The sequence below is a fragment of the Panthera tigris genome, chromosome X, assembly GCF_018350195.1.
Source record: "Panthera tigris isolate Pti1 chromosome X, P.tigris_Pti1_mat1.1, whole genome shotgun sequence".
Taxonomy (NCBI): Eukaryota; Metazoa; Chordata; class Mammalia; order Carnivora; family Felidae; genus Panthera; species Panthera tigris.
The window spans coordinates 123,402,950-123,691,307 of NC_056677.1; the positions used below are offsets into that span (position 1 = coordinate 123,402,950).

At 41.0% G+C, this 288,358-nt stretch overlaps 4 protein-coding genes, 2 non-coding genes and 1 pseudogene across 11 annotated transcripts; 5 read left to right on the plus strand and 2 right to left on the minus strand.

Annotated features, from left to right (window-relative positions):
• Window positions 1-63,663: 63,663 nt before the first annotated feature.
• On the plus strand, window positions 63,664-210,511 carry PASD1 (PAS domain containing repressor 1). Of its 6 annotated transcripts, XM_042974650.1 has the most exons (20): window positions 63,664-63,736; window positions 67,972-68,091; window positions 98,158-98,242; window positions 102,122-102,268; window positions 115,593-115,659; window positions 123,152-123,235; window positions 145,290-145,345; window positions 146,581-146,735; window positions 150,270-150,358; window positions 153,198-153,287; window positions 160,886-160,985; window positions 161,409-161,522; window positions 164,395-164,525; window positions 167,127-167,209; window positions 187,861-187,933; window positions 195,241-195,367; window positions 201,015-201,259; window positions 205,186-205,386; window positions 205,703-205,897; window positions 209,809-210,511. In XM_042974650.1, exons 7-20 carry the CDS (start codon window positions 145,314-145,316, stop codon window positions 209,962-209,964), a joined length of 1,791 nt encoding a protein of 596 aa, XP_042830584.1. In that variant the 5' UTR covers window positions 63,664-63,736; window positions 67,972-68,091; window positions 98,158-98,242; window positions 102,122-102,268; window positions 115,593-115,659; window positions 123,152-123,235; window positions 145,290-145,313; the 3' UTR covers window positions 209,965-210,511. The 6 variants fall into 6 exon arrangements, with proteins under 6 accessions (XP_042830584.1, XP_042830586.1, XP_042830588.1 ...); XM_042974653.1 differs by lacking the exons at window positions 63,664-63,736; window positions 67,972-68,091; window positions 98,158-98,242; window positions 102,122-102,268 and adding exons at window positions 107,931-108,084; window positions 109,711-109,763; XM_042974652.1 differs by lacking the exons at window positions 63,664-63,736; window positions 67,972-68,091; window positions 98,158-98,242; window positions 102,122-102,268 and adding an exon at window positions 104,318-104,518.
• On the minus strand, window positions 115,938-116,042 carry LOC122235587. The gene has a single exon (XR_006213637.1). It is a non-coding gene; the product is annotated as a U6 spliceosomal RNA (small nuclear RNA).
• On the minus strand, window positions 117,099-117,205 carry LOC122235557. Its single transcript, XR_006213612.1, has one exon. It is a non-coding gene; the product is annotated as a U6 spliceosomal RNA (small nuclear RNA).
• Window positions 180,953-182,940, plus strand: LOC102953177 (annotated as a pseudogene).
• A 22,618-nt stretch (window positions 210,512-233,129) lies between the features above and the next one.
• On the plus strand, window positions 233,130-239,058 carry PRRG3 (proline rich and Gla domain 3). The gene is made up of 4 exons (XM_015543251.2): window positions 233,130-233,199; window positions 235,915-235,953; window positions 236,994-237,154; window positions 237,541-239,058. Exons 2-4 carry the CDS (start codon window positions 235,947-235,949, stop codon window positions 238,066-238,068), a joined length of 696 nt encoding a protein of 231 aa, XP_015398737.1. The 5' UTR covers window positions 233,130-233,199; window positions 235,915-235,946; the 3' UTR covers window positions 238,069-239,058.
• Window positions 239,059-254,758: 15,700 nt separating this feature from the next.
• On the plus strand, window positions 254,759-261,836 carry FATE1 (fetal and adult testis expressed 1). Its single transcript, XM_007094821.3, has 5 exons — window positions 254,759-255,066; window positions 256,081-256,208; window positions 259,936-260,042; window positions 260,450-260,528; window positions 261,270-261,836. Exons 1-5 carry the CDS (start codon window positions 254,961-254,963, stop codon window positions 261,399-261,401), a joined length of 552 nt encoding a protein of 183 aa, XP_007094883.2. The 5' UTR covers window positions 254,759-254,960; the 3' UTR covers window positions 261,402-261,836.
• A 14,185-nt stretch (window positions 261,837-276,021) lies between these two features.
• On the plus strand, window positions 276,022-281,983 carry CNGA2 (cyclic nucleotide gated channel subunit alpha 2). The gene is made up of 6 exons (XM_015543250.2): window positions 276,022-276,146; window positions 276,361-276,453; window positions 277,098-277,268; window positions 278,364-278,471; window positions 280,114-280,220; window positions 280,569-281,983. The coding sequence occupies exons 1-6, from the start codon at window positions 276,037-276,039 to the stop codon at window positions 281,981-281,983; spliced, it is 2,004 nt and encodes a 667-aa protein (XP_015398736.1). The 5' UTR covers window positions 276,022-276,036.
• Window positions 281,984-288,358: the final 6,375 nt, after the last annotated feature.

Genomic DNA, 288,358 nt, shown 5'->3' on the forward strand with positions numbered 1-288,358 from the left:
TTTTAAAGAAAAGTGTATATTGCCATAGCCTGCTGCTATTGCTTTAAAATATTCATAATAGAAAATGAAAATGGGGGGGGGCTATGAAAATGGACGTCTGCTCACACTTCCATTCTGTTTCTTTCCTAAAAATTGAATGTAGGACAGGCTGAGGGCACCATGTCTTTCCTCCCCCTAGTATTTCTGCTGCTTCTACTTGGAGATATAGTCGTCTGCCTTCACTCTTTCCTCAGTCTTCCCTCTCAACCCATCTTGGACCAACTAGAATTGGGGTTGAAAGTTGAATGGGAAATGAATAGAAAGCTCAGTAAAATGGAATAAGCAAGAGAAGTTAAACCAGTTTTTCCAATTGGTTTGGCAGAAGGGAAGAAGGGTCTGGTGAGAATGGCCATGTGTGCTAGGCAGAATTCTAAGGTGCCCCCAAGAGTCCCACTGCCTGGTTTACATGCCTTGTATCCTCCCCACCTCTTGACTACAGATGGAACCTGTGGATGTGGTGGGATAGTAGCTCTCTGGATTAGGTCACTGCATGAATTTGCTCAGGCTGCCATAACCAAGTACCACAGACTGGGGGGCTTAAGCAACAGAACCGTATTGTTGCACAGTTCTTCTGGTGGCCAGAAGTCCAAGATTCAGGTGTTGGCAGAGTTGGTTCATTCTGAGGAACCTTGGCTTGTACATGGCCACTCCTCCCCGTGTCTTGACATGCTCTTCCCTCTGTATGCCTGTGTCCTAATCTTTTTTTTTTTTTATAAGGACATGAATCATATTGGATTTGAGTTCACCCTGATAATCTCATTTTAACTAATTACCTCTTTAAAGACTGCATCTCCAAATGCAGTCATGTTCTGAAGTACTGGGGGTTAGGACTTCAACATAGGAATAGGAAGAAGGAGACACAATTCAGTCAATAACATTATGGTGTGTAGTCTCGTAGGCAGAATAATGACTCCCCAAAGATGATCACATCTTAATCCTTGGAACCTGTGAAAAAAGGAATTAAAGGTGTAGGTTGACTGAAGGTTGCTATTTAGTTGACTTTAAGAGAGGGAGAGCATCTGGATTATCTGGATGGGCTCAGTATTATCGTAAGGGCTTTGTGGTAGACTGAAAAAAATAGCTCCAAAGTTATATTCACTTACTAATTTCTAGAACCTGTGAATATTACCTTATATGCCAAGAATGGATATCAATTTATATGGAGAAAGATGTGATTAAATTAAGGGTCTTGAGAGGAGTTTTGCTGGATTATCTTGGTAGATAATCTATTTTTTTAATTTTTTAATGTTTATTTATTTTTGACAGAGACAGACAGAATGTGAGTGGGTTAGGGGCAGAGAGAGAGGGAGACACAGAATCCAAAGCAGACTCCAGGCTCTGAGCTGTCAGCACAGAGCCCGACACGGGGCTCGAACTCATGAGCTGTGAGATCATGACCTGAGCTGAAGTAGGACGCTCAACTGACTGAGGCACCCAGGTGCCCCTCTTGGTAGATAATCTTTATAATCCCTCATAACCTACATGAAATCACACATATCCTTATAAGAGGGAGGCAGAGGGAATTTGAAAGAGACCCACACAGAGGAGAAGTCCATATGAAAACGGAGGCAGAGACTGGAGTGATGTGGCCACATGCCAAGGAATGCTTGGGGCCACCAGAAACTGGAAGAGACAGGGGAGGATCCCTAAAACCTCTAGAGGCTCAAGCCCATGCCTTGATTTTTGACTTCTGACTTCCAGCTGGAAGCCCATGACTTCAGCTCCTTGGATAGGTCAACGGGTTCTCAAAACACCCAGAGCCCAATGGTGTTCTTAAGAGGGTTCCAGGGGTAGTTTCACAATTTGGTTCTCAACTGGCCTGACCACCTCCCTCCCCCCGCTCAATTTCTGCCTGGGTGAGCACTAGTGGTCCATACATTTCCATGCAGGTAAGCATCATATCAACCAATTTTGCTCACATTCTGTATGCCCAGGGCATGTGTTGAGTGAATGAATGTCATTCCATATTATGTCCCGTTTTAGAATTCTTTCTCTTGAGTTTGACATTAACTTATGCCTTCTGTCTCCTTGAGTCCCTGAGGCAGTTGTGCCTGCAATGGAGAGGGAGTCCTGAGGGACAGGGGCAGCCCTGCCAAGGGCTCACCCCATACTACTGGCAGGCAAACCTCCAGACTTAGACCCTGTATCTGCCCTCAACACAGTATTTTCTACAGAATGCACATTATTCATATTTGATATCATATGAACACATGGTTCTTCATATATCAGAAATAGATGTAGTTTTATTTCTAGAAGAGGTGTGTTTTTTTCTGTTAATACAGTGGGTTTTAGAAGTTTAATTTGTAACAATTCCATAATAAGTGATCATTTTTACGTTGTTGTTATCTGTTTTATTTAGCTTTGATTTTACTAATAATTTGTGTCTTATAATAACCTTCAGATAACTTCATGATTATCTCTTGACCAGAAGGTTTAGCACAGAACATTGGAGTGACTGAGCAGGACCCCTCTAACTAGAAACAATACATGATTTAATTGTCACATTGAACTCAAGGAGCAAGCTTCCTGAACTCTGATCACGTGTTAAAATGCACATAATTCTTTTAACAAAATAAGTATCAGTATGTTGAATATTGAATTATTTTCATTATGAATATGCAGTATGGGTTTTTGTGCTTAAAGGGATCTTCTTTCTGTATTAAACTTCAACTTCTTTGGTGTAAAGTTATTATCTTTCATGTTCTAAAGAATTTTTAGTGGGTTTTCTGAGAATCTATCAGACTGTACTTTGTAAACTGGCTTAATGTGTGTGTTGAACTTCTTATTCCAAAAATCTATGAGCTGTAAAAGTTCCTCAGTGAAAACTATAGCATATTAAAAAATTTTTAATAGACTTTATTTTTTAGAGAAATTTTAACTACATGCTAAAACTGAGTGGAAAGTATATAGATTCCCATATATTCCTTTAACACCCCCTCCCCACGGCCTCCCCTGCCATCAACATCTCAAACAACAGTGGTATATTCATTATAATCAGTGAACCTACACTGATACATCATCATCATCACCCAAAGTCCATAGTTTACATTAGGGTTCACTCTTGGTGGAATGCATTCTGTGGATTTGGGCAAATGTATAATGACATGTATCCACCATTGTAGTATCATACACAATAATTTCACTGCCTTAAAACCACCCCTGTGCTCTACCTATTCATTCTTCCTCCACTCCACTGCCTGGAAACCACTGATTTTTTTTACTGTGTCCATAGTTTTGCCTTTTCCAGAGTGACACAGAATTGGAATCATACAGTACATAGATAGCATTTTCAGGTTGACTTTTTTCACTTGATAATATGCATTGAAGTTTCCTCTGTGTCTTTTCATGGCTTCATAGCTGATTTTAAAAATGTTATTTGTATTTTCCCTCACTTTTGTTATTTATTTATTTAATTTTTGTTGAAGTATAATTAACATAATGTTATATTAGTTTCAGGTATACAATACAATGATTCAACAATTGTATACATTTCTCAATGCTCATCACAATAAGCATACTCTTGATCCCCTTTATCTATTTTACTCATCCTCCCATTCACCTCCACTCTGGCAACCACCTGTTTGTTTTCTGTATTTAAGTCTGTTTTTTTGTCTTTTTTTTTCTTTGTTCATTTGTTTCATTTTGTAAATTCCACACATGAGTGAAATCATGTGGTATTTGTATTTCTCTATCTGACTTATTTCACTTAGCATTATACCCTCTAACGTCCATCCACGTTATTGCAAATGGCAAGATAACATTCCTTTTTATGGCATATATATATATATATATATATATATATATATATATATATACACACACACACACACACACATATATATACATATATATACATATATACATATATATATACATATATGTGTGTGTGTGTGTATATATATATATATATATATATATATATATATATATCACATCTTCTTTATTCATTCATATGTGGATTGACACTTGGGCTGCTTCCATATCTTGGCTATTGTAAATAATGCTCCAGTAAACATAGGAGTGCATATATATTTTTGAATTAGTGTTTTTGTTTTCTTTGGGTAAATGCCCATTACTAGATTTTATGGTAATTCCATTTTTCATGTTTTAAGGAAACTCCATACTGGTTCCACAGTGGCTGCACTTATTTGCATTTCCACCAACAGTGCATGAGGGTTCCTTTTTCTCATATCCTTGCCAACACTTATTATTTCTTGTGTTGATTCTAGGCATTCTGACAGGTGTGATATCTTATGGTTTTGATTTGCATTTCTCTGAGGATTAGTGATGTTGAGCACCTTTTCTTATGTTTTTTGGACATCTGTGTGTCTTCTTTGGAAAAAATGTCTATTCAGGTCCTCTTCCCATTTTTTAATCGTATCATTTCTTTTTTTGGTTGAATTGTATAAGTCCGTTATATATTTTTGATACTAACCCTTAATAAGATATGTCATTTGCATATATCTTCTCCCATTCTGTAGGTTGCCTTTTTGTTTTGTTGATGGTTTGCTTCACTGTGCAAGAGCTTTTTATTTTGGTATAGTCCCAATAGTTTATTTTTGCTTTTGTTTCCCTTGCCTGAGGAAGACATATCTAGAAAACATTGCTATAGCCAATGTCAAAGAGATTACTGCCTATGTTGTCCTCTAGGAGTTTTATGGTTTCAGGTCTCAGATTTTGGTCTTTAATCCCTTTTGAGTTTATTTTTATGTATGGTGTAATAAAGTGGTCCAGTTTTATTCTTGTACATGTAGTTGTTCAGTTTTCCCAACACCATCTTTTGAAGAGACTGTCTTTTTCCATTGTATATTCTTGCCTCCTTTGTCATAGATTAATTGACCATAGAAGCATGGATTTATTTCTGGGGTTTCTATTCTGTTCCATTGATCTTTGTGTCAGTTTTGGTGCCAGTACCATATTGCTTTGATTACTACAGGTTTGTGGTGTATCTTGACATCTGGGATTGTGATGCCTTCAGCTTTCTTCTTTCTCAAGATTGTTTTGGCTATTTGGCGTCTTTTGTGGTTACATACAAATTTTAGTATTATTCGTGTTGGTTGTGTGAAAAAATGTTGGTATTTTGATAAGGATTGCATTGAATCTGTAGATTGCTTTGAGTTGTATGGATATTTTAACAATATTGGTTTTTCCAATCCATGAGCATGGAATATCTTTCCATTTGTTTGTGTCATCTTTGATTTCTTTCATGAGTGTTTTATAGTTTTTGGAGTATAGGTCTTTCATTTCCTTGGTTAAGTTTATTCCTAGGTATTTTATTGTTTTGGGTGTAATTAAAAATGGGATTGTTTTCTTAATTTCACTTTCTGCTACTTTATTCGTAGTGTATAGAAATGCAACAGATTTCTGTACATTGATTTTGTATCCTGTGGCTTTATTGAATTCTTTCTTCAGTTCTAGTAGTTTTTGATGGAGTCTTTTCTATACATGACATCATGTCATCTGCAAATAGTGAAAATTTTACTTCTTCCTTACCAATTTGTATGCCTCTTATTTCTTTCTCTTGTCTGATTGCTAGAATAACAGTGGTGAGAGTGGACATCCTTGTCTTGTTCCTGATCTTAGAGAAAACTCTGTTAGTTTTTCACCATTGGGTATGATGTTAACTGTGGGTTTTCATATATGGCCTTTATTGTGTTGACAAAGTACAACATCCATTTATGATAAAATCTCTCAACAAAGTAGGTTTAGAGAGATAGTTCATTTTTTAAAATGCTAAATAACATTCCATTGTCTGAATGTACCACAGTTTGTCCATTCACATATTGGAGGACGTCTTGGTTGCTTCCAAGTTTTGGCAGTAATTAATAAAGCTGCTATAAACATTCATGTGCAGTTTTCATGTCGACTTAAGTTTTCAACTCATTTGGGTAGATACTAAGGTGTGTAACTGATGTAAGGCATGATAAGAATATGTTTGGTTTTGTAAGAAACCACCAAACTGTCTTTGGAAGTGGCTGTACCATTTTGCATTCTCACCAGCATTCCCACCAGTGGTTACTGTCGCTCCACATCCCTGCCAGCATTTGGTGTTGTCAGTGTTTGGGATTTGGGCCATTCTACTAGGTTGTGTAGGTGTATTTCATTGTGTTTATTTGTAGTTCCTTAATGATGAGTGATTTTGAGCTTTTTATGTATTTATTTTCCATTTGTATATCTTTCTTGGTGGAGTGTTAAAGCCCATCTTTATAATAAATGTTTTAATAAAGATTTTTGTATTTTATGTCAGTTGCTAGAGTGGCCCATGTCAGTATACAGAAATCTGAGCCCTTGGATTGCCTTATGGTAAATTTAATATTATCATCTTGAAAATTTTCCATATTTCTTTCTGTACTGAAATGAAGAGCTTTGAATGAGGCTGAAACCTAGCAACAAGCTCTCCTGAAATATCTCATTGAATGTGTTGCACATAGAGTGTATCAGAGGAGAGTATATACAGCAAAAATGGTAACCACGCTTCAGCATTAATTTCATTTGGTGACTCACCCACTCTGTCATCCGAAGATGGCATTGATCTAAATTGTGACCTTTTCTTCTAACTCATATCATTAGAATAATGCCAGTAAAAGGGCAGTGATTCACCACTGGAACAGATTCTTCTTGAGAAAATTAGCAGAGCTTTGTCATGGAAATCTTGGTCAAAGGGTCTTTTATTAAATTCACCAGGTGAGCAAGCCCATTTTTTTGCCCAGGCAGTTAAAGGCCTCTTCTATAATATGTTTTGTGAATTCAGTCTAGCCTGACCATGTTGTTTTGTTGATTCTCTCCCCTTCCAGCCGTACTTCAGGCTTCGGATGCACAAAATAATTTTCCACTGAATCAGTTGTTAATCACCATTGCCTGTGTAATTTGAAAGGGCTTTGGGGGCTTGTTTTTCAGTCTGGAATAGTTTTCACACATAGTTTGTGGACCTGGACCCCCATATTGCTATATATTAATTGTATATCTGCACTTGTAAAGTGGATACTCATAAGTGACAGGGGTGTTGAAATTATTGTTTCTCTGTTACCAAATGAGCACACCATGAAGAATGAAAATCTTAGAGCTTTGGTATTAAAAATAAGGCCTATTCATCAATCATACAGAGTTTGCTTATTAATGCAACATATACTGGTCTTATTAAATTATATGTCATGTATGTTTGGTCCACACTTCTCTAGCCTACCAAATTCTGGAAGGCACTGGGTGTAATTGCTTGTATTCCTTCTGTAAGATACTAACATAAAATTACATGTACTTGAAAACTTGATAAATACCTCATGAAGCTGGAAGCAACCCTCTCACAGTCATCTAGTCTAACTCTTCATTGTAGGTTTGAAGCCCAGAAAGGGGAAGTAGCTGGCTGAAGGTCACACAGCAAATCATGGAAAAGCTGAGACAGCATCTCAGTTCTACATCTCCCAGGCCGATCTCTTTGGTATCTCAGTAGCCCCTCACTATCACAGAGTTCCTGGGGATAATGTTGAGTGCCCAAGAGAGTGTTAAATGATATTCTGTGCCAATTGCTTAAGAAGTATATAGTATATTTAGAAATACTGCTTTCCCAAATGGTCCCAGTATATAAACTCAGGGATTTAAAGGGAGGTAAATTAAGATATTTTTAAAATTCCCTTCTATGTCCCTTTTTGGTCTTCAGTAGACAAAATGCTTTTAGGTTCATGTTGTGCTTATAAGTCAGCAAGATTGGTTTCCACAAGAGACAAGAGAAATTTAGTGTTGTAACTTCATGGAACACCGTGTATGGATTTTTGCTTTGGCATAAAGTACTAAGAGTAGCAGAAATAAAAGCACTTATGTGTAATTATTGGAACGGAACCTTCTGGTGAATAAGGGGCCAATTATTAGCTTCTGGAGGTACTATTAGCTTTTTTAAATCCCTGGATTAGGTAACTAGCTAGTGTTTGGTTGTCCTTTCTATAAATTCCTTTCCTAGTAGATACAGATTTTCTTCTGAAAGTTTACATACTTTCACAAGAAGCCTGCCTGAACCTAAATTAAATAACTGAGTTCTTTATGTTTCAGAAGTTTTAAATTAATTTTAAGAAAACATAAGGTAATTCAGTAATTGGCTGAATCATCAAGCTAAAGTTGAGCTTCAGAGGCTATAAATAGCAGTACTTACTGGTTTCAAATATCCATGGGGAAGAGCCAGTTAGATTGGGTTCTGTCAGTCGCATCCCAGTCTATATCATTCTTGTGTCCATTTATCTGGAGGCTAATGTTATATGGATCATATAGAACATTTTTATTCATTCATGCAGATATTAACCCGTTAAATATTTAGTAAATATTTTCTATGTGCCACACCCAAGGAGGACAGAGAAGCATGAAGGACACAGTGTCTGGATACAAATAGATCCCAAACTGGACAGGGGAAATGGCAAGTAAGTAGGGACACTCCCTTTCTGGAGGCTCTCCAGTAGGTGTCAGCTAGTGGTGTGCTGGAGGCATAGAGGAGTGACCCCCCCCGCCCAGGGTAGGGGAAGGTCACTAAAACCTTCTTAGGTAAGGTGGCACCTAGCTGTGTGTGGAAAGCAAAGCGTTTGACAGGGTACACTGGGGTAAGGCTGGAGCTGGGAGGAGGGCATGTCAGGCACTGGTCAGAGTAGCACATGTGATATCAGGGTGGGGAAGGGTAAGAGGGTCTGGGGGTGAGGAGGTGGCAGGCTCAGGGCAAAGAGGGGCTTGTGAACACTATGCTTGGCCAAAGAAAAACATGTGCGAAGGCCCAGAAGTGGAAGGGAGTTCAATAGGGCTAGAGCAAGAGCTGCAGAGCTTCACAGGCAGAAAGTAGAAGCAGAAGCAGAAGCACAGGGCTAAAGGTCAGGAGATTGGGCAACAGAGGGCTAGCAAAAGGTTTTTAGCAGGAAGACACGATCAAACTTACGCTGTTAGAAAACTCCCTTGCCAACAGTGGGAAGAAGTGATAGCATGGGCAGGATTTCAAAAGGTAACAGTGAAAAGTGCATTCCAAATGAAAGGAGACTCAGGGAGCCCTGAAGACTTGTAGATTTGTAAATTTGGGACACAGCATCTCCAGAAGGGGTGTTCCCCATGTGGGGTGGAGGCTAGGCTAGGCTTCGTGGGCTCTGCTTGTTAGCCAGGGAAGGGGTGTCTAGGGTCTTCTCCAAGTTACAGACCAGCAGGACCTGCTTAGTGTTCAAAAACACTAAAAAGTACACAAAACAATATAATACACACATATGTCTCCACTACCCAGCTTTAACTGATATTAACATTTTACCAAACTTGCTTCAGATAGCATTTTTCAATTTCTCAGGCTATATAAAAGCAGGTAACAGATGACGTGGAAGCCTAAGGTTAGGGTTTTTATTATCCCATCAAGGGTGGATAAACTACAATCTGGGATATTTGAAAGTTATATGAATTTCCAACTTCTCTGTCCATAAATAAAGCTTAATTAGCAGACAAAAAGAGCCCAAGGGGAAGTGGTTCCAGGATTGGTTAATTCAGTAGAATGATGACGTTGGGCCTCCAGGTAGTTCTCTATGTGCATGACTGCCATATGCCTGCCACATCTATGGCTGCCATAGCTCCAAGCATCATGTATCATAGGACAATGTTCAAAGGTTGTAGTGGGGTAGGGGGACTTTCCTGGCATGTCTCTCTTCCTTCCTTCCTTTCTTCCTTCCTTCCTTCCTTCTTCCCTCCCTTTCTTTCTTTCTTTCTTTCTTTCTTTCTTTCTTTCTTTCTTTCTTCTTTTTTGGTGTGTGTGTGTGTGTGTGTGTGTGTGTGTGTGTGCGCGTGTGTGCACGAGTGCGTGTGCGCACGCGCGCGCGCGCGTGCGTGTGTGTGTGTGTGTGTGTGACTTTTTTAACAGGGAGGATATTCTTTCCCAGAAAGTATAAACTTAAAAACGAAAAGATTGGATTGTAAGAGGCAAGAAGGGATGTGGGGGGAGACCACTTAAAAATCCAGTAGGCAGTGCCAGCATCTGGGAGAGACATGAAGTGACAGGGGCTTGGACCAGGGGGTGTTACGTGGAGTGGAGGTGGCTGGATTCTGGGTATATTTTGAAGGACAAGCCAGGGGACTGGATGTTGGAGGAAAGTATTTGAATCAAGCAGGACTCCAAGGTTTCTGGCTTGGACAACTGGGTGTCTGTTATTCCAGGAGACAAGGAAGACAGTTTTGGTGTATAGGTGAGGATCAAGTCTCAATGTCCTTGCTGTTTTGCCATATTTCCAAGTGATAAGGAGTGAGGAAATAAAGCAGAGGCAGTGTTTTTGCTAAAAATCCCTATAACTCAAAAGTGTTATTTTTCTACTCTGAAGAAATAGAGTCTTTTATGAGTTAGTGGAACAATGTCATATATGGGTCCAGCATTTTGCAAATTTACAAAGTGTTTTTATACCCACTTTTTCATTTGACCCTGAACTCTGGACATCCGAAGCACAGGAATCCTCCTCACTTTACAGATGAGAAAATTGGGATGCAGAGAGGGGAAGTCCAAAGGCTGGAATGGGAGGTGTGTTCTCTCATGGGTCAGAAGGGGGCTGTTAAAACTGACCCTTGTCTTTCATGGGCAACATGTTTGCTTTTGTTTATCTTTGACGTACAGCTGACTAAGACTACACTCTGTGTTTTCCCTCTTTAATATTGTATACAAACTTTATTTTATATTTTAAAGTATCTTCCTATTATTTTAATATTTTCATACCAAAAAAACCAGACAGTAACTTGCGTTTTTTGCTTATTTTTAGACAATTGCACGTAAGTGTTTTGAATCATCTCTAAAAGCTTATTTCCACAGCACATAACGAAATTAATTAAATTGCCTTTTGAAGAAGGACTGCTTTGTTTCCTGCTGAAATGATGACTCATGAGGTCTGATTGAGTCTCATTTATATTCCTTCTTCAGCAAGTAATTTAAATATGAGTTATATAGAAAGGAACAGAAGGAACAAGGAAAACAAACACACAAACAAAACCATTCCTTGCTTTTACCTCTTTGACAAGTTATCAGTTATCCTGGATGTAGAATTACATGGGTGAAAGCTGTCACGTTCTGTCAATACTAAACATTCGTATTGACACAGCATTGTTAACTGGCAGCTATGTGTCCTGGGTTGTGTAAATGGGACAAGGAAAGTAGATTTGGGCTTAATACAAGGGAACATTTTCTGATCCGTTGGGATGCCCAGCATTGCTACCTTCTAGGTTGGGTGGCAGCGAGTTGCTTGATGCATGGATATGAGAAGAGAACGCTGCTTGGTGGGGAGCATGGTGGCAGAGGAGTTTTTGTTTAACAGTCAATCTGAACCATGGGAGACTAGGGCAGGGTAGGTGTTTGAGTAGTGTGCTGTGGTGTGATGATGGTGCATATCCTGAAGTAAATGCTTATTGTGACGGTCACTTTTTATTTTATACTCAGAAACTTTTTGAGAGTTGGAGACACAGAACTTAGTGCATAACAGGCATGTAATGAATGTTTGCTGAATGCTTGCTTATAGGGATTGGGAAGAGGAGGAATGGCTGAGTGGATGGGCTCATGCATGACCCAGTATGATGGAACTGCAATAGGAGGGATTCGAGATACCTTGATGTGGACTTTGAAGGCTGGCTTCGAACTAAAGGGAACTTAGAGCCTGCATTCAATGTGAACATTATGGGCCAAGTGAGCATTTCACGTGGTGCTTCTTCTGGTGGCAGTGGGTATTGGGAGATTGTCCAAGCAATCTTTTTGGTTTGTTTATTTTTCAAGAAAGCCAGCAGAGTAGGTTCCCTGAAATGTATTGCTATTCCCCTCCTAGCTGTCCCACCACCCTCAAAGGCCCCCACCAACACATAAATTGGGTTTTAATGCCAACAGCTGAAATGCAGCCAGTTCATTTTCTTGGTTTAAAAAAAAATGTTTATTTATTTATTTTTGGGAGAGAGAGAGAGCACATGCACATACGTGTGCATGCGTTTACAAGTGGGGGAGGAGCAGAGAGGAAAGGAGACAAAATCCCAAGAAGGCTCTGCACTGTCAGCACATGGCCTGATGTGGGGCTTGATCCCATGAATCCTGAGATCATGACCTGAGCCGAAATTGAGGATCTGATGCTTAACCAACTGAACCACCCAGGCGCATCCATTTTCTTGCTTTTTGTTGAGAGATATTTTGTTCCTTACTCCAACGAATTTGCTAGGAATTTTGCTGATAGAAAGGGAAGGAGGACCCTCAGAGAATGTGGACAGGTGGCTTAGAGAGGTGACACAGGTTGCTCAATTTGTTTTATAAAACAGTAAGTAATAATAAACTCCTAGTTAGAGATGTATTTCTCCCTGATTTTCAGAAATACAAGGGTGGAAAGTGCCCAGGGACTGAAGCTAGATGGAAGTGATTTGGGTCCATTTAATTTTTTCCCATTCTCAAGAGGTGTGTATCATGGAAAAGCAATAACATTAGGGAAAGTATATTGTGAGTTTTAAGGGACACTTTTGGCTAATTTCCATAATCACTCTGTGCCTTCATGTCCTCATAGGTGAGTGGAGACAACACCTGCTTGTTGTATGGCTGTATGCAAAGGCCAGCCCAATGATACCTGTTGTTTTGTATGCTGCAGGGTTGAATTCAAGGTACCTATATTTAGATGATTACTCCTATTTGCTGATTAATGGTGCTTATTTTAAAACTGATTCTGGTACCCAAACAAAATAACAATCCACTCCCATTGCTAGCATGGTCTGCTTTGTGAAGTCAGATTCTACTCAAAGACTACATTCCACAGAAAATAACCACTTTCAACTCTGCACCCATTTCATTACTCTTCCGGCCATAGCACAATTACCCTCTGAGCTGTTTGCTAACAACATTTGTTAACTGCAGGTCTGGAAAGAGACAGATAAGTCCAAATCAGAACACTTTACTAGGCCCAACACTCACATGATGGGCAAAAACATTTCTCTTATATTTCCATTGTCACTGCTCAAGCAAACTCTAAAAGAAACCCAACATTTTCTATATCTACAGAAAACACTTCTTCCCAAGAGAGTGTTCAGAACTTTCCTCCCCCATCTATGGCTTCTGTCTAACATCCCCTTGTTTGACTTGCACGTATTTTCTTCTACGTAGCTACTGAGTCTGGTGGGCCTGGCATTGGTCTTTTTACCTAGAAAACTGAGCAGTGAACCTCCCTGCCAACCTAGGCCAAGTCAGGATATATAACTGCTACCAAATATTGGGGATTAGCCACCAAAGTTTCAGAAAGACCTTCATATCCTTCAAAGTTCAACATTCTTTCTTACCAGGGTACCACAAAGAGTAAATAAAAGAATGATTCATAATATAATAACTGCCCACTATTATTTCTTAATCTTTTATTAATCTCCCTTATTATGAATTGGGGAAACATGCTAAAAAAGAAGATATTATCACTCTTTCTGTCTCTGTAACAACAACAGTAATTATCTGGTGGAACACATCCCACTTCTCTACAGGGAATGATTATTTGCTTCAGGACTAAACAAAATGAGAAATTATGACATCACTGAATCCACTTTTAAAATTAATATGAAGTGCTTGTCATGAAAACATGGATTTCCCAACGGGGAAAAATGTGACTAATATCAAGTAAATCAGAAATATGAAAGTGTCAGGCTGTCATTTACCTGAGCAGTTTGTTTTGGTTCTGTAAAAGGGAGCCTTGGAGGAATTGGCAATTAGGAAAAAAAAAACACAAAGACAAACGACCAAATATCAAAGCAAAAAAACAAAAAGTTGCCACCCAAATTCTTAGTAGCCGCCCATATTTTCACTGACTTCTTATCTTAGTATGGAACCGACAAAGTTGCAGAAGAGATCATAGAATCTTAGAACTCAATGAGTCCATTAGAACTCAATGAGTCCAGATGTTTCTTAACATTCTTCTTTTTTTGTTTAAAAAACAGAACATCTTTTCTTACTAACATTTAATGTGAAGGTCATTATGGGAAATTTTTGTGAGCACAGCTATCCTAGTTGAAGGGCATGCATGCGTGTGTTCACACGTGTGTGCATGCATATGCATTGGGGGGCTGAGGGATGTTCTCTCACATCCATTATACACATGTGCACTCCCTAAGCACCTTTCCAGGAAGCTCATGGCCTTGAGGAGTTTAGAAAAAAGACCCATCTATCCTACACTCCTCTGGTGATAGAGGGCTCAGAGTCTCAGAGCTGGACCTCCTCTGTGCCAGGCCTGTGCACCCCAGGTGGGGCACCTGAGCTGACCTGTGGAAATCTCCTCACACTTACCTTTGTTCTTGGCCCCCTTGTGTGGGGAAAATTTGCCTGGGCACTAAAGAGTTTTGCTATCATTAGCCAGCTCCACATTTCAGTTGTTAAACTTCCTTGCTCTGATGTTAATGTGGATCCAGTCAGAACAGAATTTTAGGCATGAAAAAATCTGTGGTCCTTTTATCCTTGATTAATTTAGTGACATTCTAGAAAGGAAGATCAGAAGCTTGAAACATCCTTGCTCATTAATTATATACTTTTTCTTTTGGTAATATAAACATAATTCAAGACTTGATTAAAATGTCTCAATTTTTTTCAGTAAGGAAAGAACATTTATAACTCAACTTTGCCATATGTTCTTGTCCCAAGTGCTTGTCATCTCGATTAAATTGCTCATAACTGTTTGCAACATAGAAGCTTTGGCAGAGTTGGGCAGCCTATTTCAGAGCCTGATCTGATCTGTTGGCATGAGTGGTGGTAAAGGAGTCGACTTAGATACTGTCATGTGCTTTTTGTAGTGAATTTCTGAGATGTTATTAATTGAATTTGGTTGATCTCTCCTTCAGCTCAAATGTGTGGCCTGCTACCATTTAATTGATGAAACCTGAAATAAACGCTATCAAACTAATGCTCAGGTTAAATTTGTGGGTTAGTCTACTGTCTTGAAACTCAATAACAAGATTAATAACATCCTTCCAGTTCAGTTCTCTCACTAAGAACCACTAAATAGGTACTGTGCAATGGCCTCTCCTGAAGTTTGGAGCCATTCCAGAGGAAAGTGCCAGGGTCTGGGCCGGAAGCACAGCAGTCACCCCAAACCATCCACAATGCCCTTGCTCCTCCCAGGACAGCCTCACAGAGTCCTAATGGGACCCAATCTGTACACACCAGCTTGGCAGTACACACCAGTTTACTGAGTGCGTGTGGCTCACCAGTCCCTGTAAGTGGCAAACAGGGACATGGAGACAGGGAAGACTTGGTGTCACCTGAGTGTGGTAGGCAGTGAAAGGACAGAGGCATAGACAGGCAGGCCAACACTGTTTAGAAGGTGCACCAAAGAAGGTTTGGACAGGGTACTTTAAGTGCATGAAAAGGAAGTAGCTAACTCAGGATGGAGGGTGAAAACAGCACAATCAAGTACGAGGGGAAGCTTCTAGGAAGAGGTGATGCCTGGGCTAAGTCTTTTGTAAAAATGAAAACGTATTTCTTTCTTATTATCAGAAGCTATGTATTTGTTGTAGGAAACAATTACTACTTCCCAAAAACAACAACAAAAATCATTGTAATACCACCACCAGAGATAATTACCACTTACACTTGAAGTATATCCTTTCAGTCTATCTATGCATCTATGGATATATACAAGTGCTTTAAAAATGTTCTCACATAGTGAGTGGCTGATTTGTTACTTCCTTTAAAAAAGCCTAACAATACACAATGAATATTTTTTCTTGTCATGAAATATTCTACAAAATATTGCATTGCATGGGGTACCCTAATTTACTTAATTCTCTATTTGAGGAATTTGAGTGGTGGCAAAACTTTCACTGTTATTAACTATGATGAAGGTCCTTACAGTTAAATCTTTTTACACATCTATAATTGTTTCCCTAGGACAGATTCTTAGAATGAAAATTGCTGGGTCAGAGGTTGTATATATATGAGGCTAAATGCCAACCAGCCTCCAAGATAGCCCCAATGATCCTTGCTGCCTGTTATTCACATGTTTGTGTGGTCCCCTCTCATAAATAATAGGGCTTTCCTGTAAGACCAATGGGATATTAAAGAAGTGACATGTATGCACTTCTTTTTTATTTTTTTTATTTTATTTTATTTTTTATTTTTTTTATCAATAATGCATTTTTTTATTTTTTTTATTTATTTTTTTTATTTTTTAATATATGAAATTTACTGTCAAATTGGTTTCCATACAACACCCAGTGCTCATCCCAAAAGGTGCCCTCCTCAATACCCATCACCCACCCTGCCCTCCCTCCCACCCTGCCCTCCCTCCCACCCCCCATCAACCCTCAGTTTGTTCTCAGTTTTTAACAGTCTCTAATGCTTTGGCTCTCTCCCACTCTAACCTCTTTTTTTTTTTTTTTTCCTTCCCCTCCCCCATGGGTTTCTGTTATGTTTCTCAGGATCCACATAAGAGTGAAACCATATGGTATCTGTCTTTCTCTGTATGGCTTATTTCACTTAGCATCACACTCTCCAGTTCCATCCATGTTGCTACAAAAGGCCATATTTCATTTTTTCTCATTGCCACGTAGTATTCCATTGTGTATATAAACCACAATTTCTTTATCCATTCATCCGTTGATGGACATTTAGGCTCTTTCCATAATTTGGCTATTGTTGAGAGTGCCGCTATAAACATTGGGGTACAGGTGCCCCTATGCATCAGTACTCCTGTATCCCTTGGATAAATTCCTAGCAGTGCTATTGCTGGGTCATAGGGTAGGTCTATTTTTAATTTTCTGAGGAACCTCCATACTGTTTTCCAGAGCGGCTGCACCAATTTGCATTCCCACCAACAGTGCAAGAGGGTTCCTGTTTCTCCACATCCTCTCCAGCATCTATAGTCTCCTGATTTCTTCATTTTGGCCACTCTGACTGGCGTGAGGTGGTATCTGAGTGTGGTTTTGATTTGTATTTCCCTGATAAGGAGCGACGTTGAACATCTTTTCATGTGCCTGTTGGCCATCCGGATGTCTTCTTTAGAGAAGTGTCTATTCATGTTTTCTGCCCATTTCTTCACTGGGTTATTTGTTTTTCTGGTGTGGAGTTTGATGAGCTCTTTATAGATTTTGGATACTAGCCCTTTGTCCGATGTGTCATTTGCAAATATCTTTTCCCATTCCGTTGGTTGCCTTTTAGTTTTGTTGGTTGTTTCCTTTGCTGTGCAGAAGCTTTTTATCTTCATAAGGTCCCAGTAATTCACTTTTGCTTTTAATTCCCTTGCCTTTGGGGATGTGCCGAGTAAGAGATTGCTACGGCTGAGGTCAGAGAGGTCTTTTCCTGCTTTCTCCTCTAAGGTTTTGATGGTTTCCTGTCTCACATTCAGGTCCTTTATCCATTTTGAGTTTATTTTTGTGAATGGTGTGAGAAAGTGGTCTAGTTTCAGCCTTCTGCATGTTGCTGTCCAGTTCTCCCAGCACCATTTGTTAAAAAGACTGTCTTTTTTCCATTGGATGTTCTTTCCTGCTTTGTCAAAGATGAGTTGGCCATACGTTTGTGGGTCTAGTTCTGGGGTTTCTATTCTATTCCATTGGTCTATGTGTCTGTTTTTATGCCAATACCATGCTGTCTTGATGATGACAGCTTTGTAGTAGAGGCTAAAGTCTGGGATTGTGATGCCTCCTGCTTTGGTCTTCTTCTTCAAAATTACTTTGGCTATTCGGGGCCTTTTGTGGTTCCATATGAATTTTAGGATGGCTTGTTCTAGTTTCGAGAAGAATGCTGGTGCAATTTTGATTGGGATTGCATTGAATGTGTAGATAGCTTTGGGTAGTATTGACATTTTGACAATATTTATTCTTCCAATCCATGAGCAGGGAATGTCTTTCCATTTCTTTATATCTTCTTCAATTACCTGCATAAGCTTTCTATAGTTTTCAGCATACAGATCTTTTACATCTTTGGTTAGATTTATTCCTAGGTATTTTATGCTTCTTGGTGCAATTGTGAATGGGATCAGTTTCTTCATTTGTCTTTCTGTTGCTTCATTGTTAGTGTATAAGAATGCAACTGATTTCTGCACGTTGATTTTGTATCCTGCAACTTTGCTGAATTCATGTATCAGTTCTAGCAGACTTTTGGTGGAGTCTATTGGATTTTCCATGTATAATATCATGTCATCTGCAAAAAGTGAAAGCTTGACTTCATCTTTGCCAATTTTGATGCCTTTGATTTCCTTTTGTTGTCTGATTGCTGATGCTAGAACTTCCAGCACTATATTAAACAGCAGCGGTGACAGTGGGCATCCCTGTCGTGTTCCTGATCTCAGGGAAAAAGCTCTCAGTTTTTCCCCGTTGAGGATGATGTTAGCTGTGGGCTTTTCATAAATGGCCTTTATGATCTTTAAGTATGTTCCTTCTATCCCGACTTTCTCAAGGGTTTTTATTAAGAAAGGGTGCTGGATTTTGTCAAAGGCCTTTTCTGCATCGATTGACAGGATCATATGGTTCTTCTCTTTTTTTTTGTTAATGTGATGTATCACGTTGATCGATTTGCGAATGTTGAACCAGCCCTGCATCCCAGGAATGAATCCCACTTGATCATGGTGAATAATTCTTTTTATATGCTGTTGAATTCGATTTGCTAGTATCTTATTAAGAATTTTTGCATCCATATTCATCAGGGATATTGGCCTGTAGTTCTCTTTTTTTACTGGGTCTCTGTCTGGTTTAGGAATCAAAGTAATACTGGCTTCATAGAATGAGTCTGGAAGTTTTCCTTCCCTTTCTATTTCTTGGAATAGCTTGAGAAGGATAGGTATTATCTCTGCTTTAAATGTCTGGTAGAACTCCCCTGGGAAGCCATCTGGTCCTGGACTCTTATTTGTTGGGAGATTTTTGATAACCGATTCAATTTCTTCGCTGGTTATGGGTCTGTTCAAGCTTTCTATTTCCTCCTGATTGAGTTTTGGAAGAGTGTGGGTGTTTAGAAATTTGTCCATTTCTTCCAGGTTGTCCAATTTGCTGGCATATAATTTTTCATAGTATTCCCTGATAATTGTTTGTATCTCTGAGGGATTGGTTGTAATCATTCCATTTTCATTCATGATTTTATCTATTTGGGTCATCTCCCTTTTCTTTTTGAGAAGCCTGGCTAGAGGTTTGTCAATTTTGTTTATTTTTTCAAAAAACCAACTCTTGGTTTCGTTGATCTGCTCTACAGTTTTTTTAGATTCTATATTGTTTATTTCTGCTCTGATCTTTATTATTTCTCTTCTTCTGCTGGGTTTAGGCTGCCTTTGCTGTTCTGCTTCTATTTCCTTTAGGTGTGCTGTTAGATTTTGTATTTGGGATTTTTCTTGTTTCTTGAGATAGGCCTGGATTGCAATGTATTTTCCTCTCAGGACTGCCTTCGCTGCATCCCAAAGCGTTTGGATTGTTGTATTTTCATTTTCGTTTGTTTCCATATATGTTTTAATTTCTTCTCTAATTGCCTGGTTGACCCACTCATTCGTTAGTAGGGTGTTCTTTAACCTCCATGCTTTTGGAGGTTTTCCAGACTTTTTCCTGTGGTTGATTTCAAGCTTCATAGCATTGTGGTCTGAAAGTATGCATGGTATAATTTCAATTCTTGTAAACTTATGAAGGGCTGTTTTGTGACCCAGTATATGATCTATCTTGGAGAATGTTCCATGTGCACTCGAGAAGAAAGTATATTCTGTTGCTTTGGGATGCAGAGTTCTAAATATATCTGTCAAGTCCATCTGATCCAATGTATCATTCAGGGCCCTTGTTTCTTTATTGACTGTGTGTCTAGATGATCTATCCATTTCTGTAAGTGGGGTGTTAAAGTCCCCTGCAATGACCACATTCTTATCAATAAGGTTGCTTATGTTTATGAGTAATTGTTTTATATATCTGGGGGCTCGGGTATTTGGCGCATAGACATTTATAATAGTTAGCTCTTCCTGGTGGATAGACCCTGTGATTATTATATAATGACCTTCTTCATCTCTTGTTACAGCCTTTAATTTAAAGTCTAGTTTGTCTGATATAAGTATGGCTACTCCAGCTTTCTTTTGGCTTCCAGGAGCATGATAAATAGTTCTCCATCCCCTCACTCTCAATCTAAAGGTGTCCTCAGATCTAAAATGAGTCTCTTGTAGACAGCAAATAGATGGGTCTTGTTTTTTTATCCATTCTGATACCCTATGTCTTTTAGTTGGCGCATTTAATCCATTTACATTCAGTGTTATTATAGAAAGATATGGGTTTAGAGTCATTGTGATGTCTGTATGTTTTATGCTTGTAGTGATGTCTCTGGTACTTTGTCTCACAGGATCCCCCTTAGGATCTCTTGTAGGGCTGGTTTCGTGGTGACAAATTCCTTCAGTTTTTGTTTGTTTGGGAAGACCTTTATCTCTCCTTCTATTCTAAATGACAGACTTGCTGGATAAAGGATTCTCGGCTGCATATTTTTTCTGTTTAGCACACTGTAGATATCGTGCCAAGCCTTTCTGGCCTGCCAAGTTTCAAAGGAGAGATCAGTCACGAGTCTTATAGGTCTCCCTTTATATGTGAGGGCACGTTTATCCCTTGCTGCTTTCAGAATTTTCTCTTTATCCTTGTATTTTGCCAGTTTCACTATGATATGTCGTGCAGAAGATCGATTCAAGTTACGTCTGAAGGGAGTTCTCTGTGCCTCTTGGATTTCAATGCCTTTTTCCTTCCCCAGTTCAGGGAAGTTCTCAGCTATAATTTGTTCAAGTACCCCTTCAGCACCCTTCCCTCTCTCTTCCTCCTCTGGGATACCAATTATGCGTATATTATTTTTTTTTAGTGTATCACTTAGTTCTCTAATTTTCCCCTCATACTCCTGGATTTTTTTATCTCTCTTTCTTTCAGCTTCCTCTTTTTCCATAACTTTATCTTCTAGTTCACCTATTCTCTCCTCTGCCTCTTCAAGCCGAGCCATCGTGGATTCCATTTTGTTTTGCAATTCGTTTAAAGCGTTTTTCAACTCCTCGTGACTGTTCCTTAGTCCCTCGATCTTTGTGGCAAGAGATTCTCTGCTGTCCTGTATACTGTTTTCAAGCCCAGCAATTAATTTTATGACTATTATTCTAAATTCACTTTCTGTTATATTATTTAAATCCTTTTTGATCAGTTCATTAGCTGTTGTTATTTCCTGGAGATTCTTCTGAGGGGAATTCTTCCGTTTGGTCATTTTGGAGAGTCCCTGGCATGGTGAGGACCTGCAGGGCACTTCCCCTGTGCTGTGGTGTATAACTGGAGTTAGTGGGCGGGGCCGCAGTCCGACCCGATGTCTGCCCCCAGCCCACTGCTGGGGCCACAGTCAGACTGGTGTGTGCCTTCTCTTCCCCTCTCCTAGGGGCGGGATTCACTGTGGGGTGGCGTGTCCCGTCTGGGCTACTTGCACACTGCCAGGCTTGTGTTGCTGGGGATCTGGCGTATTAGCTGGGGTGGGTAGGCAAGGTGCACGGGGGCTGGAGGGGCAGGCTTAGCTCGCTTCTCCTTAGGTGATCCACTTCAGGAGGGGCCCCGTGGCAGCGGGAGGGAGTCAGATCCGCTGCTGGAGGTTTGGCTCGGCAGAAGCACAGAGTTGGGTGTTTGCGCGGAGCGAGCAAGTTCCCTGGCAGGAACCGGTTCCCTTTGGGATTTTGGCTGGGGGATGGGCGGGGGAGATGGCGCTGGCGCCTTTGTTCCCCGCCAAGCTGAGCTCTGCCGTCCGGGGGCTCAGCAGCTCTCCCTCCCTTTGTCCTCCAGCCTTCCCGCTTTCCGCGCAGAGCTGTTAACTTCTGACCTCCCAGACGCTAAGTCGCGCTTGCTGTCGGAACACAGTCTGTCCGGCCCCTCCGCTTTTGCCAGCCCGACTCGGGGGCTCCGCTTGGCCGGCGAGCCGCCCCTCCGCCCCGGCTCCCTCCCGCCAGTCCGTGGAGCGCGCCCCGCCTCGCCGCCCTTCCTACCCTCTTCCGTGGGCCTCTGGTCTGCGCTTGACTCCGGAGACTCCCTTCTGCTAATCCTCTGGCGGTTTTCTGGGTTCTTTAGGCAGGTGTAGGTGGAATCTAAGTGATCGGCAGGACGCGCTGTGAGCCCCGCGTCCTCCTACGCCGCCATCTTCCTTAAAACTCTGCACTTCTTTTTTAAAAGTTAAATAAAGGGGCATCTGGGTGGCTCAGTCATTTAAGTGTTCAACTTTGGCTTGGGTCATGATCTCATGGTTTGTGGGTTTGAGCCCCATGTTGGGCTCTCTGCTGTCAATGTGGAGCCTGCTTCAGATCCTCTGTCCCCCTCTATCTTCCCTCCCCCACTTGCTCTTTCTCTCTCTTGTTCTCTCTCTCTCTCAAAAAAAGATAAAAACATTAAAAAAAAGTTTAAAAGTTAAATGAAATTTTGAGATCGTTTTCTTTTTCTTTTTTCTAGCTGTATTGAGGCATAAAAAACTGCATATATTTAAGGTGTACAATTTGACGCTTTGATATATGTATAAATTGTGTGTATCATTGTGTGATCACCAAAATCAAGCAAATTAACACCTCCATCACCTTACATAGTATGTGCATGTGTGTGTGTGTGTGTGTGTGTGTGTGTGATGAGTCACTTAAAATCTACCTTTTTAAACTGAGAACAAACTGAGGGTTGATGGGGGGTGGGAGGGAGGGCAGGGTGGGAGGGAGGGCAGGGTGGGTGATGGGTATTGAGGAGGGCACCTTTTGGGATGAGCACTGGGTGTTGTATGGAAACCAATTTGACAGTAAATTTCATATATTAAAAAATAAAAAAAAATAACCTCAAATAAATAAATAAATAAATAAATAAATAAATAAAGTTAAAATGAAAAAAAAAATCTACCTTTTTAGGAAATTCCAAATATACAATAAAGTATTGTTAACTCTAGTCACACTGCAGTATATTAGCTCTCCAGAGCTGTTCATCTTGCATAACTGAAATTTTGTACCCTTTGACCATCACCTCCTCATTTCCCCCAACTCTCCAGTTCCTGGCAACCACCATTCTACTGTCTGCTTCTATAAGCTTAACTATTTTAGATTCTACATATAAGTGAGATCATGCAGTACTTGTCTTTCTGTGTCTGTATTATTTCACGTGGTATAATGTCCTCCAGGTTCATGCATATTGTTATAAATGGCAGGATTTCCTTCCTCTTGAAAGCTGCATGATATCCTACTCTATGTATAAGGTATGGACTTCTGAGACTAGATCATAAACAACATTGCCACACTGCCTTGCTTTCTTGGGTTACTTGTTTTGGGGGAAGCCGACACCTTGTCATGAGGCCACTCAAGCTGTGCTATTGGGGTCAATATGGTATAGAACCGAGGCCTCCTGCCAACCACCAGCACCAACTTCCCAGCCATGTGGTGAATCACCTGGTAAGCAGGTCCTTTATAGTTTCATTTAAGCCTTAAGATGACTGTAGTCCCTGCAGGCATCTTGACCAAGAGACCCTGAGCCAGAAGCACCCAGGTGAGCCACTCCCTAATTCCTGACCCACAAAAACTGTGAGATATTCAATATGTATTGTTTGTGTAAACTAGTCAGTTTAGGAGTAATTTGTTATGTAGCAACATGTAATGCAATATGTATCACTTTTGCTGTTAATTTTTTAAATATCTCTGAATTTTTTTGTGAGGTTTATGTTTGTTTTTTCAGAATCCTATTGACCATTTTATTTTCCTTCTCTGTGTTTTTTCAATCATATTTATACATTGTTGGATTTCTTTATTGATTTTAAGTCTTTTTTAAAATACTTATTTGTTTAATATTTGAGAGAGAGAGAGAGAGAGCGAGAGAGAGAGAGAACGCACACACAAGGGAGGGGCACAGAGAGGGAGAGAAAGAATCTGAAGCAAGCTGTGCACTGTCAGCTTACAGCCCGACGTGGGGCCCAATCTCATGAACCATGAGATCATGAACTGAGCTGAAGTCAAGGGTTGGACCGACTGAACTACCTAGGTGCCCTGATTTTAAGAACTTTATTAAGAATATTAACTTTTTGCCTGTCATAAACCTAGTATTTCCCCTCGGTGTTTATTTTCCTGAAATGAAGTACAAAGGCACAAGGCAAGATTGGGTGGTGGGGAGAAGCCATGGGATTGCAAGCAGAAGAGCATCATGGGACATATGGGGAAGCTAGAGGAGGTAGATGAGAATAATGAGGGAGACAGGAGTGCTGGGAAACTAGACCTGTGCTTCTCAAGCTGAGTGTTCATGATAATTGCTTGGAAATTTGCTTAAAAGGCCAAGTCAGTAGGCCTGGGGTCAGGCCAGAAGTTCCCAGGTAATGCTGATGCTGCTGATATGGGGACTACACTTTGAATGGTAAGGATTTAGAGAGATAGGAGATAATTTGTGGAGAAAATCTTAGAAAATAGCAACAACAACAATAAAAAAGGAAAAGTTAAAGTCACCAGTAGTCCCATGATTCAGAGGTAACTCTCTGTTATACTGAGCAGCTGGACCACTGTCCTGAAGGGGACAGAGGGCACAAATATCTCAGTATATACATATTTTTTTTATGTTTTCTCTCTCTTTTTTAAATTTTATTTATTTTTTAAAATTTACATCCAAATTAGTTAGCATATAGTGCAACAATGATTGCAGGAGTAGATTACTTAGTGCCCCTTACCCATTTATTCCATTCCCCCCTCCCACAACCCCTCCCATAACCTCTCCATATTTCTAAGTCTCTTCTGTTTTGTCCTCCTCCCTGTTTTTATATTATTTTTGTTTCCCTTCCCTTATGTTCATCTGTTTTGTCTCTTAAAGTCCTCATATGAATGAAGTCGTATGCTTTTTGTCCTTCTCTAATTTCACTTAGCATAATACCCTCCAGTTCCATCCATGTCATTGCAAATGGCAAGATTTCATTCTTTTTGATTGCTGAGTAATACTCCATGGTGTATATATATATATATATATATATATATATATATATATATATACCACATCTTCTTTATCCATGCAGACATCGATGGACATTTGGGCTCTTTCCATACTTTGGCTATTGTTGATAGTGCTGCTATAAACATGGGGGTGCCTGTGTCCCTTCGAAACAGCACACCTGTATCCCTTGGATAAATGCCTAGTAGTGCAATTGCTAGGTCGTAGGGTAGTTCTATTTTTAGTTTTTTGAGGAACCTCCATACTGTTTTCCAGAGTGGCTGTACCAGCTTGCATTGCCACCAACAATGCAAAAGAGATCCTCTTTCTCCTCATCCTTGCCAACATCTGTTGTTGCCTGAGTTGTCAATGTTAGCCATTCTGACAGGTGTGAGGTGGTATCCCATTGTGGTTTTGATTTGTATTTCCCTGATGGTGAGTGATGTTGAGCATTTTTTCATGTGTCAGTTGGCCATCTGGATGTCTTCTTTGGAGAAGTGTCTATTCATGTCTTTTGCCCATTTCTTCACTGGATTATTTGTTTTTTGAGTGTTGAGTTTGATAAGTTCTTCATGGATTTTGGATACTAACCCTTTATCTGATATGTCATTTGCAAATATCTTCTTCCACTCTGTCGGTTGCCTTTTAGTTTTGCTGATTGTTTCCTTGGCTGTGCAGAAGCTTTTTAGTTTGATGAGGTCCCAGTAGTTCATTTTTTGCTTTTGTTTCCTTTGCCTCCGGAGATGTGTTGAGTAAGAAGTTGCCGTGGCCAAGATCAAAGAGGTTTTTGCCTGCTTTCTCCTCGAGGATTTTGATGGCTTCCTGTCTTACATTTGGCCTTTCATCCATTTTGAGTTTATTTTTGTGTATGGGGTAAGAAAGTGGTCCAGGTTCATTCTTCTGCACGTCGCTGTCCAGTTTTCCCAGCACCATTTGCTGAAGAGACTGTCTTTATTCCATTGGATATTCGTTCCTGCTTTGTCAAAGATTAGTTGGCCATACATTTGTGGGTCCATGTCTGGATTCTCTATTCTGTTCCATTGATCTGAGTGTCTTTTCTTGTGCCAGTACCATACTGTCTTGATGATTACAGATTTGTAATACAGCCTGAAGTCTGGGATTGTGTTGGCTCCTGCTTTGGTTTTCTTTTTCAAGATTGCTTTGGCTCTTTGGGGTCTTTTCTGGTTCCATACACATTTTAGGATTGTTTGTTCTAACTCCATGGAGAATGCTGGTGTTATTTTGATAGGGATTGCATTGAATATGTAGATTGCTTTGGGTAGTATTGACATTTTAACAATATTTGTTCTTCCTATCCAGGAATCCTATCCATGGAATCTTCCTTCCTATCCATGGAATCTTTTTCAATTTTTTTTTTGTGTCTTCTTCAATTTCTTTCATAAGCTTTCTATACTTTTCAGTGTACAGATTGTTCACCTCTCTGGTTAGATTTAATCCTAGGTATTTTATGTTTTTTTTCTGTGACTGTGAATGGGATCGATTCCTTGATTTCTCTTTCTGTCACTTTATTGTTGGTGTATAGGAATGCAACTGATTTCTGTGTGTTGATTTTATATCCTGCAACTTTACTGAATTCATGAATCAATTCTAGCAGTACTTTGGTGGAATCTTTTGGGTTTTCCATATAGAGTATCATGTCATCTGAGAAGAGTGAAAGTTTGACCCCCTCCTAGCTGATTTGGATGCCTTTTATTTATTTGTGTTGTCTGACTGCAGAGGCTAAGACTTCCAATACTATGTTGAATAACAGTGGCAAGGGTGGACATCCCTGTCTTGTTCCTGATCTTAGGGGGAAAGCTCTCAGTTTTTCCCCATTGAGGATGATATTAGCGTTGGGTCGTTCATATATGGCTTTTATGATCTCCAGGTACACTCCTTCTATCCCTACCTTCTTGAGGGTTTTTATCAAGAAAGGATGCTGTATTTTTTCAAATGCTTTCTCTGCATCTATTGAGAGGATCATATGGTGCTTGTCCTTTCTTTTACTGATGTGATGAACCATGTTAATTGTTTTGTGGATATTGAACCAGCCCTGCATCCCTGGTATAAATCCCACTTGGTCGTGGTGAATAATTTTTAATGTATTGTTGGATCCGGTTGGCTAATATCTTGTGGAGGATTTTTGCATCCATGTTCATCAGGGAAATTGGTCTATAGTTCTCCTTTTTAGTGGTGTCTCTGTCTGGTTTTGGAATCAAAGTAATGGTGGCTTCATAGAAAGAGTGGAAGTTTTCCTTCCATGTCTATTTTTTGGAACAGCTTCAAGAGAATAGGTGTTAACTTTTCCTTAAATGTTTGGTAGAATTCCCCTGGAAAGCCATCTGGCCCTGGACTCTTGTTTTTTGGGAGATTTTTAATTACTAATTCGATTTCCTTACTGGTTATGGGTCTGTTCAAATTTTCTATTTCTTCCTGTTTCCATTTTGGTAGTGTATATGTTTCTAGCAATTTGTTCATTTCTTCCAGATTGCCCATTTTATTGACATATAATTGCTCATAATATTCTCTTATTATTGTTTTTATTTCTGCTGTGTTGGTTGTGATCTCTCCTCTTTCATTATTGATTTTATTTATTTGGATCCTTTCCTTTTTCCTTTTGATCAAACTGGCTAGTGGTTTATCAATTTTGTTAATTGTTTGAAAATCCAGCTTCTGGTTTCATTAATCTGTTCTACTGTGTTTTTTTGGTTTCAATAGCATTAATTTCTGCTCTAATCTTTATTATTTCCTGTCTTCTGCTGGTTATTTGCTCTTCTTTTTCCAGCTCCTTAAGGTGTAAGGTTAGGTTGTGTATCTGAGCTCTTTCTTCCTTCTTTAGGAAGGCTTGGATTGCTATATACTTTCCTCTTATGACCGCCTTGTGCTGCGTCCCAGAGGTTTTGGGTTGTGGTTTTATCATTTTCATTGACTTCCACATACTTTTTAATTTCCTCCTTAACTTCTTGGTTAGCCCATTCGTTCTTTAGTAGGATGATCTTCAGTCTCCAAGTATTTGTTACCTTTCCAAATTTTTTCTTGTGGTTGATTTTGAGTTTCATAGCGTTTTGGTCTGAAAATATGCACGATATGATCTTGATCTTTTTGTACTTACTTAGGGCTGATTTGTGCCCCAGTATATGGTCTATTCTGGAGAGCGTTCCATGTATATTCTGCTGCTTTAGGATGAAATATTCTGAATATATCTGTTAAGTCTATCTGGTCCAGTGTGTCATTCAAAGCCCTTGTTTCCTTGTTGATTTTTTGATTAGATGATCTGTCCATTGTTGTGAGTGGGGTGTTGAAGTCTCCTACTATTATTGTATTACTATCGATGAGTTTCTTTATGTTTGTGATTAACTGATTTATATATTTGGGTGCTCTCACATTTGGCGCATAAATGTTTACAATTGTTAGGTCTTCTTGGTGGATAGACCCCTTGATTATGATATAATGCCCTTCTGCATCTCTTGATACAGTCTTTATTTTAAAGTCTAGATTGTATGATATAAGTGTGGCTACTCTGGCTTTCTTTTGCTGACCATTAGCATGATAGATGGTTCTCCATCCCCTTATTTTCAATCCGAAGGTGTCTTTAGGTCTAAAGTGGGTCTCTTGTAGACAGCATATAGATGGATCTTGTTTTCTTTATCCATTCTGTTACCCTATGTCTTTTGATTGGAGCATTGAGTCCATTGACGTTTAGAGTGAGTACTGAAAGATATGAATTTATTGCCATTATGTTACTTATAGAGTTGAAGTTTATATATATATGTATATATGTATATATGTATATATAATTTTTTTTTTACCTCTTTTCTCTGCTCAGAGAGTCCCCCTTAAAATTTCTTGCAGGGCTGGTTTAGTGGTCACAAACTCCTTTAATTTTTGTTTGGGAAGCTTTTTATCTCTCCTTCTATTTTGAATGACAGCCTTGCTGGATAAAGAATTCTTGGCTGCATATTTTTCTGATTTAGCACACTGAATATATCTTGCCCCTCCTTCCTGGCCTGCCAAGTTTCTGTGGATACGTCTGCTGAACACCTGATCTGTCTTCCCTTATAGGTTAGGGACTTTTTTCCCTTGCTGCTTTCTTGATTCTCTCCTTGCCTGAATATTTTATGAATTTGACTATGATATGCCTTGTTGATGGTAAGTTTTTGTTGAATCTAATGGGGGTCCTCTGTGCTTCCTGGATTTTGACGTCTGTGTCTTTCCCCAGGTTAGGAAAGTTTTCTGCTATGATTTGCTCATATAACCCTTCTACCCTATCTGTCTCTCTTCTTCTGGGACCCCTAGCATTCTGATGTTGTTCCTTTTTAATGAGTCACTGATTTCTCTAATTCTTAAGTTGTGCTCTTTTGCCTTAATCTCCCTCTTTTTTTCTGCTTCATTATTCTCTATAAGTTTGTCCTCTATATCGCTGATTCTCTGTTCTGCCTCATCCATCCTTGCTGCTGCTGCATCCATCCATGGTTGCAGCTCAGTTATAGCATTTTTAATTTCATTCTGGCTATTTTTTACTTCTTTTATCTCTGCAGAAAGGGATTCTAATCTATTTTTGACTCCAGCTAGTATTCTTATTATTGTGATTCTGAATTCTGGTTCAGACATCTTGCTTGTATCTGTGTTGGTTAAATCCCTGGCTGCCATTTCTTTGTGCTCTTTCTTTTGGGGTGAATTCCTTTGTTTTTTCATTTTGAAGGGAGAAAAGGAATTAATGAGATAGAAAAATTAAATTAAAAAAATTAAAAATAAAAAAACTAAAATTAAAAAATTAAAAACACACACAAATCGAATAAATGATGCTAGATTCTATGTGTGTTTTGGTCTGGGTGTTGAAAGTGGTGTCACAGATTAGAGAAAAAAAAGGAGGGGAAGAAAAAATAAAGGAAATCGTTTGATAATTTGAAAAAATGAATACACTGAAGTAGACTAAAATGAGATGATGGGAGTAAAATAGAATTTGAAAAAATATACACAAAAGTAAAGAATAAAGTAGAAAAAAATTAAAGAAAGCTAATAAAAATTAAAAATAAATATGAATCTCTTCTTTTTCTGTATTAAAGAAAAAGAAAAGAAACAAAAAAGAAAAAAGATAAAAAAAAGAAAAAAAGGAAATCGTTTGAAAATTTGAAAAGGTGAATACACTGTAGTAGACTAAAATAAAATGATGGAAGTAAATAGAATTTGAAAAAATTTACATAAAGGCAAAAAATATAGTAAAAAATTAAAGAAAAATATTTTTAATAGAAATTGAAAGTAAAAATGAAGTTTTTCTCTTTCTGCATTCAAGAAAAAGATAAAAAAAGAAAAAGAGAAAAAAAGGGAATCATTTGAAAATTTGAAAAGGTGAATGCACTGAAGTAGACTAAAGTAAAATGATGGACATAAAATAGACTTTGAAAATATTTCCACAAAAGTAAAAAATATAGTAATAAAAATTAAATAAAATTATTTTAAATAAAAATTGAATTTAAAAATGAATTTTTTCTCTTTCTGTATTCAAGAAATAGAAAAGTGTAAAAGAGAAAATAAAAGAAAGAAAAATTGAATAGATGGATCTGCTAACAGATTGACATAGGACTGAAATTACTTCGTTTTCACCTAGAAGTCAGTCTATGTAGCGCTTTATATTCCATAAACTAAGCCAGCGGTGAGACTTGTGCTCTTAAGAGTGAAGTTGGACCAGTTGGGTGGGGCTCAGTGTAACGGCTTCGCTCTCCACTAGATGGTGCTGCTAGCCTACTGGGGTGGATTGTTCAGGCGCTCGTAGGTGCGTATGCGCATGCGCGGGAGTGGTTAAAATGGCGCCACCCAGCTACCCGGTCTGTTCTCCTGGATCAGCAATCGCACACTCGTCCTCTGTCTTCAGCTGTCGTCCACTCCCCGCTTTTTCACTCTTCGTGACCAGGCCCCAGGCAGTACCTCTCTTCTGAGTTTTATCTCAGATGCAGCTGTTTTCCCCGCCCCTTACTTTCAAAGGACTGGGGCTTTGACCAGCTCCGCCCCTCTGTGGGAGGGTCTCACCCAGCAATGGCCGAATGCTGGCTGCACCCAGGAATGCCTGCTGGACCCTGCTGCTGCCAGTGCCCTGAGACTATGGCCACGTGCCAGCCTGCCCCAGAAAAAGTTCGTGAGATAGTGTAGCAGCAGCGTTTTGGGGATTATGGAAAATCGCAACACACATCTGGCACCAGGCTTCACCCTTAACGACCTTGTTCCAGCACCAGCGAATGTGGCCATTTTCTGGGGTCTTCTGGGACCAGGTGGCTTCAACAATCTCCACCAAATGTCCTTCCAGCAGTGGAACCGCTTTTCCCCGTGTGGCCCGAGAACCTCCCGGACCCCACTCTGTTCCTGGGGATTCACCTTTCCCACCAGAGCACCGCCAGGTAGGGAGCTGCGGAGTTGCAGCCTTTGCGCTCCCCTTGTTTACAGTCTTAATGGAACTTAAACCCTGTCCTTTCTCCTTTCTCCCTTTTTAGTTTAGTCCCTGCAGCTGTTTCCAATTTTCCACTTTCTCTCCAGCTGCTTTTGGGGAGGGGTGCTTTTCCCGTATTCTCTCCTCCGCCCCAGTCTCAGTCCTCTCTCTGCTCACAAAAGCACCTCCCTTCCTGCACCTTCTTGCTCCCCAAGTTCACTTCTCTGCGCTGCGTACATGCTGAAAGCTGTGGTTCAGGTTGTGCAGATTGTTGTGTTAATCCTCCAGTCAGTTTTCTAGGTGTGTAGGATGGTTTAGTGTTGGTCTGGCTGTATTTCATGGACGCGAGACACACAAAAAGCTTCCATGTTGTTCCGCTATCTTGGCTTCTCCCTTCAGTATATATATTTTTGAAGGTGGTGCTAATGAGGTTTGTTGCCAGCCGGACTGCTCTCTGAGAATGAGGGAAGGGAGGACTTTGGGTTTCTGGTGTGGATAGTGGAAATGGTGATGACTATGGGGGAGGCAAGTGTTTTAGGGGGAAGAGAGGGAGAGAAGCTTTCTTGACACCATCACTAAACTGGAGGTGCTTGCCAGGATACTGAGGAGGTGGGAAGGTGTCCAGTTTGTAGTTTGTGGGTCTGGAGCTCAGGAAATAAGGCTTGCCTAGAGACTCTAGTATAAACTTTGGAGACAAGAGCAAATGCCACAGTGAAGAGGTAAAGGTTGGGTGTTTGTGAGCTTCCCAGAGGGACCATGTAGCTTGTAGGAAAGGATGATCCAGGGCAGATCCCAGGCTTTAAGGGGCAGGCGGAGGAAGAAGAACCCAGGAAGAAGATCAAGAAGGATGAGAACTAGAGTGTGGCATCACATAAGTGTCAAAGGATGTTTCAAGAGCCACCAGGATCGGGGCTGGTAAGCAGCCATTCCTCTACATCCGGCTGGGGCTAGGGCTAGAGGAAGAGACACCAATATGGATGGCATGCAGCTGGGCTGGGAGGTGGGGAGATCTGAGAAGCGGCAGTGGCTGGATAATGGAAGAGGGAGATTCCATGTGTCTTAGAATTTAAGGATTTATTTTTCTCTGAGCTTTGGTAATATAAAGGCAGTGTGATGAATTTCTCAGATAATAGATGAAATTTTATTATATTTTGCAAGAGATTAGCTAGTAAGATTAGACACTCTGAGCTTTTACTCTGTGTCAAGCGATAAGTGTATAGATGTTCATTTTTACTCTCCTCAAACCCTGGGAGATATAGCCTACTTTAAAAATGAAGAAACTAAGGGTCAGAGAAGAAGTGAAGCAGCATGTTCAAGGTCACACAGCCAGTTTGTGGCAGAGCAGAGGTTTGGGCCAAATTATGGCTGATATCTAAAATCCCTGCTCAACTTTTCAGTTCTAGCACTTCCATGAGCTCTCAGTGGTGAGAAAGAGCCAGGGGCAACAGTAGCATTGGCTTGGATCATGGCAGGCAGGGTTGTAGTTGAGCAGGACAGTTCTTTTGCTTACAATAAATGGATCAGCAGTAGTGCCACCACATTTTTGTTCATCATGAAAGATTTTTTTCCTATAATTCTGTCATATACTGTGTTATGATGGTGTATATCATACAAATCTTTGAAATAAGCAGGCTTGCTTCCTTGGCTTCCAGGGCTCCAGTCTCCTGACTTTCCTCTTACTACACTGGCTGCTGCTGCTGCTGCTTCTCATATGACAGTTCCTCCTCATCTACTCTAAAGGTTAGAGGGCATAAAGCTTCTTCCTTTGTATCCTGTCTTCCCTCCTCTCCGCTCATTGCCTTTCTGATCTTACTCAAAATGATGGCTTTAAAAACCATGTATGAGCTCCTTCCAGGTTTACTTTTCCAGCCTAAGCCTCTCTCTTGAACCCAACTTGTACACCCAACTGTAAACTTTGCATAGCCTCTGGGGTTTACAATAGACATTTCAACTCAAACCCCCAATCTCCTCCTGTAACTTGATCTTCTTGCAGACTTCTGAATCCCAGTAAATAGCAGTTGCTCAGGCTAAAACCTTGGAGATTAACTTGATATTGCTGTCTCCTAACCTAAATCTAATTCATCAACAAATATTTCCATATTTCCTTTTACATATAGCCACTTCTCACTACCATCATGTCTTCCACCCCAGTCCTACCCATCATCATCGTCATTGTCGTCGTCGTCATCATCATCATCATCATCATCTCTTGCTGGGGTGACTACAGTAGCCTTCTACCTGATTACCCTGCTTCTGCCCTTGTTCCATTTGGTATATTCCCTACACAGTTGCTAGATTGATGTTCTACAAGTAAAACTTAGATCATGTCACTCTTCTGCCCAAAACTCTTACATAGAGTAAAACCAAAAGTCTCATATAATCTTCTTCCCAGTTACCGTATCCCCATCTCCTACTCTTCCCCCTTGCGCTTAATGAACAGGTTGTGAGAGGGGATAATAATTTGCTTGAAAAAGAAGTAAGGCACATGTAGTGTAACATCAGAAAGGAATGAAAGAAGGAGTGGCTTTGGGCACAGAGAGAGGCATTTTTATACTGAGCTGGGGTGTGTTGTAATTTTTGCTTGCTTGTTTGGTGTTGTTGTGAGTCCTTTAATCCCTTAGGATGTGCCAGAAAACTGTAATAATCAAATATAGGCTATGAACACAAAAATCAGAGGGCCACTTGTCTTAATTACAATATTCTTGAACCTAATAAAAAAAAGTAGTGGCAATTTTAGACTCTGATAGAACCTGGTATCAACTACTCCACTGCCCCCTCATTTTATAGATTGGGAAGTGACTAAGAGAAATTACCTTAATTAGCATCACCCAGGCCCCACAGCCCCATCCTGCCTCCTTTTGAGCAGTGTTGATAGGCTGTTGTGATGAAGGCTCCCAGTAATTGTGTTTTGGGGACTCAGTAAAGTACTCTGAAAGATTTTCTGAATATCAATGATCTTGAAGATGGGTTCACATTTTTCTAGTTTCACATGGAATTGAAGTATTTATTTAGAGGGTAAGTGCTCTAACCATCTACAGTATGCTTCATGAGAGGTTTTGATTTAAGGCCTGTCAGTCGATTTCTGCCAAGGTGGTATTTTGAAATCAATACATTATGTCTAGTCCTGATAGAACATAGGGCTGTATCTGTGTGCTCTGCTGTCATGGGAAGTTTAAAAGCTCCTAATGGATCAACAGATTTCGAGTGAGACAGAAACCATTTAAAACTTTATGCAAAAATGGATGAGAAAATAAAGTCATAATAGTAACTTGAAAGTGATTATAGAGCCACAAGACTAAATGGGGTAAAAGTGCTTGTACACATCTAACTATGGTGTACTACCTTTCAACTTTTCAAATAGAACTTTCAGTTGTTAGTTTTTGAAACTCTGCTTGCATTTTGGGAGACGTCAAAGCCAGTGAGAAAATTACAGACCTGACTGAACCAGGTCACATCATCCATGAATGTTAGTGAGAAGCCTGGGCTGCTGTTGAATCTGGATGGTGTCATGCTGGAAAGCAAAACAGTGCACTTCACACCTGAGGACAGAGTTAAGGGTGTTAAACTACAGGTGACTCTTGGACAACAGGGGTTTGTACTGTGTGGGTCCACTTACATATGAAATTTTTCAATAAATACAGTACTGTAAATGTATTTTCTTTTATGATTTATTTATTTATTTATTTATTGTGTGTGTGTGTGTGTGTGTGTGTGAGAGAGAGAGAGAGAGAGAGAGAGAGAGGGGGGGAGGGAGGGAGGGAGGGAGGGAGAGAATCCCAGGTAGGCTTTGTGCTGATAGCATGAAGTGGGGCTCAATCTTGTGAATTGTGAGATCATGACCTGGGCCGAGATCAAGAGTCAGACACCTAACCGATGAGCCATCCAGGTGCCCCTCTTCCTTACAATTTTCTTAATAACACTTTTTTTCTCTAGTTTACCTTAGTGTGAAAATACAATGTATAATACATATAATATACAAAATACATGTTAATTGACTATTATGTTATTGGTAAGGCTGCCAGTCAACAGTAGCCATAGTTAAGTTTTGGGGGAGTCAAAAGTTATACTCACATTTTCAAGTTCATGGAGGATCAATGCCCCTAAGCCTCATGTTGTTCAAGGGTCAATTGTACAGACAAGCTCAAGAAGCATTCTGGAAGTGCCTACTATGTATCCTACCACTGTTAGACAATGTAGGGGTGCCAGAGTGGAAGTCCTGCTCAGTCTGGTAGGAGGAGGTGAACCAGAAGGCCTGACTAGGTCTGCAGTCAAGTTTGAGATGAACAGTGTGGGCTTTGAAGCAAGAGAGCCTCCCTGAGTTCAAATCTTGCCTCTACCATGTCATAGCCATAAACTTGGATAATCATTCTAACTTTTCTGAGCCTTGGTTGTTTCATCTGTCAGTTGGAGTTAATAATTGTGGCTGCTGTGGTGAGAATGATGTGAGATTATGTACATAAAATGTCTGCACTTAGTATGTACTGAGTAAATGTTGGTTATTTCTCTTTTCCTTTTAGCTCTTGTGCATGGTATAGTAGTGACATTCAGAATAAGGCAGTTAATGGGTATCTTTTCATTTGAAACGTGAGGAGGGGTAAATAAATGTGTCTTGAGTGCTGGGCTAGAAACGACAGAGGAGACTGCACAGAGGAGGTAGGAATAAGTAAGTTTGACACAGTAAGAGGAAGCAAAGATAAGTCATAGTTCAGAGCTTCCCAATAGTTTTTCACATAAATACCTACTTAGAAAATGATAATATTGTATGGCACACTGGAGCTGGACGAAGGAGTATTTTCATAGCTCAAAACATCCTGCCCACAGGCTGAGCCCTTGCCCCAGCCTTTGCCAGCCAATGGAATGGCTGGGCAGGTCAATACCCATGCAAGCCTGTGCTAATTTGGAGTGCAGTAGTTGGGAAGCTGTGTTATAGAGAACTTAAAGGTTCAATGACCTACACCAGCCCCCTTAAATCCTTTCTGGAATGAGGCAGGGAATGAATTAATGGGACCTCAATCGGTCAATCTCCTACACTTGGCTTTGCGACAGCCAAAGATGGCTGGTGGCAGTTTCCTGAGGTTCAGTGCCACAGAATGAGGAGAGGAGGTCACATGTACACAAAGAGTGAGGGTCAAATGGATGGTTATCTTTGGTGGCCTCCCCTTGCTTTCCTGCCTTCTATAGGTTAGCCCATTTCACTGGCCTGCTCTAAGCCACCAAAGTTGTCTCTCCATAGGCTGTAGTGCTTTGTGTGTCAGCACTCAATACATATGTGTTCAATTGGATTGAATAGATAAGACTGCTGGCCAAAGACCTTGCCCTATGTATTTGGGCTAGTGCCCTGCACAAATGCAAGTGTGATGGCAGGGGAGGCTCTCTGAGCTTATCACTTCTCTGATCTCCTTTATTCTTGTCTCTGGGCCTTGCTCACTGAGCCCAAGATTCACTTCCAACCATAATGACTTCATAGTTCCAGATGCACTTGGTGCTAGTAGCCTCCCCCAACTAAAAACAATCCAGTGGCCACGTTTTCAAAGCCAGACCTTATATAAAAGAAGTAAAAGTGGAAATTCTAACGCCTGCTACAATTATGCTCAGTGAAATAAGCCAGTCACAAAAGGAACAAAGAGTGTGTGATTCCACCTCTAAGAGTTGCCTAGAGCAGACAGATTCACAGAGACAGAAAGTAGAATGGTGGTTGCCAGGGGCTGGGGGAGGAGGATTCAGGAATTGTTGTTAAATGGAAACAAAATTTCAGTTTTGGAAGATAAAAGGTTCTGCAGATGGACAGTGGTGATGCCTGCAAAAAATGTCAACGTACTTAATAACACTGAACGTCACATTTAAAAATGGTTAAAATGGTAACTTTTTTGTTATCTGTATGTTACCACACTTTTTAAAGAAAAGAAAAACAAGGGTAACAGACAGGTCTACAGACCTCAGTAAGAGAAAATTTCATGCAGTTTGAGCAATAAATTCAAACTTTTTATTATCAAAAGAGGAAGCTCAGCTTATGTCCAATTTACTGTAATTTTCAATCATATTTTGTAATGAGCTGAGTCACTTCTCTTTATTTCCTCCTTCTGTCTTCTCTCTTGTAGTTTTCAAATGGATTTAAAAGTACTTGCATAGGTGGGAGAACCCGTTTCAGTTGAGCTCACTGTCAGAGCTCATTGACAGAGGAATTGGATGAGGATAGGGAGGGGGACATGGGAGAGGGCCGACAACCATTAAGAAATGTGGCCAGCAGTGCCACTCAGTCGCCCTCAGAGCAATACCTTAGGGAGGCTCCTGCTCTCCGGGTTAATCCTCGGGAAAAGATACTCCTTATAATGTTTTTCCCATGGCTTCTGCCTGAGGCTTGTGGCGCTTCCTAAGAACTGGGTTGTGGCCTCAACTCTGAGCCACTGACTTGTGAATTTGGACCAGTCCCTTGTGGGACTGCATGGTTTCTGGGGGCCCCTGTAGCCCTGTCAGTGCATTGGTCCAAGGCTGAAAGTCTCTTACCAGCAATATGTCTCACAATGCAGGAACAGTGTTTTCCCCAGGGACCAGATTACATATTTGACAGGTGTTATGAGTTGAATTGTATCTGCTTCCTTCCCCTCCCCTGCTAAAAAAGATATGTTGAAATCCAAACCCCGAGTACCTCAGAATGTGACTTTATTTGGAGATAGTATTTTTATTGAGGTAATCAAGTTAAAATGAAGTCTAGTGTGGGGCCTAATACAATAAAAAGGGAAAACTGGACACGGACACAACCATACACACGGGGAGAACACCACATGAAAACACAGGGAGAAGATAGCTGTCTGCAAGCCATGGAGAGAAGCCTGGAATACATCTTTCTGTCACAGCACTCAGAAGGAAGCATCCCTGTTGATACCTGGATCTCAGACTTTTATCCTCCAGACTGATACAAAAGATGTTTGTTTGTTTGTTTGTTTGTCTGTTTGTTTTTGGTGTTTTTTTTCTGTTTAAACTATCTGGTTTGTTGGTACTTTTTTATTTTACAATAGCTCTAAAAAAATCATATAGCAGGTAAAGCAGATTTCCCCCCGATTTCCTTCACTGGGAGCTGACAGTGTGACATATGGCCGTTCATAGTTCCTGAGGTCCCCCAAGAATTCCTCTCACCTCACCTCTCAGAGCAAGTACCAGAGGCTCCAGGAAGAGTGAGCCACTGTCTCAGTGATGCCTGTCTCTTCCTAATAGGCAGGTTCTGGAAGTGGAAAGAGAGAGAAGGCTGATAATAAAGGGTTTCTTTATCAGAGGGCTTTAAGCACCTCTCCTGGAACAGGGACTGCATCAAGTGGCCTCTCCTCAATGAGTCATCACCAGAGCCTACCTGGGAGAGGGAAACTTTTCTGATTTACACAGACCCTCTTAATGTGTTCTTGTCACTTACAAAATGAAGAAAACTTCAGTGCTGACGTGCAGGCTTAGTCATATAGCCTCTCAATGTTCTCTAATCAGTATTACTTGGCCATCGCTAAGGTTTTTGTAAGTCCATCAACAGCTCTCACCTCCCCTCATTTCATTATTTCATAGTTAGAGGGCCTATTATAGGAAATATGTACTTTTATCAGCAGATTAGACATAAAATTATGCTGTGTATATAGTTGGTCAAAGCGCCTCTACTCAGCTCATCACAATTTTTCCACTAGGACCAAGGAAATTACCGTCTGATTATTCTCTCCAGCCCCATCAAGTTAAGGAGCCTTTTTCAATCCAGTGTCCAAAGACTTGACCAAAATAGGTTTTTTATCTAAAAAGATTGATCTGAAAAAATGAGATGAAGAGCTGTTCTGAGTGGTTTAGGGAACAAACTTCATTTCATCAAAGTACACTGTCTTCCTCAACAAATCCTTTTTGGTTTAATTTCTCTGCAATAAGTTCCACTGCCTGAATTTGTGCAAAACACATAGCAGCTGTGGCAGCAAAGATATCTTATTGGAAATTAAATCAAATGGGTTGATTTTCTACTGAGATCCTGACATTTTTTCATAAAGGTTTTTGCTTTGTTGTTGTTTTTCTAAAGAATTGTTACAGGGAAGCGGTAAGGTGAACATTGGACAAGTTACCCAATCCTGTGTTTCCTAAGTTGTGCTGTCCTCAACGGGTCAGTCCTCTTCTCTCTTTACACTCTATCCTAGGTCATCTTGTCCACACCTGTTAGCATATTTGTGCTGGTAATGCCCAAACACATTTCTCTAGGCCAGACCTCTCCTCTCAATGCCAGACCTTAGTGCCACATGGCTCTTTGACACCTCCAGTCAGTTGTCCCCCAAATTCCTCAAACTCATCCTGTACAGGCAAGTAAAAGGTGAAAATCATCATCTTATTTGCTTCCTCTTCACTACCCAGCATCCCAGGGTCCCCGAGATGGCACCCATTGCTTTGCCCGAACTTGGCAAGTCCTCCTTCAATTCCTGTCCTTAATGCTTTTCCCTTCAGCCCCATATCAGTAGCCAAACCTTGTTAACCCAATCTTTGAAATATCTTCTATCCTTTTTAGCCACACTATCTCTCCATTTATTTAGTGTTTTTCTCACTATCTAAGCTGTTTTATAACAGTATACCCCTGAACCTCATTCCATGTTTTGTTTTGAGTGCTCCTGGTTTACACACTTTCTTTATCATGTGTGCACAATAAAATTTTACTAGGTACTACTTCAGTGATTTGTTGGTTTTCCTTCTGTTTTGATGAACTTTTGACACCTCCTCACACTTTATTGTTTTAATACAATCATTGTAGATTCACATACAATTTTGAGAAATAATACAGAGATCTCTTATTGGGGGTCTGTCCAGAAACTCTGTCTGGTTTCCCTAATATTAACGCTTTGAAAAATTATAGTATAATTTCACAACCAAGATATTAACAGGGATGCAATCCACTTTTTGATATATTTCCAGTTTTACTTGTGCCCACGCACATATGCAGGGTCACATATGTCGTGTGTGAAAGTGTATACAACATTGTCCCCTGCTGGCTCATGTATCCACCACCACCCCCAAGACACTGAACAGTTCTTCCATCACTGCACGTACTTCCCACCAGTGTCCACATTCTGGTGCAATCTCTAACCCCTGGTAACCACTAATATACTCTTCATCTCTGTAATGTTCTCATTTCAAGATAGTTATATAAATGGAATCATTTAGTATGCAGGTTCTCATGTATATCATTAGTTCATTCCTCGTTATTGGTGAGTAGAATCCCATGTTCTAATTGTTAGCCTCAGCTTGTTTGTCTATTCACCCATTGGAGGACGTCTCATTTGTTTCCTGTTTGGGATTATTACAAATAAAGCTTTTATAAACATTCATGTATGGGGTTTTGAATGAACACAAGTTTTAAAGTCTTTGGAATAAATGTCCAAGAATGCAGTTGCTGGGGTGTATGGAATTTGCATGTTTAGTTTTATGAGAAACTGCCAAATCGTTTTCCAGAGTGGCTGTACCATTTTATATTCCTGCCAGCAAAGCATGGGTGATCCAGCTTCTCCACATCCTCCCTAGTATTTGATGGTGTCACTATTTTTATTCTAGCCATTCTGTTCAGTGTGTAGTGGTATCTCATTGTTATAATTTGCATTCCTTGATGGCTGATGATGTTGAGCATCTTTTCATGTGGTTTTTGCAATCTGCATACCTTCTTTGGTGAAATACATCTTCATGTCTCTTGCCCATTTTCTAATTGGCTTGTTAGTTTTTACTGTTGAAATTTGAGAGCATTTTATTTTTTAACTTTGTGTATGTATGTATGTATGTATGTGTTTATTTATTTATTTTGAGAGAGAATGAGCAGAGGAGGGGCAGAGACACAGGGGGACAGAGGCTCTGAAGTGGGCTCCATGCTGACAGCAGAGAGCCTGATGTCAGGATCGAACTCACAAACTGTGATATCATGACCTGACTGAAGTCAGATGCTCAGCTGATTGAGCCACCCAGGCACCCCAAGAGAACTTTATGCTACATACAAGTCCTGTGTCAGATATGTGCTTTGCAAATATTTTTCTTTCAGCTAGTCTTTTCACTCTCCACATGGGCTTTTGAAGAGCAAAAGTTTTACATTTTTGTCAGGTCCAATTTATTGAGTTTTCCAGGCCATCTTACTGGTTTCAAGTCTATGAACTCTTTGCCTAGTCGTAAATTGCAAACATTTTGTCCTTTTCCCCCCCAAAACTTTTATAGTTTTATGTTTTACATTTAAATTCATGATCTGTTTTGAGTTAATTTTTGTATAAGGTGTGAGGTTTTGGTCTATGTTCATTTTTTGCCTATGGATGTCCAATTGTTCCAACACCATTTGTTGAAAGAGCCCTTTCCTCCACTGTATTTATTTTGCACATTTGTCAAAAGTCAACTGAGCATATTTGTATGCTCTTCCTTGCGTTTTTAAACTTTTCAGAGCTTTAGCTGGTTCCAGGTCCCAATATACATTGCTTTAATTTCCTCTGATATATATAAAGAGTGAATCATCATTTTGTAATGATACCCACATTGTAATTAACAAGGACTTTGGAACAATATCAAATTAAACACTGATCGTGCCCTATGAATTTAACTTGATCATTGTGAGTCTCAACTGTTTAAGGGACTAAGTCTAACAATTAAGTTAGCCTGAAGCCATAGAGAATTGTGAAATGAATTGAACTAAGAGGGGAAGCTTCAAATCTATTAGGTCCTAATAGCAGGTGGGTGTGACCTGGCTGTGAGTTTCTGCTGGCAAATGAAACTAAAAGTCTTTTTCTCTTCTATCTCCTAGGTGGGCCTTTACTTATAAAGAGTTATGTTGCCCCACACAGTACTTGTGTTCTTAGAAATGTGATTATGTCACCCTCCACTGTATAATGTACTAGAAAGAGCCCTCCCCAGACTGGGAGACAGGGGACCTGGCATCTAGTCCCAGCTGAGCCTATAACCGACTATGTGACCGTAGACAATCCTTAGCACTCGATGTCTTTCAGCTTTATGAAATGCTGTTTAATTTACTGATATATTCTGAGTGCTAACTCCATGACAGGTCTTGTAAGATATACTGAGATGAACAAAACTCAAACCTCTCTCTCGATTTACTTTCTCCCTTGTAGGTTATACCTGCAATTTATTAAGCATTTAGAATAGGTCAGTTGCTATGCTAAGCACTTTATGGGTCATACTTCCTTTACTCCTCAAATGGCCTTGTGAGATAAGAAGTAATATCATTCTTGGAGCACCTGGGTGGCTCAGTCAGTTAAGCATCTGACTTCGACTCAGTTCATGATCTCACAGTTCGTGGCCTTGAGTCCTGCATCAGGCTCTGTGCTGTCAGCATGGACTTGGAATTCTCTCTCTGCCTCTCTCTTTGCCCCTCTCTGACTTGCACTTTCTCTCTATCTCATTCTTTGCCCCTCCCTGACTTGCACTTTCTCTCTATCTCAAAATACATAAATAAACTTAAAAAAAGAAGTAATATCATCCCCATTTTACAAATGTGAAAACTAAAGCTTTGAGAGGTTAAGCAGCTTGCCCAAGGTCATACTCTTCGTGGCTCTTTAACCACCACATCACATCAATTGATTGAATGACAGAGTTCAGGCAGGTGTCATATGTGAGATAGGATCTTAATCCAGTAGGACTGAGGGTATCATTTTGAACAGAAAGAAAAACAGAAATTAGATATATTTATTAACACTTTATAAGTGGACACACTGAAGTTTAAAGAAGTTCTATGACTTGCCCAAAGTCTCAATATAGATAGTCCAAGACTCAAAGTCATATTGTTCTTTCTTATGGTAGGCGAATAAGGGTTCCTTTCCCAGGCTGAGGCCGGCCTCTCACCTGGTGCAGTGGATCCCATCTCTTTCTCCTTCTTGGGGATCTGGCTTTTTCATCAATCCCTGTCATCTATGGGAATGACCTCTTCTGGGATGTCTCTTTCACCCAAGCAATTAAATATGTCCCCAAATCTTCCTGCATTAGAAATCCTTCCTCCTGAGGCACCTGGGTGGCTCATTCAGTTGAGCGTCTGACTTTGGCTTAGGTCATGATGTCACAATTCATGGGTTCGAGCCCCACATCGGGCTCACTGCTGTTAGCACGGAGCCCATTTCAGATCCTCTCTCCCCTCTCTCTCTGCCCCTCCCCAGCTCATGTGCTCTCTATGTCTCTCAAAAACAAATAAACATTAAGGAAAAAAATAATAATAAAAAGAAATCCTTCCTCCTGGGTGCCCAGGTGGCTCAGTCAGTTGAACATCTGACTCTTATTTCGGCTCAGGTCATGATCCCAGGGTTGTGGGATCAAGCCCTACATTGGGTTCCATGCTTAACATGGAGCCTGCTTGAGATTCTCTCTCTCTCTCTCTCTCTCTCTCTCTCCCTCTCCCTCCCTCCCTCCCTCCCTCCCCCTCTCTCCCCCTCTCCCTCTCTCCCACCCACCCCAGCCCTCTCCCCTGCTCACACATTCTTTCTCTCTCTCTAAAAAAATAAAAATGAAAAAAAAAGAAATCCTTCCTCCTATCCTTATCTCAGCTGCCTCTCAAGCTAATGAACTCTCTCCTACTCTCTTAGCCATCATTCTGGAAGGGGTTGTCTGCACTCAATGTCCTAACTTCCTTGCCTCTCACTCACTCCCCTCCTACTGCAATCTGGCTTCTGTCTCCAACACTTCTCCTACACTGCTCTTACCAAAGTCATCAATGACATCCTTGTCACTAAGCAGTATTTTTTTTCTCATCTTGCTTGGCTTCTCTGCAACAGTTAATAAACTTGACTAATACCTCCTCTCCTGAGTATTTTAATCTTGACCTTCAAGACATGGTGTTCTTCTTTGTTTTTCCTATCTCTTCTCTCCTTCCCTGTCTCCTTTATAGGTTCACGACTCTCCACTTAGATGTACTGTATTATTCTTTTAATATGTTTGCTGGATTCGACCTCCTATTATTTTGTAAAGGACTCTTGTGTTTGTTCATGAAGGATATTGGTGTATAGTTTTCTTTTCTTGTAATGTTTTTGTCTGGTGTTGGTATCATGGTAACACCACCTTCATAAAGTTTATCCAAAGGTATTTATCCTCTTTTATATACTGGAAGAGATTGTGTAGAATTGATGTTAAATGTCCCTTAAATGTTTGGTAAGATTTTCCAGGGAAGCTATCTGGGTCTGGACATTTCTTTCTTGGGAGATTTTATTTTTATTTTATTATATATATTTTTTATTTTAACTTGTTTTATTTTTTATTTTTTTAAAATTTACATCCAAATTAGTTAGCATATAGTGCAACAATGATTTCAGGAGTAGATTCCTTAGTGCCCCTTACCCATTTAGCCCATCCCTCCTCCCACAACCCTTCCCATAATCCTCAGTTTGTTCTCCATATTTATGAGTCTCTTCTGATTTGTCCCCCTCCCTGTTTTTATATTATTTTTGTTTCCCTTCCCTTAAGTTTATCTGTTTTGTCTCTTAAAGTCTTCATATGAGTGGAGTCATATGATTTTTGTCTTTCTCTGACTAATTTCACTTAGCGTAATACCCTCCAGTTCCATCCACGTCATTGCAAATGGCAAGATTTCATTCTTTTTGATTGCCAAGTATTACTCCATTGTGTATATATATACACACACACACACACACACACACACACACACACACACACACACACCGCATCTTCTTTATCCATGCAGCCATCGATGGACGTTTGGGCTCTTTCCATACTTTGGCTATTGTTGATAATGCTGCTATAAACATGGGGGTGCCTGTGTCCCTTCGAAACAGCACACCTGTATCCATTGGATAAATGCCTAGTAGTGCAATTGCTAGGTCGTAGGGTAGTTCTATTTTTAGTTTTTTGAGGAATCTCCATACTGTTTTCCAGAGTGGCTGTACCAGCTTGCATTGCCACCAACAATGCAAAAGAGATCCTCTTTCTCCTCATCCTTTATGTGCCATAAAGAACCCAGTCCACAGCCTGGCACCAAGAAGGTGCTTAGGAAATATTTGGTAAATGAGTCCAGTTGGAGACTTATGGATTGTTGAGGACCCCAAGAGTTTTGTTTATGTGGGTTATAGCTATTGTTATTTAACAGAAATGGAAATTAAAGCTGAGAAAATTTACATAATTCTTTGTTTATTTAGAAATAACATTTTTATGAAAAAAAAACCCTATTATTTTCCAAAACAAAAAGAAATGTCACAAGAGTGCCATTGTTTTAGATCTCTGAAAAACTCTTTAACCTCTGGATTTTCCTATTTCTCCATTCGATCTATTGTCATATCATATGTCATGTAGCCTCTTGAAAACTCCACTATACACTCATGAGATTAAAAAACAAATAATTTGTTAGTGTTATTATGAAAATAGTTGATCTAGTAGACCCCTTTAATGGCTCTCAGAAACCTCCAGCAGTCTGGAGAACCAGAATCTAGGGTATATATCTAACAGGGTAATTTCTGGGTCATAGAGTATGCACATTTTTTTAAATGTCTATTTATTCTTGAGAGAGACAGAGAGACAGAGTATGAGTTGGGAGGGCCAGAAAGATAGGGAGACACAGAATCTGAAGCAGGCTCCAAGCTCTGAGCTGTCAGCACAGAGCCCAATGCGGGGCTCAAACCCACAAACTGTGAGATCATGACCTGAACAGAAGTCGGATACTTTACTGACTGAGCCACCCAGGCACCCCAAGTATGCACGTTTTTAATCTTACTGAATATTTCCAAATTGCTCTCCAAAGTGGTCCTAACAATTTATAAAATCAGCAACAGTGTTTGGGAGTTCAAGTTTCTCATATCTGAGTCAAAATATTATCAGACTTTAAAAATTTTACTAATCTAAGGGATGTTTTAAATTTGCATTTTCCTGATTACTAGTAAGGTTGAACATATTTTCGTGAATTTATTCCAGTTCTCTCTTCTGTGAACTCCCTGTTTCTATATTTTGCACCTTTTTAATGTATTTGTTTTTTCAATATTGATTAATAAGAATTTTAATATACCCTTTTATATTCTATTCCTTTGTCAGGAATAAGTGTTCCAAATAATTCTTCCATGATATTGGTTTACATTTATTTTTCCCAATGACTTTTGATGCACAGAAGTTTTTAATTTTAATATAATCAAAATTATCAAGCTGTTTTTTTTTTTTTACAAGTTATACTTTTTGAGTCTTACTGATTTAATTCTTCCTTACCCGGAAATTATAAAAATTATCTTAAAAGCTTTCTTCAAAGAATTTTAAAGATTTTATTTTCATGTTTAGTTCTTTAATCTGCCTGAAAAATGACAAAGATTTTTGGTATGATGTTGGTTAAAAATGTAATTTTATCATTTCGCCCACTTATTTTTTATATCTGTGGAGGGCTGTTTCCAATTCTCTATTTTGTTCCATTAGTCAAATTCCCTCACTTCCTTTTTATTCTTTAAAGTATTTTGGTTATTCTTAACTCTTTACCTTTAAATTTTTTTATGAGGTACATAATACATACAAACGAATATATAAATTATTCATGTACTGTTTAAAATTATAAAATGAACACCTAACTAGTACCTTGGAAGCCTCTTGTAAAATAAACCTCTATAAGATCACATCATTCTTTATCCCCCAAAGACTACAGGTAAACACTGTCCTTAATATTAAATTAAATATTCACCTGCTTTTTATTATAATTTTTCTGTTTATGTATCCCTACTATATATTGTTTAGTGTTGTCTGTTTCTTACATAAATAGAATCATATCACATGTTTTTTCTATGTATTTTCTTGTAACTTGCCTCTTTCATTTATTATGTTCCTGAGATTCAGGTTTGTGACATGAATGTAACTATAATTTACTCATTTTTACTGCTGCTTGGTATCCTATTGCATGAATATACTGCAATGTATCCTACTACTAATAGATACTTGGGTACTTGTTTTGGGTTTTTACACATTTAAAACAATACTATAATGACTATTCTTATATGCCTCTAGATACACTTAAGAGTTTTCTCCAAACCATGAAATATAATTGCTAGGTTTTAGGGTAATTGCTAAGTTATAGGCTAAGTACATACCAGTTTCATCAGGTAATTGTCAACATTTCCAAAGTAGTTATTATATTACTACCATTTATATTACTACATTTTGTCAACAAATATTCTCTAACTTTTTCACCTTCACCAAATTGTTAGGTGTGAAATATATGTCATTTTGGTTTTAATTTACATTTTCTTTATTAAAATGATCTTAAGCATATGTTTATGTGTTTATGGGCCCCATGCAATTCGTTTCCTCCAAAATGTGTCTTTTGCCCAATTTTTAAATTAGTTTATAATTTCTTATTGATTTTTAGAAGTTTTTTATATATTGTAGATATTAATCTTTTATTAGCTTTATATACATAAATATCTCATTCCAGCATGTGACTTGTCTTGTTATTTTCCTTAGGGTTTTTTTTAATAAAAAGAAGTTCTTAACTTTAATGTAGTTGAGTTCACCATTTTCCTTACTGGGTTTTGCTTGCTTCTCTAATCTGAGGTTACAAAGTTGTAACCCTGTGTCATCTTCTAAACATTTTATAGTTTCACATTTTACACTTAAGTCCTTAGTACAAGCTTCAATACAAGTACAGGTGATTTTCATATGGTGTGAAATTTGGATTTCTTTTCTTTTCTTTTCTTTTCTTTCGAAAATGTTCTCCCAGAATCATTTGTATTATATAGTCCATCCTATTCAATAAGCTGTAATTACTTCTCTGTCAGTAAACAAGACACTATGTGTGCATTTATTTTTGGACTGTGTTCTATTCCAATGGACTGTTTGTCTACCCTTGTACTAAAACCACATGGTCTTAATTGCTATAGTTTTTCTCTTAAATTATTTTTATTAGGAAGGTGTAATATAAAAGAAGCACATAAATAAAATTATCTTAGGCATCAATGTAATATCAACTAGCATATTTCTCATCATACAATTTCTTAATTATTCCTTATCAGAAGTGAATAATAAGCACACAGCATTTATAGCACATTATTTCTATTGATTGCTATAAATCTTGATATCTGTCAGTTTATCTTCCTATCTGGATCATTCTTTTGGAATGTCTTGGCTACTTTCGGGTCTTTGTTTTTCAGCATAAATTTTAAAATTAGCTTCTTGTATTCCACAAAAAACCTTGGGAAATTTATTGGAGTTTCATTTAATATATAGATCCATTTGGGAGGGAATTGATATTTTTATTGAAGTATAGTTGACACACAACATAATAATTTGACAAGTATAGCTACCATCTGTCACCATACAATACTACTACAATACCATCAACTTTATTCCTTATGCTGTGCCTTTATCCTCGTGACTTATTCATTCTATAACTGGAAGCCTGTATTTCCCGCTCCCCTTCACTCATTTTGCTCATTCCCCCACCTGAGAATTGATATTTTTAAGATAATGAATCTTCCCATGCAAGATCATGATACATTTCTCCATTATTTCCGTATTTTTAAGTGGGCTTTTCAATAAAATCTTACAGTTTTCTCCAGATAGGGATTGTGCATAATTTTTTTGTGATTTGTGACTAAAGAAAATTTTGTTTTGTGGGGTGCCTGAGTGGCTCAGTTGGTTATGTGTCCGACTTTGGCTCAGGTCATGAACTCATGGTCTGTGAGTTCGAGCCCCATGTCATGCTCTGTGCTGACAGCTTGGAGTCTGGAGCCTGCTTCTGATTCTCTGTGTTCCTCTCTGCGCCACCCCCCCCCCATTTTGTCTCTTTCTCTCTCCCTCAAAAATAAAGATTAAAAAATTAAAAAAAAAGAATTTTGTTTTTTTGTAATACTGTTAGTGGCATTTTTAAAACTTAATAGACTTCATTTTTTGGAGTAGATTTAGGTCTATGGAAGAGAGTTTCTCTATGTGCCCCAACCTCTCCATGCCATACAGTTTCCCCTATTATTAACATCTTGTATTAGTGTGGTACATTTCTGTGATTGATGAGCTAATACTGAAGCATTATTATTAACTAAAGTTCATAGTTTATATTAGGGTTCACTCTTTGTGTTGTACATTCTATGAGTTTTGACAAATGTATAATGATATATATTCACCACTACAGCATTATAGTTTCACTGCCTTAAAAACCCCCTGTACTCCACTTATTAACCCTCCACCCCAACCATGAACCTCTGTCAACACTGTTTTTTTTTTTTTTAACTGTCTCCATTGTTTCGCCTTTCCCAGTATGTGTCCTTTTCAGATTGGCTTCTTTCATTTAGCAATATGCATTGAAGTTTCCTCCATGTCTTTTAGTAGCTTGATAGCTCATTACTTTTTAGTGCTAAATGATACTCCACTTGTGCCATTGTTTGGATGTGCCACTGTTTATCCATTTACTATTGAAGAGCATCTGGGTTGCTTCTGCATTTTGCTTGATTAAGAATAAAGCTGCTATACACATCCATGTAATGGGTTTTTGTTGTTGTTGTTGTTGTTGTTGTTAGTACTTTAGAGCGAGAGAGCACGAGGGGGAAGAGGGCCAGAGGGAGAGAAAGAGAATCCCAAGCAGGCTGTATACTGTCAGGACAGAGCCCAATGCCCACGGAGTTCAATCCCATGACCCTGGGATCATGACCCGAGCCAAAATTAAAAGTCAGATGCTCAACCACTGAGCCACCCAGGCGCCCCCACATGATGGTTTTTTTGTGTGTACATTGGTTTTTAGTTCCTTTGGGTGATTACGAAGAGTGTGACTGCTGTATCATATGGTAAGAGTGTGTTTAGTTTTGTATGAAATTGCCAAACTTTCTTCCCAAGTCGCTATACCATTCTGCCTTCCCAACAGGAATATGAGAGTTCTTGTTGCTCCATATCCTCCCCAGCATTTGGTGTTGTCAGTACTTGGTATTTTGGCCATTCTAATAGGTGTGTCATGGTATCTCATTGTTGTTTTAATTTGCAATTCAGTAATGACATGTGATGTGGAGCATCTTTTCATATGCTTATTTGCATCTGTTGATCTTCTTTGGTGAAGTGTCTGTTAAGGTCCTTGACCCATTTTTTGTTTTTTTAAATTAAAAAAAAATTGTTTTAATGTTTATTTATTTTTGAGAGAGAAAGAGACAGAGCATGAGTGGGGCAGGAGCAGAGAGAGAGGGAGGCACAGAATCCAAAGCAGGCTCCAGGCTCTGAGCTGTCAACACAGAGCCCCACGTGGGGGTCAAGCCCACAAACTGTGAGATCATGGCCTGAGCCGAAGTCTGACGCTTAACCCACTAAGCTACCCAGGTGCCCCAAGGCCCTTGACCCATTTTTTAATTGGGTTGTTTGTTTTCTCATTGCTGACTTTTAAGAGTTTTATTTCTATATTTTGGGTAACAGTCCTCTATCAGATATATCTTTGTAAATGTTTTCTCCCAGTCTATGCCTTGTCTTTTCAGCTATTGTTTTTTTTTTTTTTGTAGAATTCCTTTATTGGGTTGATGTTCCCTTCTGTTACAAGCTTGTTGAGTGTTTTTTTCAGGAGAGTGTGTTGGATTTTGTCCAATGTTTTTTTACATCTATTGAGATTATCATGTGATTTTTGTTTTTTCTTATTTTATTGATATGACACATTACATTAATGGATTTTCAGATGTTGAACAATCTTTAGGTTCCTGGGATAAATCCTACTGGGTCATTGTGTGTATATATGTTGCTGGATTGGTTTGCCTGTATTTTGTTGATTGTGGTTGATATTTTTTGCATTCTTCTTGAACTTTATTTCTGGTATGCAGTTAGGTTACTTGGAATAGTTTTATTTTTTCTTTTCTTTCTTTAAAACTTCAGGAGGAAACAAAGCAACATTTGTTCTATAGTTATTTCCTACCACTAAAGCAAGACCATTTTGAATATCCTACCTTATGCCTTGTGAGTCATGAGGTTTCCAGTGTGGCTAGTGGGAACTGGCTCTATTCTCAGCTCTATGAGAACTCCAAGTACTCCAAGAATTTGTGGGGAAGTTCTTTCTTTAGTCTTGGCTAGCTTTCTCACATGCATGTGCTGATCAGTCCTCTGCTAAATACTTGAGAGGGATCCTCTGTGAATCTCTAATTTTCTCTCTGGGCAGATGTTTCCTTTTAGGTTCTTTAGCTAACTCTAGCTGACTGGGTCTCCTCAGACTCTCAGTATCTTTCCTCATTGTCAGAGAAGCACAAAACAGCTGTGGTATAATGGAAAGTGAACTGGGTTGTGAGTCAAGAGGCCTGGTTTGTAGACTCTGCAATACCATTGCCTCATTGTGTGACCTTGATCATACATCTCTCCCTCTATGAGCCTCGGGATCTCTTTGTTTAACAAGAGGATCACTTTAGATGACTCTTCAGCTGTAAAATGTATAGTAACATGCATATGTCCCATGCTTCACAATTTACAAATAACTCATATCCGTTTTGTCATTTATTCATCTTCCTGATAACTCTACATGGCAGTCAGGGCAAGAGTCATTATGCTTTTTTATAGGTGAGGAAACTGAATCTCAAAGCTTTGGTATCACAAGACTAATTAGTAGCATTTGGACACAAATTCAGGCTTTGTTTCCCTAAATCCAGTGCTATTTCCACTTCATATACTAAATTCCATGATCCTAGAGTTTCATTTGTTCACTCAACCAATACTAATTGATTATGTGTTCCAGAGTCTGTGCTTTTGGGGCAGCTATTTTAAGAAGATCCCAGCATTAAAAAAATTTTCTTTTAAAAAAGGGCACCTGGATGGCTCGGTTGCTTAAGCCTCTGACTTCGGCCCTACGTCGGTCTCTGTGCTGACAGCTCAGAGCTTGGAACTTGTTTCAGATTCTGTGTCTTCCTCTCTCTCTGCCCCTCCCCAACTCATGCTCTGTCTCTCTCTCTCAAAGACAAATAAACATTAAATTTTTTTTTAAAAAGAACATTCCAGCATTTATTAGAAAGCAGTACCAACCACACAAGTCAATTTTTCATAAAAAGAACACTTTTATAATTAACCAGCAGATGTTAAGCAGGGTTCATTCAGTCTGGTAGAAAGTTCCCCATATTTTTGCCATCTCAACTAATATATCAACTAGATTAACCCAACCCAAATGATTATTTGGTTATTGTGTGTGTGTGTGTGTGTGTGTGTGTGTGTGTATCGTTGACAGAGACAGAGAGACAGAGCATGAGCAGGGGAGGGGCAGAGCGAGAGAGGGACACAGAATCTGAAGCAGGCTCCAGGCTCTGTCAGCACAGAGCCCGACGTGGGGCTTGAACATGACCTGAACCGAAGTTGGACACTCAACCAACTGAGCCACCCAGGCACCACTGTTTGGTTATTTTTGAGTTCTGGGCTCAGTGTGATATTTTCCTTGCCCCTTGGAGGCACTGTTCATGCTGAGGGGTTTTCCTCTTTTACAGTAACTACTTTGAACACATTTGATGTTGCAGTCCAAAAAAGTTGCTGGTGCTGTTTGCAGCATGGACATTAGACCTTGGTGTAGATGGCCAAATGTCCTAGGGCTTGGCACCATGACATTGAGAGACTTCTCTGATGTTCCCTTATAGGCATGGATTCTTGGCAGTGCCTTTATGCTACTGTCCAAATTGCACACAATACTCAGGCTGATGCAGCTCATGAGGACTTTTAAGAAGACAGCTTGGCCTTGGGTGTTAGGATCTTCATGCAGAGAATTGTTGTTGGATAAGTCCTTGCAGTCCCTCACTCAGCAAATATTTGTTGAGTGACTATTTTGTGTCAGGCAGTGTGTTAGGTGATTGAAATATTTCAGTGATAAAGCAAAGGTCCTTCTCCTATAAAACTTACATTCTAGCAGGGGAAGACAGATAGTAAACATGATCCATACATGAACTTAACAATAGTATATTGGAAGGTGATAAATGTTTACAAAAATGAAAAAGTAGAGCAGGGTAAGGTGGATCAAGGATACAGTGTGTGTATACGTGGGATGTGTATATCAGGTTAGGGCAGGATGCTCTACTGAATAGAATGGTCTGGATAGGCCTTATTGAGAAAATAACATTTAAGCAAAGACTTGAAGGAGGTGAAGGAGTTAGCTTTATGAATTTACAGGGAAAGAGCATTCTAGGAAGAGGGAACCATGAATGCAAAGGCCCTGAGGCAGGAGTGAGACATACGTATTTGAGGAAGATCAAGGAGACCAATGTGGCTAGAACAGAGAGAGCAAGGTAAGTGGCAGAAGATCAGGCAGGTAACAGGAAAAAGGACCCTATGGAACAGGGCCTTATGGGACATTTTAAGGATTTAGAGTTTTCATGTGAGTGAAATTGGGAGCAAAGGAGTGACATGATCTGACTTAACATGTTAGAAAGAATTCTTTGGCTGCTGTGTTGAGAATATACTATGGGGGTAAAGGGACAAAGCAAGGAGACCATTTAGAAGGCTAATGAGTAATACAGGTAAGAGATGATGGTATATGGGACCAGGTGGTAGCAATGGAGGTGGTAAAAAGTATTAGAATTCTGGATATATTTTTAAGGTATAGCCATCACAATTTGCTGACAGATTGTTGTTGCATGAGAGAAACGACAAGTTTGATGCAGTTGTTTCTAGCATGACCAACTGGAAGGGATAGAATTGCTGTCCAATGAGAAAGGAAATTTCTTTCATGGGTAGGTTGGAGAAAAAGATCAGTAATTTAGTTTTAGACATGTTGAGCTTGAGATATCTTATGTTCACACAATGCCCTGGATGTGAATGTTTGTAAAAACTTTATCCATAATTTTCAAAAATGGAAACAACTCAAATGGCCTTCAACTGATGAAAGGATAAATACATTTGGTACATCCATGCAATGGAATCCTATATACAATAAAAAGGAATAAACTATTGATGTACACAACCACATTGGTGAATCTGCATTCTGCTAAGTGAAAGAAGCCAGACTCAAATGGCTAGATACTGTATCATTCCATTTACACCACATTCTATAAGAAGCAAAGCTAAAGGAACAGAAAACAGATCAATAGTTGTCAAGGAATGGAGATGTCAGAAGGGCTTGACTAAACAGGGGCACAAGGGAATTTTTAGAGGTACTGGAAATGTTAGTTACTATGTGTTCATCAAATCTCATAGAACTATACACTAAAAATGGTGAATTGTATTGTGTGTAAATTATACTTCAATAACTCTAAGTTAAAATATTATGTGGTCCATCCTTCAGGTCCCTGGGGTGGAACATATACTATTTGAATTAAACTAAGTGAATCAACAAACATCAGGTAGTGCTTGTAGTAGGGAAGTGTAATTGCCTTTTGTGAATGAAGTTTCTGCTCCTAGGTCTGTCATAAAGTACAGTTCATATTGATTCAAAGTGCTTGTACTTGAAAGTGGTGACCAATCTTGGCCACTACTGTCAAATGCACAATGTGTGATCATCATACTCTGATTATCTTAGTGAGGAAAGAGCATATGGATTAAAACAGTTACACACAGGATTTAGTTGTATAGGTGGGATGAATGTTTCTTGAGTCTGTTCCTTCTTGCTGTGGGTTTTGTAGCTCTGTTCCGTGTGTATCAGAGGGAAGCTTGAAGCTGTGCCCCAGTGGGAAATGGAAAATGGAAATTTCTGGAAGGATTTTTAAAATTTTGCCTATTGTACAACAATAGGCCTATTAGCCAAACAGTTCTTGATTTTTCTAAATAGTTTGCTCCAGTTTGCATCTGTGAGTTTTTTTTAAACATTTTTCTAAGTTTATTTTATCTTTTTTAAGAGATAGAGCACAAGCAGGGGAGAGGAAGAGAGGGACAGAGCGAGAATCCCAGGCACACTGTCAGTGTAAAGCCTGATGTGGGGCTCAAACTCGCACACCATGAGATCATGACCTGAGCCGAAACCAAGCATCAGACGCTTAACCAACCAGGCCACCCAGGCACCCCTATGGGTTTTTGTTTAGAGACCAGCTGTTGGGAATTAGAGTTCCTGGCCTCAGACTTTCAGATTCTATCTTTGCACATTCTGAAATCAGTGTTATTTTAGAGGCTTGCAGCTTGTGGACTCAGAGCTGCTATGGGGCCCATCAAAAGGAAACAGCCTCTGTAGGCCTCTGCTCTCCTGCTCTGTCTTAATTTTGCAAAGAGCCAAGCAAACACAAGAATTATGGTAGCTTTTCAGACATAGAGGAAGGCTCTACATCTGTCCCAGGTCTTTGGAGCTCCCAGTTCTCAGTATTAGGTTTGATACAAACTTCAGTGGGGCCTAGCTAGACAATAGTCCATAAGCCATTGCCATTAGATGGATTACAGTTACAAAAATCAGCCTTGGACTGTTAGCTTCCTGTAGCTAATCTTAATGCCACAAGAGCATTGAAATTAGTGTCTTTAATTAGCCAGCCATATGGCTTTGCTGCATACATGAGCCTTACCAAACACAGTCAATCAGAGTTTATGGGCTTGTTTCCATTCAGTCCCCAGTCTCATCTGCCGTCTCCCACCTCTGTGCAATTGCTGTTGCTTTTCTCTCCACCTGGAATACTCTCTTGCTTCTGTACCCCACGTACGCCTGTTAAAATTCTGTTCGTCAAGGCCAAGTTCCCATTCCCTCTCCTCTGGGAGGCTCTCCTGAAACTCTGCCCTGGAACACTTCTTCCCTCTGTTGACCCTCCTGAGTGATGCATATGTCCTTGTCTTAATACTCTTCCTAGACCACAGGTGATGGGATGATGGAGACAGGGCTTAGTCTTCTCTGTACCTGTCCACCCCTTCCCTCCTCCACCCCGTACTCTACACCTCGTCTCTGCATCTACCACAGCTTCCTGCTCAGAATGGGCAATTGGAAAATGTTTGCTGACATGGAAAACCAGAAGTCAGAATGAGCAAATGATTGAAATTCTGCTATCTGTATTAGCCCATGGGAAATCAGACAAGAATTGAGTGTATGCTGCATGGCATTCTAATATCTAATACTGTGTCTTTCGAATTTCAATACATAAAGCTTGGTTATAATTAAGACTTCAAAACTCTGTAGATTTCTTCTACTTCCACATACAAATTTTAAACAAAAAGCTTCAGCAAACAAAAATGAATGTCTGCTTGAATTTGAGAAACTTGTGGATTCTGATTGTTTAAAGCAAACTTCAAAGTAGAAGAGAGCTGAGCAGTATTTAATTCAGAGTTCATTTCATTACAGGTGACACACACTATCCCCTGCGTGAATGACAGCAAAAGGCTGCATTGTCAATTAGAGAAAGGAACACAAATCTGGAAGTGGAATTCATACCTTATCTGATTTGAAACCTGAATTATTTACTGTTGAGATTTATCTGAGATTAGATTTCTCTGCTTAAACACTAAATCAAGGTTAACAGGAGGAGATATTGCAAATAAACAATGTTCTCTCAAATGGTGTTTTTAATACTTTCATTAAAAGGGAAATCTAGCTGAGCTTTTTTATTGCAGACATTGATGGCTCTATAAATTTTGATGAGCCATGCTCTAGAGTTCATGCACCCTTAATAAGAGAAGGTGCTCCTTCCTGATTTATGGGTGCAGTAGGGTTTACAAAGCACTGGCTTAGTGCCCAGGACGATATGGGTTCTAGTCTGGTTTCTGCTACTGACTTGGACAAGTCCCTTCTCTCTGGGCTTTGGTTTCCACACCTAGCTATAATTGAATTATGGGTTTTTTTTTTATTTTCAATGAACCATGGGCAATGAAGTAAAGATGGTTAAATTGCAGTTTTTTTCACTGTTTTTATGTTACTGCTCATTATTTCGTTTATTTGCAACCATACCCTATAGTGTTTAAGAACACTAACAACTTAAAAGACTGACATGGTGTCAATTTTTTAAAAAATGTCTCTGGCATTTCATCTCTCTGGATGCATTAACCTTATCATCATTGCAATGAGTCAATGTTAAAGTCAAACAGAAAATGTCAAACCTCTGTCAGTTTCCTCACTTGCATTGGTTACAGTGGAGAAACATCATTGAAAGAATTGTATTAAAGCTGCATCCCTTAGCTTAACTTCCTCATTCTTTATTTGTACCTAGAATTCGTGGTTTAATGCATGCCTCTGCCACTTTGTGGCAGTTATGGGTCAAGAAGGTGCAGGCATCAAAGCATACTGGGAGGGGCACCTGGGTGTCTCTGTCAGCTAGGCGTCTGACTCTTGGTTCCAGCTTGGGTCATGATCTCATGGCTCATGAGTTCAAGCCCTGCATCAGGCTCGTGTATCAGTGAGGAGCCTGCTTGAGATTCTCACGCTCTCCTTCTCTCTCTCTCTGCCCCTCCCTTACTCGCTCTTTCAAAATAAATAAATAAACTTTAAAAAAGTTTTAAAAAGGCATACTGGGAAACTGGGTTGTCAGCACTCAGAATCTGGCCATTACACCTCTAACATATGTGTATTACCCCAGCCATGCATGCCTACAGAGACTTATTTGTGGGCCTTGACACAATATATGACTCTTTCTTGTAGGTATCTCACCTTTCATGACCTGCTAAGAGTGGCCTGGTTATTGGGATGAGGAACAAGATCTGGGCCTATAAACAAACAAGTCAGAGGAAATTACCTACCTTGTATCCAGATGTTTTGAGTTCACGTACTGGGCCTTATTAAAGTGTGGTTTAATCAATTGGAAAGGCCAATTTTGTTGCTGTGCATTGATTATCAAGAGACAATTTCTTTTTGAGGGATTGAGGGTATTGAGCTAGCTAACTGATATCCAAGGTACTGTCCAGCTGGGAATCTCAGTATATATGGCCTATGGAAACAGAACTTTCATGTCTGATGTGTTAGCCTTGTTGTTCAAAGACATACATCTCTTCCTAAGCATTTACATTATTATATTTACAGGTATTTTAGTGGCATTCCTACCTGCTTCAGGAAGAGATGGAGGTGAAATGATTTTTTTAACCTGGTTACTGCTCTGCTAAGTAGTCGAGTTTAGACTGACCGTATTAGAAATTTTGACTGCAAAAAATAAGCAATGACATTTTCTTATTTCCTGGACTTATATTGATTTAGGTGATGATAACTATTTTCTTTGGAGATATATTTTTGCAGTTTGGACTTTAACCTGGGCTTCTTCCTAATATCTTGTTTTTTAAAATCCATGCTATTCTTGGAAGAACTATTAATAAAATTATAGAACAAATAAAAGAACATTTTCCACCTTCTGCATTTAAAAGATTTTCACGATAAGGAAAGTTAGTATCTGATAGAGACACACTCAGAAAGCTGATAGTTCGTTTGCACTAGCCACTTCAGAAATCAGTGGTAGCTATTTTTGTCTGTATAGTTGAAATTGCATAGTGAAATATTGATCTGATTATTCATTTTATGAAATAAAACCCCAAATGTTATCCACTTGTATGTCAGAACCTCACTTGAGCTTTGTTCTGTATTCAATTTTATAACCTACTTTAAAAATCAAATTACTTTCATTGTATGGTGACAGTGGTAGCTACACTGGGGTGAGCATAGCCTAATGTATAGAATTGTCAAGTCACTGTGTTGGACACCTGAAACTAATGTAACACTGTGTGTTAACTATATTTCAATAAAAAAATTAGTTTTCTTCTGAGAAAACTATGGTCTGAGGCTCCAGCCATTTTGACCTTTTTTTGACTTGAAAAACATGAATCCAAAGTGATATTACTATTTGTGCTATTACTTTTTTCATTGAATTCAACAAATATTTGTACCATTGGTACCAAGGTACCAGGTACCTTGTGTGTTTTCAGTGGTCTGCTACTGTATCAGCCTTAGAAAGCAGGCAGGCTCTATGAACCCCATGTGTAACAAGCAAAGGGTAAGATTCTGGAATGTGGAACACACCTACTAAATGGCAAGTCCCACAAAAATACCCCCAAAACATTTGTACTATACACTCTCAGAGAACCTACCTACTGAAGAGCTGACCTTATAAATAGAGAAACATATGTGAGGTTTTACTCTTTAAAATTTTTTTTTTTACATTTATTTATATTTCAGAAACAGAGAGACAGAGCACTAGCAGGGGAGGGGCAGAAAGAGAAGGAGACAGAATCTGAAGCAGGCTCCAGGCTCTGAGCAAGCATTCAGCACAGAGCCCGATGTGGGGCTCAAACCCATGAACCATGAGATCATGACCTGAGCCGAAGTTGGATGCTCAACCGACTGAGCCACCCAGGTGCTCCTTGAGGTTTTACTCTTTAAGGAATGCCAGCTCCATCTGATTCTTTCCTGTTCACTGCTGTGTTTAGTGCCTCAAGCTGTGCCTAGCACTTAGTAGATACACAATAAATATTTCTTGAGTGTATTAGTGGAAAGAGCCTCTCACAATGAGTTGCTGTAGACTTTTCCCAATAATATAGTCCCAATAACATTTAAAATCAAATCCAATTTAACAAATGCATATTAAGCCATTGCCTTCAGGAACATGTTTCATGCAAAAAAAAAAAATGTGCATGTAAAATACGTGGCTACTCAAGACCATACTTAGAATGAAGACATTACCTAGGTCACTGTTCTTTTCAAGAACTGCTGTAACCCCTTGGTGGTCATCACTTCAATTTCTAGCTCTCTTGATTCTTGGCCTTTGAGTGTCTCCATCAGCTGGTCTTCCGGCCTCTTAAAAGACTCAGAAACTCTCTGGTTTGGATTACCCTGGAGATTATCTACAGCAATCTTCTATGTGATGACTGAATTTTCTCTCCAACATATGCTGACATACATTCAGGCAGCCTCTACTGATGAGGTGGAGGGAAATGAACTGGCCTGGGCTTTGTGATCAGACATATAGTCAGGTGAATCATGGGCAGGTTTTTTCCACCTGTCTGAGCGTCAGTAAAATAAGGCTAATAGCAGCTCAATGAGCTGGGTGAAGAGACAGGGGCCTCAGTGACAGTGCTGAATTCTTCTGTCTGAAGAACCATTTTCCTCTCCTTCCAATTGAAAACACTGGTTCCCCAATGCTGTGACCTAATCTGCTACTCAGGAAGACTGGAGCAACCTCCTATCAGGATCCAGCTTGTTCAGCTGCTAGTTGGTCTGGCTGCTGGTCTCTCCTTCATCTTTCAGGACCTGCCTTTATTGTCCTAACTTGCCTGGCATTTCAGCACCTTCCTTTCAGGACCTCCCTTGCTCTGGTCCAACCACTACCAGAGCTGTCCTGGGGCTCCGTTGCTCTCCCTCAGTCTAATGCCATCACACTAATTTCCCACCACCCTGTGTTTGCCTCTAGTGCTGGCCTTCAGATGTCAGGGGCAAAATGAATGCCTCATCAGCTCCCAAATATTCACAGATTCATTAGCCCGATGTAGCAACTCTCTGCTGCCACCCACCTCTGATTCTAAAGCAGTCATCCCTGAGCAGGGATGATCAGAGTGAAGTTCCTCGTTTCCTTCCCTTGTTCTAATACTCTTGTCTCCCTTTTGTGTTATTTTATTGCAACATTTCTCAGGAGAATTAAGTTTAGGAAATGTTTTCATGTCTTCAAAGGATAAAAGGGAAACTTTCCAAGGTGAAATTGACCCTTTATAAAGTGGTGAGAATTTTCTTCTTTCAAGCTGAGAAAGATCTTGTTTCTCTTTTGTTTGGTCTAAACTTCAGTGTGCAATCACACATACGATAAAGACGTACTGTGTCAGCCACAGTAAGGCATACAAAGTCAAGCAATGCACAGGCTCCACCAGGAAAAACCTTGTGTCTGGCTGGGGAAAAGTGTGAGTGCATGGAAACATCCTTGTCAGTGACCTACCTGTGATAGTAGAACTCTGTATCATTTGGGGAGTCTGGGAAGGAGATTCAAAGGAGTGAGGGATAACTTCTACAAGTGGGGTTCAGCAAAGCCTTGCACCAATGAAATGTGGCCCCAACCACATCTTAGAATCTGCTGGACAGCTTTGGAAAAACTACAGTCTGCCTGCATCAGAATCTCCATAAGGCCACTATTAAACAGGTACAGAGTCAGGGCACTCCTTTAAATGGGGGCAGCAATTTTTCTATCTAAAGAAACAGTGTGTTTTGAGAGTTACCATTTCTGAAGTGCATCCTATACAAGCAAAACTTTGTTTTCTCCCTTTCTGTTCAAGATAGGACTTGGAATGTCAAAATGAATCGGACTGAATTTTTAGAAAAATCAGAGCATCTAATTATCTAATGCCTCCACATGCTGCTGGAATCTGGGAAACAGAAGTAGTTCTTAGGGAAGGGGTGCATACGCCTGGGAAACAGAAATAGTTCTTAGGGAAGGGGTGTATACGCTCTAGGTGCATGTAAGAGGGAAAGGCATTCTGTGGGAGGATCAATGTATGTGTGGGGGACAGTGGAGGCATGAGGGGATATTGCAATGACATTGGCAATGATCCCAGACTCAGATGTAGACTCAAATCTAGAGTCTTCTTATTACTGTGTAACCCTGGACCAGTAATTTAAGTTCTCTGAGCCTAGTTTCTTTTCTTCAGAGTGAGAGAAGAAAAATAATAGCCCTTTCTTATGGGAGAAGGTATGGAGTCATATATGTTGAATGCTTAATACTGTGCTGAGCACATAGCCAGTGCTCGGTAAGTAGTAGCTTGAATAAGCAAGGACAAGTAAGCTAAGGGACCAAGAAGAAACAGCCCAGGTGGAAAGGGGGATTTAACCAAGGTTTTCTCTGAATATTTTGAGGCTCAGACTAGCTCACAAACCTGGAGGCAGAAAACCTGGGCAAGACATTTAACCTCTCTTAACCTGTTTCCTCATAAGGAATGGAGATTCTTCTTAAATGGAGATTCTTCTTAAAAATCAAGATATAAATCATATACAGTAGAATCCACCCTTTTAAAAGGTACAATTCAGTGTTGACAATATATTCATACTTTTGAGACCATAATCAATTTCTGGATATTTTTATCAGTCCAAAAGAAAATCCATGCCCATTTATGGGCATTTGGGTTGTTTCTATTTTTTGGCTATTATGAATAACGCTGCTATGAGCATTCATGTACAAGTTTTGTGCAGTCATATTTTCAATTCTCTTGATTATATATCTAGGAATGGACTTGCTGGATCTTGTGGTAGCTTGATGTATAACTTTCTGAGGAATTTCCAAGCTTTTTCAAAGGGGAGCAACTTTTTACATTTCCACCCCCAATATATGAAGGTTGCAGCTCTCTACATCCTCATCAACATTTGTTATTGCCAATCATTTCTGATTATACCCATCCCAGTGGGTATGAAGAGGGTAAATGAGATTCTAATTCCTATCCTTTTGTGAGAATTATAAATCAATCATTATAAGGGAGAGCTTAGAAAACTGTAAAGTACCTATCAAGTATGAAGTATTAGTAAGAAATAATTCTGGTTTCATAGCCTGGGTTTATCATGAATGTTGGGTTTTGTGAGTAGTAGGGAACTAAGGCAGGATTTAGAGGAAGGAAGTATTTTTAGAATGATACACCTAGCACTCTTGAAAATCTACTATAGCTATTTCAGAAGTCAAATTGCTCTGTTTAAGATGTTTGTGTATATCAGGGTGATTAGCAAGATTCTCAAAATTATGACACTAAAACAAAAGTGGCTTCATTTTTCCAGTGTTGTTATGAAGTGAACGCTAGTTAAAATGATGCCCCAAACTTGACCCTTCATTGAATTTTCTGTTCTAGGCCCTGCCAAATGAGTCATATGAGAAGTATTTGGTTGCTTTTTATCTGTTGCACTGTGCCAGGAACAAAATGAATGCCCAATAAAAGGAAGTTTTTTCTTATCATCACTATTAGCCTGGCCAGTAAGACAATTCCCACGGTAGACCCACAGCCCTAAGTTTAGGGCCAGACTCAGAGGGAGTGATCTATTTTGACTGAAGTTTATCATTTATTATTATTATATAATAATTGAGGGATAATTGACATCCAGTAAACTGCACATGTTTAAAGTGTCCAAATTCATAAGTTTTGACACATGTCTATATCCAGGAAACCATGATCAAAATAAAGATGGTAAATCTACCCATCACCTCCAAACCTTCCTTAGTAATCCCTCACTCCTACCTCTCTTCACCCCCAGTTCCCAGGTAACTACTACCTTCTTTCTGTAACTATAGATTCATTTATATGTTCTTGAATATTATGTAAATGCAATCATTCAACATGTACAATTTTTGGTCTGGCTTCTTTCAGTCAACATAATTGTTTTGAGATTCAACAGTTTATTCTTTTTATTGCTCAGTAGTAGTGTGCGCTGATTATATGACTATACCACAGTTTATTTATTCATACATCTGTTGATGGACATCTGTAGTTTGAGACTATTATACGTAAAGCTGCTATGAACATTCATATACAAGTCCTTATGTGAACATGTGCTTTCATTTCTCTTTGATAAATATCTAGGAGTGAAAGTGTGAAATCATATGTTAGATGTATGTTTTTAACTTCTTAAGCCACTGCCAAACTCTTCTCCAAGGTTCCAAGGTGCTCATGCCAGTTATGTATGAAAGGTCCAGTTCCTCCACATCCTTGCTGGCACGTGGTACAGTAAGTCTTTCTGATTTTAGCCCTTTTAATAACTATGTGGTTATTATGTCATTTTGGCTTTAATGTGCATTTCCCCAGTGACCAGTGATTTTTGAGCATCTTTTTATGTGCTTATTAACCATTCATATATCTTCTTTGGTGAAGTGTCTGTTTAAATCTTTTGCCCAGTTTAAAAATTGTGCTGTTTGCTTCCTTATTATTGAGTTTTGAGGATTCTTCATATATTTGAATACAAATTCTCTACCATATATATGGTTTGCCAACATTCTCTGCCTGTCTGCTACTTCTCTTTAAAATCCGTTAACAGTGACTTTTGGAAGAGCAAAATTTTTTATTTAACTTTGGTAAAGTACAATTTATCATATAGTTCTTGTATGGATTGTACTTTAGTGTCATATCTAAACAATCTTTGCCTAACTTAAGTTCATAACTGTTTTCTTCTATAGTTTTTGTAGAAGTTCTATAGTTTTAGGTTTTATTTTTAGGTCTATCATCCATTTTGAGTTAATGTTTGTTTGCATGTGGCAGGAGCTATGGATGATCAGAGTTTCAATGTTTGTTTGTATATTGATGTTCATTTTTTTCCAGCACCTTTGTTGATAAAACTATACTTGCTCCAATGAATTACACTTTTGTCAAAAATCAGTTCTTTGTATATGTATGACTTTATTTCTAGATTCTCTCTTATGTTTCATTTATCTACCTTTATGTCAAAACCACATTGCTTTGATTATTGTAGCTTTAAAATAAGTCAAAATCAGACACTGTTTGCCCTGCAACGTTGTTATTTTTTAAAGTTGTTTTGGTCTTCTATGTTTTCATTTGAATTTTTAAATCATGTTGTCAATTTCTACAAAAAAACTAATGGGGTATTGATTGGGCTTATACTAAATCTGTAGACTAATTTGAGAAGATTGGCATTGTAACAATATTGAGTTTTCTGACCAATGAACAGGGTCTATTTCTCCATTTATTTAACTCTTTTTTAATGATCTCAGCAACATTTTATAGTTTTCAGTGCATTGGTCATTCATATATTTTGTTAAATTTTTCTTTCTGTTTATCTTATTTGATGCTATTGTAAATGTTTTATTTCCATGTCCAGTTGATCATTGATGATATATGGAAATAAAATTGATTGAATTTTGTATATTGACCTTATAATCTGCAACATTGCCAAACTCATTTATTAGATTTAGTAGCATGTCATCTGTGAATAAAGGCAATTTTACTTTCTCCTTTCCAATCTGGATGACTTGTATTTCTTTTTCTTGCCTAATTCCTGGTTAAATAGAAGTGGTGAGAGTGAGGGGCAGCTGGGTGGCTCAGTTGGTTAAGTGTCTGACTTCGGCTCAGGTCATGATCTCGCAGTTTGTGAGTTCGAGCCCCACGTCAGGCTCTGACAGCTCAGAACCTGGAACCTACTTCAGATTCTATGTCTCCCCCTCTCTCTAGCACTCCCCTGCTCATGCTCTGTGTCTCTCTGTCTCTCAATAATAAATAAAAACGTTAAAAAAATTTAAAAAGTGGTAAGAGTGGGCATTCTTGTTCCTCATCTTAGGCAAAAACTAGTCAGTCTTTATTCATTAAGTATGATGTGGTATTTTTGTACATTGCTTTTATTGGGTTGAGAAACTTTCCTTCTATTCTGAGTTTGTTGAGTTTTGTTTTTTAATCAGGAAAGGATGTTGCACTTTGTCAAATGCTCTTTCTGTGTCTATTGAGGTGATCATGTGTTTTTCCCTTTAATCAATTAATATGAGATATTACATTGATTGAATTTTGGATGTTAAGCCAGTGTTGCATTTTTGGGAAAAATTGCACTTGGTCATGTGGTATAATCCTTTTTATAAGTTTTGGGACTTGTTTTGCTAGAAGTATTTCTGTGCCTATATTGATAAAGGTTATTGGTCTGTATTTGTCTTTTCATGTGATTGGCTTTGAGATCAGGGTAATATTGGCCTGAGAGAATGAATTTGTAAGTGTTCCCTCTTCTATTTTTTGGAAGAGTTTGTGAAGCATTGGTGTTAATTCTTCTTTAAACATTTGGTTAGTTTCACTAGTGAAGCCATCTGGATCTTAAATTTTATCTCTGGGATATCTTTTAAGTTTTTGTTTGTTTGCTTTGTTTTTGTTTTTGTTTTTGTTTTTGAGAGAGAGAGAGAGAGAGAGAGAGAGAGAGAGAGAGAGAGAGAACACGCACATGAGCGGGGAGAGGCAGAGAGGTGGGGGGAAAGAGGATCCCAAGTAGGCTTTGCACTGTCAGCACAGAGTCTGATGCAGGGTTCGAACTCATGAACCATGAGATCATGACATGAGCTGAAATCAAGGGTAGAGTTGGTTGCTTAACCAACTGAGCCACCCAGGCACCCCTCTCTCAGATATCTTTTAACTACAAGTTCAATTTTATTGACATGTTAAAGGCTATTTGGGTTATGTATTTATTCTTTTTTCTTCCTCTTTTCCTCTTTCTACCTCTCCTTACCCTCTTCCTCCTTCTTTTACTTGCTATTACTGGCTTATTATAAAGAATACAGCTCAGGAAGAAACAAAAGGGAAGATGCAATAAGGTAAAGTATGGAGGAAGGGACACACGCCCTTCCAAAACATGTCACCCTCCTAGAACTTTGATGTGTTGGCCAACCTGGAAGCTCTTCAAACAGCTTAGTTTAGGGGTTTTTGTGGAGGCTCAATTGCATAGGCATGACTGATTAAATCATTGGTCATTGGTGACTTTCTCAATCTTCAGCCAGTCACTCCTTCCCAAAAGTTGAGGGTGAGGCTAAAAGTTCCAGTCCTCTAGTCACATAGTTGGTTACTCAGCCAACCATCCTCCTTTCTGAAACTACCTGGGAGCCCACCAAGGAATTACCTCATTAGTGTAAAGTTAGGTGTAGTATTTTTTTCTTGAGTGAGCTTTGGTAGTTTGTATCCTTCAGAGTATCCATTTTATGAAAGTTGTCACATTTATTGGTGTACATTGTTCAGACTATTTTCTTCTTATTATCTGTAGACTCTGTTGTGATGTCATCTTTCTATTCCTGATATTGGTTATTTTTGTCTTTTCTCCTTTTATTCTCATTTGGCTAGACAAATTGTCAATTTTATTGTCCTTTTCAAAGAATCCCCTTTTGATTTCATCGTTTTTCTCTGTTGTTTTTCTCTTCTATACTTCATTGATATAGTTTTAGTCTTTATTATTTTCTTTCATCTACTTTATTTGGATTTAATGGGCTTTTCTTTTTTTAGATTTCTTTTTTTAATGTTTATTTTAGAGAGAGAGAGAGAGCACGAGAAAGAGAGAGTGGGAGAGGGGTAGAGATAGAAGGGGACAGAAGATCCAAAGCTGACAGTGGAGAGCCGGATACAGGGCTGGAACTCATGAACTGTGAGATAATGACCTGAGCAGAAGTCGGACACCTAACTGACGGAGCCACCCAGACACCCCATCTTTCTGTATATTCTTAAAAAAAGAAGCTGAGGTCACTGATTTGAGACATTTCTTCCCTTCATTATAGGCATTTAGTAATGTAAATTTCCCTATAAGTACTACTTTGGCAGTATTACATAAATTCTGTTATGTTGTGTTTTCATTTTAATTCTGCTTAAAATATATTCTAATTTCCCCCTTGACTTCTTCTTTGTCCCATGAGTTACTTATAGGCATATTATTTACTTTCCAAATATTTGGGGATTATCCAGACATATTTTTCTTATTGATTTCAAGTTTAATTCTATTGTGGCCAGAAAATAAACTTCACATGATTTGAAACCTTCTGAATTTATTGAGACTTGCTTTATGACCAGAATATTATATCCATGTTGGTAAATGTCCCATGTGGACTTGAAGAGAACGTGAAGTCTGATGTTATTTAAATTAGTCTATAAATGTCATTAGGTTAATTTAACTGATAGCTTGGTTCAAATTTTCTCTATCTTTACTGGTTTTCTGTCTACTTGTTTTTCGTTTATTGAGAGAATATTGAAATCTCTGACTATGATTGTGGACTTGTCTGTTTCTCCTTGCAGTTCTATCAGTTTTTGTTCCATGTAATTTGAAGGTCTTCTATGGGTAGCTAAATGTTCAGGACTTTTTGTTCTCTTGATTAATTGACTTTATTATTATTAAATGACTTCTTTCACTTTGATAATATATTTTCCTCTGAAATCTCTTTTGTCTGATATTAATAGAGCCACTCTGGCCCATGGTTAACTCCATAATCTCTTTCCTACAGGGACAAAACCCAAATGAGAGACTGTCCACCTAAGATGGTAAACGAATTAAAAGTGATCACAAGTTGTCTCCACCTAGAAGCTGGAAGCTCATTACAGTTGTTCATAAGAAAGAATTCCACGTAAGTTCTATTTCTCCAGAAGGGTACAGGAGAAGGAAAGGAGTTAGGATGCTAAGAATGCCAGCAGTAAAATAAAATAATAAAAATGTCTTGTTGGTAAGGATCATGTTAAGAAGAGCTTTTTACAGAAGGCACACATGCCTCTGGTTAAATCAAGTCCCTTCCTAGATGCATTCCTCAGTTTTAGGTTGTAGTTTTTTGCATGCAAACACCCATTACAACTTGCAGCATCTGTGTATCTCTGCCTCATCCCCCATACACTATTAAAAGTTAAGTCTGAGTAGTACATCTACTGAGATAAGCAAGACTCCTAGATTTGAAACAAGACCCTAGGATACCCAACAGAGCAATTTTATTCAGTGAAGTCTTGATAGCCTGAAGACAGTGATTTCAGATTGGAAAAAGGAAAACTTAGGAGAGGTATGTGGTCACTGGTAAAAGGATGTGGGATAAAAAATGATACCTAGTAGTAGGCAAGAGTTGAATGATCTTTGGGGTGCCTGGATGGCTCAGTCGGTTAAGCGTCTGACTTCAGTTCAGGTCATGATCTCGAGGTTTGTTATTTTGAGCCCCAGGTCGGGCTCTGTGCTGACAGCTCACAGCTTGGAGTCTGCTTCAGATTCTGTGTTTCCCTCTTTCTCTACCCCTTCCTCCTCTCTCTCTCTCTCTCTCTCTCTCTCTCTCTCTCTCCCTGTTGCTCTCTTAGAAATAAATAATAAAAACATTAAAAAAAAGAATTGAATGATCTTCAAGGTATGTGGAGGAATTTGTAGGAGGGAAATGAAATCATTTACATCTCTGCATAGACTTAAATATGGTTACATTATCATGGATGGATTGAAGATAAAACAAAAAAATACAATTTGGTGTCGGGAGGGGGGGCACCTGGCTATCTCAGAAGAGGATGCAACTCTTGATCTTGGGGTTTTGAGTTCGAGCCCTATGTTGGGTGTAGGTATTACTTAAATAAAAATAAATAAAACTTAAAAAAAACCAACTTGGCAATGGTGAAGGGTGGGAGAGAACATAATGCATCACTGAATAGGGTGGCTGTGGGAAAAAGTTTGGAGGAGACACCCTACTTGCCGTATGACCCACCAAAATTGACATACAAAGATGAGGAAGGTGACAGGTCAGTTTGGAAGACTCTTAAAGGGTGCTAAGAAAATTCCCCCTTTCTGCCACCCCAGCATCTTGGCCTTTCCAGCATGTCCCCTCCCCCACAATTTTGTCAGCATGGTATTCTGTGATGTCTAAGCATCTGGCACTACCATTGGCTGGAGGGGAGCCTTGTAGATGAAACAAAGCTGAAGAGTGTGGCCCCTCATTATCCTATGAAAAGTCATATATAGGCAGGTCATGAGGCTTGGCATAGACCACTGGAAATTTTTGGCATGGGGAAGGTGACCTGTGAACCACAAGCTCCTAGTAGAGTTATAGAACAACTGACTCTAAGCATCAAAGGGAGGAAAAAGAGGACCACCTGTAAACCCATGTCCAGAGGCAGTGACAAAGTGAGATGACTCCACCCAAGATCCTCCTCATCTCCGTTTATTCCCTGCCCCCTAGACTCCTTCCCTGCCCTTGCCTGGCACACAGACCCTCCTCAACCTCTCCCTTCTGAAGCCCCCACTCTCTTCCACCCTTCATCTTCTTCCCCCTAAATTAATGCCCCTCTGTGCTCACCCTATTGTCTTTGCAGATGGTCAAGATAACTATGAATGTTAAAAGACACTTTCATGGGAGTTTAAGAAACAAAACCTCTCCCAAAGTTCCCATTCCTTTATTTAGCCATTATCACAGGCTGAATGAAAAGTTGAATCAAAATGAGCCCGAGCAAGACCAAGAGAGAGTAGAGAAACTTACCACTTCAAATGATGACCAGGGCAGCCAGAACTTTAGAGTGGGGCCAGAGGCTTCAGATATCTGTGAATTTTCCAAGGTCTAGTCACTAAGAAATGGCCCACTATGTAGAGACCAAGCCATGCACAAACAGGGTACATGCATAGTGATGAATAAGAACCTGTTGTGAACATTTGCATGTGTGTCTCTGTGAGTTCTCTGATGGTAGAGAAGGACAAAGGGAAGAGGCAGGTGTGTGAGAAGGGATGGAGATGGGGTTCTATGGGGCTGAGGGTTAGACCAGAAAGCCCACAATTAGCCAGACATTGGGAATAAGGACTAGATAAGGTCTGCACACTGGAGACAAATTTCACAATACTGTCCCACAGGCAAGGAGGAAAATTTCTGTTTCTGCATGTGTTTGCATGGAGTTAGGGGACAGCAACATCAGGGTGAAGATCGCAGGAACCTATATTGGGTGAAGTGTGTCACCCCCCTCAAAAGGCAGACAGTACATAAAATACATTACCTCTAGGCCACCTGCCTCATAGTGTTGTTTTTTGCATCCTGCCCTATGCTATAAGAAACTAAAGACCCCCAAAAGAGCGAAAAATCTCACCCTACTAAAAGTCAATGACAACACCCTCAAGGACTGAAATAATAGTGTTTGGAGGTTACATACCCAACACTGATTAGGGTACTTTCTTGTTAAGAAAACTTGGGATTAAACAGTTGGCTACCAAAAGTGAGGGAGGACAGTAGGAGTGGTTCACCCCTAAGGCAGGCAATAAAGGAGAGCACTGTTTGCAGTCATTTTTTCATTAAATTTTAAATTTTGAGATAATTATAGATTAACATGCAATTATAATTTTGAGATAATTATAGATTAACATGCAGTTATAAGAAATAATACAGATAGATCTCATGTACACTACCCAATTTTCCACAATGGTAGCATCTTCCTTCTAAAACTATAAACCAAGATATTAACATTGATACAGTCGAGATACACAACATTTCCATCATGAAATGAAACCTCATTTGTTGCCCTTTTATAGACATATTCACTTCCTTTGTGGGGATTCATAGACTGTATCCCCTTAAAATTCATATATTGAAGCGTTTATCCCCAATGTGATGGTATTTGGAGGTGGGGGGCTTTGGGAGGTGATTAGGTTTGGATGAGGTCATGGGGTGTGGCCCCCATGATGGGATTGGTGCTTTCATAAGAAGATAAAGAAACCTGAGTTTGCTCTCTCTGCCATGTAAGAATGCAGGAAGAATGCATCTGTCTGTAAACCAGAAGAGGGCCCTCACCATGAACCAAAATGCTGGGCACCTTAATCTTGGACTTGCCAGCCTCCAAAACTATGATCAAGAACTTTCTGTTAAGCCATCCAGTCTATAGCTAACAAAGCCATCAGTACTTTGTTATAGCACATTGAGCTAATATCTCTCATACCCACCTCCTCCCCTGGCAACTACTAATCTGTTCCCATTTTTATAATTTCATCTTTTCAAGAATGTTATATAAATTGAATAATACAGTATGTAAGATTTTGGGATTTTTTTTCACTTAGCATAATTATCTGAACATTCATCCCGGTTGTTGTGTGTATCAACAGTTCACTTTTTATCACTGAGTAGTGTTCCTTGATATGAATGTACTATACTGTGGCCAGTGCTAGGACAAGAAAACTTGAACTGTAATTGATGAATTGCTGGAAGTTTGGGGTGGACAACTCTGAATTAAAAACTATTGGGAGACCCAGTCATAGGATAAGGGGCACAATAATGTGAGATCTACCTCCAGAACCTCAACCAGGTTCCACAGTGAATATTAGAGAAAAAATCCCTTGGGCTTCTGGCAGAGGAAGGGAAAAAGGAACCATTTTGAAATACATCAGAGCACTCTGTTCTTTGTAACAAGGCCTGCCTTTAGAAGAATCCAGTTAACCAGAGCCTAACCTGCTGGGTTAGGCTTAACTAACAAGCCTAACTAAGTTAACTAAGTTAACTAATTAACTAAGTTAATTACAGCTTAACTGACCAGTGGGAAGAGAAATACCCAACTCGAGTCAGCTCTAGCTTTCCACATGGGAGAAGGGGTATACTCAACTCCAGCCCACTCTAGTCATCCTGTTCCACCTAAGGGGTGATAAATGAGAAACACTCGTGAAATTCACAGTCCAGAGATACAGGCTCCCTAAAAGAGTGAGACATAATCATAGGACAGTAGAACATATCATCCCAGACCTTACCACCACATTACTAAAGGCTTACTTACAGCACTTCTTTTACACAGTACATCGTGTTTGGCTATCAAGAAAATATTACAAGGCATACTAAAAAGCAAAAAACACAATTGGAAGAGAGAGAGTAAGCATTAGGAGCAGACATGGTAAGGATGTTGGAATTATTAGATCAGGAATTTCAAACAACTATGATTAATATGATAAGGGCTCTCATGGATAAAGTAGACAGCATGCTGGTGAAGGTGTGGAGCAAGAGGAATTTTCATTCATTGCAGGTGGGAATGTAAAATGGTACAGCCACTTTGGAAGACAGCTTGGCAACTTCTTACAAACTAAATATACTCTTACCATATGATCCACCAGTCATACTTGTTGGTATTTACCCAAATGAGTTGAAAACTTATCTCCACACAAAAACCTGTAGCCAGATGTTTATACTAGCTTTGTTCACAATTGTCAAAATTTGGAAACAATAAAGAAGTCGTTCACTAGGTGAATGGATAAACTGTCATATATCCAGACAATGGAATATTATTCAGATAAAAAAAAAGAGCTATCAGTTCACGAAAAGCCATGGAGAAAGCTTCAATACATATTACTAAGTGAAAGAGGCCAATCTGAAAGGTCAACACACTGTATGATTCAAACTTCAGTTGACCCTTGAACAGCACAAGTTTGAACTGTATGGGTCCACTTATATGCTGATATTTTTCAATAAGTACAGTACAGTACTATAAATGTATTTTTTTATTTTCTAAATATTTTCTTTTCTCTAGCTTTATTATAAGACTAGAATATATGATACATATAACATACAAAATGTGTGTTAATCAACTGTTTATCAGTTATGCTTCTGGTCAATAGTAGGCTATTTGTAGTTAAGTTTTGGGGGAATCAAAACTTATACATGGATTTTTGACTGCATGGGATATCCATCCCCTAAACTTCACGTTGTTTAAGGGTCAACTGTATATGGCATTTTGGAAAAAGTAAAATTATGGAAAAAATAAAAATCAGTGGTTGCCAACAATTGGGGAGGGAGAGATGAATAGGTTGAGCATAGAGGATTTTCAGGGCAGTGAAAATACTTTGCATGATACTGTGATAGTGATTATATATTTGTCCAAACCTATAGAATGTACAACACCAAGAGTGAACCCTAATGTAAAATATGGGTGTTAAATGATTATTATGTGTTAATGTAGGTTTATCAACTGTAAAAAATGTCTTACTCTGGTAAGGGATGCTGAAAATGGGTGAGGGAGGCTATGCACGTATGGGGGCAGGAGTATATGAGAAATCCCTGTACCTTCCTCTTTTGCTATAAAATTTCAACTGCTTTTAAAAAAGTCTTAAAAATATATAAAGTGACACAGCCAAAAATCAAATATGTAAATTAAAATGGGGTATTTAAAATATTCAAGTAATAAGAAGTCAAGAAAGGAAGAACAAGGAATAAGAGCACAGAAGCAACAAACAAAACTGATACAGTGGAAGACCTAAATCCAACCATATCAGTAAGTACATTAAATATAAAAGATATATACACATCAATTAAAACAGCAAAATTGTTGGGGAGCCTGGGTGGTTCAATCAGTTAAGCATCAGACTCTTGACCTCAGTTCAGGTCTTGATCCCAGGGTTGTGAGTTTAAGCCCTACATTGGACTATGTGGAAGGCATGAAGCCTACTTAAAAAAGAAAAAGAAAAAGAAAAATTGTCAAATTAAATAACAAAAATAAGACCCAACTATATGCATCCTACAATAAACCCATTTTATTTTTTTCCTTTTCTTACGTGTGTGTGTGTTATGCCATTAAACTTTAACTTGATTTTATTTATTTATTATTTTAAATTGAAGCATAGTTGATATATTAAGTTACATTTGTTTTAGGTGTATAACATAGTGATCCTACAGTAAGCCCACTTTAAATATAATGATATATTTATATAATTTACAAGTAAAAGAATTGATAAAGATGTAACAGGCAAGCATCAATGAAATTAAGGAAGCATGTGTATATTATTATCAAGAAGGAAACTTCAGAACAAAGCAATTGCCTAGGTTAAAAGGGATATTACATAGTGATTAAATAGTCTATCTGCTTAAAATATATAACAACCCTAAATGTGTATGCATTTCATAACAGAGTTCCAAAACGCATTAAGCAAAAACAGGAATTAAAGGAAACAGAAAATCCACAAATATTTTTGGAGAATACAACACTCCTCTCCCAGTAATGAGTAGAACAAGTAGAGAATCAGAAATTGTATGTCAGAGATGAACAACCTGTCAGCCAACTTGACCTAATTGACATTCCTAGAGCAATCCACCCCAAACAGTAGATTACAAATTCTTTTCATGTGCATATGGACCATTCTCTAGAATATGTAACATCATAGGCCATATAATAAACTTGAAAAGATTTATAAAAATTGAAATCATACAAAATATGCTGACAATATCAGAATTAAACTAGAAATCATTAAGAGAAATATACCTGGGAAATTCTTTAATATTTGGAAATTAATAACATTTCTAAATAATCCATGTATCAAAGATTATAATTCAAGGAAAAGTAGAAAATATTGAGTGAAAATGTAAATGACATAATCAAAATTTGTGGAATATAGCTAACATAGTGTTTTGGGGGAAGTTTATAATATTTAAAGCTTACATTAGAAAAGAAGAAAAATCTCAAATCAATGACATAAGCTCCTACATTATGAAGCTACAAACATAATAGCACAGTAAATTCAAAGCAAGAAGATGCAAAAGTAAGGAAATAATAAAGATGAAAGCAGAAATCAATGAAATTGAAAACAGAAAATAGGCTAAATCAATGAAACCAAAAACTTGTTCTTTTTTTTTCCAAGTTTTTATTTAAATTCCAGTTAACATACAGTATAATATTAACTTCAGGTGTAGAATTTAGTGATTCAGTGCTTCCAGACAACACTTGGTACTCATCATGATAAGTGCCCTCCTTAATACCCATTACCTATTTCAACAAGACAAAATACCATATAATTTCACTCATGGAATATAAGAAAGCTTGTTCTTCATAAAAATAAATAAAACTGATAAGCCTCTAGCCAGATAGACCACGAAAAGGAGAGAGAAGACACAAATTACCAATATCTGTCATGCAAGAAAGGATATCAGTATGGATATTAAAAGGATGATTAATTAATAACATGGACAACCCTATGCCAGTAAATTTGACATATTAGATAAAATGGACAAATTCCCTAACAAAAAGTCACTTAAGAAATAGATAACCTGAAAAGTTGTATTTATATTAAAGGAATTGAATTCATAGTTAAAAACCTTCCATTAAAAAAAAAAAAAAAACACAAGACTTCAGTCCAGATGGTTTCTGGTGAATTGTCCTAAATATCAAAAGGAGGAATAATACTCATTCCATTACAAAAACTCTCCATAAAATAGAAGAGGTGGAAATACTTCCAAATTCATTTTTTGAAGCCAGCATTAACATGATTACCAAAACCAAAGGCATTACAATAAAGGAAAACTACAGACCAGTATCCTTCACGAATATAAATGTGAAAGTTCTCACCACAATATTAGCAAATTGAATTCAACAATATATAAAAAAATAATGCATCATGACCAAGTGGAATTTATTCCAGAAATGCAAGGCTGGTTCAACATGCAAAATAAATAAATAAATAAATAAATAAATAAATAAATAAATAAATAAAAAATTAAAAAAAAATAAATAAAAATAAAAAAATAAATAAAACTAAAAATGAAAACCACACAATCATATCAACTGATGCAGAAAAAGCATTTGATGAAACTCAGTATCCTTTTATGATAAAAACACTGTGCAAACCACAAATAAAAGGTAAACCTGATAAAAATGATAACCTGATAAATGGCATCTATGAAAATTATTAAGCTAACATAATTCCTAATGGTGGAAAATTGAATTCTTTCTCTTTAGGTCAAGCACAAGCCAAGGGTGCTGCTTTAACCAATACTATTCAACATCATCCTTGGAATCCTAGCAATTGCAATAGGAGAGGGGCAAAGAAATAAAACACACCCACATTGGAAAGGAAGAAATAGAATTAACTCTATTAGCAAACAGCATTACTGTCTAACTAGAAAAATATAATGAAATCTCAAAAAGCTCTTAAAAGTACTTAGGGAGTTTAGCAAAGTCACATTGTAGAAGTCAATAGACAAAAATTAATTGTATTCTATATTGTCAGTGAATATTTGGAAATTGAAATTTTTTACAGCTTTAATGAGGTATAATGGATATACAAAATCCTGCACATGTTTAATACATATAATTTGATGCATGTGGACATATGCATTCACCCATGATGCCATCACTATAATCAGAGTAATAGATATTTCTGCACCTCCCAAAGTTTCCTTATGTCCCTTTGTTTTGGTTTCTGTTTTTGTTTTATTTTGTGATAAGAATATTTAAAATGGTGTCAACCTTTTAACAAATTTTTAAGTGTGTAATACAGTATTGCTAACTATAGGCACTATGCTGTACAGCAAATCTCTAGAACTTATTCATGTTACATAATTGAAACTTTATACCTATTGAACCCCATTTCCCCTTCCCCCAGCTTCTGGCAACCACTATTGTACTTTCTGCTTCTGTGAGTTTGACTATTTTAGACGCTTCATATAAGTGGAATCATGCAGTATTTGTCCTACTGTAAGTGGCTTATTTCACCTAGCATAATGTAGAAAGTATTTACAGTAGCTCAAAATATGGAATATTATATGTAAACCTAGAAAATTATGTGCATGTCCTGTATGCTGAAAACTACAAAATATTGGTGAAAAAAATAAGATCTAAATAAATGGAAAGACATACTGTGTTCATTAATTGGAAACATTACTAAGATGTCAATTCTCTACAAATAGATCTATGGACATAGTCCCCATCAAAATCCTGGAAGGTTTTTGTAGATATCAACAAACTTATTCTAAAATGTATATGGTAGACCACAAGAAGTAGAATAGGAAAAATTTTGGAAAAGAACAAAGTTGGAGGACTCACACTACCTTATTTTAAGACTTCGTATAGAGCTTAAAGAAACAAATCAGTATGATCTTGATGGAAGGATAGACACATAGATCAATGGGAAAAATTGAGAACCTAGAAATAGACCCACACATATCTAGCCAACTGAGTTTTAACAACATTGCAATGGCAATTCAAAGGAGAAAAAATAGCCTTTTCAACAAATGCTGCATGAAAATTTTCACATCCATATGCAAAACAATTGAAACGACTTTACATATACCTCAAATCTTAAACATAAATCACTCAGAATGGATTATAGACTTTAATGGAAAATTTTAAACTATAAAGATTTTAGATGAAAACAGGAAAAATCTTTGTGACCTTAGGTTAGAGAAATAGGTTTTAGATACAATACTGAAAGCATGACTATAAAAAGAAAAAATAACAAATTGGACTTTATATAAATAAAAAATATCCCCTCTGCAAAAGACATCATTAAAAGGATAAAAATATAAGACATAGACTGGGAGAAAATACTTGCTAATCACATATATGGCAAAGGAATTTATCTAGAATATACCAAGAAATCTCAAAACCCAAAAATAAGATCAAACAGTCCAATTAGAAGAATGGGGGCACCTGGGTGGCTCGGTCGGGTTGAGCATCTGACTTCGGCTCAAGTCATGATCTCAGGGCTTGTGAGGTCAAGCCCCGCATCAGGTTTGCTTCTGTCAGCACAGAGTCTGCTCCAGATCTTCTGTCCACCTCTCTCTGCCCCTTCCCTGCTTGTGCTCTCTCTCTCTCAAAAATAAATAAATCTTAAAAAAAATGTAGAGAATATTTGAACATATATTTCACCAAAGAAGATATATGGGTGTATCAAAGAAGATACATGGAAGATACATCTTTATATAGATAAATATGCACATGAAAATATGATCAGCATCATTATTTGGTTTGGAAATGCAGTTTAAAGCCACAATGAGAACCACTACACATCTGTTAGAATGACTAACATTCAAAAATATGTAAAAAATAAAAAATGGACAAACCAAGTGCTGGTGAGGTTGTAAAGCTACTAGAAGCCTCATACAATGCTGGTGGGAATGCAAAATGGTACTGCCATGTTGGAAGACAGTTTGGAAGGTTTTTTTTTTTAAAGTTAAACATACACTTCTCATATGACCTAGCAATTTTACTCGTAGGTATTTATCCAAGTGACATGAAAACACATGTTCACACACAAAAAATTGTATATGTATGTTCATGGCAGCTTTATTCATAATGTTAAACAAAAACTGGAAATAACCCAAACTGGGAAATGGATAAACTATGACACATCCATCCAATGGAATACTACTCAGTAATGAAAAGAACTGATACACACAACATGGATGAATCTCAGATGCATTATGCTAAGTGAAAGAAGCCTATCTGAAAAGGTTAAATACTCTGATTTCATTCCTATGACATCCTGTAAATGTTATGTGTGTGGGGCAGAGGATGTTTAACTACAAAGGGGTAGCATGTGAGAACTTTTGGAGGGGGTTAGATATGGAATTGTTCTGTGTCATTGTTATGGCAGTGGTTGTATGACTCTGAGGTAGTCTTTTCCAAATTCATCAACTGTATACCAGAAAAGTGATTTTTTCTTAATGTAAATAAAAATAAGGTTAAATTAAAAAATATACGTGTGGGGGGAAGCCCTCTGGCTGGTTTTTGGATAAAAGTATATGAGAGAGCAAGGGCAGATGTGAGTAAACCAGTTAAGAGGTTACCTCACTTATGCACATGAGAGATAATGGTGGACTGGACCAGGGCAGGAACAGAGGAATTGGATCAGAGTGGATAGAAATGGTAACTAATGAGGAGGTAGACTAAACAGTGAATGGTGATTGATTAATTTTGTGGCAGAGGGAGTAGGATGAGTCTATAATTACTCCTAGGTTTCTAGTTTGCTAATAAGCTTCAGTGTTGCAATTTGTAGAATATAAAACAGAAGAAGAGGGCCAAGAGTTGGAAGAAAGATGACATGTTCATTTCGGGACACAGCACATTGTGGAACAAATTGTGCCTGTTGGATTTTCAAGTTTGGTGCTCAGGGGGAAAGGTCTGGGCTACAGATCAATATTTGGGAGCCCATCAGCTTGGAAGAGTTTCATCAACATATGAAACATGTTCCTGATCTTTTTTAGTCACTCATTCAACAGTTGACCTTTCCCTCCTTTTGAAGCTCTCTGGTATCTTAACTTCTGTGACAATGCACCATCATGATTCTTCTCACATTTCTGTGCAGTTTTCCCCAGTCTTCTTTGTGGACTACTCTCGCTCCATCTGGTGAATATTTCTCAAGAACCCTACTATGTGCAGGTTGTCATACCAGGTATTGAATTCTCTGCCCTGAAGGAGTTTATAGTCTAGCGAATTCTTCCTTGGCCTACCCTTTAAATAATAGCATTTCCAGATTTCTGCCTACTGCTCTTCCTGGGCACTTTGTTTTGGCCTCTAGGTGGCCCCAGAGCATCTAAGATGGATGGGAAGGGGTTTGAATAATAAATGTATAAACACTCACAGGGTCCTCAGTAGTCTAGGCCTCAGTCAAGTACATTCAAAGCAGGCTCAAAAGGAAGTTGTTCTTGGCCTTTATGATCTTGTCTGTGTTCACACTCCAGATAATCTGTCTCCAATTTCCCCTTCGTTCATTCCCCTCTGTCCACATGAATCTTTTTACTCTTCCTCTAATGTACCAAGCTCAGTCCTGTCTTAGGGCCTTCATTCATGTGGTTCCATTTGCTTAGTACACCCTCACCTGTGCTACCCAACCGTCCTCAACCAACTCTTTGGGTTAGTCCTACTCCATCCTTTAGGTTTCAAATTGTTAAATATGCTTTCGTTAGGGAGGCTTTCTCTTACTTTCCCAAACTGAATGAGGTTCCCTTTTTATTCTGTTTCATAGCACCCTATACTCTTCTTTCATAGCACCTATTACCATTTGTGATTTTTCTGTTCAATAGATCTCTCCACTAGACTATAAGCCTTAGGAAATCAACAACTTTGGTTTTGTGCTCTGCTGTATTCCCAGTGCCTGGAACATACTACAGGCTCAATATATATTTATTGAGTGAATAAATAAATGGCTACCTGGAAGTTTAGGCAAAAATGTCATTCCTGGAGGTACATAATCCAAGAGCAACCATTTGTATTTACCCCTACATTACCCAGATAGTCTAGCTACTCAAGGTTCTTGCGGTTCCATTTCAGCCAGAAGACAGATCACAGAAAGTCTTCCTCCTTCTGAGCTTTGGCCCAGAGGTCAGAAATCCTAAGTTCTTCTTCTGGCTTTTCTACTTACTAGTTTTGTGGTCTTAAACAAGCCTTGTGCCCCCTGGACCTCAGTTTCTTCATCTGATAAATGGGAACAGTAATTTTTATCCTGCCTACCTCATAGTACTGTGGTGATAATTAAGTGAGACAAGATATCCTGTGGCACTTTATAAACAATGATGCACTGTGCATGCATAAAGAATGGCTATCACAATATCTCGTCCGAATTGTTGCTGTTATTGTCATCAAAGATTTCCTCAGGACTCCTCAACATCAGTGTTTTGAGACTCTGGAGTGAGTTGGTTGCTTCCTATTCAGCCAAAAAGAGGTGCTCATTAGAGAAAGCACATGTACCAGCCCAATCCAGCTTTCTGGAGTAGATTCCACTTGTTTTCTTTCCTGAAAAGCTAGATGATAGCATTTTGGCAGAGGATGGGAAAATATGAAGTCATGGCTCATTATTTCAATGGTAGTGTGCTTATAATGGACCCAGGGATGGCCCAGATGGACTAACAGCTTATGCTTGATACACAGAAAGTTTGCAATAGTCAAATTACAAGGATGAATCATGTCTCAAGCAGAGAAAATGTTCATTTGTTACACAGAACAGACTCCAAGGACCATCCAATCCAGGAAGGGCTGCATTAAACCATCCCACACAGTAAAGAGGGATTGGCAACTCATGTTTAAGGAGACAAAAGTAAGAGAACACATAGCACTTTGATTTTTTAATGTTTATTTTACTTATTTTGAGAGAGAGCCAGTGCACATGAGTGGGGAGGGTGAGAGAGAGAGGGAGAGAGAGAATCCCAAGCAGGCTCCACACTGTCAGTGCAGAGCCCAATGTGGAGCTTGAACTCACACACTGTGAGATCATGACCTGAGCCGAAATCAAGAGTTGGATGCTTAACTGACTGAACCACCCAGGCTTCCCTAGCACTTTTAAAGAAATCAAAGCTCCCTCACCGAGACACAATCTGTCCCCTGGACCTGAGGAATTTTTAGATGGAGTAACAAACACACTATCTGTAAAGCAGCACCTGTTTGGCTTGTGGTGAGCATTTAGATATTTGTTGAACAAGAAACAAATTTCTTTGCAGAATCATGAAGAATGAGACTTGAATGAGGCAAAAGCCACTCTGATTTTTCCATAAACAGAAAGAGGCAAATTCCAGACAGTAAAGACTGGGTGATTTTATTTTATTTTAAAAATTTTTTTAATGTTTATTTACTTAAAAAAATAATGTTTTTAAAAAATTCATTCTTGAGAAAGAGAGAGAGACAGAGCATGAGCAGGGGAGGGGCAGAGCAAGAGAGGGACACAGTATCCGAAACAGGCTCCAGGCTCTGAGCTGTCATCACAGAGCCTGATGTGGGGCTCGAACTCATGAGCCATGAGATCATGACCTGAGCCAAAGTCAGACACTTAACCGACTGAGCCAACCAGGTGCCCCAAGACTGGGTGATTTTAAAGGTTGGTTCCTTAAGTGAGCTGATTTAAAATTGCTGTCAGACTGGAGAAAAAATTTTAATGATATGTGCCATAGGACTATCCCTGACATTGTTCTAGTCACTATTTCTATCAATACCATAGGAGAAGACTTCAAGCCATTTGAAGGTTTTCTGCCTGCCCTCATGGAAATAGGCCTGACCTCCTCTGAAGAGATGTTCACTTCTGCAAAAGGGTCTGGGTAGCCTCATAAAGGCTTAAATAAAGGATAAAGAGCATTCAAATAAGCAGAGCTGTGCACAAGAGCACCAACACTGTGAGCAGGTGAGGTGATGCAGGATGCTTGAGGATAAGAGAGCAGACTGGTTGGGCTGAAATGGAAACCTCCATGTTGGGAAGAAGAATTGAAGGTGATAAGATTGGTAGGATGGTGTGCAGGGGCCAGATCAGGAAAGCCCTGTCAGCTTGGCTAAGAAGTTTGGATTTTATGATTCTGCAAATGTGCAACAATTCATTCACTTATTCATTCACTCATTCAGCATACATTTATAGACTACTTTCTCCTTAACCCTGCAGCTACTTTTTTTTTTTGTAACATTTATTTATTATTGAGAGATAGAGACAGAGCACGAGCATGGAAGGGGCAGAGGGAAGGGGAGACACAGAATCTGAAGCAGGCTCCAGTCTCTGAGCTGTCAGCACAGAGCCCGACATGGGGCTTGAAGCCACAAATCGCGAGATCATGACCTGAGCCGAAGTTGGACGCTTAACCAAGTGAGCCACCCAGATGCCCTAACCCTGCAACTACTTCTTGTAGCCATGCAGATGAGGAAGATAGGATCCCTGCTTTCAAGATACTCACTGTCTTACAAGGCAATCCAACTCATCAATGAGCAGCCAACTAAAACAATGTGCCAGAGAACAGGGAGGAGAGGGTGTTAGGAGAGTCATGGTGCAGTTGCTGGGGCAGGAGTGAGAGTGGGGGTTGAGAGTGCAGTCAGATGTGTTCTTTAGGTGAGCAGTTCCAAATTGGCCTCTCATTGACCAGTACTTGCTGTGTGAATGTGTATCACTGAACAATATGAAGAGTTTTGCATAAGTAAAATGTATTCAAAATGTTTTACTGTAAGATTTTTAATTTTTACTATTTTTTTTATAAGAAATACCCATCTTAGGGGTGCCTGGGTGGGTCAGGCTGTTAAGCTTCCGACTTCGGCTCAAGTCATGATCTCACAGTTTGTGAGTTTGAGCCCCATGTGGGGCTCTGCTGACAGCTCAGAGCCTGGAGCCTGCTTCAGATTCTGTGTCTCTCTCTGTCTGCCCCTCCCCTGCTCACTCTCTGTCTCCCACTCAAGAATAAATAAACATTAAAAAAATTAAAAAAAAGAAATACCCATCCTATTTTTGAAACAGTGGTGATTAAGTAGATGGTAACTGGACCTCCTTCCTTGGCAAGAAGTTTCATCTCACATCACTCCCTCCCCAGCTGTCTAGTTATGCCCAGTGGCACCTTCTGGAGTGTGGCATATGCCATCTTAGAAAGTATATGGGCAGGAGCAGCAAGAATGGAAGTGAAGGGCAGAGAGACTAGATAAAGATGGAAGGGAAGGAAACAAAATTTAAACAGGAATCAGGTTGACAGGAACAAGCTTGGGAGTCTCCTGGCACTTGCCTCCATGATGCATACAGCCAAATAGAGTACACAGAGCTAGACAAGCCAGAGTGGACCCAGCACAAGAAAGAGGTTTCATTTAAAATAGAAGGGATTATTAATCTGGGTATCGAAAGGAGTGTCAGGCTGAAGAAGTAATTTACAGAATGGTGACATGAATACCTCTGTGTTTCCTCTTCCCAATGAAACAACCGTAAATGGTGAATGTTACTGAAGAATGCAACTATTTTAAGTCTCTGGAAATTCAGGGTACCTGCCTGGCTCAGTTGGTAGAGCATGTGACTCGATCTTGAGGTTGTAGGTTTGAGCTCCACCTTGGGTGTAGAGATTACTAACAAAATAAAATCTTAAATAGTTTAAAGTCTCTGGAAATTCAGGGATGTTGGGGTGGCTCAGTCGGTTAAGTGTTGGATTCTTGATTTCAGCTCGGGTCATAATCTCATGGTTCATGAGTTCGAACCTGCATCGGGCTCTGTGCTGACAGTCCAGAGCCTGCTTGGGATTCTCTTTCTCCCCCTCTCTCTGCCCTCTCCCTCTCTCTCTTTCTCAAAAATAAATAAAACATTTTTAAAAAGTCTCTGGAAATTCAGAAAGTATTCAGCAAATGGGGAAACATGTATTGAAAATAATCTACTAAATTGCAGTAGAAACAGTGACTCACTCCCTTATCCACCCCTAAACTCATCATGTTGGAAACTCAACTCCTCCCAGCTGCAGCTCAGGACCACTCAAGACCAAAGGATCACTATAAATCAGCCCTAGCCTGATTTCTCCCCAGGAAAGGCAGGCTACCGTCATTCTGCCTCTGTTCCAGCTGCATGTTGCAGAGATTTGGAACTCAGAGAAGGGGCAGGGGAAACTATTAAAAGAAGTCGGGTTTTTGAAAAAATCAATACAATTGACAAACTATTGGATAAGTAGACCAAGAAAATGTGATAAGACTCAAATCAGGAATGAAAGAGGGAACATTACTACTGGTCTGACGGGTAATAAAAAGGTTTATAAAGGAATACTATGAACAATTGTATACCAACGAATTAGATAACTGAGATGAGATGGAAAAATTTCTGGAAGGACCCAAAATACTGAAACTGATTTAAGAAGAAATAGGAAACCTAAACAGACCTTTAAAAAGTAAAGAGATTGAATTTAATAACTCAAATAACTTCCCCCAATGAATAGCCAGACCTGCATGGCTTCATGGCTGAATTCTACCAAATGTCTAAAGAATTAATACCAATCTTTCTTGAATTTTCAAAAATAGAAAAGGAGGGAACAATTCCCAATGCATTCTAGGAAGCCAGTGTTATACCCTGATACCCAAACCAGATAAATACATTACAACAAAACTACAGACCAATATTCCTCATGAATATTGATGCAAAGAAAAACTCAACAAAGTGATGGCAAACTGAATTCATCAACATATAAAAAGGATTATGTACCATGACCAAGTGGGATTTCACCCAAGAATGCAATGTTGGTGTGTGTGTGTGTGTGTGTGTGTGTGTGTGTGTGTGTGTGTAGTTATTTTCTATACTATCCTAATTTTCTCTGTAGAGCACTTCACAGACTATTATATTTGATTAAATTATCATGAAACACTGTGATTTAAAGGGCAGCAAACCACAACCAACATGTGACCAAATTCTGCCTGTAGTTGCCTGTTTTTGTAAATAAAATTTTAGTGAAGACAAATGGAACATAGTGTAGGGGAGGAAAACTTCCCATCTTCTCTTCTACATTCTTTGGCTGATCTAATAATTAAATTGGCATAAGAAAGATTAACAGGAGGAAAGCAGATTCAATTTTGTGTACACAGGAACTCATAAAAATATGATATTCAAAAAAGTGAGCAAAGCCGGAAGCTTTTATACATTTTAGACACAGAAACAATAAATTTGTGAAGAACTGACAAGACAAAGAGGTTTGGGCTTGAGGTAGTAAATTAGTGAGGAAGTAACAAGGTTTATTTATACAGGTTTCTCCCCCTTAAATTCCCTATGATGATAAGGATGCCTCTCTTCTTCCTGGTGCAGGGAGCATACCTTTCACATGGAAGATTTATTTCCTGTTTTCAGGGAGACAAAGGAGGTTCAGAGTGTCCTCCTTGTACTGGCTGTTCCTTAAGTAACCTTAATTCAAAATAATCAATATGCTAAATTGGGATATTTTGAGGTAGCATATTCTACCCCCACCCAATGGCCACACTCATTATTTACATATTGCCTATTCTGCTTTTGTGCTACAATGGCAGAATAAAGTGGTCGGGAGAGACTATTAAACGAACCACAAAAGCCTAAAATATTTAGTGGGGCGCCTGGGTAGCTCAGTCGGTTAAGCATCCGACTTCGGCTCAGGTCATGATCTCACAGTCCGTGAGTTCGAGCCCCGTGTCGGGCTCTGTGCTGACAGCTCGGAGCCTGGAGCCTGCTTCAGATTCTGTGTCTCCCTTTCTCTGACCCTCCCCTGTCCATGCTCTGTCTTTCTCTGTCTTAAAAAGAAATAAACGTTAAAAAAATTAAAAAAAATTAGTATCTGACGCTTTACGGAGAATGTTATCCAGAAATTTTCTAGATCTGAAAATTAAATTTCTGAAAAGTTCAATAACCTGCCCAACATCATACCACTATGAATGTGATAGAGTTGAAATTTGAGTGCATACCACCCGATTCTGGGGCCCATGGTCATAACAAATATCATTATCCCTGCCTTATTACCTGAGAGTGCTGCTATTACCCCACCATTTCCAACAATGGCCTCCAGATTTAATGTTTCCTTTCTAAAATATCATCAATTTTATTTTCACTTTTTAAAAATATTAAAAGTCATCTATTTACCTCTGAATACTTCTTCAGATATATTTCATAGATTTAATGTTAACTGTATTGGTTTTCATTGTTTTATAGTCTATAAGTACCCATTTATTGTCTCTTTGATTGAATTTTTGTTTGTGACATCTTTTACTCTTTCAATTTTCAGGTGGATGCAATTATTTTTTAATTAAAATATAAAACATATAGCATTTCATTTTCCAGTGAGGATAGAGACCATTTTCCACGTATGCAGAGGAGAGAATGCTTTTGTATCATAGTTGATTTATTGAGTTAGAGATTTCTTGCTTCTATATAATATATGATTTTTTTAAATTTTTAATAGTTTTTAAAGTTTGAGTACAGTTGACACATAATGTTACATTAGTTTCAGGTGTAAAACATCGTGATTCAACTTCTCTATGCTCTAAAATACATAATTTCTAAATGGGTTTGAGTATAACATACTTAGAGAAAAGTGAACACACTGTAAGGTACACCTCAAAAAAGGATCAGAAAGTGAAAAATCATGTATATCCATTCCAGATATCTTGCTGTATGAAATCTTAGGTGAATAGTAAGAAAGGCATCTGACTTCTGTAGTACCTGGGTGGCTCATTCAGTTAAGCATCCGACTCTTGATTTCGGCTCAGGTCATAATCTCATGGTTCATGAGATCAAGCACTGTCAGTGTGGAGCCTGCTTGGGATTCTCTCTCTCTACTTCTCTCTTTCTCTCTCTCTCTCTCTCTCAAAATAAATAAATAAACATTAAAAAAATCTGACTTTCTGTATTGAAACAGAGTGGTGCTAATGGGCTGTCTTGGTCAAGGTTTATAGGAAAATTGTGGGTATTTTTAGTATTTAAAAAGAAACCCTGCAATATAGCACAGTGCAGTGAGAACACTGGGCTGCGATTCAGGAGACTTAAGCTTAGTCTCAACTGTGTCTATTCCCTTGCCCCTATCACTTTGCTTCTGAAATCTCTTCCTATAAAAGGAGTTAACATGAGATGCTCACCAAGATGCCTCCAAACTCTGACTGTTTGTAATTCTAGAAGTATTTTCATATGTATTAGGTTATCGGTTATTTGATATCAGAAAGTCCAGGACTAACAGATAAAAACAAAGCTCAATTATAAGTAAAATGGCTCCTTTCAAATTTATTCAAATTCTATTGAACTTGCCAGAGAAAAATTTAACTGAAGAATTTAGTCATTTTGAAAAATAATTTTTAGCCATCTTTAGTTAAACAATTTGCAGTGTCTATCAAGGGCTATATAACTTTTCTTGACCTTACAATTCCACTTCTTTGTACACTAAGGAAATACTTCTATGCATACCATTTCTTTGACCTTATTCTAATGCAATCATTTTATGCACAGACGATTATCACATGTAATAGGGAAAAGTAGAAAGAACCTAAGTGTTCAATAATAGTTAAAAATAGGGGTATTTTCTTACTGAAGCATAGTTGGCACACAGTTTTACATTAGGTTCAGGTACACAACTTAAGATTCGACAAGTCTGTACAACAGTAGGGGTATGTTTAAATAAATTATGGTATCTCCATACCATCAGGTTGTATAATTTTATTTAGTAATATGAAGAATAAACTTATTATAATGTTAATTTCTAAAAACAGCATAAAATTAAGTGCACAACATGGTTTCAGTTATGTAAAAGTAATACAAATGAAAGGAAATGTACCAAGACAGTATCATGATTGCTTCTGCCTGATGAGATTATGTGTTTTTAAACTGGTTAGTCAAACTTTTTATTTTTTTTACAAAGATACACACTGCTTTTATAATCATAAAAAAGAGACAAAGATGATGTATGTTCAATTGTCCAAAATGATTAAAGTACTTGACAAATAATAATGAAAAGGACTATGTTTTCTTTCTGATGTATTATTTATATGGAAAACAATTCCTATTAGTTCCTGTTTTCAAAAAGCACAATGTATACTCTTCACAGTTACCAATACAATGCTAGGGTAATGTTGGTAAAAAGCACAAATGATAACCCAAGAGATCTCTCTGTTGATTAAGCGACCCTTTGAAATTACTACATGAAAAGGTCACTTACTCTCCAACAAAAATAACATTTTTGTCCATGTCCTCTAATTTCACACAATGAGAGTGTAATTTGAATATATGTATTTTTGAAGTTTTCAATTTAGTTTGAAGAGGTATTATGTAAATATTTTGAATATTCAATTTAAAGTTCAACATAATAGACTGGCACCTATTGAACAGCCATGCTGTTCCACAAGGGGACAAAGACAACTTTCACAAGTTTTAATTGGCAGGGACCTTTTGCACAAAAAGGTTACCTTCATTTGAATACTGTTTGTATTTATGTGGTCCTAGTTGCCTTAATAACTCACAAATCAGCTGATGGATCATCTGTCCCTATTTGATAGATACATCTCTCAGATGCAGATCAATCTATTTTGAAATGAACAAAGTGACAAGGGTCCTTTTTGAGATGTTCCACAGGAAATGAGCATGGAAATGAATGCTCAGAGGACCCTTCACGCGCCAAGGTGCTGCTGACTCATACACTTATGTGGATGGATGGAGGTACATTGAGCCTTACCCATTCTCCTCTCAACTTGTTTATGTGATCAAGGAGATATGCTTCCAAAATTGTAAGTCGACAGTATCTGGGTAACAATAATTAGCAGGGAAATAGTACACACATTCTCCTTCCTGTACCTCATTTTCCAGAAGGTACAAAGTAAGCATCAAGTTTGATCTGGCCCTGTTCTCTGCCCATCCGTATACTTAGATGTTGTTTTAACACCTCTCTGCTCTCAGCTACTCAGTCCTTAACTCCCTGTGTCATCATCTCCTGTGTTCTATTCCAAATTTATCACTCCCTGTGTGCCATCTTTCTTTCTCAATTCCCAGGACCAGACCCTGGCCTGTCTCTGGTTTAATTCTGCTTTCACTCTTTGGAAACTGATGCTGATTTACCTATGACCCTGACCTCCAGGCCCTTCCCCCTCATCTTACACAGGGGTCCTTATAGAGGCTCCCTGCGGACCTGGCTTCAAACATCTGCTGAAATTAGCCCTTCACATTTCACCACTGACCATAGCCAAGAGTAGTTCAAATAAACAAATAATTAGAGTTGAAAAGAGATATGTGGATGTTCAACAACAAACCAACATACAACATTATCCAGAAGGGCCATCTAAATTGGAGCTTATTTTATCACATCAGTAAGGAAGTATACAATCTGAAAACATTCAAAGGGAATCATTTTCTACTCTTTGGCCTGACACCAAACACTATCCAGTCCCCCAGATCAATGTTGCACATTAGCCCATTATCAAGTATTAGGTGTAAGTAAATAGTCAATTCTGGTAAAAGCAGGACAAAACTCAGGGTGCTAAAAGGTGGAGCTGATTGCATTCCACAGAATGTAAAGCTATGAGGTTTTAAGAAATCAGCCCCCAAAGAAGACTTGAAACTTATGTTAAGGCACTGTTTTTAAGGGCCTTGTTTGTATGTACTGGGAAACTTACAGTTTTGGAGATGTTTGTTAATATTGAATGCTCTCTCTCACTCTCTCTCTCTCTCTCTCTCTCTCTCATAGACTATTAATGATTTTTTTACTGGTGGGATCCAGAAGTGCTGAAACAACCTACCCAAGAGCTTCCACCCATCACCATGTAACTGTGGGGCTGGGGAATCAGCTAATTTCTCAACAGGCAGTGAATATTAGCAAGTTCATTAACTATTTTCAACTAGCCACACAAATCCAAGAAGCTAATTGCTTGTTTTCCAGGAAGGGTGGGCCTTGTTCTCTAGTTCTCAGTGATCAAGATAACTGAAACTTGTTTGTATTTTCCAGCCAGAAGCTATTTCCACTTAATTCTTTCAGTATGGAAGCATTCTGGTTAAGGTACTGAGCAGAATTTAAAGGAATTGTTGAGTCGTCAAAATTAAAGTATAAACAGAGGGCAATTTTAAGAATTTGTAAATCCTTCTTCCTGATCCTGAAGTCTTTCCCTGGGGCTGATGTTAGGCAGGACTTGGTCATTTTCCTTCAAGGGAGAAACACTAAATTAAGCTCCCCAAGAGACTTATTTGACTTGATCAGCCATGAGTTTCCTTCACAGTCATATATTATAAATTCTTCATTTAGACATTCTGAATTCACCAAAATCAAGCCAACAAAGACTAAAGTTTCATATTTGGCAGATTTCAAGATGACCTTTACTAATGCATTTGAGGGAGTAGGTAGGGAAGGGACATAGGTGAACACAGCTAAGTCTTAAAAGTAAATTTGAAATCATTCATTTCCAAGTGAGTAGCATCCTGTTTGCATGTCATTCCTATCTCTATCTTGGTATAGGTTCCTGGTAACTGTTTTTGCTGGTAAATGTAGAAATAAGGGAAGTGACTATCTTTGAAAATATTCTTTAAGCTCAACTTTTAAATATTTTAGGACAACTCCCCATGTCTTCCAGGATTTCTGAGACTTGGCTGCAGTTTTAAATGACTGATTATAGCTTTTACTGAATTTCAAGAAGTTAATATGTGTATCAGTTGCTTTCAGTTTATTTGCAGATTATTCTGTAGCATTATCAAGCAATCAATCCACATTTACTTCTTGTGTTCTTATGACATGTTGTGTTCTCAACAGTAAAAAAGCATCGAAATAGTAGGTCTGGTCCCCATTTCTTGCAAAATTACTATCTGGCTAGAGAAGTAAGTCTTAGAGAATATTTATAATCATAAGTAGATAATCCTACACAAAAACATATGTATTACAGATGATAGATTCTAAAGGTAGTTAGAGAAGAACAAAAATCAATGCTAGACAAAGTGGATGGGAGTGGTTAATTAAGGAGATGAAACAAATGAACTTAGGGGAAGTTTAGAATGTGGACAACAAAAGGACACAGTTATATCAAGCATCTGGAAAAATGATGCTCCCTTCAATTTCAAAATAGTTTATTTTGACTAGAAACTGGAAAGCAGGAGGAGGGGGTAGTGGTGAACACTGGTGCCTTTCATTTGATTAATATGTAAATACCAACATCCCCAATCTAAATACATTGTATGTAAAGTAGCAATTCTAATGTTAACAACCTATGTATTTCTCTGAGGAAATACTTCTGAAATGTTGCTGCTAAAATATTTCTGATGAAGTGTTCCTGATACAATATGTTGCTCTGTCTATAGTAGATAGTCAATATGTGCTTCTAAAATCAAACTGAGTTGAGGGGCGCCTGGGTGGCGCAGTCGGTTGAGCGTCCGACTTCAGCCAGGTCACGATCTCGCGGTCCGTGAGTTCGAGCCCCGCGTCAGGCTCTGGGCTGATGGCTCCGAGCCTGGAGCCTGCTTCCGATTCTGTGTCTCCCTCTCTCTCTGCCCCTCCCCCGTTCATGCTCTGTCTCTCTCTGTCCCAAAAATAAATAAAAAACGTTGAAAAAAAATTAAAAAAAAAAAAAAAAATAAAATCAAACTGAGTTGAGAATTAAAGCCACCAGCTGAATTTGTATGGTTACAAATAAATCCCTGGAGAAAAAAGGGATTCTCCTTCACACATACTTAGTAGATAATATGAGAGCATGAATTTATGAAAGGGGTATAGTTTTTCTTTCGAGTTGACAGTAGGTAGAGATATAGATAATGTATACATACATAGTTGTTTAAATTTGGACTCTTCTTTGGCAGATAAGCTAGGCCCCAAATATATGATTTGTCTAAAACATAGCAGGATTTAAAAGAATCATCTGCATGCTAGTCTCTTTTTCTTTTTTTAAGTTTATTTATTTTGAGAGAGACAGAGATAGCGCAAGTAGGGGAGGGGCAGAGAGAGAGAGAGACAGAGAATCCCAAGCAAGCTCTGCAATGTCAGCTTGGAGCCCGATGTGGGACTTGAACTCAGGAAACCATGAGATCATGACCCAAGCCGAAACCAAGAGTTGGATGCTTAACTGACTGAGCCACCCAGGTGCCCTTGCATGCTAGTCTTAAAAGTCAAACATTGACATATATTTGGTTCAGTTTCATTCAAAGTATTGAATGAATTGAGTTAAATTAATGCTAATTAGGAAGTTTATTGACCATAAACAATAGTCACCATAATAAATAAAATTGCTGAAAACTTGTCTCTAAACCAAGATGTTCATTAACTCTTGTTCCTCTTACATCAAAGTAGAGGATTCATTATAAGAAATGACATAAACTTTTAAACTGGTTTTAACCACTTTCTGAAAACACCCTGAATATTGAATGAGGCAGTCTTTTTTATTTTGCCTATTTAATAAAATCTTGTAACTTTATTTATTTTGCAATATTCACTTTACTATGCTTCATTTCTGAAATCATTCATATAGTGTGTAAAACTATAATGAGTAGCTTTATGCTTAGATTTTTTTCTCTTTTGTGATTACGATTAGGAAGGAGATGACTGTGTCAAAGGCTGTGATCATACATGCTGCCATGTTGTTTTTCCTGACTTGCTAGCAGAATGAGACATCCAGTGGTTAGCTACAACACAGAGAAACGAGATGTTTTATTTCCCCCAACATTGCTTACTTGGGGCTTCAAAATAAAATACTTATCAGAGTTACAGGGTTGTGTGTGTGTGTGTGTGTGTGTGTGTGTGTGTGTGTGTGTGTGTTTTAGTTCCCTTTCCTAACCTATTTTTGTTTTGTTCTTTCCTCATTTGTGTCCCCAAGATATATAGAACCATTGGGAATACATTTATTTACTTTACAGTGTTTTTTTTTCTGTTTTTCTTTTTTTTTAACTTTTTGTGAATGTTTTCACATCTTCTCCCATTGGATTTTGTCAATCTTACAGATTCTTTTAACTGTGACAATAAACAAAGTCTGAAACTCAATTTTGTCTACTCTCAATGGAACATCAATTTGTGTTCTAATTAGATTTTATTCCACATAGTATTCTTCTGCATGTTTTACAAAATCATATTATAACCTTTCACTTAGATGTACTCTTCCTTTAAATTTAGAACAATTTTTTAAATTAAAGAAGATGGAAACTATTTTGAATATAAAACAAGTCCAAAAGTTGCTAAACCTGCAATTAGGTAATTGTGAGCACAATTAGCTACCAGCTGTTCATTCTAAAGTAACAAGAGTTTGCCTGTGTCACTAATTATTTATACATAAAATTTTGTACTTTTGCATTTTGGTAGTTAATTAAATCATGCAGTTAAACTATGCATGATAATTGGGCATGAAAGAACAAAATGCAAATAGAAAAAACTTAGAAAAAATAGACCTCATGAAGAACATATTTTCTAGCCACATAAGAGGAGGAATCTATTGAGTAGTCATCTGAAGGGCCTTTTTAATGGAACTAGTTTTGCAGTTAAGGTGAGAGATTTGTTGAGAACTCTTTACCCCTATGGTACATACCCTGGCATTCCCTAGGAATTCCTGGAGGTCACAGGGCAGATTTGGGGCTCTCTGAATACTCATATGTTTTTCTCTGGCTGCCAAAACCTCCCCCTTTCTGCTTCAAATTAGAGCAGTCTCTGGGAAGTGACTTGTCATCTCTTCTAATACCCCCTTTCCTCATCTAGCTATAGGTGCCAGGCACTGGAGATATAGTAGCAAACAAAACAAAGTCCCTGCCTTCATGGAACTGACCTTCTAGAGGGAGGAGACAGAACAAATACACAAGTAAGTGCATGCAGTTGTAGATGATGATAAGTCCTATTACAATAAGGTATACAGAATGGAATAGACTGAGACTTGAAACCTACTTTAGCGATTGTCAGGAAAGACCTCTTTGAGGAGGTGATGTTTGATTAAAGAACTGAAGGAAGGGAGGTAGTGAGTCTTGCAGATGTTTTGGGGGAAGAAATTTCTAAATGTAAAAAGCAAAGGGTAAAGCCCCCAGAATGAAAACATACTTGATTCAGTGACCAGAAAGAATACTAGTGTGGTCAGAGTAGAGAGGGTGAAGGGGAGAGAGAGTAGGATGAATCCGAAAGGGCAGCATGGAGCAGATCATGGAGGGTCTTGTAGGCTACAGTAAGAACTTATTTTGGATTTTACCCTGAAATTATTGGAAAGTCAAGGGAGAGTTTTGAACTATACAAACAAATAACCAAATTAATTTTTTATGGGGCCAGACACCTAACCCCACCCAACTACAAGGGAAGTTTGGTTCCAAAGTTCTGGTGACAGGGAAAAATCATGTTTAACATGTCTTATCCTTTGGATTAGTTATAACTGCTCTGCTATGGCATAACAAATTACTCCAAAACTTAATGGCTTAACACATTTATTATCTCACAGTTTTCATGGATCAGGTGTTCTGGCATGGCTTAGATGCATTCTCTGCTATAGATTCCCTACCAAGGTTATCTCAATCAAGGTGTTAGCTGGGGCTACAGTCTAATATAAAGGCTCAACTGAGGAAAGATCCTCTTCCAAGATCACTCACATGGTAGGGACCAAAATTCCATTCCTTCCAGATTGTTTGAGTGAAGCCTGAGTTCCTCATAACCTGTTGACTAGATGCATCTCTTGGTTACTTGCCATCTCACAACATGGTAGTAAGTACAATGGCGAGAGATAGTACCAATGAGAAAGAGAAAAAGAGAGACAGAGAGAAAAGAGCTATCAAGATGAAATTCACAAATCACAGGTTTTCAAAAAAAGTTTTTAATGTCTACTTGTTTTTGAGAGAGAGAGAGAGACAGAGACAGAGACAGAGACAGAGCGTGAGTGTGGGAGGAGCAGAGAGGGAGAGACAGAATCCTAAGCAGGCTCCAGGCTCTGAGCTGTCAGCACAGAGCTCCAGGCAGGGCTGGATCCCACAAACCAGGAGATCATGACCTGAGCCAAAGTTGGACACTTAACTGATGACTGAGCAACCCAGGTGCCCCAAGTCACAGTCTTTTGTAATCTAATCATGTGTCATCCCATAACTTCTGCCATATTCTATTGGATATAAAGAAGTTCCTAGGCCCAGCCCATACTCAAAGGGGAGAAGATTACATAAAATCATGAATACCAGGAAGTGGGGAGCATCAAAAGTCATGTCAGAAGTTGTCTACCACTTCCTCTACCTGCAAGAGGCTCTGATTCGCCTACAGGATCTGCAGGGTGGTTCAGACCAAGGACAAACCCAGGCCCAGCATGTGAATGGGAGCAAGTCAAAGGAGAAGATAATATGCTCAAAAGATCTACAACATCCAGGAAGATTAGCAGCCAGAGAAAAGGAGGCAGATACCACTGGCAGAAGATTGAATTAATCACCCTCTTCTGGGCACATTCTTATCATAAGTCCATACAAAGCCCTGCTTATAGTTTTATTTATTTATTTCATGTATTCGTGCATCCATTCATTCTTTCCTTTTTTAAATAACAGATTTATCATTAATATAATTCACATACCACAAGCTCACCCATTTAAAGCACATAATTCAATGGTTTTAATATACTCACAGAGTTGCATAACCATCACTATAATCTAAGTTTAGAACATTTTCATCACTCAAAAAAGAAATACCATACCCATTATCAACCAGGTACCATCTCCCCCTACCTGTAGCACTAAATAATCATTAATTTACTTTCTTTCTCCGTGGCTTTGCCTCTTCTCGATATTCATATAAATAGAATCATACGGTATTTGTCCTTTTGTGTCTGGCTTATTTCACTTAGCATAATGTTGTCAAAGTTCATTCAGGTTGTAGGATGAATCAGTACTTTATTTTTATGGCTAAATAATATTACATTATATGGATATACAATAACTTTGTTTATTCATCAGCTGATGGGCATTTAGATTGTTTCCACCTTTTTAGCTATTATGAATAATGCTGCTATGAACATGTGTATAAGTTAAAATTTTATATGTATGTGTATGCATACACATATACATACACAAATACCTACATACAAACATATATACAAAAGCAAAATAGCCAGGTCACTGTGTAGACTTAATTTAACTGAGTAGTGCTGGACTGTTCTCCAAGTGGCTGGCCCCGTCTATGCTACCACAGCAAAGCATGAAGATTCCTGTAATACCTCAGTTCTGTCAACACTTGGTAATCTATAGCTTCCTAATTTTTCCAGGAAAACAGGTGTAAGCTGGTATCACATAGATGTTTTAATTTGCATTAATTAATGACTTGGAGCATTTCATATGCTTGCTTTTTGGGTTTCATTTTTAATAAATGTTTTGTTCATTTATCCTTTGCCCATTTTTCTATTAGGCTTTGTATCTTTTTTGTGATACTTTTAAAATATTAATTTTTGTTGGCTTTAGATATTGCACTTTTTTTCTCCCATCTCACCATCTGTCTTTAATTTTATTGATGGTGACTTTCACTAAACAAATCTTTAATTTGAATGTAATCAAATGTATTAATTTTCACTTGACATCTTTAGGTTTAGAGAAAACAAAGATTTTCTTCTATAAGAAATTCTTCCCTACTCCAAGATAAAAAAACATTTTTGTAATTTCCTTTTTGATGTTATTATTGTTTCCTTTCATAATGATTCCTGAAACCATTGGGAATCCACCTCCATACAGATTGTTAGATGGGAACCTAGTTTGATTTTTCTTCCAGCACCAGCCACCAAATCATTTATCCTTTCCTATAATCTGTGGCATCACTTTTTATCATATTCTGTGATTCAATATATACCTGAGACTCCCTCTGAACTCTATTTTGTTCCATGGTCTACTTAACTTTTTTTTTATGGTCTACTTAAATTTAATAGTATCTCTAGTACAAATTTAGCTTGACTTTGTATGCATTAACCTTGGTCATTTTCTTCAGTGCTAGGAAAGTAATAACTCTCCTCAAAACAAAAAAGAAAAAGCCAAGCTTGCAAGACAAATCTGAGAAGTGGCTCACCTGTTGGATTTGGTATAGGTGATAATTAGCTACACCATGAAGAGCATTGACTTCAGTGTTCCATTAAGTGCCAAGAGCTCATTGCAAGTTGAAAGCTCAGTTCGGTTTCCAACAGTCTCCTTACTTTTCTTCATTCTATTTTTTAAAGTTTATTTATTTATTTTTGAGAGAGAGAGAGAGAGTGAGCAGAGGAAGGGCAGAGAGAGAGAGGAAGAGAGAGGATCCCAAGCAGGTCCCACACTGTCAGCACAGAGCCTGATGTGGGGCTTGAACTCACAAACCATAAGATCATGACCTGAGCTGAAATCAAGAGTTGGATGCTCAACAAAGTGAACCACCCAGGAGCCCACTTTTCTTCATTCTAAAAAGTTTGTGGCAATTCCTTGTTCCATGAGACAGCCAGGAACTTATGCCATAAATTGCTGTGAATCGAAAACTTTGATGTACTTGTAACGAATCCAATAGGCAGCAGACTTCTCAAATAGCTTAATTAAATGATGCTTATTGTTAATTTACCCTAGTATCCTGTTAACTATCCACAGAGATTTCTATTATCCAATATCAGTAGTGAAAATGAGGTGCAATTTACTCAAAAGACATGGGGTTGGAATATATAATTACCTCCAGGTTGTATTCAAATACAGTATTAACATTTATTCATAATGTAATTATTTCTTATATCCTCTAGTTAGCCACTGACCAGTTAGCCATTATGGCTAGTTATCAACTGTGTTTTATAGTGATTTTTCTGTCACGTTTAAAATAATCATAAGGATGTACACATATTTTGCTCAAATATTTGCTCTCCAGCCATGAAGCCCATCCTTGGTTTGAGCTAACTGTGGCATGTGATCGTGTGCAACCACGGTACAAGGAGCTGTTTGTGGCCAAGCAGGTGGGTACATTGCCTTTGCATGGTTTCTCATAATTATCAATTTCCTCTCCTTCCTCTCCCTTTCATTTCTGACATAGACACCAGCTCTCACACCTAGATTCTTCTTTTCTTACATCAAATTTTTAATTGATATATAATTTACATATCTCAAAAATTTGCCCTTTAGAAGAGTACAAGTCAATGGTTTATCAGTGTATTCACAAGATTGTACAAACATCACACAACCTGGAATTATGTAATTCCAGAACATTTCATCACCCCCCCCAAAAGAAACCCTATCCCCTTTAGTAGGCATTTCCCCCATTCTCCCTCCCCCCACCTCCTGGAACCACTAATCTGCTTTCTGTCTCTCTGGATTTGCCTATTCTGGATATTTCGTTCTAAATGGAATCTTTTTTATTATGGTTAAACACATGTAACATAAAACTTTCTATCTTAACCATTTTAAAGTATACAGTTCAATAATATTAAGTACATTCACATTGCTGTACAACAAATCTCCAGAATTCTTTTCATCTTGCAAAACTGAAATTCTGTCCCCATAGAGGATGACTTTCTTTTTAAATTTTTTTTAATGTTTATTTATTTTTGAGGGGGGGGTGGGGAAGGGCAGAGAGAGAGAGACAGAGAATCTGAAACATGCCCCAGGCTCTGAGCTGTCAGCACAGAGCCCGATGAAGGGCTCAAACTCAGCAACAGTGAAATCATGACCTGAGCTGAAGTCGACGTCTAACCAACTGAGCCACCCAGGCACCCCTAGATGATGACTTTCCATTTCCTCTTTCCTCTAGCTCCTGGCATTCTATTATACTTTCTGTCTCTATGAATCTGACAACTCTAGGTACTCATATAGGTGGAATCATACAGCATATGTCTCTTAGTGACCAGATTATTGCATTTAGCAAAATGTTTTCAAGCTTCATCCTTACTGTATCATCAGTCGATACTCCACTCATTTTTATGGCTGAATAATATTCCACTGTATGGATAGACTATATTTTGTTCATCCAGCCACCATTTAATTGACAGTTGGGTTATTTCCACTTTTTGGCTATTATGAAGAATGCTATATAAGCATTCCTGTATAATTTTTGATGTGGACATATATTTTCAATTCTTCTGGGGACATACCTAGGAGTGAAATTGCTGAGTCCTGTGGTAACTCTATGTTTAACCTTTAAGGAACTGCCAGACTGTTTTCCAATGTGGCTGTACTACTCTGCCTTCTCACCAGCAGTGTATGAGGGTTCCAATTCCTTCACATCCTCAACACTACTTATTATCTGTCATTTTGATAGCCATATTAGTGAGTTTCAGCAAGAATTCCCAATGTACTGCCTACCCTCATCATTTCTCGTCTGACCTGAGGCAGAGGGAGCCAGATGAGAGGGGACTGTAGCTATTCCTAGGGTATACTGAGAAGAAGGCCAGTGATTGGATTGATTTTGAAAAAAAAAAAAAAGGACTATTTGTTTTCTATATTTTTTAACCCAAATTCATTCTGAACCTTCAGTTTTGGGTTGATCAAAATAATCAGGTGACTAGACTGCTTGAATAAACAATGTATGGTGGGCTGGGTGGAGCCAGCTCACCCCGAGTTTGAATCCTGGTTCTGTCTCTCTGGACTAGTTATTTCACTTTTCTGGGTCTGTTTGTCTCTTCTGTAAAATGAGGTACAATCACAATCAGATGAAATGTATGTAAAAGAATCTACACACTTCTGGTGCAGAATAGGTACACAGTAAATCTTCATTTATTTGTTCTTTGATTCTTAGGAACGTGTTTTTAAAATCAATTTTTACTAAAATATCCTTTGATTTCAGCCCTTGGGCATTCCTTGTTGAGGTATGCTGGCTTTTCATGACAGATATTATAGAGAAAGTGAACACTCAGGTGGCTTTTCTGGGAAGGTCATCTGATTGATTTTTTTAAAGGAAGGATATTAAAGCCCTACACATTTCAGTGTTTTTGAAGCTTCATAGTCTGAGACAAGCTGCGTATCTTAAGTTATTACTGTTGTCATGGCAAGTAGTGTTTGCTTTCCATAGCAACTGAAGCTACAGATAATTATACAAATGCTGGGAAAAAAATGGCCAGAGAACAAAACCATGTCTTGCTCATAGTCTTTGGGTAAAGATGTTTTCTAGTATAAAAGCAACTTAAGGTTCTGTGCTGTGGGGGCCAAGGGCAGGCTGCCCAAAATGTACTACAACGGTATACTGATTATTTTGAATTGGAGCTACTTGTGAAGCAACTGGTGCAAAGACACTCACACACTCCTCTGTCCCCCTGAAAGCAGGAAACACATTTCTCATATGAAAAATACCGTCCCTGTACTAGGAAGTAAGAAGACATCTTTACCAGACATAGGACTTTTTGTGGGTGCAAAATACATGTGGGCATGATACAGTGGGTACAGCCAGGCTTTCTTGCCTGGGCACAACTGATCTCTTGCTCTAAGATTCTAGACAATCCTTCCCAAAGGAAGGATTCCTTCCCAAGGAAGCCACTGGGCTTCATTGTCCTTCATTAGAAAATGAGGGGCTTGGACCAAACCATCGATAAGGATGCACTTGGCTATGCCAGCATCACTAAGGCAAAACCCTCAGCAAGTTCCATATTGCTACCCTACTCCCATCCTTGTGAGAGACCCTTAGGGGTTCGCTCACAGTCTGTAGGTTGGAGAGCATAGGTAATTTCAGTGTTCCAAACTTACTCCTGCTAAGTTGAGAATAGAAGCATAAAGGAATAGGCATTTAGGCCCTCTGGGAACGTATTTTAACAATTGGTTTTTCTTTTTAGTTAATTATCTCCCAGAAAAAAAATGTATCTTTTTTTCAGGGTTTCAATGCCAGACCATGTCTCTTCCACAGTTTGTTACATTAAAATTTTTAGTAAAAGCTATAGCAAGGTTCTAATTGTTGTGCAGTGAGGAGAGCAGCCATTACGATCAGGGTGGGTATTAGAGGCCTTGAGAATGGGAGCAGGTTTTCCTCAACAGCCAATAATTGCTTGTGGCATGGAGCAGACAGCATTCCCACTGCGGGAATGGTGTGGCATGAACTTTTTTAGAGATCATATTGGCTGCTGGGTGGAGAACAGTTTGGAGGGGACAAGACTGAGAGTAGGAAGGACTCGAGTGAGGAGTGCAGGCGAGGACTGATGGGGATGTGGACTAAAAGGGTGGAACCTTGCAGAATTCACTGATTGTTTTTTTTTTTTTTAAGTAGGCTTCATGTCCAGCACAGAGACCAATGTGAGGCTTGAACTCACAACACTCAGATCAAGACCTGAGCTGAGATCAAGAGTCAGTCGCTTAACTGACTGAGCCACCCAGGTGCCCCTCACTGATTGTTTTTATTTTTTTTAATTCAAGATGGATTAAAATAGCACTACTTAAATTCCCTTCATGTATTTATCATTGAATTTTCCCACAAGTAAAACAGATCATACCTCATTAAAGTATACCACAATATATTAGTATCATACCAGGAAAAATGGGGGACTTTTAATGGAAACTGAAATCACACATTGATCCATGTATTTCAGATGTAGTGAAATATTACATTTTTGCAAAATGGTATCTGACTGAACTGGGGATGAACAAAGGTGTGGGTGTTCTTATAAGCCAGGAGTGGCTTGATGTCGATTTTGTGCGAGTGTGTTCTCTTTTCCCTCAAGAGATGTAAAAATGGGAGAACTTATCTTTGAGTATGAAGCAAACAACCAGCAGTTTGAAGCCCACATAGAGATAAAACCTTACATCATTTGTTTTTTTGTTTTGTTTTGTTTTTGTCATCCAAGAAATTCCTTTGGAAATTTCCATGGAATTTTGGGGGCTTGCTGTAGAGACTACTCATGGCTGTCCTTTCTTTGCAGAGGAATGCCTAGTCTCTGATACTGGCAGGTCCCCTGTGAGAAAAACCAGAGGTAAAGCAAAACCAGAAGAAGCTCAGGTAGAAGTCTCCCAAATCCTGCATGCTGTGTTCCGAAGGGATGGACATCTGGAAGCCCTGCCCGCCTTTGGTGAGTATTTTATTGTTCTTCCTGATGGTAATTATAGCCCCACTGGCCACGGCCTTCTTCTTGCCTGGCTCTGTGCCGGACAAGTTGCATGCATCATCCCATCAAATCCTCCCTCCTATATGAGCAGGTACTATTTATTACTGGTCCCATTGGTGAGAGGACACGGTGGCTTGAGAGAAGTTAATTACATTCTCCAAGACTAGCCATGATTTATACTTAAGCCCAAACTCTTCCTGCTTTGCTCTGCTGCTGCTAATCTTTCTGCTTTTGGGGGCAAGTCCTGGTTTGTTTCTGAGGAAGATTGGTTGATCATTATTAGGATGAATGCTTTTAATAATCCCTCTGTTTTGAATGTTGTCTTTGACAACTCAATACTAATTGTATAATCAAAGTTAATTAATGCTGATGATATGCTCTACCAATGACAAGTAATACATACCTACATGCTGTCCTTACCCCCTTGCATGTAATCTGGCACTAAAAGAATTGATTTGTTTTAGGATGAGAAGAACATGACAGTCGGAAGATGGGACCTGGCTCTTCTGCCCCAATGCAACATTGTGCTTTAGGATTTAAGGAAGTGTTATGTAAATACCTACCTTACTAAACAACTTTCTGTTTTACCATTTCCTGGTTATTTCAGATGTCATGCCAAGGTGAAGCTTTTAAGCTTCATAATTAGAGTTTGTGGTGCCTGAAGGCTGTACTGTAGCTACAAATCCAAATGGTTTATTTAAAATGCACTTTGGGAAGACTCATGATGTTTTAAAATGAGTCCCTCTTGAAAATGAGTTTAGGAGCTTCTTTCTAAACTCCGTAAAAGTTTAGGATTTTAACTTTTTTTTTTTTAATGGAAGTATAGTGGACACACGATGCTATGTTAGTTTCAGGGGTACTAGAATTTTAACTTTAATTTTATAATGGGGAAAGAATATATCCAAAGACTCCCCTCATAGTGATGCACTGCCCCCATTTATTGAGATATGATTGACAAATTTAAAAAAGACATATTTGAAGTGTACAACATGCTGTTTTGATATATTTTTACATCATACATATACATATATTTTATGCAATGATTGAGTAGTCAGTTTAGAAATCCAAAACGTTGCATTGGAGAGGGAAAGTTCTGGAGCCCTTTATGTGGCATGTCCTTCTTGTTTTGAGGGACAAAGTTTGTCACTATTATGAAAAAAAGTTTAATATTAATGATATGACATTAATATTTACTTTGTTCATCCCATACTGTATGCTGGATTAGAACTAAAGTTGGTTTTTAATTTTTCAACTCATTGAAGGTCTTTTTAACTTGTCATAAAATTGGCCAGCTTGAGAAAACAACATGTCATGTTAAATCTACTCCTTTCTCAATTCTGTGATGAGTGGCTGAGGGAAGTGGTGGAATTGCTTTCTCTGAGAATCTTTAAAACAGACTTGAAAAGTCCAATTGCATGGCGCAGGGCAACCCTGCAAAGCCCTGGTGGATGTCTCTGTGGGAAAGGCTGGCCAGGAGGGCAGACTGGGAAGTATGAAAGAAAGCTGTCTTGCAGTTGGGATCACTGTCATGCTTAAAAAGATGACAAGTCAAGGAGAACAGCCTACAGTTGTCCTCCCTTTCACCTCTGGGGCTCCAAGCACCACTGAAGCTGCCCCTGTTGAGTGGCATTGACCCGGCGGGACTTCATGCTCAGCTTGATACTCAACTTGCTCCTCAACCATGGATGAAATTTTGGTTCCCCTCAGGCTATAAGGGCCCTTTTGATTAGCAGGAGATCTGAGCTTCTTTAGCTCCACTATGGAGCCCAGATTGGACCCAAAAGACCCCATCTCTGGGCTCCACAGACCTCAGCAGGTGCTGCCCGGCCAGTGCCCTATGCTGAAGCGGAACCTTGGCGGTCGGAAGCCAGGAGCCGAGCGGAAGGAGCTTCCTGCATCCCAGTTCCGGAGGCGTTCTACGCAACCCCAATAGCTTAGGTCAAGGCGGAAATGCACCTTGCCCCTTTTTCCGCGCTAGGTACCCTGGGAGCATAGCCGGTTTAGGTGTTTCATCATCTGAGGAATCTGAGGCTGCTCTTCGTTGACCAACCCTCACGGCTTTCCGTGAGGACTGGAGGCCAAGGAGGAGCTTCCAGGCTCTCATCTGGCCCCTGCCAGCTCCTCAGCGCCCCTGGGCCCCAGGCACTGGCTCCTCAAATTGGACGCCTCTGAGAGGGAAGAAGGTGAACGCAGGCTGGTGAGGGCTTCTGTGAGGTAACAGGCCTTGGGTGGCGCGCTGCCATTTTCTTATCACCGCGGGCTTGCTGCCATTTTCTTATCACTGCAGGCTCGCTGCCCTTTTCTCATCACTGCGGGCTCGCTGTCATTTTCTCATCACCGCGAGTTCAGAAAGATGTCTTCTAGAACACCCTGGGAGGGATGCCTGGTTGGGAGGATGGTTGGGTGCACAGGTGGTTTGCTGGTGTTTTGAGGCCTCCATAGGGATACCATCGCAGGTAGCACTGCAGGAGGCACTCTTTGACTCTTCTTTGGAAAATTCTAGAAAGTTCCCAGTATCAGCCTAAACCTCAGAAACAGATTTGTGAGGAAAGCGAGCGAGTAACAAAGCCAGAGGCTGTCCAAGGCACATTAGCACAATTGAGGGGAGAAGGAAAGCAAGAGATTTACCTGGCTTTAGTAGGCTGAGCAGCTGGTGAACTGTGACACTGCAGACTTTTCCAAGTTTGAAGGCCATGTTGCAATAGTGGATTTTTAAAGGATCCACTTGAGGTATCATTTGGTTTTATGTTTAAAAGATAAGGTGTTTGCATTAGGACTCATATCTGAGCCCATCCAGACTGAGCATAGAACTCTCAGCTACTCCAGAAAATCCATCGTTTAAGATGGAGTAATGCCAATGTAAAAGCTGAACCCCCTGTATGAATCTAAAAAGCTGTAGTATGTATAACTGAAGCCTAGATAAATATAAACAAATGCCCCTACAGCAATAAGTAAATAGGACCCCCCAAAGTAAATAAACAGGAACAAATTAAACAAAGTGAACAATTCAGGTTGAGGAGAAGCTTTTATGGTTGGCAGAACAACATGTGTTAAAATAGTTTTCTTGTGTTTAAATTGATGTTTATGAAACTGTTCTTTCTTTGACAAATATAGCCAAATTGGGTGTGAGAGGGAAGGGAACTCTGGCAGTTTTGAATAATTTTTCTATCAATAAAAGGAAGAATAGCATGTTCTGCATTGCATTAGGGGTGGAGGCTGCTGTAGCTTTTAAGTCTCCTATGAATTAAGGAAACAGAATTTTTATTTAATAACCAACCAGATGAACTAAGTGTATTGCTAGAGAAACTCAATGAATTATTTTATCAGTGGTCCCAAATTTTACTTTGTGACCGACACTTACTACCTTCATTCTATAAAGTCAAATTTTGCTTGTAAATAGTGGCACCATTTATAACTCTGAAAGTAAAGCTACCATGAAGCCATGTGATAGGGGTTTGAAAATAGAAATATCCAAAAGAAAAAAAGTGGCCATGAGATGTGATCAATTCTTAAATCAATTCTTTATATCAAATTCTAAAACATGAATGTGTAAATACCGTTGCATGTGAGAAGCACAGTTAACGCACCAAGTGACTCAGAGGTTTTGAGCAAACTAGAAGCTAGTATTTTTAAGATTTCAAGGAATTTTGCTCTTTCCCAGGTGGAAACAAAACGTGAAAGATAAAAGAATAGATAGCTGTAAATCTGGCAAGGCCAGGAGAAAGAAACGAGGAAAAAAAGGACAGGGCAAGGTCTGTATGGTCCCTGCTGTTCCTCTGGGGGGTGTAGTCGTCAGTAGATTACTATTTTCTCTGACCCCACACATGAAGAAGGAATCTTAAAGCAAGAATAATGTTAATTATACTAATTAAGGGAATTTTGAATTATTATTTTTTGACTTATTTTTTTAAAGAAATAAGAGGATCAATTTTTTATATAGTGACTAACCCCTCAGAGAAGTATGTTTTTTTTCCCTTTCTAATTTAAAATGGCAGATGAGGAGCCCTGGAGTTCTCATTACTTGATACTGGGAAAACAGTGTGAGCAAGCAGGCCAGTGAATCATCCATGGCTCTGGCTTGGTCGGCTGAGGTCATTACATTTGTAATGGATTAAAATGCAGATAGCTCTTTATTTATATAGCTCAGTGGCTTGAAGTGTGGTTTGCTGTGACAGGGGACCTTGGGTGACGGGTGAGACCATTACAGATGGTGGTGTTTGCAGGGAGGAACACTTGGGTTTTCTCATGTTGGTTGGTTATTTTACTACTAAATGGTTCTCTTTTGGGTCCTTACCTTGTGAATGTTGTTATTTATATCAGGAAAATATATTTTTAAGCAGTTCTGAGAAAGGTTTTCATGTATGGTGTATCTCCATAGGTAAATAAAATAGTGCGGTAATAAATTTCTCCTTGTTCTTCATAATGGAATGAACTCCTGTTTTGATCCTATGTATTCTCTCCTATTTTGAGGTTAGTTGCTTGACTCTGAATATCAGGGCAGAGAGTGATTCTCAGGCTGAAAGCCCATCCCAGGCGATGACAGAACTTCTTAACAGAGTCCTTCTCTTACCCAGAGCTGCACCTGTACAAGGGAAAAAATGTAATTTCTGGAGGAATCATAAATTCCTCCTGTTTTATAAAATTAAGCAATTAATTCTGCAAATAGGTAGCCAATTTATTTTACTCACTCCAAAAGGTATTCACAATGATCACATTCAGAAACAAATACTGCCAACTGAAGTGCTTGCTCTAAAAAATAAAAGAGTCCAGTTGTGTCTGAAGTACATAGCTTTGTTTTGCTTATTTCTCTGCATGTTCCAAAAGAAAGGGGAGCATTGAGGTGTGACTACACCAAGGCATCGAAAGGTGATTTTTTCCATTAAACACCAGGGAATAGCTGGAAAGCATTTGACTCATGACTTTGAATGTATGTGGACCAAAATGACCAGATTGGAGAGGTTTGGGCTTAGTGATGAGAAGGCCTGGGTACCCCTGCCCCAACATCAGTCAGTCATTGCACAGAGAAATCTATGCCTCTGAGCATGAGGAGCATGGCCTGGCACTTTTGGGGAGGGGAGAGAATTGGACCCTTCTATCTGCCAGGAGCAGGTATAGGATCTCCTTCCCCTCCCCCAACCAAGCCAGGACCATTGTGTGCAAATTGGTTTTCAAATCAATTCACAGGTACCCAGATTCTTGAATGATTAGAATGAATTGGACAAAAAAATGCTCCTACTCCTCTTAGATTAACTGAAAGCTGTTTAGGTTAATGTAATTATGTTGTGGGGAAAGCACTTGGTTAATGGTGGTAAAGCAAAAAAAATTGTGATAAAAGTATAGCTTAACTCTTCTGGTTTTAGCCTCAATTAAAATGTCATTCAACACACTCACATTCTTGGAACTGGGAACTGGTGAAAAGCTGATGGAGTAAGACAGAGGTACTGCTTTCAGAGATCCCACAGGCTAGTGGGGAGATTATATCACAAAGTGCTTGTATTATGCTTGAATATGTGACAGCATCCTTGGAACAAGAGAGGAGGGAGTGACTGACTTCCCCTGGGGGGCCAGTTGGACCTTAGCACATCTTTCTCAAAGAAGAGGATTTAGATTAGGCTTTGAAGGATGAATTCCATATCCTTAGAAAGAAAAGCAGAGGGAAGGGCATAGATGAACAAAATCAAGGAGGACTGAAGAAGCATGGTATTTTCCAAAGCAGGAGGTGGCCAAGTGAGGGTGGTTGTCCTGAAGCCATAGAAGGAGGGTTGGGGAACCACAATCAGGTGGGTCAGTTGGAAGAGTTGTCTTTCATTTCTTGGACAGTAGGGAGCAATGACAGGATTTTAACAAAGAGTATGATTCTAGATACTGTGGGGTGACCTGATCAGGTGGAGGCTGATGGTGCAGGTGGCAAAAGAATTCACTCAAGGCAGAACAAAGGAGATAGCAGTTTAGTGAATACAGTGCAAGGGGGCAACCGACAGGACAGCAAAGGAGAGATTATGTGCCAGGAGGCAGTGGTGGGGGTCATAGTGCAGGTGGGGAGGTGAGGAGGTATGAGAAAGTATGGAGTTTTCCTTTTTTGGTACTTGTGCCTGGTTGTAAGTAGCCCATTAGTCAGCTAGGGCTTATGGGTATTTTGAGGTGGGTCACCTGATGGGCCTGTTTGCATTCAGCCTAGTGGTCACTGAGGGCCCTTTTACCTTACTCCAGTTTCCATTGTTCAAGCCTGTTGCCTAAAAGTGACCTCTACAGATAGTACATCTGATTCAGAGATAGACCATCGGGACTTTCTGTGATGGATTAGATTTGGGTGAGGGTTATGCAGAGCAGGCTGCTAAGAATGACTACACAGCTTTCTGTCTTGTATGACTAGTTCCACTTACTGAGATGGGGAGTGCTGAAGCATGAGCATTTTGGGCAAATTTAGAACCTGAGTGTGAGGTATTATTGGTGGAACATCTAGGAAGCAAGCATCCAGGGTCAGAGCTCAAGGGAACCGTCTGGGCTGGAAATAAAGACCCAGAGTCATGGAGGTTTCCCTTTGGCAGAGGCTTCTGTGGACTATTGGCACCTCTTTATGGCTCTGGTGTGGGGAAATTGAGGCATGCCTTCCCACTCCAGCCATAAAAAGCTGCTCTGTCCCCTGTCATGCCCATGTAACTTATGCTGGATCTGAATGTTGATAAGAGCAAGCTATGTGTGACAAAGGTTCCCACTGGGTTTTCAAGGTGATGATCCCAGAACATCAGTCCCTTGAAAGACAAGAGTTAAATAGTTCTCAGGTTTTTTTTAATAGGGTATGTAAACTGCCTTTGAAGTAGGCCTCCCAGTTCACACTCTGCAGAGAAACTATCTTTTCCCTTTGTCCTTTATCAAGAGTGTAAGATCTCTATAAGGCTTTTCCCAAACACTGCATCAACATTAAATTGACTTACAAATGTTGTTTATGAGGAATAGAATATTGTTCTTATTATTTGATGCGCATTTGTGGAGTATGTGTCCTGACTTGAGTTTAGCTAATGTCACACTAGGGAAGGATGCTTTGGAGGTTGATGAGTTTTTCTTCTGATTCTATTTCTCACAATTAAGCACACTGTTTAAGTAACAGGTTGTTCTTTGATTATAGAGTGTTCATGGCCACTAATAAATGTACCTCTGGGTACATAATAAGCTGTACCTCTGGAAGGACAGGGAGCTAAGGGTCAGCCTTTTATATGCTAATACCTGAGATCAAAGCACACTAGATATTACTCAAATCAAACTAATATTTAGCTTTGGAAATTAAAGCATAAATTCATGAATTTGCTTAGTGTTCTCTCTGCATTGCTATTTAACCATAATATATGTATGCACACAGTCTTCCAAGATTTTTTCTTTTTTGGTGATGTTCATTTTACTTGCTGCAGTATTTCTTGAATTCATGAACGCTATTGCTTTTCAGGAGAAAGCCATCCAAGAGGTATTGTACTCTCAGTGTATCTTTACGCTACTTGTATCCTTGTTTAAGTGAACTTTAACTTTCAAGGTTAAGGCGAACCTTATCATTTGGAGCACTCACCAAATACATGGGTGTGCAGTGCAACTTAGACCTTTCATGGAACTTGTCCTCCTTTATGGTATCTGATCTTCCTGAAAGGACCTTATGGGGTCAGGAATTCAGGGCTTAGCACCATTTCACAGGTGATCAGAGAGGCCATATGACTTGCTTAAGGTCACATGGCTAGCACAGAACCGGGACTAGGTCCCAAGCATTCTGACTTCAAAAATACCATTGATTTCCACTAGTTTTGCAACCTCCCCTAGTCAAGCCATTGGATTAATAATTTTTAAAGTGTGAATTAAAGCAAGTATTTTTTTTAGCTTGCTAGCCTCTAACTTAAGGTATCCCATTTAGGAGAATGAACTTGTAAGTCAGCTGTTTACTCATAGGAAGCAATAAGTGTCTCCCTTAATATAGGTGAAAAGTTGTGGAAGCTTCACTGTCCTCCTCAGGATGTGTCAAACCTACTTTGAAACATTCATGGGTACTCTGCAGATAAGACTTCATAAAGGCTGCTTACTGTTTGCCTTTTCTAGTATGAGCTCCATTTGCATTGATCTCAAGAAACCTAGGTGTGAGCTGTGCTGTATGGTGTGGACCACACAGTGCTTAGAAATGAGAAAGCTTGCTTATTTATTTATTTATTTATTTATTTATTTATTTATTTAAAATATATGAAATTTATTGTCAAATTGGTTTCCATACAACACCCAGTGCTCATCCCAAAAGATGCCCTCTTCAATACCCATCACCCAACCTCCCCTCCCTCCCACCCCCCCACAGCCCTCAGTTTGTTCTCAGGAAATGAGAAAGCTTTAAAGTAACAAGCAGGTTTGCACTAACCGATTACACTTTGAGGTGAAATTCACAAACAAAGTCAATCAATGTGAAAAATCTGGAAATTCAGTGAAAGCTGTTTCATCTTTCTCTATATTCCATAACAAACAAGTTGGAACCTTTGGTAGGAAGTTCCAACATATGTGATCACAGAAAGCATTTGAAGTATATCAAACAGATAGGCTTTTGTAGTTTTCAGTAAGGGCATTTGCAGAGCCTCACTTTAATGTGGCTGTGTCTTAACCATCAGCATTAAGAAAAGGAACTGGGCGGGAGTGGGGGCTGGGAGTGGGGTGGGCAGGAGGGGCCTTTGGCATTGGTGAAGCCAAGAGTCAGGAACAATTAGGGATATCATTTAAGTGAGTAGGTCTGCAATCTTTCATTCGGGAAATGGAGGGTTTCTTTGGCCCCTCTTCTAATTTGAGAACCGTGTGGCTAACAAATTGGGAAACTTTTTACCAAAATGGTGTGTGTGTGTGTGTATAATATACATATTTACATATGTATATTATATATACTTTATATATTTATATAAATATATATTTGATCATTCATGTGATATTCGCACATAATTCATATATTGATCTTAAATTATTTTTGTTGCATGTGGGTTTTCATTCATGGAAATGGCCCCCTTAAAAAATTGTTCAACAGATTCTTGGAGACAACTTCCCTACTTTTTTGATAAGGCAGTCTAAGGTCTATGGAAGAGTGGAATAAGGTTGAGGAGAACTGGAGGTTAGGTTGGGAAATACCTTAAGATAAGGGGGTTAAAATAAGTTAGGAGAAACCATCTAACTTCTAAAGGGCTTGTTCCTTAGTTGGAAAATAGGGATCAGTTAGACTTGCCTTGGGAACAAACTGTATTTACAGAGTTCTCACAGTTACATAAAAAAGATTGGGAAGAAATCATACAAAGTGACAATATTTGTCCCGGGGTGGTAGAATTGTGTTTGCATAGTTTCTCTGTTCCATTTTGTAAATTTAACACTCTTAAAAATAAGAGAAATAAACTGAATTTCTTTTTAAAAAGGAAATCTCAGAAGGAACAAGAAGGCTGGCTCTTTCTCAGCATTCTAATGGGAAATGATTATAGTCTTCTACAAAGCTAGCGAAGGGGCTACATGTGACGAAAGGTTTTGGGTGTCTTTTGGAAGGATTGTAAGGGAAGGACTTTGCTGGCGCTTTCGGATCCCATAGCTCCTTTCTGATGTGAAGGTGGCCTGGGGAACTTTGTCTTGAGTGGTGAACACCCAGCATGCAGCCAGGAGCACTAGCAGTGGGCACTCCGTTACAGAGCACCTTTTGGGTCTGGGGCTAACAATTGTCCTGCCTCTTATTCGGTAAGCTGTGGGGCTTGTGGGCTGCCAGATGCCTTGGCTTTACCAAAAGGAGGTGGTTCATTCATTCTTTTACTGTGGATTGTCAGCTGAATAAAGCAGCTTACCACAGCCTCTGGAACAAAAGCTCTCCATTAGGATTACACTGCCAGGTTGGAGAATGGCCTTTTCAACACTGTATAGCCTCACATAGGGGCTGTGCTCAGCTAACCACCTTTATGCAAATCTATTTTCTTTGTCCAAAGCCACCCCCCCCCCCCACTGTGACAGAGGCCAGCTAAGCCTTTCTGGGCAGATAGGCTTTGTGCAGGGCTGGGTGGGAGATCTCCCAGGTTAGGTGCTCCTAGGAAAAAAAGCTAATTGAAATGGTTTTGTAAATGCCATTGCTAATAAATTGACCACTGGCAAAAACTTCTTATGATTAAGATATTGACAAAGAACAAATTATTCCTCAAGTGGAACAGATTAAAGTGGCATAGAGTTTGGCAGTGCTGAAATTGTTGTTCTTTGACGTTATGCAAAATATATTACGTCTTTATCTCTTGTTTCTAGTTCTCTTCATTCCTTTTCTGATCCTGGCCTTCCTTGTTTTTGTCTGGAGTAAAGAAGCTGCTGCTTACTCCCTCCATCTTTCTAGTTGAATATTTTTGAGATTTTATCTTCTCCTTAAATCACTTCCTTAGGGCACTCCAATGATTAGTCAGATTTTAAATACTCTCTCCGGACATGTCTTGTAGAATTGTGGACTCTCCCAAGCTGGAAGAGATCTCTAAGTCATCTGTCCAAATATCTCTCATGTCTGTGTGGTCAAATTGATCATTCTTGTCAAAAAGAGGTGGGTTTTCTTGCATGTTTCATTGATGCCTAAACCTGCAAGAGAACCTGGTGAATTTTCTCTCTAGACTCTTCTCTAACCCAGTTTCCCTTTAGTAAAAGACAACTCTGACCTTGTGACCTTCAACCACTCCAACCTGCACTGCCCCCAGGCCCATTATGATAGATAGTATCACATCTTCCTCTTAGCTTACCCTTTGTCCCTTCTCTTATTAGTCTGCCTCTGCTAAAGCATGTCTGAAATCCACCCTTTTGCAACTTTCTTCTCTTCCTTCCACAACTGCCTTCTAAACTCCAGCCTTTCCTCAGTCTGCCTGCTTGAGTCCCCTGCATCATCTCACTTAGAGTTGGTTTGATCTTGGTAGTCACTTTCTCAGAAATTTGCAGTAGTGTCCAGCTATCTTACAAATTAAATAAAAATGTTATTGTCTTCAGGTAGACAACCCAGCCTGTCTGACCACATTGATGTTCCCGTTTGATTCTTCAACATTCCAACTACTTAATTTTTAGAGAATTCTTTTTGACAGTTATGTAGCTCTTCTTTGAAATAGTAATAATTGTGATTTTCTGTAGTTCTTTTAGCTTTAAGGGCTGATAACAGCAACAGCAGCAGTATCAGTGACACTAACTGGCACAGTGCCTTGCCCATAGTGGGTAACTATTTGGGACCTGAACAACTGAGCAAATAAATGGAAGCACTGGAAATCACTGTAGACACCCTGATTTGCCCAGAAACTAGAAGTGTAGGACTCAGATTCCTGAAAACACAATTCGTGCTCCCTTGGTAGCTTCCTATGTAGTCAAGTAGAATGGACCTTACCAAATATGGACTAAGAATGGCCTAAAATATTCCAATATAATCTGTAAGTAATACTTCCATGTTCTTGTCTCAAATTTGGTATTTCTGTAACTTTATGTATGTTAATATTCCAGTTTAGAAAGTTCTGCTATGAAGTGTTCCAGTATCATATTCTTTGTTTTCTTTCACCAGTTGGCTGTTTTATCTTATTTTTATTAGAGAGAGAGAGAGAGAGAGAGAGAGAGAGAGAGAGAGAGAGAGAGAATCCCAAGCAGATCCCAAGCAGGTTCCATGAGTGTGGAGCCTGCCACGGGGTTCTATCCCATGACCCTGAGATCATGATTTGAACTGAAATCAAGAGTTAGACTCTCAACTGACTGAGCCACCTAGGCGCCCCACCTATCAGATTCTTAATTAAAGGATTCACTCAGACCTCTTTCAATGGTTCACTTAAAATATACTTTTATGTAAAGAGAGGGCTCCACATATGAAGTCATCTCTCCTACTTTCTTTCCTACATATTTTTCTATATCCTTAGTCATTCTTTTCTTGAACTCTAGGGTCTCTGGAGAAAGAGCAAGCTCTTGCCACAATCCTCACCCAGCTGAATGTGATTTATTATTCACAGTTTTACAGGCTAGGTTCAGACAGCCATGAGTTGTTGAGAGGAACTAATCCTGTTCCCCCATGGAGGGGAGAGACTGGCAACACATGACTTTGATACAGTGCCAACTAGGGCAGGTGCCGTCAGGGGTACTGGAGAGAGGATCAGAAAATCACTCTTGGAGAAGGTGCTTTGGGGAATGTGTCTTTGAAAGATAGATGCGGCTTCAATCAGTAAAGACACAGGGAAGGGCATTCCAGGAAGGGAGACTGTCATTGAGCAAAGGGTGGGTGTCAGGCAATGAAGAGCGTGTGTCTGGGTAGTGGCAAGTACTTCCTGGCACTCAGAAGATGTAAACAGTGGTGTGGCTCATGGTTCCTTCAATGCATGCTTTTAGCACTTCTACTCTGTGCCAGATGCTGGGGACAGGGAGGAGTGAGACCAGATTCTAGCCTTGTGCTCATACTCCAGTGTTGGAGGGGGACCAACAAGAGCTCAAATAGCAATTAGGCTCCCTAGAAAGTGGCCAGTGCCCTGAGAGAGTAGTGGACAGTGAACTCCTTGGGGCTCATGGAGGAGGAATCTGAGAAGAACATGCATAAGAGAGCATTCTACATGATTCTGGGAAAATGATGTCTTTTTGGATCCAAACTTATATATCCAGATATCCAGATGCCTTCAAGCCTCATAAAGGCTGTGGAGTGTTTGCCAAACATCAGAAACAGATTTCTATTTTGGGAACATACTGTTTGGCTGCAGTGTTGGTACTGCCCAAATGGTGCAAGGATTGTGTGTCCCTCAGAGAAGGTGGGAATACTGCTTGCTTAACACGAAGCAAGTCCATAACACCAGTTGGAAGAAATTCTTGAGCATCAACACTTCATTATCTATGAACCAAGTTAAGAATTACATGTAATTTTTTTTTCTTAATTGTACACGAAGGAGAGTTTGCATAGAAACAAATCTTAATATCACCTCTAGAGGTCATATCAGGGTCACTGGACAAGATAGCATCAGAAAGCTCAGTCCCTTTGGTCAAGCAGGCTGCCATGGTGATTGAAGAGGGCTGGAATTAGGAGGAAGGAAATTCGACTTTATGTGGAAGCTAGAAGCAGTTTAAGAACCTTCTTGAGTGAGGAGCAATCCTACTTTCTCCACCCCAAAGCATTGTTATAAGAATCATAACACTGTATGGAAAAGTCAGTTCTAACCTGGAAAGTCTTGGTGGTTGAAAAAGGGTCTCTGTATTTTAAATGTGCAGTTACATAATAATTGACTTCCCTTGTGTTGCTAGAAGGACTATTTTTGATCTAGAAATATTTCTTTCTTTGCAGGTCATCTGGATAGACCATCCACTGTCCACAAACAACATCCATCAGTTTCTTCACTTCTTGTTCTTGAGTAAGAAAACAGTTTTTATCTTTTAGACTTTTCTTTTTAGACTTACCTTTTATATTTTACTGTGCACTTGTAATCCAGTGGAAGTAAGAGTCCTCTGTGCTTTGAAACTGATCGGCAAGTCATAAGTGATTGGGAAAAATCTAAGTAATGAGTTGCATTTTTAAATAATAATAACACCTGAATTAATCAATAATTCATACAATCAAGACATGCTCAGTCAGGATTAAAGCACAGGTCAAGATGTAACATCATGTAATCACAGTGGATTCTTTTTTTGTTTTCATATGGAACGCTTCACGAATTTTCATGTCACCCTTGTACAGGGGACATGCTAATCTCTGTAATTGTTCCAGTTTTAGCATATGTGTTGCTGAAGTAAGCGCCACAGTCCAATTCTTAACACTAGTGAATTGAATGCATGTGAAATTGGATAGCACAAAAAAAATCTGTTTATAGATGTCCTTGATTTTCACCAGCTAAAGATTTAAACTCAACTCATATTTTATCTTAAGAGATTCTACTTGGTCACTCTAAATGTAGCACTCTACCCATTTCCCTGAGAGAACTGTAAAGTGAAGGAAAGAAAAGATATTTTTGGTTTTGATAAATCGTAGGTTTTAGATTGAGGGGTGTGTGTGTGTGTGTCTGTGTGTGTGTGTGTGTTCACACATACGCACATGCAAACTCAGTTGGAGAACAAATACAAACAGAACTGAACTTGAATGTTAATTTTTTTGCATCTGATTTTATATTTATATAGATATGTATATGATCATATTCTCTCATAAATGAAAACTCAACCTACATATTTTCCTTGCACTGTGTGATTATATAAAATAAAATGTAATATATATTTATTGCAATGAATGTAATTTGGTGTTTAGGTTCTCTGGGAACTTTGATACTTCTGTAATGAACAAGTGAACAGATATAGAAAGTCTGTTTATAAATCTTAGAATGTAACTATTATACTCATTCTCACTCATTTCTTTCAGAAGGGGTATTTCCCCAGGCATGCAGCTGGTTAGTTCCACAAATATATTTTCAAAAATTGCATGGAACTTACATGTCTCATATGCCAAATTGTTCATTTTATAAAAACATCCCAATAGAAACACAAATTGTCCTTTGGAGTCTTGAAATTCCACAATGGGAATATTTCCTTAGTATAGGAATTCCACTGTGGTGGTACACCTGGTGAACAGATTTTACCTTGTTTCTGGCTTCAAAATTATTTAGATGTTAGAGATTAAGGGCATATTAATTTGTGGCTCATACTGTTTGCATGAAAGAGAACATTTTCTTACATAGGTAATTCTGAGGGTGACACATTTGTAATGAATAATAATTGTGATTCTTGGTTTTTTCCTGTTAGAAGAACGTCTTTTCTGTTTTCCTTCTTTAAAATTTCAGCTTTATTGAAATATATTTGACCTATAAAAATTATGGAGTGCTTCATGAAGTTGGCTGTCATCCTTGCATAAGGGCCATGCCAATCTTCTCTGTATCATTTCAGTTTTACTATGTGTGCTGCCAAAGTGAGCACTGCTTTCCACTCTTCTTTAAAAGAAAGGTTAGGTGTGAGCCCTTTATCCCTGGAGTTGTGCCCAGGTTTTTGGGCAGGCTGTGTTGGGGACATTTGGGGGAGAATTTCAGACTAAAACCCATGAACCAGCTAGAAATGACCTCTGTAGTTAACCACATTCGTTTTCCCCTGGACCCTTCATAAGAGTTTGGGGGGGATCCCAGACAGTTATTTATATCCCAGATATCATTCAACATTTATTGTTAAGTTTTCAAAGTTTCCTTTCTGTCATTTGTAAGCTAAAATGCATCTTGTCATTGAAGGTGCTTGAGGATGGAAAGTAAAGCAAACCAAAGACTCAGTGAAGTCATCTTGGCGATTCCCAGTGCTCCTAAAACCTATGAAAAGCCCTGAGATGTCTTGTAGTAAAAAAAATCAGTTTCACTATATTTAACTCAGCATTTTCCAAATGTACACAACCAAGTAACACTTCACTTTTGTATTTGCTTCATACTTATTAACATCCTTTGGTGTTGTGTTCTGTGGGAGCGATGACCTTTAGGAAGGTCTGGGTTACTCGTATTAGGCCATTTAACAGATGTGAGCAATGGCATCTGAGCCTTGTATTCTTGAACTCTCCAGGAATAAGATTTACTAGCCATCTCTGAGCAAGAAGATTAGTAGCAATTAATTGCAACTTCAAACTTCCTAGGACAACTGGCCATGAATGTTTGCATTGATTTAGGGTCCAGCAGGTTTGAAGGTAACAAAAATTCCTGTGGTATCTCTAGTAGGTTCAGAAACTGGGCTTCTAGGCTTAGCACTTTCTCTGCTTCAGAGATGATAGAAAAATATGACCAGCCCCCAAAACAAAGAATGACATTTGTTGGCACAGTCCCCTCTACTCTTAGGTGCTATTGCACAGGGATGACAGTTGCCAGAGATTTCTCCTCCTCTCCCTCTGCACTGCATGGCTTAAAGAGGGTGGACTTTAGTAATCATGTCCATGTCCTTGGGAGAGGAAGTGTGGGGAACAGCATAACACCTGTGACAACAAAGAGTTTATTTCCCTCCCAAGGAAGCTTGGAGGATATGTTACTTCAGAGAAGAGTTAAAGAAAAGAGTTTCAGAATACATTATTTGATTTTTTTTTTCTTTTTGAAGAATCATCTGTTGAGCCATTAGGGTCACAGACTAAATCCAATTCCATGTTTCTGAGAACCCATCTTTTTCCATGGTAGAAAATTGAATTTGCATGTGGTTTGACAAATTCACTTTTCTTTAAAGAAACAGTAAAAAGTAATCTTCCCATTCTGCAAAAATTTTGAAATCCTTGGCATCAGGTTTCAGCTAGTTTTCTTTTCAATGAATATGATTGGAATTTTATTTAATATATAATTTTAAAAGGTCACTGTCTGTTTTTATAGCATATAAGGTAGATCTAACATGGATAGTTTCATAGCAAATATTTATTTTGTGAGCCAGTAAAGGCTCATAATTAAAAACCTTGAAAGTTTGGGGTGCCTGAGTGGCTCAGTCAGGCATCCAACTCTTGATTTCAGTTCAGGTCGTGATCTCATGGAACTGAGATCGAGCCCCATCTTGGGATTCTCTGGATTCTTTCTTTCCCTCTCCCTCTGCTCCTCTGCCTGCACACACACACTTTCTCTCTCTCTCTCTCTCTGTCTTTCTCTCTGTCTCTCTGTCTCTCTATCAAAAAAAAAAAAAAAAAGAAACTTGAAAGTTCAACATAAGCCTCTTAGGTGTGTTGTATCTTGGTCATTTTAATAAAATTTTTGAATTAGTGGAGTGACTAGATTAACCTTTAGTTTCTGTACGTTCTAATATAATGTGCAATGAAATTTTATCCCTACATGACTAATAATGAAGAGTAAAGTATTATGCAGATCTATAGAATCCAAGTCAAATGATAAGTTATTACTCAGCTTTTGTAAGGAGCAAAGGAATAACTCTGTAGGAACCCCACAAACCTCAGATGGTTTTGGGAAGGAGGCATACTGAAATAATCATGAGAGTAGCATGGGGATAATCTTGATTTGATTCTAAAATTTTACATAATAATTTGCAAAATCCAGTGTTTTAGCCAATATTAAAGCATGGTTACTTCATTTATTAATTTATTTACACATTCAGTAACAATTTTGGGGCAAAAATGAGGATGGGAGGTCAAGAGGAGATGTGCAGACAAGAAGGAGCTTCTCAGCAGCCCAGTTTAGGAACAAGAGTGGCAGCCTGGCAGCCTGGTAGCCTGGCCTGTCTCCAAGAAGTGCCTGCTTATGGCCCTGCCTATCCCTATATTCCCAGGACCCAGATACAATCCCAGCGAACCTGGGTGCTGAGTCATGAAGCATGCAAAGTTGCTTCCTTGCACTGGAATTCAGGCATCTAGGACCTCTAGACATATGTGGCCATTATTCTGGGACTAGTGGTTCCTTGCACAGAAAAAGAACGGAAAGGAGGAAGGAAGGAAAAAAGGAAAGGAAGGGAAGGGGAAGGAAGGGGAAAGAGAAGGGGAAGGGAAGAGAAAGGGAAGGGAAAGGAAAGAAAAGGAAAGTAAAGAACAGAGAAAAGAAAGGGAGGAAGGAAGGGAAGGATCTAAGGTAGGGAGTGAGGAAGGGAGGGAGGGAGGAAGAAAAAAGAAGAAAGAAAAACAAAGAAAGAAAAGGAAAGAAAGAACGAGCTTATCTTCTAGAGTCTTGGAGACTATACTTTAGTGCTTTACATTATTTTAATTGTTAGACACGATTATACACATTGATTTTCCTCAATGGAATGAAATTGAAGTTCTCTTGAAATATAATGGATCAAAATAGTTTTTTTTGATAATGATTTGTTTTTTCTTCTGTAGGAGTTTCAGGTCTGCTTTCTCTGTGGCTCTAAGAATGATTGCCCAAGCTTCCACTAGCTAGGGAACCGTGAGCTTCACTATGGCAGAGCTCAGGAGGTTGCATTTATGAAAAAGTATGATTACTTTAACCCAGATGTTCCCTGCTACCTATAACATCAGATTCCAGCTTCTGTGCCTCTGTTCCTGGGTTCTCTCTGTGCCCCTAATCTCTGTTCCTTCTCCTCAGCTTCCAAAGCACTTTATGTGAATTTAAATTTCAGCAGTTTCAACCTTGTATTCTTAGTTATCTATTTACAAGTCCGATCTCTCAAAGAGCAGTCCGTATCAACTTAATCTCTTTATCCCCCAGGGTCTGCCATAGAGTCCTCACTTTGAAAATGTCTAACAAATGTCTAATGAATAAATGGGATTTAACTTGTACACAGCCCTTCAGGAAAGATGTGTTGTCTGATGAGGGGAAGCATTCCTTTACTTCCACAATTGAGTGTCTACCTTTTCCTAAGAGTTATATGGGAAAGAGAACCAGGATATTGGGATATAGGAGTTTCTTCTGTTGCCCTTCCCCATTAACACCTTCCTTATACTCCTTCCTTTACAGATAAACTATCAATTACACTTCGTGAGTTTCTCGTTCTTAATTTTTGGTAAATTCTTGGGTTGATTCTTTTACAAGTAAACCAATATTGGAATACAGGGGCTAAGTGATGGAAAAGGGGAGAGAAAAAGAACAGGGTAGAGGAAGAATGTGTCCATTGACTAAGCCTGGAAGGAGAGGCAATGCACAGCCAGCTCTGTTAGCTCAGTTTTCTGCAGTATCAACGAGTAGTTGGCATAGATAGGACAGAGTTATGATGTGTGAAGGATAGACAGGGAAACTTTTCTATGTAAATAGCTGACTAGGAGATTTCTCAACAATGTGTTCTTGGGTCTTGAGTGAATCTAAGAGTATTAGCCTTGGTTTGATGCCATCATCCAGTTGGATAATGACAGCAAAAAACATGCAGGGGGGCTTTGGGAGAACTCTTGAGTGGGAAAGAGGTGTAGCAGAGGCTTGGAACCCATCATCTCCAACCACTGGAGGGAGCCGAGGGAGGAAGGAGTCGATGGAATGCACTGCAAGATTCTTGCTGTTTACAAAGACTGAGTTCTGCTGCACTTCAGCCTTGATGCTGTCTAGAGTCTTGAAGTTCACCAGGCTGTCACTCTTTGCTATAGACCAGAGATTCTCAAACACTCAAATCTTATGTCTCACAAATCACTGTCAAGGGACTGGGCTCTCACCTAGATAGAAACCAAACTCCCCTATGTTTTTCAGCAAAGGACATTGATGTGTTTAGACAGTTTGTCAGCATATTTATGATTTTTGGTGAGTTTCAAGGACATGATCATTTGCAGAAAGGTATTGGACATAAATGTGATTGCTACATAACTTCAAAGTAATTTGTTGATAGGCTGGGAAACCAAAATTAGGAGAAACATGAGATGTTCGTGATTACTCCTAGTTGGCTAGAAGGTCATGGGTGGAGGATGGAGTGGGGGAGGGTGGGAGGAGGGTAGGTGGGAGATGGCATGTGACATTTGCAGATGGGCAAGAGTGTTGAAAGAGGGCCCATGCCAAGTCCCTAAGAGGCAGTGCATTAGTGAATGAATGTTCAGGCACTGCCACTGACTGTCAGGGTGGTCTTGGAAAAGTTAGCTAACCTATCCAGACTCCATTTTCCTCATGTGTAAAATGGGGAAGATAATAATAGAGCCTTGGATGTAGCAAGTGTTTAATAAATGTCACCTAATATTATTACTGTGTTTAACTTTTTTGAAAAATTTTCTGTTGTCGTACTACTATAAAGCTAAATTCAGTAGATATGGCTGAGTCTGGGCCCCATCCCAAAGGAACTTTATTGCTTAAATATAAAAATAACATTGTAAGGAGGTTGTTTTCATCTTCTGGGAACTCTTATAGCAAGAGGCCTGAAGACAGATTCTCAGCAAGTTCCATCCCAGTCTGTGATTTCAAAGAGAAGAGATAGAAACAAACTCTTGGTAATTAAATTGAAAAGTTTGCAATATTTTTCAGTTCTGTGTGTTCCTTGGTAATTCAGACTGTCTTAACATGATGACATCCTTTTTTAATTGAGGGGTTATAACTATTGGTCTAAATGCCTCTTCCTTTATTGACTGTCAACTACACGAGGGCAGAGACTGTACCATCCTTGTCCTTGGACTCCCACGTTCAGCATTGCCAAGCCTGGCACAAAGTAGGCACTCCATGAATGCAAATAAGTGCAGTGCTTTAGCTTTTCAAGTTAAGGTGCTTTCGTCTATCCGAGTCCTAAAAGAATTCAGACTAAGTCTAAGGGAAATCAAAGGAAGATCTAAAAGAGATAGGATAAAAATCTACTGGTGCTTCCCTGTTAGTTCTTGCTAGATTTAAAAAAAAAATGTCAATTAGGAGAATATTATACATTTCATGGATTATTAGAAAATCAAGGTTGGTGTAGAGTGGCATATATAGAAATGTAGGGATTATGAGCAATAGTTTTAAAAGTACAAACTTTATAAGATGACTAAGTTTGGAGATATACAGTAATGTCAGTGTCGTTAAGAGTGCTGCATTTTATACTTGAAATTTGCTGAGAGTAGATCTTAAGTGTTCTTACCACACAAAAATGATAATTAGGTGAGTTGATAAATGTGTTAATTAACTTGATCGTGGTAATCATTTCACAGTGTATGATGTATATCAGGTCATCATTTTGTGCACTTTAAGTCAAACTAATGTTGAATTTGAGTGGAGATAACCCTGAACAATTAAAGAAGGTGTGGAACAGAACTTTAGCCATTAGATATGAGAGACTTGGAATCCGTTTATCTTGTTTAAATGCTTCCATAGGCCATTACCCATCCTCTGACCCTTTGAAATAGCCTAAAGCATGATAGGGTTGGCAAACCGTATACAAAATTTGCTTTGGACATTGACCAGGCTGGATTTCTCTGAAAACATTTCTGCTCTAAAATCCTAGGACTCTTAAGGACCACATCCTTTTGATTTTTGGCATTCTAAATTCCCATTTCCTTTCTTCTATCATCTGGGTGTATAGGACCATATTCTGCCATTGTGAACTTTGCAAAGAGAAAGGAGAGCTGTGAAGGTGAAGCAGTTGGCACTAGCTCTCTCACAAGAGGTAACATGAATTCTCTCTATCATCTTTTGTGCTTATACACATTTAATTGGATTAAACAAATATCCAGTAATTTGTACATATAGAGAACAGAAAATCTGCCCTGAGGTAGCTTACGTTCTAATGCACACAGGGCACAATGTATGTATGTATGTATGTATGTATGTATTTTTATTTATTTATTTTTCAGAGAGACAGAGATAGCACGAGGGAGGAAAGGGCAGAGAGAGAGGGAGACACAGAATCTGAAGCAGGCTGCAGGCTCCAAGCTGTCAATATAGAGCCCGATGCAGGGCTTGAACCCATGAACCATGAGATCATGACCTGAGCCGAAGTTGGATGCTTAACTGACTGAGCCACGCAGGCACCCTGGCACAGTTTATATAGGGGTCTTTGAAGGAAAGACTTAGAGGGAAATCTGGGAAGACTTCTCGGAAACGGTGGCCGAAGGATGGAAGGCAGTCTAGTGTAGTTTTTATTTTTTTTATTTTTTGTTTTAATATTTTTATTGTTTTAAATTTATTTGAGAGAGAGAGAGACAGAGATAGAGACAGAGAGTGTGCGGGGAAGGGGAAGAGAGAGAAGGAGAGAGAGAATCTCAAGCAGGCTCTGCGCTGTCAGCTCAGAGCCTGATGTGGGGCTAAGACTCATGAACCGTGAGATCATGACCTGAATGGAAATCAGGAGGTGAACCCTTAACCAGCTGAGCCACCCAGGCACCCCTAAGTATAGTTTTTAACTCCCAACAACAGACTCCTTATATTCAAATCTCAGATGGATCACCTGCTAGCTGGGTGATCTTGGGCCACCCTACTGTGCCTCAGTTTCCTGAGAAACTGAGATGACAACATCAGAGCCTACCTCATAGAGCTGATGTGAGAATTGAATAAGTTACTTGTTGGAGAGATCAGGGCCACTTTGTAAGTCTGGGATAGTGGGAGATCAAAGGGAGAACTTCAGGAAGAGAGTCAAGATTAGGTTGGTGTATTGGATTGTATCGGCCGCTACGTGAGGATGGACCGAAGCAGAGTAAGAGTGGAGACCGATGAGAACAGGGTGGTTGCAGGAACTGAACTGAAGGGCCTGAGTCTGAGAGGTCTGACATGGAGGAAAGGCAGGAGCAGGCAAATGTGAGCCACAGTGCAGAGGTGGGCTCCAGAGTCAGGCCATGGATGCTGATCAGATGGGCCCAAACGAGAGCAGGCAAGGAAGAGGGAGGTATGAAAGATAATAACTTGACAACTTTTGTTTGTAGGAATAGAGTGTTGATGCTCATGCTTGAGGAGTTTTGACATATAACTGGGTAAAGATGAAGAATTTGACTATACTCCTTTTAGATGGTTGTTTTACAATATGGTAGAAACTTAATTCTGGAGAACTTCTGTTGTTGAAACCAAGGGGAATAAATGTTGAGTTTTCTTCATAAATAAGGAAAGGAAAAGAACAAACATTAAATGCCTCCCTGTTGCTGATCACCCAAATTCTTGCATAGCCTTGGGATTCTGAATGGGACAGGCTTGTGGAAGGGACATTCAGTTTGATCCCTGACTAGGAAGCAGGTTACTTAGGGGCTTCATGTATAACCCAGGCAAAGGTGGGAGACAAGATGTAGAAGATTGCACCTGAGTGGGTAGCTAGATAGCTCAGAAGTTTCCCATTTATTCATATGCTGTCGTCCATATCAATTGGGCTTCCAAAATAGTTTAGAGATCTGTCAGAGTAATCATCTGAGTTTAATAACAGAGAAAGAAAGTGGGTAGTGGAACAAGACAGGGCAAACTCATTTTCCCTGAGGTTTGAAAAGAAGTACAGAGGAGATGATGAAACCAATGTTTACAGACTGATTCAAATCCCAGTTCTGTCAGGTACTAGCTATGTAACCTCAGACAAGTTATTTAAACCCTAATTGAAAAAAATTTTTCCAGTATTATTGACTCATATGGAATTTAAGAAACAAAACAAAGGGAAAAAAACCCCAAAATGGACTCTTAAATACAGAGAACAAACTGATGGTTGCCAGAGGGGAATAGGGGGATATGAAATAGATAAAGGGGATCAAGACTACACTTATCTTGATGAGCACCGAGAAATGTATAGAATTATTGAATCATTATATTGTACAACTGATGCTAATAGAATTTCAATAACAAACAATGGAGAGAACTTGGTCATTAGGTAAAAAAAAAAAGTTTTATTGAGATATAATTGACACATAACCGTGTTTAAGGTGCACAACATAATGATTTATGTATATATTGCAAAACGATTACCACAATAAGTTAACATCCATCACATTACATAGTCACAGTTTTTTTCTTTGTACTGACAACTTTTAATATCTACTCTCATGGCACCTTTTAAATATACAATACAGTATTGTTAACTTTAGCCACCAGGCTGTAAATTACACCTCCAGAGCTCATTTATTTTATAACTGGAAGTTTGTACCTTTTGACCATCTTCTCCCATATCCCCCACCCCCATCCACCACCTATAGCAACCACCAATCTGTTCTCTGTTGCTATGTGGTATATATTTTTAGGATTCCACATGTAAGTGAGATCATACACTATTTGTCTTTCTCTTTTTAAATTTTTAAAAACTATTTATTTTTGAGAGAGAGGGAGAGAGTGAGAGAGAATGCAAGCAGGGGGTGGGGGGCAGAAAGAGAGGGAGACAGAATCTGAGGCAGGCTCCAGGTTCTGAGCTGTCAGCACAGAGCTCTATGTGGGGCTCAAACTCACGAACCGTGGGATCATGACCTGAGCCAAAGTCAGAAGCTTAACCGACTGAGCCACCCAGGCGCCCCTCTCTGTCTCAATTCATTTAGCATAATGCTCTCAAGTTCCATCTATGTTGTTGCAAGTGGCAGAATGTCCCTCCTTTTTATGACTTGTTGGTATTCCATATGAGAAATGGAAGTAATAGCACCTGTCACATGGTGCTATTGTGAGGATTAAATGGTAGTTTTTGCAATACACAGAACCTAGCATGTATGTACTAAATTCCATAAATCTTGGTGATTATGGCTCCATCTCTGCTGCCACCGTCCCACTGCAAGTCTTCAACGTCTACCGGCTGAACTCCTCAGGTCTTCTAACCCCATGCTTCTCAAAGGTTAGTGTGTGTAGGCATGTCTTGCAGCATGAGGATTCTGATTCAGCAGATCTGGAGCAGCTTGAGAATTTGCTTTCAGGCAAGACCAACCATGCTGGGGGGGGGCACACTTTAAAATGCAGAAGTCTAATTGGCATCCCTTCTTTCAGCCTCAACTTCTTTGTAATCATCTAACTCATTCCCAGGGTGATCTTCGTAAAATACCAATGTCGATTATGTCATTACAAAATATCAATTCAAGTAAGAGCACTTCCAAGTGTTCCCACAGGATACTAGGGTAGATCAAATTCATACTTCTCATCAGCCTAATACTCAAAACTCTTTGCTTCTGGCCCCAACTACTTTCCTAGTGTTCTTGGTTTCAGTTACACTGTGTTGCTTGCTGAGCAAGCCTGGCACTTTATTTTTGGTTTCGTTTTGCATTTTTTTTTATTGTGGTAGTAGAATACACATAACATAAAATTTATCATTTTAACCATTTTTAAAGCATGCAGCCAAGTGGTGTTAAATGCATTTTATATTGCTGTGCAGCTATTGCCACTCTCCATCTCCACAGCCTTTCCATCATCCCCAAATGAAACTCTGTACCTGTTAAACAGTATCTCCCATTTTTCCTCCCCCCAGCCCCTGGTAACCACCATTTTGCTTTCTGTTTCTTATCATATTTGCTGTCCATTATTTCAGTGAATCTTCACAACAGCCCTGTGAAGTGGTACTATTATTATTCCCATTTTGTAGATGAGGAAACTGGGGCCCAGAAAGGTCAAGGTAATTTGTCTGGGTTCACATGCTAGGCATCAGTAAGAACAGTTTGATGTCACTATACCATGATGTTTCACCTTGGTACCTTTACTCAGACTCTGTTTTCTGCCTGTGATGTCCTCTCCTCTCCATTTAGCAGTTGAGGTCTTTTGGATCCATTGCATAATTGTCTCAGATGCCTTCTGTGAAGCTTCTAGCCCAGTAGTGATAATTCCCTTGCCTTCAATCCATGGATTTATGTAGATGTCAGTCTTTCCCATAAACCTGTGCACTGCCAAGGTATAGTGGGCACAGGGATTGAATGAATTGCTGAAATTTCAGAAATGGCAGGACCATGGAAAGGTTTTATAGAACATCAAGAAACTTAATTGGAATAAGATTAGAAATTTAGTGGATTGTTGATTTCTTTCAGGAACATGTTTAGTTTTTCCAGCACCATATAAAAACTGGAAATATCTTGCAGGAATGTTGAAGAATGTACAAAACTTTTGCTTCTTAGTATTGCCTCAGACTAAGAGAACATACAGAATTCGTAAAACTGTAAAACCAATAAGAGATACACTTGTACTAGGAGGTTGGAAGATGGCGGCATAGGAGGACGCTGGGCTCACTGCTAGTCCTGCTGATCACTTAGATTCCACCTACACCTGTATAAATAACCCAGAAAACCGCCAGAGGATTAGCAGAATGGAGTTTCCGGAGCCAAGCACAGACGAGAGGCCCACGGAAGAGGGTAGGAAGGGCGGCGAGGCGGTGCACGCTCCACGAACTGGCGGGAGGGAGCCGGGGCGGAGGGGCAGCCTGCCTGCCAAGCAGAGCCCCCGAGTCTAGCTGGCAAAAGCAGAGGGGCCAGACGGAGTGTGTTCCGACAGCAAGCGCGACTTAGCGTCTGGGAGGTCAGAAGTGAACAGCTCTGCTCGGAAAGCGGGAAGGCTGGAGGACAAAGGGAGGGAGAGCTGCTGAGCCCCCGGACGACAGACTCAGCTTGGCGGGGCACAAAGGCGCTCACCAGCGCCATCTCCCTCGCCCATCCCCCAGCCAAAATCCCAAAGGGAACCAGTTCCTGTCAGGGAACTTGCTCGCTCCACGCAAACACCCAACTCTGTGCTTCTGCGGAGCCAAACCTCCGGCAGCGGATCTGACTCCCTCCCGCTGCCACAGGGCCCCTCCTGAAGTGGATCACCTAAGGAGAAGCGAGCTAAGCCTGCCCCTCCTGCCCCCGTGCACCTTGCCTACCCACCCCAGCTAATACGCCAGGTCCCCAGCACCACAAGCCTGGCAGTGTGCAAGTAGCCCAGATGGACCATGCCAACCCACAGGGAATCCCGCCCCTAGGAGAGGGGAAGAGAAGGCACACACCAGTCTGACTGTGGCGCCATCGGTGGGCTGGGGGCAGACATCAGGTCGGACTGCGGCCCCGCCCACCAACTCCAGTTATACACCACAGCACAGGGGAAGTGCCCTGCAGGTCCGCACCACTCCAGGGACTATCCAAAATGACTAAATGGAAGAATTCCCCTCAGAAGAATCTCCAGGAAATAACAACAGCCAATGAACTGATCAAAAAGGATTTAAATGATATAACAGAAAGTGAATTTAGAATAATAGTCATAAAATTAATCGCTGGGCTTGAAAACAGTATAGAGGACAGCAGAGAATCTCTTGCTACAGAGATCAAGGGACTAAGGAACAGTCACGAGGAGCTGAAAAACGCTTTAAACGAAATGCAAGACAGAATGGAAACAACGACAGCTCGGATTGAAGAGGCAGAGGAGAGAATAGGTGAACTAGAAGATAAAGTTATGGAAAAAGAGGAAGCTGAGAGAAAGATAAAAAAAATCCAGGAGTATGAGGGGAAAATTAGAGAACTAAGTGATACACTAAAAAGAAATAATATATGCATAATTGGTATCCCAGAGGAGGAAGAGAGAGGGAAAGGTGCTGAAGGGGTACTTGAAGAAATAATAGCTGAGAACTTCCCTGAACTGGGGAAGGAAAAAGGCATTGAAATCCAAGAGGCACAGAGAACTCCCTTCAGACGTAACTTGAATCGATCTTCTGCACGACATATCATAGTGAAACTGGCAAAATACAAGGATAAAGAGAAAATTCTGAAAGCAGCAAGGGATAAACGTGCCCTCCCATATAAAGGGAGACCTATAAGACTCGTGACTGATCTCTCTTTTGAAACTTGGCAGGCCAGAAAGGATTGGCACGATATCTTTAGTGTGCTAAACAGGAAAAATATGCAGCCGAGAATCCTTTATCCAGCAAGTCTGTCATTTAGAATAGAAGGAGAGATAAAGGTCTTCCCAAACAAACAAAAACTGAAGGAATTTGTCACCACTAAACCAGCCCTACAAGAGATCCTAAGGGGGATCCTGTGAGACAAAGTACCAGAGACATCACTACAAGCATAAAACATACAGACATCACAATGACTCTAAACCCATATCTTTCTATAATAACACAGAATGTAAATGAATTAAATGCGCCAACCAAAAGACGTAGGGTATCAGAATGGATAAAAAAACAAGACCCATCTATTTGCTGTCTACAAGAGACTCATTTTAGACCTGAGGACACCTTTAGATTGAGAGTGAGGGGATGGAGAACTATTTATCATGCTACTGGAAGCCAAAAGAAAGCTGGAGTAGCCATACTTATATCAGACAAACTAGACTTTAAATTAAAGGCTGTAACAAGAGATGAAGAAGGGCATTATATAATAATTACAGGGTCTATCCATCAGGAAGAGCTAACAATTATAAATGTCTATGCGCCGAATACCGGAGCCCCCAAATATATAAAACAATTACTCACAAACATAAGCAACCTTATTGATAAGAATGTGGTCATTGCAGGGGACTTTAACACCCCACTTACAGAAATGGATAAGATCATCTAGACACACGGTCAATAAAGAAATAAGGGCCCTGAATGATACATTGGATCAGATGGACTTGACAGATATATTTAGAACTCTGCATCCCAAAGCAACAGAATATACTTTCTTCTCGAGTGCACATGGAACATTCTCCAAGATAGATCATATACTGGGTCACAATACAGCCCTTCATAAGTTCACAAGAATTGAAATTATACCATGCATACTTTCAGACCACAATGCTATGAAGCTTGAAATCAACCACAGGAAAAAGTCTGGAAAACCTCCAAAAGCATGGAGGTTAAAGAACACCTTACTAAAGAATGAGTGGGTCAACCAGGCAATTAGAGAAGAAATTAAAAAATATATGGGAACAAACGAAAATGAAAATACAACAATCCAAATGCTTTGGGACGCAGCGAAGGCAGTCCTGAGAGGAAAATACATTGCAATCCAGGCCTATCTCAAGAAGCAAGAAAAATCCCAAATACAAAATCTAACAGCACACCTAAAGGAAATAGAAGCAGAACAGCAAAGGCAGCCTAAACCCAGCAGAAGAAGAGAAATAATAAAGATCAGAGCAGAAATAAACAATATAGAATCTAAAAAAACTGTAGAGCAGATCAACGAAACCAAGAGTTGGTTTTTGGAAACAATAAACAAAATTGACAAACCTCTAGCCAGGCTTCTCAAAAGAAAAGGGAGAGGACCCAAATAGATAAAATCATGAATGAAAATGGGATTATTACAACCAATCCCTCAGAGATACAAACAATTATCAGGGAATACTATGAGAAATTATATGCCAACAAATTGGACACCCTGGAAGAAATGGACAAATTCCTAAACACCCACACTCTTCCAAAACTCAATCAGGAGGAAATAGAAAGCTTGAACAGACCCATAACCAGCGAAGAAATTGAATCGGTTATCAAAAATCTCCCAACAAATAAGAGTCCAGGACCAGATGGCTTCCCAGGAGAGCTCTACCAGATGTTTAAAGCAGAGATCATACCTATCCTTCTCAAGCTATTCCAAGAAATAGAAAGGGAAGGAAAACTTCAGACTCGTTCTATGAAGCCAGTATTACTTTGATTCCTAAACCAGACAGAGACCCAGTAAAAAAAGAGAACTACAGGCCAATATCCCTGATGAATATGGATGCAAAAATTCTCAATAAGATACTAGCAAATCGAATTCAACAGCATATAAAAAGAATTATTCACCATGATCAAGTGGGATTCATTCCTGGGATGCAGGGCTGGTTCAACATTCGCAAATCAATCAACGTGATACATCACATTAACAAAAAAAAAAGAGAAGAACCATATGATCCTGTCAATCGATGCAGAAAAGGCCTTTGACAAAATCCAGCACCCTTTCTTAATAAAAAAACCCTTGAGAAAGTCGGGATAGAAGGAACATACTTAAAGATCATAAAAGCCATTTATGAAAAGCCCACAGCTAACATCATCCTCAATGGGGAAAAACTGAGAGCTTTTTCCCTGAGATCAGGAACACGACAGGGATGCCCACTCTCACCGCTGTTGTTTAACATAGTGTTGGAAGTTCTAGCATCAGCAGACAACGAAAGGAAATCAAAGGCATCAAAATTGGCAAAGATGAAGTCAAGCTTTCACTTTTTGCAGATGACATGATATTATACATGGAAAATCCGATAGACTCCACCAAAAGTCTGCTAGAACTGATACATGAATTCAGCAAAGTTGCAGGATACAAAATCAATGTACAGAAATCAGTTGCATTCTTATACACTAACAATGAAGCAACAGAAGGACAAATAAAGAAACTTATCCCATTCACAATTGCACCAAGAAGCATAAAATACCTAGGAATAAATCTAACCAAAGATGTACAAGATCTGTATGCTGAAAACTATAGAAAGCTTATGAAGGTAATTGAAGAAGATATAAAGAAATGGAAAGACATTCCCTGCTCATGGATTGGAAGAATAAATATTGTCAAAATGTCAATACTACCCAAAGCTATCTACACATTCAATGCAATCCCAATCAAAATGGCACCAGCATTCTTCTCGAAACTAGAACAAGCAATCCTAAAATTCATTTGGAACCACAAAAGGCCCCGAATAGCCAAAGTAATTTTGAAGAAGAAGATCAAAGCAGGAGGCATCACAATCCCAGACTTTAGCCTCTACTACAAAGCTGTGATCATCAAGACAGCATGGTTGGCACTAAAACAGACACATAGACCAATGGAATAGAATAGAAACCCCAGAACTAGACCCACAAACATATGGCCAACTAATCTTTGACAAAGCAGGAAAGAACATCCAATGGATAAAAGACCGTCTCTTTAACAAATGGTGCTGGGAGAACTGGACAGCAACATGCAGAAGGTTAAAACTAGACCACTTTCTCACACCATTCACAAAAATAAACTCAAAATGGATAAAGGACCTGAATGTGAGACAGGAAACCATCAAAACCCTAGAGGAGAAAGCAGGAAAAGACCTCTCTGACCTCAGCCGTAGCAATCTCTTACTCGACACATCCCCAAAGGCAAGGGAATTAAAAGCAAAAATGAATTACTGGGACCTTATGAAGATAAAAAGCTTCTGCACAGCAAAGGAAACAACCAACGAAACTAAAAGGCAACCAACGGAATGGGAAAAGATATTTGCAAATGACATATCAGACAAAGGGCTAGTATCCAAAATCTATAAAGTGCTCACCAAACTCCACACCTGAAAAACAAATAACCCAGTGAAGAAATGGGCAGAAAACATAAATAGACACTTCTCTAAAGAAGACATCCAGATGGCCAACAGGCACATGAAAAGATGTTCAACGTCGCTCCTTATCAGGGAAATACAAATCCAAACCACACTCAGATATCACCTCACGCCAGTCAGAGTGGCCAAAATGAACAAACCAGGAGACTATAGATGCTGGCGAGGATGTGGAGAAACGGGAACCCTCTTGCACTGTTGGTGGGAATGCAAATTGGTGCAGCCGCTCTGGAAAGCAGTGTGGAGGTTCCTCAGAAAATTAAAAATAGACCTACCCTATGACCCAGCAATAGCACTGCTAGGAATTTACCCAAGGGATACAGGAGTACTGATGCATAGGGGCACTTGGACCCCAATGTTTATAGCAGCACTCTCAACAATAGCCAAATTATGGAAAGAGCCTAAATGTCCATCAACGGATGAATGGATAAAGAAATTGTGGTTTATATACACAATGGAATACTACGTGGCAATGAGAAAGAATGAAATATGGCCTTTTGTAGCAACGTGGATGGAACTGGAGAGTGTGATGCTAAGTGGAATAAGCCATACAGAGAAAGACAGATACCATATGGTTTCACTCTTATGTGGATCCTGAGAAACTTAACAGAAACCCATGGGGAAGGGGAAGGAAAAAAAAAAGAGGTTAGAGTGGGAGAGAGCCAAAGCATAGGAGACTGTTAATAACTGAGAACAAACTGAGGGTTGATGGGGGGTGGGAGGGAGGGGAGGGTGGGTGATGGGTATTGAGGAGGGTACCTTTTGGGATGAGCACTGGGTGTTGTATGGAAACCTATTTGACAATAAATTTCATATATTGAAAAACAAAACAAAACAAAAAAAAGAGATACACTTGTAGATCCAACTTTGTTTTTCTAGATTGGGGTTTGACTGCCTGCCTGCCTTCCTGCCTGCCTGCCTTCCTTCCTTCCTTCCTTCCTTCCTTCCTTCCTTCCTTTCTTTCCTTCCCTCTTTCCCTCACCACCCCCCACCCCCACCTCTTTCTCTCTTTCTCTCTTTCTCTCTTTCTTTCCCTCTCTGATTTTTAGGAACAGAATTAGCAGGATGAGAGTTGTTCGGCAACCTTTGGCTGTTCATCAGCATTTTGCCAAGTAGGACTCAGTGTTTGTTTATTTATTTTTTTTGTTAACTTATTCATTCACCAAACATTTATTCAGCATATGTATTCTTCCAGGAACAGGTTGGGGTGCTGAGAATGCAACAGTAAGCACAAATAACCTGACCCTGTCCTCAGAAGGGACCACAGAAGGGACACAAAATGAGCATCTGCTTTGGTCTAGGAACGAGCGGACATTTTACTTGTGCAGGTGTATGTTCTCCTATGCAAATAGGTTCATTTTCTCCAGTGCCTGGCTTCCCCACCACCTCATCCATACCAAGGCCCATGACTGTGCATTGAGAGCTTGCTGAAAGAATTCAGGTTCGAGAAAGAAAAGTCACCCTGATCCTGTTTCTGGATCTCTTTTGGAGCATGACTTTGCCACTTGCCCTTTCCTGGCTTATTTGGTATGGTATTTGGCACCCATATTACATAATCCAGTTGAGATTAATTTCCATTCTTAATTTTATCCATTGGAAAATCATGTTCCCTTAAGATGGATGAGTAACTGATGAAATATAGTCTTATGAGATGTAATTTCTGAAGAAAGTTTTGATTGAAAATAAATTGGAAAATTCCACTGACTTGGTTGATATATTTATGCCATACACATTGGACATCATTACTGTCTACATGAAAATTGTAAATATTTCATTCTTTCTCACTGATTAAATATCTTTAATAAACCTTATATGAGTAAGAGACGATGACTTCATTCAAATTTTTGAAGTATGCCATCATGCATTTTCCCCTATACACTTAAAATAATCCCCAGAATCATAGTGATATTTGAAAGACCACTTTACTTGAGCAATTGTTTATTTAAAAATGTGTGTGTGTGTGTGTGTGTGTGTGTGTGTGTGTCTGTCTGTCTGTCTCTCTGTCTGTATAAAGGAAGAGTTGGTCCCTGATAATGCACAGCAAATTTTATAACTACAAATATATGGCATGATTATCTTCCACAGTGGTATTTTAAATACTCTGAGGTTTTTATTTTAAATAAACAAATATTGTAACCAGAGTAATACCCTAAAATGGATTCACTGTTACATTCTGCTTTTCTTCAGACCCTATCTGGTTTTCTTTAGAATTCCATATAAACATTTTAAATGATGTTTACATGAGCCAAACACTTTCTGGCCATTATTGGTCTGTGAAGGCCGCAAGGATTTCCTTCTCTGTCAGTGGGGCCAAGGCTAACTGACAGATAGATTGGTGGGGCTGAAGCAGGGGGTGGGGGGCAAATTTATCAGCAGAGCACAGTTAGGGCTGTGGTGAGCTAGGACTAAATCTGCTGACTGGCTCATTAGGCCTCCCGGTGATGGCCTGTGATTAGGCAGCCCTACAGAGAAGGGAGTTGTTCCTTGGTTACGGAGCACTAACTAGTTAACCTCAGCCTCTTCAGATGTGGCAGGGTGAAGATGTGCTCTGTTTCTTGCTAGACCTCTCTCTTTATGAAAGAGAATATTTTTCATGATTGCATTTGTTATCACCAGAAACTACTGCTGGCATTTTCAACTGAATTCTCCCCATTTATGCTGGAACCCCTATTTGTCTATTGCTCTTTCTGTGGCACTTTTAGTAGCCCTGCTCTTTGCCCTTTTCAGATTTATTCCAGTCCCTTGACTGCTGTACTTTTTCTTGTTGAACCTCCCCTATTTCTGCCTGCAACTTCTTACTCAATCTTTACATTAGGGCCCAACATTTCAAGCACTTTCTCTGACCAATATCAGTGCCTCTTTTCTTCCTTGGTGCTCAGGAAAACTCTAAGCAGAGATCAATCTGACCATTTCCCTCCTCCATTCCTACGTGTGGGCTGTTTGTTGCTTTGGAGAAAATCTTGCTTCCGTGCAGCTTAGTACCACTATACAGTCATGCTCTGCCACCACATGTTGTTCATGATGAGGATACACATTAAGTGGCATCATAGCCTGACTCCGTCACTGGGCTGAGACACCACTTACTCACGACATGTTAGATTTATCCATCTGGCCCACTGCATGGTGATTGACCTCCTCAGGGTTCTCTCTTGTCTCAAGTGGCATCAAGAAACCTCTGCATGACCAGTTGTTTGACCTTGATTCACTCCCTGAGAAGACTGCATCTCCCTCACACTCCTTTAGATTGTATACTGCTACTAATACTAACATCTCTAATTAAAACTAAAATTTATTGGGTGGCTACTATGTGCTAGACACAGTGCTAGCCACTTTTATGTCCATTAGCTTAATTATCACAGAAACCTTGGCATGTAGGTATGATAATTCAGACTTTACAGTTGAGATAATTGATAGACATAAGGGTTAAAGAACTCACCGATGCCACACAACTATAAAGGGATAGAGTTGTGATTTGAACCCAAGTCCAGTTGATTCGAAGCCCACACTCTTCACTGTTCAGCACTGGCTCTATATTATTTTTGAGAGGTGTTTCTTAATTTTGAATGTTACACATATAGCAAGCTTAATAAATGCAAAAAGCTGGAAAAAATAAAATAAAACAATTTAAATAAAAAATAGTTTTAATCACACATCGTTCCATCACTCAGAGACACTTCTGAATGTTTTCTTTTCCTAGTCCTGTTTTCTACACCACATTTTATTCGTGTATGTATCATATTTTACATGGTTGGGATAATATAACATATACTATTTTATGACCTTCTTTTTCACCAATAACAAGTATTTTTTCATAATACGGATTGGTTACAAAATGCTTTTCAGTGGCCTCTGCACTGATTAAAAACACATAAAAAATCCACCAGGGAATGTTGCAAATGCTGATACTTCCCATGAAATAAGAAATGTAATTTTAGGAGAAAGGATAAAGAAAGCTGGACTCCTAGTGGTGGGCCAATGCAACAAGTGTAGACATTTCACATGGAGCTTCATTAAAATTCAGCTTTATAAATCCTCAAGCACAACAAGCAAAGGTGGATGAGTCCAAGTATTTATCTGAAATTGTGGAGATTTACTGGAAAGGTCATCATCAGCCCTAAGATATGTAAGTAAATCCTTTGAATTACATTGCTATAGTCTTTATTCTGGTTTGCATCCAAAAATGTCATGACCTTGCTACTCAGCCTTATTTTCTCCCTCCCACAGCTGCATAGTGTAATCACTATGAGCCTAGCTTGAGTCCTCGAGTTGGTCTCAGGATGTGTTCGCTTTGATTCTAATAAGATTAAACCTTTAGTGGCATTTAGTCCTGATCTGTTTCTACTGGGAGCTGATGGTGCATGTTATGCGTGTCACACAGGCCCCAGATATGGCCCCTGCAAAATGTTTCAAGAATATTAGCAGCAGGAGCCCAGATGTGATCAGCAAGTCCCTTGTCTCCAGAGAAGACTAATATTGCCATGGAAGAGTCTGGTAACTTATTTGGCTCTGGCAGTTTAAAGACTGAGAGATAAAGTAGAGATTCCTTCAACTGTGGATCTTATCCCAACTGAACACTGATAACCTGTGTCATCACAATTTTCACACTAGGAAGTATCTGCATAAATGATTCTCAACTACAGAGCGCAAATGATTAATTACAGAAATTAGTTCATGGTATATTCCCATTATCCATCAATTCAGTGTGTTTTCTTGTGAACTAAAAGAAAAAGTATGTGTATGTGCATGTACACACACACACATACACCCACTCCATGGTAGAAATTTCAAAATTATAATGCTTCTTTTGTCATAAACCAGATTTTAATTTATGCATAGAGCTGTTCCTTAATGGGTGTCTTTTGTCTCATTATTCCATACCTGTGTTTTGCACCACTGTTCATTTACTGAAATACTATAGCTTTATAGTAAGCCTCAGTGTCTAGTAGGACACATCCTTTTACACTGTTGTTGTTCTTCAAGATTATTGTGGGTCTTTCTGATTCATTGCTTCCCATAGGAATTTTGTAATAAACTTGTCAAGTTATATAGAAAAGCAAACTTAAGCAAAAAATCTACTGAACTTTGATCAGAATTACATTAATTTGTAGATTAGTTGGGGAGATCTGATATTTTTATGATATTGGGACTTCCTGTCCAGGGATATGGCATATCTTTCCATTTATTTGGGTCTTCTTTTGTCTGTTTTAACAAAGACATTTTCTGTGTAGTGTTTTAGTACCTTTTTGTTAAATTACTGAGCACTGTATAGTTTTTCTTTTTTTAAAATTTTTTTAATCTTTATTTTTATTTTTGAGAGAGGGACAGAGTGTGAGCAGGGGAGGAGCAGAGAGAGAGGGAGACACAGAATCTGAAGCAGGCTCCAGGCCCTGAGCTGTCAGCACAGAGCCCAACATGGAGCTCGAACTCACGAACTGTGAGATCATTACCTGAGCCAAAGTCGGACGCTCAACCAACTGAGCTACCCAGGAGCTCCTCTTTTCTTTTTTTTAAGTAGGGTAATAGTTTTTAAAAATATTTTTATTATTGAAGTATAGTTGATATACAATGTTATATTTGTCAAGTGCACAACATAGTGATTTGACATTTATATGCATTATGAAATTCTCACCACAGTAAGTGTAGTCCCCATCTGTCACCATACAAGGATATTATAATATTATTGACTATATTACACATGCTGTAGTTTTCATCTCCATGATTTATTCATTTTATAATTGGAAATTTGTACCTCTTCATCCCCTTCACCTATTTTACCCATCCCCCACCCCCTCTCCTCTGGCAACCACAAGTTTTATGATTTCTATATGAGGAAACCTATAAATTTATTTAAAAACATGAAAAATGATTTGTGTAATTAAGGAGATATAACTTTTCTTGGAAATACATAATACCATAAGTATGTATAATGCAATTTTAATAAATTACAATCCGATTATTGAAGTTTGGGGAATTAAAACACAATTTTCATAATCATTCAGTTATAGAAATGTCTAATTTCCTTTGTTTAAATCTTTTTCAAAAGTTTCTTCTGTGACCCACAAATTATTTACAAGTATGTTATTTAGGGACGCCTGGGTTGCTCAGTTGGTTAAGCATCCGACTTCGGCTCAGGTCATGATCTCACAGTCTGTGAGTTCGAGCTCCGCGTCGGGCTCTGTGCTGACAGCTCGGAGCCTGGAGCCTGCTTCAGATTCTGTGTCTCCCTCTCTCTGACCCTCCACCATTCATGCTCTGTCTCTCTCTCTCTGTCTCAAAAATAAATAAACATTAAAAAAATTAAAAAAAAAGAAGTATGTCATTTAACTTCCAAGTGTTCAGGGGTTTTCCTGAGATTTTTTTATTTATTATTGGTTTATAATTTATTTATTTATTTATTAATGTTTCTTTATTTTTTGAGAGAGAGCAAGCTGGGGAGGGGCAGAGAGAGAGAGAGAGAGAGAGAGAGAGAGAGAGAGAGAGAGAGAGAATCCTTAGCAGGCTGTGCACTGTCAGAGCCTGATGCAAGACTCGAACTCACAAACCGTGAGATCATCACCTGAGCTAAAACCAAGAGTCAGAAGCTTAATTGACTGAGCCACCCAGGTGCCCCTTGATTTCTAATTTAATTCTATTTTGGTAAGAGAACATAATCTGTATGGTTTTAATGCTTTAAACTTACTTAAACTGGTTTTATGACCCAGCATATTTTGGATCTTTATAAGCGTTATACATAGAAATGTATATTCTATAGTTGCTAGGCGTCATGTTCTGTAAACATATGGGGCCAAGTTTGTTGGCACTATGGTAAGTCTTTGATACCCTTACTTATTTTGTGTTTACTTGCTCTATTGATTACTGGTAGAGAAGTATTGAACTCACCAACTATAATTGTGGATTTATTTCTTATTTCGGTTCTTACTCTATTTTGAAGCTTTGTAATTAGGTGCATATCTATTTAGGATTCTTAATGTTTCCTTGTTTGACTCCTTTATCATTGTGAAATGTCCCTCTTTTTCCTTAGTACTATTCCTTACCTAAAGTCTTGTCTGATATTAATTAGACATTCAAGCTTTTTGTCATTGGGATTACATAGTATATGCTTCTATTCTTTTACTTGTAACCTAGCTGTGTCTTTCTATTCTTTTACTTGTAACCTAGCTGTGTCTTTACAATTAAGGTATCTTGTAGACACTAGAATAGTTGACCCTTGAACAATACTGGTTTGAACTGCATCAGTCCACTTATGTGGATTTTTTTAAAAAAAATACAGTACAGGACTATAAATGTATGTTCACTTCCTTATGATTTTTTTAAGCATTTTCTTTTCTCTAGCTTACTTTATTATAAGAATGTAATGTGTAATACATATAACATCCAAAATATGTGTTAATCAATTCTGTATGCTATCAGTAAGGTTTCCAGTCAACAGTAGTTAAGTTTTAGGGGAGTCAAAAGTTAAATGTGCATTTTCAACTGTGTGTGTGTGTGGGGGGGGGGGGGTCAGTGCCCTAACCCCCCATATTGTTCAAGGGTAGTTTGGCCTTACTTTTCTATCACACTTTAGCAGTCCCAGACTTTATATTTGTGTAAAATTAATATAATTATTTTTATGGTTAAGTTTAAGTCTACCTTCTTGCTATATGTTTTCTGTTTTTCCCATTTGATCTTCGTTCTCTTTGTCTTCTTTTTCTGCTTTTTTTTTGATTAAATGAGTATTGAATTAGTATTCCATTTTCTCTCTTGATTTATAATTTGTATCACATGTGCATTTTATTTGTTGCTCTAGGCAGTTTGTAGTATATATCTTTAATTTATTACTGTGTGCTGTGAACTCATACTGTGCCACCTCACATATCATGTAAGAACCTGACAATGGTACATTGTTATTCTCTAATCTCCTGTCTTTTGCGTTGCTATTCTCATAGGTTTGACTTCTACTTATATTATAAAATTGAATTTTATTTGAATTACCTTGGCAATAGAGATGAAAAAAGTTCTTTTGTATTTACCTACATATATATTACTGCCAGTGCTTTTCATGTATTTATGTAAATCTGAGTTTCCATCTGGTATCCTTTTCCTTTTACCTGAAGTACTTCCTTTAACATATCTGGTAGTGCTAGTATGTTGGCCTTGACTTCTTTCAGATTTTGTTAATCTAAAGATGTCTTTATTTTACCCTCAGTTTATTTGAAGGGTGTATCTTTGTTGGATATAAAATTCTAGTTTGATTCCAACTCCCCTGAGCACTTTAAAGATGTTTCATTTTCTTGCTTGAGTTGTTTGGTAAGAAGTCAGACAGAGGTCATTCTTTTTTCTCTTATGTTAAATGTGTTTTTTATTTCTGTTTGCTTTTAAGATTTTCTCTTTATAATTGTTTTTCAGCAGTTTGTTTATGTATGCCTTGGTGAGTTTTCTGTTGTGTTTATATTCTTAGATTCATTGAGCTTCTTGAATATATGAATTTATATTTTCATCCAGTATGGAAAAAAATGGCCATTCAAATTTTTTTGCCTCCCCCTTCTGGGAATTCAGTTACATATATTTTAGTTTTTCTGATATTATCCCACCGTGAGTTTCTGTGCATTTTCTCCGTCTTTTTTCTCCACTCTGCTGGATAAAACTCCAGAGTCTTCCAGCCATGTGTAAGCTGTGATTGCTTAGTTTTGAATTCACCGGATTTTTTCTTTCCCTGGTAGTTGTTCCTTGACTGGTCTTTTAGAGTGTTACCTTGCACAGGCACAGGTTAAGTATTCAGCCAAAGATTCAAGAGAATCTATATTCAGATTTCTGGAGTTTGTTTGTTTCACCATAACTTTTCTCTTTCCAGTATTCTGCCTTACAAATTCCACCATCTTGGCTTTGGTAAGATTACTGTACTCTCCTTGGGATTGTGCTTCCAGAACTGTGGTCTGGAAGTATCTTTAGGTAGAAATTTGGGATTATTGTAGGGTTCATCTCATTTTTGCTCTTACCTCAGGGATCACCGGCATGTGCTGCCTGCTGTCCAGTGTTTCCAAATAGGTATTTCCTCTAATTTGTCCAGTTTCTTGGTTGTTCATGGGCTGTTCCCATATGAGTTATTCCATGGCCATAAGCAGTAGCCCCTATAAATTTTTGTTTCTATTGTATCGTAAAAAAATATTTTCTAAATGTGGTTGCTGCTATATAGGAACAAAATTAACTTTTACGTATTAATCTGGTATACAGCAATCTTTCTGAACTATTTTATTCTTTTCATAAATTGCAGAATCTCTTAAATTTTCTATGTAGATAACCATAGTGTTCATGAATGAGGACTTTTATTTTTCCTTTCCAAGAGTTACTCATTTTATTTCTTTTTCTTACCTTAATGCATTGGTTAGTACCTTTAGCACTATATGTTAAGTGTCTTAGTAGCCGCATTTATTTTTTTCCTGAATCTAAAAAATTTCTTTAATGCTCTACCTTTAAGCATGATCTTTGTATGTTTTTGGTTGTTTCCCTTTATCAGGTTAAGGAAGCTTCTGTCTATACCTAGTATGTTAAAAATATTTATGTCTGACTCTTGATCTCGGCTCCGGTCATGATCTCATGGGTTTGTGGGTTCAGGCCCCACATTGGGCTCTGTGCTAATAGCACAGCACAGATCCTGCTTAGGATTCTGTTTCTCCCTCTTTCTGCCTCTTTCCCACTTGTGCTCTCTCTAGCTCTCTCAAAATAAATAAACTTTTAACAAATACTTTTAAAAATTATATATATATATATTGAATGATATCAAATGAGTTTTCTGCATCGACCAAGATGATCTTATTCATTTTTTCTTTTTGTCTGATATGTTGAATTATATTTTTCTAATATGAAATTATCTTAGTATTTCTAGAATTAGCCCAAATTTTAAAATACTCTCTTTGTTTGGGTTTGATAAGTATTTTTCTTCTTTATCATAAATAAAATTAGCTTATAAAATATCCCCTTTTGATGCTGCCTTTTTCTGGCTTGGTATAAAGAAGTACTAGGATTATAAAATGAGTTGGATGAGTGACTTTTCTGTCTGTTTTCTGGAATAATTTGCATGAAATATGAAATACCCATTATTTAAGTGTTTATAAGTGTCAGTTTGTGAAACCATTGGGACTGTTTGTTTATATTAGGTTAGATTGTTTTTCTGTGGATAGATTTTTAATTATTACATTAATTTCTTTACATTTATATGATTTCTTCACATTTTCTTTGTATTATTAAATAGGCTTAATAGGTGAAAATACATTTTTTCTAGAAAATACTCCATTTCATATCTGTTTTCAAATTTATGGACATAGAATTGATCATACTGCTTTTTATCATCTCAAGTTCATACGTATGCACTTTTCATTCCAGAATGTGTCTTCTCTTTTATTTCTTGATTGATCTGGTATAACAATGTTTTATTTTATTGTCTTTTTTTTTAAGAAACAGATTTTTTTTTTACCTGTTCTAGTATATCCTTTTATCATGTTGTTTTCTCATCTTACCTTTATTATTTCCTTAAATTCCCTTTATTTGGCTTTACTCTTTTTTCACAATTTGCTCTGTTGACTACTTAGCTCATTTATTTTCATTTTTTTCTCATGAGCGTTTAAGGGTATAAATTCTTTGGTGTTGCCTTAGCTGCATTTTACAGTTTTTAATATGTAGTATTTTATAATACTTAAGTTCTAAATATTTTCTGATTTCCAGAGCTATTTAGGAAATTTTGCTTTTGTTGTTGCTATTGTTTTAAATATACAGATCTACAGGGTTTATGTTATCTTTTTGTTCTTGATTTCTAATTAAATGGCATTGGGGGGGAGCATATGGTTCTTTGGTGTTTGTTGATCTGTTTTATGGCCTAGAATGACCTAGCTACCTTTCATGTTCTGAAATTTCACTATGATGTTTCTAGATGTGGTTTTATTTTAATTTATCTAGATTGGATGACATTTTCCATTTTGGAAAAATTTTAGCTATTATCTCTTTACTGACTTTCTCTCATTCTTGCTATTCTCTTCATCTGGAACTGAGATCTATATTAGGCCTTACCATTCTCTCTTGCATGTTTCATAACCTCTTGTTCATATTTCCCACTTTACTGTCTCTCTGTAAAGACAATATGATAAATTTCTTCATATCTGTATTCTGTTTACTAAGTTTCTCATCCGGTTTTTCATAATACATGATTAATCCATCCTTTTGAAATGAATTCCATTGAATATGTTTTTATTTATTGAATCTCACTTTTGTTCTTTTTCATGTCTACCTGGCTTTTCTCATATTTTCACTTCCATCTATTTTGTTTTTCATATTTCTAAACACAATTATTTTTTATAATGGCTTTCAGATCTTTTAATGATTTGAAGTTCTTGGAGGTCTCATACTGCTTGGGTGTGGGTCCTAATTCTGGTAAATGGTGGATTGTTTCCTTATACATCTTCCCATTCTGGATGGTGAGCTCATCTTCAGTGGTGCCTTATCTGTGGAGATTTGGTAGAACTTGACTTTAGAGAGTATCTGTCCAAAATGGGTTTGCTTTTCCATTCTCCTGGAACCCTATTAAGTCTAACGGCACCCTTTTTTTCCTACCCAAGAGAACATGCTGAGATAGCCAAACTTCCTTCTTTTCTTCCTTTGCTGCCGAGAGAGCTTTTTAAATTAAACTGTAGTCTCTGAGAGTAATGCCTATGTGTAGGGAGAAGTTGGTGGGTTTTAGTTTCAAAGATCTGCTTGAATTCTCCTTTACCCAGCAGGGCCTTAATACTTGAGGTCTTTTGTTGCATGGCTATGCTTCCCTGTCCTCACAGTAGCACAGGTTGGTATACTAACCAGCTTTGGTTTTCAGCGTCTTCTCACTGTGTTACCCCTAAGCTTTCCTTACTTTCTTGAGAGCTTTTAAAGGAGGTTTGTTATATTTTAGCTGCTACTTCTTACTTAACAGACATGTATTTGAATGTCATTGACTTTTACTCTGAGATTTTGACCTTGAGGTGATATGTGAGTCTAATTATACAATTCAAAGCAGAGGACTTTGGTGATTTCAGTGCCATTTTTATATGCCCAGGATTTCTGTGATAGCAGCAATAAATGCAGATTTTGTCTATCGTGGCATGGTATTGTGTATAGATATGAAACCTAACCCACATCAATCTTTGTTTCATTAAGTGTTCTTCAGGTTAATAGAAGTTAAAAGAATTTTAAGGGTATGGAATTAAGCTTACAGATACTTACTTTTGGATTAAGTTGTGTAACTTCACAGAATGTTTTTGTAACTTTTTCAAATATATTCATTTGTAATGTTATTGTGACAAACATTCATTGGGGATCAGACAATAAAGCAAATCTTCAACATATACATAACATATGAGAGGGTTATTGGTACTTAATGAAATTCTATCTTTAAAAGAAATAGGCATTCCTTAAGGGAAAGGTGCTATGCAATAGAGAATTTTGATTAGTCTTATTGCTTTATTGTGATTCATCATAGACTGATTTCTTAGTAAAATGTTGTTCCACTTTGATTTCAGAATTCTTTGTTACATCACTGAATAATGGATGAGTCTGAGAGAGAAAAAGAGAAGAGGTATGAATTCATAACTGACTGATATTTCTGTCAAAGCCCTCTCCCCTGTCTTCTGTTCCTATTTCACATCTAGCAAAATCCTACTTCCTCGGGGGAAGCCTGACTCAGGGAAATTTGGTATCTCCAGTGGGTTTTCCATAACCCATAGCCCCAACTCTGTTATAATACTAAGTGGATTACCTATGTAATGCATAGGTAAAGCAAATATTCCCTGAAAACCTCCCTCTTCAAACTGTGTCCTCCACCTTACACAGTGGTTGCCCAGGCTGACACTACATAAATATGATTTATACTCCCTGATAGGTTTAGAAGCCTGTTTTGGGTCCATGGCTTGCCTAGAGCTTAAATTCATACATGTTTGGAAAGATAAATTACCTTATTTTTCCAATTCAAGCATCTAAAATAAATTCCAGTGCACTGATCAAAAAGTTTTTGTCCAAATTTTTCAGTATGATCTGTTTTTCAAAGGTAAAAAACAATCTCAATTAGCATTTTATTGCTCAGCCTTCTCTCTGAGAAGGAGCAATGGCTTTGCAAGAGCCTCTTGAGTAATTACAGATCATTTAGAGAGATTTTTCTTTAATGAGAAGTACTCTTGTAAAAGCAGGTAAGAATATATGGTGGAACAAAGGTCCACCATTTAAATTCAAGTTAATTTGGATTGAATTTATTTTATATAATTCATAGGTCACCGTGCCAGACACTGTGCTGGGCTTTGCTATGGAAGACACTGAGACAGATCTGGTCCCTACTCTCATGGGCCTCACAGTCTAAATGAAATTGGCTTTCATTTCCTCATTTTATTTTTTTAAATTTATTTTATTTTTTATTTAAAAAATATTTTTTAATGTTTATTTATTCTTGAGACAGAGACGGGGCATGAACAGGGGAGGGACAGAGAGAGAGGGAGGCATAGAATCTGAAACAGGCTCCAGGCTCTGATCTGTCAGCACAGAGCCCGACAGGGGGCTTGAACCCACAAACTGTGAGATCATGACCTGAGCCGAAGTCAGACACTTAACTGACTGAGCCACCCAGGCGCCCCTCATTTCCTCATTTTAATATTGGCAGTTATTGTTGTCATATGAATGATCAATGGACTGGAGTTTTGCTCAGATGTTGACATTAACAACTCCCTTTCTCTCTTCTTATTTCTCCTCCATCCATTGTTCCACCATCTGAATTCTTAGACCTACCCTTACCATTAACAACCTTGATTGTTTTTTGTCACTTAGGGATGTACCTAATGTATCTGAAAATAAAAAGAAGGACCAGTACAGTTCCTTTTTCAGAGAACTGCGTGCCATAATTCAAGCTCATGGATATCCTGTAAAAGGAGACAGATATAAAACATCACAGCGCACTACTGACCCTTCACGGAAGAAGGAAGGTTTGGTCTGAGCACCCTAACCCATTCGTATAGCTTTTTGATTAGCCATATTGAAAACTAGTTGTGGATGGGACAGCTGGATCTCTTCCTTTACTTCAAACATCTTTGGGAGAGATTAATGAATAGAGGATCTCCAGAAACACCTTCTTTTTTAAAAAAAAGTTTACTTATTTTGAGAGAGGGCATGAGTGGGGGAGAGCCAGAGAGAGAAAGGGAGAGAGAGAATCCCAACCAGGCTGAGGAGTCCAACTTGGGGCTTGAACTCACGAACCGTGAGATCATGATCTGAGCCAAAATCAAGAGTTGGATGCTTAACTGACTGAGCCACCCAGGCACCCCCCTGAAGCATCTTCTAAATACACAGATACTTAGTTTCTCTCCATTCGTAAGTTTATTAATAGCCAATGCTGAAAATGTTATTAAGGTTCGTGGAAAAGTAGAATAAAGAAATGAGAATTAATAGAAGTATACCAGGCAATAATAATGCAGATTTCTGTATCTTAGGCAATTGAAGCATATTGTAAATGTGGCTAAGGGGAACATGGCCCTGATGGTATAAAATAGTACCTATGATACCTAAGTAGGCTTAATTCAAAACATCTGAACAGGTTATACCCATATGCATATAATCATACTATAAAAATCTCTTACCTTAAAAAAATATTTTCTTGACCCCATGATACTTCTGTTACTCTGTTTCTGTGTCCTCTTCACAGTACAACTTTTTGAAATGACTGTAAGACCTTGTCCCCACATCTTCATCCTTCATTCTTTTCCTCAATCCACTCACTGAGGCTGCAGCTCTCACAACTCCACTACAGCTACTTTTGTCAGGGATAACAGTGACCTGCACATTGCTGATTATTTGGCCCTTAACTCTCCTCATCTTCCGTGGCCTTTCAAAAACATTGGACAGGCATCCACTCCTTTCTTCTTGAAGTACTTTTTTCTTGGCTTCCAGGATAACACACTCACTTCGTTTCTCTCTTAGCTCATCTGCTGCTCCTTCCCGTTTTTTCTTTCTACTTTTCTACTTCCCCTTTCAACTTCTGAACACTGGTGTGGCCTAGAACTCAGTCCTTGGACCTTTTTTCTTCTATGTCTACACTCATTTCCTGGGTAATCTCGTCCAGTCTCCTAACTGGAAGTGCTACCTGGATGTCAGTGACCTCTGCTTTATAAGTCTATCTCTAGCCCTGACCTACCTGAACTCCATACTCAAGAACCATACACGTTATTAAATCAGCAAGAGTTTCCCATGTGATTTCTTCACTTGGATATCTAATAGAAAAGTTATTATGGTCATAAAGGAACTTGTGGTCCTTCTCCACTTCATTGCCTCTCACACCCACCTACCCCCTCCCGGTTCTCCTTATTCCAGTAACTGGTACCACCAGTCATTCTTCCAGTGGCTCAAGCTAAAAATCTATAAATCATTCTTGTGTCCTCTATTTCTTCCACCTCCTCACCCAATCCATCAGCAAGTCCTTTTGGTTTTGCCTCTAAAATATATCTCAAATTTATTCACTTCTCCCCATTTCCATAGCCTTGGTATACCAACTTAATCCAGGCCACCATCATCTGTTACTTTTGCAGAAGCTTTCTGACTAGACTCTGTTTCTACTCTTGTTCCCCAATTTGATCTATTTTGCACAAACAGCCATAGTAGTCTTTTAAAAACATATGTCACCCTCCTGCTTGAAAGTATTTCATATTCCATTCAGAGTAATGCTAACTCCTTAACATATACCCTACATGATTTGGTCCTGCCTGTCTTTCAGACTTCATTTCCTACTACTCTATCCTTTGGTCACCCTACTGTAGCCACTTTCGCCTCCTGTCTGTAATTTAAATAGGACAAATTCTTTCATGCTTCACTTAACTTACTGCTTCCTCTGCTCAGGATGCTTTGCTCCCAGGTTTTGCTGTGGCTGTCTTCGTGTCATTCAGAGCTTGGCTCAGATGGTACCCTCAGTCAAGCTTTCCTTGATCACCCAGTCTAAATTATTGTACTTAAAGGTATATGAAATTATTGGTTCCATTGTCCATGTGTTCATTATCTGTCTACCCCTCCACCAGTCTATAAGATACAAAAGGATAGTCACCTCACTTGTCTTCTTCATACTATATCCTGAGCCTCTAGAACAAAGTAGGATACATAGTTGGAGCTCAGTAAATATCAGTTAAATGAATGAGTGAATGAATGACGTTTAATTTAACAAGAATTACCAAGTTCCATATTATTAATTAAATACTGGACACTGGGGTGTTCGTGAAGAATTGGATACAGTGCCTGTCCTACAAGCAAAACAAGAATAAATTTATGGACAATAGTAATGTAGATAAGCCTTTTATGGTTGATTGATAAAATACATTGTTTTATTTTCTTGGAAATATGTAGACTCTTTTCAATCTCATTTATTTCTTTGGAGGGAGTATAGGAGATGAAAATCACTAGGCAAAGCTGAGAGACAGTGGGGAAATGACTTCAGAAATCAGCTGTTGGAGAGTGTCATGGGTTGTTTCCTGAGCTTGAGGAGCTCTGACCAGAATTGAATTTCCAGGCTGGGACAGTGGTCGGAAACACTGATCTTGAGGCATTTGTGCAATTGGCATGGTTTATTTTTATATTCTGTCATTTCCCATGCAGTTACACACCCTCTTCATTTCTTCTTTAGTGAGGGTTCTGGAACTTCTCTGCTCATGCTTGGTCTGCTTCTTACCTACATCTACTGATAGGAAATGATCTGAGACTCATACTCTCTAAGAAAACAAACTCTGCTATCAGAATTATCCTTGTCAGGAGATTTAACATTTTTAATAGGGGTCAAAGTTGTATTCCATGGGTGTCTAAGTTCTTTGTGAGGAGAAGAAACTAACAGTTAATTGACATGCATTAAAATAACTGGAGATTGGAGATTTGTGTTAGGGAAATCCCTGAGTTAGTGAAGTTTGTAGAGTAGATGGGATTGGGGGGGTGAAGGGAGCAGCTGTTGATGGCAAAAGCTCTGAGTGAGCACAGCAGCAGAAGAAACAGGGCTCACTGGGAAAACCAGAAAACCTTGAAGAGTGAAGAAGGATGGATGGGAGATAGAACATTGTTAACAGCTTCAAAGAGATATGAGATAGGGCTTAAAGATTTTCTAGTTATGTGCTTGGATCTACCTAGACCCTTGACACAGCCTGTACCTTATTGCATATTAAAATTACCCGGTTTTGGTAGAATGCAGAAGACTTAAAGAAGTCAAGAAAAGGAAAGAACTGGAGGTTGAAAATCATAAAATCTTTGGAGAAGTGTGTACAAGTGGAAATTGAGTTGGATGATCTTCAAGGCCTTTTTCAATTCCAAACACTTCTCTGTTTCTGACAATTTATAAGCAATTAGTTAGTCTACATCAGCTCCTTCATTAGCACTCAGCATTTTCTCATGAGAGTCTTTTCTATAAAATTAATTATAACTTTGAAAAATCGAATACCCATATCTAATCATTTTAATGTGACAGTTTTCTATCCTTTCTTCGTTTTCCTAAAAAGGCAAAGTCAATCCGGAAACCTCCAGAGACATATCTAATTGGATTCCATCATTTCAGAGCTATGAAGACTTCAAGTGTAAGACACTACAAGTAAGAGGGCATTCTTTCTTGGATTATTTTATATGTAGAATACGTGCAATAGAAGATAAAGAATAGTGTTTTTCACAGTGTGGCTTGGAGACCATACATATCAGAATTACCTAGGAAGCTTGGTGAAAACACAGATTCTTGGGACCCACCTTGAACTGTCTGAATCAGAGTCTCAATCCTGGTAGAGCCAGGAGCCTGCATTTCTAACAGGCTCTACAGATTCTTCTTTGCTAACTGAGTTTTGAAAACCACTCATCTTGAGTGACAACAAACACAAACAAGTCTTTGCATGGGTTAGTGGCAAATTAAGTAATATCTGGTAGACCCTTCAACATAGATTGTTAGCCTCTATAAAACAGGCCTTCAAGTCTTATTTTTTTCCATCAAGGACATGAGGTGTTTATGGTTTCTATCTCCAAGGAAACTGGTTAGTTTTACTAAATTAAAAGGCCACAACTAAAACCTGAATTACCATGGACTTTTTCTTTTCTCTCTTTTTTTCAATGTTTATTTATTTATTTATTTTGAAAGAGAAAAAGAGTGAATATGAGCTGGGGAGGGGCAGAGAGAGGGAGAGAGAGGATCCCAAGCAGGCTCTGGGTGTCAGTGCAGATCCTGATGCAGGGTCCCATGAAACACGAGATCACGATCTGAACCTAAATCAAGAGTCTGCCACCAAACTGACCTAGCCATCCAGGTGTCCCAGACCATGGTCTTTTGAGTCAGACTGATAAGGCTATGAATTATGCCTTTGTCGTTTATTTGCTGTGTGTCCTTGAGAAAGTTATTATCTCCGATCCTTGATTTCTTCCTCTATATAATGGGTATTAAAAAATTGCTTTCACTGAGTTGTGAGAATAAAGTGGACATACTGTAAAATATCTAGCACACTTCCTCACTCCCTTCTCTGTGTCATTCAGTTTCCCATATTTTCCATCCCCATGTCTTTCTGTGTTGCAGTCTGAGTCATTTCTTTAGCTCTGTTTTCTTTCCAGCTATGTTCTAGCATACTATTTAACTGTACATTGTGTTTTTATTTTTGATAATAATATAATTTCTAGACATTTGTTTACTTTTTATGTCTGCCTGGTCAGTTTTGAGTCTCTTGTTCTTTCATGATATTTACCCTTTATTATTTATTTAAGCAATTTAAGCAAACTTCTTTTATATTCTATCTTCAGTAATTTTGGTATCTGCTGTTTTTTATTTTGATTCTGCATTTTGTTATTTATTCTGCCCATTGTTCATGTTTTATTTCTTCTTGTGTTTTCAATATCTTATTATGAGCTCATGTCATTTGGAACTTTATCCACATGAATTCTTTGAGCCCTGGTTGTAAATTGCTTAAAGTTTATTTATTTATTTTTGAGAGAGAGAGAATCCACTCGAGTGAGTGGGGGAGGGGGAGAAAGAGAGGGAGAGAGAGAAAATCACAAGCAGGTTCTACACAGTCAGTGTGGAGCCCGATGTGGGGCTCAAGTTCATGAACTCATGAATTCACGAACCATGAGATCATGACCTGAGCTGAAATTAAGAGTCAGCCACCTAACTGACTGAGCCACCTAGGTGCCTCAAGCCCTGTTTTTAAAATGATTCTCTAGAAATGATTTCAGTTTCTTTTTACTAGATGTCCAGAGTGAGAAGCACTTTATTTATTTAAACAATTTTTTAAAGTTTATTTTATTTATTTTTGAGAGAAAGAGAGAGCATGAGCAAGCATGAGTGGGGGAGGGGCAGAGAGAGGGAGAGAGAGAATCCTAAGCAGGCTCTACGCTGTCAGCGCAGAGCCTGATGCAGGGGTGGGCCCAATCTCACAGTCTGCAAAATCACGACCTGAGCTGAGATTAAGAGTCAGATGCTCCAGAGTTGGCCACCCAGGTGCCCCAAGACCACTGTAAACTAAATAATGGGCTTGGGGTGTGGAAAGTTACACAGGTAGTTTGCGAATGCCGGCTCCATCTGTGTGAGTGCGAGCTTCTGTTTAGTGATTCTCAGATGAGACTAGTTTTTCTTTTCCTTCTCTAGCCAGAGCTGAGCCTGAGGCAGACATGTGCATTCACTCTCTCCCTTTGCTGGATAAGATCTATTTGGTCTGCTGAGAGTGTTACCCTTTGGGAAGCCTGGTTTTATGCAGAAGTCTCTGATTTCACTTCCCACCTTGTGTATGCCTGGTTTTGCTTTCTCTCTCCCAATCTCTATGCCATCAGTGTTATGCAGATATTTACAAGGCAAATTCAGGCTCCAATATCCCCTTACCTGTTAATTCTCATGTTATAGTTATTTCTGATACCAGATTGTTTCCTTTACTTTATAATAAGCTTGGTTTTGTTTTGAAATATATGTTTTTATATACTTTATTCATAATTTTAGGGGTTCTCAACCAGGAGGCACTTGTCTGGATATCAAATCCATTATATAGCAGGAAAGTGATGGTAATCTCCATATGTATAAGTAGATGACTAACCACAAATAAAAATGCCCTGCAAAATATTCTTAGCATTTTTGAAATTAATTTTGAATAAATGTGAAACAACCTACACATGGAAATGAATCTTCCTAGCTTGTGTTGGAGAGCTTTGTGTTAATTGAGTATACATTAAAATTTGTTTGTCTAAGTGACACATCATTTGATAAACATCTCATGCTTAAGGTTAAGTAGATTCTGTGTAGGAGGCAGAATAATGGAATTTTAATTAAGTCTGTGCCTGCTTTATTGATATTTAAGGCCCACAATACATTTTCAGTGTGCTATTTTATAATTATTTATGCATTTAGAAATAAAGCTATCATTTTATTATTGTTCCACTATTTAATTACATTATTATTCTCTCTTCCTTAGTCATTAGATGGCTTTATGATAATACTGAGCCTAGATGGAGTGATAATTTATGTCGGTGGAAGCATCACTTGTCTCCTTGGCCATTTACCAGTAAGTTTTTCCAGTTTTGGGGAAGGATCATTCTGGTTTATTGTTTAGGGGTTCATTGTTTGTTTTCAGGAGCATATAACTCATCAGAGAAGATGTTCTCTCAATGTTGTCAAAATGTGCACTTGTTTTATTGTCATGTTTATTGGTTTCAGTTTTAAATCTATAAAAACAAATTGTGATATGAGGTAATGAAATAGTGTGTGTGTATGTGTGTTTTGTAAAGGGCCCCGAAGGCAATCTCCAAAGAAGAATGTACTTTTTAAAATGGAAGTCTCCTCAAAATCAGTCGGTAACCCCCAAGGTGACTACTTTGTGAAGCAGCCCTCACTGGGATGGAGGTGTTTGATTTTGTACATTTCCTTAGCGTCCACTACATACTAATTAAAGAAAGAATGTCATGATTTGTTTATGCTGGCTCATGGTATCCATTTCCAGATCTGATTTGCTTTTTGTTTCTTTATATTAAAGAACAAATTATGATCTAATTTAGAAAAAAATATAGATATGATGGCATAGTTTAGCAGTATTGTAAGTATTGCTGGAGACATTTACATAGGAGTTGTAGTCAGGATCTGTGCTGTCCCAAAAGGTCACTCATTCCTGAGCTCTTTGGTATTATTATGCCCCTCTTCATGAAAGCTTTCTCTATCTTCATAAGATCATTGACTTAGAATATGTGATTACCTAAAAATTTTTCTGGATCTTCAGGTTGAGCATCTAAAAAATATACCACTCAAATATGAAAGTACTACATACCTTCCTGTTCCACTAATGCATGTGTGTGGAGCGAGGATAGGTAGAATACATCCACCTCCACTCTTGAAATCTCTGTCATTTGGCTAGTTGTGTGAATCTTATTTGGATTGTTGCTTTCATTGTATATTCCTCATTCTACACAGTTGAGTAAAGAACTTGACACACCCTGGCCCTGAGATCTATAGCACTCAAGTTTGGAACATGTAAATTAATAGAAGTCATGTTACATTATTCTTTAATTAAGTTAAAAGTGGATTCAAAGCTTATTCCACTAGTTATGCTATTCCAGCCAACATGTTGCAAGGCCCGGTTGGAAGCTTAGAGAACTTTTCTACTCTTTTATCTTTATTTGAAGATACTATGATCAATATCTTTTTTTCTTATTCTGTTTTATTTCTTTTAGAGAACAGTTCACATTTTCAAATTCAGCTTATATGTGTAGGATGCCAAAACAGCTGAATAAAATACAAATATTAGAGATTTTCATTGAATTAGACTTTAGAGCACTTATATCATGGAAGAGGAATGGTCTTATTAAATCTATATTAAAAGTAAGACTGTATGAGTATGATCCATGACAGATTAAGTTTTGTTATAGTGAAGACTAGAAATCTTCCCAAAGTCTTATATTAGATATTACTTAAACCAAATTGGTCATTGTGAAAGGAAAGGTGAACTTTTCCTATTGTGAGGATTTTGCACAGTGAATGTCTTAGTCGTGCTATCCTTGTTTCTTTATGTAGTTTGGTTCAAACTTTCCACTCTCAAGAGAATATTTCAACTTTAAGCATTTTAGGTAACATGCACACACACAGACTTACCCTAAGGTAGAGGTATCTGGGACATGGGGTTGAATGACTAATCTTAAGCCATCGATTTGATTACCAGAGATGGGTATACTTAAAAATAAAGCTATTAATATTAGGTCTGTACATAAACATGAAATGAGAATGGAGTTTTATAATCTCGTTAAAAAGGACTTATACCTGAGGCATAAGTTCACACTTTTCTTCATTAAATCCTAACTCTTCTTAATTTGTAACAACATGAAATTTTTCCCAGGCTTTGATTAAAAATTTCATTTTTATAAGTCACCCATCTTATATTAATGGAGAGACAAAACCATTTCTAGAGGATCTTCCTGGCTCCAGGAAGCTACAATTTCATTAAATATCAAGACACCTCTGTCTCTTGGGCAACTGTAAACTGCTAGCATGGTGGATGGAAAGAACTTGTTCTCTGAAATCAGACAATCTGAAGATTAAAATTTAGCTCTATCACTTAATAACTACATGAGCTTTAGTTTCTCATCTGTGAATGTGGAAAAAATATTCCTTGAGGTGGGCTTTTGCAAATGTGGGGTTAGTGAAGACCTGCCTTATCAGGGGACATTTGAACAGAGACCTGAATGGAGTGAGTATGTGAGTCATGTAGATAACTGGAGCAAATATGTTCCAGGCAGAATCAAAAGCAAGTGACAAGGCACTAAGACAAGAATGTGCTTGGTATGGAAAAGGCACAATAGAGAGGCTGTTGTGACTGGAGTGCTGTGATCAAAAGGAGAAGTACTAGGAGGTGATGAGGTCAGAGCAGTAGCAGAGGTCTACCCTGTTTCGGGCCATTGTAATCACTTTGTCTTTTCCTCTGAGATGGGAGAAAGCCATTGTGGGGGTTGGAGCAGATGAAGGAAATTATGAGCTTTTTTTTTGGGAGGGGGTCACTCTGGCTCCTGTGTTAAAAAATAGGCTATGGGTCATTTATTTTGTTTCTTAAATCTCACATATGAGCAAAGGGAAAATAAAAGAGAAGCAAAGCAAGAAACAGACTTTTTAAAAAATATTTATTTAGTTTTGAGAGAGAGAGACAGAGAGTGAGCAGGGGAGTGGCAGAGAGAGAGAGAGACAGACAGACAGAATCTGAAGCAGGCTCCAGGCTCTGAGCTGTCAGCACAGAACTGGATGCGGGTCTCGAATGCACAAACTGTGAGATCATGACCTGAACCAAAGTCAGAAGCTTAACCGACTGAGCCACCCAGGTGCCCCAAGAAGCAGACTCTTAACTCTAGAGAACACACTGATGATCACGAGAGAGGAGGGAGGAAGTAGGTGATGGGGATTAAGGAGTGTACTTGTTGAGATGAGGACTGGGTGATGTATGGAAGTGTTGGATCGCTATATTGTACACCTGAAACTAAAATTACACTGTATGTTAAGTATACTGCAACTAAAAAAAAGAATAAGCTATGGGGGCAGACATGAAAGTAGGGAGTCCACTTGGAAAGCTATTGCATTAATCCAGGCTATTAGATAGTGATGAATTGCAGTAAGGTGGATGTGGAAGCCATCGGTGTTTTGTAGGTAAAATAAGTTTTGCTGATGGATTGGATGGGGGTGTGACAAAAAGATATGAGGAGTCCAAGATATGATGTTGTAACACATACCATTGTGACCAAAATGAGGTCTACTATCATCATCATGGTATTAAATTTATATCGGAAATTTGCCATTGTATTTTCCCACTCATTTATTTCCTTGATAGTTTTTCCTTTGGAAAAACTTGCAGTCACTTGTAGTAGTAACTTGTACTTCCTAGCAGCCTGCTCTCCAACTCACCCTACTTCATCACTACCCCCTGAAAAAAATTAAAACTGGGAATTTACATGTAGTTGTTCTCTTTGACAATTCTTAAACAAATTGTAAACACATTTCCTCTGGAAATAGTTTCTCAGCATTGAATTATTAAGAAACTTTAGCAGGTTTTGAATATAGGTATATAGTTAGTTCATGATAATTGTGATGAATTTTCCTCTCTTCTTCCTGTGAAGCTTACAGCATAGTAGAGAATTACTCGTGATGAGTCTTGTTTGATTCAAAATGCAGTCTGAATTTCATGCAGAGGCTCTTATACTTCCCTGTGCCCTATATAGTTGAACAGTTTTCTAATGCATGTTTAATGTGAATGTCTCTGCCAACAAAAAGACACTTCTTGCCTGGATTCTCAATAAATGTCATGGAGTGGAGCAAATTCCTTTACTTTTTTTTTTTTTTTTTTTGACATCACTGAGACTCACCACTCTAATATTTGTGGGACAACTAATAAGTATTTGCAAACTTGGCTTTTGAAAAAACTTTTTAATTTTTCACTGGTATTTATCTTTGCTTATTTAAGCTTTAAGTGCCTTGATCTTTCTGCCTTGTGTAATAAGAAGAGCAAATGCTAAAGATTTATAAAAATAACATAGTGTTGATAATGTTTTCAGATCTCTGCCCTTTAACTATGGAGTAGTTACACTGGAATGATTGTTACATTCACCTTTTTTTAGTTGGTGGTCAGTTCTAAGGCATTCATTGTGACTATCACTGTCCTTAAAGAATGTAGTTAATTAATAAGAAAATCTTTGCCAGTATTTCCATCCAAGGGGATGTACACTATCAAAAGTCTGCTCGCTTTGAATTCTTTGATGCGACAGTGCTGTCCTTTATTCTTCTACTGATGAAAGAACTGGTGAGCCATGACACTTTGATCTGCTCTACTGAATTATGTATTCATTAAAATTAGAATTCATATCAGGATCATCATGTTTAACCCTCATAAGTACTCAATAAAAAAAAAAGAAATTGATAAATTGCTTCATGTAGAGTGTCCAAAATGCAGAAACTGTCCCAGTAGCAAATCAGCTGCCCTTTGTATAAATTGGACTTGAAGCAGCTATGGTAGAGTGGAGGGAACAATGGATATACAGTTATTTGGATGGACTTGGGGATGAAATTTACCACTGAACTTCTGATCTCTCAATAATTGGACAAGCCTTAATTTCTTCATCAACAAAATAGGAGATAATTTTTCCTCTCACAGGGTGTTATGATAGCTTATTTGTGTGAATATACCTAGCACAGTGTCTGGCATGGAGCAGTTGTTAATCATGTGTTAGATAAATGAATGAGTGGTTTCCACTGACCAGAGGTAACTTGGTTTGATACCTATAGTTTGTTTCATAACTAAACTAATAATACAATTTTTATTGAAAAAGTGAAGTTTAATGAAAAATATCTATATTTCTTTTAGGAGGTAAATTTCTTATTGAATGACTTTCATTGTCAAAATTTATTGCTTGTTAATTTCATAATGTTTTGTTTGCTAAATTAAGGTAATATTTCTGCCCTCAGTCAAGCCATGCTTTTTTTTTATTGAGTCAGGATCAATCTGCTAATTTGAACATTGGCTAACTCATAGGCTAGCTTCTACAAATGGACCATAAAATATATTTCTGAATTTGACTGTACATTATTAATATTATTCATTTAAAAATTATTTGAATCTGTGGTTCATCACCCAAAACCATTATTCAGCTACAAAGAATACTTTGTTTATTACTTTGTTCCTATCACATTAAAAACTCATTACTTAATGTCTGATATTCAATTTATCCATGTGTCACCATATTTCAGCTACATGGTACAGCATTATTCATTCAACTAACATTTACTGAATGCTCACTTGTGCCAAGCTGAGTTCTAGGTGTTGAGGATTTAATAGTGAATAAGTCAGCAAAGGTCTCTGTTTTAATGTTATTTACATTTTACTGAGGGAGACAGATAATAAACAGATAAACATATACATGTGACTATAATGTCAGGTGGTAATGAATGTGTTATGAAAAAAAAGGCAGGAAGAGAATGTCAGGAAATCAGTTCTATTTAAAATACTTTTGAGTGGAGACTTGAATGAAGTAAGGGAGAACATCATTGTAAATATCTAGAAAACAATGTTTCACATTGAGTGAAGAGCATTTTAGGGCCCCAAGGTGACTATTTGCTTGGTGTATTTGGATATGAACAAGGAGTTTAGTGTACCTGGAATGCAGTGAGCAACCATAAAAAATGGGAGGGACTAAAGTCAATGAACAGCAAGGAACCAGAACATAGAACTATATAAGCCATTGAAATTAGTTTGGCTTTTGCTCTGAATAACTTGGGTAGCTGGTGGAAAATGTTAAGTAGAGGAAAACTTGACTTATGTTTTAAATGAAACATTGTAGCTGTTCTGTGAAGAATGGAGTGGGAGCAGGGATGCTTCAAAAATAAATACAGGGAGAGGAGGTAAGGCTGTTGCAGTAATCCAATCTAGAGATTATGGTTTAGCCCATGTGGTGAAAAGTGGACCGATTCTGCATCCATTTTGACTGTTTTACCAACAGAGTTTGCTGATTGGGTTTAGGGTTTAGGAGGAAAAAGGCAAGTCAAGGACAAGCATGAGGGTAAATGATGGTGCCATTTACTGAAATGTGGAAGACTGAGGGAGTAGCATGCTTTGTGAGGGAAAAATTCAGGTGCACTATTTTGAACATCTTAAAATTGAAATCCTATTAGACATCTAAGATGAGTTATCTAGAAGACTTCAAGGAGAAGTCTGGACTGGAGGTACAAAGATAGATGGTATTTGATGAGCTACAGCAGAAAGAGACTGCCCACAAAGACAGCATAGTAAAAGAGGTCTAATGACTAGGCCCTACGAACTCCAGTGTCAAGTACATAGAGGAGAAAGATCCAGATAAGAAAACCATGATGGAGTAGCCTTCAAAGCAGAAGGATAGCCATATTTGTATGGTATTCTGGAAGCCAAGTATAAATAAAGTGTGTCAAGAAGAAGGAGGGATTTGTTGTATCAAATGCTGAGATGTTAGTGAGGGTTGAGAATTGACTATTGGATTTGGCAACGTGACCTTGACACTGTTTGACCTTGACAAAAGTGGAGTGGTTAGGGTAAAAATCTGGTTAGTGTGGTTTCAAGGCAGAGTGAAAGCTAAAGAAATGAGAGGCAGCAAGTATAGTTCCTTTCAAAGATTTTTGTTCCAAAGTATGCCAGAGAAGAGCCAGAGGAGAGAATGTAGGGTCAAGGAAAGTTTTAGATTTTTGGAATTCTGTGTTGTTTTTGTTTTTAAGATAACTGATATTATAGCATCCCTGATATAGCATTTACATGCTATGGGAAAGACCTGGTAGAGAGGGAAAGCTTAATGATGTGGGAGGTAGGGGGAAATTTCTGGAATGATGTCCTTGAATAGTTGAGAGAGGATGAAAGGCAGTGCACTAGACTTCAGTGGAAGCTTATTCCTTGGAATAGGAGAAAAAATAGGTCTCTAGCCACAGAAACAAATGGGTTGGTAGATTAGATGGCAGGAAGTTATTGACATTTTCTTTCCCCTTTGTTTTACATTTCAATAAAAAATGAGATCCCCAGCTGAATATGAGGATGAGGAAGGCTTGGAGGTTTTAAGAAGGAAGAAAAGGCAAGAAAGAGTCGCACTGAAGAGTGAGGGAGTGAATTGTCTAAGGAAATGAAGAATGATTTCCACACAGATCTGTGTGCCCATTTAAAATAATACATAGCATGGTTGCCATAGACATGCGGTTGCTTGGGTGAAGGTATAAGGTATATGAAGAGTTGAAATTAACCAGAGTTGGTATTTTCCCAGGCATATATGTCAGAAGTTGAACATGGGAGTGCTTATAGTGATTCATGGTGGAATCTGAACTGAGCAAAGTAGGATATGACAATTTACAGGAGATAATGCACAGTAAAAATGTGATGGGAATGAACTGGAGGTCTCAGCGTGTGGAGTAATTGTTGGAGAGGTAGGGTACTTGTGTGTGTGCACTGGAAAGGTAGGAGGTGATGGACATAGAGTGGAGTAATGTGAACTGGGACTTGTAGAGGTATAATAGGTATGACCATGAGATGGCTGAGGGGGAGCAGATGATAAGCTTACTGGAGTAAGGAGGTAGAGGAAGTGAACAGTAATAGCACATGTAACAAAATGTATTCTCTCTGTCTTTCTTAAGGATGAGATTGTGGGTAAAAAATTATTAAGTCTTCTGCCTGATCATGAGAAAAGTGAAGTCCACCGAAAGATTGCTCTCAAACTTCCTTCGTCAAGCTCAGGTACGGATTGTGTCTCCTAAATTGTAAGTTCTTAGATTTTAAGACCCAAGTAACAACTACTCAAAGGAGTAATAAAAATAAAGACCTTAGAGCCAATATGGCTGCTGATTATATATTAACTTAATACAATTACACAAATTATATTTCTAGTATTAAAATATTTCTTCTCCATTAAGTCTTGTTCTTTGTCATGAACCCTGATTATTTGAGCTTTTGTATAATTGTATTAGTGTTATATAATGTTCTAGCTGGTACTCTACTCCAGAGCTACAACATAGATAGCTATGCCAGAGCTAATGTTCATGGAAAGAAAATGATATTTTTTAAAAATGTGTTCTAAGTAAGACAATGGTCTTATGAAATAATCCTGCAGAATATGGTAACATACCATTGTAAATGTGTTTTGTATCTTTTTTTTCTTAGTGGGAAAACATACTGACTTTTGCTGTCATATAAAGAGAGGAAATGATAAACGTGGTAGTAACCCTACTTATGAATATGTGAAATTAATTCTGACTTTAAAAGATATTTCAAATGGTAAGCAATTCAGTTTTCAGTCTAATTTAGATAAAGTTAATGTGTTTCATAGCCCTTCGTTGCTAACATAAATGCCTTTCCACTGCCGGCGCCCTCAGATTCTCTTATATCCCTGTGACCATAGCGGTTTGGTTGTAGACACTGATCAGACTTTTGAAAAAGAATTCCATGATAAAAACAAAGGGAAAGTAGATTATGAGTGACGATATAAATGGATTACCAAAAGAAGGACCAACAGAAATCTCTGATAAAAAGAAAGACTAAAGTTATTGTTCCAAAGGATCTTATTGTTCTAAAAATGGGCCTGATAATATGAAACACCTTGTTTGTAAATGTCTCTGACCTTTTTGTCTGAGATCAGAATTTCGGGATAGGTAGCTTATATACTTACCTGACACTAATCAGAAAATAGATAATATTTATATTTAAAATGTTTAGTTATATTTAATGATCTTATTCCTGAGTTGCTTGTTCATTGAAGTAGTTTTCATTTCTATTGCAGTTAGGAATAAATAGGTTTGTGCCAGTAGACACTGCTACTAAATTGGTATCCAAAAATGCTTGGGCCTCTAGCTTTCGTTCAGACTCTATGAATTTTAGCAGAGTGCAATGTTTTTGTGAAACAGTGCAGTGAGACTGTGCAGTAAAAGGAAGAGGGGGTTTGGAGATGATGAGGACTTGAAATATATAAATATAATTACTGTCCAATACAACAGAGCAGCTTACTTATGAGAGTTGTAATTACTGTTTATTGCTCTGAGGAAGATAGAAAAGACAGGGAAATAGGGGAAACTCCTTTGAAAAATGGAATACCTTTTACAGAAATATCTAGCGCCTATTATAAACAACTAATCCTTGTTTCATCCCTTTTATTATTAAAACTTATATTAAATATTCAGTTTAAAAAATAGTAAAATTCACAAGATAGGGTCACTTGGTAATATGGTGGATTGAACTAGTAAGAATGACTCTTTCCTTCTACAAAAACAAGGAAACAATTTTTAAAACATAACAAAAGAAGTTTGATGCATACCCAAGCTTAAAGGAAAGTTAAGTCCTTGGGTGACAGGAATTAGAGTATAAAGTACAAGACTATAATGATAAGAGGAAGCCTAGGTGGGTTATGCATCATCCATGGGCTTCGCTGGCTGGGGTCTGGAGTGCTAACATTCATTCAAGGACCAATACGTAAAACCTAGAAACTTAACATGATCAGTAAAATCCTGTCCACTGGCCTAGAGGAATAATGTTTGCCATCTCCCTCAGAATTTGAATGGAAAAAAATATGTGTCATTTACAAGAAATCAAACCCCAAATCAGTGTTGTGTGGATATGGAGTCCAAATTTACAATTTTCAAGGTTTCAGGATCTATTGGCTGATAAATTAACATAAACACTGATATGGGGCCATTAAAACATCTAGGGCTTGAACCATAGGTAAATAGCCCAACGAATATGTGAAAAGATGCTTGAACTCACTAGTAAGCAAAGAATGAAAGATTTAAAAACCAGTGAGATAGCACTGTACACCCATCTGAATGACAGAAATCAGGAAGTGTGAATAATAAACAAATATTGGTGAGGAGGTGAGAAATAAAACACTAAGACAGTGTTGAGAGGAATGTAAACTCATGAAGCATTCCTGAAAAACAGAGTGAACTTAAATTATGTTAATTAACCTGTGACTCAGCAGTCTCATCACTGGGTGGAGATATATCAGAGGCAGACTTACAGAGAGATCTGTGCCTAAGGGGACATGTGCTATATATGCCATAGTGTTTTTTATGGTTGGAGGGAGTTGGAGACAGCCTAGGTGTGCATTATTAGGGAAATGGGCAAGTAAAATGAGAAAAATGTGCAATATGGAAAACTTTGAAAGCAGTGACCTCGGATATACATACTACAACATGGTTAAATCTTTTTTTTAAGTTTATTTATTTTGAGAGAGAGAGAGAGAGAGAGAGAGAGAGAGAGAGAGAGAGTATGAGTGGGCAAGGGGCAGAGAGAGAGGGAGAGAGAGAATTCCAAGCAGGCTGCACAGTGCATAGCTCTAATCCACGGACTGCAAGATCACAACCTGAGCCAAAGTCAGATGCTTAACTGACTGAGCCACCCAGGCACTCCAGTTAAATCTTAAAACCATAATGTTGATTGAAAAAAGTAAGAAACAGAATGAGATCTATAGCACAATGCCACCTTTGTAAGTGGTAAGCACATACACATAAAACCAGACTACATATTTTACAAGTTTAGATATTAAAAGTGGTATATGGCAATGGGTGTCTGTGGGTGCAGAAGGATCAGAAAAATCAAGAGTAGAGACTTTATCTGTGTTCATTCTATTCCATGGACCAAGAGTGTAATTAACTCGGTTCTTTGATACTGAGGTCTAAAAATATAGCGAATGAATGAATGAGTAAATAAACAATCAAAATTAGTTCACACAATGGTTGTCTGATATGTTTGTCATATGTGTTGAAAATTAAGGGTCGTATACTTTTAAAACATTCAGTTGACTACATATGCACACAAATTACACACATATTTAATACCCATGTGCCCTATATAAAAGAGGGGAGCTAAATTTCTTTTGAAGACTACAAAATCCATCCACAGAGTAAGAACACAAAGTTGAATATCACCCTGAACTTGCAACAATTATTTCTCAGTAATGACTTCTTCATGTTTTGGTGGAGACCAGGGTAAGGAGGATAGCTGGAACAGAAGGAAGGCAGGAAAAATCTGTGACTCAGAATTCTGAAAATTATCAGTGGGCTGGCAAACAGTGCACTGATGTGTCAGGTGTTCATTTCTTGTGTAGACAGCCTGCCTTTCTATTTGATTGTCACATGTGTGTCTCTGTCTCCCGTAGAGCCTTTGGTGCTCTTCAGTAGCTTCTTCCCCAGTCCCTCTTTTGCTGAATCGTGTGGTACATATCTTCCTCTGGAGGATCGGTTTTATCTGGTCGGGTCCATTTGTATCCTCAGGACTCAGATTCTACGGGTGAGTATGTTGTGTGTGTGCCTTCCCAACTGGGGAATTGCGGGCTTCCTTTGAAAGGCCATGTCCCCTTTGGTCCATCAGCTACTGGACAGCATTTCTAAGGAACCCAATGTGTGCAGGGGGTTGTGCTAAGATAAGTGAATGAGGACAGATCAGCTCCTGCATTTCAGAAGGTGAGCACGTGAGTGGAGATCTCAACACACTCAAAAGAGATACACAATCACTTACAAGTGGTTTTATTTTATTTTTTAAAAATTTTTAACGTTTATTTATTTTTGAGACAATGTGAGAGACAGAGTGCAAGCAGCGGAGGGGCAGACAGAGGGAGACACAGAATCTGAAGCGGGCTCTAGGCTCTGAGCTGTCAGCCCAGAGCTGGACGTGGGGCTCGAACTCACGAACCGTGAGATCATGACCTGAACTGAAGTCAGATGCTCAACTGACTGAGCCACTCAGGCGCCCCAGTAACAAGTGGTTTTAATGTAATATGAAAGAGGTATACAGGGGCTGAGGGCTGGAACATATTAAGAGAAGTGACCATTTTGACAGGTGAACAAAGGAAGGTTTCTGTCATGAGGTGAGTTTTGAGGCAGCTCTCTCCCACATCCACCACCAATTTTCACTTAGTGTTCTACTAATGTAGCACTCACAGATTCTTTCTCTAAAAAGGAAAATCAATCTTTAGAATTCTTTGGATAGATTCAGGTCCAATGAATATTTATTCACTAAGTAACATATTTATTAAGCACCTACTATGTGCCAGACACTATGCTAGGTCCTGGGGATGCATTAGAAGAAATAGACAATAGACATGTAATGTTTAAAAGTGTCATGTAGATGATAAAACAATCATATGTTAATAGCTGGTGGGAAGAAGGAGTTCAGACAGTGTGTTCAGGGAAGGTCTTTCTCTGATGACCTGTCTTTTGAACTGAGACCCTCAGTTATGAGGTCAACCCAGCAAAGAAAGGAAGGCAATCCAGGTAAAGGGTTCAGCAGCTGTAAAAATCTTGAAGTAGTAACTAGCTTAGAGAGTTCCAAGGCGCAAGTACTGTTATGTGACTAGAAGAAGGTGAAAGAGGAAAGGAGTAGTAGAAAATTAGGTACAAGAAGTGGGCAGAAGCCAGGTTATGGAGAACTTTGAGAATCATGATCATGAGTTTGACTTTTACTTCAGCTATAGTGGAAAGCAGCATGACATGATCTGATTTCATTGTTTTTGAGAGATTAGACTGGTTCCTGGGTGGGAAATGGAATCTGGGAAACAAGAGCACAGGCAAGAGGAGTGGCATGAGAGATGGTAGAGCTTGGACTAGGATTGGAGTCATGGAGATAGAAGTACATGGGTTTGGGTTATTGTTGGGAGATGGGGCACAAAGTCCTTGCTGATGTGTTGAAAGTGGGTGGGAGAAGAGAAATGACTCCTAGCTTTTAAGCCTGAGAAGCTCAATAAATGGAAGTGCCACGAACTGACTTGAGTCAGACGGTGACACTATGGATTGGGTGATGTGGGAGTGGGGGGCAAATCAAGAGCCATGTTAACATTATGATGACATTGTGACATACAACACATCCAACTGCCTTACAAGAAAGGCCTCTGGATCCAGACCAGCTGCAGGACTTCATCCAAGTTGCTTAAATCTTTTAGCTTCAGTTTCTTTTTCTATATATGGCAATAATAAAACCTTCTTTTAGAGTTGTGGTGAAAAGTAAATAAGACAGCACCTTATGCATGGCAAGCACTTGGTAAGTGTGAGCTATTACAGCCATCATACTCATCATTATCATTATGATAATTGTTATCATTAGGATCCAGAGAGAGCAAAAGATCTGCTTTACTCTTGTCTATGGTTTAGATTGTGGACTTTAACTGACCACATTTCAGAAACCGTGAAAGACCCTGTTACATTCCATTTTAGAGTAGACATGTGTCACTTTTTTTCTCCCAGATTTAAGACCATAAGAAAAGTGTCAGAAAAGCAATTGAAGGAAGTTGCTTGGTCTGATTGCCCCAATCATTATGCCTCTCTGGCAGCTGAGATTTGAGCTTTCATATTTGCCACATGAAGACAGACATCCCATTGTGGAAGTCACCCCCAAAATATACTACTCCCACCTCTGAGAAAGGAAAATCTCATTTGGCACACGTCCTTCACTCTAGAGTCCCTCATGGCACAAGGATCTCTATTTGTGATCTTTTGCAATTTTCCTCTGGGTTTCTAGGATATTTGTTCCATATTAATGGTCACTTTGGAGAATAAATCTTGTGAGAACAGAGGGCTTTTTGGAGGAAGATTTTTTTCACAGTGTTGACTATGTAGCACAGTGGATGGTGCAGCAAACTCAGAGTGCAACTGTGAGATGATGGATCTACTTTGTTTTGTGTCTACCAGCCGTGTATCTTGGGCCAAATCATTACTTCTCTATAATCCTCAGTTTTCATGACTATAAAATCAAGTGCCTTTCTCACATTGATATACAGATGAGCTGTGACATTGGATATGTGATTGCTTCCAAATTTACTACGTGCTATACTAATGTGTCAGGTATTTTTACTATATAAGTTCATTTTAAGTATCTAAAATGCCAGTTTCTCTGCAGGACCTTTTCACTGTGGAGAAAGCTGGGGAAGATATTCAGCTGATAAATGACTCAGATGAGGAACATCTGTCTACAGAGTGCAGGTGAGAGACTACTGCTGAAGTAAGTGATGGAGACCTAGGGCATACTTTTATTCAACAAAACTAAAACAAGAAATGATATGTACAAATATTTTCCCATTAAAATGAAAAGACAAACAATTGAATCCAGAAGAGCAATCTACTAGCCTGAATTCCTTTGCCCAGCTAATATAATTCTTATTTCTCCAACTGAATGTAAGTACAAGTGATTGGCTTTTTATTAAAAAAAAAAAAAAAGCTATAGGGGGCGCCTGGGTGACTCAGTCAGTTGAGCATCCAACTTCAGCTCAGGTCATGATCTTGCTGTCCATGAGTTCAAGCTCCACATCAGGCTCTGTGCTGACAGCTCAGAGCCTGGAATCTGTTTCAGATTCTGTGTCTCCCTCTCTCTCTGCCCCTCCCCCACTCATGCGCGCGCGCGCGCGCGCGCGCGCGCGCTCTCTCTCTCTCTCTCTCTCTCTCTGTCAAAAATAAATAAACATAAAAAAAAGCTATAGAGCACATTTAACTGATGCAGACATTTAATGACTTTCAAATTAAGACAATGCATTTAAAAATAGCATTTGATTACTTTTTCTAGAAATACTTTTAAATGGTGGAACAATAAGTGCACATTGTGGTAACTGCTATTATACAGGTGTCCCTCTTTTTGTGAATATAATTTATTTTATGACATTTGGTAACAAAGTTTCAAAGAACGGAGGCAGTGTTCCATGAGTTTCAGTGGAAAAAGAAATAAAAATGCAGTCCCAACTCACAAGAAAATGCCAGTTTACCAGATATCATTAAACCCCCTCATGTATCTGCTTAACAATCCACCAAGGATTTCTGCAAAATAGAAATTGTATGTAATACTATCTAGTTATTTAATACTTGTTAAACTCATTAGTCTGTATGTAAAAAACCATAATACTAGATACTGCACAGTATAGATTATTGAGAGTGGGTTAAAATTTCCTTCTATATCACAGTAGATATGCATGTGTAAATAAATAATAAAATAATATATTAAAGATGTGCACCACATGCCAATAATACTTAGCAAAAAAGAAAATAAACCAGATAATTTTTTAAGAGGTTTCTTATGATTAAAGACATGTTTATGTGAGGCCTGATGGTGGGAGAGGAGAGAGTTGGAGGCTGTGGTCACTGTTACTATTTGATGGTGGGGGTGGTAAGGAAGAAAGAGCTAGTGAAGAAATGAGTTAAACAGGAAATGTCTGACATTCATCTGTGTCTGGATCTAAGGAATGGGGGAGAATCTTCCCTTCCTGGCGGGAGAGTTCAGAGGTGCTTGGCTGCAAACCATTGTCTGAAGCTACACACAGAGCAATGGGATGGAAAACAGAGCTCACAGTGGCAGTCTGTTTGCATTCCACATGTTTGGTGTCCTACAACTCTTGCTAACATGAGATTGCATTTGTAATTGTGTGAATGTGATAAGTCCGCTCATGCCAAGATCACACTCATTTGCACCAGAAAGCTTTTTCTTTTTTTTCAGGATCTCAAATTTCTTGTAAATATTCAGCATTGTATCTGTGATTCCTAGGTGTTGGGGACAGGACAAGTGCATGGCCAAGCTTAAGACTAATGATCATTCAGCTCTCTTTTTTTTTTTAATTTTTTTTTTAACGTTTATTTATTTTTGAGACAGAGAGAGACAGAGCATGAACAGGGGAGGGGCAGAGAGAGAGGGAGACACAGAATCTGAAACAGGCTCTGGGCTCTGACCTGTCAGCACAGAGCCCAACGCGGGGCTCGAACTCACGGACCATGAGATCATGACCTGAGCTGAAGTCGGATGCTTAACCGACTGAGCCACCCAGGCGCCCCTCATTCAGCTCTCTTAATGTGCTTTATCACCCCCAGTTTTCCTTGTAGCGCATGTGCTTATTTACACTTTTTAGGCTTGACCATTTCCTTCATTAGTTACTCAACTTTATTAGACTGTTTACTGAATAATGTGGGGAAGAGGATATCTGCAAAACATGGCATGTTTAAACAATGTGAACTCAAGACACTCTCCTATCAGGAGAGTACCTGAGATACAACAGCAGCAAACCACGTGGATAATTCAGTCAGCAGATCATTGTAGCAAATATTCAGATAGTAAGAGTTCAGAGAGTGAGGAGACCTGTGTTTTACTATTAAGCAGAGTTTAATTGGATGAAAAAATTCTGATGCAGAAACGAGCCAGTTACCACATCTATACCAGTGATCTACTTAGATATAAAAGAAATGTTTTTTTCTTTTTATTTTTTTTTATAATTTTTTTAACGTTTATTTATTTTTGAGACAGAGACAGACAGAGCATGAACGGGGGAGGGGCAGAGAGAGAGGGAGACACAGAATCCAAAGCAGGCTCCAGGCTCTGAGCCATCAGCCCGGAGCCTGACGCGGGGCTCGAACTCTCAGACCACGAGATCGTGACCTGAGTTGAAGTCGGACGCTTAACCAACTGAGCCACCCAGGTGCCCCTAAAAGAAATGTTTTCTTGAGGCTTAAAACCCCTTCTAATATTGTAAGATATTATCACTTCAGTGTGGATGAATGCACTATAGTTTTATATGTTCTGTACTTTCATAAAATATTACTAAAGTTCTTTCAAAATTATGCAATGGATTATTATTTATCATATAGAAAGTAAGATGGAAAATGACACTTAGGACAGAGTTGATGGATCTGATGAAGAAATTCTGTTTAATTCCACCTCCCATGTCTCACATCCCTCCCCTCTCCTTCAATACCATGGTCACTGCTGTGCTCTCAGACACCTCAGCTCTCACATGATGGGTTGTTGGTGGGCCTGGCTTGTCCACTATCTTGAGGTCTGTAAAGGTGGACCTGCCAGCCTTGTCCCTGTCTGGCACAGAGCTTCACATCAAGTAGGCAGAAATGAACATCTACTCAGGGACTGATTGATTGGTTGATCCTATCAAAATGGTAATCCATTCCATGCCATGAGACCTCTCAAAGGTAATGCAGTATTATTATAAATCAGTGCAAACTAGTATTGCCTTGTTTTTGTCATAGACTCTTTCCTTGTTCTCAGGATATTTTTAAATAAAAATAAGGAGAAGAAATCATGGCATGTCAGAGTCATGGTTTCGTATGTTTCATAGACACCCTGAGCAGATTGGTAATCTGGCTTTCATTTTATAGACTGAAGGACAGTTAGGAAAGTAATCAGGCACAGAGGCCATAGGGACCTGGAGCTCCCAAAGTGGTTTGGGAATTTCTCTTGGTAATTCTACATGTTCTTTGAAAGGCAAGAATCATTTTGCTAAAAGGCTTGAAAGCATTGCCTATGCTTATGAAAGAAACACAAAGAGGGGAATTTGAGATGTTTAGAAGAAAGGGTCTGTTTCCATGGAGGGTGTATTGTCCTTGCATGTTTCAGATTTGAGGCTAAAGAACCTTTCATTTCAGGAGAGGGACTCAGTGGTTGGGTTATTTTCCATTAAAGCTACAGATGCAATGGAGTGCAAGGTCTTGTTTGCTTGGACCACTGAAGATACAAAGAAGTAAGGGGTACTTGAAAGTACGTAAGGGGAAGACCAAAACTGGAATACTGTTAGCCCTCTCCTATCTGGCTCCTGCTAGAGCCAGAATGAAATACCTAGCTACTCTTTTAGTTTGGCCAGATGTATGTAGAGGTAAGACCCAAATTCCCATCACAGTGTCATCTCAGTAGAAATGCATTCTGTTCTTTAGCCTTCATGATAGGATTTCATGTTTATTAACCTAGTTGAAAACAAATCTATAAGGTAGATTTTAGACTTGTCAGAATGTAGTCATAGAGGATTATGATATGCCCAACTCACACAATTTGTTCCACAGTAGAGTGGAATTGGGACCCAGATTTTCCTGGGCTCATTCCTGTCAGGACATCAGTTCCAGCAGCTGTGGCTAGTATGGGATTCCAAGGAGGAAACTCGAGGAGCCTTTGGGAAGTACTTGATTGAGGATGTTTTCGAGAGAAAATCTTTTTTTCCCCTTTAATTTCTCCTTAAATGTAGAGGAGAGAAAAATTAATAGGGAGAGGACTATGACGATTAGCCCAGTGTTGATGAAGATAGCATCTTCTCACCTTCAGATAGAGTAAAGAACACTGGAATATCAAATAGCAAGCATTTCCAAGGGTTCTAATAGCTCTTACACTTGGTTTCAGTCTTCAGAAACTGCTACAGTGCTGGAATTGGTCCCTGGGAGACTCCAGCTGTCAGCAGCTTCACCAAAAAGAATGTTCCTGCCTAATTCCCCTTTCAGCTTGTGTCAGTGAAGAGTTATTTTGTACAAAGGTGTGAAGAGAATTTTGTAAAGATGTATGGTAATTCTCATTACCACAGTTTTGTTATATGGAGCCTTGGTACTATTCTATACAGACTTCATTACTTGTGTCCACCCCATCTTGAGCAGGGGAAGGGCCCTGTGCATCACTGCAGCACATTTGATTGTGTTTCTTTACCACTAAGGAGCTAGCTCACAGGTTCCATCATTCCAGTCCCAGTGAAACTTATGCATACAGCAAGTATTTAGCACCTACTATAGGGGAAGTTCTGTTCTAGGCTCTGAGGACACAGCAGTGAACAAAAATCCTTAACTTCTAAAGCTCCATTCTAGTGGAAGAGAAAGACAATACATAAATCAATAGACCAGAGTGGGTTACATGGTGAGGAGGGCCAATGGAAAACGGTAAGCAATGACGAGGGATAGGGAAGGTTGTGAGGGGAGGATAAATTTGATTTAAGTTTTACCATATGCAATTGACATTTTTATAGGTTAAAAGATGGTGCAATATTGGCAATTCTGAATGGTGTGATGTAATAGGTAAGGTGGCCAGCTTGTGTCTCCACAAGCGACATTTTCACTGCCTCTTGAAGCCTCAGTCAAGGCTCTCTACTCTCCCTCTGCAAGTTACTTGCCTAATTCTACTCCACATTGCCTGCCATCATCTTTGGCAAATAGTGTGGAGGTCTTATGGTATAGTGATGCTTTAAAAAACTCACAGTATTGGGATTTTTAAACAACTGAAGTATTCGTGTTTTATTTCTCAGCTTGACCATTTACAAGTTGTGTGATCTTGGACAAGCCTCCTTGAGTCTCAGGTTTATTATCTATAAATGGTGAGGATAATTAATGCAGAATGTGCATCACAAATAAGATAAGGAAATGAGGCCTGTCTGCTTTGATAAATAAATTATATCTATATGCTTTGTAAAATACTATACAAAATCAAATTATTATCAATTAAGAAGTAATTTCAAAATGGAGTAGTTATAATTTAGATCCCCACTAAATCGTTAACTGAGCTATAATGACATTATTAAGTGCAAAGGGTTACATGTAAACTTGGTTTATGGTCATGATCTGAAGTCTGAGTCTGGTGATTTCTTTAATACTCTTATTTTTCTGTTAATTTAAGGTTGTCCTCTTTTTCTGTTTAAACCCAGCCAACTTTAAACCCCTATCCTTATGAGATGATTCTATATCCATCAACACCCAAACTATTCTCTGCAAAGAGTGCACCTTGCCTTGCTGGGGTCAGGACAGGGTGTGTAGCCAAATCTGAACATGATGGAATTCATGGCTTGGAGGCCCCATTGAGAGTCTGAGTTCAGTCTGTTTACTCCATGGTCTCACACCCACCTGAGACACCATCACATGCTGACACCTGCCTCTAACAAATAAGAAAAGGAGTTGGGACCCATTCTCATGCAGCTGTAGTTGTTAGGTCTGGAGCAAGTCTCTTGGTTTCCATTTAACTTGTCCTGTTGGTATGTATAGGACCTGGTTCTAAAAAGGCAAACATAAAAACAAAAACAAAAACAGAAGAAGAAGAGAAGAGAAGGGAGAGCAGGCTCAGGTTTCTGGATTTTGTGTTTCATTGTGTTTATATGACCTCTAGCCCACCCATATTCCTTCTTTAGCTATATGATCATCTCAAAGCATAAAGTTATTAGACTGTCTTATTAGATTTATAATTGATAAGAACAATTTGATTATTAATATTTTTGAAAAGCTCATAGTAAGTTTGTACTCAAAACTCAAACTCTGAAATCACTGAGGGTGTAGACACTAATGAAAAGAAGTCTAATAAATATCAAACTTGTGAAAAATCTGGAACAAATTATCTGAGTATTAACCTATTTTATGAGAATTAGCTTTGGATAAATATACTGGCAGCTGCTTGTTCTACTCAGACAATTAAAATTGTAATTTTTTCCCTCCTCATGCTATTCATTTGTCAGCCTGTAGTGAAGATGTCAGGCTGTGCCTTAGGATCTGAGGAAGTGGGACAGGATCTGGTTCTCTTTTGACTTAATGTTTTTTGCTTTACCTTTTTGTATCCCAGGGATTCTTTTCCTTTATCTCTGTTAATTTTTTTTAACTTTTAAACTTTTTATTTGAATAGTGGCAGGAACTACTACTATAATATATCGTCCTCTACCTGTGCTTACAAGTATTAAAGTTTTGCTGCATTTGCTTTATCATTATTCTCTCCTCCTTTTCCCTTCCCTCTGTCTTTTTCTATCCTTTCTTCTCCACTTTTTCTCTCCCTCTTCTTTTCACATTCATTATTTATTTATTCATTTGTCTATTCACTGGATTAAAATACTTTGCTGTTATTATTTATTTCAATGCTTGGATTGTCCCCAAATCGACCAGTGGCAGCCCTTTCAACCAAGCTCTTCTGTCTTTTTGATATTTTTCACCATTCTTGGATCATTCCTTACTTTCTGGCACTAATGATGTTCCAGGCTCATTTAGTTCTTTCTTTGCCTCATCCATGAAATCGGTTGGTTCTCCAAGCCTTAGTCAAAGGAACCCTGGCTTCTTAAATGCAGATATTTAGAAGCCAAGATCTGGGCACTAGTCATGCTCCTTGTTACTACTCTGTGTCTACTTCTAGTGCTTTCAGAACTGGGAAACAAATCCACACACACATAGGCATAAAGGCCTATATCTATATTTATTTTCTTATCTACCCATCTCTGTGTATGTGTACTTAGGTGTATATGTGTATATAAAATAATACAAACCATGAATTCATATGGATACCTCCAAATCTAAACCAGTACCAGAGGGTTCATTCTAGTCCTCCTGTTTCCATTTGTGCAACACTTTTCTCCAATAGTTGGAGATGCTTGGCCCCATTATCCTCAATAGATTTCCTTATTTGCTCAAGTCTAGAACACACAGAGAGTAGTTTTAGGGTTGCCAATTCACTTCATTGCAAAAAGCAGACTTCTTCATTTGAGCTGGTTATTGTTTATATTTTAAGGTAAAGTTTACATATAATAAAATGCACAGATCCATTTTTAATATTCTGTGAGCTTTCACAAATGCATAAACACATGTGACCCATATTCCTATCAAGACATACAATATTTTCAACACACTAGAAATCCTTTTTGTGCCCCTTCCCTATTAACCCTTGACCTAGAGGCAACCACTATTCTGATGTGTTTTGCTATAGATTTCTTTGCTTTATTAGAATTTCATAAAAATGAAGCTATATAACATATACTCTGTTGAATCTGCTCTCTTAAAACTCAGTATAATACATCTGAGATTCATCCTGTCATATGTATCAGTCGTTTATTCCTTTTTGTTGCCGAGGAATATTCTGGTCTATGCATATAACCACAATTTGTCAGGCATTTTCCTTTGATGGACATTTATTTCTAATTTTTGGCTACTACAAATAGAGCTGCAATGAACATTCTTTTACAAGTCTTTTTGTGGACATATATATTTAAATTATTAAGCAATGCATATCTTAAATTATATGGTAAAATTGATTTGTTTTTTCTTGGTGTACAGTTCTATGGTTTTAATACAGGCATGGATTCATGTAACCATGACCATAATCAGGATAGAGAACAGTTCCATCACTCCCTAAAAACCTTCTTTGTGCTGTCCATTTATAGTCACCCCTACTTCCCATGATTCACTCCTACTGGTCGTCTAGATCCACTTTTGGTTCTCTACCATGGCACCATGCTCTTTTTCCTTAGTCATGCTTTTTGAAGTTCATAAATTTATAGTTATCTTGGGGCTATTTGTTCATTGAGTTCCACAAAAAAACTATATACTCTTTTAGGCTCTGTTCTCAGTGCCCAACCTGTGCCTGTCTTCATCGTACTTACTGCCTAATGTGGAGATGGACAAGTAAAGAAGAAACTCTAATAAAGTCACCATTCCATGTAAATGTGTCTACGATCTTTCACTGTACCTTTGGTTCTGTTTTTCTGAATTGATAAAAATGGCCTTCTCTTCTGTATTTTGTATGTCCAGATACTCCTCACCACTCCAGAAATTCCTCTCAGAAGTCCTTCCTGCCACCTGGGCTGGAAGAGCTTACCCCTTCCTGCTTTCCCATTGACACTCTCCACTTTGCCTTGGGATTACACAGAGTATTGAAGCTCTTCTAGAGAATCAAAATCTCCAAGAAGGAAGTGTCCAAACTGCATTCAACTTGTGCCTCCCTCAATACAGAAAATAGTTTGTCTTATTAACTTAACTTGCTTTCTGATTTCTAAGATACAAGCATGTGAGTAGCCACATGACACTTTACCATTAAAAACTAATGGGGTTGATATGGAGAATGAAAAAAAATAAGGCCAAATTTAAAATTATTTCTCATATCTACACACCTAACACTTAGGTTATCAGTGCTTTAATACACAGTGCAGACATATCAGAAAAGGTTTTTCTTTTAACATATGCTGGATTTTGATCTCTGTTGTTTTATTTCCCTAACTGGCTCAGTAGTAGTCCTATGAAAGTGACAGAAAAAACACATAGAATATCACCTTCAGGAAATGATTGACAGAGTGTATTATAAAGTAGGGAGACTAAGATGCCAAATGAAACATGGGCTGTTTGGTAAAACCTTACCATGAACATATGTACCCAGTCCAGGCCCTGTGAAGCTGCCGGCTATATTAAAAAGAAGTTGGTTCTGCTTAGTTTTTTCTGTGTAAAAATGTCGTGTGTGTTTCCTTTTTTTGAAGTGCTATGTCAAGGGAATAATTTTGACTGAACAATGATGAACTGTAATTCATAAAAAAAGTTTTCAAACCATTTCATAATGGAAAAATATTTGATAATAGATCTAAATATGAAAATAATGAAGTATGCAAGTAAATACAGGACCAGATGAATTATAAAAACATGTATCAGGTATCAGTTCCAATCCTTCAAAGACTCCATTCTCTTGGAGTAGGAGATGCATCCTTCTAGAACCCTGTCCTGTGCTAGAAGGCTTGGCATAAAAGCCTTACTAGTTAGCAGGAAAAGAGCAAACTCTCTTTATATCTTCCTACACAGTGCTGGTCTTACTATAGTTTCTTGTTTGATTTATGAATTTCTCCTGGAATGAATTTTCCACAAATATGTGATGGAGAACTGTGTAGCTTTCACATTCAGTCTGCCTATGAATGTTGGTAGTGTTAGCAGCTGGTATCCAGGCTGAGGTCCAGGCATGATCCAGTGATTCACCAATCAACACTATATGTTGCCTTTTCTATGTTTGAGAAAGGGGCAGACCGCAAAACACTAATCAGATTCTAAAGGTGCCTTCTTGTTTACTTAATATTTTCATGTTGTTCATAAGAGGCCAATAATAGCAATAATCTTTTAAAAATGATAAAACTTTGATTTTTTTTTGGATTATTGATTACTGACCATATTTTCATAGCAATAGGGTTTTTGTTTACTTGGTGTTTTCTTTCTTTTCATTCTTTGACATCAGGGCACTGCTTAGTTACTTGTCCTTTGAGGTATAGGGGACACAAGGCTGTGGCTTTTTCCATGTTGATGATTTGTATGTACTTTCTAAATGTTATGAGTATTGTGCATTCTTTGTTTTTCTGTTTTAGTGAGGAAATACCACTGAGTGCTGTTAGATGTTTTTCCTCTTTTGATGTGTTTGTGGAAAACTGGTGTAACCAAAAAAGCACATTACAGAAGTTCAAACTGGCGCTTTAGAGAGTTATGTTTTCTTTGAAATGGATGGTGTAAGCCTTTGGTGGAAATTTTCCCATTTGGACTCCATCCTATGTAAAACACTGAAATATATGAGGATTGGAACATTTGAGTTTGGTTCCTTTATAGTTGTGTATTAGTAGTGATTGGAAACAAGTCTGTTAACATATCACTAAAACAAAGATTGAGTTTTCTTAGCTATGTGATAAAAGTAATTACCTGCCAGATAGTTTTAAAAGGAACCCCATATTTTATTTTATTTTATTTTATTTTATTTATTTTATTTTTTATTTTATTTTATTTCATTTTATATTTTGTTTTAATTTTCATTTTATAAAGGGAGAGAGAGAGAGTAAACAGGGGAAGGGCAGAGAGAGAGAATCCCAAGCAGGCTCCATGCTCAGCACAGAGCCTGAAATGGGGCTCCAACCCACAACCCTGGGACCTGAGCTGAAATCAAGAGTTTGATGCTCAACTGACTGAACAACCCAGGTGCCCCCAAGGGACCCCATATTTTAAATATTTGAAACTCAACACTTTGTTTTAAATCTTCATATTCTAATATGTAAAATCATCTGAACTTCCCGTATGATGTAGGTTTGGTTACATATCAGCTTAGCTATATTAGCTTCAGATTTTTCCATGATATATCAAATACATATCAGCCCACACAAAGAATATGATTTTAAAAGCCACAAAAAATCAATTTCTGTGACTTGAGCAGGAAGAAAGGAAGATGCATTTGCTACATTCATCTTAGAGACCTTAAGTCTTCCTCTTGTGAGCACCAATTCTCTTGGCACTTTGGCCAAGGAACAGTGAGAGGTACAGTGCCCAGAGTAGGGAATCTGAGAGGAGAAGATCCAAGTATTTCCCAAGCCATCTTATTTCACTTTCTGCCTATCTCCTAGCTCACACACAGTCACATACAAACACACACACCGCAAGCATTTCCCTGCTCTATTCCTTTTTGGCCCTGTAGTAATGGGTCAGAAAATAAATACTCTTTTTGCCAGAATTTAGACCTAAAAACTGCCAAGGTCTTCAATATAGGATAGTCAATAGTATAAATTGGATTGGAAAGTCTACTGGAGAAAACTGGTACATTCAAAGCACACTACTTTTATCCAGAGTATCTGAAATATCATACTTTACCTCTTCCATAAAAAAGGAAAGAAAAAAATTTTGAGACTGAAAATGATCATTTAAGCCAAAAAAACATTTTTGGAAGCACTCACAAAGTATTTTCATATTTAAATGCTGAAATGTTTTTTTAAAGAGGGGCATGGGATTTGCTGTCCCTTTGTTAGCAGGAGACTCTGACCTTAAACAACTTCAAGTCCATCAAGATCTTTCCCAAGTGAGAAAAGATTGGGTTTCTCTGGTGGGACTCGGTTTTTCATTGGCTTCTATAGTCATTGGGAGAAATGAAATTTTTCACCTGCCTATGTTTTTGTCAAATTTTGACATATCTATTTATTCCATAGTCTTGCATTTGAGAGAAAGCATGATGAGCTCCAGGTGAATTCACAAAAAACAATTCTTGGAAATCTTTCTGCCAAATGATCAATTTTTCCAGTGCCCAAATTGCCAAAAACCAATTCATTCCAAACCAATCCATCAAATGACCAATTTACAAAATTTACCCAAATGCATTGCTTCATCAAAAAGCATGTCTTAAGAAATGTGCTTTTTGAATATATTCCAAGGGTTGATAAACAGTTTTCTGAAAAGGACCAGATATTAAATATTTTAGGCTTTACAGGCTGTATAAAGTCTCCATAGCATATTATTTTCTTTTTTTATAACTTTTTAAAAAAGCAAAAATCATTCCTACCTCACACAAAAGCATGCTGCTTCCAGTTTTGGCTCAAAGGTTGTAGTTTGGACCCCTTATATATTAAAATAATTGATATATTTTCATATGAATATATTATTATTGATTATATGCAGTGGTTACATTCCTAAATATAGTGAGTGGATATATTCTTGTTATCAACATTTTAAGGAGTGTGCAATTTGTTAGAAGTTAAAAGTCACAAAAAGTTTACTGTTCTTATGAATAGCAACAATATTTATTCTGGGATTTCATATGAAAAACTTCTAGGTTATTTTAGTGTAGTATTAATTCTATTAAGAATTCATTTTCTATTTTTTTCAATGCTCTAGCATGTTTTCAGATTTTATCACCACAGACTCATTTGCCAAGTTTGCCAATTTTCCCAAAATGTGTGTCTTTTAAGTGTCAAAGTTCAGTGATTCTAGAGTAAATTGAAAGGTTTTTTTTTTTTTTAACAGTTTTTGAAGATACCTGGAATATTTTGCTTGGTCAGTTTTTTAATTAGCATTTTAATGAAGGTTCCATGTGTCTGTACCCCAGCTCGATACTGCTGTAGCCAGATGGAGCAGACAATAAGGGGAAATTTTGTATTAGGAAAAGAAATGAAGGAGAGCCAACAGTCCAGCACAGCTTCATGTTGGGTTGAGCAGGAACTTGTGTCCATGAGAGAAGGACATTGGGAACCAAGTTGGTATCTGAAGGTCCCAGAATTCTGAATTCCTTACCTTCTACTACAGGCTTGAGCTCTGGCAATCCATTGCACTGTAAATTTTATGAATAGTTTGAAAAAACAGGTTTTTATTACATCAGTATATTTGACCAATTTGCAAATAGATCCCTTTGATTTATTGGTCATTTAGCCAAAGGGTCTGTTGGCAAGTTGGCTTTTGGCAAATTTGATGTTAAATTGATTTGGTGAATCAGTCTGCTCCTGTCCTGGAAAGCAGAGGCTTTCCAAAAGAAAAACCAAGAAGGAGCCAGAAGTGAGGCAAGTTCACACCCTTTTTGGAAAGAATGGAGAGCATAGTAGTGTGTACAGACTGTTGGGCAGAGTTGGTAAAAACACATACTCATTTGTGGTTCATTCTGTGGAAGATGTTCATAGGTTAGCTTGTGGTGTGACTATAAAGGAATGGAACTGATTTTAACATGTGGTCAATTAATTTACAGGGCATACATGCTATAATAATAAAAACAAAGTCATACCAAACATGTGGTATCACTTGGCATGGCAAAGTCAAGACATTTCCAGCTGGAGCTGAGCAAAACTAAAGATTATTTGATTTCTACTACTCCCTTGTAGAGGAGGAAAAGTAAGTTTTCCTCCCTTTCCAGGTTCTTGGCTGAGATGTCCTATAATAAAAGACAAATTGACAGGAGAGAAACAGAAGTTTAACAGCATATATACCTCCTGTATACACACATAGGGAGAGACCCAGGAAAACCGAGAAATTTCTTGAAATTGCCCAAGCCACTACCTTAAAAGTTATACCCAGCTAAAGATAAAAGATGTTGGTATGGGGAAAAAGCCATTTATGGAGGATATCAGGAAAAGCACAGTAAAAAAAAAAAAAAGTATGGTGGTTGTGCAGATTTAAGTCCCTGCCCTCTCCATTGATAAGAGTTTCTAGAAAGGGAGATACACTTATAAATGGAGATTTACCATTTATAAATGGAGATTTACCATTTATATGTAAGTTTCTCTTACAAAAGTGTAACTTCTACCCAGTTTTCAGAGGTTGACCTGTGTCTCTTAAGAATAACCAGTTCACTGCTGACAGAGTTCAAGAGGTGGAAGACAGATTTAGGAAAACTAACCACACATCCCCTGAAGCCCAGTCGAAGCAGACAGGCAGAGTATTAAAGGCACCATTGCCTTTCAGATCAGTCTTTTTCCAGTGGCAACTCTGTCTATGCTTCCTGCCCTGCAGAGACCAACTGAGCCACAGGTTCCTGTGAGTACAACATCTCGTTTCCCTGTTCTGTCCCAGCAGGATTCCCCACTGCAAGGCAGTGGACAGCAAAATAGCCAAGCAGGTCAAAGAAACTTCACCCGCAGTATTGAGCCCAGGCTGCTGTATGAGAGAGTGGAGAAACTGGTGCCCAGGCCTGGTAGTGGCAGTTCCTGGGGGCCCAACAACTCAAGATCCCAGCCTGGGTCCCACCCTGGGTCTCAGAGCGATTCTGGGGAGCTCTTCAGAGTGAGATTGTCATCCAAATCCAATGACTATCCATCTCAGTGCCTCAAAAATGCAGTGAAAAAACCTGAAGATAAGAAGTTTTTAGAACTCTCAAGCCTGCTGATTTGACTGTACTGGCCAAAGCGCTTCAAGAAGTGGAAGATGTGAGACCCCCACACAAAATGGCAGACTATTTCTTATCCGGTGAGGAGTCAGGGATGACAGATGAGGAAGGCAATGATGTAGAACAAGAAGGGGTGAGGAACCCGCCTCTGGACCAGAGGACACCAGAGTAGCATCATCTCTGAATCTGAGCAATGGTGAAACAGAATCCATGAAAACCATGATTGTCCATGATGATGTAGAAGGTGAACCAGCCATGATCCCATCCAAGGAGGACACTCTAATTGTCCACTAGACTCAAGCTGCTGGTAGCACATTCTAGAAACACAACTCTTCCTTCTCCTTTACACCTTTTATAACCCCCAGATTACTACAGATTTCTCCATCTAGTGGGAGAACAGTGACTTCTGTCGTGGGATTTTCCTGTGATGGAATGACACCAGAAGCCATAAGGCAAGATCCTACCCAGAAGGGCTCTGTAGTCAGTATGAATCCCACCAACACTAGGCAACAAAATGACACCCCAGAGATTCATAAATGTAAGAAGAGAATTAACTCCAAGATTCTGTGTGTTGCCTTATAAGGAGTGAATTTGCCAATGGGTACAGAGTGGCCTGATGCTCCTGGACAGAAGTGGCCAAGGGAAGGTATATTCTCTGATCAACCAAAGGCGACTTCAGCAAATGGATGTCCTTGTAGGCTTGAACGTCTTCATGACAATATCTGGCAGAAAGGAAAAGTTACATGTCTACCATTTGTCCTGGTTAAGAAATAAAATATTTCACAATGATTCAGAAGTTGAGAAGAAGCAGGGATGGACAGCTATATAGGATTTGGAAGGATGCGTACAGTATAAAGTTGTAAAATATGAAAGAATAAAATTTCTGGTAATTACTTTGAAGAGTTCTGTGGAGGTGTATGTGTGGGCACCCAAACCATATCACAAATTTATGGCCTTTAAGTCATTTGGAGAATTGGTACATAAGCCATTACTAGCAGATCTCACTGTTGAGGAAGACCAGAGTTTGAAAGTGTTGTATGGATCCTGCGCTGGTTTCCATGCTGTTGATGTGGATTCAGGATCAGTTTATGACATTTATTTACCAACACACATGAGTCCACACTCTATGATCCAGTGTATTATCCAACCCCATGCAATCATTATCCTCCCCAACACAGATGGCATGGAGTTTCTGGTGTTCTATGAAGAAGAAGGGGTTTATGTGAATATTGATGGAAGAATCACCAAGGATGTGGCTCTGTAGTGGAGAGATGCCAACGTCTGTAACATATATTTGATCCAATTAGATGATGGGCTGGGGAGAAAAGGGTGTAGATATCCGATCTGTGGGAACTGGTCACCTGGATGATGTGCTTATGCACAAAAGGGCTCAAAGATGAAAATTCTTATCTGACAACGACAAGGTCTTCTTTGCCTCTGTTCAGTCTGGTTGCACAGTCAGGTTTATTTCATGATGTTAGGCAGGACTTCTGAGCTGGTAGAAGCAGTGCGATAAGGATTGCTGGCCCCAAGTTTTCAAGATCCTGAGAACTTGGAATTCCTTGCAACTGAAGCTCAGAGCTACACTGGTGTAGTCCAGGAGAGGTGTGTGTGCAGACACCATTTGTGGAGTTTTGTTTTGTTTTGTTTGCCACTTCCTTTCTGTACCTCTAACCAGCTTATCCCCTGTCTCTTCTTTTTTTCTATTCAAAAATAAATCAAGGCTACAATGCATCTGGTGCTGTTCACGTTCTAAAAAATAAAAATAAAAAAATAACCAGCTCAAGATAATCCTTGTGACAAAGAGGCATATTTTGATATGGCAAATTGTTCCTTTTAACCTGAATGGTGGTGACATAACTATTGCCCTCACTGGTATAAGGATTTAGCAGACCAGGTTTATATTCAGACTTTGTCATTTGTCATGACCTTCTATATTATTCACCTTGTGGAGCCTTATCTCCCTCATCTGTAAAGTGGGGATGATAATAGAACACATGCTATTGAGTTATTTTAGGATCCAAAGAGATAATATGTGTAAGATACCTACCACATGGTAGGAACTCAGTAAATAATAGTGTCTCCCCTACCGTCAGAGGTGAGATTGGTGGTGGGTAAGGAGTAAGATTAGTTAGCAATTGCCTTATAACTGAGGGTGGTGATGGAGTACTCACTTCAAATTACTGATTCCCTGAACTGATCAAAATCATCCCCTTTGCCTATCTGCCTTTGGGTGAGTTTCTCAAAACAAATTCTATCTTCAAATAATGTAAATCTATTAAGATGATGTTCTCCAATAATTTATTTACTAAAAGGTGTTACAGTGAAAGAAAAGAAATATTTAAAAAGCAGGGTATTTTGTATTAGTAGGGATCAGTTTGTGCCTTCATTCAGGGGATATTTACAAGTGCGCATTCTATGGAGAGCTGCATAGCCATACAGCACCTCTCTTCCTCCCTGATAGCAATAGCAATTGTTGACCTCCCAGTCTGCTTAACACTGGAGAATCTGCTTCTTGGATCTGAAGGAATAGAGCAATAACATATGCAGAACTCATCTTTGTGAAGCACATTTTTAGGAGAGAGAATTAAAATCACAAAAGAACCATTTTAGAGCAAATTACAGTCTTATACATCCTAAATCATATATTTAAGTGGAGAAGAACTTAAAGGAATGGAGCAATCAAAGGGAGAATGACTAATGGGGGCATTTGAGATGATCACGTTGGACTGTACAGATTACAGAGCACTTTGTCTAAATGTTAATTTATCTTTACAAGAATGATACAAGGTACATACTATGAGTCTCACTTTAAACATTCAGAAGCTGGGGCTCAGGGAAGCTAAAATACTTGCTCTAAGACTCAAAGTTAGGAAGTATAAGCTAAGGTTTGAGCCCAAGTCTGTGCAACCTCAAATTCTGTCACCTGGCAGCTCTGGAATGTTGGACACAATGGTGAAAATAGGGAAATGGGAAAAATAGGAGGCTGTGTCAGGCATAATGCCTAGGGAACCACCTAAAGTATAGTGACTTGGGAAGAGGTAGTCTCTGGTGATGCCAGTTCCAATCCAGTTGTCAAGGATGGCTGAGATGCAGTTGGGCCTGAAGCAAAAGTGGCTGCCTGCACCTTGACCTAAGATTTCCCATTTCAGACAGAGAGTGATAGCGGGTTTCTTCTATGAACTTATGGATTAGCTTTTGTTAAAGTAACCTTGAAAATTATTTTCTTAAACTCTGGTCACAGCCTGCAACCAAGAAGGGAAACCTGGTTTTGCTTTCTTCCATCACTTCATATTAAATCATCTCAGCGGTTAAGTTAAAGGAGAGACATTTAAGATTATATTTTACTGTCATCAGTTTTCCTGTCTGCCACAACTGTTCAAAACCCACCTTAGTTTATACTGCATTGATTTATGAAAGGACAATATTCATTGGACATGTTTTTCATATCTATAGTTTCATTTATATAGTAAGTAGAAGTAGACTTTTTTGAGCCAAGAACAACCTTCCATTAAAGTAATTCAGTAGCATTGAGTTCTTTAGCAATGAACATCAAACCTTGGTAAAGATTTAAAGTAGAATAAGAAACATTAAAGACCCAATTTAGGAATAACATTTTGAGGTTTTACATAATGATACAGAGGTACTTTTCTTCATAATATTAGAAAGTATTTTTTCCATGTAAATACATCTAGCAGAGTGTTCTTTGATCATTTTCTTTCCTTTTGAAAATTAACTGATACGATTTGAAAAATGAAAGTTCTGTTTATATTAACTGCGCCTAACCAAAGGCCAGCAGTATTTTATGGCTACAAACCCTCCGTTATGCCTCCTATCCTGAGCCTGAATTCACTATTTACATGTACAGACTAGTTAGGTATGAAATATTCCTTAATGCTTTTTTTTAAGCAATGTATGTGCTTATGTGTAACTTTTACATTCTGATTATAAGTCAGAAATTTGCCATCTATTCTGATGTAGAGAGAAGTGTGAAATACACATTCATGGAAGAATTTGGAAAACTATTATATTCTTGATATCCAAGCCAGTGGACTTAAAGCAAATCATAATCACCTCATGACGTTTTGTTGTCAAAGTCAGTGTCTTGTCCAGTATAACTCACTGCATCCTTTGATATAGCACTGTCCAATAGAACTTTTTGTCATAATAGAAATGCTGTTTAATATGCTGTAATACCATAGCCATTAGTCACATGTGCCTACTGCACACTGGAAATGTGGCTGCTGTGACTGAAGGCATAAATTTTAAATTTTCTTTAATTTTGATTTCAATTGAGCCACATGTGGTAAATGGCTGCCATATTGGACAGTGCAGCAATGTATTCATTCACATGCTGTTTGTCTCACATATAAAGATATTTACTGTTGGGGAGCCTGAGTGGCTCAGTTTGTTGAGCATCCCACTCTTGATTTCAGCTCAGTTCACGATCCCAGGGTCGTGGAATTGAGCCCTATGTTGAGCTCTGTGCTGAGCATGGAGCCTGCTTGGGATATTCTCTCTCTCTCTCTCTCTCTCTCTCTCTCTCTCTCTCCCCTGACCCTCTCCTCTGACCCTCTTCCCTGCTCACGTGATCACTCTCTCAAAATTAAAAAAGATACTATTTAGAAGCCAATATAGTGGCCTTTAATTGCTTTTAAGGAACAGATGGAAGCCTCAGTTTGTTCTTGAAAGTAATTGCTTCAAGCCAAGCAGATCTGGGGTGGGGAATGTGCAAATATTTCAACTGAGTTCGCTACTCAGATTGTTTATTTCTTTATTCACTCAGAAAATATTCATGAAGCACCTAGTAAGTGCTCTGCATTGTGCTAGGTGCTAAGAATGCAAGAGGTTCAATGTATGTGCACTGCCTTCAAGAAATTGCCAAGTAGAAAAAGTGGACAGAAAGTTAGTAACAAACTTTCATACAGAAGACAGAGAATGAGTCAAAGATGACTGGAGGTTTTAGTCTTGAGTGACTGGTAGAGGGTGGCTATTGTCACCAATAGAGGAGACACTGGAGGATAAGAAGGAGGATGAGGAAGAGGAAGAGTAGTCTAATTGGACCACCTGGGGTTAAGGTGTCTAATGTTAGACATCCAGACTGCATGTCCTAAAGGCAGTTGGATATTTGGGTCTATATCTAAGGTAGATAGCTTGAGATGCAAATGTCAGAGTTGCTCCTAGTTGAAGCCAAGAGACAAAATGCAGTGTGCAAGGAGATAATATAAATAAAGAGCAGAAAGTGAACGACCTTGAAGAAGTACCCACAGTTACAAAGAAAACATTCAGTTAGAGTAAACTGGCTTATAAATTTGGTCAAAGACTGAAAAAAATTTAAAAATATAGATGATAGTCTTCTAGGAATTTTATTTTTAAATGATGTCAGGGCAAATTTGTAAGTAACTCTATGTGACTTGATGCTGAAAGTCAAGCCATTAAGAAATACATAGTAAGTATTTTATAGCCCCAACATATGACTGAATTTACTCATTAAGTAGTTGTTTTATGCAATTTAAATCAATACTTCCTAAATGGTATATATTTTGATATCCAAAATATAATTTTTTCAAACTTTTCTTAGTTTTCTACCATTAAAAATAAATGATGTAAGTAAATTGATTTTTTTGATGGGTCCTGTGAAATATGAGTGGAAAAATTTTAGCCATTGGATCAGTATTGACTTTTTGAAACCTTGCAGAAAAATCCAGTTATTCTGTTAATTTCTTGTCTTTTGAATAAATTGAGAGGGTTTCACAGGTACCATTTTGTCACTGCGTTGCTATTCTAAGGACATGCTTTTTATCATATCTGTTATCAGACTCCAGTTTCTCATTTTGTGGAGTGATGGGGCCTGTAAAAGAAAAACTCTTGAAAACAAAATACATTTCTATAACAGATCCTCAGGAAATTTTTAAGGCTGAAAAAGTAATTTCAATATTAAAACCCAGATTCTCATTCACTCATATTCTCTCCTCCCCCTCCCCTTCTCTCTTACCGTCCACTCATTTGTTAAAAAATAAACTAGTACTTAGACTTCAGTGCCAGGAAGCTGCATTCTTACCTTGGGCATCGAAATTCTAATTTTGACAGAAATGAATTGTTAATGAGCCAAAGAATGCAGAGTTTCTCTAATTACAGGAAACAAAATTAAATTTGGCCTGAAGGCATTTCTTTTTGTAATTGCAGTTGGTTTAAAAATCAAGATTCACTCATACACGTTGGCGGGTTTTGTTTTGTTTTGTTTTTTAGCTTGCTTTTGCTCACCACTGTTAACCAGAGGCACTGAAACCCGAAACAAACTTCATTCTAATGAGGGTCCAGATGATTTATTTTATAGATACTGTGCAGAGCAACTTTCTCTGTAGGAATAACAGCACCTCAAAGATTGATGATGTTATATATTAAGAAAAATAGATATTTGTTCTGTTTTGAACCTTATTTTTACTGTGTAATAGAAAATTTAGATTTAAATGGAAAATAAGATGTGCATACCATTTCTCTTTTCATCTCTTTATAGAAGTGTTCAAGGCCAAATAAGAATTTCTAGAATGGAATCCCTGTGTGCTGAACCTGCTGCTCCTGCCTCAGATGTACGTACATAAGAGAGCCGTAGGGCAAATGGATGGATCCTTATCCTTGTAACATTGATTCTTTAGTTAATGTATGTTGCCAACATAAAAAAGACTTTAATTTTGAGAAGTATCCCATCTAGGCATAGCACTTGAGTGGTGTTCCACAGCTGCCATTTTGTAGCCATTTCTTATTGGGAGCCAGCAACCACTGTACTTGTGTTGGGGAGCCATAAGGTCTTGTCCCCTTCAGGGTCCTTCTAACCAGACTAAGAATCAAATCAACATGAGACAGATTAATGGAAGAGAATCAAATTTATGAATGTACATACAGGGAACCCACACAGACATGGAAACTTCAAAGAAGTCAAGCAAAATGAGGTATATATGTCATTATATATGTCGTCTGAACTAAGGAAAAGGGGGTGGGGATCTGGGACTTCAAAGGGAAGGAATGAAATCCTTAAGAAGAATGAAAAAGAGTAAATGTTTAGTAAACAAATATTTTCTGGGCCACTCAGAAACAATGGGACACACAGAGGACTTTGATCAAACAGGCATTGCTAGGTTCCTCCCTATACCCCATCCCTAGCTCATGGTATACTGTAGTTATCTATGGAGATAGCTCTCTTTCTGTGGTATACTGTAGTTATCTATGGAGATAGCTCTGTCTGGAGCAGGGCCTCTATCTAATTTTTTTAAGCAGTTGTCGAGGAGGTAAAGAGTTTTTCCTGAATCTGCTGGATTTTGATTGCTTTTTAACTCAAAATAGTCTTCATGTCAAGCTGGCCCATCTTGGGGCAGCCTGCCCTTGGCCCCCAGCACTTAGGATGGTACTTGTAGTACCTTTAAAAAATAAGCTAAGCTCTATGCCATTGCTCAAGATCTTTTAGACTTGTGAGTACATTTCAAAAATAATGTGAGTAGGCCCATGAGACTGCATCATCCCATCATGGGCAGCATCCAGCTCCTCATTAGCCTAGATTGTCCCCATCTTTTTCCTAAGCCACTGAATGTGTCGTTCATTTATCCATTCACCAGATGTTACTAAAGAGAATCTTAGGGATGCACATTAATAGAAATATTTATTAGAGAGAATCTTAGGGATGCACATTAATAGAAAGATGAAATCTGGACCTGCTCTCAGTGATCTGAAACTGTAGTCTGGCAGATAAGGTCAAACTGCAAGAAAAAAAGGCATAGAACAGAAAAAGCCTACCAGAAAGCCTTCCCTGTAGATGGTGTTCCACCTTACCTGCCACTCCATGGGTGCCCATGGCACAGCTCCTTGGCTGGATCACTGCAGTGGTGATTGTGCTGCAGAGAGAAAAATGGCCTAGGCTTCAGAAGATAAGGGTCAATTCCTGATTGATTCTGCCATGTACCAATTTTGTGACCTGGAGAAAGTTATTTTCCCATGGAAAGTCTCCATCTCCCCATCAGTAAAAGAGGAGTGGTCATCTGCCAGGCTTTCTCATCTGAATGTGACGAAGGAATGTTCAAAGGAACCTCATTTATCAGCATATTTTTGGTATCCCTGCAATAGAATGAAGCTTCTATGAAAGCAGGACTGTCTTGTTTATCAACATATCCCCAAATATCTTGAACAAGGCTTACCACACGTAGTAGGAACTTATAAATATTAGATGCACAAACGAATATTGTATGTCACAGCACTGTATTATTTTTATAGCATTCTTCAAATGTATAGTAAAGGGATTCCAAGAGCAGTATAGATAGGCTGGATGGGTGGACTCTCACTTTGGTTTTCAGGCCTGTATGTGATTTTGTCTGAAAGGATTTGTGTGTTTCTGGGACTATGCAGACAGCAAGTCATTTTACTATTTAAGCTTTTCTGTAACATGGGAGATACTGTGAGCACATATTTTAAATATAAAGTGCTGATTTTGGAGTGCATTTTCCAACTATGGTCATTGTAGGGGAGGAGAATTTACCATTCCAAAATATGTCTCTGGCATAAGGATTATTTTAGGCTGAATATTTTTAAGAAAGTGCAAACACAGGGGAAGCTCAGAAAATTGAGTAGAAGTTACCCTTTTGTAAGAGACATTTATATTTATAAGGGAAATCCCCATTTGTAAGGGTGTCTCCCTCCTTGTACCAGGAAGAGGAGGAAGAGTCTAAATCACTAGAAACTCATCAATGGAGTAAACGACCATTTAGATCTGCACAAGACTCTTACCCTTATTACTGTGCTTTTCCTGCTCACCTCCTGTAACTGACTCCCCCAGTCCCAGCATCTTCTTTTGTCTTTAGCTGGAGATGGTATTTAAGATGATGGCTTCAGTCATCTTGGGGAATCACTCAGTTTTCCTGGGTCTCTCCTATGTACGTATGTAAGATATATCCGTGTTTAATTTTCTCCTGTTAATCTGTCTGATGTAAATTTAATTCTTAGACGAGTCAGAAGAACCTTGAAGGATAACAAGCTACTTGTACGTAGGTAAAACTTTCTGAACACAATACCTCTGCTTAACCTAACATTCTGTTCAAGAAAGTATGAAATGGAGGAAATTACATAGAAAAAGGCTAATTTAAACAGAGCAGTGTTCTGTTTACATGCAAACTAATTGCAATTATGCTAGGAAAAGAGGCCAAGACATCCATATAGCTCTGGCTATCAGTCTGGCATCTATGCAGTTGACAGCCTTGCCTCATCAGTCAGTCAACAGATATTTACCCAGGACCTGCAGTGTGTAATGTGTGAACAATCCAGAGTCCTTCGACTTACTGTGTTCTGAGGAACTTAGTGTGTTTTGAGGAAAGCTGGATTTAAAAATTCTCACTTTATAAAACTTATAAAACCTAAGTAATTATAGCATTTAAAGGTACATTTTTTAAAGAAACCCATAATCCCACCACCATGGCACAATTGCTATTTACTTTGCTTATTCCCATTCAGTCTTAGTCTACCAGCATATGTGTTTTTCACTTAGTGATAATGATAGTTTACATGCTACTCCACAGCTTTGGCTTTCACTTGTAACCCTGTTTCATCTTTCTCTAATCCTAATTATAATTATTTCAATAACTGTATAGTATTCCATGGAATTGAAAAACTTCTGCTTCTAATGAAGATGGAGTGCTTGGGACTAGATTTAACATTCCTGCCCCAAATGACAAAATGTATGAAATAACAGTTTTCAGGATAGTGTTCATCAGGCAACAAAGGACAGGGACTCTTAAGAGATGGGAAACAATCAAATGAGCCCTACAGTTGCCACAGCTTACTACAGGTGACACATCTGCTCCCCTTCAATGGTATCTTTTTGCTTCTAAAATCGTTTTTTGCTTTGTTTTTTTCCAGGCCAGTTACCATTGCTGCACATGATTCTGTCATTTTAAGTTTGAGTTTAGTGACTTTATATTGATAGACTAAATAAAATATATGAACACACAAAAATGGACATCTTAACACCCAAGTATCCACATTTCTATTGAAACTCATCCAGGAAGCAGAAAGCTAGTGATTAAATTGATATATGACTGTGATGAAAAGCAGAAGGAAGAGGACAGGGAAAGAAAGGTCATACTGCATCTCAGTGAATACCACCCACCAGCATATCTTTCTAAATATTGAAAAGATTGTCACATCCCCAGCAGCATATTGCTTATGTTAAGGAGTACAAAACACACTTCCCTTGAACAGGGAGGTTGTACAATTTCCTGAATTTCAAATGCTGGGATTTGATCTGGATCAGTGTGTTTCAACAAGCAGGTTCCTTATAGAAAAATTGGCATAGAACTCTGTCTTAATCCAGTCCAAAAACAACAACAACCAAATAACAAAACAAAACAAAACAAAAAAACCCAAACACTAAAATTTTCAGCAGGGATGTAAAAGATTCCACTGCTAACCTAGGCACTTACATTTCATATGAGCAGTGGGCTGCAGACTGTTCAAAAAGGACCCAGTTATTAAGGAAGTTGAAGTGGATCACTAAAATAGGAATATAATGTATGCAGCTTAAAGCAGGAAATGGCTTAAAAGAGCGCTGAGTTTGGAGTCATTGGATTCTTGTTTCTAAATTTTTTTAAGTTTATTTATTTATTTATTTATTTAGAGAAAATGTGCAAGCAGGGGAGGGGCAGAGAGAGAAGGAGAGAGAGAATCCCAAGCAGGCTCCGTGCTGTTCAGCCTAGAGCCTGTTGTGGGGATCAATATCAGGAACCTTGAGATCACCATCACCTGAACTGAGATCAAAAGTCGGACGTTTAACTAACTGGGTCACCCAGGTGCCCCAGTATTAATTCTTCTTTAAATGGTTATAATTCTCCAGTGCAACCATCTGGGCTTCCAGATTTCTTTCGGGGGAAGTTTTTCATTACAAATTCAATTACTTTAATAAAGGACTACTCAAATTATTTATTTCATATTGGATGAACATAGTGGTTTGTGTTTTTTGAGAAATTGGTCCATTTCATCTAAGTCGTGAAATTTGTGTGTACAATTGTTTATAGTATTCTCTTATTATCATATTGATGACTGCTTGGTCTGTAAGTGATAGCCTCTGTTTCCTTCTTGATATAGGTTGTGTCCTCTTTTTAATTTTAATAGTCTTGGTAGAGAGTTATCAATTTTATTGAACTTTCAAAGCTCAAACTCTTTGTTTCATTGATTTTCTTGTCTATTTTCAATTTCATTGATCTCTGCTCTTATATAATTCCCTTCTTTCTATTTGATTTGGGTTTATTTTGCTCTTCTTTTTCTAGGTTCTTTAGGTAGGAGCTTAGATTACTGAGACTCTTTGTCATTTCCAACATGTGCAATCAGCACTATACATCTCCCTCTAAGTGCTCCAGCTAAGCCCCACAAGTTTTCATATCTTGCATTCAGCTCAATGTACTTCTTTCATTTTCTTTGAGATTTCCTTTATGATTATTTTGAAGTGTAGTGTTTAATTAGCATGTGTTTTTTAGTTTCCAAGTGTTTTGAGAAACTCCTGTGCAAATGTCCTCTTCTTATAGGGATACCAGTAAAACTGGATTTAGGGCCTTCTCTAATCTAGTATAATCTCATTTTGACTTGATTACATATGCAAAGACCATATTTCCAAATAAGATTACATTTACAAGTTTCCAGGACTAGGATCTTGATATCTTTGGGGGCCATTATTCAACCTACTACAGGGACGTGTTTTTTTTAATTATAGAGCAAAGTATTGGGGAAAGATCCTCCTTTTCCTTTAATTTTTTTTTTGAGGTGGGTCTTATATTCCCTTTATTTTTTTTAATTTAATTTTTTATTTTTTTAAATTTACATCCAAATTAGTTAGCATATAGTGCAACAATGATTTCAGGAGTAGATTCCTTAGTGCCCCTTACCCATTTAGCCCATCCCCCCTCCCACAACCCCTCTAGTAGCCCTCAGTTTTTTCTCCATATTTATGAGTCTCTTCTGTTTTGTCCCCCTCCCTGTTTTTATATTATTTTTGTTTCCCTTCCCTTATGTTCATCTGTTTTGTCTCTTAAAGTCCTCATATGAAGTCATATGCTTTTTATCTTTCTCTGACTAATTTCATTTAGCATAATGCCCTCCAGTTCCATTCAAGTAGTTGCAAATGGCAAGATTTCATTCTTTTTGATCGCCAAGTAATACTCCATTGTATATATATACTACATCTTCTTTATCCATGCATCCATCCATGGACATTTGGGCTCTTCCCATACTTTGGCTATTGTTGATAGTGCTGCTATAAACATGAGAGTGCATGTGTCCCTTCAAAACAGCACACCTGTATCCCTTGGATAAATGCCTAGTAGTGTGATTGCTGGGTCGTAGGGTAGTTCTGTTTTTAGTTTTTTGAGGAACCTCCATGCTGTTTTCCAGAGTGGCTGCACCAGCTTGCATTGCCACCAACAATGCAAAAGAGATCCTCTTTCTCCATATCCTCGCCAACATCTGTTGTTGCCTGAGTTGTCAATGTTAGCCATTCTGACAGGTGTGAGGTGGTATCTCATTGTGGTTTTGACTTGTATTTCCCTGACGATGAGTGAAGTTGAGCATTTTTTCATGTGTCGGTTGGCCATCTGGATGTGTTCTTTGGAGAAGTGTCTATTCATGTCTTTTGCCCATTTCTTCACTGGATTATTTGTTTTTTGGGTGTTGAGTTTGAGAAGTTTTTTTATAGATTTTGGATACTAACCCTTTATCTGATATGTCATTTGCAAATATCTTCTCCCATTCTGTCGGTTGCCTTTTAGTTTTGCTGATTGTTTCCTTCGCTGTGCAGAAGCTTTTTATTTTGATGAGGTCCCAGTAGTTCATTTTTTGCTTTTGTTTCCCTTGCCTCCGGACACGTGTTGAGTAAGAAGTCGCTGTGGCCGAGATCAAAGAGGTTTTTGCCTGCTTTCTCCTCGAGGATTTTGATGGCTTCCTGTCTTACATTGAGGTCTTTCATCCATTTTGGGTTTGTTTTTGTGTATGGGGTAAGAAAGTGGTCCAGGTTCATTCTTCTGCATGTCGCTGTCCAGTTTTCCCAGTACCACTTGCTGAAGAGACTGTCTTTATTCCATTGGATATTCATTCCTGCTTTGTCAAAGATTAGCTGGCATATGTTTGTGGGTCCATTTCTGGGTTCTCTATTCTTTTCCATTGATCTGAGTGTCTGTTCTTGTGCCAAGGAGTCGTTGGATTCTACCTCTCACTCTGCTACTAACTTGCTGTATGACCTTCTCCTCTTTGACACTATCAAATGGGGAGGTTGCACTAGAAGCTCTCCAGGGCCATTTCCATCTCTGTTCTACTAGTACACAGAGTAAAGATGTTTTTGCTAATAATACTTCCAAGTGTAATGTGCATTTAAGCCTACTTCATGGTTTAAATGCAGATTAGAAGTAGTCATTAAGCAGCCTCGACTGACCTTTCCTTGCAGTCAGTACAGGCTGCATGTGCAGGACCTCTGGAGAAATGGCCCTGCTAGTGGTGGTGGTGCCCTTCTCCCACAGTCACATCAGCATCCTACCAACACCTCTGAGAGGTGTGTATTTTTTTTTTTTTGCCATGGTCTTTGATGGCACACATTTCTCTTATGCTTGTGCTTAAGCACATCTGTACTGTGTTTATTTTCTCAGTTTTGACAATGTATAGCATGTTGCACCCATAATCGCTGCTCGTTATTACCTTCCAGCAGTGTTTTTCAAGAACATATTTAATGATGGTTTTGTTTAGGTATTTAATTGATAGAACCAATGTTGGAAATTGTGATGTGAAATGCATCCAAGTTTGTGTTCTGCCTGTGTTTCCTATTGTTTGTATATCTCTTTCTCCAAATTGAAATGTCATCTTCTCTTTTGGAAATTCCCAGGATCAAGTTGATCTTATAACAGTCAAGCAATATGGACTGCAGGAATCTGTTCATGAAAGTGGGATAGAGTCTGCTACATGTTATGACTCCAGCATATCTTCCATGGAAAGCATACCTGAATCATCAGGTAGGTACATTTGGACACTTGGATGGAGATTATCAGAAGAAAAACAGTGGCCCACAGGGTAGTTATGGCTTTTCAAAGGAAGAGAGTGTTCTGTTTATAATGGTGTGAAATCTCAAGAGTGAACTTTCTTCATCTTCTGTAAGTTTTTTGAGATGATGATTTGAGAGCAGTGAAAGTGAGTATCTCATCAGTGGTTTGAGTGCTGGAGAATGGTATTATTCTGTCCCATTAAAATTTAATATTCTAAAGATTGGTGCTAGATCCCAGTCCCTGGAGGAGTAGCATCTTATCTCTTATGCAGTCTTAGTGAAGACTGTGCCATAGGGATTGCAATCCAAAGAAACCTCTTGTTTTTAAAAAAATGTACTATAAGAAGAACTTTTAGTAAAGACTAAAAAGGATAGCCTCTCAGAAACAGTAATATTTATTATGTAAGTTTTGGTATTAAAGAAATTTCATAAATATAATTGTATAAAAAGTACAAAACTTAAAGCAGTGCTGGATGCATAATACGGATCATGTCTAATTTGCTGAGCTTAGCATAGAGTATTTGAATTTGGGAATCTTCACATATAGAACTAATACATATATTTTTAAAATGTTCTAATTAATGACTTTGACATTATTGCTGCCAATTTCAAACTTTGTTTAAAAAGTCCTTTAAAAAATTGATTTAGAGAGGGGGAAGACCATGAACCCATGATTGTGATTTCTAAAACATATAAGAGCAAATTTAGTTTTAAATTTGCACACACTCTTTGAGATGTATGCTTCTATGAGTTTGACAAAGGCAAGGAGTCCTGTATCTGCTACCACATTACCAAACAGAACAGTTCTGTCATCCCCAAATTCCTTAGAGTTGTCTCTTTGAACTCCAGCTCTGTCCTCCTCCTCTGGCAACCATTGATCTGTATTCCTTCTCTGTTTTCCTTTTTCCAGAATGTCCTGTAAATGGAATCATATAGTGCCCTACCTTTTTGTTCTGGCTTTGTTAACAAAATGCATATAAGATTCATCCATGTTTCATGAATCAATGGTTCATTCCTCTTTCCTTGCTTAGTAGTACTGCATCTTATGCATGCACCACAGTTATTTGTTTAAAAATCCATTAATCTGCAGAAAGACATCTGGGTTATTTCCACGTTTTCAGTGATTATAAGTAAAACTACTATAAACATTTGCATAGAGGGTTTTTTTGTGGGAATACAAATGTTCAATTGACTTCATTAAATTCCTAGGAGTGGGACAGCTGGGTCATATGGAAAATGTGTGTAAAATAAACTGCCAAACTATATTCCAAAATGACCGCCAGTTTGCATTCTTCAAATAATATTCTCCACTTTGCTTTTGGGGCTGTTGAAGGAGAATCTTTTTTCATTACGTTTAATTTGGTATTATCAGTTGGAAGGTACGAATTTTCAGAAGCACAGCCAAAAAAATTTTTATAATGAAAAGACACTCAACACGAATGGTTTGGGTACCTACCCACTTATGCGTGGGTGGGTAGAAGAAAAGTCAGACACTACTTCCTTTTTATTTATTTTCAAATATGAACAGATTTTTTTTGTTTTTTTTTAAATTTTAACTTGTTTTATTATTATTTTTTTAATTTACATCCAAATTAGCATCTAGTGCAACAATGATTTCAGGAGTAGATTCCTTAGTGCCCCTTACCCATTTAGCCCATTCCCCCCTCCCACACCCCTCCTGTAACCCTCAGTTTGTTCTCCATATTTATGAGTCTCTTCTGTTTTGTCCCCCCTCCCTGTTTTTATATTATTTTTTCCCTTCCCTTATATTCATCTGTTTTGTCTCTTAAAGTCTTCATATGAGTGAAGTCATATGCTTTTTGTCTTTCTCTAGTTTCACTTAGCATAATGCCCTCCAGTTCCATCCATGTAGTTGCAAATGGCAAGATTTCATGCTTTTTGATCGCCAAATAATACTCCATTGTATATATATACTATATCTTCTTTATCCATGCATCCATCCATGGACATTTGTGCTCTTCCCATACTTTGGCTATTGTTGATAGTGCTGCTATAAACATGGGGGTGCATGTGTCCCTTCAAAACAGCACACCTGTATCCCTTGGATAAATGCCTAGTAGTGTGATTGCTGGGTCGTAGGGTAGTTCTGTTTTTAGTTTTTTGAGGAACCTCCATGCTGTTTTCCAGAGTGGCTGCACCAGCTTGCATTGCCACCAACAATGCAAAAGAGATCCTCTTTCTCCACATCCTCGCCAACATCTGTTGTTGCCTGAGTTGTCAATGTTAGCCATTCTGACAGGTGTGAGGTGGTATCTCATTGTGGTTTTGACTTGTATTTCCCTGATGATGAGTGAAGTTGAGCATTTTTTCATGTGTCGGTTGGCCATCTGGATGTGTTCTTTGGAGAAGTGTCTATTCATGTCTTTTGCCCATTTCTTCACTGGATTATTTGTTTTTTGGGTGTTGAGTTTGAGAAGTTTTTTTATAGATTTTGGATACTAACCCTTTATCTGATATGTCATTTGCAAATATCTTCTCCCATTCTGTCGGTTGCCTTTTAGTTTTGCTGATTGTTTCCTTCGCTGTGCAGAAGCTTTTTATTTTGATGAGGTCCCAGTAGTTCATTTTTTGCTTTTGTTTCCCTTGCCTCCGGACACGTGTTGAGTAAGAAGTCGCTGTGGCCGAGATCAAAGAGGTTTTTGCCTGCTTTCTCCTCGAGGATTTTGATGGCTTCCTGTCTTACATTGAGGTCTTTCATCCATTTTGGGTTTGTTTTTGTGTATGGGGTAAGAAAGTGGTCCAGGTTCATTCTTCTGCATGTCGCTGTCCAGTTTTCCCAGTACCACTTGCTGAAGAGACTGTCTTTATTCCATTGGATATTCATTCCTGCTTTGTCAAAGATTAGTTGGCATATGTTTGTGGGTCCATTTCTGGGTTCTCTATTCTTTTCCATTGATCTGAGTGTCTGTTCTTGTGGTAGTACCATACTGTCTTGATGATTACAGCTTTGCACTATAGCTTGAAGTCTGGGATTGTGATGCCTCCTGCTTTCGTTTTCTTTTTCAAGATTGCTTTGGCTCTTTGGGGTCTTTTCTGGTTCCATACAAATTTTAGGATTGTTTGTTCTACCTCTGTGAAGAATGCTGGTGTTATTTTGATAGGGATTGCATTGAATATGTAGATTGCTTTGGGTAGTATCGACATTTTAACAATATTTGTTCTTCGTATCCAGGAGCCTGGAATCTTTTTCTATTTTTTCTTTTTTTGTGTCTTCAATTTCTTTCATAACCTTTCTATAGTTTTCAGTGTATAGATTTTTCACCTGTTTGGTTAGATTTATTCCTAGGTATTTTATGTTTTTTTTTTTTGTGCGACTATAAATGGGATCGATTCCTTGATTTCTCTGTCACTTCATTATTGGTGTATAGGAATGCATCTGATTTCTGTGCATTGATTTTATATCCTGAAACTTTGCTGAATTCATGAATCAATTCTAGCAGTACTTTGGTGGAATCTTTTGGGTTTTCCATATACAGTATCATGTCATGTGCTAAGAGTGAAAGTTTGATCTCCTCCTGGTTAATTTGGATGCCTTTTATTTCTTTGTGTTGTCTGGTTGCAGAGAGTAAGACTTCCAATAGTATGTTGAACAACAGTGGCGAGAGTGGACATCCCTGTCTTGTTCCTGACCTTAGGGGGAAAGCTCTCAGTTTTTCCATTGAGGATGATATTAGTGTTGGGTTGTTCATACATGGCTTTTATGATCTCGAGGTACGCTCCTTCTCTCCCTACCTTCTTGAGGGTTTTTATCAAGAAAGGATGCTGTATTTTGTCAAATGCTTTCTCTGCATCTATTGAGAGGATCATATGGTTCTTGTCCTTTCTTTTATTGATGTGGTGAATCACGTTGATTGTTTTGTGGATATTGAACCAGCCCTGCATCCCAGGTATAAATCTCACTTGGTCGTGGTGAATAATTTTTTAATGTATTGTTGGAACCAATTGGCTAATATCTTGTGGAGGATTTTTGCATCCATGTTCATCAGGGAAATTGGTCTATAGTTCTCCTTTTTAGTGGTGTCTCTGTCTGGTTTTGGAATCAAGGTAATGGTGGCTTCATAGGAAGAGTTTGGAAGTTTTCCTTCCATGTCTATTTTTTGGAACAGCTTCAAGAGAATAGGTGTTAACTCTTCCTTAAATGTTTGGTAGAATTCCCCTGGAAAGCCATCTGGCCCTGGACTCTTGTTTTTTGGCAGATTTTTGATTACTAATTCGATTTCCTTACTGGTTATGGGTCTGTTCAAATTTTCTATTTCTTCCTGTTTCCATTTTGGTAGTGTATATGTTTCTAGGAATTTGTTCATTTCTTCCAGATTGCCCATTTTATTGGCATATAATTGCTCATAATATTCTCTTATTGTTTTTATTTCTGCTGTGTTGGTGGTGATCTCGCCTCTTTCATTATTGATTTTATTTATTTGGGTCCTTTCCTTTTTCCTTTTGATCAAACTGGCTAGTGGTTTATCAATTTTGTTAATTCTTTGAAAAACCAGCTTCTGGTTTCATTAATCTGTTCTGTGTTTTTTTGGTTTCGATAGCATTAATTTCTGCTCTAATCTTTATTATTTCCTGTCTTCTGCTGGTTTGGGGTTTTATTTGCTCTTCTTTTTCCAGCTCCTTAAGGTGTAAGGTTAGGTTGTGTATCTGAGCTCTTTCTTCCTTCTTTAGGAAGGCCTGGGTTGCTATATGCTTTCCTCTTATGACCACCTTTGCTGCGTCCCAGAGATTTTGGGTTGTGGTGTTATCATTTTCATTGACTTCCACATACTTTTTAATTTCCTCTTTAACTTCTTGGTTAGTCCATTTATTCTTTAGTAGGATGATCTTCAGTCTCCAAGTATTTGTTACCTTTCCAGATTTTTTCTTGTGGATGATTTTGAGTTTCATAGCGTTGTGGTCTGAAAATATGCACGGTATGATCTTGGTCTTTTTGTACTTGCTTAGGGCTGATTTGTGCTCCAGTATATGGTCTATTCCGGAGAACGTTCCATGTATATTCTGCTGCTTTAGGATGAAATATTCTGAATATATCTGTTAAGTCCGTCTGGTGCAGTGTGTCATTCAAAGCCCTTGTTTCCTTGTTGATTTTTTGATTAGATGATCTGTCCATTGCTGTGAGTGGGGTGTTGAAGTCTCCTACTATTATGGTATTACTATTGATGAGTTTCTTTATGTTTGTGATTAATTGATTTATATATTTGGGTGCTCTCACATTTGGCGCATAAATGCTTACAATTGTTAGGTCTTCTTGGTGGATAGACCCCTTGATTATGATATAATGCCCTTCTGCATCTCTTGATACAGTCTTTATTTTAAAGTCTAGATTGTCTGATATAAGTATGGCTACTCTGGCTTTCTTTTGTTGACCATTAGCATGATAGATGGTGCTCCATCCCCTTATCAAATATGAACAGATTTTTAAGTAATGCTCTGACTTACTCCTGGTACCTGGCACATCTGATCCTTAACATAGAATAAAACTGGACACTCCTGTTTTTATGACTTAAAAGGGGAAATAAAGAGAAATCAGTAAATCTTTGATAATGTTGGTACTTCTGCTTTCTTGGTCATGAATGCCACTGTGCTTTCTTCTTCAGCTACATCATCTTTGCAGAGCTCTGAATTCGAACCTGAGGTGGAACAGGTGGATGATATGGATGAGGTGCAACAGGTGGACGAGGTGGAAAAGATGGGTCAGATTGATGAGATGGAAGAGGTGGAACAAGTAGACAAAGAAGAAGAGGTGGAACGAGCGGAGGAGGTGGAGGAGGAGGACCAGCTAGACCAGGTGGAGCAGGAGGCCCTCTCATCCTTCAGTGTGGCTGGTGGCATCAGTGATGAGGTACCTCTGGGAGTCTTGCTCCATGTATTTGTCTGGACCACTAACCTTGCAAAACCCTGAATTTCCACTCTTGTGCTCAGGTTCATTTTGCAGAAAGCATCTTATTTTTTTTTTAACTGTATCACCATTTCTGTCATACTGGATTTTCCTATTCTGCTGAGAATCCAGTAGACCCTAGAAAATAGGGAGATTGAAGATTCTCTAAGTAAAACCAAATCTCCGTTCCTTTCTTAATGTGAAATATGCAAAGACACCTTGTGCTTGAGAGAAAGTTTGGGCCAAATGGGAAGGTTATCCACTAAGAAAAGGCAGTATTTTATTTTATTTTACTTTATTACATTTTATTTTATTTTATTTTTAAACATTCTTAAAATATAATTTATTGTCAAATTGGTTTTCATACAACACCCATTGCTCATCCCAACAAATGCCCTCCTCCCTGCCCATAACCCACTTTCCCCTATCCCCCACCCCCATCTACCCTTAGTTTGTTCTCAGTCCTTAAGAGTCTTTTATGGTTTGCCTCCCTTCCTCTCTGTAACTTTTATTCCCCGCTTCCTCTCCCCCCTGGTCTTCTGTTATGTTTCTCAAGATCCACATATGAGTGAAAACATATGGTATCTGTCTTACTCTGCCTGGCTTATTTCACTTAGCATAATACCCTCCAGTTCCATCCACATTGCTGCAAATGGCCAGATTTCATTCTTTCTCATTGCCAAGTAGTATTCCATTGTATATATAAACCACATCTTCTTTATCCATTCATCCATCGATGGACATTTGGGCTCTTTCCATAATTTGGCTATTGTTGAAAGTGCTGCTATAAGCATTGGGGTACATGTGCCCTATGCATCAGCACTCCTGTATCTTTTGGGTAGATTTCTAGCAGTGCTATTGCTGGGTCATAGGGTAGTTCTATTTTTCATTTTTTGAGGAACCTCCACACTGTTTTCCAGAGTGGCTGCATCATTTTGCATTCCTACCAGCAGTGCAAGAGGGTTCCCATCTCTCCACATCCTCACCAGCATCTATAGTCTCCTGATTTGTTCATTTTAGCCACTCTGACTGACATGAAATGGTATCTGAGTGTGGTTTTGATTTGTATTTCCCTGATGAGGAGTGACGTTGAGCATCTTTTCATGTGTCTGTTGGCCATCCGGATGTCTTCTTTGGAAAAGTTTCTATTCATGTCTTTTACCCATTTCTTCACTGGATTATTTGTTTTTCAGGTGTGGAGTTTGGTGAGTTCTTTATAGATTTTAGATACTAGCCTTTTATCCGATGTGTCATTTGCAAATATCTTTTCCCATTCCATCGGTTGCCTTTTAGTTTTATTGATTGTTTCCTTTGCTGTACAGAAGCTTTTTATCTTGATGAGGTCCCAATAGTTCACTTTTGATTTTAATTCCCTTGGGAAAGGCAGTACTTTAAAGCACTGTTCCTTATCACCTGTGAGGGAATGCTAACCATCTCCAAGAAAGATGACTTTCCTGCTTACCATAGCAGCACCTCCCCACCACAAGCTAGGTTTCTCCAATGGAATTTTTTTTTAGGCTAGAAGCATGCCTTTCAGAATGTTAGATGTAGCCAACCTTCAAATGTCAACATTGATGTATGGTCTGAGGCCAAATCAATACATTTGGATTAACTACTCTGTTGCTCTTCTATCCTCAAATTTGTGTACGTAATGACAGATTTGGACAATCATCTTTTATAATAGAGAAGATTATTAAAATCAGGATTGGCAGGCAAGGTAATGAGTTTATGGTTTGTTACATGGAATTGTGTGCATTAATTATGAAGCCTAAGATGAGTCACTCCCTATTGTAATGAGAAGAACTGAGGGATAGAAGACAGTGTGCAGTGACTTTGGCACATCCCTGCATGTCAGTTTCTCCATCTTGAAATGGTCTGCTTGCCTTGCAGGGATTTTTGGACTGCTATGAAAAATTTTTGAACAATTTAAAAGAAAATTTCTGTATAAATCCATTTTGTCCTTATTTATGTCTTTATTATGCCAAAATGCTGTGGTTCCCCTTCCACTGTTGACGTTTCTCTTCTGCTTTGAATGAATTTATAACTAAACTTTCAATATAATATTTGTTTAAAATAGTCAAAATAACCAGCAATGAGTGTGCATAATAAAGTTCTGCATGTGGTACATGGGCTTATTGGGCTTATTTTGGGGTGCCATGGATTGACAGGCTGGAATGTAGCCAGAAGATGGAGACAGGTTGGAGGAAGGCTGAAAAATGTCATATTGTCAGTAGTGGGAGGTAGTCACAGTAGAAGGCATTGGAGAAGGGAGGCTGGGAAGGGACAGGACAGCCTGATCCAAGTAGCTGCATAGCCATCATGTTCCTGAAGTGGAAGACAAGTCTCCAGTGGATCAAACTAGGGTGGAGAGCTAGCAGCTCAGGACTGGCAACTTTCCATTCCTCTCAAGAAAGCCTTTCTTAGATGAGTTAGGTTACCTCCCCAGGTGGTGAGCTTCCTCACCTTCCACAGAAAAGTTTGAGACAGGCTTGGTAGCTCATCTACCAAAGACAGCAAAGATTCTTGCTTGGAGAATGGGAGTGTGGATGTGATAACCTATAAGGTTTGTCGCTTCCAGTCTTGAGTTTAGACTTTTTATTTTATTTTATTTTATTTTATTTTATTTTATTTTATTTTATTTATTTATTTCATTTCATTTCATTTCATTTCATTTGTTTATTGAAAGCCTGCTTTCTTTTTTTTAATATTTATTTTGAAAGAGAATTAGAGCATGTGTGGCGGGGGGTGGGGGGTGGGTGGTGAGAGAGAGGGAGACACAGAATCTGAAGCAGGCTCCAGGCTCTGAGCTGTCAGCACAGAGCCCAACATGGGGCTAGAACCCACAAACCATGAGATCATCACCTGAGTCAAAGTTGGATGCTTAGCTGACTGAACCACCCAGGTGTACTGAATGCCTGATTTCTTATATGAAGATCTATATACTATATAACAAAAGAAGGACAATTGGACAATTTTCAATGGCTTAAAGTATATGATTTTTTATTCCAAGTGAGAAAAACAACTTGCATGTATTTTCCTCTGTCTCTCTTTAATAATTCAGCTGTGTGCTTCCATTAGCCATAAAGGGGTTTAAGGCCACAGTATAGAATAGAAGGCCACAGAAGAGACTTTTGTTTTTGTTTTCTAGTAGTCGCATGCGTATGTACTTTCTCGTCATTAATACTGACACTGTGGCTCTCTCATCTTGTTTATACACACAATATCTAGCCCAGATCAGGCAAACGATAGCTTTCACAGATAGCTTTTTTCCAAGAACCCCACCTCTTTCCTGCCCCCTTAGCTAGCTAGTTGAGAAGCCATGTCCACTTTATTAAATTCTCTCAAATATGTCCCTTCATTTGTATGTGTCCTTCCTCTGGTCTGTTTCAGGCCCCTGTTACCTCTACTATAACTGTATGGACAGCACTTACTTTAGAGGACATTGTGAAGGTCAGATCTGTGGATTTCTTTGTAGTGCTTATAAGAGCACCTGGAACAAAGGAAGTGCAAGTTGACCATTCCTCTTACCACATTGCCAACAGGGGCATCTGATAGATGTTTCCCACATGCCTCATCTGTGATATGACTCACTGCATTCTGAGTCTTCCACTAAGGACTTTGGGCAGGTGGCTTCACACTTTGGGGCCAATTCCATAGCTTTATGTTTTGAGGCAAAAAATCTGACTAAATGATTCCCATGATCCATTTCTGATCTAGAAATCCTGGATTCTGTAACCATTTCTTCAGACTTTCTAGTAACGAATGAAATTGGGAGTGGAGTGACATCATTCACATTCTCAGTCTTTAAAAACTTGGAAATAAAGCAATATGGTAGGATTTGGAGAACCTGGTGTCCCTATCTATGAACCACAAGCAATTCCTCCCCACAGCTATTAGAACCACTACCGTCAATTGCATTGTACATCAACAAACGGGAACTGGGGCTGATGAGGAAGTTTAGGGAGCAGCTGGAAGAAAAGACTCGGATGCTGCAGGCTGAGATCAGAAGCCTACAAGACGCACTGGAAATGATGAAGGAGCAGCTTCGGAGAACAGAGGATTCCGGCTTTCAGATCAGAGGCCAGTTCCATGTAAGTAAGAGGCAGAAGGGAGAGGAGAAAGGGACCTTGATAGTTTTCAAGGAGTTAGTAGGGCCTGCTAGTAGTGACAGCAGCTGCTCCAGGATGGCATGGGACATTTGGAGTGGTATTCAGCAGTGACATCTGGCTTTGCTCTTTGTCTCTTGGCTGCAGTGGCTGAGATGGGCCCAGCTGGGCTCTGGCAATGGCAGACGGCCTTATATACAACCAGGGCTTCCTGTGAGCCTGCCTGAAGGCACTGTGGCTCCATGCCCTGAGGAAAGGTGTGGCTCCTGAATAATACCTTTGTGATACTGTGTCCTTACAGATGCAGCCAACCACCTCACACCACCTTCACTGTCCTGAGCCCCAGTCTTTGGAGCCAGTGCCCAAGAAACCGCGCACTGAGCAAATGGAGGGGCCCTTCCCAGATTTCAAGGACACCAGCCTTTCCTGTGGTTCATCTTCCCGCTATTTCAAATTCCCTGAGGAGCTTGAGGAGCCTTGTGATGCCTCCAACCAGGTAGGGAAAGGCTGTTTTAACTACGTAGCTGAAAAGAGATTTGATTTTCATGAAAATTGGGGCTCACCTGGTTCTCCTGAGGGTGTAGTGCCTACTTGGTTGCAGTTCATTTACCTGAGATAAAAAAAAAATCTTGACTAACTAGACCTGGACACACATCCACACATACATGTACATATGTTCTGAATTGTAGCTTATTTAGCCAAGAGCATGACTGCAACTAGTGCCTTAGCAAACAAGTAAGATAGTTACCCAGACCAAGCCCAGAGATGCAGGGCCAGTCATCTTCTGCTTCAGGAGAACAGAGGGGGAGCATTCCAGCAATCTCTGGGGGGCTCTTGCAGACACTGAGGTACTGTCATCTCTTTCCTTTGGATGCAACATGTGCAGGGGCAGTAACAATACCTGTAGCAGCAGATCCTGTGGGAAACCAGATGCTGCAAATACGCCTGCTAAACCAGGCTGGCATGGCTGTGTCCCTCTGTGATGACCTTGTTACATTTATGCAGAACCAGCCCGTCGTTGTTCCTGTCCAGTTAATGGCTGGACAACATCCCCCTGACTACTGTCAAGATGAAAACCTTGGGGACCTCGAAGATGACAGAGGGAAGAAGTGCATGGGACAGTGGCAGTGGCTAAGATCCCTGCTTTCCCCTCGTGACTGGACGCCATGACTAAAACCATGAGTGACTTGTCCACAGGACACCAAAAGTGCCCTCATCAAAAGCAGCATGCTCCCACCCATCTTGCTCTGTGGCCACTGGTTCCCTACCTCTGTGTTCACAGTGTGTGGCCAAGCATGCATTGATGGAACAGAGAAGTCTCCATGAAAATAGAAGGCCTAGATGAGTACACCCCCAAGCTAGGGAATTAGCATGCAAATCTCGAAATCTCTTGGCTTCATCCACCCAAGCCCAGACTCATGGCACAGGGTATCTATAGGGAAGTCTTGAGTGCCCATATCTGAATAACTTCTGGCTCTCAGCTTTCTTCTCCCACTTCACTGGGATCTGGTGATCACAACAGATCAGATGAAGTGGTCTCCATGAATTGACAATCTGTGGGAGAGAAGTGGGCGTGAAACATTTGCTTGATGGCCAATGAATTCCAAAGAGCTAACATCACAGAAGGACTAAGCCCTGGAGACAGTATGAGGACATGAACACATTTTTTGTTCAGTGATAGTCTGTGGCCCCAAATTCCAGAAAGAGAAGACTCTGCTCAGCAATGAAGGGGTTGTATATAGCACATGCTTGATGCCCGATAAATATTTTTGAATGAATGCCAGTTCTCTGTGTGGGCCTCCCAGAACTCCAGATTTCCTTCTGGGCCTTCCTGTAGGATCAGTGACCCTGATACGTGGGGTAGGTGGGTTAGTGCCATGTTTTGCACTGGCCTGATCAGAATCCACTTGAGGAAGTTGTGGAAAGTACAGATTCGGAAGTCCCTATTTATCCCAAGAGCCCCAGACATAGTGTTTTGGAGAGAGCGCTGGACTTGCAATGAGGAACTGGCCTGGCACCCCCATTCAGCTACCAGCTCCTTCAGTGACAAAGGACAAGGCACTGACTTTGGGTGGGTACAGTAACTTGCATTAAGGCATGTGGCAGAGCCAGGAGTGTCCAAGTAAAACAAATAAAACTACTTGAGACAAAAGACTAATTAATCTCAATCTTTACATTCACTTTAATGTGGCAAATGGAATCTTACTCAGGCAAAGTGAGAGTGCAAACCAGTGAATCCTGATTTAGCCACCAAAACGAAATGTGCCATAAGCACCTACTGATGAGCAAGGCAATGGCTCCTGGGTCATCATTGTTCCCTGATCCACGTCACTGTAACATGTTTCTTTCAGTTTTCTTCCTGAGGACCAGCAGGGGTCCCCCATCAATCTGCTGCCACTGCTGTATAGTTCCGGCTCTGAGACAGGTTCCTCTACCAGCTTTTCTGAGTCTCCCATAAATTCTGACTCAAACTGAGTCACCCTGGAGACCTCACAGGATTACATTCAACTTTGGCAACAGCCACCAGATCCACAGTATCACATTTACTTCCAAGTGAATACTTATCCTTCCAGTGAGCAGGCCACTATGCAGGACCAAGCCACCTGGGCCCAGGTATACCATTCCTTTCTCCTCTCCTCCCCAGCCCAGGTCAGGGGTTCTGTATGGAGGCTGGGTCTTTTCCCCAAAAGGCACACACAACAGGAGTATGCTATCTGTGTGAAATCCAGGCTTCAAAGCTCAGTAAATTTGAGGGTGGTTACTCACATGGTGGTGGCAGGCACTGCTGAGTAAAAAGATTCTCTTCAGGGTTCCATGAAAAAGTGCGCTGTCCTCATGTATATTAAATGCAATCTCACATGGAAACTTCTTAAACATATGTTACCTGGGCAAAGTGAGTCATGCCATATGCTGAAATCATTGCCAGAGGCCAGGCCCCTTTCTGAACTTGTGGATCTTTAGTTCCCTCGTACAAAGTCCAGAGCCTAGTATGAGTATGTTTCCTTGTACTGAAAATAAACAAGGGTCCTTCTATGGAATGTGCTTGGTATTCATCCACAGGGTGCTCCATATTTGGCAGGACAGACCCCACTTTGGGCACTGTCTGTAATAGTCATGTTTCCAGGGCAGTGTTAGCAGCTGGTCCAGATGGCAGTCACATATTGGATTTTGCTCCCAGGTACACTCCCAGCAAGCCCCTTGGGACCATAAATTCTCAATATGACTAAAAGCACTTATAAAGGTGTTTTGATTCTGGATTTAGAAACCTTGATGATGTCTAACCTCTGATTTTTAAAACTATCAAGAACAAGAAAAGGAAAAAAAACAGTAGACCAAGGCAGGATGAGGGAGTTTGGTTATTTTAAATGGCTAAAGTGTGATTATTTTCACATACACACCTGGACCAACTGGACTGCCAGTCCTCAGAAAAGTTGATCCATGAGAGGGACTTCTCATGCAAAGAGACCAGATGCTCAGTGGACCCTGTAGTTGAGTTACCAAGCCAGACTCTGGTTAAACCCTTCATCATGTCTGCTTTTGAGGCACTGTCGTCTGGATGGGTCCTTAGAAGCAGAGCTGAGACAAAGCTGAACAGGTATCTCAGGGAAGTGGAGAAGGGAGGACCCCTGGGAGGTTGTTGGGAGAATGCAGTGGAATGGCCAAGGGCAGGACCATGTGGGAGCTTCCTTGTCCACAAGACTTCAGGGGCTCCCCACACCCTGCCTTGACTCATTTCCACTGTCCTCTGGGCACTCCCTGTCCCCAAGTCCCCAAGCATATCAATCTTTCTTCCCATAGCCCAGCCCTGCTCTGTCTGTTCTTCTGTATTCTCTTCCACCCCTTTGGTTGTACTTCTTGAAATCTTACATCACCCTCAAAACCCAACCCAAGGGATCCTTCCTCCTTAAACAGAAAAGGCTCCCCCAGCCTACTCTTTGTAATACCACGTTTGTGTCTGCCCCTCGTCCCCACTATACAACTTAGAGTGGGTTGTTGTTACCTTTACCATCACATTGTTCAAGTGGGCCAAGTACCTCACTGGTAAGTGAGGCTTAGCAATGAAGTTACTTAGTCTGAGCAGTGTAATAGCAAGGTCCAAGGGTAGGGGCAGGAAGAGACCTTCCAAGCCTTCAGCTAGCCATGACTGGCAGAGAAGCTGGGCTAGGGAGGGCCAGACACAGAACTCAGTAGCCTTAGGCAGTAAGACAACTTTGGGAGAGTCCAGTGCTACTTTTGCTGGTCTTTCAGGCAAGATGCTGTTGAAACATGAAAGTGGAGAGGAACCCCGTTTTCCCCAGCTGCACTTTCTAGCAGCACCTTGTAGGCGTGTGTTCCAAAGAGATATTTCTCAGTAGCTTGCTGACTTGAACTAAAGGGAGCTTCTCACCTTGTCCCCCTTTTTCTTAGCAGGTGCCAGCTACTGAAGTAGGAAGCCAGGGATCTCCAGATTCAGAGGCTTTCCAGGACCATGATGAATTAACACCAGGCCAAATCAACTATTTCATGTCTGCAGAACAGTCCAGCTTGGATGAACACCAGTGGGATTTTCATACTGAACCTTGAGAGAAGAGGGACAGACAGACCAATGAGGCCTGCATGGCCAGGGGAACTCCAAAGCTTACAGAATCCCCTGGAGTAGGGGTTGAAGAATGGGGTGGGTACTTTCTTTTCTTTCTTGATAAGTTCTGTTTGGGATTGTTGAGCACAACCTGTTTCTTGGAAGTTGTGTTTCAGCGGCAGCCTGTGATCCCCAGTGTGCTAATATGTGACAGTAGCCAGGCCACAGCAGGAGACCACTGTCCTCACCTACCCTGCTTGACCTTGCACACACCTATTCTACCATGGGCAGGCATGTTGCAGAGGCTGCAAGTTAGAATATCTTTTTTCTGCCAAGAAACATTTTCCAGCATGGTGTGCAATCTAGTAAGAAGCTGTTCTGTCTTAAGCCACAAGCCAAAGCCTTGGCCTTGATGACCAGGCCCTGCATCTCCTCCATAGTCATGTTTGGGAAACCCAAGGGAATGGCATTCCAACTGTGGGAAGCTGCAATCAGATTAACACAGGCGCTTTGTACTGAAATAATCACAGTTCCAATGCTTAATAAAAATTGTCTTTTGTTGCAACTCTGTGAACTTATGACTAATTTTTGGAACCTAAAAATGGTACTGACTTAATTGGTACCAGGATCCTGGTACCAGGCTCATTTCTTAGAGTTGGGTCCCTCATGTATGCTTCAGCTCCCTGCCACATTTGCCAAGGCTGATGGCTCTTTCATTGATGCCAAGGGCATCCACAGGCCCACCAGGCCGAAAACAGTGGGCGTAGAGGTTACCCATTGCATGTAGCCCATGCTCTGCTTCACCTCTGGATGCTCTGCATGCATGTTCCTTCTCTCTTGACTATAGCTTTTCTTCCAGAGATGACACCTTGGAGGAAAAGTGATTTGTTCACTGGCCAAACACCAAGGAGAGCATGTTCCCAGCTGTCTGCACAGAAGATGAGAGGAGAGGGGAGGGGGCACTTGGATAACCTTATCAGAAGTCATCCTGAGCCTTTAATATCTGTCTTAAGATAATGAGTCATTGCTGGAATAAGGCAAAGGAAACCTCAGTCTTCAGTGACAAGTTAAAGGGGGCATATGAGGCCTCACATCCATAGGAAACCTGATCTCTACCAGGGTGGTATGGACTGAATGTATCCCCCTCAAATTCATATATTAACCCCCTACCCTCTCCCAAAGTGATAGTATTTGAAGGTGGTGCCCTTGGGAGGCACTTAGGTTCAGATGAGGTCATAAGATTGGGACCCCCATAATGGTAGTAATGCCTTTGTAAGAAGGAAACAATCAGCAAAACTAAAAGGCAACCGACAGAATGGGAGAAGATATTTGCAAATGATGTATCAGATAAAGGGTTAGTATCCAAAATCTATAAAAAACTTCTCAAACTCAACACCCAAAAAACAAATAATCCAGTGAAGAAATGGGCAAAAGACATGAATAGACACTTCTCCAAAGAACACATCCAGATGGCCAACCGACACATGAAAAAATGCTCAACTTCACTCATCAGGGAAATACAAATCAAAACCACAATGAGATACCACCTCACACCTGTCAGAATGGCTAACATTGACAACTCAGGCAACAACAGATGTTGGCGAGGATGTGGAGAAAGAGGATCTCTTTTGCATTGTTGGTGGCAATGCAAGCTGGTGCAGCCACTCTGGAAAACAGCATGGAGGTTCCTCAAAAAACTAAAAACAGAACTACCCTACGACCCAGCAATCACACTACTAGGCATTTATCCAAGGGATACAGGTGTGCTGTTTCGAAAGGACACATGCACCCCCACGTTTATAGCAGCACTATCAACAATAGCCAAAGTATGGGAAGAGCCCAAATGTCCATGGATGGATGCATGGATAAAGAAGATGTGGTATATATATATATACAATGGAGTATTACTTGGCGATCAAAAAGAATGAAATCTTGCCATTTGCAACTACATGGATGGAACTGGAGGGCATTATGCTAAGTGACATTAGAGAAAGACAAAAAGCATATGACTTCACTCATATGAAGACTTTAAGAGACAAAACAGATGAACATAAGGGAAGGGAAACAAAAATAATATAAAAACAGGGAGGGGGGACAAAACAGAAGAGACTCATAAATATGGAGAAAAAACTGAGGGTTACTGGAGGGGTTGTGGAAGGGGAGATGGGCTAAATGGGTAAGGGGCATTAAGGAATCTACTGAAATCATTGTTGCACTATATGCTAACTAATTTGGATGTAAATTTAAAATAATAAAAAATTAAAAGAAAAGAAGAAGAGACACAGAGAGCTTGCTCCCTCTCTCACCTTGTGTGCATAAGGAAGAGGTCATATCAGTACAGAGCAAGATGGTGGCTACCTATAAGTGAAGAGAAGAGGTATCAGAATAAAATACCTTCCTGGGGTGCTTGGGTGGCTCAGTCAGTTGGGTGTCTGACTTCAGCTCAGGTCATGATCTCGCAGTTTATGAATTCAAGCCCCACATTAGGCTCTGTGCTGACAGCTTGGAGCCTGGACCCTGTTTCAGATTCTCTGTCTCCCTCTCCCTCTACCCTCCCCTGCCCGCTCTCAAAAATAAACAAACATTAAAAAAAAAAAAAAAAAAACCTATCTTGCTGGAACCTTCATTTTGGACTTTCAGCCTTCAGAATGGTGAAAAATAGAGATCTGTTGTTGAAGCCCCCCATCTGTAGTATTTTGTTATGGCAGCCTAAGCTGACCAAGACATGGGGGCTGTTTGCTTTTTGGCATATCCTTTTGTAGCCATTGGGAAGAAGCAGCTGAAGGCTCACTCACTTGTCAGTCACTCCTTAGCCCATTGTGTTCAGCAAATGCAGAACGTTTCCAAGAACCAGTTCTCTTGGGCTGCCCAGCAAAGACAGAAACCGCGCTCAGGGGCATTCTTGATATCCTGTTTGACTTTAGATAGGCAGAGTTAGAAGTGACTGGCACTCTGGGGTGTTGGCAGGTACTCTGTTGTCTGCCTCCTCCATTGACAGTTGCTTCTCTTGGTCAGGGAGCCACCCTCCCCATCCTGTCACACAGTACAGGAAGGACTGTACATGTACAAACCAGGCCATGCTTGTTAGAGTGAGGAGAGATTGCAAGGGAGCAAGAGGCACTGCTCTCCTGGTGTGCAGATTGGCCCGGGCTCAGAGGTCAAGAGCTGCCTTGTAGAGCATGTGTGGGTGGGGGGTGGCATTTGGCTCCTCCGTAGCCTCCTTCAAGCTACTCAGTCAGCTGGTAGCATTCTAACCATGGGAGAAGCTTGGTGCCTACTGTGCAGTAGCAGTAGTTCCCATAGCTGGACCTGTAGTTTCCAACAGGAAGAAAGTTTGGTCCTGCCCCGTTTCTCTGTTTACATGGTCAGGCAGGCCCTAAATGGTGCACTCCCATGAGATGCAACTGAGGCCCTGTTCTGCTTGGGACAGTCACTTAAACTCTCTGTGCCTTAGTTTCTCCATCTAGAGGAAGAGATGATGCTTTTCCTTCCTAGTTCTCAGAGCAGATAAGGATAAATGGAATTACAAAGCTGGAAGAGGCTTTGGGAAAGGCACTGTAGAAGTGAAGGAGGCTGGAGGCATTTGTTTGGGGTTATTGTTTGAATTTAGTGTTTAGAGTATGCCTAGGCCAGGATTTGTCTGACCCAGCCCAATTTATTCAGGCTTCAGTAAACCCCCCTGGATTTCGGACAAGAACTCTGAACAGGGAAGGTTTGTGGTCATCTAAGGCTGTGCCTCAATCAACTGCTTAGCTCCTGGTTCAGCCCCAGGACTAGGTTGCCAGAGGGTCAGAGGGGCAGGTTGCCTGGGTCCACTCTTTCCTGGAGATCCCCACAGGAATAACTGCAAGGACACGACATTTTAGAGTGCTACAGGGGTCAAATTCCCAGAACCAGTGCTCACATGCAGGATTGTCCAGTTGTCATTTTGTTCTGTGTATTACTGAAGTCAAACCATGATGAGTGAGTTCTCTACACCTCTCCAGCAGTTTCAGGCCCAGTGTCTGCTCCAAGGCATTCCTGCTTCTCCTGGACTTGGCTTTAACTGGAGTCGGCTGGTACTTATCTTTTGGCATATTTTCCCAGGCATGAGAGCTAATTTCCCCAGATCCAGATGGTCTCCTGATGATTGTAGCCAGGGAAAAAGCTGTCCGCTCTCAGGCTTTGGAGGGGGCAGGGCTGGCCAGGGCAGAAGAGGGCAGGACAGCACAAGGGCAAGGAGTGACTAGTATTCCTTTAGCAACAATGGAATCAGAAACAAGTGAGTATTACATGCACTCTGTGTCATGAACTAAGGGGTGGGGACTGTACCAGCCTTGCCAAGGGCAGGACAGAAATTTAGCTAAGGCTTGGGTCAAGAAGAGTGGTCATAGCACAAGCTTCTAAGGCCATGACTCAAACTGGAAATAGCTATGGTCATCTTCATGGTCTGTGCTAAACTAAACTGCTCCAGGAGGCTCTGGGGACTTTGCAGCCCACAGCACAAAGTTTCACCAGAGAAATCTTCCAATGGATGCCACACCTGGAACTGCTCCATCCCCTTCCCTCTGGCCCCACATGATGCATATGAGCCACCTTGTCTTCTCTCCCAGGCTCTTCTTGGGTGTGGGAAAGAGAGCAAGGGGAGATGAGCTGTTTCTCCAGCCGCCCAAGGGCAGGCATGTCCCACTGAAAGGTTAGAAGGAAGAATCCAAAGGCAAAGCAGGCCTTGCTGTCAGGATACCCAGCCTCAGCTGCCTGGCTCTCCAGCCTGGGTGGCTTCCAAGAGGCAGCAGCATTCAGCCTTGGCCCCTGAGCACAGTGGCCCATACTGTACTCACTGGCTGGGATACAAGGGCTGCATGTTCTCAGAATTTCCTGGCCTTGATGTGTACCTCTGCTGGGATAGCTGTGGCCTCCTCCCTCACCCCAGTTGCCTGAACAGTAGATCCAGGAGCTGTAGGCCCTGGCTGTCATTCTCACAACACAGCCATCAACAGTCCCAAGATTCAAAGCAGGCAGCTTTCAGCAATGGTGACAGGAAGGTGGCCCCTGGCTGAGACTACTGTTACCATACCATGACCCTACAAGACTTGATGGTGGCTCAGTGTGGATTTGTTTACCTTTCCAGCATGAAGCCACATTTGCTTCCCTTGTGTGGGAAAGCATAGGAGTTGCATTTGTCTGTGGGTTAGTGGGCCAGGAGACACTGGAAGAACACAGCTGAAGCACCCCAGCTGCCACACATGGCAGAGCTTCCAGACACAGCTGCCATGACCCCCACATCAGTTCATTCCCAGGTGGGCACAATAGCCTCCTCACTGAGCAGACTCAGTCCAGACATAATAGAATAATCCACATACAGAATTAACAGGTCAATATTCATGTGTTTTCTGTGGCATCAAAAATTTATAAATGTTCCTGTTCCTGAATGCTTTTGATGAAGAAAGTAGACCATTCACATGAATAGCACAGTACTGTCTGATGCCCTCTGTAGCATCTCCAGTGTTCCAAGTATTCTGATGACAATGATGGTGAAGGTAGTGAATGAGAGTGAAAGAACATTCTTGTGTGCAAATGTTGTACATATCTGCCAAAATCACTGGGAAGAAAAGGGTGAGGGAGAAAGAGTGTGCAGAGGGGAGGGGGGTAAGGTAGGCATGGGACCTTAGAACTGCAGCTTCTCCCACCAGAGACCAGAATTTGCAGTCTCAGGAGACAGCACACCAGATCCCATTCCCAGCTCTCAAAATGGGCTACCAAAACTATAATGAAAGCCCTCTGCTTTATACTAGATCCAGTTACATGTTTCATAGGGGATATTAAATAATTGAGATGTGTTGTTTTCATGGGTAAGCAAAACAATGTTGAATGGTTCTCCATTGCTTATGAAACAAAATCCAAGTTCTCAGCCTGGTGTAGTCTGGCTTCACTCTTTTTCCACAGCTTTGTGTCCTTTATTGCTTCACATACTCTGCCCCCAGCCTCACTGAACCATCATGTTTGACACAAGCCCTGGTCTTTCTACCCTCATGGATTTGACACTATTCCATATACCTGGCGTGTCCTTCCCTCCCATCTCTGCATTTCCAACCCTTGCTCATGATTCAGAGCTTAGCCAGGAAGCCCTTGTCTATTCCATGTCCCCTTCGACCCCTGCCTGTGTCTCACTTGGAGCATTTGTCTTTGTTCAGCTCCCACTGCACCTGTGGCATTGCCCCTTCTAGACTGAGTTACAGCAGGCAGAGATCAGAGCAGGTGTTGTTGGCCCCTAGAATATCATGCCTTATAGACTGAGCCTTCCCTGTGTTCCAGTGAACATCTTGGTGACTTAAGTCCCTAGCAGTTACCTGGAAAATTTTTCCTAAAAATCCCAGCTACTTGAGGCAGGAGCATCAAGTGGGAAGTCAAGCTGGTGAGGCCCTCAAACCTTGTTGGGCAACTTCCCAGCAGCCAAAATGTAACCCATTCCCCTAGCCATAGGCCCCAAAAGAGCCTTCCTCCTCCATTCACCTATTTAGTGCAGGTATATATGCTCATAAGCTTCTCAACGTTAGCCAATCAACTTGTAGCCCTTCCTCAGGGAGAGACTCAGAGATGAGGATGTGCAGAACATGCTGGAGTGCCCTTTAGAGGAGGTAGTGTCCTGACCCCTGAGTTGCCACTTTCCTATTGGACTGGAGGGAGGCTGGTGCTTAGTAGATGAAAAAACTGGGTAGAAGTTGAGGTGGCAGGTGTCCCTGGTAGCGGCTCCAGTGAACCCCTGCAAATGGCTCTGTGGCACACAAAAGGCAGGAACACTGCAGGGAGATGGGGGTGGGGGGTGGGCGGGGAACAAGGGGAATTGGCAGTGACAACTGAATGCCAAGAGGCCCAAAACTTCCAGAGCCATGGATGTTTCCTGCCTAGATGGAGGCCTTGACCCTGAAGGTCAAAGGGTAATTAACCACATGGTCACCTTGTAGATGAAACAAAACCCACAACCCTGCAGAATCAAAACATGTCAAAGGCATGGAGGCAAAGGTCAACAGACAGGACAGACAAATTGCAGTATTTATAATCATGTGTTCAAGTGTTTGTGTAATCTATTTACAGCTTTAGCCCACCAGCTTGTGGGGAAGGTAGGTGGGAGAGGGGCTAGAAGTTCAGCTGAAGTGGGGTGTGACTTCAGCTGGGAACCAGGTTAAGGGAGAATTTACACCCAGAACCTTGGAGCAAGTGATCTTCTAGGAAGGGCAGACTGCATGTTTAGAGGGGTGTTGTGGACAGCAAGTGACCTGGGAAGGAGGTGGGGCCACCTAGTTTAGTGCTGTTCCTGTATTCTCTTCCCCTCAGCTGCCTACGGACAAGGCTCCCCAGTTTCCATATAGTATATGGTGCTGAGGAAAGCAAGACATTGAACTTTTATCTTAGATGTCTACCTTCTATCCACTCACATGCTCTGAAACTTTGGGCAGATCACTTGACCTTCCTGTGCCTGTGCTGACTCTCTGGAACATGAGGGCAAAGATAAGAGACCTGTTCCAGAGTGGGGGCTAGACATAAGAACCCTCATGGATGAAGGAAAGAATGAATGAATGAGCAAACACATGTCAATCTGCCCCCTGCCAGTCTGGCTCCCATGCTGGTTCTCAGTGCTAATGAAGACACAGAGGGGTACCTGGTCCCTGAGAGGATCAACATATTGCAGATACTTGCTGCATTCACACCCCCTCTCCTCTTGGTTCAACTGGGTCCTCTTTCTTGGTCCTTTCTGCTCAGCTTACAAGCATTCCCAGGACAGTGTCCACTCCAAGCCACCCTTCAACCTTTCAGACTCACTTTCTCTTTTGATGACTGCACTTTCCCCTTCAGCCCCCTGGCCCCCACCTGGGAAACGAACTCCAAAACATCAATAGCCTATCCCTGCTCTCCCTGCTGGCCTCTAGTCCTGTAAATCCCACTGCACACTAGACATCTCCCCATGAGTGTCCTCTAGACACTTCAAGTCAACACAACCAAAAACAATCTCTCAGGGAACTTACACCTTTATCTTCTCAGCCACTCAAATTACTAGTCAGACATTGGTCTTGACTTCTCTCTTTCCCCAGTATATCCTCTTGGACATAATTGTCTGTTTCCTCCACTGACACACAGTATGGGCAGGGAAGGTGTGAATGAATGAGGTAGTGATGAATAAACAGATGGCTAGATGGTCTACATGGTCTCATATAGGTATCAGGGAAGATCTGTTGTGCAATGGGCTGTCTCCTTTCCAGCAGAGCTTTTCCAGGCTCCTTCTTGGTCACACATTTTCAGGTTCTGGACACTTAGCTCTAGGGGTCCTCTAGATTGGGACCAGCCTATGAGGCTACATACCATGGTACCAGCCTCAAGAAGGTTTGATGGCTCTTTAGGGGAGCACATAGGCTGGGCTTCTTGGTGTCAGCTTCCCATACCTTATGGTGCCCAAGAACATTCAGAGTCTGTTCCTGTGGTTTCTCAAGCCTGGGCCATTGGACAGAGCCCAGACATGGGCCAGGAGTACAGGACTTATATGAATGAAGGATGTTTCCCTTATCTGTGTCTTGGAGCTCTTGGTTTCTTCTGTTCCTGCCCTACACACCCCACCAGCAGCTACCTGGTGGTACCAACAGTAGGCTCCAGGTTGGTAGGCAGCACCATTCACGCCCATGCATGAGGGAAGCTTAGAGCAGGCAGAAGGGTCACTGGAGTTCTGGCCACAGGCCCCCAAACTTGAGGCGGGCCTTGGTTGGACTCATTTCTTGTCGTCTCTTGCCCCCTGGCGTATAGTTGCAGTATTGCAGCTCTCCAGTGGCCTCCCTTGTGACCAAATCCACTAACATTTCCTGAACACCTACTTCAGGACCAGACCCTATGCCCAGCAAAACTCTATTCTCAAGACTTCGGTCCAGCCCTTAGCAACCTTGTATCTCTCACTTCTCTACTGTCCAAGTGCCTTCAAACCCATGGTCCATCATGTAGTCATTCCTATCCTTTCTTTCCTTTGTCACAATCGCTGACAAATCTCCAACTTTGCATGAACCCTACTATTTGTCTTCTGTGTGTCTGCACTTAAGCTTCTCTGTGTCTCTAGACAGAATTACACAAGCTGGCAGATTGTGCAGTACTATAGATGTACAGTCTCCAGCTGCATCCAAGCACACTTCAATGCTCAGAAGGACGTCCATGTTTTGTGTTTGCCAATCCGATTCTCAGAAAGGTGACTTGCTCTCTCAAAGTCCTCAGGTCTTCCCACTTCACTCTTTTCCTCAAGCTAAAATGATGGAAGTAGCCTTTCTGCTTTATAAGGGTGATGCCTTCTCTGCATTCTGAATGCCATCCCTTCCCATGTGACCCTGTCTCTGCATCATCAGATTACCCCTCTTTACTTGACCATCACCATGCTGTAATATTTCCTGTCTTGAACAAAACTCACCCCTTAACTTCCACATCCCTCCCCAGCAAGTACCACATTTCTCTGCTCCCTTTCCAAGCACTTGTCTATAGGTACTATCTCCACTTCCCCTCTCCCCCAGTGTATTATCAACATGCTCAGATCCAGCTTCAGCCCCTACCATTGAAATAGCTCTTACCATGTTTGCCTATGAACTCCATGTTGTCAAATTAGCTCTGCACTTCTATGCCCTACTGTTGTTACTTTGGCTGTCAGCAGTATTGACCCACTGGACAACCCCTTTTTTCTGTTAACATGCCCTTCTCTAAGATGGTATGATACCTCTCTTCTGTTGCCCGCATCTCTTACTTCACTGATTGTTCCTTCTCACTCTCCTTTGCTGGTTCTTCTGCCTGACTTCTAAATACTAGAAGGCACAGAACTTTGATTTTAAGTTTTTCTCTACCTCCTTCCATGCCCTAGGTGATCACATCCAGTCCCATAGGTTTAAGTCACACACACACACACACACACACAAAACACTCTACCTTCCTTTACTGAATGAGACCCATATAAGCAACTTCCTAATTCTTATCTCAAAACTTAGATACCGAATTGTCATTTCCAGTTTAATATGCCCCAAACAAAACCTTTGAGATCCTACAAGCCTGCCCCATAGTCTTCCTTCTTTCAGTAAATAGGACCCTCATTCACCTAAGTCTTTAAGCCATAAATCTAGTGTATGGATTGAATTGAGTCCCCCAAACATTCATATGGTGAAACCCTAACCACCCGGTATTTCACAATGTGACCTTATTTGGAAATAGGGTCATTGAAGATGTTATTAATCCAGATAAGGTCATACGGGAGTGGGGAAGGTCCCTAACACAATAAAACTGCTATCCTTATGAAAAGGGGACATTTGGACACAGGTGTTCACACAAGGATAGTCCCATGTGGACATAAAGGTAGAGATTGGGGGGATACTTCTATACTTCAAGTAAGGCCAAAAGTTTTCATCAAATCACCAGAAGCTAGCTGTGGGGAACACATTCTCTCTCACAGCCTCAGAAGAAACCAATCATGCCAACATCTTGATCTCGTACTTCTAGCTTCCAGAACTATGAGGCAATACATTTCTCTTGCATGAGCCACTGCTGTTGAATGAATTACATCCCCCCAAATTCATGTGTTGGAAGTCTAAACCCCAATGTGACTGTATTTGAGGAGATGGCTTTTAGGGAAATAATTAAGGTTAAATGAAGTCAGAAGGGTGGGGAATCTAGTCCAATAGGACTGGTGTAATTATAAGAAGAAGAACACCAGAGATTCCTCTCTTACTGTGTGCACACAGAGGAATGGCCATGCGAGGACACAGTGAAAAGGCAGCCATGTGCAAGTCAAGAAGAGGGCCCTCACCAAGAACCACATTTGAAGCACACTGATCTTGGAATGATAGCCTGCAGGACTGTGAGAAATAGATATGTGTTGTTGAAGCCCCACCCCATTGTATGGTATTTTGTTATGGCAGCCCCAGTTTGTGGCACTCGAACCAACCAATGGACTCAGGGTCACTCTGAACTACTTCCATTTTCCAAATGCTGCACATCCACCCAATATACGTATCTTGTTTGGTCTACCTCCAAAATTGATCTGGAATCCATCTACTTCTCTCTGCCCCTAAGGCTCCCACCATCATCTCACACAGTACATAACACTTTTGCTTTCTAAGCAGGCAACTATAGAATTTACCAATAATGATACATTTTTGCAATGTGTAATTTCCAATATCTATGACTTTTGTTTCTTATTCTAATCTTAGCACACTGTTTCAACTAAAATCCCCTCTCTTGTTATAAACTCTCATAACAATGCAAATCACCTCAACTTCTACTCATATACTATTTTGTTGAATAAATAAGTAAATAGACCTACCCATATTGAATAAATAATAATTTAGGTTCTGCCCTCACCTCTGAACTATATTGCAAAGTGGGGCACAGACTGATTTCCCACTCTCTCCAAAGTCCGGGGAATAGGGTGGAAATGGAAGACGTACTCTAAAGGAAGTAAGTAGTGGTTTGTTAGGTAGAGGTAAAAATGATGGAGAGATCATTCTGAGCTGGAAGTGCAATGTCCACACAAGCTTCTACTGGGTCTCACCTCCAAATGGATGTCATCATTTAGAGAAGATGGCGAGGAGGGTGGACATTACAAGGAAAGGAAACATCCACAGCAAAGGCTTGGGAGACATGAGTGCTATAACCCCACCTCACTCTATGAGCTCCCACCCCTTCTAGGCTTCTGGATTTACGTTTTTCTCTAACTGCAAAGCCATAAAAAAAGAGATAAAATGTATGAGGTATCTTTCAGATCTGTGTGTGGATGGGGCTTTCTATGTTTAAAAAAGATAGAAGGAAATGCAAAGGAAAAGCAAAATAATAGATTTATCTACATTAAAATAATAAATGTCTGTATGCCAAAAAGATAAGCAACAGGAAGGGGCAAGCAAGAGTGTAAATATGTGCTATAAATCAGTGTACCTAATGTGCAAAGAACATATGTGAATCAATAAGAAAAACACTAAGTTTGCAGCAGAGGAGTAAGAGCATAGATAATTCACAGAAAAGGAGTTTCATTGCTAGGGACCCATAAGTCTACTTTTAAGAAAGTCTCACATGAGGACATAGTGAAAGTAGAGGCTGGGTAGAATCTGTCTGTAATCCATATCACCCCTGATTTATAAGAGAAATTCAGTGGTTATATATGGAGTTTATGCTGAAAAATGAATAATGAAAATGAAATAATGAAAAATGAATAATTTTGGGGGTGGAAAAAGCCTTTTCAAGCATGAAACAACAAAGGGAGAAAATGGTCAAATGCCAAAGATGTGTGTACTTACAGTGGAAAAGAGAGCCATAGGAGTAGGAAGCAGGAGAGAAGTCAGAAATAAGGACATATTGGTTCAGTCCTACTCTGTGTTTCAGTGACAGGGAGAGCTACCCATAAGATCACGAGATCTTGTTAGGGGAAAAGAACTCACAATTCCTTTTTGTGTGTGTGAAAGAAAATACATATGTGGAAGAAAACATCAGAGAGATAGATTCCAAATACTGAAGTGATTCTCACCAGGTGGTGGGATTAGGGGTGATTTTAACTTTCTATCTTATGTAAGTATGTTTTGCTGTAATATTATAATAATGTGCATGCTATGGCTTTCATAATTAGATTTTAAAAAGGAAATAAAAAACGTCTTTACATCGTATGAACTAAATGATGTAAAATTGGATTTGTGGAGTGAAAAACAGGAAGGCAATATATACAAATTTTAATAATGATTTTACTGGCTAGTGGGATTTCTAAAATTGCCACAATGAGAGCATATTTTATGATCAGAATTGAAAAAAGTAGATTAGAAAAGGAGGAAGGAGTCTGGACTACAATCATGTAGGGGAGGCAGGCAGGCTGCAAGGAAACATGAATGAATCAGAAAAATGGCAGTGAGTGGCAGGTGCTCTGAAGGAAAGCACCCCAGGACTAAGAAGTAACTGTAGGAGGGATGAGCAGAGGGAGAGTGATCTTCTCTTCTGATCTCTTCTGCCACTCCTCCACACTGATCTCCCTTCCTCATGTCCCAAGTTTCACAATGATTAGTTGACAGGCGATACATGAGGCATGTGCTCTGGCACTTAGAAGCCAATTCCATACTTCAGCAAGGCACTGGTTTAGTTGGCGCTGTCCCCAAAGGTGGAGAAAGGGCACACTGGAAACTCTCATCCCTCACTGGAACCAGGGAAGTGGATGAGAAACTCCCTCATGGCAGCCTTGCACCAGACAGAAAGATGAGGAAGGGTCTTGCAGCCTCACAAAACCACCCATCTTTCAATGCTCCTGGGAGGATCATGGGGCCTTCCACCAAGACTTGAGTCAGGCTGCAGTTGAACTTTGCCTACCTTGCCTGTGTGGAGATGTGCAATATTGCCAAAATGCCATGGTTGAGCTCTTCCCTGGTGCTCCTTGCTCCTCAGAGATGTGAAACACACTCCTGCCTCGGGGCCTTTGCATTTGCTGTTCTTGTTTCCAGAATACTCTGCTATCTGTACAGCTCTCTGTATTTTAAATGCTGCTCAAATCTTACTAATCAGTGAGTTCTTCCTCAACCAGCCAATTGAAAATTGCAATTACCTTCACCCCCTAGCCATTCCCATCCCCCCTTCCTGCTTTGTTTTTCTCCATAGGCTTTACCACAATCCGACATGCCAAGAGGAACATTTTTTTTACATTTCACTTACATTTCAGCTTTTGAAATCAAGATGACCGTCATTTACAATGCTGCCAGCCAAGCACCAATCAAAAGTGTCAACATAAAAACTTGAACAGTACATGTCAGTGTTTGAGAAGAAATCCCTGAGACAATAGGGACTCACTTCTTTCAATTCTAGGAACCAGTTGCTATGGCACAGGGTGGAGAGTGGTGCCTGACGTGGTAAATCAAATGTGATCAGTTACATTTCCTAAGCAGGAGTCCAAAGCGGACTAGCCCCTGGGAATTGCAAAGCATGACTTAGGGCCTGCAGGCTTAAAAAAATACATTCTTTAAAGAAAGGACTCCTCCCCAACACTCCTAATGGTACAGAGGACAATACTGCCATCCAAAACTCTTGGTCAAAAAATGATTCAGGAGGGCTGGCCTCTGAATGGCAGCAAGTTTACTTTAACCAATTTATTTTGCTTTAGTTTTCCTTTTTATGCAAGCACCAGAGACATCTATGATAAAGCTCAATGTATGATAAAGTCTAAAAGAGTTCTTTTTTAAAAAATGTTTATTTACTTTTGAGAAAGAGACAGTGCAAGCAGAGGAGGGGCAGAGAGAGGGGGACAGAGAGCCAGATGCGGGGCTCAGACTCATGAACAAGATCATGACCTGAGCTGAAGTCTGATGCTTAACCAACTGAGCCACCCAGGTGCCCCCAAAATAGTTCTTTTAATAAGTACAAAATTAAAATTTTAGATGGTAAGGAAGTGTTGTATCATGGCTTAATTGGAAGCATGGCTTAATTGCTAGATCATGCAATTGATGACATCTTAGCTTTTATGGAACATTATCTATATTGTGCTTATTTATTAATGTGTTGTTTGTCTTCCCTCACTGGAACGTCCATGCATACAAGACCTTCCATTGACTTGGTTCACTGCTATGACCCCACCCTCTAGAACATACCTATGCATAGTGAGTGCTTCATAAACTCCATAATCTGACCTCTCATGTCTCATATCTTTCATCAGTGTCCTCTCGCTTAAGTGTCTGCTCCCAAAGAACAGAGACTGGTGGTCAGTGGCACCTCTGCCCGCTTGGTGAACATTCCAGTCAGGCAGTCGCTCTGGGAGGCTCAGTCCCTTTCTGAAAACTGGCATGATTCTGGTTCCCCACCCCCAAACATAAGAGCCATGGTCAAGGTATGTATTTAGACCTCAGTTTGGAGCACTCAAGTATATTTTATGGATAATGGTATCCAGAGAGACCTGGCATAGGAAAGGAATGCACCTGCAGGGGGTTATGGTCATAGCTACAGTGTCTACAATATCCAGGAGGTGGCAGTAGGGAAAATGAAATGCACCAAGGTTGAGGTCCCTTATCTATTTAAGTATCTTTTCCTGGAGTAGTGTGTGTGTGTGTGTGTGTGTGTGTGTGTGTGTGTTGGGACAGAAGGGATGTGTGGTTGTGATGGGCTAGTTGATGGCCACTCAGACCCATCTTTGGTTCCCCAGTCCTTGTGCAGCATAATCTTTGAGAAGGAGACATTATCTTTGAGGGTAGAGGTTCCTCTACCCTCCCATCAGGGAAGGTGGCTAAAGGGATGATGACTGCCTAGAGAAAGGCAGAAAAATTTCACTGCCAGGGCAGAGTTTCCAGGAACCTTTAAGTCACTGAGGGAACTTTTCCTTACTCTTTAGAGAAAGACTAGTCTCCAATCTTAGGAAGTTCCTTGGCTGTCCTTAAACTTCCAGGACTCTGAACCCTCAGACCCTGTCTCCACAAGAACTTGCTGGACCATATGAAGGGGGCTTCTCAGCACTTGAGCTGATTGCTGACAGTCAGTCCAATACCAGTTGGGAAGGCAGAAGCTAGAATAGGAGCGAGGGAGGAGATATTGGGGCTCAGGAATAAACTAGGACCAGATGGGGTCTGGATCCAGGACGGAGGTGGAGCTGAGGGATGGAATGGGAAGAAGCTCTGTGTAGGAAAGATGGTCAGGGCTGGGGGAGGTTTACGGAAGAAGCAAGACTCTGGACATGAAACTTAGGGAATAGATGAAGCACAATGATAAAGCTCAGGTGAGGGTTGAGGAATAGATGAGAATCATGGATGTCATTGGGGGCTGATCTGGGGGTCAAGCCCAAGAAAGAGGTGAAGGTCACTGCTGGGGTTGGAATGGGCAGACTCTGGGAGCATGGATGAAGCTACACATTATCACCATGAGCTGGCCTGGGGTGAGCAGTCCACAGACTGGGAGGCTCTAGGCAGGGGTTAGAAACAGGATGACCTGGCTCTCCCTGTCCCCATTCCCAGCTTTGTTTTCCTCTACTGTACATCTACCAACTACCTTCTTAAGTATTCTCTGTGTTTGCTAGTTTATTGTTTCTCTTCTCCAACCAAAATGGAAGCAGAGCAGACCTTGGTCTGTTTGATTCACCTTTATGTCACCAGCACCAGGCGTAGCACCTGGTACATAGTAGTAAGTGCTCAGTTAAATGTTCAGCATGGTAGGGAAGGCATGGTAGTTTGGGACATGGAATATGGCACGTGCTAGGGTGTAAGCTTAGTGGTGGGGTGACCTTCAGGACAAGTGAGATTGAGGGAGGAGGGAGGCTCTGGGAACAGGTGAAGCTCAGGAATGGTATGCTTCTCAGGTTCACAATGAAACCAAGGAATGGAATAAGAGATTGGGAAGGAGAACGCTTCAAGGGGTCTGGTATAAGAGGTGGTTAAATATGTACATTCTTGGTGATTTCAACACCCACAGAAATGATTCAAACCCCTTGTCTCTCAGTCTCTTGACCTACTCTCCACCAATACTCTCTCCCTCCTCCTTATGCTTGTGGTCATATCCTGAGCTCTTGCCATTATCTGTCACCACCACATCTCCATAACCTCCATATCCCACTCTCTGAAAGCCAGCTCATTTCTTTTAATACTACAAGAACTCCAGCAATCCTTTGACTGCCACTGGGACCCTTCAGCCAACAATACTACTGTTGTTTTCACTGCCGTTCACCAAACACTGACTCTATCCTTACTTCTCTTCTTACCCATTAATCCATGATCAATCGCCATCATAATTTCTCCCAAGAATCCACACAAAACTCCCATGTCCCTCTGCCATTTATTTGTATTTATGTAGCAAAACTCAACCCAGTTAAAATCCAACTTTCCACCTACTCTGGGTCTGCACCCCTGCGATTGAATGTGGTTGGTGGAAAGCATGGAGACATGCTGAGTAATTACACTTTAAATTAACCTCAAGTGAACTCTTAATGCAGCCCAGCAATCATGCTATGTTTCCATAGAATATCCAGGCTTCCTTCCTCCCAGAACACTGTTTCAAGCCTTTTCTCCTAAAACCACTGATACTTCTCTCCTACCCCCACTCCCAGGTACTAGCCTGGCTTCCTGTTTCACTGAGAAGAGAAGCCACCAGAAGACAACCGCTCCAAGCTCCACCACCACCTCTCCCTCCTCCCTGCATCTGTGCATCTTTTTCCTGCATCAACTTTTTCCTTCTTTACTGGCCAATTGGCACATAAACATGTTACCATGCCGTAATTTCTCCATTTTAAAAAATACTTAGTTTTTAAAAAATGTTTTATTTTCAAGAGAGAGAGACTGTGTGTGTGTATGTGTGTGGGTGTGTGCGTGCGTGTGTGTGTGTGTGTACAAGCAAGAGAGTGGCAGACACAGAATCTGAAGCAGGCTCCAGGCTCTGAGCTTTCAGCAGAGAGCCTGATGCAGGGCTCAAACCCACGAACTGCGAGATCATGACCTGAGCCAAAGTCAGAGGCTTAACTGACTGAGCCACCCAGGCATCCCTAATAAAATACTTTTATCTTATTTCCTCATATTCCTACAACCACCACTCTCCTATTTCTCTGCTATACTTTGCAGCTCAACTCCTCAAAAGAGTTGTCAGTCATCACTGCTTCCAATTTCTCTTTTCCTACTCTTGATTGAAAACACTCTGATCCGCCTGTACGCCCCTGCATCTCCATGGAAATTGTTCTCAAAGGCCATCAATGACCTCCACATTGTTAAACACAGTGATCAATTCTTTGTCTTATTTACTAGTCTAGTCAGTGGGATTTGAATAATTGGTCAATCTCTCCTTCCACTGAAGAAAGTGGTCAAACCTTCACTTTCTTCAGTTGGGTCTACATTCTGCTGGCTTCCCCCTACCTCGCTGTTCCTTCTTTCCCAGTCTCATTTGCTGGTTCCTTTTCATATGTCCCACCTCTAAATGTTGGGCTACTCATGGCTTGGTTCTTGGGTTGCTTTGCTTTTTCTATGCTCACCCCATGATTGACCTCATCCTGTCTCATGATTTTTAATATTGAGTACATGGTATTCTTTCTCCAATTATATCTGTAGCACTGATGTTGTCCCTGAACTCCACACTCCTTCATCCAACTGATCCTATTACTGTCTTTCTCAATTCAGTTAATGTACCTTCATCCTTCCTGTTCCTCTGGCTAAACCCTGAGAGCTGCCCTTGACTCCTGTCTTTCTGTCATAGCCTAATACCAATCTGTCATCAAAACCTATCCAGAATCTGCATACCTCTCACTGCCTCCACTGTGTCACTTGGTGTAAAACACCATTGTCTCTCACCTGGATTATTTCAAGAGTCCCAAAATAGTCTCCCTGCTTCAACTCTTGTCTTTCTTTAACCTTTTCTTAGAGATCATCCAGAGTGATCACTTGTATGAAAATAGACATCACATTGCCCCTCAAGCTCTCTCCATATCACTCTAATAGCCAAAGGCCTCACAATGGGATGCAAGGCCCTGCACAATCTCTCATCACCCTCTGTTGAAGCCTCCCTAGTTTCATCCCCACTGTCCTCCTCTCTCAGTCCCTCCAGTGCAGCACATCAGCCTACTGGCTGCCCACAGGATGTGCCAGGCATGCCCCTGATTCCAGGGCTCTGGCACATGTGGATCCCACAACCTAGAGCATTATGGCCCCTCATATCCTTTGGGTCTTGACTCAAATGCCATCTCCTCAGTGGGGTCTTCCCTGACCACTGTATCTAAATACTCCACACTCCAAGACCCTTCTCTGTTTCATTGTTCTCTATAGCACCAATCATTACTTAACATCCCATATCTTTGACTTCTTTGTTTTCTTGTCTAAACTTCATGAGGATAGGACCTTTTGTTTGTTTTATTGGCTCCTGTAATCCCAGGTCCTAGAATACTAGCTGGCACATAATAGCACTGAGTAAATACTTGATGTCTTAATTTGCTTGGCCTGCCATGACAAAGTACCACAGGTTGGCTTCCACAACAGAAACTTATTTTCTCATAATTTTGGAGGCCAGAAGTCTGGGATCAAAGCATTGTTAGAATTGGTTTATTCAGAGGCCTCTCTCCTTGGCTTCTAGATGGTTGCTTTCTCCCAGTGCCTTCACATGGTTTCTCATATGTGTGCCTGTGTCCTAATCTCTTCTCATATGGGCATCAGACAGATTGGAGTAGGGCCTACCTCAATAATGTCATTTTAACTTAATGACCTCTGTAAAGACCTTATCTCCAAATATAGTCACATTCTAAGGTAAGGGGGTTAAGAGTTCAATATGTGAATTGGGTAAGGCACAATTTAGCTCATGATACTTGATTAGTTGGTTAATCAGTGTACAAAGATGAATTGGGGCTCTTATGGGCTAAGGATCAGTGTTTAGACTCAGAGATGTGGTGAAGCTTGGTGAGGATATAAAGGGAAGGGGGGCAGAAGAGTTCATAGAAGAGTTCAATTCTGAGATGGATGAGGGTTGGGTAGAGAATGAGGTGCCAAAAGTGAGTGAGGCTGGAAGAGGGTACTTGTCTCAGCCAAAGGAAGAGACACAAGGATAGGGTTAGGGAGATGCCATGTGGAGGAAGATGATGGAATCAGTGCAGCTGAGACGTGAGGAAAGGAGGGACTGGCCACGGCTCACAGAGGGGAGGAGGAGAGGAATCAGGAGAGCAGTAGGGTGGTTCAGATGCTGGGATAGGATCGAGGATGTTGAGAATGTCACCAATGGGCAAGACTGCCTGTATACTTTGTGGGCCCCAGTGCAAAATGAAAATGCATGTCTCTTTTTCAAAAAGTATTCAAAAAGAATTCCAAGATGGAGACAGCAGAACCTTAAACCAAGTATAGAGAATGCACCCTTGAAGCTGGTCCTGCATGATGGGATATGGATCAGGAACAGAGGCAGGTGAAAAGTTTGGAGAAGGTTTGGTAAAAGGTCTTTTCTCTTCTACTGTATTGGGAATTTTTAGTGAAATATGATCCGCCTTTTGCCATATTTTATTATTATTAGCAACTATACTGTACACTCTTTCAGAGGTGGATCCTCCCACAATACTTAGTGCCCTACATATGTGATTTGGATGTGTGCCAAGGTATGTTTGTTGAGATCACCAGTGTAGCAAATAAGAGAAGGGTGCATGTTAGCTGTGATGGAGGAGAGAGAGTGAAAGAGAGAGAGTGAGAGCTCACAGGGAGACTATGGCATCACTCTAGGATTTGGATAATGAGGATCTGGACTGCACCAAAAATCTGGGGGAAGTGCAATTTGGTTGGAAAATAAAGCTCCTTGAGCATACCAACCTGCCACATGCCTAGCCAAGGCAGAGAAGCCAGTGACCAAGCCTTTCCCACCTGGTGCAGACCAGGGGATATTCAGACCAAGGTCTCAAAGCAGTTTTTGGGAGGATGGAGGCCTTCATCCCTCCCAAGGTGGTCCCTGGGAGTGCCTAGAGCCCTCCTGAAGGGAGTTAGAAAGCCTTCCGAAGAAGCCAAGGTCTGGAGTTAGCCAAGACCCAGGTTCACCTCAGGGAGGAAGCAGGGGCCAGAGCTGCTGGTAGTGTTGGGAAAAACATCTTGGTGGTAAGTTGAAGACTGACTTTCAGTCCAGCTCCTCACATAAATTGGGCCTCTCTGACCTCAGCACTGCTAGCATCTGTGAGCCTGCTGTGGATGAGGCTTTGTGTTGGATGCAAGGGACACATGAAGAAACAAGGTCCTTGACCCCAAGATAGAGGAGGAAAACGTGCAGCTCAGGTGAGCAACGGAACGAACTTGACGCAGTTGGCTGCCAGCAAAAGCTGACCTGTGTTAGGCTCATACTTCAGCACCAGGCACACTTGATGTGTTATCCCATCTGTCCTCTTCACAACCTTTGAGGGAGGTACTATTATCATCATTCTCCTTTGACAGGTAAGGAAACTGAGATGCAGATAGGTTAAGTCACTTGCTCAGGACCACAGCTGATCTGTGGTCTGGTCAAGTGGTGAAGCAGACAGCAAGCTGCAGAAGGGCTGCTCTTCTCCCTTCCCGCCCTTGGCATCTGCAGACAGAGTGCTGAGAATGGAACAGTCAGCATGGGTGGGGGCAGAGAATCCCGCATGACCTGAGTACAGATGTCATCTGAGCTATGTGGGAAGAATGAAAGCATGTGCACAGAGGCTGAGAGTGGGAGGAAAGGCATTCTGGGCAGGGAGGGAACTAGAAGCTCCGGTGGGGGTGCTGAGAGAAGTGCAAAAGTCACAGACCTTAGCCTCACACATTGAAAATTGTGTGCAGTTACCTGTGCACATGGTTAAGATTGGCATGGAGACCTGGTGGTGGGCTAGGAGACCCAGGAAGTAAGTTTCTGAAGAGATCCAAACCACCTCTCTCGCCAACAAGGGCCCAAGCTCTCTCCCCCTGAACTGAGGGGAGCTCTAAAACATATGCAGCCCTTGGGGCCCCAAAGGAGCCCCACTCCTATCCCCAGGTGATCTTGATTTTTTTCCATGAAAGCCTGCCCCACAGGCCAGGGAGTGTGGCCCTCCCTCCTGCTTTCATCCAGGAGAACATAGAGGGGCTGTACTGGGAAAAAAAAGGGCTTCTGTAGCCCTGCAAGAGCAAGCAAGCCAGAGGAAGACTCTGAGAACAGGCGGCAGATATGGAGGGGCAAGCGCCATTAGGAGTGGGGGAAGGGGAAGGAGAGGGAAGGGCAGGGACAGGGAGGGGCAGAGGGACTGTTGAGCTCTGAGAGCTGGACTGGGAGAGGTCTGGGGTGATGGAGGCCTCCCCCCCATTTTCCATGTCCCTGGCGGCAGGGCAGGTTGGTGTTTCTCTGCCTGGAATGGGTGTGGGGGATAGTTCAGGGCATGCCTTCTCAGGATCATTCTGCCCCAAACACCAGAATAGGGAAAAGGGTGGGGGTGGGGCACCCACTCCAGTTGCAAAGTGGGCTCCAGAGGTGCAGAGAACAAAAAGAACCCAGAAAACCCAGCAGGGTGCACTGGACCCCTCCTCGGAAGCTTTGGCAAACTCATACCCCGAGCTCCCCCAGAACCGTCCTGCCCTCCCTCAGCATTCCACCTCCTTGCGTGGCTCTCCTTGGACTAGTGTCATCTACCAGCATCTGGTCCTGTCATGCTGAACCTCCCATAGCGCGGCCTCCTGAGCCCCCTCCCCGCCCCACCCCCACCCCCGGCGCTCCCCTTCCTCTCCCCTTTCTGCGCCTTAAGAGTTTCCCAAGCCTATTTCCTCCTTTATTTCGCTGCAGCCCCGCGAGGGAGGCAGGATTCTCCCCATTTACCAGATTTGACAGGAAAGAAGCCTGCCGTCCTAGGGCAGGGTGGGGAGGAGGTAAGTGAAGAAGCCAAGGTCACCCAGTCATTGGCAGAACGCAGCCTCAACCCAGCCCTTCTGCGGGCTCGCTGGAGCCCTGCTAGGTGGGCCCAGGCTGCTGGCCTGAGCCCCTTCTTTTCTCGGCTGGCACTCGGGGGCGGGCTGGCCACAATGACAGGTGAGCCTGGGTAGGGGACAGCTGGGGAGGGTTCGCTGCGCGGGGCCCCCTGGCGCGTGGGCCTTGGGAGCGGCTGCCCCAGCCCGCTATAGCGCCTGGGCTTCCGAGGGCCAGCGCTCGGAGGCACGACAGGGCCAGCACCTTTGGCCAGGGGTCCTTGGTGCGCCCCTGGCCCGCCGACCAGGCCCCGCCCCCCGCGGCACGGGCGGGGGCAGGGGCGGCGCCGGCGGACTGGGGCGCGGGCGCGCGGTGCTTGGTGCGCGCCGCCGCCCCTCCGGCCCAGCTTGCTGGCCCGCCCTCCCTCCCCTTCGGCCCGCTCTCCTCACCCCCACCCCTCTCCTGTCCTCGGCCTGGCGGCCCGGCTCGCGGTGCGGCGCGACGATCGCGGCCTGGCGATCAGGGCACGGTGGTCGTGGCGCTCGAGGGTGGCGCGCAAGGCGTGGGGCGCGAGGCCAGACCTGGCGCAGCGGGGCGTGGGGGCGGGCAGCGGCGGAGTCCCCAGAGGAGAGCAGGGGCAGGGGGGTGCCGAGGTAACGGGCAGGGCCCAGGAGCCCGGCTGCAAGGGGCGGGAGCTCCAGGTGCACCTCGGCCCTGGCCTTGGCCGGGCCGACTTGGGGGCCCCCGGGGTGTCGGGAGGCCGGCGGGCGGGGAGGGAGGGAGGGAGGAGACGGCTGGGCTGGGCCGGGGGCTCGGCCGACGGGGAGCAGGTGGGCGGGGACAGGGGCCCTGCTGGAAGAGGCACCGCAGCGAGGTGGAGGGCTGCGTGCGCAAACTGGGCGGCCGCCTCCTGGGCCCAGAGAACGGTGAGGCCGTTTGGGTTGGGTGTTCCAGCCCGAGGGCATGGTTCTGTGTCCAGGGCCACTGAGCTGGGCGCGGGGCACTGTTGGGGGAGGATCTGGAGGCCCAAACGGGCCAAGGCGTTTGGGGTCTTGAGCAGACCCAGGAGAAGAGTCTAGCTGGGCCAGGAGCTGGAATTCGTGGGCAGGGCGCTGCTGGCGGGCGACAGTGGGCAAGGATGGGCACTTTAGGGGTTGGCATGAGTGGAAGGGGACAAGGAGGGCCCAGAGTTTGAGTTTGAGCGTAATTTGGGAGTTCCATGTCACTGGGTGGGTTGATGACTCATGCGATTTGCTGATCACAGAAGCCTTTCCTGGCGACCAGCTCTGAGTGAGGGGAATGAAAAGGGTGAGGATTTGGAGAAGTGGTGTGGAGGCCACCTCTTGGGACACCCGGTGCTCTGATGGCTTCCTGTCCCCATGCGAGGGACTTTGGGAGTGATGTTTCACAGTGCTGTTGATTTGGAAGCTTCAGCTCAGGCTGAGGTTAAGGAAGGTCTTGGTGGTGGCCAGTCCCTGCCTTCCTTCCTTTCCAGGCTTTCAGGATTCAGTTGTGTTCCTGAAGGGAGTGGGTTAAAAATTCCTCCGGCCTACAATCAGCCTTACAATATCCACCAGGGGTAGGAGGGACATGTACATGCGTGACTGCAGCAGCATTCTCTGTCGTGGAGCCCTCACGCTTCCTCGCTGTTGCCATAGAAATGCCCTATTGATGGTGTATTTATAGGGGAAGAAGCGGGCGCTAAATTTTGGGGAAGGAGGGGGAGGCGGCTTTATGGCAGCAGCAGCAGCAGCAGCAGTAGCAGCAGTGATGGTGACTACAGAATTGTTAATGGAGTGGGCCATGCCCTGTGGGCTGTTTGGGGGGAGTTCCTGGCTTGTTTGAAGCTTAAAATGAACTAATGACTTCATCAGGTGTCAGGAGAACACTCATCCGTGGCTATGACATGTGTGGGTGTGCATGCACCAAAGTCGGATGTGTTTGGGACAAGAGGTTGCTATACGTAAGCTGTTATGTAATTTTTCCACATACAAATGAACAAAACAACACTGCAGTTCTCTTTGATAAAAAATGAAACGTATGTTTTTCTATCTTCACTTATTGGTACAGCCTTTACTCATTCTTTTCATACCCTGACACAACAGCTCCGTATTTAATTCAGTCAAAACCATTGCTGTTAGGCTCACCTCATGAGTGGCATTGGCCCTAGGGGAACCCCAGAGATCCATAATGAAGCAGGAATTAGGATTAATATTCCGTCTTCACTCTAAAACATTGAGGGCCAACTTATCTTACAATGGTAGACCCATCTGTTGACAGGTTCACTCATTGATAGTTTTGGGTGGGATTGTTGTGGAATTCAAAAGACAAAATCCCCCTTGATGTGGTGTTTCCATAGATGGATGTTATATTTGCTGTTTTTCCTTTAGTTTTAATTTTATTTATGATTTATATCGTACCTGTTTGCCAAAAGAATTAGAAGGTATATTTTAAAAATACATAAGACTCTGACCACCTAAATAGAAAAATGTATGCCCTGTTGCAAAGGAGAAGCATATGTGCTCAACAGCTGGGCTTCTAGAATGTTTGTGCTTGGTGATCAATGTTAACGCTGAACTTCCTGGCAGCCTAGGCAAAAAGGGCGGCATAGCGGGTTACACCGTTCACGTGTCTTACATCCTGTTAGTCATAAAACCAGAGCTTCTTCTTGGGGAGGGGAGCAGCAGGGTGATTGCTCCCAGATGTGGACAGCTTGGTCAGTGCTCTGGAATACGTGCATGAGTGGGAGTCTGTGTTGGGGGAGAGCAGTGTGCTGTGGCTATGGTTTACATTGTGGCTGGATAATTCCTGAGCAGGAGTGAGGCTTTTGGACAATAGCTCACATTAGAGGCAACCCTTGCATTGACTTAGCATCTCAGTTTTGGTCATGCCAGTCACTGTCCTGGTACTCCACTGCAGTGTTCCTTAATGCAAGGAGAGGAGAGAGAGAGTTAGTTTCAGAAAATCCTGGGCACTGTGTCTGGTGCAGACAAACACAGTGAGTCACCTGGGTTTGGGCCATGACTTTTGAGGTAGTTGTTGTTGCCATGTTAAGCTTTGCCAGTACCTGCTTCTTCAATGCATGCTGCCTGTTTTCCAGGAGCGTGCTTGTCCCTAGAGGTATCTGGCACTTACCACTGTGAGCAAAGTTAGCATCCTGTCTCTGACACTGTTGGTGTGCTTGGCCTCACCTAAGACCCCATCTCTCTGAGATCCTTTCCAATTCAAAAGTGCAAAGATTTTTGGAGAGAGGTGAGGAAAGAAGAAACTTGGCCTGTGGGAAGTTCTTTTTCTTTCTTTCTCTTTCTTTCTTTCTTTCTTTCTTTCTTTCTTTCTTTCTTTCAGAATGAAGTCAACCCTTAGGTCTTCTAGACCCTCAGAATCCGTCTGTGGGAGAAAGAGCCCAAAGGTTAGCTTTGGGCTCTGCTGGGCCTCAGGCAGGTAACTCTGGAAAGAGAGCTTGGGGAAGTATGGGAAGTAATAGAGCTGTGAGTGGCCCAGGAGGTAATGTGCCTCATGAGGTGTTGTTTTGACCTTTGACCAGGCCAGCAGGGGTAGGGACCACATCTCAGGGTCAAACTGGTGCGCTGTAGGCTTTGGGGGTATGATTTAATTGTGACTCTGCTTTTCTCCTTTGCCAGGCAAGTGAGACACGGGATCTAAGGGAGCAGCGATGGCAGGTGAGTTTTCCAGGGGCCAGGCTGAGGGGTGAAGGGCCTACCCAGGGGCTCACAGGAAAGGTGCATGCTTACTTTTCAAGTCCTTTCCAGCTTTCCCGTCCTGAGTGTGTCCCTGTGGCCCCTGTCTCATCGTCTGGGTAGCAGGTTTATCCTCTCAACTCTGGTTCCCTTCTGGAGTATGTGCTCACTTGTCCACTATGAGAGAAACTACTATGACAGGCCATAGGAAAGGGCACCTGCTTGTTGGTAAAGCCCTGCTTGCTTCACTGCAAGGGGCTGGTTGGCAGGAGACCGAGCTCAGGCTTACGGAGGCATATAGCTGATACTATGCCAGGTAGTTTGACTGTAGCTGTGTCCCTTCCTTTGGAATAAGTCGATATGGCTAGCACTCAATGACATTTTTACAGGAAGCATCTGTGCCCAGTCTACAAAGACTTATATTCTCCCTGCTACCCTCTTTCCAGAGGCACTCTTAGATTCGTATGCATCCAGTGCCTTGATATAGCCCAGATTGGGTTTGTAGTAGACTGTTTGGGGCTAGGCTGTTGATGACGGCACAGGTGGCCATTCAGGTGGACGGACGCCACCCTGGTAGACTGCTGTGGGGTGATTTGGTATTGGTCACCAGCATCAGTCTATAGGGGAGCCAATTCTCATGATAAGGGCTCTGATGTCTCTTTTTGAGGTGAGGCAGAAGATACTGGGTACTTTCTCTGTGTTGACTACAATACTCAAAATCCTTCATGTATATTGTTCTTGTGCAACAAGCACCTCCCTCTCAGATCCCATTTTCCTCCATAACACCAGAGGCCTGAATCTTGCTGGGTTCATGGTATTCTAAGCAGATGCATCAAGGTATCACAGAAAGTTGGCACTTTCGTCCCTTTTACAAAGGGCTAGTCATATCTGGGGTGGTGTCTTGCCCACTGGTAGTGTCTTGCTTTCCTTTGTCACTGTATTTCTGTGTCTGGGCTGAGTCTGGTTTGAAGGAGCCCCTGGGTGCCTTCCTATTCCAGGCTTCAGTGCAGCTCTCTCTTCAGTGTTTCTGGAGGCCAAGAATGCCCATTCTGTCCTGAAACGGTTCCCTCGTGCCAATGAATTCCTGGAGGAGCTGCGCCAGGGTACCATCGAACGAGAGTGCATGGAGGAGGTCTGCAGCTACGAGGAGGTCAAGGAGGTGTTTGAGGACAAAGAGAAAACGGCATGTACTGTCCTGGGGTAGCTTCTGGGAGCAGGGGGAGCCTCAGGAATAACAAAAGCAGGCCCTGGTATCTCACACCAGTCAGAAGCAATAAAGGAAAGCCAGTCCAGTCTAAGGCAGGGCCACTGGGGCCATAGAAGGACAGACAACATGTCTTCAGAGTCCCAGCTGCCTGATTATGGGGACCTCTTCACTTGGGAGCGTTGTCCTTTATCCTGGGTGCATTACATAGCCTCTCTGATAGGCCTCAGAAGCCAGTAAGATGCAGTAGGGTGGGGAGCAGCCGCAGGCCCTGCCAAACACACCAGACTTGCTGAAGGTCTATGAGGTCCAGCTGGGGCATGAGCTCTTGCATATAAATGTAAGTGGCCATTTTTCTTTTGTAGATGGAGTTCTGGAAGGGGTACCCGAATGCAGTCTACTCAGTTCGAGACCCTACACAAAGCCCAGATGCCATGTATGTGGTTGTTCCCCTTCTGGGGGTGGCATTGCTGATTGTCATTGCCTTGTTCATCATCTGGAGGTGCCAGCTGCAGAAAGCCACACGACATCACCCCTCGTATGCTCAGAACCGGTACCTAGCCAGTCGCGCAGGGCACAGCCTCCCCCGGGTCATGGTGTACAGGGGCACTGTGCATAGCCAGGGGGAGTCCTCTGTGCACCGTGAGGCAGGGAGCAATCCTCAGGTGGTGCTGGGGCCTAGTCGAGGGGGCAGAACCACGGTCCGCCTCGAGAGCACCCTCTACCTCCCTGAGCTCTCTCTCTCCAGGCTGTCCAGTGCCACCCCTCCCCCATCTTACGAGGAGGTAACTGCACCCCAGGAGAGCAGCAGTGAGGAGGCAAGTGTCTCTTACAGTGACCCACCCCCAAAATATGAGGAGATAGTGGCCACCAACCCTGGCTCAGACAAGTAGTAGGACTCATGTCCTGTCCAGCGTGAAAGCCTCTTTCAGGGGTCTCTTATTTTATTTTTAACTTCTTAAAGACTGTGCCACCACAAAACAGCCTTAGCCTCCTTGTTGCCAAATAATTTCCTAACCGTGGATTTGTAGGAAGTCAGTTGTCAGAGACAGGTGGAGGGGGGTAGGGAACACACCTGCGTCAAAGCCCCTGGGGAGAGCTACAGGCCAGAGAGTCCAGCTCTTCCAGAAGCTCCCATGCTCCTGCCATGCTGTCCTCTCATCAGGAACTGGCTTCTCTTATGCCAAAGGTATTACCCCATTGAGTTGATTGTGGCCAGAATGTCCATAGGCTCAGGCCCTGGGGCTGTGCAGCTGGCTGGAGACCTGTCTGTGTTTGGAAGCCTAGGCCACAGAGATGAGGGAGAGAAGCTAGCCCTTCAGCAACACCCTTTCCTCAACAGTCCTGTGCTTTCTGTCCTTGCTTACATTTTGAGGACAGGGACAGGACTGAACAAAAAACAAAAACAGTAATAACAAATAAATGACCAACACAATAAAACAAAACAATATAATGGGCCATTTATAGGTGACTGGGGGAAGTCAGCTCTGTGATACTCCCCTGCCCCAACATCTGCCCCTACTCCAGATTAAAAGGAATATCTAGAGCAAGCTGGAAGGAGGGCAGGGTGTGTGAAGGATGAGAAGCAGGGGCCTGGCTGCCAAACTGAACACGAGGTCCACATGAACTTTGCCATCCTGGGGGCTAGCTCTGCTTCTAGTGTGCTTGGCCTCCTGAAGACCTTGGCTTTCCAGATGTGTACTGGCTGTGCTAAAACTGCTACCTGCTGGCATGAGCCCAATTATAGCCCTGGAAAAACTAATGCTGGTGACCCTGCCTGGGAAGCCCATGGCCTCTGTGTGGTTGGGGCTACAGGCTGGAGCAGAGAGCTGAAGTTTTCTCCTAATGAGGTTGATTGGCCCATGGGATGCTTAAACCCATGAACTTGGCCTCCTCAGCACTGTGCTTTCTGGCTTTGAACTTTTAGGATTTTTCCCTTTTCACAAGTAGGTGCAATGAGTTGAACTTGAACTTCAGATGATTGATTTCTCCTTAATAATAGTGCCCACCTGGGGAAAAGATCCTGAAGTGTCCCTTTTTAGAAATTTCTTGACGGGGGAGATGGGGAAGCCTGTGACCTGGGGTCAAAGGCCTATCCAGGGTGTTGCCAGGTGCTGGCATTTTTAATAACCCCTTTCTGTGGCCCAGAGGCTGCCTGTGCATTTCAGTGAGGCTTTGGACAGTAGGGGGGGGCAGAAGTGACCCAGCCTTTAACTGTCCGTGACCATGCGAAAGACTCTCGACACCGCCTCCCCCACCCTTGCATGTCCATCCTCCTGGCCTCCGTGCCAAATCATTTTTCGTCTGTGGTGCTTTAAAAAATGTAGCAAATTTTTGTGGGGCCCAAAAGAGTGCACAGCCAGGGTCATTGGCAACCACAGCAGTTTCAAACCCACTGAGAAGACAAGCTTCTTTCTGTCAAAACAGCTCTCCGAGGCAGGCATCAGGCCTCATTCTCTGAATGAAGCCCTGCCTTGAGGCCACAGATGACTTCTGGAGGCCCCTCCAGTCCTGAAGACTTGCCCAGGGACATGCTTCAAGTTAGGAGGCTTCTGTTCTTACCCCAATGAGTCCACCAGCTTGGAAAAATTGACTCGGTGGCTGGGGTTTTCCATCCCTCCCCCTACCTCCCAAGCCTATTTGAGGCTGACTGAGCTAATGCTTGTGCAGTTCTTAAAGCACCAGGGAGCCAGTGCAGTTTTCCCTTGGGAAGATTCTTCTAGAATTGTGTAGCTTATAGGGGACCAGTCTTAGTGGAGGCCTTCGTGTGACTGTTATGTTGAGTCTCAACCTGGACAGTTGGTCTCCTGCCAGTTGAGACTTTCTGTCCCGTCCTTCTCTGAGAGCTCCCTGATGCCCAAGGTGCTGACCTGGTGGCATTCCAGCTTTCCTTTCTTCCTGTTTTCCTCCCTCTGGGCCTCTAACACTGCACTCCTACCCTTCCTCACAAACGTATTTTTGGCCTACAAAGGCCCTGCTTTACCACGATGGAGGCCATGGTCAGTCGTGTTTGGTCATGTTGGAGGACCTGGGGCAGCCTGAAGCTCAGGGGCCAGCCCAGCTTTCCCAGTACTTCCTCAGGCAGGTGCCTGCATGTGACCTGGGAGCATGGGAGGAGTCACTTACCCCTATGTATCTCCTCCCCACTGAGAAGAGAGCCAAGCATTGGCCCCAATGACCAGAGCCAAAAAGAGTATGTCAAGGAATGCCTGCTGCCTTTGGCATCTGTTGAGCCCTTCCCTGCCAAGCTGGGTGGAGATGGGAGGGAGCAGGAAGCAGGAACCTGGCCTGGTGGAGGACAGCATGTGTTATGTCCTTCAGGCGCTGAGTGAGGGCCTACAGGGAGAGCTCACAGGCAGTTCCTAGGGTCCTAGGGTGTTCTGTTCAGGTGCTTGGCAGCATTCTTCCAGGTGGGCTTGCCACCGTGGTCTCTGGGACGTTTTTTGTTTTTGTTTTTGTTTTTTGCGGTACATTGTAGAAAAAAGACTGTACAGTATACAATGGTCATAACTCCTCGCGGTGCACATTTGGCTTTTACGAATGCCCTGTATATATCTTCTCAAACTCTGTCTTTGTATGGACGTTGGTTTGATACAATGCTAAATCTGTAGTAGCCACATTTTTGTTGTTTTTGGACGTGTGTGTGTGTGTGTGTGTGTGCCTGCCTGCACATGTGTGCACGTTGCCTTTTCTCATATGCTTATCTGAAACAATAGCTGGTGTGTGGCTATATTTGTACTAGGAGGGTTCCGGTCTGAAGGGAGGAATGTCACCTCCTGGGGCTGGACAGCCTTTTGACAGGGCCGTGAGGGAGGAGAGCTTGTATTAGCTGTCCAAGCCCCGCAAAGTCACCACCTTATGTCCCCACTTCATAAAAAGTTTTGTGAGAAGACTAAGCAGCTCCATCCTATGGGCCTTTGCCCTGTGGGACCCCCTCTCACATGTCCTTTTGGCACAGTGTCCTCTGCCCCGGCTCCTATTCTGTTATCAACAGCTGAAGAAAATCTAAGCACTCCTGGACCATTTTATTTTTTAATTTTATTTTTTTGTGTGAAAAAATATGTGACTCTTGACTTTCATAATGGTGGGGCTAGTTATTTAGATATTTTTCATTAAGAAAAAAGAGAAAAGGCTTAAAAAATTCCTTGAAATATGACTGTCGCTTGTTTTCAAACAAAAACTTTTTAAGACTTTTTAAAACAAGAGTCACAAACATGTCCCTCCAGCGCTGCTCCCCATCACCTGGGGTTTTCAAAATGAAAGCACAAGGGAAAGAGTGAGGCACACCGGTGCCCAGTAACACCCAGCAGGCTGACTTGGAGGCCAGTGACCTCCTTTTGTGCTGGCGATTCCCACTGCCATTAGTGTGAATTCCTTAGGGTGCTTGGGAAAACAGGAATCTGCCCAAAGGGTTGGATGTTGTCTTTCTAGTAGCCTGAATATGAGGAATTCAGGACAGGAAAGTGTCTTTTTGTTAAGGAGTAGGAGCCAGATGGTTCCTCTCTGGCTGCGGGTTGATCTTTTGACAAGAAAATGGCATCCCAGGAGAAGAAGGAAAAAACAACACTGCCTCTAGATTGTTCTTTTGTCTGGGGGGAGGGGAGGAGGGGACAGGGAGAGAGGGAGGCTCTCATATTCACCTATGCTCTGTGTTTTGAGGAGTGTGCCTGTGTGCTGTGTCTTGCTCTCATGTTCAAGGCTGAGACGGAGAGCTGGGCAGTAAACCTTTTCAGTGTGTGATTCAGAAACAAGCACATTCTCCCCACTGAACTCTGTTCATACTAATCAGTATAATTAGCTAATTTCAAAGTACTGTAATCAGACTGCCTGCAACTATGGTAAAAGCCTATTAATTTGAAGCCCACTAATTCAGAATTTATAGAAAATCACAACTTAAGATAATTCATGGTATCTGTGATTCTTGCGCTGTAGAAATTTTTGAAATATTCTTCCCTTTACTCAATTTTCAGGGTCATATATGTAAGAGGGATCTAGTTAAAATGAGCACATTTTTCAAATAAAAGGCTCAAGATATCAGGGATCCCTTCACCGTGCCTTCAGCTTTGGGGTTCAGTGATTCTTGTGTGTGAGGCTCTTTCCACATAGGATGATCTCTTGGTCTCTCTCCATTGTGGGAATGTTGGGTGCTGCAGCTTTTCATTCTCTTTTATTTACCTTATGAATAACATAGTTTGTGAACTAGCTTGCAATGTAAAGTAATATAACTGTGTATCTTGCTGAATATTCTGTAAAGCAGATGTTTCGCTAACAAGCTGGCCACTCCCATCATTTGCCCCCAAATACTAAACATACGGAGCTTTTCCTTTCACAGGCTGTGGGCGGTGAGTCTCTCTCTAGCAGGAATTTCTCTGACAAAGATATCCAAATAGCACACCCCCTCGGGCTCATTGCCTCAACAGTTGTTCCACTGTACTGAGACATCTGACCGTTGAACAGTGCCTGCCCTTTTCCCGCCCCCAGCCTGAGCATTAACACAGATATTCAAGATTGGAACAAATCCCACCGCTGCTTTTGCCTCCCGATCTCTCTCCTTCCGGATGCCACTTTCCCAGGCCTGAACACACCTGCTATTTCACTCTGTGATTGTGAATTTGTGACAATGGAAACCCTGATATGTGCAACTCAGCTTATAGACATGATTACTGTGAAATGGATTAATTTTGATACCACTTTAAACTGTGCTTGTATTCATGTGTTGACCCATGTCAGCTGGAAAATCTGTACATTCAGTAGTATGTCAGGATTTCACTGGAGCCTGGGAGCAACAAACACACTTGCTTCTAATTCACTCTCTCTCTCTCTCTTTTTATAATTGTTGAGTTTAGCTGTTAAATTTTGTCTCTTTCTGTACAAAAAGATAATTAATAATAATAAAGAGCACCTGGCATTCACTTGTGTCCTGTCCTCATAGGTCTTGGATCCCTGCTGACTCCCAAACTTGCAGGAGGTGTTGATGGTTGTGGGCCATCAACTTTGTTTTGGAAAAAACTTGTTTTTTCCAAAAGTCAGACTGTAGATAAGGAAACAGCCCAAACCAGTTTAGAAGCAGGAAGTAGAGGGATCCTGGGTCCTAAAGTTTGTCCTCATGTTTGTAAGATGATCTCTTGACCCATCCCCCTGGGATGAGGTTAGTAAAGTCTGTCACAAATCAAGTTAGCAACTTCCCTGTCACCTGATCCCTGGTTACTCACAGAAGTGTCTCTTGCTAGAAGGATTCCTGGCTTGGTTTCAGAGTTGGGGGAGGGGTGAGAGAGAGAATTTTCCCTGTATCCTGTGAAGGTAGGACTTAATACTCAGGCTTCACCTTGGTTCAGCTTCTTGAATTCTGAGGATGGCAAGACTCAGAGACTATTCGGAGGGCAATGATGCCTTAGCTTCCCCTTGGTGGAAGCATAGTCTTAGCTACAAACAGTCCCAGCATTGGTGTGGGATGAGATATGGCCATGGGATATCACCAGTGCAAGTTGGGCCAATCCCCAGGAATGAAAATAATCCACCCTTTAATAGGAAAAGCCATGGAAGTGTTGAGAAAATGACAGTGAAACTTAAGACCTCCTGTGAGGATTGAATATGTAGCCTACATGCCAGAAATAGCAACCAGAAGCGTTGGGTTCCATTCTTATCCCAGACTGGCTTGTTGAGTAATGTCAACGTTCTAGGGATGCTGAGAAGTTAAATGAATACTCTTCAAGCAGACTTCAGTACACACATGGGATCACATTCTGAACATGGGTTTTGAACTTTAGGTTCTTTTTGTCAGAAACAAAAATTCTAGGCAGTGACTTAAAAGTCTCAAGGTAGCCCATGTAAGGAAGCCAGTATGTGAGAGAGACCCCTGGCTTCCAAAGTCCTGCTGGGACACCATCCAAGGGATTGGGTCTCCCTCTCTTTACCTGCTATACCACAAGATCACAGGTTCTAGCGGCAAGACACTGTGATTGCTTGTGGATGGTGAGGGCAAGTCAGGGGCAGGAATTTAAAGGAGTGATAGTAGGGAACAGGGCAGGGGGGCGGGGCAGGCGGGTGCAGATACTGTGCTCCTGGGTGTGGCTTGGAATCCTTTCTGTCATTCTTTCCTTAAGCCCCAATCCCGTACTACTGCCAAAGCCTTTGAGGAGCTGGTCTGAGACTGCACAGAGTGAAGGGATGAAAGGATAGTGGGAAGATCCATGACTTGTGCTTGGAACTAATCATAATCAGCATTTATTGAGCACTTAGGGTATGCCAGGCCTTGCACATGTATTAACTGAGACAGTCCTGCCAACAAACCTGTGATAGCTGAGAGAAGCAAGGACAGAGAGGTATGCCATTTGGTCAAGGGCTCACAGACAGGAAGTGCTGCCATCATCATGTGAGCTCAGGTCTTCAGTGGTTGCCCCACCCCGAGCCACTCATATGACAGTGCTGGTCTCTTTTGGAGGTCAGTTTGCTTTTGTTTTCTTGTTGATTCGCCAACCCTCCAGCATCCCCACACCTCCTCCTGCCCAACTATTAATTCCACAGGGCAGAGAACCTGTAAAAGTTTTTTCTCCCTAGTTCTTCCTCAGAACTTGTCATGGTGGCTCACAGTCAGTGTTCAATGAAATAAAATGTGTTGATTGATTATATTCTCCAACCAGAACCCAACCTTCAAATGTGTTAGTTTACTTGGGCTGCCATAATGAAGTGCCACAGACTGGATGACTTAAAAGACACAGATGTATTCTCTTACAGTTCTAGAAGGTGGAAGTCTGAGATCCAGGTGTTGGCAAGGTTGGTTTCTAAGGCCTTTCCCTTTGGCTTCTAGACCATCCTTTTCTGCCTGTGTCATCACATGCTCTTCCTTAGGTGTGTGTTGGTGTCTTTATCTCCTCTGGGTGTAAGGAAACCAGTCAGATTAGATTAGGTCCCATTCTTTTGATCTCATTTAACCTAAATTACCTCTCTAAAGATCCCATCCCCCAGTATAATCATATGCTGAGGTACTGGCAGTGAGGACTTCAACATATGAATTTGGAGGGGGTGGGAGACACAATTCAGCCTATAACATTCCACTTGTAGCAGAGGGAGTCTTTGTTGTTCTTTATTCCAATCCTGAGCACATCATACACACTCTGGAAAAGCTTGTGGGTGAACATCATTACTTCTCTTAGGTACTAGCAAAGACAGGGGCACCTCGTTAGTTTCAAACAAGACCCCAGAGCAGTTTCTTCCCTGCCACAAATGGACAGGCCTGGGACGGTTGCCAAAGGTGCCAAAAAGGCAAGTGGAATTGGGAGAGAAGTGGGTTTCAGAACAGTTTTCCCAGGGTCCCTCTGTTGAGAGTGATGTGAGAACCCAAAGCCTGAAAACAGACAAAATTTTTGTTCCCCCTCAGATTTTTTTATAGACAAAATATGTTGTTTTTATGAATGACAAAACCAGCAGCAACAATAGCAGTGACTTTCAGCAACTTCTCTTCTCTGAAGAGCTCAAACTATATGATGAATTCAGTTTCACTAGTCTTTATGTGCTATAAAAATAGAGGCTGGGTAACATTTCATATTAGGCTGGTTACAGTAAATCATAGCAGCACAGTGGGTGGACTGGTCAGTCCTAGCACTCCCGAATTCTGGGACTGACAAGGGCATACTGGGGTAGGTGCTGGCAGAACATGATGTTCTACGAGCCGGTGGTGTCCCTGTTTCAAACAAGGCCATAGGGTTCCAGTAGGGAGTGCAGCAACATTCTAGGTCTTACCTTTCTGGAGCTCTGGGCCTAGTTTTGTGGAGGCATTAGACAAGCCACAGCAATGAAGCATGTCAAACTTTCTGCTGGGGGAAGTCCAGGGTGCTGGGACTAGGGTCTGACAGAGAAAGCCTTTCTGAGGAAGCCATGCCCAACCTAAAGTTTGAAGGATGACTAGGAATCAGGCAAAGAGCACTGAAGACAAACCAGGCAGAGGAATGGCATATGAAGACCCCTAGAGTCTAGCAAGGCCATCAAGCCTTTATGGAAACAGAAGAAGCCAGGGTATCATAAGGGGAAATCCTTGTGCAAGATGAGGTTGGAGAGGCAGAGGGAAGGCAGCCATGTGAGGTCCCAAGGTCATATTCAGAGCTATAGTTTTTACGCCCTAGCGAGAATGGGAGGGCACTGAGGACTGCTTTGAGGAGCAAGAGGACATGGCCAAGCCTGTTATATTTAAAACAATCAGTTGGCCTGCTATGTGGGGAATGGGCTGAAGGTGTCATGACGGGATATAAGAGATAAGGCAGGAGGCTATGCAGTCATCCAGGCAAGAGGCATTGGTGGGATTGCCAAGGATAGTGGCAAAAGAAACAGAGAGAAGTAGACTACTGAGAAGATTTTTGCTCAAACACTGAATTATATATTGAAGAGGTTGTATCAGGGTTCTCCAGAGACACAGAACCAGTACGAGATGTATACAAGAGATAGACAGAAATACAGGTATCCCCCACTTTTCAATAGTTTGCTTTACACTACTTTGCTTTTATGAAAGACCTACATTACTGCTTGTTTTCACTAACTGAAAGAAATCAGCAGATTTTTGCTTTTACAAAAAAATAAAAGGCCAAAAGAGATAATAGTGGTTATCCTTCAACATTTGTTTTGCAGTGACATGTTACAGAGGCAGTGCACACGTGGAGCAGCACTTGGTGTCTCAGTATCAAGCTGCCATAGCTGTGAATTGTGTCTGTGAGCAACTGTGCTTCATCTGTTTTTAAAAGTTTTTGTTTCAATTCCATTTAGTTAACATACAGTGTTATATTAGTTTCAGGTGTACAGTATAGTGATTCAACACTTCCATACAACACCCAGTGCTCATCACAAGTGCCCTCCTCAATCCCCATCACCTAAGTTACCCATCACCCCACCCCCTCCCCTCTGGTAACCATCACTGTGTTCTCTATAGTTAAGAGTCTGATTCTTGGTTTGTCTCTTTCTTTTTCCCTTTTGCTCATTTGTTTTGCTTCTTAAATTCCACATATAAGTGAAATCATATAGTATTTGTCTTTCTCTGATTGACTTATTTGGCTTAGCATAATACACTTTAGGTGCATCCATGTCATTGCAAATGGCAAGATTTCATTCTTTTTAATGGCTGAGTAATATTCCATTATGTGCTTTTACAGGGGTGCTTGGGTGGCTCAGTCGGTTAAGTGTCTGACTTTGGCTCAGGTCATGATCTCGAGGTTTGTGAGTTAGAGCCCCCTGTTGGGCTCTGTGCTGACAGCTCAGAGCCTGGAGCCTGCTTCAGATTTTGTGTCTCCATCTCTCTCTTCTCCTCCCCCACTCATGCTCTGTCTCTCTCTCAAAGAGTCTAGACAATGTGCCTGGTGGGGGCAAAACTTTCAAGGAATTGAGAAAGGACAGTAGCACGAATGAGACAAGACACAAAGGGAAGACTTTTTTTGAATATTCAGGTCATTTTAATTAAACAAATACTTTATGAGCTCCTGCCATGAGTCAGGCTTTGGGCTAAGTGCATAGGAGACAGTAGTGAGTGAGGTTGACAAGGTCTCTGCTCTCATGAAACCAATGTCCCCGTGCTGGGAAAGATATGATAATATTTCTGTGCTGAAGAGAATCATCCTGGCAAGGGGAGAAGCTGAAGGCCCTGGAGAATGCATAGATGGATCACTGATAAATCTGGAGTTGAATGCAAGCACAGGGAGCCACTAGCCTTGCTAGCAGGACTGCCAGCTTTTTATTTTTTATTTTTGCAGCCTCTGTGAGAATCCCAGCAGCTAGGCTTCAAGTGTTAATTTGGCCTGGGGCTGAATGCTTCATATTCCATGTCTCCTAACTTGCCTTTTCCTGACAGGACACTGAGGCACATTGCTATCAAGTGAGGAGCTAGGACTCCAACCGCAAGGAGTTGTGGGGAGAGGACAGTTGGACTGCAGAGCCTGGTCTCTGGTCCACCCCATCCTCCGTGGTCTGTGCCCTTTGTGTGAGGACCTGCCTGCTGGCTCTGTCTTTAGAGAGTGAAGGGCAGGTCAATGTGGGACGGGGCTAGAGGATGCTTGCTGAGGCTGTCTTGTGTCAGTTCCTCCCTGGGACCTTGTCCTATTCTACCAACGACCCTGGATCACCAGTCTGAAGACATAGGTTTGCATCTAAGTCCTGCCACTGAATTGCTAAGTGGCAATTACATTGAACTCAGCTTGTCCATCTGTAAAATGGTGGATACTGGGAAGAGTATCTGCTGGTCTGAAAAAACATGTAGTTTCTCAGGACTATGTTTCTCATCTTGGGTTTCTCCTCTCCTCCACCTCTTTCTCTAGCTTGGAGGGGAGGCTGCTGCTTATGCTTTTGAGCTGGTCAGTGTCTGAGACTTTGTACCATTTTTCCACCTGTCCATTATTGTTGGCCATTTTCCGTTGGCTTCTGATCCTCCTGAATTTTACATACACATCACATTTCAGTCATTGGACATGGAAACAATTGAAAGCAGATGCATTTCAATCTGAGGAGTCACCTTGCAGGAAAGGCTGCAAGCAAGGCCACAGGCTTTGCGAGGTCACCTTGTCTGACCCCTTTTCTGGGGATCTGGAAAGAGGTCCTTTCCCACCCCTCCAAAGGGTCCCTGTACATGGGGCAAAGGTGACTGCTTGGCAGACCACTAACCCCCCACCTCCAAGTTTCCAAATCTGCTGCCAGCTCTCGGGGCAAGGGATTCTTAAGCCAGCAGAGAGACAGGGAGAAGGAAGGAGCAGCAGCAGAGACAGCCGCTGGCAACACAAGGAGCCAGGGGGCAAGCTTCCCAGTCTTTTTGCTCTTTGGTACTACTCTGTCCCACGTGCATAGGTAGTTCCGAGTTCCCTTTCGTCAGTCAGCTTGCTCCAGCAGGGAAAACCTCAGGGGCCGCAGAGAGGACTGTAACTGCTGAGACGCAGGCTTATCAGCCTGGGATATGGCTCTGTTTAAGTGTCTTTAACCCACTTCTGCTGGGGCTGCTCCCTCCAAACTGGACAGAGTTTGGGGGACATGGCCAGCATTTCCACCCAGTCCAAGTCCTCTCAGGAAGTAGTGAGCTGTCCTGGAGGTGTGCAGAGGCTGTCAGTGCTGTGGACAATGGTCAGCCTCTTCCTCTTCGGTTGGCAGAGCTTGAGGGAGCACCCACCACACTTCCAAGAAAGCAGAGTGTGTTAAGATTAAGGGCAGGACTGTCACAAAAATAAGCCCCTGCTACTGTCCCCACAGACACATGGACTTCCTGCCTGTCTGCTTGTTTCTATCTGCCTTCTAAGAATGAGCTCCATGAGGGTGAGAAATTTGTTCCTAGTCTCAGGGCCTGGCACCCAGTCACTCTTGATTCAAGACAGTCACACAGAATGAGAGGAGCCCACATTTGGAAATCAAAGTGCTTCCAGTAACCTCCTGCTAGTGGCCATGTACCTCTGGGTGGAATGAGTCCTAAGCGCTGATCCACATGTTCCTGCCACTTATTTCCCTCTCTCTGCTTATGAGGTGGCCCTCATTCCCTGGGCTAGCTACAGTCCCTGCAGTTTGCCTCTCTGTCCTTCCAGTCTAAGGAATGCAGGAACAGCTGCAAGGCTCTGCTAGTTCCCCTTCCCTTTCCCTTCGGGTTGGGGAGGGCCCTGGGGGTCCAGGGATGACATCAGTGCCAGCTGCTTCCAGGAGCAGGAAGGAGAATTGTTTACAGGTTCGTAACATTCATTAGCAAGTGGAGAGGAAAGGAAGCTCCCAGATGCATAGGATCTGGGTTTTCAGCCCAAATCAGGATTGTCAGCTTGGACTTGGTACTATAGCTATCGGAAACTGAGCTCTGAGCAGAGCTGGGAGGCAGCAGACCATTGCACCCATTGGCTTTGAATGGTCTTTTTCATAAAACCCCAATATAACAAAGTGATAAAAGCAGAGCTGCTCCATGTGAAGAGAGGCTAGAGTCTGCCTTGAAGCCCAGGTACTCCCAACACACCCCCCTGAAACCATGAAACATAGTTTAAAACTGGGTTTTAGCCCAATATTCCATGGAAGAGTGGGAGACAGAGAGAGCATGGGAAACAACTTGCCTAAGATGCCCCAGTGTCAGAGCTAAGATCACTCCCAAGTGTACTGACCCTGGGCCTGGGTTCCTGCTACCCTTCACTGTTGCAAGGGAGGTGGAAGCAGACAGCACACAGGACTTCCAGACCCCCCGCTTTTTGGGAAACTGTCATGTGCACAGCTCGTGGAACTGTTGGAAGAGGCCGGTGGTTGGAACGCACTGGTGGAGGCAGGTGGTCAGGCAGGCACAGAGACAGACAGACACAAGACAAGGGCAAACAGGCCTGAGTTAGACACCTGCTCTGTGTGTGTGTGTGTGTTGGGGGCGGGGGGCTGGATGCCCTCTATATTTCAGCACAAACTTGGATGCAATTAACTGAATTTGTTTCGCTCCCAGTGGAGGCTCTGTGCTCGTGATCACCTTTAGGGAAAACTACGATATGTTTTCTTTGGAGATGCTTAGCTTGAAGGGAGGGGGAGATTTCATCCCCATCCATTTTGTTAATAAAGCAGCTCTTATTTTAATAAAGATCCAAGCCCTCCAGCAGACAGGAAAGAAATACAGAAGATCAATAAACATATGAGAGATTGCTCCAGTTTATTCATAATTAAAGCAATATAAATTAAAGCAACAATGAGATAGATATCATTTTCTACCCATCATAATGATGCATTTTAGAAAGTTTCATAATATCTTGTGTTGACAAGGCCATGAAGAAAACGGAACTTTCTTCTCTGTACTGAGGTCCTACTTGGTGCAGTCTCTTAGGCTGGGCTTGACAATATTGGTTGATATTAGTAAACATTGTCAACATGCATACCTAGAAGCCCACAATTCCACTTCTAGGCACCTGCTCTACAAAAAAGATTTACACGCCTGCAAAGTGGCATGTCCAGGAATGATCACTGTTTATTCTGTATAAAGGTGAAGTGAAAAGCTCTAGACACCCAAAATGTCCATGAGCAGGTCAATAACCAGGGGCTCAGCTGTGCAGCAAAAGCTGTGTTTGAGAGACATGAGGGAGATTTGTTCTGACAGGGGCGAGCTCCAAGGCACACTTAAAAAGCAAATTGCATATTTCTCAATAAAAATGAGGAAAAATTCCATGAAACCCTTAAAAAGAGAGAAAGAGTGATAGACAAGAATCCCCTGGACTTTCCTTCATGTAAATGTGTACATGTATGGTTACACATTTCTGTATGTTTTTCTTTTAAGCTTTTATAAGGGCTTTCCTACTATGTGTCATGTACTTACAAAAAAACTGCAGAACTGCACGTACCTCAAATGTATGATCTCATTTGTCTAAAACACTGCAAACATATATACGCATCTTAGCCAGATGTTCTCTAGACCAGTCCTTCCCCTTTCCAAAGGCATCTGTCTAATTTCCGAGGTGGATAGAGCTTTGGGCTCTCTGGTCTTCTTCTCTGGGACCCTTTCACTACACTCTAGGTCTCTGTAACCCACCAGCTACACGAGCCATGAGCCATCTTCCTGGCCCCGATAAGGCTTGGAATGTACTCTACGGATGCTCTAGGCCTTCAGACTCCCAAGGTTGGCACACTAGACGGTGGGGACTTTTCAGAGTGTTTACACTCAGAGTTTGAGGCAATTTCAGAAGGAAATGATGATGTTGGATGGAAAAGGTTAGCATGCTAGAAAGTTATGCTACGGGACAAGTCCAAAGTCACAACAGCAAATTATTACCCCCACTGCCTAGCCATCTGTGGTGCCCATTCCAAGAGAGGTAGGCATACTAAGATGGTGAGATGTCAAGGTTTCTGGGTGGGAATAGAAGTACAGGAATTGCGAAAGAATTCTGCCCACACAATTTGCATGACTTTAGGTGGTGGGTTCCTTTGCCACCAGGAGGCAGTGCCTCTGCACACACCTGGGACCAGTGCCTTAGTTCTCAAGAAGCCCCAACTGGTCAAGGCCAGTTGGCACTAAGAGACTAATCTGACCTGAGGCCAATAGTGCAAGGTTTTGTTAGTGTTCTCACAGTCCAGCCACTCTGTAAGGAGGGGATTGTTAACTCTATTGTCCAATGGGGAGACTGAGGCCCAAAGAAAAGAAAGACTTGCTCAAGGTCAAATCTTGAGATCATGGTGAGGATGGGCAGGGCATAGGTTTGCCAGATATAAAATAAAGGATACCCAGTCAAATGTGAATGCCAGATAAGCCACGAATAAATTTTTACTGTAACTTTGTCTCAAATGTTGCACAGAGTGTACTTACACTAAAAATTATTTGTTTATTTATTTGAAATTCAGATTCAATTGGAATTCTACATTTGTGTTTTCTCAGTCTGGCAACCCTGGCCAGGCAGAAGCTCATGGTTCCTGCTTCCCAGGCTCCTGAGTCCCACAGAGCACACTTCTCTGCTCCTAAGGTGGCCTTCCAGAAAGTTCAGATTTCATTGCAGCTGCTCCACTCATCTGGGAAGGGCTTCCTCAGGGCCTTCAGGAATGCAGGAAGGACCCATGTCAGCTCTGCTCCAGAGAGCTTAGTCCCAGGGCTGGACAGATGGGGCCAGGGAGGGGGACAGGCAGCCCAGACCATGCCACCCTTTCCAAGCAAGTTCCGGCCCCTCCCTTTTCTCTCTTACCCTTTTCTTCCTCCCTTCCTCTTTCTCCCCCTGCTTCCTCCTCTTCCTTCCACCTGGCCCCAGCTGTGCTCAGTTCTTTTTACAAATAGCCTCCTCTTTGACAGGGACTCTAGGGCTATTTGCAAGAGCCAAGGTTCACCTTTTGTGGTTGTATCAGTAAGGGTTCTCCAGAGAAAAGGAACCAATAGGATATGTATGTATGTGTATGTATATGCATATGCATATGTGTATGTATATAGAGATTAATTTTAAGGAATTGGCTCCTGCCATTGTGGAACTAGCAAGGCCAAAATTTTCAGGGCAGGCCCGCACAGCAGAATCTTAGGTAGGGAGAGATGGCTTAGTCTTTTTAAAAAACTTTTTTTTCAATTAGAGTATAGTTGACACACAATGTTACATTAGTTTCAGATGTACAACATAGTGATTCAACAGATTTATACTTTATGCTATTCTCAGCACAAATGTAGCTACCATCTGTCACCACACAATGCTATTACAGTACTGCTGACGATATTCTTCATGCTGTGCCTTTTATTCCCATGACTTACTCATTCCATAACTGGAAGCCTGTAAGCCACATCTTCTTTATTCAATATCCAATATTCCTATTGGTAGACACTTAAGTTGCTTCCATAATTTGGTTATTTTAAATAATGTTGCAATAAACATAGGGGTGCACATATATTTTCAAATTAGTATTTTCATTTTCTTTTTTTGTTGTTTGGTTTCATTTTCTCTGGGTAAGTACCCAGGATGGAATTATTGGATCATATGGTATTTCTATTTTTAACTTTGTTGAGGAAACTCAATTCTGTTTACATTTACCAATTTACATTCCCAGCAACAGTGCATGAGGGTTTCTTTTTCTCCACATCCTCACCAACACTTGCTATTTCTTGTCTTTTTAGTTCTAGCCATTCTGACAGGTGTGATGTTGAGCATCTTTTTATGTGTCTGTTAGCCATCTGTATGTCTTCTTTGGAAAAATGTATATTCAAGTCCTCTGCCCCTTTTTTAATTGGATTTTTTAAGTGTTAAATTGTATAAGTTCTTTATATATTTTGGATATTCACCCCTTCTCAGATACATCATTTGCAAATATTTTTTCCCATTCTGTTTTTGCCTTTCTGTTTTGCTGATGGTCTCCTTCACTGTGCCAAAGCTTTTTATTTTGATGTAGTCCCAGTAGCTTATGTTTGCTTTTGTTTCCTGATGCTACAGACTTGAGCAAAATTTCTTCTCCTCTGGGAAACCTCAGTATTTACTCTTCAGGCTTTTCAACTGATTAGATGAGGCCCATTCACATTATCTAGGATTAGTAACATCCTTTACTTAAAGTTCACAGAATGTAGATGTTAACCACAACTACAAAATACCTTCACAGCAACAACTAGACTAGTGGTTGATGGAATAACTGAGAACTATAGACTACCCAAGCAAACAAGTAAACTTGACCTTCACAGTGGGCTAATCAGTAGGAAAACTGAGGGAGAATTTGGACTTAGACCAGGGACTCCAGGGCCTGGGGATGGTAAGGCCTCCACTGGCTGCAAGCAGCTCCCTTCTTTCCTGCCTTCCCTCCCTTGGTTCTCATGGTTCCTGCTCAGGCTGACCGAGGGCATCAAAAGACCATCTCCCTTGCCTGGGAACTCCAGACTGTGGGAGACAGGATGTGCTCTGCAGAGGATGCCTATTGAAGGGTGTTGTGGCCTGGATTACTAGCCAGAGCTGGGCTTGCAGAAGTCATGCGAGGCTTGGGATATAACCATGCTTTGGCTACTTACTGGCTCTGAGCTCCTGTGCCAGTACCTGCCTCTCTTTAGAAATGATGAATGGTGGCCTCTCAATGGGGCCAAATCAGGTGACCTGAGAGCCAGGGTAGTTCTCATAGGCAAAGCTTCTGACACTTATCTCTTCTCCTATGTTGCTTACAGGGTAGCAGGGGAGAAGGCTGTGGACCCAGCCAACAAGATACAACAAGAACAGAATGTGCTGGGTGCAAGGCCTGAGCCCAGTGATGGAGTCTGACTCCACCCCCATGCCAAGATATATCTGACTTGAGCTCCTACCCCTTAAAGAGTTGATTTTCCAAGTGCCTCTGCTGTGCCCTGCTTCCTGTGTATCCTTGGCCATAGTTTAAAAGTAAAAAACTGGCTGCAATGGCAGGAGGCCCCTATAGAATCAAGGAGGAGATGGAAATGTCCATGGCTGAAGAGCTGGTTCCTGGAAGCTGTGTGCAAAGCCAAGAGCACCTAGTGATAGCAGGTGAGGAGCCCGTGAAATTTCCCTTTCCTTGGGTGTCTGCACCTGTGCCATCGTGGTGGGGAAGGTGTGTGTATAGCTGGGCAGATTCATATATATGCATGTATGTGTTTTCATGTATGTGTGGCTGTGTGTGTGTCTGTGCCTTGGTGTGCATATACATGTATTTGTGGTTTGACTGACAGGGAATCTGGGGGAAAGGAATTGATGATGTGAGCATTTTGCAGCCCATGAGAGAGTAGGATGGTACCAATATGTGTGGTCCAAGCTACCACTGTGTCTATGACAAAGCATCCGGAGGGCTCAATGTATAAGATTAATCAGATCAATTCTCTCTCCTAAACCTTCAATGTCTCTCCTCACTTAGAGTGAAATCCATACTCCTTTCTGTGATCTATAAGAACTGATCAAGGTCACCACCTCAACATATTTCATACTGTGGCATGGCGACCCACTGCAAACTGCATTTATTCTTGTCCTTACAACACTCCAAGGTTGGCTCTTCCTCATAGCCTTTGTGCTTTCTGTTCTCTGTGCCTGGGATACTCTCCTTAGATTTTCCATGGCTGGGATCTTTTTTTTCTTTTTCAGGTCTCTGCTTCAATGTTGTTTCTCACTTTTCTAGAAGTAGCCCCTACCTTCTGTCATGTTGCTCTGTTTTTATCATTTTGGGAGAATGTATCCCTCATCTGAATCTACACTGACAGATTATTTTCTGTTTTGCCCCCTTACTCCCCCTGTGCACACGCAGTCAGTTGATTGTTGTAATCCTGTCTCTTGGTCATTGCTCTCCCTCCAGTAACCTAGTCCAGAGCTTGGCCCTCAGTAAATACTTGCTAAACTTTTGAACAGATGAACAGACTGGGGCCTGAGATCTGCCAGTAGACAGCAGTGAATGAGTGTTGAATGATTCCTAAGAAGTTTGGGGACCCTGTCCTCTTTCTGGTGTGTCTTGTGCCCTGGAAGCCTTGGTACAGCCTCTATGGGTGTTCCTGGGACCTCTGTTCTTCTCCCTAGAAATGAAGGAGCGTGGATCCCAGCCCTTGGGTGCCTCTCATTGGCGACAAAAATTGGATTCAAAGGCTGCTGACTCTGGTTCAGGCCAACCAGTTTGGAATAAGACTGCCACCCGGGCCAAGAAAATGGTACTGTATGGAGGCCTTGGCATGCAGTGACTGGGTTGGGGTTGGGAGTACTGGCTGTAGGGGCTGCAGCCTGACAATGGTAGGTTGAGTAGAGCCAGATGTTGACTTGGGGAGAGGGAAGGAAACTCCTGTGTGTCATTCGGGCAATGAAGGTAGGGAGGTCCAGCGAGAGGTCAGGGCCATCCTTTGGTAGGCTGGGAGTTCAAACTTGGGAGTGCAGAACACCTGAATCACATATTACTTGGGGACTACATGTATACTTTGCAAAACTCTAGTGTGTGTGAAATGAAACTTTCCTCTATAAATAAATAAATAAATAAATTTCTATAGGTATTTTATACATTTCTCTATATAAATATATATTTTATAGAATATATTATATTAAATATATACTTATATATTATTTATATTTATAATGCTATATATTTATATATTATTTATATTTATTATATATATATATATATATATATATATATATAACATAACTCACGAGTGGGACAAAGTAAGGCAAGTGAGTTTCCTATGCTCCCTGGCTTTTAGGAAATCCAGTCAACTTAATATGACTATTTTGTGGCCAATCCTTTAAGCTACATTTAACGTGAGTTAAGGCATGTTCTAGAAAAAAAAAAGGCAGCTATATTGTCACAAAAGATACCGGGAAAATGCAGTCTGTTTGGAGAAGAGGGAGACCTGAATGTTCTAGGGAATATCTCATTCTGTAGCCAGTCCTTGAAGTTATGTTCACTGGTGGTTGAGGGAAAGTTTTAGAAATGTGGTTGCTATGCTGTTGCAAAAGTTACTGGGAAAAGACAACCAAGCTGGAGAGTAGGGGAACTTGACTGTTGGAGGGAATCATGTGAGTCTCAAGTTCTGTAGCCAGTCCTTTAAAGCTACTTTCACTGTGGGTGAGGGAAAGTTTTACTAAAATGTTTTTTGTACTGTTGTAAAGATTACTGGGAAAAGGCAACCAGGTTAGAGAGGGAGGGAGACTCAATATTCTTGGAAGTCACCTGAATCCCATTGTTCTGTAGCTAATCCTTTAAACTACATTCACTCTGGGTGAGGGAATGTTCTAGAAAAAAAAATGGTGGCCATATTGTTGTAAAGGGGACTGGAAAAAGGCAGCTATTTTGGAGAGGAGGATGACTTGATGATTCTAGGGAATCACTTGAGTCTGATAGTTCTGTAGTGGATTCTGTTAACCAGCTCACCATGGTTGTTACAGTGTTGCAGAAGTTAGTGGGGGTAAGGCAACAAGATTGGAGAGGAGGGAGGCCTCCCTGTTCTAGGGAATGAGTTAAAATAAAATGCCCAAGTGATTCCACTGCCAAAGAATAAAGAGAAAAAGAGCTCCCAGAGACCTCCTGGGAATGAAAATAAGCCAGAAATATTGAACTGGCTTCTTTTGTCCAAAGGTAGAAGCCACATCAAGTTGTTCCATCAGGTCAGGCTCCAGCAAGCCACCCATGCCCCTGAGACTGAGGCAGAATGGGGTGGGCTTGGGAGGGCAGTTGAGGCGGGGTATAAACTCCGGAGTAATTATAGTTACCTATTAGGACCGCAGGAGTACTTTAAAAAAACATATTGAATTTAGAAATTAGACATTTAGAATTAAGATTTATCAATTCTATTTATTATTTACTTTTGAGCAAAACAAACAAAAATGAATGGAACTGTGCTCACTTCTGAGAGAACCACAACATGAAAAGATAAAAAAGTTAATAATACTGTTCTTCTGTTTTGGGGGTGAAAAGTAGTGTGCCTTGAAAATTACATGAAAATAAAAATAACACGTTTTGCAATAGTAGAGGGAAGCTATGACTTGTTGAAATTCACAGATTTTCTTAATCTCTATCAAATTGATATAAAATGTTATATTTTACAATGCATGTAATTCTAAATGGGGAGTTTCCATAATTAAAAACAAAAAAGCAACAAGACAACTGTTTTTGAACAGTTAGGCCTTATGATGAGCAACCCACAATAGGCTATCATCGACTTGCAGATGTTGTCACATTAATTCCTGTATATTTATGTGTTAAAAACAAACTATGTTATCTCAAACAAACAAATCCCAGCCACCAGTTTCTCATCCTTATGTACCTACAAATCTCTCAAAAAAACTTTTTGTCCTTCTGATCCCAATCTGTAGGAAAATCAAGGGGATGGTGTGGAAATTATTCTAGGAGAAACTCTCAATCAAATTCCCTTTTATAGTCTTGGGATTTTCTTGACAATACTGTCACTTTTATGCTATTTTTGAAGTATCTCAAGAAGAAGATGAAGAGGAAAATCAAATAGTAGTATTGCTGTCAAGTACGGTTCACACAGAAAAAGACATGCCAATATCTGTGTGCACTTCTGAGAACGACAAATTTTGCATTATTATAAAAAATGGAGTATGGAGGCCACATGCAGTTTACTGTTGTTCTTAAGAACATAGGAGGGCTGCAGATATTTCTCAGGTGATAGGCAAGACTTGGTTGTCTATTTCTCATTAAGAGTGAGGCAAATAGAACCATAAAAAGAAAGAGTGAGGCAAATACAGCCAACCCAGAACTCTGTGTGTTGGTGAGAACGGAGAGACATTAAGTTCTACTTTAGCAACATGGACTGTACAAAGGGCACCTGTAAATGCCAGAATGGAGAGGGCTCTGTTTTGTGGCACAACCACCCCTCTCCCCCATCCATTTAGCTCAAGTTTGGGCTTGGGGGGAACTGCCTGGCTGACAGCCAGGTTGGGTGAGAGGGCTGGATAGCTGTTCCATTTACAGACCTTCAGCCAAGGCCCCTGTCCCTTCCATCCCCTGATGGGTCCTTGAGACCACCCCAGTGTCCCTGCAGCCTCCGCATCTGGGTCCTCTCTGGCCACTGGCAGAAGGGGAATTCAGTGATCTACTGCTCCCCATTTGCTTCTGAGCCATAGGCCCACTTCCCTTGGTTTGCTCTCAACACCTTCTGAATGCTGCAGCCTTGCTGAGCTCTCTCACCACCTGTTGCCTCTCACACGACTGCTAGCATTTTTTTTTCTTGCTAGCTCATCTTTTGTAATGAGCAAGCAGGAGGCTTTGCAGCCTCTGTGAGAATTCCAGCAGCTAGGCTTCAGGCATTAGTTAATTCGGCCAGGAGCTGTTTCATATTCCATGCCTCCTAACTTGCCATTTCCTAACAGGACCACTGAGGCACATTGCTACTAAGTGAAGAACTCTTGGCCAGAGACATCCACTCCAGGGAGTCGTTAGCAGATGGATAAAAATGAAAGCCCCTGGAATGGTCATGCACACACAGAAAGAGGCTATTGTTTCCCAGTGGCTAGGGTTCTATCTTGAGCTCAGACACTGTGTGTCGTTAGGAAGAAGTGCAGTCACTTGACAGGCCTCAATTTCCTTGGCTCTAAAATTGAGGTTTTCCATTCTCATCTTGGACTCATCTGATGTCTGTATGTGACAGTGCTGGCAGAGGATGGGGATCCCTGTCACTATTCTTCCTTCCCCACAGCCTGGATGGTCAGAAACTACTGAGGAGCATGGTAGGTTGGAGTGGTGACAGATAGCCAACTTGTGGGATTCCCAGGCTCCTCTAGTGGTCTGAAGCTGCCAGCCTGTGATTTAAGAGGAACAGGTAGCACGTGACTCCTGATGGGTACACTATTGGTCCCGGGCAGTGTGGGGCAGCTGCTCAGCTGGGGCTGAGTAGTCTACTTTTGCTGACCATTCCTTTTCTTTAGGGGCCCCAGGTGTCAATACCCAGAGTGTTGAAAGAACCAGACCATGGTGATGCCAACCCCTGGGAGTATCCTGGTGGCTTCCAAAGCAGGAGATTCCATTATGAGCGGTAAGAAAGATCCCAGGGACCCTGCAGAAAGAAAGCTGGTGCTCTTTGGCCAGGAACCACAGTGGGCCAGATGGACTGGCAAGCAGACTGACCAGGAGGGTATTGTGAGCAGCTGGCCATGCTTAGAATGTTGAGGCTCTGTTGCCTCCTTACCATAGCCCCTGATCCTCCTGGCCTCTTGCCCATTCAGGGACTCCGAGCAACCTGAGGCTGGGCTGGGCTGGTTCCCAGCCCTGAGGCCCCAGGACCTTCTTACCAGTGAAGGGAAAGACTCAAGGATGACTGAGTCATTGTCTACAAGAGGCCGTGCCTTTACCTGCTTGCCCTCATGGCCTTCCTGTGCTCCCTGCCAGGCCTGGCCTGGGACCACCAGTAGCTCTGACCCTCTATCTTTTCTTGTTTCCCAGCAACCCAGAGGCAGATAGGGTGGCAGAGATTGGCCTGGAAGAGCTAAATGAACTAGAGATGGAAGTTATGAGAAGGCAGGTGAGCATCTCCTATGCTCATGGTATCTTGGGGCGGGTGGGGCTTGACAGCAATGAGACCACCCTCTTTGAAGTCATCTTAGCCTCTAGTAGCAGAGTTGAGGTCACGTTCCCCTTCCTTTCCTCCCAGGCCTCAGGCCTCTAGTGACCCACCTTCATGGCAGCTTCAGCCCTGCCTCTCTTCCTGATATGTGGAAGGGAATAGTGGAAGCCAAAAGGAGGACCAAGAGGCAACAGAAAAGGCTATAAGTCTGTGCAGAGAGAATGGTGATAAGAGGTCTGGGAAAAGAGTTGTCTTCTCAAGAAGAGAACACAGCAGCCCTGGACCCAGAGGGGCATCTACCTTGGTGGCTGTCTCCGGCCCCTGTCACCCATCTTGGAGTCCTCAGTCTGGTGCTGCTGATGCCCTCATGCCAGCCTGCCCCAAGAATGAAATGCCCTTCCTCACCTCCCCCAGCACAGTTGGGATAGGCTGGCTTCTTCTAGACAACTGGGTGAACACCCAATGAGTGGGCAAAGTGGCTGGTCCTATGAACACAAACAGCCTGGACATCTGTCCCATGGGCCCAACCCAGCCCCCTGGTTTCAGTTGTTCTGTCTGCTTCTCACCCAGAGGCACTTTGGCCTACCAAAGGACATCAAATCCCCTTTCTGTACTAAGTTCATACTTTCCCTAGTAGTGAGCCAAGGGCTTCTCCAGGAGCCATTGACTTGTCATTCATTAGCCTCCTGGTCTCTGCAGCTGCACGTGATCACCTGCCGGCTGCGAGCCCTGGAGGAACAGGGTGCCACCTGGCGCCACAGGGAAACTCTGTTCTTCACCATGCTGATGTCAGCCTGTGTCGTCAACCTGTGGCTGTGGATGCGCCAGTGATGCTTCCTGCTTCCTGAGACTTCTTCTCCTTCCTTTTCTTCCCTTTTCTCCCTGGGCCACCCTTGCGCATCCTCCTTCCATCTCCCAGCAGCTCTTAGCAGCATCAGGGCCATTTTCCAACTCTGGTTACACCCTTGGCCTGGGGAGGCCCTGGCTGCTGGGAGGTAGAGGTCTGAATGGGCTGAGGCGCAGCCACTTTGGAAGGTGAGGAGGGTGGCATGTGGCCCCCACAGTGGCAAGTGCTTCCTGCTTGTCCATCACAGCTCCATGGTGACCATCTCAGAGCTAAACCTTGCCTCTTTGCCCTAAGAGTCCCTTCTGTTCCATCCTTTGTGGCAGGGACTTGGCTGTCTGTGTCTTCCCAGTTTTCTCCATGTTGTGTATGGGACTCTGCATAGAGAACATGCTCAATAAAAGTTCACTGATAGCAGCAAACTCTGGTGTCTGAACTTCTTACATCCAGGATTCATGTGAGGACAGCACCTCTGAACAAAGTCACTGTTGCAGGGACTGGGATGATGCCACACCCAAGAAGTCCTGGTTCCTTCCTCCCCCTCCTCCCCAAGGTTCCCTGCCCAGATAGAGAGCCTGCTTAGGGACAGGGATTGACAAAGTTCTTCCTGTTGGGTTTATTCCAGTGAGTGCTTGTGGGGAAGAAGTTCTGCAGCAGCTTGTATGGGTCAGGCATTGTAGGCACTCAATCAGAGGAAATCTCCTGGAAGGGACCAGAAACTTTTCTATTTTCCCAGGAGGAAATTGAGTCCTGCAGAGGGAGAACATGGTCCTGGGTCATCCAACAATACTGAGACAGGGTTAGGGCTAGAACGGGTTCTCCTGTGTCCCAGGCTAGGGTTCTGCCTGTCTCATATAGACTTGATGGGGACAAGGCCCCAACTCAACTCTAGAGGCTGGATGCAAGGCCACATGGAAGAATCTTGAACCTCTCTCCCCCATGTTCATGACCCCGTGAAGCTCACCTCAAAGTGGATTGCTGGTAGGGCAGTAGGACATGGCCTGAGTGAATATAAAGGCAGTTGTGCTCAGCTCCAGGAGGCCTTGGGAAGAGCTGTTGCCCCTTTTCCTGGGACCAAGGGATAAATACATATGTTTTGGGGGGCAGGGACCCAGAAGCTACTCATCAGCTTTGGTGGCTAACTGGACTTTCCCCAATCCTCCAAATCTGTCAAGGCTTCTCCATCTACAAAAGTAAGAGAGTATGTTAGTCATTAGACATAAAATAAACATGACTATATGTGTGTGTAAGAGAAAAGGGGGTGGGGGGCAGAGAGAGAGAGAGAGAGAGGAGAAGGAGGATGAGAGATAGTGGTAGAGGGATGGAAAGAAGGAGGGAATAAAAGAGAGAGACTTGAGTCATGAGCCTACTTTGCCCCTGTCCCACCCATCTCTGGTGCTCAGTGGTCCCCATAAAATGAGGGGATTCTTCTACTCTTGAGTCTTAGGAACCTCCTGTCAGCCCTGAGGGATACCATACATGTGGCCATTGGGGCCTGGGCCCTGCTGAAAGTGGATACAAGAACACTTAATGAAGAAACAGTTGGGGGCTTCCCTCTTTGGTCTCAAAGTAGAGAGGGTAATGGGGTGCCAGAGGAAGTCCCTCGGTGAAATGGGGAGAGGGCTGCTGCTCTAGAGACAAATGCTTCTAGTTGGGAAATCCAAGAGGCCTGGGGAGAAGCTGAAGCCTCTGTGCCTCCTCCAAATGGGCCCTAGAGCACAATAATCATCTGAAGGCTAAGAGTAAGGCTGGAGGACTTCTTTGCAGGCCACCCGTTCCCTCCCCACAACCTCAGGCAGACCAGGCCCCAAAGTATAGGGACTTATTAAGGGGAACAGCGACAAGGCCAAAGTTCCCACTGCCTTTGAAGGCATGGAAGACCAGCCAAGCAGAGTGTAGAGGCCTGGAGTTAAGGATGCCATGAGGTCTGTCCTTGAGTGGCTCTTTGAAATCCACCCCTTTCTTCTGTTCCAGCTGGCCATGACAAAAGGCTCAGAGGAAGAGAAGGGTTCTGTAGCCTAGGGCAAGCCTTTGGGACATGGGTCTGCATGTGTGTGTGAGCAGACATGGACATGTTTGCAAAAGAAGTCTGGCTGAAAATATGTTGTGAAACAAAGGTTTACTCTTGGGAGCAATTTAGCTAAGTTGCAAACAAACAGTGTGACAGCCCCCTGGAGAAATGCTTCTCGGGCTAGGTAAGCTAAGGTGGAGAACTTGCCTGGGCCCTGGCTGGCCTCCATACTTTGCCTTGCGGTGTGACTACTTGGCTACCAGTCTTGCCTGCCCACTCCATCTATGGAGCCCTCCAGAGCGGAACTGGAGCCAAAGCTTCCCTATGCTATTCTCCATGGCAGCCTGGGAGACAGGCAGTGGGTCCTTCTGCAGAGTTCTGTTATGGGCCCTATTATAGGGTTTGGCACCTCCTACTAGGCCTTCTGACTATAATCCATTGGGAGCATCTGCTTCCTTGATGCTGTTTCCCTGCCAAGCTGCTCTGGCCTTGCCCAAGCACTCCAGCATTAGCCCAACCCATCTCCCAAGAAGGTTTGAACTTCTTGGGCAAGTGGAGGAGCAGAGAGACTCATTTATACTTGGATGTGGTGGAAGGGGTTCTTCTGGAGTGTGCTGTTTATCGTTCCTCTATGAAACTTCCTATGGGCTGCCCAGGCTTTGCATTAGAGGAGTACATAGCTGATGCCCACACTGGATCAGGAGCTGCTAGAAGGAAGGCACTGCTTCCATTGCCTTCTGCATCCCTGGCATTTAGTAGAAGTAAAGGTCTGGTAGGATGGCCTCTGACCAGGGTCCCTGGAGAGCAATTCTGGCCTGATTGCCTCCTGAAAGGAGGGCTGGCCTTGCCTTAGTCATACAAGTCTAGTCTTTAGGACATGCCCCCTGTGGAAAATACTTTGGCATAAAAGTAAGTCAATTCTGAGCACTACTTTCTTTGGTTCACCTACTATGTGCCAGCACATTACATTTAAAAAATAATTACACAAGTCCTGCTTGATGATATCTTTCTGAAAAAAACAAACATTATAGGTTTAGCTAACAAATCCCCTTATCTCACAATGTTAAGCCCCTCTATAGAACTAACTCCCATGTTCAGCTTGGTGTGCATCCTTGCAAACTGTCACTGTCACATGCAGATACACGTACTTGTTTGTGTCCTGGGCCTTATGCACACGATCTCACGTAAGCCACCCCACGCAACCCGCTCAGGGATGAGGTAATTCCCCAGCTGTGTGTACAGGTAAGGAAAACTGTAAGCCTCTGGTCATGTTTGTCCCACTGGACTCGTCCCTAAACCCCTATCAGCCCTGGCAAAGGCTGAAACTCAATATTCTAGTTTTGTCTCAGGTTGGCTTCCCAGCAGCTGGGGAAGCCTGGAAGAGGAAGGTGGGCATGTAGAGAGAGAGATGTGAGGTGCATGGAGGGGGCTCTGTTGTACCTGGTAGCAGGCTGAAATCCCGGTCTCTTGCAAAGGACTTAATGACTTGCCACCCAAGGGTCCTTGACTTCTTTCACTTCCCCAACCATGGCCCCTCTTAGAGTCCAAGTTCAGACAGAGCTGGAGAAGAAGTAATGGGTTCCTCTCCAACCTTGTCCCACCCCAAGAATCTCTTTTGTTTCCCAGGTTTCTCCTTGGTTTGCCATCTATTGAGGTAGTCTGGCCAGGACTGTGACCAAGACCAGGAGGCAGCTGCATGGGGGCAGTGAGCTGGCAGCTTTGAGTCCCCAGACGCAAAGCCCTGAGTGATGCATGCTCCATGTAAGCGAGGGCTCCTCAGGGAGCTTGGGAGGGGCTGGCTCCTAGGTATGGGCAGACAAGCAGCTCCCACAACCAGGCAGCACAGCATTCAGCCCTTACCTGCTTATAGCCTGAGGTGTAGAAGGCCCACAGTGACAAGGTCACACATCCAGCCAGCAGGCCCAGCAGCTTCTCCAGTGGGGAGGTGCCACTCTGAGCCAGGGTCTTGAGCTTGCTGCAGCTGTGGGCATGAGCTCCTCTGGGCCACTGCCAGCCTCTCCTGTTGGTGTCAGGGAGCGTGGAGAAGCTCTTTGACTGGGGGGCTCCCAGCTGGGTGGGGATTAAGGGACCCCACAGGCTTGGGACTAGGAGCACTAGGAGGTAACTGCTGGCATCAAGTGCTGATGATTCCCCAAGGTCTTATCTCTGATTGGAGGCTTCACAGATGGACCAATGGATGCTGACTGTGGCCAGGGGACAGCCTGCCTCTGAAACCATCTGATTGGTAAGGAAAGGGACAGGCATTGGGTTGAGGCAGCCACTGATCAAGGGCTGACACCATCTTGTGGCCAGGGCTGGTGGTCTCCATGTGGTAGGGGCAGGAGCCCATGAAAGTGTACAGGTCCTAGAGCCTGTCTTGACATGGTATTTCATGTGATTGGTCTTCCCAGGAAGCTGAGGGAAAGTGGCTGTGTGGGGAACCATTGTCCCTTGTCATAGCAGCTGAATGAAATCCTGGGGACTCTAGGAGTATGTAGACACAGAGTTCTATCTTAAGCTTGGTGCAAGGCTGCTGAGTCTTTGTTCTCTTCTAGGAGAGTGGAAGAGACTGGTTTGAGGAGGCTTGAAGTAGAGGGGCTGAGGGGCTGCTTGGCCAGACAGGGTTTGGTGGGAGAGAAGGAGAATCTTGTGGGTCTTACCTCCTACACCTGCCTCCACTGTCTGCCTAGCCCAGGGCATTTCTGTGTATCCCAGCCTCAGAGCATGGGGAGTGTGCCACTTGGAGCTCCATGGCTCTTTGCATATGAGGAACAATGGAGTAGGGGTGGGGGTTATGTAGTGCTTCTTTCAGAACTCCTACTGGGATTTCAGTCTTTGCTTTCAGCCCTTTGAGTTCACTCTGGCTTCTTCAGCAGAGCCTTGAGGAAGAGTTACCACTACAGGCCTCTCAGGCTTTGGGAGCCAGCCCTTCTACTATTTGCATCTGCAATCACGTTTTTGGAGCTTCTGACTGAGGAAAGATTCTAGACCCAGACCTAGGGCAGGGACAGGCTCTTCATTTTTGCATCTCACCTGAGCTTGCCCTTTATCGCAGCTTGACCCCAGGCCAGGAAGTGTCCCCTCCATCCATGTTGGCCTGTGGCCATAAGAGGCAGCTACTGTTGAGGTGGCCTAGTCTCTAGATTTCCTGCCAGTGTCCTGTCCCTGCTGTTGAAAGAGCATGAGAAGAGCCCTTAGTACCACTTGTGAGGTGAAGCCTCCAGGGTGACGGCTGCCTTACCTAAAGGGAGTGACATTAAGTGCTTGGACTGGATACATGTGCTTTGAGTTGAACCCCAACTGTGGCTGACAGGGTGTATAGTTGGTTGGCCCTTAGGTGCTATGGTGGCCTCAAAACTTCTAGGACCAGACCTGGCCACACCCCACCAGGCTCCAACACGAGATGGTTCCAAAAGAGATGAGGCTGCAAAGATAGGTCTGGTGAAATCCAGAAGAGATTTGAATGCCCAAATGCAGAGTTTGGAATTTGTCATGTAGATGATTCATATATCCATTCAATAATTACTTAACACACCATATCCTTATTCATGTCGATGTAACTATCTTGTGAGGGATAGACAATAAACATGTAAGGAAATGACAAGTTTATGATACAAATAAAGTGGGTAAAAGTGAAAATAAAACAAGATATAGATTTGGGAAAGTGCAAGTTCAGGAAATTCATTCATTTGTTCGTTCATTCAGTTCCCAAATACATATGTGCTTATCATTGGGCTAGGCTTTTGAGATTAATGACTAAACACAATAGACAAGTCCCTGCTGTGAAAAAGTTTATTTCTAAGGTGAGGGCATCTGCCCATTCCATGGATTTTGGATGCAGGAGTGACAGACCCTGGTATAGACTTACTGAACTCACTCTTGCAGTGTGGAAGGTAGAGACGAGGTAGGGCTGTGGGTTTGGAGGCAAAGAAGCAAAGAGTCAGAAGGCTGTGACAAGGGTTGAGGCCAGGCCTAAGGCAACAGCAGTCAGGCTAGACAAGAAAGAAGGTACTGAAGGAAGATTTCGGCAGTAGAACCAACAGGATTTACAGATGGGGTGGGGCATACCAAGGATGATTCCTAGCTTTCTGGACTAAGCACCTGTGGGGGGAGATGTGGCTTTCTCAAGATAAGGCACTGGGGAGATAAGAGTTGGGGCTGGGGTCAGAAGGTCATGTCAGATTGGGACATATTGAGTCCAAGGCGCAATGACTGCCCCCAGGAGATAGAGATGGCCAATGGGCACCTGGGGATGTGGAGCACAGAAGGGGCTTCTCAGTGGGGACAACAGGTATTGGGGATATGAACTACTATCTCTAAGGTCCAGCCTGTCCTAGGAAGAGCCTCCCTCCCCTGGGGTATGGACTGAGTGTGGCTGATGTCAGAAATAATGCCCTAACCCCAAGTTTGTAAAGAAATGAATTCTGTCTTGGCAAAAGAAGCCAAACCATGGCAAGTTTCTGATGTCATGGTGTCTACACTAGAGGCTGCAGCCCATTGCCAAAGGAATGGTCAACTATGGTGGCCTACTAGACCTCTTGTACAAAGCCCTGTCTCTCTGGAGACTTTGTTCATTCAACAAATAGTTCTTAAGCATCTGTTTCTTAAAGAAGCTATGCTGGAGCCTGACCTCAGGGTGGCTGATGATAACCAAAAGTGGATAAACATCAAGGATTTACTGCCTTCCAGGTACTTACTCCACCTCCAGCTTGTTGCCCACTCTGAGCTCCTGCTAATTCTCCTTTGCCATAGCTGGGCCCCTTTCAGATGTCCCTCCAGGCCTGAGGTACAAGGAGTCACTGCAATTTCAGCTCTACAAGAGCCTGCAGTGCCTGGTGCAGTTATGACCTAATTCTCCTCTTTGTAGTCATGCCCGATTTCTTGATTCTGTTCACCTTCCAGGCTGGCCCTGTGGCTGAGTGTGCTTTTGGAGCCAGATTGCTTAGGTTTGAAACTGTGAAGTGGGAATAATAATAGTATCAGACTCGTCAGATTGTGAGGATGAAGTGAATTAACTCAGGTCAAATACTCAGCACATGATAGCTACTGAATGAGTGAGAAGCTGCCTCTGTACCCCCAGGTTCTAGCTTTTTCTTGGTTCTTCTTGTCACTGTATGCCTGCCTGCCTACCTCCCTGCTTTCCTGCTTGCTTGCCCTTACCTCCCAGCCACCCATGGTGTGCATGACTCACCTCTTGGTACTATCCTTTGCCTGCAGCCTAGGACCTTCTCTGCTGTAATGGCTAGGATTGAATATCTGAGGCACTAGCTTCTGGCTGAGACTTGGAGCCCACCTTTCTAGGCTGTCAGTCATGGAAGAATTCCCTTCCTAATCATAGAATAAAAAATCTGGCTGGTATTAACTTGAATCTGAGGCCAAGATGGCCTGGACTGTAAAAGAAGTTGGGATACTTGGTCACCTGGAGGGACTCATGAGATTTCCAGGAAGCGGCACTGGAGTGAGTCTCTCTACTAGCAGTTTCTTCTTCTGAGCTGAGTCTTCTGAGATTTCTGAGAACTGCACTAAGGTTTATGTTTTCTTACCCCTCTCTCCATCTCTTCCTTACTTTCATTCATCAATGTGTATATCAGTGCTTTCCAGGAGCCAGCTTCAGTGCTATGTGGGGATGCAGTGACTAACAATGCAGATACTGATGCTTGCCCTCAGGCAGTGCACATTCTAGTGCAGGACGGTGTTGACAAGAAAGGTGGCATAGTGTGGATTTCACCCTAGGACTTTGAAAACTTGGTGAGAAGCTGTGCACAGGGAGACTGAGCCTGGACATGCTCTTCAGGAAGAAGCTTGAGTACCAAGGCACACTGAAGGCCAGAAGCTGAAGGCTTGAAGTCTCAGTCGGTCACAAGTGTCTTTTGAAAGGCTGATGGTGGTGGTGAATTCAGTGTGATTTGGGATGAGGTGAACTGCTGTTGTCCAAGGGGAACTAGAGAATGATGTCCGGTTGGAAGTTGGAAGGAAAGCTTGAGAGACAGATTTTGCCTTTATTACTATCAGGTCCTACCTTTATTATTGGACATTTGACTTCAGTTTTACTTTTGTGACTGTACATAATGTGTCTTATTTCTCTGGTTACTTTAAAGATTTTTCCATTATCAATGGATTTGCAGAATTTGATTATAATGTGCCTTGGTATCATTTTCTTGATTTTTCTTGTGCTTAGGTCAGTGAGATTTTTGTATCTGTGGGCTTATAGTTTTTCTCAAAATTGAAAAAAATTGGCCATTATTTCTTCAAATATATATATTTTTCTCTCTCTCCTTTAGGAACTTCACCAAAACCTATATTAAGCCACTTGAAGTTGTCCTATGGCTCATTGACATTTTGCTCTTTCTTTTCCTGTTTCTCTTTTCTCTTTGTGCTTCATTTTGGACAGTTGATTTTTTTTAAATTTTTAATGTTTATTTATTATTTTGAGAAAGAGAGAGAGAGAGAGTGAATGAGAGAAAGAGAGAGAGAGACAGAGACCAGCAGAGGAGGGCAAAGAGAGAGAGAGACACAGGATCTGAAGCAGGTTCAGCTATCAGCCGAGCTCTGAGCACAGAGCCTGACGTGGGGCTTGAACTCGTGAGCTGTGACATCATGACCTGAGCCAAAGTTGGATGCTTAACTGACTGAGTCACCCAGGCATCCCTCATTTTATATAATTTTATTATGTTAGATAAAATACATTAAACAACATGAAACTTGTTGTCTTCAAGTTTACTAAGCTCTTTGCAACATCTGATTGGCAATTAGTTCTATCTAATGTACTTTTCATTTCAGAATTTGTAGTTTTCATCTTTAGAAGTTTGATCTGGGTCTTTTCATATATTCCATACTCTTACCTAACTTTTTCAACATATGGAATATAGTTAAGTATTTTAATACCCTTGTCTGGTAATTTTACACTTGTATCAGTTCTGGATTTATTTTAATTGGTAGATAATTTCCTCATCATTATAGAGACATTATCTGTATGCTTGGTAATTTTTAAGTGGATGCCACACATTGTGAATTTTACCTTGTTGGATGCTGGATACTTTTTTTTTAATTTTTAAAAATATTTTTGGGTCTTGCTCTGGGGTGAAGTTAAGTTATTTGGAAAGGGTTTGATCCTTTTGAGTTTTGCTTTTCAGACTTTTTCAGTGGGACCAGAACAGGGTTCAGTATAGGAATGAATTATTCTCCATTACAGTATCAGGACCCTTCTGGACACTCTACCCAATACCCATTAATCATTAGGTTTTCTAGTCTAGTTGGTGCCATCAGACACTATTCTAAGCCCTGTGTTAGGGTTGGGAGCTATTACCTCTAATTTTTTGGAATCATTATTTCCCCAGCCATAGATAACTTCCTTCATCATAGGTGTGTGTTGATAAATGGTCAGGTGAATACTTGAAAGGGTCTCTGCACATCTCCAGAATTGTGTCTCTTTGCAGTTCTCTCTTCTCCAGTACTCTGTTCTGCAAACTCTAACTGCCTTGGTTTCCTTGGATATTCTCGTCTGTCTTCTCAATCCAAGGAATCTATAAGGCTCCACCTGGGTTTCCTGTCTCTGTAACACAGTCTGGGACCTCTCACAAAAGTAATCTGGGGCAAGTGTAGGGATCATTTTCTTCCTGTCTCTTAGTGGTCATTGACCGTTGTTCCCTAATGTCAGGGAGGCAAACTGGAGTTCAGGTGAGAGGCTGGGCTGGTGTTATAAATTTGCAAGTCATCGGAATACAGATGTGTTTAAAGCCACAACCCTGACTGAGGAAATGAAAGAACAGATAAGGGATCCATCCAGAGACTGAGTTCAGAAAACTCCAAACTTTAAAGTTAGGAAAGAGGAAGATGCTTTTATAGGACGCTGTAAGAAGTGGCCAGTGAGGGAGGAGAACAAGGAGAGTGGAACCCCTTATTTCAAGAAAGAGAGAGTAGATAAGATGTGTTAAATGTTGTTGAGAAACAGAATAGACATGAATTGAGAAGTGACTCTGAGGATGACTTGTGCTCCTGTCTTTCCTTTTATTCTGGGAACAACATTTTCAGAGACTCGGCCAAACTCTCTTTAACCTCAGCACTTATCACAGACCTGATGCACAATAGGTGCCATGGTAATATGCATGGGATAGGTGAGTGAATAAAAGAGTACCAGGCAGCAGTGAGCATTTGAATGAGCCACAAACGGGAAGCTAATCTGCCTTTTTGTCTTGGCTGTATGACTACTTTGTTCCTTCTGTCCCTGGCTTTAGCATCTCTGAAGGAATTGTCCTGAGAATGCTTTCAACCAGGATCCAAGAAACTCCTTGGATCTTGTTTTTCTATAAAAGTTTTGGGTTGGTTGCTCAACTTGTAGGTGAAGAGAAAAGAGGTCCAGAACTATATCATGATTGACATCAGCCTTTTTACAGAATCATTGTGTTACTCTGAAAGCTTTCTTCCTTGGGTGTCCCACTTTCCATCTAGGACCCTACCCATTTCTCTTCCCTTTGCCAGTTACATGGTGTGCTGTCTTTCTTGCCCAGCCTAGTCCTGCCCTCACACTTACTCAGTTTCCCCTGTGTAACCCTGCAGCAGCCATTGCAAACCTTCTGGCCTCCAGTCTGCATCTACCGTTGCCTGACGCCTCTGAAGATGAAACCTCTTTCATTTCACTGAGAATGTGAGAATTCTCACATGACTGAGCCCCTTCGGGTGTTTCTCACAATATCCCCATCCCCATCTAACCTGTCTGTCACCTCCTTCCTTCCTAGTCTATTCATTATTGGCCCCTTCCTCTATGTTCTTCATAAGTCTCCCCTTACTCCTCTGGTACCTGGAGCCACCCATTATATCCATCTTTCATGAGCTCCAGCCTTAAATGGAATTGGTCACATGCACAGATACTTTCATTATCTGTTGAATTGTTCTTCAAAAACTTTATACCTGCTTTTTTAAAATCTCCTTTTAGTAAAAGAATAACAGGAGCAACACAGAGAACCTCTATCTCTCTCCTTTCTCTCTCAGTCAAGCTTCTGGAAAGAGTTAGCTATATTCATATCTTTTCTTTCTCGCCTCCTACTACTCACTTATGAAACCCTGCAAAACATGCTGTTTTTTACCACCACTCCCAGAGGCTGCTCTTTTTTTTTTCTTAGAAAATTTAAGTATAGTTGACACATAATGTTGCATTAGTTTCAGGTGTACAACATAGTGAATCAACTTCTCTGTCATGCTGTGCTCACCACAAGTGTAGCTACAATATGTCACCTTGCAACACGATTACAATATCATTGACTATATTCTCCACACTGTACCTTTTTTTTATCCTTGTTATGCATTCATTACATAAGTGGAAGCCTGTATTTTCCACTCCATTTCACCTGTTTTTCCCATCTCCCCACCAACAAACAAAAAGTAGAATCAAACCTATAAATACAGAGAATAATCTAATGACTGCCAGAGGAGAGGGAGGCGGGAGGTTGGAGGCTGCTCTTGCTTGAGGCAGTAGACAAAGACAGGCCCCACAGGCAATCCTGCTCTTCTTGATGCAAGGGTGGGCTCCTGAAGCCTCCTCCCTTCCTGAAAATCTCCCTTCTTTGGTGCTTGTCCTCAGTATCTCCCACTCTTTCAGCTTCTTGGGTCACCTTTCACCTTTACAGGTCCTCAGAACTCCCCTCCACTTCCTTCTATGCTCTCATCCCCTCAGAGAGCTTTAACTCCCAGCAAACCCTGAAAGTGTCCATGTCTTCCCTCCAGTCCAGAGCCTGGTGAGGATTGGGCCAGAGTCTGATGCAGCAGGTCTAGAGAGCAATAGTGAAGACTTGAGACCAGGCCAGTGCCTTGGGAATGGAAGATAGTGGATGGACAGATTGTTGACACTTTGGGGGTTCATTTGACTGAGGATAGACACTCTCTTGATGTGATGATGGAAAGAAACAAGGAGTTATGGTTGACATCCAAGTTTCTGGTTTGGATGACTGGGTAGAAGGCAGGCCCCTTTATGAGATGGGTAACCTGGAGAAACCAATTTGTAGGCAAAGGTGTCAAGTTTAGTTTCAGCTATGTTGCATTTAATGTGCCTCAAAGGAGATTTCTACCAGGCAGCTGGTGATATGGGTGGGTAGCTTTGGAGAGACGCCTGGGTTCTGATCTTGCTTTGGGACATGATGGTAAATGAAGCCTTAGGACTAGATGAAATTTTTGGAGAGTGTGAGGATGAGAACCAGTGGCCTAGCTGCCTACAGGGTAAGGGGATTGCTGCCTGCCTTTGTTCCCTGCCAAGCAGCCTGAAAGGGTGGTCCTGATGAATAAAAGTGTGTGTGGCAGGGCAGCTTCTAGGCAACCAGACTGAAGGAAGGGTCTGTTCCCAGCAGAGAAGGAATAGAAATCATGGGATAGGAATCTGTCTTGGTGCTAGGACCTTAGAGAGGGCATAAATTTTATGTGCCCCCAGAGCTGTCCCTTTTGTGGGCTGAGAGCCACTGCTATTAGGGATGATTAGTAAGTAAGGAAGAGGTCCAACTGTGACAGGCAGCACCTGCACTAGATGTTTATCAGTGAGAGGCTGTCCTTAGTCCTCTGCTTGGTGTTTGCAGCCTCCATGGGTTGGCTTGACCTCCTCTGCTCACTCTCCACTCTGGGTCTAACCCCCTCACACCAGTGTACTTTCCATCCTTGCAATGGATTTGCCCTTTGCTGCCCCACCTGTACCCCTGCTGTTCATTCACTAAACAGTGCTCTACCGAGGCCCACTCTGATCAGTGTGAATGGCATCAACTTTGTTTGCATTGCCTGGAACTTTCTGTCTCCATGGTCTGCTGCCTCTAGGGTCCAAGCAGGGACTCAGAGATGCTGCTTCCTATTCCTCAGGTGCCTTCATTAGCATCCCAGTGCCATAGTCCCACAGAGAGCACCAGGGGAGCAGCTTTGAGGCTGCTTGTTATTACCACTCACCACGGAGCTTGATGTACTTGCCATCACCATGGTGACAGCTTCTGAAGCTGGAACAAGTGGATGGGGAGGGGGAGATGAAAAGGTGGGGAGTGGCAGGGTTTCAGCAGTAGGGACCATAGGTAACCTGGGGAGTGTGCTGATCATTTCTGATCAAAATCTGGTGGGGCATGCTGACCAGCCTGAGCAGAGAAGAGCTGCCCTGAGTCTCTTTTGCCCTAGCCCCCCTGACCCCATGCCAAGAAATACTGCAGTATACAATCTCCTGTCTCTCTTCTGGATTTTGCCTCTCAGCCTCCTTGTTCTTAGTCTATTTCGTGGACACCTCCTCCTCTACTCATATCTTAAATGTTGGAGTTCTCCAGAGCTCTGAACTCATCCCTCACTCTGTATTCTCTTTTTGTGTGATTCCACCCATTTGCTCTCCCATCCATCTCTGAGTCCTGCCTTTTCTCCCTCCTGAGTAGTTTTACACTCTACTCACTTACCTCAGGCTCTCTTGGCACCATCTTCTTCAGCTTTCTCCCTACCACCTTGCCTTCAATCTTGTTCCCCATTTAATCCAGTCTCTACCTAGCAGCCAGAGGATATTTCTATAATATAATGCTGCTCTACCTATGTTACTTCTCAGCTCTTCCAAGGCTCCCTGTAGCCCAAAGGAGAGAGTCCTGCCTGGTACCACTGCCTATGGAGCCCATGGAGCTCATGGAGCCTATGGGAGCTCTCCCTTCTCTCCTCTTCATTCCCTGCTCGACCCACAGAGCTCCTCTTTGTTTCTCAGCTTGTGCAACATTACTTGGAATGTGTGCTAGAAAGAATATGACTGGAGCTGAAAGGAGGATCCCCAGAGACAGTACCCCTAGTTGAAAAAGTCAATGAAAAATGGACTCCCACCTGAGGAGCATGAGTTTTAACGTGGTCTTGGCTCAGGAGAGTCAGAGAGCCAGAGGAGGTGGCAGCTGTTTTGGGTCAAGGAGATACATCTCGTTCCATGGGGCAGGAGTTTTGGGGCAGTGGCTGGTTTGGAGGTGCTCAGCAGTGTAAGCATGTGCAAGACATCTGCAAAGCCAAAGCACCAGAAGATGTCTTAGACAGTTTTTATCTATTTTTTTGTTTATTTTATTTTATTTTATTTTGAGAGAGAGAAAGGGGAAGAGGAGAGAGAGAAAGAGAGAGAGAGAGAGAGAGAGAGAGAGAGAGAGAGAGAGAAGGAAAGAGAATGCCAAACAGGCTCCATGCTGTCAGCACTGAGCCAGACGTGGGGCTCAATATCACGAACCGTGACATCATGACTTAAGCCAAAATCAACGGTTGGATGCTTAACTGACTGGGCCACTCAGGTGCCGCTGTTTTGTTCCATTTTAGCATTGATAGTCAATTTATCAAAAAATTCACTGCAGTAAAAGAAAAATAAACACATTTTGCAATTTACTCCTGTTTCCTTTTAAATTACCAGGCATGGTGGGGACAGACCATCACCTTTTGGTGTTTAGAGCCTGGTACTTAGACAGTGCTGGATCCCCCTGTCCTGCATTGCCATAGCAGTACCCAGGAATGCTGAGGTTTTCCAGGTGAGCCCTGGTTCTGTTCTCACTGCTCACCTGCAACTCTTCTACTTTATATGGTATCTAAGATTGTCTGTGAGCTTCCTTTTGGCCATCTCTCTAGCAGGTGAGGATATCGGTCATACATGGAGGATGACAGAAAAATCCAATGGTGTGAAGAGTTCCCCAACCAATAACCACAACCACCATGCACTTCCTGCCATCAAGGCCAATGGCAAAGATGACCACAGGACAAAAATCAGGTGAATCTATTGGATTGGATCGTTTCAGAGATGACCTGGAGGCTTCTCCTTTCTCCCAGCTTTGCCTCACTGCCACAGAGCAAACAATCTTTGGCTTAAAGTTACCCTCTAAAGGGACCATGGGATTTCTAAGCACCTTCCAGGAGATAAAAGTATAATAGGAGACAAAGTATGCCCAGAGAAACCTTGGTCAACTCTGCTCCTTCCTCTACAGGCCACAATCTACAGCCGATGATGACACCTCCTCAGAACTGCAGAGGCTGGCGGAGGTGGATGCCTCCCAGCGGGGGAGGGGTGGCTTCCGCAGGTGGGTTCCACCACTGCCCTCCTGCTACCTGTTCTTGCCCACGGGGCCTATCAGAGTGGTTACCACGAGTCTCCTTGTCTCACTCCAACTGAGCCTTTCTGCCAAGATCTTTAGGAAGCAGTTTTTTTCTGAGGAGGCTCCTGTGAGCAAGCTAGAAGTGGTCAGTGGATCATTCCCTTTAGAATTGTCTGTCTCCTCATTGAGAGAAGGGGGGGGGAATCTTTTCCAGCAAAAGGGTCTAAGTAGAGGACCTTGAGATCTGCAGCCCAGAGTCATAAGGCTCCATAAGGAAATCAAGAAACTTAGGCCAATCTTCCTCCTGGCCTGTCCTCCATTAGCACAATCTTTATCTTGCTCTGGAAACCACCTATTTGTTCTTCATAATCAACTGACATGGCACCTCCTACAGGGAGTCTTCTCAGAGCTATCCCTTACCCCTCAGGCTGCATTCAGAGACATACCTGAACTCCTCTCTGCCCTCAGTGCTGGCCCCCTTCCCAACTCTTAGCATGGGGGACATCATAGACTGGCCTGTTTCCAGGGTCTCCTCTCCATCTCCCTCAACAGATAGTGAGCTCTTGGGTCCGGGTCCTTTCTGAACAGTATGATTCTCCTCTCTGGCTCATGCTCCCTGTCATCTCTAGGATTGTCCGCTTGGTGAGGATCATCAGAGAGTGGGCCAACAAGAATTTCCGTGAGGAGGAACCTCGACCTGACTCATTCCTGGAACGTTTCCGTGGGCCTGAGCTCCAGACCGTGACAACACAGCAAGACGATGGCAAAGGCAACAAGGACGGCGAGGGCAAGGGCACCAAGTATAGTTTTCCAGCTTTTGGGACTGGAGGGACTCCCAAGCATGCAATTGTAGGGTTTGGTGACCTTTCTTATGCCATCACCAGGGACAGACTGGGGTCTATACCAAACCCTGCCATGATAGGTAAAGGAGTTGGCAGAGGAGACTTGCTATGGTTTTAACTCCAGTACATTTCCATTTTCCTTGTTCACAAACTTTCCAACTTCCAGGGGCCAATTGTCATGGGAGCCCCTGGTTGCTTTTCTTCCCTTAGCTGCCCTTTTTCATATGTCCTCTTGCTGCTAATGAGGCAAATAGCAAGGGCACCTAAATATGTACCAGCCCCTCTCAGTTTCAGCAGTCAGTAAATGCAGAGAAGGGTGAAACTGGGGAGTGCTGCTGAGAGTATGACCACACCAGTGTCAATGTGGGTACAGAGGTGGGCCTTTGGAGAGGCCATACTGGGGGCTAACTGGCTAAGGAAGGCCTGGAACAACTGCGCAGGAAGGAGTAGGGAGGGCAGAGAGGTGGAACCAGAGGGTCTATTCTTTGAGGAATGAGCAGGCAACTGGGGGTGTCTGGCCAAGCCGACATTCCACAATTCTGGCCAGTGGGGCAAAAGAGCTTTTGCCAAGACAGGACGTAGCTTCTGGGAAAGTGATTTGGGAGCTGGAGGCCAGAGACCAAACAAGGAGAGTGGGGTGGGCAGGAAGCACATGGCACTCACTTGCTTGGAGTTCCTCTTTCTTCCCAGGAGGGATCCCTGAGCCCTCATTACCATCCTGTGGAAGTCCCTCCTTAGGTCCTGAGGCCAACCCCAATAAAGACACTGCCCCTTGCCTTGCCCTCTGAGCAAGGAGTCTCCATAAGTCATTGGAGCCAATGGGCCTATGTGGGGTTAAAATAGGAAGAAGGGTGACTCTTATCTATGTGACCTCTACTCAGATGCCCAGTACCAAGTTGTGGCTTTCTGAAAATGAGGCCCTGAGCCAACTCAGTCCTTACTCTGTACATCTTCATAAGTATTACTTTTTAAGGGACCCCTAGCCTCTGGGAGCTGGGGTGCTGCCACACTGGGGACCTAGTCCCCAAGCCTGGCCTCTGTCTGTCTCCTCAGGAAGAAATTTGAACTATTTGTCTTGGACCCAGCTGGAGACTGGTACTACCGCTGGCTATTTGTCATTGCTATGCTTGTCCTCTACAATTGGTGCCTGCTGGTGGCCAGGTGAGCAGGGAGGGATCTGGGAGGGGGTGGCCAAAGAAGCCCAGGGCACAGGCTTTGGGTTTGAGAGAATACCAGTCTCAGCTGTGGATGCAGAGCTCATTCCAGCTCAGCCTTCTTTCTGAATTTCCTGCTTGCCAATGGCACCTCCCTCTGCCCTATTAACCCTCAATGCCCCCTCCTACCTTCCAGTTTAATATGCTACTAAAGCTTCATCTTTATCCTTTTCCTGGTATCCATAATCTGTTCCTACTCCTCCATCCACACCAACACTGTCCTTGGTAAGGCCACCCTCCTTTCTCCCTGGGACAAGTACAACAGCCTTGAACCCATTTCTTTCAGTCACTCTTGTCCCCTCTAATGCATCCTTCACACTTGCAACTAGTATGCTTTGTATAAACTGGGATTTGATTGTCAGTCCTTCCTCACAAACCCTTCAATGGTCCCTCATTGCTGACGGGATCAAGTTCAAGCCCTCAATGTAGCCTTCAAGGCCCTCTGGACCTGACCTTCTCACTAGCTCTACCTTCTGGACAAACCCCAGCCCTAGCATTCTCTACTCTTGGATAATATGTTCTTGCCTCAAGAGAAAATTCCCTCTCCCCATTTTTAGCCTATGGAGATTCTTCTCGCAATTTCAGTTCCAAAGCCACTCTCTACAGGTAGCTTTCCCATTCCACCCCATCCCCCACTTCAGTTATTCATTCAGCAAGGATTTGACTGAACATCCATCAGGTCACTGCTGTCTTGGAGCTCTCAGGCTAGTGGGAGACACTGGCAGCAAATATGAACAAAACAAATGTCCAAGAGACATGAGGTTGGTGAAAGAAACTTTCTGGGAAGGAGGAACAAGTGTCAAAACCTTGTCTCAGGATGGCCTAGTGTGGCTGGAGGACTCCAAGTGAGCATGAGGCAGTCACAGGACTATTCTGTAGGCTTTGTGCAGCAGAGGAAGGGGTTGGGCTTTTATGTGAAATGCGTCCAAGTAGTTAGAATTAACTGCTTTTCCCTCTGACTAATATAATCATTGGGTCATCATCCTGGGTTCTATCTCCTATTACGTCCATATCCTAGGTCTCTACCCATTCAGTCCACCAAGTCTTGTTAATTCCTCCTAAAACTCTACTGCATCCTCCAATCTTTCTTCATTACCACTACCTTTAGGCTAAGCCCAACTACTATCTTCTCTCTGACATGGATAGGCCAGTGCTCTGTATTGGGCTCTCAATAGGTGTATGTTGAAAAGATGGGCATGGATGTTATTCAGCTGTGTATTATAATTCATACTTCCAATGACTCATTTTTCATTTAACTCACACTTGTCAAATCCTGGTGCTCTGGGCTAGAGCATGGGGCGTGCAGTAATGACTCAGAGGTAGTCTCTGTCTTCTTGGCATTCATGGTTCAGTGGATGAGATAGACAAGTAATGGTCAGTGTAGATGTTTATTTATGGATATCTATCCAATAATAAGAGTTGGAGTAAAAGTTGCTTGTCATTAAGTTTCTGCATGACACCAGACTGACTGTGAATCATCAGCATCCTGGTAGCCATCCCAAGACCTGCACTCAGTGGGCACTCAGTTTGAGGCCTCCAGTGATCCTTGACTGGCTTTGAGGGTGAAGCCCAGTCCTGTCTTCCTACAGAGCCTGCTTCAGTGACCTACAGAAAACCTATTACCTAGTGTGGCTAGTGCTGGACTACTTCTCAGATGTGGTGTACATTGCGGACCTCTTCATCCGACTGCGCACAGGTAAGTGAGTAACTGTGATGCACAGGCAGGAGCATGACCCATAGGTCCAAAATCCTGAGTCCACATTTTCAGGAAGCTCTCTTGACACAGTGTTAGACTCAACTGCCTGGCTAGGACTTGGGTTGGTGTCTGCTCCTCTTTGAATCTTATAGTCCCCATTTGCCTAGTGAGGTTTAGACCTTGGGATCATCTCTTGGGGTCCTTCATGCTAGCTTTGCTATGTGAATTTCCTATACCTCTCTTTAGGAATGAGGGTTGAATGCACAGTTTCTCCCTTGCTGAACATTAGCCAATTAGGAAGGACAGGCTTGAGAGCAGAGCTGATATACTGATTTGTGTCTCTACTAGGCTTTCTGGAGCAGGGGCTGCTGGTCAAAGATCCAAAGAAGTTGCGGGACAACTATATCCACACCCTGCAGTTCAAGCTGGATGTAGCTTCTATCATTCCCACGGATCTGATCTATTTTGCTGTGGGCATCCATAGCCCTGAGCTGCGTTTTAACCGCCTGCTACACTTTGCCCGCATGTTTGAATTCTTTGACCGCACTGAGACACGCACCAGCTACCCCAACATCTTCCGAATCAGCAACTTGGTCCTTTACATCTTGGTCATCATCCACTGGAATGCCTGCATCTACTATGCCATCTCCAAGTCTATTGGCTTTGGGGTTGACACTTGGGTTTATCCCAATATCACTGACCCTGAGTATGGTTACCTGGCTAGGGAATACATTTACTGCCTTTACTGGTCTACACTGACACTCACCACCATTGGGGAGACACCACCTCCTGTAAAGGATGAGGAGTACTTATTTGTCATTTTTGACTTCTTGATTGGTGTCCTCATCTTTGCCACCATTGTGGGGAATGTGGGCTCTATGATCTCCAACATGAATGCCACTCGGGCTGAATTCCAGGCCAAGATTGATGCTGTCAAACATTACATGCAGTTCCGAAAGGTCAGTAAGGAGATGGAAGCCAAGGTCATTAAGTGGTTTGACTACCTGTGGACCAATAAGAAAAGTGTGGATGAGCGGGAAGTTCTCAAGAACTTGCCAGCGAAGCTGAGGGCTGAGATAGCCATCAATGTCCATCTATCCACCCTCAAAAAAGTGCGCATCTTCCAGGATTGTGAGGCTGGCCTGCTGGTGGAGCTGGTATTGAAGCTTCGTCCTCAGGTCTTCAGCCCTGGGGATTACATTTGCCGCAAGGGTGATATTGGCAAGGAGATGTACATAATCAAGGAGGGAAAGTTGGCAGTAGTGGCTGATGATGGTGTTACTCAATATGCCCTGCTCTCAGCCGGGAGTTGCTTTGGAGAGATCAGTATCCTTAACATTAAGGGCAGCAAAATGGGCAATCGACGCACAGCCAATATCCGCAGCCTTGGTTACTCAGATCTCTTTTGCTTATCCAAGGATGATCTTATGGAAGCTGTGACTGAGTACCCTGATGCCAAGAAGGTCTTGGAGGAGAGGGGCCGGGAGATCTTGATGAAGGAGGGACTGCTAGATGAGAATGAGGTGGCAGCCAGCATGGAGGTAGACGTGCAGGAGAAACTAGAGCAGCTGGAGACAAACATGGAGACCTTGCACACTCGCTTTGGCCGCCTGCTGGCTGAGTACACGGGAGCCCAGCAGAAACTTAAGCAGCGCATCACCATTCTGGAAACCAAGATGAAGCAGAACAATGAAGACGATTACCATGATTACCTGTCAGATGGGATGAACAGCCCTGAGCCAGCTGCTGCTGATAAGCCATAACGTCTTGGGCCCAACTGCCTTACCAGCCTTGTCCTTGACCCCAGGAACTAGAAGAGCTGTGTAGGTGTTCATATTTGTATGCATTACCCTCTTGAATTCTCCCCAAAGCCTCTCTGTCCTAGGTTTTTGGCTCAATCATCTAGGAGCCCTCCTCCAAGTCCAGCTAATAGCCAAGCTTATGCACAATGCAGACCATGTTGGCTCAGTTTCCAGGAGCTTTAGCCTGTCCAAGTCTGAGGAAGAAAGAGAGGAGCATCTGAACTGTCTTCAAGGGGTCTGTCCTAGGGCTGGAAGCCTGGGCAATGATCTGTTCTGAAGAAGCAAATCTGCAGGACAGTGTGCACCCTAATGTGAAACTGCCCTCTCTCCTGGGTCCTTTGCACATAGCCACTTCCCATTTGGTTCTGGCCCTTGCTTTTCTAATATGTGTTCTGAATATCCCCATTTTCCTGCACATGTATGTAGTTCAAGAAATGACTACAGACAGCACAGGTACCTAGTGTCTGTATGCCAAGGCAAGGAAAGGAAGGGGGCAGGTAGAAGAGTGTTCTGTTAGGGGTGCCACTCCATCGGGCACTCCAAGTCCTAGTCTGTCCATCCATTTTAACGTTGCCATCCAGGAGTAAGGTCTCTGCAGTCTTCTCTGGACCAGGGAGATGATTATTCTCCTCGTTTCTGGTCCATTCCAAGGCAGGGAGTGAGGAGCAAGGAAATGCCACCTGGAGAAGGAGGTGGGTGGGAGCTCTGGCCATCACCCCTCTATACAGAACATTACTGAAGAGGCCCTGAGGCTGGCAGTGTGTGGGAGGCTCTTCAAGTTCATATCTGCAGTAGAGGCGCTTATAAGTTAATAAATTAATTTAAACTAGTGGTTATTGCTCAACTCTGCTATTCACATTCTTTCCTTTTCTCCCCTCTTTTTTCCTCTTATCCAGGACTCACCCTGCCTGTAACACTCTCTCTGCTGTCTTCTGCTGTCTGTCTAAGCCCCACTTGTCCTTCAGGACTCAGCTCAGGCACCACCTTCTCAGAGAAAGCTCCCACATATGCAGTCAATCATCCCCTCTCTAGGCTCCCACAGCACTTGCTAGTCTGTGTCCTGGATATTTGCTGTATGGTTGGTTTTCCCAGAACTGGTTTCCCTTCCAGACTGTGGGCTCTTTGAGGGCAGGGCCAAGACACTGTCCTTCACTGCTCTGTCTTCAGCCTTGGGGACATGCATCGCCCAGATCAGGCTTTCAGAAAATGTTTAATTACTGGGGCAGTAAGTGAACACACTGAAACTCTTAAGTTTCCATTTGCCAGTATCCAGGTCTTGACAGAAACACTGGCTACGTCTGGTGATTCGTGGACGATCTTCTGGAGAAGCAGATATTTGAGTGGGTACCAGTTGACCAGGAATCCAAAGGACAAGTGCTAATTAGTGAGCAAGAAGCTCTAGGTGCAGATTTAGATGCCTTTGTGCACACCACTTATCTCTATCATCTACCTACCTATCTTTCTGCCTATTTGTCATCTATCTCTCTATGTCTCTATTTCTCTATCTACTAATCACGGTACAATACATATCAAATTTACCATCTTAACTATTTTTAAGTGTACAATTTTATAGTGTTAAGTACATTCACATTGTTGTGAAACAAATTTCCAGAATTTTTCAGCTTCCCAAACTGAAACTCTCTCCTCATTAAACAAAACTTCCCATAGTCTTTCCCTGCTAGCCCTTGGCAACCATCATTTTAATTTCTGTTTCTATTACTTGATTACTTTAGATACCTCATACAAGCAGAATTATACAGTATTTCTCCTTTAGTGACAGGCTTATTTCATTTAGCATAATGTCCTTAAAGTTCATCTATGTTGTAGCATGTGTCAGAATTTCCTTCCTTTTTTAGGCTGAATAATACTCCATTGTATAGATAGAGCAAATTTTGTTTTTCCATTCATCTATCAATGGACACTTGGGTTGTTTCCATCTTTTGGCTACTGTGAATAATGCTGCTATGCACATGAGTACACAAATGTCTGCCCAATTTCTTTTTTTTTAATTTCTTTTGAGACTATAACCAGAAGTAGAATTGCTGCATCATATAGTAATCCTATTTTTGTAATTTTTTTGAGGGCCCATCATACTGTCTGCCATAGAAACTGCACCATTTTACATTCCCAATAACAGCACACATGGATTTTAACTTCTTTACATCCTCACGAATACTTGTTTCCTGTTTTTTTTTTTAACAGTAGCCATACTGATGGGTGTGGGGTGGTATCTCATTGTAGTCGTATATTCATTTCCCTTGTAAATAGTGATGTTGAGCATCTCTTCATGTGTTTGTTAGCCATTTGTTTATCTTTTTTGGAGAAATGTCTATTTAGTCTTTTGCAAATTTTTCAGTCATGTTGTTTGTTTTTTTAAATGTTGAGTTGTAGGAGTTCTTTATATACTCGTGATGTTAACTGATATCAGATATATGATTTGCAATTCTTCTCCCCATTCCATAGGTTGCTTTTTAACTGTTGATTGTACATTTTTATACACAGAAGTGTTTAATTTTGATGTAGTCCAATTTGCCTGGATGTAGGTGTCATCATTGATTTTCATTGGAATTCGTTCTTCTAGCCAGAATTATTTTACATTTAATGTACTTTCTTGGCCTCTTCCCTACTTTATAGTAACAAATTTTAACCAGGGGCAGACTCATTTGGAGGGATCTGTAACATTACCCATGCTTAGACTTGGTCCTTGAGAGTGGGAGCAGTAGGGAGGTGACATTCATGATGGAACAGCATTCTGTGTATGCTTCCCCTTTGGGTGCTGGGCTGGAAGAAAAGCTCTAACTAAGCCCCTTCACTTCAAGACAGACTGAGCCCCCAGGAAGTGGAGTCCTTGGGGAGCCAACCAGTTGCTTGCCCAGATGCTTATAGATAAGGCTACATGAAGGAGCTAAGTTTCCCTACATGCTGGAACCCAGAGTGGTATTAGTTTTGTTGCCCTAGAATGACACTGGGCCCAGAATAAGGGGGAAGACTGCATTGAAAAATGTTTCCTTGGTTATAGTAAGAAATCTGCAGTCTTTCTGTCTAGAATGTGGTTTACCTTCTGTCCAGCTCCCACGGGTGACTGATTTCACATCATCAACCTGGCAGACATTGAATCTTGGACCTGGTTTTCCCCAGTGCAAAGCAGCTGACTCACATGGGTCATGTGGGGAATCCACTGTGTTGAGATGCAGGATTCAGGGCTCTTCTCCCACCCTCTCCCCAGACATCTTTGAATTGAATCACCCATGAGCTTTTGTAGTTCCTTGAATGTCTACATTCTCTTAGGCTTCTAGGACTTTTCTCATGCTGTTCCCTTTGCCTGGATCACTCTTTTCTGTCTTTTCTGGCCTCTAGGACTTTTTTCATGCTGTTCCCTTTGCCTGGATCACTCTTTTCTGATTTTTCTTCCTCTGATACTCAGTTCGCAGGCTTACCACAGCCTTCTATGTGAGACTTTCTTGCATACTGGACTGTGAGGGTCTGTTTAGCAATTGGTCTCTTCTCATCTAAACACACTTTGCTCATTGAGAAAAAGATGAAAGAGTGACAGAAAGAATATCCATGCAGCTCAGGGTGTGTGTGTGTGTGTGTGTGTGTGTACGTGCACACATGTGTGTGCAAACACACACCTGTGTGAGTATCTGGATGTCAGCCTAGACAGACAGTGTCTATGTCTGTGCCCCGTCCCAGTCCCCTCCTTGGTTGCTTTCTGCAAAAGCATGACTCTTTCCTGGCCATTTCTGGCTACCACGCCCACTTCTCTTCCATACCTGGGTGTAATATAAGAACTGAAGTACATTTTCCATTATGTGTTGTATTTATTCAACACAGTCTGATGTTCCCTGCTCTTAATTTTAAAATATTTATATTGGAATGTTTTTTTTTATTTTCCTCTGAAAATACCCACTTAAGGTAAATTATCCTATTTGTATATAGCCACCGATGTGCTTTTCTTTGCATTGGTGACCTTCTGTAGAAAACAAAAGTCCCTGCTCCCACCCATCACTTTCCTTCCCCTCTTGGTCTGACCTTTGGTGGTTTCAGCCTGGCTTGCAGACTGCTGCTCCCAACTCAGCCCAGCCTGAGTCCCAGCCTCAGCAGCACATATCTGTTCCTTAGTCTTGAGCCTAAAGCTAATCTGACCTCTTCTTCCTTCCTTGAAAGGAGGCGGAAGTAGAGGGTCCCCTACTGAGTAGCCTGAAAACAGGAGCTCAGAAGCCTCCAGTGCACAGAGCCAGAAAACCCAGCCACCAGAGGGCGCATGGACCTAAGAAAAGGGTGGTGGGCTCTGCTCAGTGAACCCCCCTCCCCCCCCCCCCCCCCATCTAGCAGAGGGCAGAGCAGGGCTCACTGAGGCAGTTAGGTATCTGTCCTCAGGGCTTCACTGTGCTGTCCGACCAGGTCTTCCTCTCTGAATGCCTCACTGCAATCCCTTCAAATGCCCTCAGAGGCTCCTGGGTGTCAAAGCCAATGGCTCAATTCAAGTCTGTGTATGCTAGGTGCCCAGACTCTGCTGAGGGTTGGGTATGAAGGAAATGTCAGGGTTGAACTTCAAGGGGATCTAGGAACTATGTTTGTAATTATTGATTTTAACGTGTATTGAGCAAAAAACACCAGTAGGTCTGTAAAACCCTTGATGTTATTGCACCCCAATGTTTATAGCAGCACTATCAACAATAGCTAAAGTATGGAAAGAGCCCAAATGCCCATCAACAGATGAAGGGATAAAGAAGATGTGGCACACACACACACACACACACACAATGGAGTATTACTTGGCAATCAAAAAGAATGAAATCTTGCCATTTGCAACTATGTGGATGGAATTGGAGGGTATTATGCTAAGCAAAATTCGTCAGAGAAAGACAAATATTGTATGACTTCACTCATATGAGGAATTTAAGACACAAAACAGATGAACATAAGGGAAGGGAAGCAAAAATAATATAAACAGGGAAGGGGACAAAATATAAAAGACTCGTAAATATAGAGAATAAACTGAGGGTTGCTGGAGGGATCATGAGTGTGGGGATGGGCTAAATGGGTAAAACACATTAAGGAGGATACTTGCTGGGATGAGCATAGTAGATGAATCACTGGAATCTTCTCCTGAAATAATTGTTGTACTATATGCTAACTTGGATGTAAATTTAAAAATTAATTAATTAATTAAAAAATCCCTTGATGTATGAATATTATTGCTTAGCATGGAGCTAAAGGAAAAAGTGAGCTGATTTAAGGTTGATTTAAAGAAAATGATTATATGAATAACTGTTCCAATAGCACATGAAGGTAGTGAGCAGATAATGGTGAATATCCAAATGCCTACCAGATGCCACTAAGACATTTCAAAATCAACACCATCATAATTTACCTTTTGATTGTTTTTCTCCCAAACCAGCTGCATCCAATCCTCCCCATGTCAGTAATGGTTTATCCACCCTTTCAGTTGCTCAGGCCAAAACACTTTAAGCCATCCTGGATTTACCTCTTTCCTTCATCCACTATATCCAACCAGTCAGGAAATAGTCTCTGCTTAACTTTCAATGTAAAGTCAGAATCCACACACCTCTCCCACCTCCACTGGTCCCACTGTGGGCCAGACCACCATAAGTTCTCTTCCAGATACCTGCAGTTGTCTTCAGACTAGTGTCCTCGCTTCTACCTTGTCTCCCTAAAATCCTCTCCACTTACCTGCTTAAAACTTCCCAGTGCCTTCCCATTATTCCTATAATAGAATCCAAACTCATGACTGTGGTCTCCAGGCCTTGTCTGTTATAGGCCCAGGCTATATCTCTGACCTTTCCTGCTCTTTCTCTCCCCCTGCTTCTCTCTGCCCCAGGCCTTCTGGTCTTTTAATTCTTAACACATGCTCACCAAGCTTGTGGCCTTGCACTTATTGTACATCTGCCTTGATCCCTCTTCCTCTAGACTGTTTCTTTGTCTTCAGACTTCTGAAGGGGCCTTCACACAGATGCACATAAAAACAGCCTGCACCTCCTGTGTCACAGTCTCATTGTCTTGTTTGACTTTCTTTAAAGTATTTATTACTCTGTAATCATCTTGCTTATTTGTTCTCTTGTTTATTGATTGTTTCCCCCATTTCACTGTCAACACCCTGAAGCAGACATGATTGCTCTTGCCCATTGCATTGCCAGCACCTAGAGCAGACACTAGCAAGTTACAGTGCTCTTTAAATGCTGAATGCTGGGAACTCCTTGAAGGGCTGCCTCCATTCCCTCTCTCTAATGGATTATATCACATCTTCTAAGCTTCATCTCTCTCTCTCTCTTCATATCCTCATATGCTCTAGGTGTGCTGTGGCCACACAAG

Coding starts and splice junctions, on each gene's coding strand:
- FATE1 (XM_007094821.3), top strand. CDS start 254,961: ATGGCAGGAGGCCCCTATAGAATCAAGGAGGAGATGGAAATGTCCATG. Junction 255,067..256,080: donor AGAGCACCTAGTGATAGCAG/GTGAGGAGCCCG, acceptor TCTTCTCCCTAG/AAATGAAGGAGCGTGGATCC. Junction 256,209..259,935: donor CCACCCGGGCCAAGAAAATG/GTACTGTATGGA, acceptor CCTTTTCTTTAG/GGGCCCCAGGTGTCAATACC.
- PRRG3 (XM_015543251.2), top strand. Junction 237,155..237,540: donor TTGAGGACAAAGAGAAAACG/GCATGTACTGTC, acceptor TTTCTTTTGTAG/ATGGAGTTCTGGAAGGGGTA.
- PASD1 (XM_042974650.1), top strand. CDS start 145,314: ATGGATGAGTCTGAGAGAGAAAAAGAGAAGAG. Junction 161,523..164,394: donor TTTAAAAGATATTTCAAATG/GTAAGCAATTCA, acceptor TGTCTCCCGTAG/AGCCTTTGGTGCTCTTCAGT. Junction 167,210..187,860: donor CATCTGTCTACAGAGTGCAG/GTGAGAGACTAC, acceptor ATCTCTTTATAG/AAGTGTTCAAGGCCAAATAA.
- CNGA2 (XM_015543250.2), top strand. CDS start 276,037: ATGACAGAAAAATCCAATGGTGTGAAGAGTTCCCCAACCAATAACCAC. Junction 278,472..280,113: donor TGGTGCCTGCTGGTGGCCAG/GTGAGCAGGGAG, acceptor GTCTTCCTACAG/AGCCTGCTTCAGTGACCTAC. Junction 280,221..280,568: donor CTTCATCCGACTGCGCACAG/GTAAGTGAGTAA, acceptor TGTCTCTACTAG/GCTTTCTGGAGCAGGGGCTG.